Genomic DNA, 288,358 nt, shown 5'->3' with positions numbered 1-288,358 from the left:
CCACATATTACCTATTTAAACATTAGCAATAACCTTGTTTCAAGTTGGAGGTGGGACAAGGTGACCTCCAGTAGTCTTTTCCATGTAGTGCTTTTACGGTTCTATGGAAAAAAATCAGGGTTTTTATTGAGAAGTATTCATTGGTTCAAGCTTTAATAGAAGGTAATGCATTGGGAAAGCATAGAGATGACATAAAAAATATGCTAATACTGAAATACACTGCAAATAGAACATATTAAGCTGATTTATTTTAAAACACAGTAATTGCAGGCCATTTGTCATGTAAGCAAGTGGAGAATAAGCCTAATGCATTTCAAACACAGCAGAATTTCTAAAGCTCATCACAGTATATTCATAAAGATTGCTTCCAGTTAAACATAGTAGAGGCTTAAGGATTGTTACAATATAGTCTTATATATGAATAATTAGTGCATTCACCCATGTTCTCCAGCAAACTCAAATACTGTTCTGTATGTAAAAATAGTAAGTGTGCTCTTTACATACAGATATACCCTGCAGATATATGTACATATTAAAAAATGATTTAATGTTCAGAAAGCTACTGTAGAAAGTCCTCTAAAATGAAATATTTTCAATGATTTTGTCAGTCAAATTCAAAAAGTACAAATCTGGCATCCTGGAAGCAAATGAAAAAATTTCCATCAATAACGCAGCAAGGCCAGGATGACCTTCAATAATAATTCTGTACTACAGGCATCAAATAATATGCTAGGCTTCTATAGATTTCCAGTAAAGAAATTTCCAGTACAGGCATTTTAGAGCACATACTCAAGTGTTTTTTCCTAATACTTAAAGTCTCGTACTGGTTTTGGCTGGGATGGAGTTAAAATCATTCACAGTAGCTTGTATGGTTCCATGTTTTGAATTTCTGCTGAAGATAGTGTTGATAAAACACAGATGTTTTAGTTATTGATGAACCATGCTAACCTGGCACCAATGCCTTCTCTGATTCCCACACTGTCCCCCAGAGCAGGCTGGGGTGCACAGGAAGCTGAGAGGGAACACACCCGGGACAGCTAACCCCAACTGACCAAAGGGATATTCCATACCCTATAGTGTCATGCTTAGCAGTTAAAAGCTGAGGGAAGGAGAAGGAAGAGGTGAGTATTCAGAGTGGTGGTGTTTGTCCTCCCAAGTAACCTTTGTGCCTGATGGAGCCCTGCTTTCTGGGGGATGGCCCTGCAATACACCTCCCTGACAATGGGAAACAGTGAATGAATTCCTTATTTTGCTTTGCTTGCCAGTGTGGCTTTTACTTTCCCTATTAGACTGTCTTCACTTGAACCCACGTGTTTTCACCCTTTTACGCTTTGGATTGTCTTCCCCATCTCACTGTGGGGAGTGAGTGGGAAGTTGTGTGGGGCTCAGCTGCTGGTTGGAGTTAAGCCACAGGAAGTCTGATCTGGAAAACCTTTTGGAGAAACAGGCATCGTGACCTAATCTTACTGTAAAGATCAGAAGAAGTCAGGTGGGGAAAGGTAGCCCATTCTACTTTGAATTTGTCATCTCTGCCCAAATTTATGCTAAAGTAGCAATCGGTGCATTCAGAAGATATAATTTCCGATCTGCTGCAATATTTTAAACGTTTACTTCTATTTTAAGAACAGCTTTCAAACTCTGGTGAGCATACCTAATTGTAGTAAGTTTAAAATCAGGACAACTGGAAATTTTGCAAGTATGTGTTCACCTTTGGGCTGGCTTTTTTATCTTTTTTACTCATCTTTTAAACTCTGATGCAGACCTGGATGAAAGAATAACAGTTATAGCTAAAATGACTCAGAAGTGAGGACTACCGTGGCCCCTTGGAAGACAATGGATGTAGGATGAAGACATGGAAGTGCCGTAAAGTCACTTTAATTTTCAGTTCCTGTCTCACATGCTAACATATCTGCTTGTCAAATACTAAACTTTCATAGTGATAATATGGAAATTGTAAGAATCTATATAAACTTATACAAAATCTACTGCACTAGGAAACATGGCAAAAGTTCAAAAAGAATACTTTGGGAAATAAAAGGCCCATTAGAGTAATTAAAAGAAAGTGTCTTAAGGTTTTGTCTGATTTCATGCAAAGTCAGACACACATTTAGTTGAATGATTACATCTTGTAGGTAAAACCTACATTTGTTAGTTTCACTCCTGCTTTACCATGTTATTAGATGTTGCACTTGAAACAAATGTTCGGCTCTGTACAAAACAGTATGCTCTATTAACGTACTACAATGTTATTACAATAGAAAAACTGGCTTGAGTCTTACTCTGTACTTTAATATAATATTTAATGTTTCCATTTTAAAGTAATCATCCTGGGAAACATATAGCTGTATGTTTCCCATTACCATTACCAGTTCTGTTGAAAAACAAAATGCTAGCTATTAAGGTAAGGACAAAAACAAATTTTGAGTATCACCGACAGCTCGTGTGTGTGACATGCTAGTCTTTAATTATATGCTGTTTCTATTGAAGGACATCTGCCTTGTTTTAGGAAACTTTTGAGTAACTGCCTAAGTTCGCAGATTTTAAAAAGCAGAACATCGCTTGAGATCTTCAATTTCTTTGACACTTCACAAATCCAAGTTCTTTGACCATCCATAGAGTTCTGTAAAATTCATCTGCTGATACATTGCAAATAAATTGCGGATAACTATCCCCTCTAGACTACTACAATAGGTGGCCATACAGACAACAGGTCTGTGGGTTCTGATGACTATAGCAACTTCAGGTATGCATTAGTTTCTGGAACTGTTATATCCCCAGTATAATAGAAGATTCAGCTGCTTACCAATAATACTCACTCCGTTGCCCTCATATTACAGGTCTTCACACATTCATATATTCCTAAGGCAGTAGTGCTCTGATATATAGGGTAACAATGCCTTCTTTCAAATTGCCAAACTGTACCTAAACAGCAGCCCTAGAACTTCTCTGCTAAGAACTCTTCTAAGTAGAATTAACTTGACATCCACAACTATTCTGAAAACAACACATTTTGTAAATTTGGAAGAGCAGCTGTGATAAGGCAGATCTTTGAGCTCCCCAGAGTTGGGACTGTATTGATAAAGTGCTGTAACATACAAATAGATCCTTTAAATTGGCTTAACACTGTTTTAACCCATATTTTGACTTTTTCTTCACAAATCAATTGCATGGACATGTAAAAAAAAATCATTATAAACTCATTCAAATAACTAAATTCCACCTTTTAAGACTACATTATATTATGGGTGCAACACCAGAGGATATATCTAAAAACAGGTATTGCAAAATATTGAGCACATTTAAATTGAATTAAAGATTTAGTTCATGAAAAAAGCCTCTGAAAGGGAAAAATTGTGTTGACATATACATCAAATACCTTGAGATAATTGTTGCTGAGCATTTATGAGAATAGAGAAATCTTTACAGCTGAAATAACTGCAGTAAAGTTGATAAACTACCAAGTGGGATCTAATAAAAACTACCTCCAACCCCCCAAAAACAAGTCCATCAGTGTTTGTGCACATGACAATATAACATCTCCCTTTGATGTATCACAAAGCATTTAATAATTAATACGCATTAGAGAAACAGTGGAAAAAATTCTGAGCAGTTGCCACAAAATTAGAATGTTATCACAAGTAAATCAATGAACTGACAGTTTTCATTAAAAAAAGAAAAATAAACACCATATATAAACTTTGTGTGTTTTTCAAAATCTATCTTAATATGCTTAAAAATACTTCAAAGCTGTAGAAGAAAGCACAAGCCATTGAGGAAAATGGTTGATCAGCTGTTCTCATGCAAATGCAAAAAGGTTAGAAATCATAATAGTGCCAGTTCCCAACTCATAGGCTTAGACTGAGTTACTACCCAGGAAGAATATGGCATATAGAAGTGTGAAAACCAGGAGGAAATTTTTTAAAGGTGTTGGCTTAAGATGCATCATCATTAGAAAAGTTAAGATTTTGGTCTTCATTGAGCTAAATTACTCAGTTGTTTTTGTTTGTGTTTGAAAATAAAAAGAAATCAGTCCAGAAATTGCAAGTGAGGTAGCTATGGTAGATGTCCTGAAATAACAAAAATAGCCAGAGGTGACATGGGGTTGTTCATTTTATTGAGCTGTGAAATTGCTTGAAATCCAGTCTGTTAGTCACCAGAAAGAAGTTAGGGTTATTGGTGTCTCACCTTGGCTGAAATTTGCAAGTGTTTAGTTATAAAGATAGATTAGGAGTATTAGACTGCCTGCAAGGTTACGAGCCACTGCACGGTAAAACATGAGATAACAATACAAGCATGTCTCATTCCCAGCCTCTTTCCTCCTTCAGCTGTGTCATGTCTATTTCTGAGATAAAAAGTATCTCAGACTATTGGTTTATTAAGGTCATCTGCTACTGTGCACAGTAATAGCAGTGACACCTTCAACCTGAACACATACCTGAGCATCTGATCCTGAATGGGAAAGCTGTACCAAGTGAGGGCTTGGAAGAGAGGTGAAGGGAAGACACTCAGCATTTTGTATCTGAGGTCCTAATGCATGTTGAATGATGCGTTTAGGCTCTTTCACCACAATAAGTACCAAAAACGTCAGTAAGTTCGTGTATCCTTTACCCTTTAATAAGTCTGTAGGTAAAAGAAACCAAATGAGATTTCTCAAGCTAATATGCTTTTTACCAATGTGTATTGCACAACAGTAGTAATCATTGCACACAGATTTGTGTTTTCTATTTTTTAAACCGCACCAATGAAATGCTATTCTGCATAATTTCAAAAGTCGGTGAAACACAGGCTGCTAAGTCACACTGATGCTTCTAGCCCTTGAGCTGTTAAGCGCTTATTTGCATGTTCATAACAATTAGTTATACATGTAACTATATATTCATGTATTTCTGTGCAAAAGCATAATTTTAACTGGCTGGTCCATGGTTTGCAGTATCAGATTTCTGAATTATTTTTTTGTCTGCTGGGGTGTATATAGAAAAAAACTGCCAATGGTCTGTTCAACCAGCCGAATATTACAATAACAACATGCAAAATGGATGTGTGAACTCTCAAAAAAAAATCATTAAAAATACATTTTTTTCTGCTGTAGTACCACAACATGAAATCAGAATTCAGGGTTTTTTCTCAGCTGTCACTTTCCTACAAGGTGAAGAATCCTTGTAATGATTCTTTTTTATGTAAGAAAGACATAAATTCAGGAAAATCATATTTAACTGAAAATTCATTATATAGTTTATGTTACCTACACTACTCTTATCCTACAAATTCCTTCTGAACATTCACTTCTAACATAGTTGAAAGAAACCACTAATGGTATTGCAAGAGTAAAAGAGATAAAAATTTTAATTTTAAAATCAAGTAGAAAGATTGATATTAATTATATATATATAAATTAGCACTACCCTGAGGGGATTTCTGGATGTTCAGCTATTTTCCCTTTACAGTTGCAGTTAGAAAAGGATAACTTCCCGGTGAAGCATTCCTGCCAGCCTTATAGAAGCTAGCTTGTTAGGGTATGGTAGAACAGCTGCTTATCATATGTATATATTCTCTATTACTTTTAAACAATCTTTTTAGTTTTCCCCCCATTCCTTCCTTTTTTATACTCATGTCACATTTGATTTCAGCTTGAACTTCCAGGGTGGGGACTCTACCTTGCATTATCTCACATCTCATTCTTTTACTGAAGAAGCCTTTGAAAAATTACCAGGAACAGAAAGTGAAACTCTTGACATGGCTAATAACCTTCATAGCTAGAACCCAAATTACTCCACAGGCAGAGACGCAAAGTCTGTCCTATACCAAATTGTGTCTCACAGATTTTCCCAACACATCAGTTGCTTCTCCCTTTTCTCAGAACAGCTCTTTACCAGTCTTTCACACACATCATCATGCCCTGGCTCCCTTTTGTCTCCTTTTTGTATGAGTAAGCAGCAGTGTATCCTGCAACTGGTTTTAATTAATGAGTTTATTGGCCAACTAGTGCACATGGCTGCTGCCTCTTTCAGGTGATGACCAGACTTGATCTTGAGAAGAGTATTACCCATTACCCTGCTGATTTCCACAAGATAGGATAAACTTAATAACTCAGTAAGAATTGTTTGTTTAGCTATCAAGAAGACAAAAGAGTGTAAGTGCATTAAAATTACTTTTTTAGGAGGCCGGGCTAAGAATAATCCTCCTCTGAGGAGAATTTTTTTCTTTTGTCAGTCAAGAGTAAATTAGTAACAACAGCTTTCATTTTTTGTTGTTTTCATTTTAAATCACCTTGACAGGAAAGTGAGTTGCAGAGAGAAGGAATTGAAGAAGGAATTGAAGTGGAGGCCCTTGAAGTACCCTACCAAATATTAAACTAAATGTCTTTCTCCACTGTGCAGCTTAGCCAGCCAAAACTTTGTATTTCAGTTGCTAGATTCATTGTAGTAAATGATTAGCTTTGAAGGTAATTTTCGCTAGCAGCAGTGACAATGAGCTATAGCAATGCTTGAAATACTTATGCCATCTGGCAACGGCATTGCTTTTGCAAGAGTAACCTATCAAAGAACACATGTAAAGGTAAGTAAAGTATTCTGCATGCTTTAATCAAAACAGTGGTGTCATTTGGGTTGACACAATGCATTTTACCTTTTTAATCTGTAACTCCTTTAACACTCACTTTAGACTAACTAAAAGTAAAGAAGTAAATAATTGGTCAATGACATATTTTTCAATGCATCGGTATGACTATTAAAATCTATATGGTTTAGTGTCTGCACTAAAACTGAAGTAATCATGGAAAAAACCCAGACATATTTAGTAGAGTCATAAATGCAATATGGTGGTACATAACAAATTTCACAAGTTAGTCTAGCTTTCATGCTGGGCCATCTGATTTAATAAGTATATATAGAACTTCCATTTTTAAAATCTGCCAATTTCAAATTTAAAACTGACACTACAATGTGTTTCCAGCCATGAAAAATGTGAAGAAATGACATCCAAGTGTTTAAAAATATATTCTTCAACACTACAAATCACAGAATAAAAAAATAGTCAGGGCTGGGAGGAAACTCTGGAGATCACCTAGTCCAACTCACGGCTAAAACAGGTTCACCTAGAGCAGGTTACACAAAATCACATCTAGGAAAATTATTTTATTATCTCCAGAGAAGCAGACCTGAAACATTTCTGGGCAGCATGGTGCAATGCTCTGTCACTCTCAAAGTAAAAATGTTCTTCATATTCAGGTGGAAGTTCCTGTGTTGCAGTTTGTGCCCATTGCCCCTTGTCCTGTCACTGGGCACCACTGAAAAGAACCTGGTCTCACCAATCCTCTTGGCACTCGCTCTTAAGATATTTGTAGACATTCATAAGATCCCTGCTCAGTCTTCTCCAGGTGAAACAGACCCAGCTCTCTCTCTCAATGTTTCCTCATAAGAGAGGTGCTCCAGTCCCCTGATTGTCTTTGTGGCATCCTTCTAATCCCTCTCCAGCAGTTCCCTGTCTCTCTCAAACTGGGTAGCCCAACACTGGACACAGCACTCCAGATGTGGCCTCACCAGGACAGAGTGGAAGGGAAGGATCATCTCCCTCAACCTGCTGGCCACCATCCTCCTAATGCCCCCCAGGATCCCACTGGCCTTCCTGGCAACCAAGGCACACTGCTGGCCCATGGGCACCTTGCTGCCCACCAGCACTCCCAGGTCCTTCTCCACAGAGCTGCCTTCCAGCAGGTCACCCCCAGCCTGTGCTGGTGCCTGGGGCTGTCCCTCCCCAGGGGCAGGACCCTGCACTTGCCTTTGCTGAACTCCATGAGGTCCCTCTCCACCCAGCTCTCCTGTCCAGGTCTCGCTGAATGGCAGCGCAGCCTCTGGTGCATCAGCCACTCCTCCGGGTTCTGTATCATCAGCAGCTTGCTGAGGGTGCGCTCTGTCCCTTCATCCAGGCCATGGATGGATACAGGTCAGTATTTTCTAAATGTTGAAAGTCTGCTTTAGATTATACTTTAAAACAATCATATTTTCCTATAGTTTTCATTTCAGTTCTTACCAATTAAGCACATCTCATGACCACTTAGCAAGAGACTATTTTTTCCCCATTATCATGTGTTTTAATTACAAACAGCTTTAGAAGTATGTGACAAATGAAAGTTAATGTATTTTAAGTCTTTACTCTTCAGTGAATAAAACCCAAATGTAAATATTTACAGAATTTTTCACTAGCTATAGATACAATTATGCTATAGATAAAAAACAAATACTGAAGTTATAAAAAATGGGCATCAGTCATGTTATGCTTTAAGTAGACAGATTCCACAAAGATTCATTAAACCGAGGTGTCTTTCTGTGAAATCAGAAATAATCTCCATGTTCCAAGTAAAGGGTTCAAAATTATGTCAAATGCAGCTCATCCCAAAAGGAGGTGGAAGATATCATAACAGACCCTTTATTCTGTGATGGACACTCTTTAAATTGTATAAATTGGCTCATGTTGCAAAATATTGCATTTAATAGCCTTCATTATTAAAAAAAAAAAAAAACCAACAAAAAAACAACCACTACCTTGACTTTAAAACTATTTCAGTTTTGTTTTTTAAAACATTTTCTCTTCCACCACTAAACCAGCAAGATGTATATGTATTTAGCATTCCAGAATTTTTTCAAGTAAGTTTTTTAACTAACTTTGGGACCCAATGATTTTTAGATCAGCACATCATCATCTGTTCCATATTTTAGATCAGTTTCTGTTCTGTTTTGATCTGCTCTGTTCTATTGAACAGCTCTGTTTATCCATGTATCCATGCTTCCAAAGGCAATAAAAACTCCCATGACCTCTCCAGATAGTTATACTTTTAATCATTCTACTGCCAAAATAATTTGAGTGCACGTTAATAATTATTTGTTAGATTGAAGGCACAAATGGGGAAATACAAATTTCCATAAGGAAAAACAAGGAGTTTTGGTTTTCATTCTCTCTCTCATTAGCCTACATGTAATCACAAAACAAAACCAGACAGCTGCATAGGTGTTATATTTACTCTCTTTTGCAAAGTATTTAGTGGTAATTTTAGCATTACGTGACTGATAGAATCTAGTTCTTGTGCTTCAAATGATATAAATTGTCAGAGGCAATCAGCTGTCTTATTCCCACTTGTCGCTTTCACCAAGATTAATACTCAGCTCTTTACAAGCCACAACCTGACAGAACTGTAACTTTCCCTACTCCTGCAGGCACTGGCCTGACTGCCTGAGCCAGCACTGGTTTAGATCCTAGTTTCTCCCTAATCAGTTTTTCATTTGCAGGCTGCTTTCTTTCATCGCAGCCCATCAGATGGGCACCAGCACCTCTGCACAGTCACATGAAAAGCACCATAGCTGCTGGCACAGGAGGCATAGGAGTGTGAGGAGAAGCAGGAGACCCATGGAGAGGGGAGGGACATTGTTGAGGCCAGGGCTGGAAGGCACTTTTGGAAGAAGGCACTCCATGAAGTAGGGACAAGGTATGTCCTGAAGTGATGAAGCCCAGGGACAACCGGCCCTGGTCAGGGACATGCCCAGAAATGGACTGTGGCCTATGAGGACCCATGCTGGAGCTGGGCCACCCCACAGGCTCCACACAGAGTAGAACAGAGAAAACAAGTATGAAGGAAGGGGCAGTCAAAGGCAAGAGCAAGAGGCATGGAGTGTAAGGAAGAAGCCATGTCATGCTGACCCCACATCCGCCATTCCTTCACTTCAGGGCCAGACTAGCCTGGGGGAAAGCAAGGGGAGTACAAACAAGGGAGGGATTGAGACATGTTACACTGAAGCTAGTTTAAGGAAGGGGCAGAAAACATATTTTCTTAAGATGTTTTTGGAGGTTTTTTTTGTTGTGTGTGTGTCTGGGTTGTTTTGTTTTTAAACTGTTTGCCTTTTTTGTTTTTCACGATCTGAAGCAGTAATTAAAGTTAATTAGGAATAAGTTAAATTGTCCAAGTCAAGAATGTTTTGTCCATGACAACCTTTTAAGAAACCTTAGGACATCTTCCAACCTCAGTGAGTAGCCAGAAGTTCCCTTATTTACTGAGTGGAGACTGAAAACCATATTTAGCTGTTTAGCCTGCATTAATGTGCTCGTATCTCAAAATTTGTTTCAAGTTTCCAGGCTGTCCGTGTTTGCTGGATAAAATTGACTGCATTGAACTTCTGCATGCACACTCCAAGTCCTTTGTCTGTCTTCTTACAACAGCTTCTTCTTCCTTCTTCCACCTTAAAGTATCATGTCCCTCAGGAGGGAAAAAACCAAGATCCAAGTTTCATATTTACACAGAATATCCTTTCTAAAGCTTTCTAGACACAATTCAGCCCAGAAAATCTCTTCATGTGAAAGGTGAAAAGATGCCTTCATCGGAACTGAAAATTTGGGAAGTCCATGTCATGAAGGACTCGCAAACGAAAAGAGCTTTATAAAGACTCAGAGTTACAGTCATTCATAGTAGTGACTACTAGCCACTTATTAATCATGTGATGTATACACTTCATAAACTAAAATATTAGAGTTACCAGAAATACGGTATTTTATAGTCAAGGTCAGAGTTAGAACACTCTGAGGGTGTTGATCAATGGCTTTTACCCAGGCTGGCATACTCTTAAAAGCAAGGTCCTTCAGGGATCAAGCCCTGTGCTGTTCACCATCTTCACAGACAATCTGTATGATGGGGATGAAAACCAAGTTTGCTGATGACAACAAAGTAGGTGGTAAGGTCAAAATGTCGGAAGGGAGAGCCATCCTACAGAGAAGCCCGGGCAGGCTGGAAGAGTGGAAGTTAACAAAGCCAAGTGCAAGGTCCTGCACCTGGGGTGACATAGCCAAAGAGCCCAGGACAGGCTGGGATCTGTGCTGCTTCTGAGACACCTCGCAGAAAGGGACCTGGGAGTCCCGGTGCACAACAAGCTGAACCTGAGTCAGCTGTGCGCTGCTACAGCAACACAGTCAAATTGGATCTTGGGCTGCTGCTGCAGAAGCATTACTAGCATAGCCATGATCATCCCACCCTACTCAGTGCTTGTCAGGCTGCACCTGGAGTATTGTGTCCAGTTCTGGTCCCCACAGTTCAAAAAAGATGCAGGCAGACTGGAGAGGCTCCAAAGGAGAGCCACAATGATGATCAAAAGGCTGGAGAACCTGCCTTATGAGGAAAGACTGAAGCAGGTAATGTCTCTTTGCCCTGGAGAAGACAAGCCTCCAGGGGACCTCATCGCAGCATCACCAGATTTACAGAGCAGCTACAAAAGGAATACAGGCTCTCCCTTCTCAAGGAGCCACATGGAAAGAACAAGGGGCAACGTACAACTTGCACTGGGAGAGGTTTGATCTTGATATATGGAAGTTTATTTTTTTCTCCAGTGAGAACAATCTGTCACTGGAACAACCTCCTCATGGATAGGTAGAGTTCTCATCAGTGGAGGTTTTCAAGATGCAATTGGAGAGAATGCTAGATAATCTCACCTAGGTTGGTTTTTTTTTTTTTTCCCCACAAAAGGTTGGACCAGAAGTTTGTCTGAAGGCCCTTCTAGCCTATGTTGCTCTATGATTCTATGAAAACTCCTAAAATGGCTTCATAAAGTGATGAGCTGTACCAGCAAAACAGGTACTGCTGGTTTTTCCTGTAACATCTGCTGCTGTCAGTCTTTCTGAGAGACAAATCTGAATGACTCCCAAACTATGATACAGCTTGGCAAAGGGCAGTGCAAAGCACCTGGAGTCACACATTCTCCTTGACCTAGGAGCTTTTCATACAACACAGTTATGCTGACTTAATAGAAGACAACCTTGATCTTACTATTTATGACCCAATCTTTTCAGTGCCATGTAATCAGCTAGCCTGTGGATGCCTTTTCCTCTTTGCTGCTATCCCTTCTACCACTACACTGCAAATCTATGAACAAACAACACAGCAAACAGAATTTCAATTCAGTATCTCTTAAGGATTCATATGGCAATATAAAGACCTAGAATATGCAGATCTGAAAGGTTTTTGTTTGTCTTGCTCTACCAGAATGGACACAGAGTAGCTAAAGGACAAATACAACCTCTAGTCTTTATTGGGTTTTATTCATAAACCCTGAAAATTTATTTAAGAATATTTCAATTAATGCTGTAAATAAAACTATGAACACTTAACTGAAGTAAACACTAAACACAGAAAATCTGTTGTTAAAATGTGGTTTTAAGATAATGAACATTAAATTAGGAACCCCTAGGGTTTCAGTGTTTACTTTTCATCACAAGTACTGCATAGTCTTTCTTTGAGCTTGATCAGCTTGGTCTGGGTATTTTTGCTTGTTACATTCAGATGGCATTGTCAGTCTTTTCCAGACCATATGATTTATTTGCTTTAGTAATATTTTACTCGGCACAAAAACCTAGTACTTGCTGGTATTTGAAGCAGACCATTTAATGCAACATGACAAAATTATAGCAAACATGAAATCAAGACCATTTTGGTGATGTATTTGAAACAATAATAATAATAAATTCCTAAGCTTTCTAAATAGGCACTACAAAGTTTTTCACTAAATAAAAATACCAAGCATTTGATAAAAATGACATGCCAGAAGGATAGGAATAAAAATCTGAATTTATTTGAGGAAGGAAATACTTTACAAAAAGAAAAAAGCAGAAGAAAAAGAAAAAAGGAGAGAGAAACAGTTAACATGGCAGTAAGTGAAGTAACGGCCAGCAGAGCCAGAAGCACCTTGTAAATAATAGATCTCTGAAACATTGATAGCTATTTAATAATCAATCTGGAAGCAAGTGACACTAAATAAATGAAAGCTGTTTAAAGAAGAATAATCAAGGCTAACGTACAATTGAACAAAATGTGGGATTTAGATGCATTTTCAGGTTATTCAGCAGTCTTAATAAATGAAATGTAACATAATGAAATGGAGGGATTATGAATAAACACTGCTGCTATCAGACACTCAATAACAGCCCAAACAAAACCTTAAGTTGTAGGAAATTGAAAAGGATGGGAGAGGAAAAAAACCCAAACCATGGCCACCTGAAACAAGTGCAAACAGAAAGATCTGCCTCATGGTTTATTCAGAGGTCATCACTTTAGGCACCATACCATATTCAGGAAGGGGCAGGAAAACACCTATTTGAGAAATTTCTAACAAAAGCAAATATTGCAATGGAAAAAAAGAAAAACTTAAAAATAGTCTATAATTTTCTCATGGCTAGATGCAAAGGCTTTTGTTAGATGTGGGAAACACAGATCCAGATCTTTATTTGTACAGAAAGCAGAAGCAGATGGGGAGTCTCATCCAATCTACCTGAAGTCAAATTTGCAAGGAACTTTACAATGGATACCGTTGCCACCACCAAGGAAATCACTGACCATCCTGTTTGATAGATTTCCTCCCCTTTGGGAGTGTTACTCCACTGCAAAAGATCTCAGTAATTTTTTATTATTTTTTTTTAAAGCTATCTTGGCCCATATAAATGTGAGTATCTATGCACACAGGGACAAATGAGGTGAATAGGGAAGATTTGTTTTACATATCCCCGTATCCCCGTTTAGATGAATAGGGTTTGGTGTGGGACAAAATCCGATGGCAGGCATTAGAAAACTATAGAAAAGTGACGTAGATGACTATTACTTTATGTGGAACAATATAAGAGATACACAGCCTTAATGACAAAGAAATTCATGTCAGGATGACATCATAGAAGAAGGGAGCAGTCTGTAGTCTCACTCCTATGAAAGGAACTCATTACCAAAATATGCTGAAACCTATGAACTGAAATGGTGGATACCGGTTTGTACAAGAGATGTTATTGCATGCCTCCTTAACATAAATGCAAGTAAAATATATGATTTTTAAAAGAGTGGTTTCAACCCTAACTTCAAGTAACTCATATAAATTTTGCAGTGTGGTATGTATTCCTACAGATTTTGTTTTCTAGCAGTTATCTTAAAAAAAAAAAAAATTCTTAGGCTGTCTATAAACATAATAATATTCTGTAAACTGGTGTCTGCAGACTCCTAGAAGTCTGTGGGGTACTTCCAGTGCTGAGTTTTCCTTGGCAAAGGCTGTGAAAAAAACAATTGGCTACTTCTTTTGCCTACACATTTCTACTGGTGTTGGTGGTGGATGTTAGTCGAACAAAATGCCTTCATTATGGCTACAGGTATTTTTTGCCATGATTTCCATCCCTTCTGATTTTTCATTGCAAGGTTTTACAGATGTAAAGTATTTTATGAATTATTTTCTAAACTATGATTCTGTACCTTTTGCCAATAACTTAAAAAAGAGATGCTCTCCAGGGTGGGTTCTCCTCTTAAATATTTTTTACATCAGTTGGAATTATGCACAGCTTAGATGATAGAATTGGATTTTTTTTATATTGATTACAGTATAGTACATAATTTGATAAGTTTATGGCTAAGTAAGTTAGCTTAACCACAGTTAGCTTTGTGCCAGAATAATTACACTGGGAAAAGAAAATGCAGCTGATACAGTGAGTTAGAAATAAAACAAACTAACATGTTCAGGTATTAAGGTTGACTGTAAAAAAGAAAAGCGTGCAGATTTAAAACCTTAAGTTAGAAAATGCTAGAGGGGAAGGTGTATGTTTCCTGGTAAACTGCTTGGACAGGGATTATTATAATGCTTAATACATTTTGGTACTGTGCCATTCATCAGCTCTCATTTGGTATTCCCGATCTTGCGTGGTAAAGTTGTGAGAGTAACAAGGATGTCACTGCTATTTCACATAGTTAAATATGGTTCCACCTCAGTTCACTGGGGTCGGTCACCATGTGGTGAACAACTTAAGTTCCTTTCATACTGGAATGTATTCAGGCCTGTGACCTGTCTTGTTACTGGCCTTGTAACGTACTAAGCCTCAGTACAGTGTTTAGATTGCTGAGATATAAACTGGAAACTGTGTAAGGCGAAGAACAAATTTTCATAGTGTGATGTTTAGCAAAGAAATCACAGCTAGGGCTGGAACTCCAAGCATTACCACATAAAATTAAAAGAATCAATGTACAATACAGTGCTAATCAGAGGAATTAATTGAATTAGAGATTTATGAATTTTGATGGATTGTGCCGTTCTAGCTGTGTGATTCCTCATGGAATGTGGATGGGGTTTGTATGAAGAAAACTCGAGAAAACACTAGACGTACACGCACTGAAACAGAGATAACAGTTTCTTTCAACATAATCTTACTGATAGATAAATTCATTACTAAGCATGCTGGCAAATGTTTGGTCAAAGATACACTGGAAAATGTGGCTTATGTAGAATAGCTAAGTTGAACAAAAAGAACAATTCCTCCTTTAATGTTTCCAAATCACTCTTTGATTACCAGGAAATCAAGATGAATTTCCATTTCTGTGTAGTTTATGAAATCTTTAGGTCGTCAGATCTCAGGTAAAGCTTTGACAAAGTTTCAATGTTAAGAGCTCATGTCAAGGTTGAAGAGACATTAAAAACCTTCTAAATCTAAGTAAGCATCATCATAACTGTTGAGGGATCATATTGCTTATATTTATACTGAACAAGAAAAATAAAACAAAATAACTAAAAAGGAAATCAGCTGGTGAGTATGCTTAGGCAAGTAGTGCTGTGTAATTTTAACGACAACTACATGACCAGTTCAAGTTCAGGCAATTCTGCTGAACAAATTGTTCATTTGTTACAGAAGGGGAAGCCAACCCTCTCAAAACTGATCCTGCTTCTTGTGATTTGATGTTGGATACACACACCTGTATTGCTGTTTTTTGTATTTCCTTGTTTTCCTTAGCCATTGAATAATAACATATAGTAACAAAAGCTACTAAGCAATATAGTAATAAAATACATAGGTTTTGTTCAGATTGTATGTTGCAGTTGTTATAGGCTCTGTAACTTAATTAATGCAATGTTTTGTGACTCTCCTTTAGGGATCAACCTCCTGGTTTTTGCTGTTTTCCCTGTACATAATCCAGCTGGCATGTGTAAGTAGAATGCATCAGCAATAAAACTTAAAAAGGGAAATTGTAGTATTTATGCTAAGGATGGGCATAGAAAATACATCTTTCAGCTTCTTCTCATCTCAGATTTAAAATTCCCTCTTTCTTCTGCTCCATTCCACGAAACTCCCTCCTGCTTGTAATCTTTCACTCTTGGTAAACTCATTATCCACTCAAGTCCCACCTGACAGAAAGCAAAATTTGAGAAGACAGTTTTTTCTCTCAGTGACAACTCTTTCAACATTACTAGTACATACAGCAAGAGGGAAGGCATCCATGCAGTTCAGTAGCATAAACTTCTAACAAGCATAGGTAGGTAAACCATACACAGTTCACAGACATTCCAGTGAGTAATGAATGGAACATTGTTACAATCAGAACCATAATGTTTGTTTGTTCCCCTTCTGAAGATACCTGCAATGCACTCTCCAGTAAACACCAAAACTTTATGTGGACATTGAAGAATATTGACCCAGAATGAAATTTGTAGTTGAAATATTTGCACTGAAAAGGTGATTTTATAGGTCATTTAAACAGGAAACAAACACCCCATATTATACTTATATCCACTTTAAGGTGGTCTTCATAAGGTTAGCATTTAAACAAGTATTTAAATTATTGCAATGAAAAGTTTTTAACCTGTTTATAAGATAATTTTGCCCAATACAAAAAAAAAAAAAAAAAACAACCAAAAAAACCACCACAAAAAAACCCCAAAAAACAACAAAAAACACCACAAAATACCAAACAACTAAAACTCAAATCCAAAATAAGCATTTTTGCAGTAGCAATGTATTTGATCACAAGCAGCAAAGGAAGCTCCATTTTGTGAACCAGTTGCCTGCTCTAAATAGGTTGGGCAGACCTGGTCACAAGTCTTAGCAGGTGTTCCTTGCTGCTTGACTGAAAAATATAATATTCTCTGCCTGGACCTAAATGATAGCTGACTTCAAGACTATAGCAATCAAGCTAAACTTTCACAAATATGCAATACTTACTAACGCCATTTAAAATATTCAGTGTCTAAGTCAATCCATCCTTGAATGTCTGCAGTTATTTGTAGGGCAGGCAAACATTCAGGTGTCAAGGTACCAGCAGCTAATTATAGATTACTTTAGCTGAAGCCAAAAATGAGTTCTTATTCTGCATTTTAAAAACTTTTATTTGGGGGAAGGGAAGAGCTTTCTACACATTTTTGAAGTGCTATCAGTTAGCAGTTTAAAGTGAAATGTAAAATATACTTTGCTCTCTCCCATTCTTTACCCTTCATCCTCATTATTCTATGTTTAATGTTACTAGCAAAAATAAGACAAACTAGAAAAGTAATTACATATTTAATATGAATGAAGAGCTGGGGAGAAGCTATGATAATAACGAAGTACAAAAGCAACAGGCTTTTCAGAAAGCTAATTATTTTGGTAGATGATCTTGATATTTAGTTACAGAATGATGCATAAAAACTGCTTTCAATTTTTACTATAGCTTCTCTCCCTACCCCTGAGTTGACATTTACTAGCACAATCTTTCCCACACTCAGGTTGATGGATTAAATAGTGTTATTTATTACCATTTTAGCATAAACAGCAACCTCACCATTAAAGCAGACCTGCCTTTCCTCAAGGGAGTAATTTGTAATTTAGTCTAAACATACAGCTTTTTGTTCTGGACTTGAGATTATTGCTTATAACAAGACTGCCCCACTGGACTGTAATTCTGAATTTATTGTATGGCCTCAAGAAAAGAATTTCATTTCCTAAGGGTCACTGATGTTGCTGTTAAGCCACAACAGACAAGAAAAGAACAGCATTATCTGTTAAACAGACATGCTGATTTGGATTGACGTCAATCTGTAGTTGTAAAATAAATTATTTACTTTATATCAGGTGTTTTTATTATGAAAGCAAAGGAGGCCAACAATGACAGGCACTGAACTGGATATAGAAAACTCCAAAGCTTCAAGGTACAACAGTATTTATACAAAGCTATTTGGAAGAAGTTATCTTTAATTCATTGTCCTGCACGTTGTTTGTGTTAATAATTAAGGCCAAATAACTTCATCTCCAAGGCAAAAAGGGGAGTAGTATACATCAATATATTTTTAAATATTTGCTTGTCTGATGAAAGCTACAGTTTGTACAATTATTTCTGTAATGAGGGGAAAATGAATTAATACTGTGAAAGAATTCTTCCATATACTGATCAAACTGACAAAAAAAGACCAAAGTCAAACCCCATGTATTTCAATTGAATGGGTTACCAGTTGTTAAGTTTCTAGTTTAAACTTGTATCCAGCAAGATGCAGGTCTGTAACTACAGACATGAATGGTGCCCCTGGTTTAACTGACTGAGAAAGCAAACCATTTCCAGATAAATAAAGATTACTCATGTGGCTGGAGAATGGCACAGGAGCATAATGATTATTTCTCCCCCTCATCTTCCTCTCCAAATTACAGCCTTGGACCCCAGCCTTGTACAGCTATAGTATTTTCCAGGTGAAGAATCAACCCTTTCTGCATATGTCAAAACCAGTAGAGAATCCAAGATAGTATTTCCCATATATCAAAGGCTGACTTTCCTGAACTGTGAATCAGAAGATGCTCTGACTAAAATAAACAATTATTTTAGGCAAAGTTTAGATGCCATGCCACTAAGTTAATAAAGTTGTAAGATAGCATAAGTTTCATATAACCCATACACAGAAACAAAATTCACATCTAAGTAGCATTTATCACTCTGTCACCCATAGACAACATCTTCAGCAAACTTGAAGTAAAACAAAAGCCAATCATTCTGTTATCAAACGTGGCCACAGAAATAAGAACAATGTCTGAGTGCTTTCTGACAGCTAGTTGTTTCCCTGAACACAGGTCCATTTTATCATCTGAGACTGCCAGAATCTTTTGCTCCAGCTGGTGTTTAATACTGCCCTGTCTTTCCTTGCAGATTTTTTTTCCTCTGGACAGTGTTGGTTGTGGTCTTTCCACAGATGGTCTGTTTCAATGGAACAGCAAAACCATTACAAGTTTCCAGCAAGGCATACACCAGAATAATGGGTGTAAATTTAATATTACTATTAATTCTATTTTACTAATATTATTGTATATACATTTAATATTTTGTACAGGATGCCTCTGCAGCAATGTAAATAGTGAAAGTTGCCTCACCATATCATGCATCTAACCTCATTTTTATCTTCTGTATTCCTAGTGTATTAGCATAGTACTACTGAAGTCCTTAAATTAACAAATTAAGGCAAATCAAACAAGCACACATGATTCAGCAGTTTTATTAGAATATACTCAAGACTGAACTAATGACTTTACATTATAAATCTATCCCTCTAAAACATGGCACCTTCAGTATTGCTTTTTAATTGAAAGAAAATTCTGTCAGTACTGGTTTCTGCACTGTTTTGTTATTAAGAAAGTATGAAATCAAGCTTAAATATACCACAACTACTTATTGTCAACTTGCAACCCAGAAGCTGCATGCAAATAAAATTCTGCCAATGGCTGAAAAAGAGTATGGCTTTTGATAGGACTTGTCACTTGCAGAATACAGAAGTGTGCGAACATTAATTCTCATAATCGTTCTATGAGTTAGGTAAATATTATTTGACAGAGCTAAGATTCAATATCAAGATATCTTTCCTTAAAGTCATTTCCAAACACATATTTTCCTGTCAATCTCTAGTACTGTTATGCAAGCCCTTATAAATAAATTTATTTCATGAGAAGGTAATGAACTCATGGAAGTTCTCTTGAACTCAACTTGAGAGTTGCTTATGGAAAATATACTTGAGAGATATCATGTCTTGACTTACTAAGTGCGTAATGAAGAGTTTTAAAGAATTGAAAGCAGTTTCAAGCAGGAATGGAGAACCAGCATGTTATCGTAACAAAACACTAAAGATGGTATTATTTTCTAATGTCTGTCTCCTGCTTTCCCCCACATCTGTAGTTTTTATTCTACCTCTTTGCTTCTTCTCCACTGGCCTCCCCTTTCCGTTCTCATCTCATGCTTGTTTTGTGAATCGCCACTGAAGGCTGAAATAAATATATATTGCTGATTCAAAGACATTTCTCTGGGTCTGAAGTGTAAGTACTGCTAAAACAGTTTAAAGAGTGGAGGGGGGAAAAAAAAGGGAAAAAAAAAGGAAATCCAACCTTTATCTTCTCAGCCACAAGCAGCTCCAAGACCAGTGTATTAAACAGAAACTAAAAGATATACATGAAATTCTGCAATTTTTTTTAATCCATTTGTACATTTGAAAGCTGATTTTTGTTGATTGTGCCATTTGTCGGTTTGCAGCATTTACAAAGATTCGAGGTAATTACTGTAGAAAGGAATTGATATAGCTGGCAATGATATAATGAGCGACACTTGAATTTTTCAGGGATATGAAGTGTGAGTTTAGTGGGTTTGAACATATTGACAGCCTTAGATAACAGAAGATAAATGGCCAAAAGAGAACACACGGAGCTATATGGATAATTTTCCTTTTTTTTTACTTACCAGTGTTGATTAGACCTGTACTGGAAAAAACAGTTTTCTCACCCATTTAGTCTTTGGCTTTCCAAAACTCTTTTAACAAGAGTAGCTGTAAAGGTTGTGCCGACATCCATTAATTCTGGAAAGAAATCTAGTGTGATTTTTCTCCTTTCTACAAACCAGTGAGGAATATAGCAAATGTTAGGATGTAATACATTCAGTCAAAATTAAACAATGAAATTCTAAATGCTTTCTGGTGATTTTCACTACTTGAATGGAAGCATTATTACTTCTTATAATTTTAGATGAATTTTTTTTTTACTTTGTAATTCCTAAATAGGCCTTAAAACAAAGCAAACACTCTGTTCACATAATTCTTATACAGCTTCTACACTCTTCTGCATATTTTATACAGGCAATGCAAAAATACGTGAAAAAAGCAAAAACTGGTTTATATCTGTCCCCATATGGTAACCAACCTTTCGTTCATTGCATAAAAATAAAATGATTGAGAAGGAATGGAGGGAAAAAATATATTATACTCTATATGTACATACATAAATGCCAGAGTACATTCATAGGAAATGTGTAAAAAAAGAAGTAGCTTTTTACTGATGCCATTTTAAAACACTTAGTGTAAGAAAGCCTGAAAAAACTAAAAAGAAAAGCGAAGTGAGCAAGAGAGTATTACCTGTCCCATATTTGAATGTGTATGTGTATACACACACATATAGACACTAATAAGTTAAAATGCACTGAGAGGCCAATCTTTGGTCAATCATATACTAATTAGTAACAGCTCATGGCATCAAAACATGATCACTAATTCAAGCTGCCATGCATCTATGACAGTAAGTAAAATTAATGTTGATATAAAAAAATCTATAATGGGATCAAGAAATGCCGTAAGTTTTACATCACCAAGACTAGATTTACTTTGCAAGAGGGAGCTACAGTTATATATCTGTAGCAATGAAAAAAAAAAAACACAGGAAAGTGATAATATAGTGGCAGCTTATACATTTATTGTAAAATAAAATTATACCCATCTTTCATCTAAAACTGTTGGTCAGTGATAGTGTTCAAAAAGAAAGGGCTTACAGCAAGTTCAAAATGGAAGTGAAATCCTACTCCCTTCTCTTTACTATGCTGAGCAATAGGTTGTACAGGAAGAAATGGGTATGTAGCAGCAACAATAAAACGACTGAATGCTAAACTGTTTTACCATTAGCCTACAAACCTTTATAGAAAAAATTCAGTTAAACCTCCTTTTATAGAGGACAAGCTTGCTACATTACCTACCTCAAACTTAGCTGCTTTCTTTTTTCTTTGTTTGTTTGTTGTTTGTTTGGGTTTGGCTTTTTTTAAAATAAATCTGTGGCTTCAGATTACTAGCCATGTAGAGACTTCAAGACATTAAAACTGGCAAGTGTGTTATGGAGGTCTGAAGAAACATTGCCCATTTTTTTATAAGAAGACAACAGGCAATAATTCAGTAGAATTTCTGAGTGCAGAAAATTCAAGAATCAGTGGCATATTTTAAAGAATCCAGAAAAAAAAAAAAATACATAAGTCAATCAATTAGAAGCACAAAGCAAGATTTTTATTCTTCAGAATTGTAAACAGTCAAGTGAGATAGAAAAAAAACTTATTTGAAAAAGTCAGATTTTCAATAGATACTTTAAATATTATTTATTTATTTATTTTAAAATAAGATTATGATCCTGCATTAAGAGAGAATGGGGACATATTTCCTTTACCAGGGAAGAGGATATTAATAAAGACAACAACAGAACTCTACTCTCGGCCCCTCCAGTCTAGGTATTGAAATGTATTTAACTAAGAAAAACACAGTACCTTGAAGGAGTGCTAACATCGCATCCTTGTTTAGGAAGGGAAACATTGTAACTAACCCTATGCCCATTACTCTGTCATTTCCTGTGAAGCCTGGGCAAAAAGGCAGATGAAGGAAGGGTGACAGAAAGTTGTTACTGGGTTCTGCTGAGGGTTTAGTGCTTAAAGATGCTGCAAATTTCCACCCGCAAACATAGAAAACAAGTTTGCCGTAAAAATGTGATACCAGCCATTGGGATATGAAATACAAATGAGGCAAGATGCTCTAATTAATTTACCTAGCATTTTCCAATATATCACTGTAAAACCCAGCTTTAAAGAAATTGCTAGTGTGAGAGCTGTTTGATAGTCAGTAAGAGGATTTCAGTATTTGAATTGGGGAATACAGCTCTCATGTGATTGCAAGGTGAAACAGCACTTCTCAGATAATTTTAAGAGTTCACGGTGTGTGAGCGTAACTCAGACATACCCAAACAAGTGTTTGACAACAGTGCTTCAGAACATGGGAAAATAGCTATTTAGTTCTGCAAAAGAAACAGCTCTGCATGTTTGTTGCAGCAGTGATATACTGGTTTTCAATTATGATTGAAATTCCCATGTTAAATTTGATTGTTGCTCTTTCTGATACAATTTCTCCATTGCAACAATGATATATGCTAGAAGTTTCATAAGAAGACGAGCGTAAGTTTACTGACTGCAATTAGAAATAACCAGCCCTCAGAGAGTTAATTTCCATGCTTTTCCAGTGAGAGGTGTCTTTATTCCCAAGCACACAGCATATGCAAAAAGATAAGGCAGAAAAGCAGACAATCTTATATGTAATTTCATAGTATATATCCCCTCGCAGAGCAGTCACACTGCCTCACTGAGGGCTCAGCTCACTTCAAGCCAACACATGTGTGAATCACAGACCTTTTTCCTTGAACTCACCCTGTGCATTCCCATATTGTTGTATTTGCCAGCAATGGTATTCATGCACCCAATGAGCTAGATTTGAGGACTAATCTGGCTGAAAGGTTTCTTTTTTCTTTTATCAGCTTAGTTTCTGACCAAATCAATTTCCTATCAAGCTCGCCCAGCAGCTGCATGAGCTCCTTTCAGTGACAACATACAATTATGTCAGTATAAAGCAACTGTGGAACCTCAGAGGCCTAATCCCTCTGTATAACCAAACAAGAGTCACACCAATTAAGACCTGACCTCTTTCTAACAACTATGATATAAAGAGATAGCTTAGGCTTCTGAAATGGATATACTCTTGTAGCCTACCTGAATGAGTCTCCCTTTTCACAGAAATATCTCTCACTCTCTTTTTTGGACTTAAGTGCTTGGCTTTAAAAAAGGTGAGCACTGGTCGCACCACTATTTCATCTAAAAGTGCATTTAAACTTATTAAAGAGAAATATTCCTTGCAGTTTATTCAGATGGCATCTTATTTTTGAATTAGAATGAGTCAACAGAAGTACAAAGTTTGCAGGTGTTCATTACCCTGTAAAAAACAGTAGAGTTTAAAATTATTTATTCAACAATGGATATTTTTTGGCATGAAGATGACTTTAAAAAAGGCCTTCTCTTGTTCACCAATTTTGTCAAAAAAGACGGTAAAGATTTTCCTCTTGTATCTTGTCTTTAGAAGACTAGAGTTAATCTAATTCAATATTTTTTTTCCTCTGACAAAACACATAACCATTTCTTGTGCTGTTTCAAAGAGTTTTCAGATTATTTTATCAGTCTTCCTTTATCTATAAAGATAATTCTCCCAGTGTTTCTCTTTTCCTTCCTTCAGTCTAATGGCCCTACAATTTCCTAGGAAGACTAGGTCTTCTAGATCCAACTCATTGTAGGGGACATTCCTGTACTCTTTTAGCTTTTCCATATCTTTCAGTTGTGGTGCCAAACTGCTTTCCCTATATAAACAGTGGTTTGGCATTACTCTGACTTGCAAAAACCAGGAAAGACAAGTATCATAACACCTCTAACATTATTTTTTTAAATCCATTTATAAGACACTTTAAAATAGGATATTTTTTTTAAGTAATTTGACCTTGAAGCAGCTCAATCTTATGAAAGGAATCCCTTTGCCAGACATCACTACTTTCACTTGGCACCTTTGAAAGATGAAAATGCACCTTAAGTGCCTGAAAGGTATAATTACATCTTATGCCCAGCTTGTAGATCACTTCCTTGTATACACACCCAGGTCTGGGGACACAGCTATATGGCATTTATTCTGCTCTTTAACAGTTAATAGAAGTTACGCTCAAGTAATTATTTTTGCAGATGTTATCTTCATGCACAGGAGAAGCATTTGAGACATAGGAGACAGATTACAACAGATTCCAGTCAAGGACATCTGTGTCGTAACAGCTAGCTAGTTTTCATGTTGCTATCCATGTCATTTTCCACCTCATCAAGGGAGGGTGTTAGCTGAGTACTGAATAGATCCCTGCTGGACTTGTAATGTTACTTTCATTCTCCCTTCAGAAGTTATGAATCCCTATCACAGAACTACTTTGAGCTCAGTTAACAGCTTCGTACTAGTAGAACCTTTCTTCTACGCTAAACTAATCTGGATAACAGGTCTAAGAAACATGCAGATGTGTGCGTAGAAAACAATCTGCTTCAATCTGACATGAAAAAAATTCTGAAAAGAGAAATAAACTATTGTTAACTGTGCAAACAGCATTTTTCACTCACAGCAACGTTATCACTAGGGCAAAACTACTGTTAGGTTATACCCTGATTTCAGAGAGTAATTTAATCAGTCAGCCTTTATTTTAAAATTATTGTTAAATACTGAAATAAAACTTACTCAACTTTAAGTGCCAAAATTTATGAGACAAGACAAAACACGTTCCTTAGACAGGAAGAACTGAGATTATTTTTTTGCTAAGGTCAAAGAGTAGAGCAGAAATCAGAAGCTCAGTACTCAGTTTTGCAACTCTAATAGTACTTTCTCCTGTGTGTCAGGGTCAAAGTAGAATCTAAAAATAGGTTTTCTTTGAAAAAAAACCCCAACTGTAAAATACAAGTGCATTGGTTTTTAAATCATTCATAAACTAAATAAACCCTGACACCACAACACACCATGTCATAAACTCAGCTTCTACACCTGGGAAGTTCCATGTCTACCCAAAAGGCAGTTCCTCAAAACTGAGGTACGCTAGAGTACTAACATGAAATTTTAATTCTTTTCTGGAGTATGTTGCATCAGAGACCACAAATACCAATCTGAGCAGGTTACTTGTGAAATACCTTGTAGGTAACAAGTAAATTCAGAGAACTGTTTTCAGTATGAGAAAACAACTGGTGTTTTCCATTTCCAACAGTATGCCTTGGATCACTCATATTTTCCTCTAGGGTCACATAGGGTATGAAATTAAATCTAGCTATGACTATTAGGAGATAATCTGGAAAGACCGTCCTTCCTAGGAGAACACAAACCCACTATCTCCACCTAAACAATGGGGAAATGAATAAGACATCAAACAGTGGGCACTTGTTATAGACCAAAGCCCTATTAAACTGCTGGACGTAAGTATACGAGTTCTCAGGCAGGAGATAAACAGCCCAAGAGAAGAGACTGGAAGTCATCCAGTTGTTTTGTCTCTTCACTACTCTGCAGTCCCTCTATAACCTCCCTAAGACATGATAGGCAAAATGTCAAATCATACCCCTGAATGTTAGCCACATATATCATAGAAGCAGAACCAATAATCAGCTGTTTCCTGAAGCTGAAAGAATAGATAGAAGCTATAAGCAGTAATAACACTGTAGACCCAATATTCCTAAAAAATGTCCCCCAACCACACCAGCTTTCAATAAAACTAGCATGTAGTACATTTGTTCTAAAGACAACATTCTTTGTGACACCTCAAATGCTTCATACTTCTTAATTCGAATTTTTTTGTTAACTCTAGTATATGGTGTCTTATTTAGACACATTGGAAGATAATCCTTCAGTCTTTTAATCACAAAGATTCACTCACTTTAACACACTTGAGAGGTGAAAGAGTATCATAAAGTCTTAGCTGATCACTATTCACCTTATCCAGAGCTTTGAAAAGTCATACAGAAAGTGAATAGTTTCTGATTTACTGCAGAAAGCCACACTTAAGCTGCCTTTTGAAGCAGTAGGAGGAAACACAGAGACTACTTGGATAAAAGGAAAGAACAAACTCAGTCTTTATTTCAGAAAAGAAGCTCTTGGAGACACGCATGTCCCCATGCACAGTGTATTGTCCCTTGGAGTCACACATTATTCATTCATTCTGTGAAAATAACTGGCATAGTTCATGTAACAAGAATCTGCTTCAAGGCCAGCATTCTTATTCCATTGTCATTTTCAGCCAGACAACATCTTATTCCACAGAAAGCCTTACTGCAGAAAATAAGAATACCCATTTAGTGTGCAAAATGGGAGCCAGTACACTAGAATCTCTCATTTAATAGTTGTGTGACTTCCACATTCCTCTAATTTATACTGATTTCCTTTAGTAAATCTATGCATAAAATCAAAATCTAAGCAGAAAACCTGTATTTCTTCTGAATGTGCCGTAAGTATTGCAGTTTAACTTCTATATTTGGATATGATTTGCAATACCAATGTAGATAGACAATGTCTACCATGTTTCTTTATAGGGTAGAAAACAATATTATACAAAATCCATTCTATGAATAAAATCCCCTAAAGACTTACAGATTTGAACTTATTCCCAAAAGAACACTAAATTCAGCATTTATATTTTCAGGCTTTGATAAATGCATTTTCCTATTGCCCCAGTTTGTATGGCATTTACAGTTTGAAGCCATTTTATGGAAAACATAAGCCTATGCTATCATTATTCAGGAAGTTTCCCTATGGAAAGTCACATAGCCAAAGCAAATGTGTAAATAAGCAAGAGTTATTCATCATGCAACTAAAAGAAAGTGAAAATAACAATTTTCAGATTTATATGAAAACCACAATACAGCTACAGCAGATAGGAAAACTGACAGCAGATATACTGGGCAGCTCCTCTGTAAACATGATCTTTCAGGAAGTAAATATACCTACATCAGATCATCTGAAATAATTACCATGATTAACATACTTCTGCTTCCTTGAACAATCATTAATTTACATGAAAGCTTTGATTCACATAGAAACCTTCCTACTGTTTTCTCCGAAAAGGCATCAGTTTACATCGGCATTGCAAAAAATTGAGTTACATCATTTTAGAGGAGTATCAAATAAAATTTTAAACCCCTGATAAATACATACACAGTTTTTAACTTTTCCTTACAAAGTATTAATTTTTAGCATCCTTTGCAGTGAGGAGTTAGACTGACTTGTTTTCAAATCATAGTTCTATCACGGAAGCAACACCAATGAATAAATAATATTCATTCCACACTGAGAAACACAAGATATTTCTATTAAAAAAAAAATATCCAAATTAGTTTCTTCATATGCATAAATAGCAGTAGGAATTACAAATAATTTGTCGCAAAACCACTTGCCAAGTAGGTAAAGTAGGCATGGTGGTGCTGAATCTCAGAAAACACATCAGGATTTTGGCATATTTTGAACAACACCCTGACACTGTAGAAAGAGTTCTTTAGGGATATATGAAATTTTTCAAACACAATTTTAGAGTTTCCATCACTAACAACAGTGATAATTTACTACAGAACCACTGAGTACATATGGCAGTTTGCAGTATCTCTACGAAACCAAGATACATGCATAATTAATACAAAAGTACTGTCTTCACTCTTAAGTATTGTAGTAATATTATTTGAGGTACTACATACTTTATTTACAACTCTCTCAAACCAGATATACTCTAAGCAACAACTTTTTATTATCCTGTTAGGTTTCCAAGTTTAATCTGCTCCCTTCAGTTACACATCTTTCTCTCTTCCTGTTCCCACTAAACCCAGTGTCATTTAACAGCTGCCTGCATTTCATTTCCCTGCTTATGAAAACTGGTTTTGAAAGTTTAATTATTCATAGACACTAAGCTTGTATTTTTGTGATAAATGGGTTGTAATCTCAAAAGTCACCATTACTCTGGTGTCTATAAAAACAAACTGCGATCTGTCATTTGAGATTTCAACCCATCTTTGAACAGTGCTTTTTAACCCATATTTTTTCAAGAAAAAGTAGTGGAGAACATCCTTTTTTGGTAAAATACATTAGATATCTATGCAACACATTATTTATGTGTTTTTCAAAAGAGGAATCACATTCTTATTTTCTCTGCACTGCAATTCAGCTGGCAACACAGCTTGCAATTTGCATATTTCAATGTGTGTCAGTGTGATGCCTGTTGAGACAACAGAGCTTGTGGTAACTAATGTGAAATTTATAAAGAAAGAAATTCAAAACTGGTTTAGGTACTATGTCTCTCTACCATTACCACTGCCAATGTTTTTTCAATTATATTTCTAAATAGATATCTTCCTTTTTCATTGCAAACAAATAAAAACTAGCAGAAACCAAGAAGCAAAATACTTTAAAAACCTCACTAAATATATATGAAATTGATTTAAACTGGTCTAAAGGTGCAAATTACGCTCAAACCCCAAAACCAATCTCGAAGTAAACAGCCTTTTCCGCAATTATTGCCATGGAAGAATGTGGATAACTGGCTAGCTGAAAAGGGTCACATAGACATAGTCCAGCTGGCTGGACAAAAATGCACATCGTTCTCAGCTTATCTGAAGTAAAGCAAAAATACACTGTCTTTGGTTGTTCTTGTTACACAGTAACAGGAAGATTTCGGTGGGAAAAGAATATTGCAGGTGGGAACAGATAACTACAGAAGAGAAACTAGGGGCGGGCTTGGTATTTAGGCAACTAACCAATAATGAGCTTAACTTTTGTAATATGTATGAGCTAGTTATAACAAGGCATAAAAGGTGACTGTAAGGTACAATAAACGAAGTCTGCTGATCACTCATATTGAGTGACTGTGTCTTCCCTCCGTCGCGACAGAAGAATCACTTCAGTACTTGAAAATTCACCTAGCCTAAGACCTCTTTTCATGCACCTCCTTACTGTAGTCTCTCAGAGTAGGAGTGGAGAATATTTCTATCTCTTTAGTGACTCCAAACAGCACAGAACAAATAATTTGTCAATTTAAGCATATTGGATCCATGCTTAAAATTGCATAAATATACTACAAGAAATTGTATGAGCATTCTTCTACTGCACAGATGTACCGCAAGAATAATTCTTAAAATAATCACAAAAGTAACAGCAAAAACTAACATAGGAAGCCAGAAAGCAAATTCATATACCTCAAATAAATTAGTTTGATAACAAGAAACAGGCACATAAAATTATACATCAAATTGTAAAATATTTTACTGACAATGTCCTGTTTGATTGTAAGAAAGTGACAGAAATCACAAATGTAACATAAAACACAAACATTCCACCCCCCGCCCGCTTCCCCAGTTTCTGGACATTTCATGAAATTGAAGGCTTAGAAAACTGTTAAAATACTGTGTATTTCAGCACTCACACTTTCTTCAAACCCAGGGTCTTGCCTGTAGTGGCTTATATATTTTATATTTTGCATATTGCTTTATGTAGCACAACTCTGATTTTCTGATTACAGAAGTAAGTCAGAGAGCAGTCAGAAATCTCATACTTATGAAAGCTCATAGGCAAAGATTCTTGAGCATTATTTACTTTAAAAAGAATTCTTGTAAAGAATTTCAGCAATGTACACATTCTTTTAAAATATTGTTGTTTTAAAACAATACACAAGTGAAGCAGATAATTTTCACTTTTAACTAATATCAAGTTTCAGTTAATCAAATAATTTAAAAAAAACCTTTAAAATATCTTCTGTCAAAGTTCAAGTTGTCAAGATAAATGTAGGCCCTGCTACCCGATCTGCTTTTTAGTTGACTAATAGAAAGGTAAGCTGCATATTCACTTTCTTAAGAATCCACTTTTTTTGCTTTTCTACTCTTTATCTATAACAGTCCATGACCATCATTGTCCAAAGTGAAAGTCTGATAGTATTTTAATCTGCAAGAACAGAAGCATCCTGATGACTTATGGGCAGAACTAAGCAGTGCTCACCAGCAGGGGTAGAATGAAAAGGCAACTCTCAAGTCCTTCTACATGGAACTCAGGTCTGCATGTTGTTTTCATATTATTTGCCAGTCTATTATTATTGTCCGAATATTGTTTTCATTCCCACTTCATCAGGTTTTTGGCCAACTTTAATGGTAATATTTCCCTTTATATTCCTATCCTCTTTATGGAACCTACTGCTGGGATATCACCTGTAGCAAACAGGATCACTAATCAAAACCAGGGAAAAAGCTGGAGGGAGGAGGTGCTCCTTGGAAACACAAACATTTCTTTATGCCTGCAGCTGAAACAACAAATATTGGGTCAACTGACTGCTCCAGCTTCATTAAGTTAATCAGGTAGACACGTAACAGAAAAGTTTTTGAACTCTTAAGAGCAAAGAGAATATTAACAGAAGGAGAAGAGTGTAACTGCACTTGTATCAACAACTAAAGACACCATCATGCCATGTGAACAGTCCTCAACTCTCTCAAACACTCAAGAGTACAACACTTTGGAAGTATTGAAAAGAAACAAGCATTTTATTCTTAAGATGAGTTTGCTAATCATCACAAAAATTAGGAGAGTAGTGCAGTTAGCAGGCTCTGAAGGAAAAAAATCAACTCTTGCTGCAAGTAGGTAACTGCACATCTGTTAATACTAACTGGAAAGGGAACTGAACCCAAGAGACATTGCAGCATATTTCCTCATACAAAAATACTTGTCACCAGATACGCAATTTGTTCCCACCCAAACATCCTTTTCCATTATTATAATAATGGAATTATATTATAGGATTTCTTGCAAAGTAATTTGGAAGTTGACATACAACAAATCTTCAGCCCTGAGAACAAAAGAATTCACGATAGTTTTTCCAGCCCTCCATTCAAGCTGAAAATGATGCCAAAGAACTTGATGTTTTCAACACAGATGAATGTGCAGTGGCTTGCAAATTCCCACTCAGTAAAGTATGTGACTGTGCACAAGGTAAGATCATGATTTTATTAAAAATGTGGAACACATAAGGTTATTGCCTTATGTAACTTTGCATAAGAAAATTACTACAGGTCCTTTATCATGCAACAAGAAATTGTAGATCCTTTTATCAGTCCAGAGAAGATTTCTCTCTTTCATATCAGTGGTAGGGAAAAAAAGGGATACTCAAAAAAATCCCCAAAGGTGGCTGGCTAATAGAGCTTCGCTTTAGGGACAGGGAAAGGGAAAGTGGTATGCAATGGAACCATTTTTATTAGTTTACTAAAATGTTAGGTACTGATGAATTAGGGTTTCTTATTACAGATTGACTTTTTTCACCTACTATGAAAATTCAAGGAAAACAACTGCCTGTTGCTTTGTCCTAACTGCATGATCAGTTAGCAAACCATGAACTCACCATGTGGATATTTTTGCAGGCTGGGGTCAATACTGTAGGTTAGAGTATGTCAGTTCATGCTGAAGCTTATTTGCTAAGTCATGTAGAAGCCTATTTTAAGCATATACTCCACTTCTCACACTGTAATTTGGGGCTGAGAAAACACTTCTCAAATAACACTGTAATTTTGATTGAAGCACTCAATTTGGAAGCATAGGCCAGAGATATTTCATATCAAAACTAATTTTATCACTTCATATAAAATTTCATTTTTTAATTTTGCTGACTATGCTGGTTTGGTTTCATTCTTTTTTTTTTTTTTTTTCTCTTCCCCCTTTATCACTGTATAGAGGGTGGCATCTTTTTGGTGTGGAATAGACTTTTGTTGGCAAGACAAATAAATACCACATTCTGTTAACATTTCCCAGACTTTCCCCATTCCCTACATCTGCCTATTTGTTCATGATCTTTTTTTCCTCTCCACCACAGCAGAATGACAGAAGCAAATTCAAAGTTCCTTCAGGAGTGTATTTAATTGAAACCACAATGAGTGAGGAAGCACTTCTCCTCTAACACACTATTTTACACTATCTGTGTTGAGAGCGTCACTGCTCTTCCTGTGAGATGTGAGATGAGAAACACACTGCTTGGTGATTATAGTGCTGCTGCTTGGTGATTATAGTGCTAATCCCAACTGTGTGTTAGGAACCATTCAAAAAATGAAGAATGCAGATATACAGAATAAAATACCAATTCAACATATATAATTCCACAGGGAACAAAAATACCCTAGCAGAACGGTTGAAGGAGGAGACTTGATGTTTCATCTGAACATTATAGTTTTTGTCCAGACACCAATTAAAACAAAACACTCATTCTCTTACTCATTGGTTACTAGTCCTGGTATTAAGATAACTCTCTCCTTACATTTTGTTAAACCCAGATGCTCAGAAAAACAACAGGAAAGGTTAATTTCAAATCACAGTCTTACAATGAATAGTGAAATAGAATTTGCAGACTCTCCCATGGAAAGGCAAGGGCAGCCATCTGGCTTTAGGATGAGCACAGAAAGCCAAGCATACGGAATAGATGCATTAAGCACTGTCTATACACACCTGTTACATTTCAAAATCCAATGTATGACAAAAAATTCACCAATAAATGTACTTGTATGCACAAATTATCTATGATATCAGATTGTCCTATACAATTTGTCTGGGGTAGAAATTATTAATGGGGGGAAAAAAAAAAAAAAAAAAGCATTCAAAACATGTCAACAAGTGTGGCAATAGAAAAGTGTGGCATCATTCTCTTCCAGAGTAACAAAGAAATTCTCAGGTTTTCAAAGTCATCTTTGATGACAGAAGTATAACAAGAAAGGACTGTCTAATACAGTGAAACCCTGAACAAGTCATGAAACATCTTTTCAAGAGTTTGAGATAACTGCTAAGACTATGTACACAAAAAAAAGTACAATGTGTAAGTTTACATTGGCATTTTAGCTTAAAGCATTATATAATCTTAACCTTCATATCTTTATCTCTAGAATTAATGATTTGTGTTTAGTCAAGAGCCTTTGTGACAAGCAAAGAGAACCAAAATAGATAAAAGAACATTTTTTACTATATCAATCCAATAAAGAATTATTGTAAGCAATGGAGATGGCTAACAAATAACTGTTTCTATCTGTATATCAAGTACTGCATTTTAAAATAGGAAACTAATGAGAACATTTCTTCCTCTCTACTTTTCACCCCAAATAATTGAAGTGAAGTTTTCCTTACTTCCCATATTGGCAAAATGCTATTTTGACCAGTTTTCTGGTGTCAAAAACTGAAGAGTGACTTCTTATGGAAAGTATGTAAACATTCCAGTACAGACACATACGTTTACACTATCTCATTGTCTAAAGATGTCTAATTGTTATCTAACATTATGTGAATTTTCTTAGCTTCATATACCTTTAAGATGTGGCCACCATCTTGTTCCCTTTTGTACAAGAGCAAACCCAGTAAGCAAAACACTGGTCTGTAACTAAACAGGATTAAAGAATAGAGACAGAGCTGTAATAGTCACATAAAATACGCCACAAAATAACATAAGAATTAAGAAAAGAGTTTGAATTCAATTAATAGCATTGTTCATAGTAAGAGCTGCATGTGTTGGCCGGATAATACTTAAAGCAAAAAAATAAAAAAGAAAATGAAGAAATCTCTATTTTTGAAGTTCAGTTGCCAAAAGAGAAAATTAAAAGTCATAAGTAACTGGAAGTACTCCAGGTAAAAGCAATGTGAAAAAGAACCACATCAATTAGCTAAGAAACTAGAAATATGAGAGATAAGGTGTTGGTAGGTAGGGCTTGGTGGCTGGAAGATGTCGCGCTGTACGGAAATATAGGGCCCCCCTCCGGATAGCCAATAGCTTTTAGCTTATGACGTAAGCAGACGGAAGTGACATTGTAAACCTAAGCTATATAAGGCCGCGCCGCTTATCAATAAATGCCATTTGCCATCCACCACATTGGTGTCTGTGAGCTGATGGACCGCGCAGCCTGGGGTTGGCCACCGTGCCGTTCCTGAACCAGGTCACCACGCGCCTGTGAAGGCAACAGTAAGGGTAATCTGATTTCCTATGATTATTGTAGGTCTATTATTTAACCATTAATCCTAGTGTAGGAAGCACATATTATATAATTCTTGGTTTTTTCTTCTTTAGCTCAGTATATACATGGGGGTGTGGTGTCAAGGGGATAGTTGAAAAATTCTAAAAGTTCATTTGAAAAGTACTTTAACAAGACATGCCAATGTCTGGTTGGTGTGAATATAACTGCTAGGATTGAATTTTTTTATCGGATGTCAATAGAACCAATGTACACCATTGTTGAGGAAATGTCTGTCTCATTACTCATGCTATACCTGCATCTGGGGCAATTACATTTCCTCTCTATCCTACCCCAACTTAATCACCATTTTAGATGATGGCTTTGGCGGCCATGCAACCTTTGCAATTTCCCGCTTCATGAGAAGCTGTGAAGCCTCAGAGCTGGATCCCTAAGCACAAAAGTAAATAATTACCCAATTTCCAATTAACCTTGTTGAACCAAGATAAAATAAAATATAGTGCAGGAAGAATCCTTTACCTTCTCTGATTGCACATGAATTCCAATGCTCTACTCAATGCTCTACTTCTATAACTATATGTCACATTTTTGTACAATAAAAGTCAATGTCCTTTATCTTGTCCATCTTGATAGTAGCAAAATAGTTACAAAGCTGGCAAAACAGAGAAAGACTTACTGACTTTCTTTTAAGGCATTTTATGTGAAGACCCAGAAAAGAATTTTAATTCACATTATTTTGGCTGCATTTAGATAAACTTCATCACATTTCATTAGCTTTGCCCTTCTGTTTTGATTTCTAAAATAGTGTGGCCAGCAGTACTAAGGCAGTGATGATCCCCCTGCACTGGGCACTGCTGAGGCCGCACCTCGAACCCTGTGTTCAGGTTTGGGCCCCTGACTGCAAGAGGGACATCGAGGTGCTGGAGCATGTCCAGAGATGGGCAACGGAGCTGGTGAAGGGTCTGGAGCTCAAGTCTGATGAGAAGCCACTAAGGGAACTGGGGATGTTTAGTCTGGAGAGGAGGAGGCTGAGGGGACATCTTATTGCTTTCTATAACTCCCTGACAGGAGGCTGTAGGCAGGTGGGGGTCAGTTTCTTCTCCCAGATAACAAGCAATAGAACAAGAGAAAATGGCCTGAAGTTGCACAAGGGGAGGTTCAGATGGGATATTATGAAAAATTTATTCACAGAAAGGGTGGTCAAGCACTGAAACAGGCTACCCAGGGACCTAGTGACATCACCATCCTTGGAAGTATTTAAACATGCATAGATGTAGTGCTTAGAGACATGGTTTAGTGATGGACTTGGCAGTCCCGGGTTAAAGGTTGGACTTGACAATCTTAAAGTCGTTTTCAAACCTATATGATTCTATGATTCTAAAAAAGTCTGTGGTTTTTCAGTCTTGCACCATGATCATGAATGGAAGTAATGACATTAACTTCAATACTTCACTAGTTTTTCAACTTATTTCATATATTTTTCCCTGATTTTTCAGTTTTACCCAAAGCCATGTCTATTAGCAGACAAAACTTATTTCCCTTTAATGAAAAAAAGTTATATAAAGTTGTTAATCCCTGTACATATTTATCATCATCACTGATCTCAACCCTTAGTAAGCCTATGATCTGTGCTGAAAAGGACACTAAATAAGAGCATACTTACAAAACACACCAATCATTCTCATTGCACATAAAGCAACCTCATAGATTCCCCTGAGAGAGTCAGTAATGATGGTTCATTGACAACTGGTGACATTAAGTGTCATGGAAAAGCAGTAAAATATTGACTGATGGTCTCCTGGAAACCCTGACTTCCCCGTAAAAACTTATTTATAACTACAAACCATGTAATCCAAGGTCTTTATAGATGTGCTACCTATTATTCAAGGAGTAGAAATTCCTTTCATTGTAGAAATACTTCCTTCGCTTTAGCTTTCTGGTCTAACTTGGTATCTATTAGATACTACACTGCTGAGGAACTGTAGAGGAGTTATAGATGACTGAAGCTGTGTTAATTAACATTGATAATATACAGCTGTGGGCTGGCTTCAGGGGTGGTGGGTTGAAGGGGTATGGAAGAGGAGCACTGGATGAGGAGAGGCCCGAAAGAAGCGAAGGGAGGAAAGAGAGCACCCTGGATATAAGGGAGACAAGGAGAGGCCCTGGGAGAAGAAGGGGGCCTAGGTAAGGAGAGGCTGGCTAGAAGAGGAGCCTGGAGAAGGAAAGACTCTGGATGCAGCAGAGGCAAGAAGCAGGGTGGACTGGCCTCTAGAGGGTGAAAAGACAGCCTGGACAGTAGATGAACTTTTGAAACCTTGTTGGGGATTGGTGTCTGTGCTGGGGCAAGACGCAGGAACTAGTTATTGAAGTTAATCTGGTATGGGATAGTAAAATCTTTGTTGCAGCCCGCTAGTTTTGATAGTGCTGTGACACTACACCAAACAGCATGCACTGCAAAGTTTTACAGGCAGAAGACAACAAATCACAATCTGCATGTTAAAGCAACAATTCTGCTGGAAAGCACAATTTTGAAAGTATATTTATTCTTGTATTGCTGCATAACTGAAGTGCTTGTCAATAGAAATACATAGCACTCAATTTGCTAAGGAAGTATCACTCTTAAGCAGTTGCTTAAAAGCCAGTGTATGACTGTCTTGCCAATTCCTAGTTTCTATCAGTTCAAATCACGTTAGCATTGCAAGTTTTCTTCCTTTCAGTCAAGGGGGTTTACTGCTGGCATTAAGCTGGTGTTTCCCTACCTACCCTGCTGGATACCTGTAACACCAAGATTGCTAGCAATGTGGTCTCTACAAAGACAGTGATCAAAGCCACCTAACCCTGAAGCTGTTCTCCACCAAGGACTTTCAGACACATAGGTGGTATCATGAACTGCAACTAGTGGTGACCATCTGTCTGTAAGCCCCAAGTGAATTCAATGTAAACATGAACCTTGCTTTCTTCTTCTGAATAGGTATAAAGTACCACAGAAAGCACAACAAAATACCAATCATCTGGGTAACCTAAAGGACAAGTTAGTAATAACAGTTTCTACATATTAGATGAGAAAGCATCAACAAGATATTTCCTCCTTCTTTCATTCCACAGCTGACTACACAACCAGAGTTTTCATTAAAACAAGTATTTTCTTCTCTGTGCTTATTGTCATCATCTTCAGTTATGCAAGCCAGACACAGAAACACATGCGAAGTGTGGCTATCTGTTTACCACATACGGCAGAGAACAGGCAACAATTACATAACTCCACTAATATAAGTAATTGCATAGCATCAGAAATAGGGCCTTAATATTTAAATTTCAGAAAGTTTAAGAGGTTACGTAAGTCACTTTGGATCATGCTAAATAATGTTCAGAGTGAAGCAGTGGTTTCATCTGAGCAAAAGTAGGGAATCCCCATCTTCCACAGCTGATTACAAGCATTCCTTCTAGTGAGTATGTTAGAGCTACAGTATGAGCAGAAATTCAGAAATTTGTATTTCAGAAATAGTTCCATAGTGCCTGCAGGACTTTAAAAGAAGAGGTGGCTCTTAACACGTATCTGCAGCTGTTTAAATGCAATAGTCTTACCATTCACCTCTTACACCAAAAAAGTTGGGGCACAGTACTTTTGGAAAATGTACTGTTAGCAGAACTGATACAACAAAGCATTTGGAAATGATTCCTAAGGATTTACATCCTTTGTCATTACAGTGTTGCCTTTTTCATTGCTATAAATCTATTTCTCCTATCATCTGATATTTCTCAGATATAAATGAGTTCAGACAAGACACATAAGGGCCTTATAAGAAAAAAAAAAAAGGAAATAAAGCCTTTCAATACATACCTTTTAGAAACGTATATATTACTTAAAATATAAGGTGTTGCTGGTCAATAACTAAGGACAAAACACAGGAGATATACACATCATTATGGCATTAATTTCAATAAAATTTGTCTTTTGGTTATAAAAAGATTAAACTTGAAACTGTTAAACTAAGAGCAGAAACTTTTTTATCTGCTTCCTTTCACTTTTCAGTTTTTCTTTTTTCCTTAATTATCCTAACTGTGCTGTTGTTTTGCCCATATGTCTGCTGAGATAGGTGAGAGTTAATATCTGGTTTAAAAACAAGGGGATAGTTAACATCATAATCTTTTACTTTTAACACATTGTCTTTCTACAGCAGCATACCTGCTAGCAGTTATTGTGACAGGATCATTTCCCAGATATATTCAAACTCTTGTAAGATTTCTTTATCACTAACACATATTAACTGAGCTCTAAAACAGAAATATCATGTGAAATGTAACATAAAAGCAAACAACCAGAAGTTCACAGTTAAATAATAAACACGAATCCATTTCCTTATACGTCTCTAATGTACTTCAAGTCATCTGCCTCTCTTGTCAAACAGGTTATTGGAGGACCTAGGAATAATCTAGTGCTAGATCCTTACTCCAATGTAATTCCTTCTGTATTTGTACCAAAAATTGTTTCAAAAAGTTATCCAGCTTGAGTTATCCACATGGATGCTATGCAGCTTCCTTGCACTGTAAATGACTTGTATATAACGAGCTCAAGTAATGCCACTTTTATTAGTTTAGGCAGCTTTCAAGTCAGTAAAGCTATTTACACACTAGTAACTGGACACGTAATGAACATCAGCCCTTCTTCCAGTACTTGCACACACAGGCCAAGACCAGTTAAAGGCCCAGCTCTGTATTAACTGTCTTGGAATCAGACCCAGGTGAGAAATCCTTCATTTTCAGCTATCTGCTTATTACAAGAATCCAAATCTTTGTGATTTAAAAGTAGGTATACATGCAAATGGAGCAAAGCTCTCTAAATAGCTTCAAAGAAAACTAACCAGAGTATAAATCTCAAGAACTTTTAGAGCATAATTGCAATATCTGGACTGATGCAGCTGAAGATGGAAAAACTTTCAAAGGAAACAGCTTATTCCTGTCCCCTTAGCTGGAACTGTCAAATTCACAGAGAGTCATAATATGAGATTTCATTAGTTCTCTTATCTAAGGAGAGAGAAGTACAGAAGTTAAGGCTGGAACATATGACACCACAGAACCTATATATAATGAAGGAGGTTGCCTATTTGAAAGTATTTACTTCAGTCCCTACCTATTCAGTTTGTCACAATTACTTTAAGGCTAAATTACTCTTTTAAATTGTCCTATATGTTTCTTTCTAGTCACAAGAAGTCAAGATGTCCTGATTTAAAATACGTGTAGTGCCTAAGATGTTTTTGGATAACTATTGTCACTGCTTGCTAACTGCTATAAACTCAAAATTTTGAAGAAAAAAAAATTCTTAAGAGAAAAAGATAGAGTCCATACCATATTTTGTAGTAGTACTATATTCAAGTATTTCCAAACTGGGCTGTGATACAGGGGGTTTTGGATGTAAGCTTAGACACGCAGAAGAATAAAGGTTATCATGTATTTTTTTAATTTAAAGATCTCTAGTCCAAGGTGTTTCTTGATCTGTTCTCAAGATTAAATTTATTCCACTATTATGCTACATGCTGTACTTGACCTTTTCTGTTTGTTAATATAATGTTAAAAAAAAAAAAGTTTGATTAATTCCTGAAATTTTATTCTTGTTGATATACCTGATACTTATAATGTTTTACTTAAAGTTAGAGCATTCCGTGCTACTGAGTAGCAGCTATGTGAGCACCCTGGGAATTAGAGAGAACATGGTACCATTGAGTTCAACCGTAAAAGTGAGTTCATAATCAGTGTCATAAAGTAAGGAAAGAAGAGGAGAATGAAAGGGAGAGGAGGAGGGGGAGGGGGAGGGGGAGGGGAGGAGGAGCGAGAGAAGGAGGAGGAGGAGAGGCGAGGAGAAGAAAAAGTTCTTATTTGTAGTGGGTAAAATCACAGACAGGCAATATGTACAGAACAAATTATAAGATCTTCAAATGAATTTAACAAGGAATGTAAATAATTGCACATGTTCAGATAAAGACTGTAGGAGTTTCACAGAAAAAAAATACGTTTCAGGATCAAATGCTAAGTAAAAAAAGTGTATACTTTGGAGTAATGAAAGCAAAACAAGAATATCAAAAGAATACATTATCTCTTTCCATAACTCCAGCATATGAATTCCCAAATAAATGATTCTTTTTAGTCTATTTGCTTTCTGATCAGTTTTAGAGAAAATAAAAGATACTGTAATGATCTGCTAGTTACACATTTGACTCAGAAAAAATGGGAACAGATGTGGCTTCTTGAAGCCAAGATTAATTGCACATACTGACATATAGCTTGAACCATATACACCATTTTGATGGCTTCTGGCCTGGTTTCAGCTGAGATAGAGTTAATTTTCTTCTTGTCGACTAGTGTGCTGCTGTGCTTTGGATTTGGTGTGGGAAGAGTGAGGTGAGCACTCTTTTTGGTTTCAAAGGCCTTGCCGGCTGGGGGGCTGGATGAGCACAGGAACTGGGAGGCAACACAGCCAGGTCAGCTGACCTGAACTACCCAAAGGGATATTCTGCACCATGGGACCTCATGCTCATTACATAAATGGAGGGGGGTTTGGCCAGGGCCAGCCGATCATTGCTCTGCAACTGGCTGGGCATCAGTCAGTGGGTGGCGAACACTTGCATTGTGCACCACTTTTCTCCTTTCCCTTTGGATTTCATTCCCCTCCCCTTCTCTGTCTTCATTATAACTATTATTGTTATTATTATTGTTCTTTTGGTTTTTATATTATCTCAGTTGTTCTTATCTCAACCCTTGAGTTTTACATTCCTTTCTGACTCTCCTCCCCACCCTCCTAGGTGAGGGGGGAGCGAGCAAGCGGTTTAAATTTAATTAATAATTCTATTTTATATTATATATAAAAATTATATTATATAAGATTTAATTTATATTATATGTGTAGTGTTAATGATTATATTTTTATAAGTATATATAAATACAGAATTTAATAATAAAATAACTTAATTACCAGCTGGGCTTAAACCATGACAGTTTCCACCTCCAAAAAGGAGGGGTAAAGATTAGAGATCAGACATACACTATCTGTTGTGCAGTACAATGCCTGGCCAGATGTTGACTCAACTGAGGATGCAGATAGTTTTACACCAAAGGAGGTCCAATGACAGCCACCCCATTCCATCCCCTCCCTGGGGTCTCCACCCCTGTGAACAAGCTCTCTCCACCTTTCTTCTGCCATCACTGTACTCATCTGACCCTGTGGGGAAGTTAGCTAAGGAGCTAAACTAGAAGAAATTTAACCCCATCAAAATCATGGACTTGTTCAATGCTGGTTTAGCTTCTTGAAATATCTTGATTGAGCACCACAAGCTGCCAGGAAACCATTAGGAAAGTACTTAATCAGAAAGCTCCCTTCAGGGGCAGACAGCCCTTCCTTTAAGCTGGCATATGAACCTGTACCCTAAGCAGGACTGTTGATCAGGAGATTGCAACACATGTGCGATCAGTTAAGGAGTTTTGTAATTTATAACTCATCATCTCAAGGCAAAGCCCATGACTCAACTGCAGTACAAGAGAGGTATATCTTAGGTTAGATGGAAGCAAGTTCTGTTACAATTAATCCTTTCATATGCAGGATTAATTTTTGAAATGTATTTTAAGTTAGCAAATAAAAACACACAACAGAGAGAAATTCTTATTCAATTTTTTTAGGTCAATTTGTAAGCAAACTTTTGTTATTCACAAAGACATTACAGTATCAACTTATTTCTTGTGTTTAACATGTGCATCCTTCATAAGGAGGGTGCTATTTCAGAGTGTGACCTACATTAAAAAAGGAAGAAAAATGGTATAACCACTGTTGCTCTCCCCTCCTCCCCACTGCTATAGTAATACTAGATGGCAGGTTTCTGGTTAAAGTACCTTACATCAGTTCTGTTGCATTAGTTGGGTTGCCCTGTTGCATTTAGAGACTATAATGAGTCTATTTATGAAAGCAATGATGTTTTAAAGAAAGCAAAACAATGAACCCCCAATGTAAGAAGGACATAAACCTGTTGGAGTGAGTCCAGAAGACAGCCTTCAGTCTGGAAGGCTAAGAGAGCTGATGTTGTTCTGCCTGGAGGAGAGACAGCCCCAGGGAGACCTTAGATTGACCTTTCAATACTTAAAGGAGGCTTATAATAAAGATGGAGACAGAACTTTTAGTAGGCCCTGTAGCCATAGAACAAGGAGTAGTGGTTTTAAACTAAGAGAGTATAGATTTAGAAAAAAAATCTTTACTATGAGGGTGACAAGACACTGGAACAGGTTGCCCAGAGAAATTGTGGATGGCCAGTTCAAGGCCAGGCTGGATGGGGCTTTGAGCAACCTGGTCTAGTGGAAGGTGTCCCTGCCCATGGCAGGGGAGGAACTAGATGATATTTAAGGTTCTTTCCAACCCAAACCATTCTATGATTCTGAGACTTCTACATGAGCTAATCGATAAGTTCAATTACAGTTTTAAACCTTCTTCATCTGAAGTTGGATCATCTCAAACAAATAAAATAAAAATTATGGAATACAAGGCAACAGCAGTTCCCCCAGTTTTTCTGCTTTTATTAATAATGAGGATATTTAAACATTTTTGATGGGGTTTTTTGAGCATTAGTGCCAGGTCAAACATTAAAATTTTGGGTTTAAGACAACAAAATCTGTTTCATATAATAATAAGATTAAAGACAGGATATTCACAGTGCTTTGATATTAACATCCAATAATTAATTACACAACTTTATCACACAAATTGTAACAAACTTTAAATAATCTGTGACAATTTTTCTTTACATAGCTGAGGACTTCAAATCGGAATGAACCTGAATAAGGTTCATCGGATTCAAAACAACATTTAGCTCTGCTTTCTGCAGAAAAATATTCTGTCAAGGGAGAAAAATTACAAAACCCACACAAAAGCAAAAGAGAAATCCACATCATTGCCAGTTATGTCTCCCATCAGTTTCAAGTCACTGCTGATTGTGAAAATGACAGCAAATATGACAGTGAGTGGCAGTACTGCAAACGATGAGAGGTAATGCAGTCTCTTAAGGGAACCTTTCTCCCAAAAGTGCTAATTTTACATTTTGGTTTTTTATGTGAAGTGGCATCCAAATACACATACTTCCTGTGTGTTTTGCATTGAACAAAAGAAGAGGAAAAAAAAACCCACAAGCCAAACACAGAAGTGAAGGACAAGTAGAGCCTTCTGCCATAAAATCTGAAGTGTAACACAGCACAGACCAATGGCAGGAATGATTTTTATACAGAGATCTGATGTTCCTCTGCAGTCTATTCTCCTTTTCCCCCATTAATCCCCCTCAACTATACGCTAATGAAGCCAGTGTCACTGGTTTTGTGAAGTATCATTTAAACCAGGGGTCCTCAAACTACGGCCCGTGGGCTGGATACCCCCCCCCAGGGTCCTCAATCCGGCCCCCAGTATTTACAGACCCCCCCGTCCCCGCCCCCGCCGGGGGTTGGGTGGGAAACCAAGCAGCCGCAGATGACTGCCTGCCACTGCATCCACGCCGGCCCCTGGTTAAACAGTTTGAGGACCCCTGATTTAAACTGTTTAAAGGAGCTCAACATAGAAAATGCATAATGTTTTTCCATCCCATCTGTATCTCTACAGTGTTTATTATATTTCTTATGTATTGCCTAAATTGGACTGTATATCTCTGTCAAAATGAAGACATTTGTTTTAAATTATGTCAAATGTTCTTTGGACATCATAACATAAATCATGCATGGAAATAAGTGGTTGTTAGAAACGAATATAAATAACAAAGTTGTAGCTATCAGCAAAAAAATATTTAATCACATCTTATTCCCTCATTATCACAATGTTGGAGATGGGGGGAGCCATTATACAATAGATTACTCAAGATATGTAAGACCAGAAAGAGATAAAGCAAGACCACACAAAAGAAGGATCTGAGTAGTTCAGGCACTTAATTGGTAGCAAGGGAGTTCTGAATTATCTGCTCCCAAAACTGTTTCTAAGCTTGTTTGCTCCTAAAATTAGTATAATGAGAGTTTAAATTAGGACAGAATCATAGAATCTTTTAGGTTGGAAAAGACCTTTTAGGTCATAAAATTCAACCTTTAACCCAAGACTAACAAGTCCATCACTAAACCATGCCCATAAGCACTGCATCTACCTGTTTTTTAAATAACTCAGGGGATAGTGGTTCCATCACCTCCTTGGGCAGCCTGTTCCAATGTTTGACAACCCTTTTGGTGAAGAAATATTTCATAATATCCAGTCTAAACCTCCCACAGTGTAACATGAAGCCATTATCTCTTGTCATTTGTTATCTGGGAGAAGAGGCCAACCCCCATCTGCCCACAATATTAGGTAGTTGTAGAGAGCAATAAGGTGCCCCTTGAGACTCCTCTAGACTAAACACCCCCAGTCCCCTCAGTCGCTCCTCATCAGCCCTGTGCCCCAGCCCCTTCCCCAGCCCCGCTGCCCGTCTCTGGACACGCTGCAGCCCCTCTACGTCCCTCTTGCAGTGAGGGGCCCAGACCTGAACACAGGGTTCGAGGGGCGGCCTCAGCAGTGCCCAGTGCAGGGGGACGGTCACTGCCCTGGTCCTGCTGGCCACACTGCTGGGGACACCAGCCAGGGTGCTGCTGGCCGCCTGGGCCCCCTGGGCACACTGCTGGCTCCTGCCCAGCCGGCCGTCACCCAGCACCCCCAGGCCCTTTCCCACCAGGCCCTTTCCAGCCGCTCTGCCCCAGCCTGTAGCGCTGCGTGGGGCTGGTGTGACCCAAGGGCAGGACCCGGCACTGAGCCCTGCTGAACCTCATACAACTGGCCTGGGCCCATCGCTCCAGCCTGCCCAGGTCCCTCTGCAGAGCCTTCCTGATAAACAAACCTGAGATAAATAATCCTGACAGCAGTTACTAAAGCAAATAACCTCTCCATCTTGCCTAAATGTCCTCATTACCAGAGTAGAAAGTCAAGGAGAAACAACATAATTCTTAAATCCCTGGCACCAAAGTTTACCTTCATTAAACCTGAACCTACAATTCAATAGTTAGGAGTCATGGACTTGGAGAGGAGATCCATGCTCAGAATCACAGGAAGATGGAAATGTCCTTAGTCAGGGATCTGTGGCCTAGAGATGAATTACAGTGAAATTCTACTTTACTAGCTCATTCCAGGCTTAGGTAGGGGAAGTTTTTGTTCCATTGGAGCAAAATATGTAAACACTGGAATGTGTACTTTGAATTTAAAATTTTTTAAGGTCAAAGTCTAGGGCATGTTGCTTAGGATCTTTATTTTTTTTTTTTTTCTGAGAAAAAACTCTTTAGAAATAACCTTTATATATAAAACATCTTTTCCCTGTGGCTGTGCTTTATCTACTGTAGCAGAGCTAACTTGTTCAATATTCTTTTCATGAGAGGTGTTTACCTTTTTACATTTCAATGTAAACCTGTTTCTTGCACAGTTGTTGTTAATTGCTGTCCTGCTCTTTCACTGAGAAAGAGCACTCAGGTGTTCCTCAAAGCTCCTTAGAGCTACATCCACTACCCTCCAAAGACAAAAAAATTCCATTTACATTACAGCCAAGACACATGCTCTTGCTATGCTGATAGCCTCTTACTGTATTTCAGAGCACACCAGCATGTTCCCAACTAAGTAGTATCAAAGGATGTTAACATCTACAGAATGCCTCATCAGAGCCTGTCATAGCAGATCTCTTCTCGTCCCTATGAGATTTTAAGAAAGTTATCCAAAAAGAAGCACTGAAGCCCAGCAGCTTGCTTGCTCAGTGGTTGCCCTCACTTAAAACAGGATAGATAGTCTATTTATCCATTTAACTCCAAACAAAGGAAGGAAACAGACCAAGACTTCTATCTTCCCTGACCCCTACCCCAATGAACCTCCATTAAACTTCCTTCCTATTTCTTATCTTTGCTGCCTGCACTTTGGTACAACCTTCTCCCTGCTGTACTCCTCACACCAGCCTGCCCCTCCATAAGGTACCTACCTGGCCACAGGCAGCTAACTCAGTGCAAAGGGAAGGGTTAGGTGCCAGGTACTGCTTACTAGTAACTGCCACGTGGGTGCTTTCTGTCTTACTGTGGGGAGCCTTACTTCTTTTGCTGTCTTCTCAATACTCACAATGATGCAAGCATATACAAATACTGCAAGTCCTCAGTTGTATGCACACCTTAATATCTTCTTGCTACATAATTATTGCTAGATTTGAAAGTTTCTTCACCTATATATCAGTGGATCACAATACCCTCTAGCTGTTAAAACAGAGATCACAGAAAGCCATTAATGGCTTTATGATATTGTTAGGGCATAACCATCAGCACAATAAAGGAAAAAACAGCAAAGAAAAAAGCTCAGAGAAAAGATTTCAATAGCAACGAAGGAGGATAATAATGAACAACAGGAATTAATTGTACTAGAAATCTGGAGTGAAGAAAACCATAGAAAACATAAAGTCTTAAAAGCAACTGTTTTATACTCAGAATATTTTGTAGTCTGAATAGTTTGATTACCATTGATTTATTATATGTAACTTTATTCTGAATATACAGTTGACACATAATGTTATAGAGCCCTGTATCTTCTCATTCATGGATTTCTAATACTATTTAGACCATAATTAAGGGAATATTTGGCAGCAGACCAATAAAAGTTTTAAAGCATGATGCTACATACATTTTCCTGTACTTTGTAGTCAGTGGCATCAATCCAAATTAACTGTAATAAAAATGTAATAGCCAATAACATATTCACGTTTAAACAAGATTTACTAAATCATGTTTGTGTTGATTATAATTAAAATATAAGATCTTTAAGTCCAACAATTTTTCTACATACTAGGTGTATGTGGTAAGATGTATACAATTAAGTGGTTTTTTTCCAGCTTCTTCCATGAGTCTGTGACCCTAGTCTGTAGAGTGCTATATTAAATGATAAAACAGCTGTTTTTCTTGAGCCTCACTTCTATCTTTTGGTAGACTTTTTGATATTAAAAGTTACAAGAAATATCTGAATTCTTAAATGTAATAGCAGAACAATCCACAAAACTATGCAATTTTTTTTAAAAAAAGTACTTGGGTTTTTGTCTTTGCTTTGTTTTGCTTTTGTTTGCTCTGCTTCTTTTTTCTTTTGTTTTAAGTTTTAGAATGATTGTTAGTGATGCCAAACATCCATTGACTCTGTTCACTTTACAGCACAAATGTTGGTGGTACCACCTCCTATTGGAAGCTAATTAGTTTTGTTTCAAACTTGCTTTCACCAATTTCAGGGCACCCACAGAGTGAAAGGAAGCTTTGGACTGAGCCTGGCACATAGAAAAGCAGTGGACAAGGGCATTTTATTCATGTTCAAAGAGGACAACAGCATCCCTGTAAAATTTCTTAAAGAGCTTCATGTTATCTGAATAGTGAATAAAATACATTGAAAAGATCCCAATTTGAGAAAGATATGCTGTCATTTCAAATAGATGAGTTTGGAAATCAGTCAGGTAAGTGAAGAAATCATTTCATCTTCTTGTACATCTTATTATGCCATTCATAGCTGATGTTTCAAATCACAGACATGGTTCATGGTTGAAGCATGTGGTGTGTGAAAGAAAAAGGGAGAAGGAGCAAAGATTTAAAAACTAGACTTTTCTCTTTTTCATAATTCACATCATGTTAATTTTTGTCCTTTGTGAATTCAAACATGATTCTATTACTAAAGGGAAAAGCTTAATGCAATGAATCTAGTGAAGCTCCAAACTTGCATACAAACATTTTTGGTGGAAAGAACAGACACATGACATTCCTTTCACTGTCCCTCCTGAAGGTGAACTGTAATGTGCCTTCTATTTTTATTTCCAGTCTCAGAGTTTGCCCTTTAGATTTTCTTGACTATTCACCCTTTCTTTCATCTGAAATATACATAATCCTCTGTTTTGTCTCAGGAAAAGAAATAAAGAAGATGGGTATCACCTATATTACTTTAAAGTCCTCATTCCTGAGAAAGCATATAATAGTGTTTTTTGGGAAGGGTTTTTGGGTAAACAAGAATGAAAAAATGAAACAAGATTATCTATCAAATGAGTTACTATAATTCCTTTCTTCCCATGTTAGCATGAGAATTTCAGATAGTGCATTTGATGGCACAGAACTAAGTGCAAGAGACCATTTTGCCTGTAGTCCAACAGGACCTCAACCATCTTGATAGGATTCAATCAAGAAGGCAAGCTGGGATGTTTCATACATATGCATATATAGCTAACAGGTGAAAACTTAATTTCCAAGGTCCTTAAGTTAATAAAAATTTTCATATTTTGCTATCCATTTTCCAATGTAGCTTTTGGAACTATGTTGCCAAGATTGAATGATGATACAATAAGGTGCAGGTCTTATCCAGAGTGTGATTCACTAACCTTGCCATCGGGAACATCAAAGAATAGGAGGAAATTTCAGCTGATTCTAGGAATTCATCTGGATATCGTTTGCATTGATGCACATGGCAGTTTCATAGATTTTCAGATTTAAATGCACAGCTTTTAGTCATTCATGGAGCTTGGGGTGCAGCAGAAACTGGTGTGGAAAGCCCCATTATTACTGGCTGCTGGGCAGGTTAAGTGCAGCATTACTTGCTAGTTCCTAGCTGCTTCCGCTGTAATAAATCCACTGGCCATAAAGACTGAGAGGTTGTCTAAATTGTGTTTTCTGGAAACTACTCAACAACATGTTCTCTTATGAATAGCAAATGCTGCCTAATAAAAAATTATATGCTGGTCTGGGGGCTGGAAGTTATCCCCGTTTTTTCCAGGTTACAGAAGGGATTGATTCTGTATGACACACTCAACAATATTTTTTGGAAGCAGTCAGGATAAGTTGGTTCCATTGTTGTCACTGGCAGTATCAGACAGAGGCAGTAGATTATCAAATATACAAAGCTTACCTGGAGAACTGGAAATTCTCCTTGGATAGACTTGGTTTCAAGACAAATCAGAGAGGAAAGGGGTGTGCCTTACTCATAATCTTCCTTAGACATTTGCTATTGGCCAATGTCTGAAACAGGATACTAACTAGCTAGACCCTTCCCATCTTCTCTCAAGCCACAGTTTGATTGGCTGAGATATGCATTTCTCTCTATTATATGCACCAGGACATCTCTAGAAACTTGGAATCAGAATTATTACCTTCTATAAAAATGGCAGAATGGAAGCCAGCAGTAGTGGTAGGAGCTCTTTGAGTCAATTTAGTTTCAATTTTAATGAGATTTGAATTCATTCCTTTATATTAACCATGGAATCTCATACCAGTATCTCAGCTGGAGCCTAATTTATATCTGATTTCTGTTCTTCATAGTTGTCCACGTCATTTTTCTTACTAAAATTTTTTGTTTTCCCTCTTCCTCTGGCAGGAAGCATTCTGCATAGCCTTCAGTCAACAAACTGGACTCACAAGACACCTGAGAAAATCCTGAAGGAACTGAATACGGTCACTGAAGTTGAAGGGTGTATACTACAGCAATAGGAATGCCATGGCATGATTTGGAGTCAAGTGATGTCTAGTGCATTCCTTCTGGCAGACAGTGCCAGCTGCCCGACTTCCTAATTATATATTTAGGGAATATTTTTTTTAAAGTATTGTTTTAGAGCTGAGAGAAAATACAGAAAGTCATGTCAATCCTACGCACCTCACTTAATTCTCATCTTGTCTTTTGTGATGCTGCTTAGGCTGTTGGTATGTTCCTCTGCCAGAAAGGAATGTGTTTCCAGAACTTTTAGGAAATTTAGCAACTGACAACAGCCAGTCTACAAAAAGGAAGCTGAAATAGAAAATTAAGATATAAACCATGCATAAGAGCAAAGGTATTCATGGTCAATAACAATAATGATCCTTTATCAGAAAACTAAGTCTGGTATTAGTCAGAGGAAGCCAGAAGATACGGTTCAGAGGTATGACGTGTATACAACTGGGCTGTAAATGCCCTACATAATGGCTGTGCAACATCAGCCAGCTAGCCAAAATTGATTTTTAACTGGAGACAAAATGGTAATAGACTGCTGCATCAAAAACTGTGCACAAAAACTGACATGCAGTATTAACACTGGGAGGTGAACTGGGAGACCTCTAGCTCTGAAGAGAGCAGGCAGATACCTCCTCTATACGGATCCAGATTTCACCCCAGTTTTTAGTCATTCTTAAACATGTGTGAAAAAAACCTAGAGAAACAAACTAAGTTTACAGTAATATGACACTTTGCTCCTAGAAATAAAATGCGATTAAAGGAAATATAGCTAGTCTGAAATTAAAAATAGTAGTCTGTCACCCTTTTGTACATCAGTGCCCATCTTATTCATCCACTGTGCTTGTAGTCAAGACTCTAGATACATAATATATATGAACATATTCATTAGGCAGTTTTCATTCTCATAGGAAATAAAATCTTAAAATAAGCTAGCAATAGTATTCTTGAAATAAATTATATCTATTGAGAGAGTAGTATTGCAGTCTCTGAAGATCTCTAAACTAATTTACAGTGCTTGTCTGGTTATCAGGGTTTAACTGATACACTTTTTCTTCTATAATAAAAGCTGTCTTTCTACTGTGGATCTAGTTTAGGTGTTTTATAGTTAGTCTTATTTATATCTGTTTTCTCTCGCTAAAAAACTCACCCAGAAACCAGCTTCTCTAATCCACTCATTGCTTGGGGTTGTGATGCGATAATCCTCTCTAGGTGTTACAATACAGAGGATGTTGCAGCAGATACTCAGTAGTTAATTTGTTATCATATTTTATTCACAATTAATTGCTAATTCCTTGTTGAACATTGAAAGTTAACTGTGCATGTTATTTCTGGACATCTACACTTCGTCTTAAAATCATCACAGTTGTAATACAATAACTGGACTTGTGATGATATTTGAGAACACTGAATCAGCTTTCAGTCCTATCTTCAGGCACTGAAATGTGTACCTAAAAAACCCCCCTTGGGGTAAATGAGTTTTCAGAAGACACTGTTTCCTTCAAGTAACTTCAAGATAATTTTATAGTCATCTGTAATTCAGAACTTTATCTGGTTGACCAAAGTTATTTTCCTTTCTTTTTCCAACAAAATTAATTCCTTTTTCTGACTTCAACCAAAAGCTTACCTAAATTAAAATGTCTTGAAAGATTAAGTTAAAAAAATTGCTTCTTTCTCTGCCAAAACAGGCAACAACTCCTACTCACCGATTTATTGTTATCTTTGTTGAGTTTTGTACCAGAAGATGTTTTCTGGCTTGTCACTCATCGGGAAGTATCAAATGAGCTTCCTTATTAAAAATACAGATTGAAAAAAAAATTAAAATTTAATATAATTTATTTTTTAAATAAATTTTAAAAATCCAACCTATGTTAAGAACAAACCAAGATTAAGAACACAGAAAATATTTTATATATAAATTAAATATATATATGCATGAGTTATTGAAGTAAATGATGTGATGAGGTTTTGCATCCATATCTGTTGATGCATACTTTTGTAGAAAAGAAAAAACAGTACAAAACCAGCAGAATAGTGGTCAGATATGGATTATAATAGTAATAGTAATGGATTAAAAGTCTTTTGAAGAAGGATAAAGGATTGTGATATTCATATTGTCATTGCATAGATTGCATGCTGAATAATACTGCAATTTTGATGCTTATGAAGAAGGGAAACCTTGCCATCTTCAAAAAGCAGGTGGTCACATTTGAGATATATTATTCTGAGTTACATTACAGTATCACAATTCAGTTTTACAGACTGAAATTTATATGTGAATATTAAAATATTTATTGTATAAAATTAGAATATCAAACATAAATATTTATTGTACTTATTTGGATTATAATTTGGTTTATAACAATGCTTTACTTATTGCTCTTAAGAAACAAAGTTTAAAAAACCTGAAAATATTATTTTTGAACAAGACAAAACCAATGATGGGATCAAAGAAATAATTTACCCCTTTGCATCATGTACTCTGAGTCCCTCCTTTCTGAGGTGTCCAACATAAAAAAGATGTCACAAATCCAGATCGGAAGTGAGGTCAAAGGGGTAAAGCAAAATGAAATTTCACTCTGGCACACTGAGCTACGTTGTTTATTTATTGAGAGAGAGACTAGGAAAGTGCAGGACTCAATATATAAACTTCATGAAGCACAGACTCTATAAGCAATTTTCACTTATTTTACAGAGGTTTTTTAGCAGTCTGACTTCATTGACCCTGTTTCTACTGGATTAAAATGTGTAAATGCACCATTTAGGTAAGATTTCTGAATAATAAGGTAGACTTTTATTTTGAATGATGTTTTGTGATCAAATCCTATCAACCTTTTAAATATATTTTTCACAAAGTACATCAAGCTGTACATAATCCTCTCAGGAAATCTCATGTGCTAGATTTTTTTTAATGCTTCAATGTACTGTGAAACAATAATTTAAGAATTGCTTTTGTGCTCTTGTGCATTACATAGATTACTATAGAAACAAGTTATGCAGACCTTCAATCTTCATCAAGAAAGAATAACCACTTTTCATGGAAATAATTTAGAATTTATTCTTTCTAGGTTGCATTTCTATAATATTTAGAAGCCCCAGAAGCCCCAGTATTGGCTTTACATATGTCTCAACTAGGCAGCTCTGTGTAAAAGTATCCCTTGGAGAATCCTGAGCTCTCCAGTCCTCTGGCCAAAAAGCTCTTCATCCTCCACAGCATTGTCTCTCCTTCCCCCACATATTTATTGCCCTATTCCTTCTTGTTTTCACCACATTGGGGAAAAAAAATTATAAAAATCTGTACTAGCTCTTCCTAGTCTTTTTGTTCTGTTTCATTACAGGTCTTTTTTCAACTGAAAATGTTTACCAAACTTCACTTGAATTTGCACCTTTTCGCACTAGCCTTCTCAGTTTAGTTTTCAGAAGTCAGACCAAGTTGTCATGAAAAAAGAAATAAAAAGAATAAAAAAGAAAAAAACCCTCTAGCTTTAATTTTGAATGAAAGACCTGAGTAAACTGGACAAATGACAGTTTTTAATTTCTTCTTTAATTAATGACCTTGCCTTTTTTCTTTTTTTCTTTCCCCCCCCCCCCCCCCCCCTTTTTTTTTTGCGGAGGGGTTGGGGGGAAGTTTTCTGTCTAGAAACTAAGCACTGGTGTTAGGCAGGAGATTTCTAGAGGAACACATCATCATTCTTTTCAGCATGAAATAATATGTATCAGACAAATCAAGTAACAGCCAACATACATCCTGGGCTATGGCCGTTATCTGTTTCTCCACTGCATTGCAAGTAGCGCAAACCTGATACTGAGCTGTGTTGGCAGAATAGGCACTTCCTATTTTAAAGTTTCCTTTCCTATTCAGATCCCAGTTAGAAGAAAATCACCACTAAACTCAGACACAAGATCCTATAGATTTTGCAGTGTCTGCTAACAGGAAGTTTTAATCCAGGCCCAGCGTACATTTCCTTATGGAGAGTTAATGAACAAAACCTCATGAAACAGGATTTCTGATGAACCTCTGTTGCAACTACAAGTAAATCAATTCACACCTTGTGGGAATTAAATATTATCCAGGTTCAGAGCTTGGTGCATAGGTTAAATCCACTGTTGTTTTGGTTTGCTCAAGTACTACAAGGAAAAGCACTATGGAAAAGATCATAAATAAATAACTTTGTTCTGTAATGGTGCAGCAGCTGATTCTGTTATAGCAATTGCATATGCACCCTTTAGAATTTAATCACCGATTTTTAACACCATTTTAATTGATTGTTAGGAACTTTCACCCTTATTTTCCCTTATTATATTCTCTTGCAATATTGCCAGATTTGTTTAAGGCAGGGTTTTTTACCAACATCCAACCAATATGGTACTCATCATGTGTCTGGTAAATAGTGTTTCTGTTCTGAAACATTTATAACACTAAAGCTCTCTCAGTACTTAATGATACAGGAAAAAAAAAATCCAGAGTCAGTAGTTCAAATGAGATTGCAACTTCCCCTCCTTGATATGAAGAATAATAATGCAATAATGAAGGTATCACTGAAAATTCATTTCCTGTCTCCATATCTGCTCAGGAGATAGGTACTGACTTTATGAACTACTAAGAATTAAGGTAGCAACTTTCAAGTCTTCCTGGAAGAAATGTGGCAGCCTGCAACCAACGCCAACTCTCCCAGCCTTTCAAGACCTTAGTATCTTGCAAGTAAACTCATGGTGCACACTTTCAGAAGGCAGGGGACACAAAATTTCATACTTTTTTTCCAGGATCTCCAAGAAGTCTGACTTCACCAATCAGTTGCAAGGTTATGAAACCTTCAGCCCACCTCCCCTCCTAACCCAGGGATACCAACTCATCTGCCTCATAGTTCCTTTTCCTTTTCAGAATAACATTTTTTGGTTATTTACTATAAATGTTCTAAAGGAAACGTAGATATATTATTTTTTTTTACTTTTGAAGCATTTTTTCTCTAATGGAGTTTTCTGAAGAATGGAAACTAAAGTTTTCGTTAAAATTTATTTCGTATTTTAGCAGGAAAATACATTTATTCTTAAAGTGTAAGCTATAGACCCCTTTGGTTTTACTGTTCTTGTGAAATTAGTAAAAGATTTCATTTGCTATGTTATGCTAGGCTTTACCCTATAAAACTTTGATATGACTATGTAAACTATACTTTTGCAGAATTTAACAGCATTTATTTTTAGAAAGATAGATTAAGCATAACTTAAGTTGGAAATAAACTGTTCCATTGTTCACCTCTGTAACTGGTTATATACATACTGAAAATCTATCTATCTATCTATCTATCTAAATATATTATGTTATAATTTTTATGTGTGTGTATATATATATATATACACACACACAGGGTTTGCTATAGTTCTCTAAAACTCTATATACATAAATAATTATAGTTTATGTTGTTTCATACTACTGCCATTCATGTAAGACACTGCAGGAATCAGGGCACTTCATAGCATGTAACCTTAATCGAGATGCCCAACGGAAGGTTTAATTTTTACACATTTCAATAGAACAAGCATAGGTTGTGCTTCCTCAGTGACTTCTATGTCAGAAACACAAATATCTAGCAGGCACAAATACAACTTTTATCATGGAAATGGTTTAATGTAACTTTGTTTAAAAGTTATATTTTTTTAAGAAGGAGTTTAGGTTACTTCCAGATCTTGAACAGTGCCTTTAATTTCAGATATCGTCACATATTTCTTAAATATTCAGACCAAACACTTTATATATTAAAATGAAGAAACATCTTGACATTTTTCCTAGTTCTTGGACTGGAACGAGATTTCAGAAAATAATCTGACAAAGATAATTTTCATGTAATGTTAAATGTTTCAGAAGGTGAGATGAAATAAATTATTTGAGCACAGTCGTCAACTTTTCCTTTTTCTGTCTCTTTAAATTTGGAGATGTAGCTGCAGAAATCATGTCTTTAAAGAAGGTTATCATCAGTGTTGTTTATACAGATGAGGATAGTAGCTACTGTGTGTTCAGTACAATGACTTCAACTTTACATTTTTTACATACCCCGATATTATTTTTAGGTTGCCCAATTTTTCCTTCTTTCCTCCCAGAAAGTCATAGTGTGGACATTTGGGTACAGAGAAATTCTTCCTAAGAGCTTCCTGCAACAATGCATAAGTAACTATTTGTAAGTTCTTATTTTGGAGGCAGAATTTCTTTTCCTAGAATGTGCTTCTTTAGTGAACATTCCGGCATATATCTGAGGTAATTTTGAAATGACAGTTCATAAAGGGAACCATAAAACATACCTGTTCCTGCTGCCTCCTTACCACACACCTTTCTAGTACTTCCACATTCCAAGACGTTTTTTCTTTAGGTTATATAAAAGGAATTTTGTGTATGCAGTTTCATGAAAAAGAGAGAGGGGTGATAAAACTTCTCCAAACTACTTCCAATAGTTTTCCTGCTTATTTGTATGAACATTTTCAAATCATGAACTAACTTAACAAAAAATATCAACATGATTCAATAGTAGGGTATTTAGTTGATATTTCTACTTTCCTTATGTATTGAGTGGTGAGCATCTTTAGGCTAAATGTTCTGTTTATCCTCCAGGGGCTTGATCTGCTCATTTATATTTTAACATTACTACTTTTATGCTGAAATCTTACCAGTTTTGTAATGGAGACAGAATTTATGCAAGTTTCCCTAATTGTTGCCTGCAGTGCTTTCAAACGGATATGAAAAGGTCTATGGAGCATTTACTAAAAGACAGAAATTGAATTATAATTTTTGAACTGTAGTATCTCTGCAATTTTCAATCTTAACCTCAATTTTTTGGGAAGAACAAAGTTCATTGAAGTATGCTTCTGAGGTTAAGTACAAAAAAAGTCTGGTGGTAGGTCACAATATAAAAAATCTAACTTTTTTTTTTTTTTTTTTTTTTTTGCTCATGCTTCCACCTCCCCTCTCTTCTGTGAGAATCTGCAAGATAATAAGCCATATCCTTACACCATGGGCTACAACTAGAGTACCCATTTGAGTAGTAAATATGGTGAAGCACACTTTGAAGAAAATGTGGTGAGTCACATATCTTGTATTTATTAGGAATGTAAATGTTCCCTTGAGAGACAAAAGGGTTTTTTGTGTGTCATTGTGTGAACCTGACATGTAAATTACTTAAATGTTTGTTTGATTTTTTTTAAGGCATTTATAGTACCAGCTCTAATGTAATGATTTTAACAGTGTACGATGTCTCATAGTGAAACAGATAGAGTTGAATTATTTGTTGTAACTAATTTTTCAACCAAAAGCAGTACACAACTAATTTGAGTCTCTAAACTATTTTTCATACTAAATTTATCTGCATTTTTTTCAGCAACTAATAATTGATTAAAAATCTTAACTTGTGTTATTCTGTTACTTGATTGGGTAACATCTGTTTAATACATATTTGGGATTTTTATATTCAGTTGAGTAGTCTTATAACTTTATTTTAAACAGCTTTTGTAAGAAATGGTGGCATGTGTGCACTGTATGTATCTGCAGGAGTCTAACTCCATGTCTTTGCTTCCTACAAATTATTTTCAAATCCGTTACTCAATTTCTGTCCTCTTTTATACAGCTCTAAATTCAAAGACATTGTGTTCCAACAATTTCCATGAAAGCTAACAACCGGGTAGAATGAAATCTAAATTAAATCTACAGAACAGTTCAAAAATAATGTTAAGTAGCCTTAACCAGAAATTAGTATTAGTTATATAAAATAGCTGATCCGAAATGAGAGCAAAGTTACTAGTTATGTGAGTTTTACAAGTTCTGCAACTTGTTACAGAAATTGAATAATATTTCTTTTTATTAAATCAGAGAACTTTCTAGCATACAGACTTTCAAGACTGAAATGTCAGATTCAGAAACTCTTGTGAAGAGTATGTTAAGAAAGTGAGCTGACCAAAAAAACCCCACCAACTAAAACCTATATAAAAGTATTATCCAACCTTTAATTACATAATTGTTTCAGTCTGAGAGAGGAACACCATTTGTAATCATCTACCACAGGTGATATGAAATTACAAGTAAGTGACTCCAAGTGACCCTCAGATTTTATTTTATTTTTTAAAGAGAAAAATATGTTTTCCAGTTTGTAAGATAATCATAAGATGGCAAAATTTTATTTACAATTTACAGTAATTTGTTTGGCTACAATTTTTGTGCTGTGAAATGTTACATCTTTATGTTTGAGACACAAAAAAGGACTATGAGCTTCATAACTTCAGTAACAGAAAAAATAATATGAACTTCTGTTTTGACTGGAGAAAGTGATGAAACCTTGGGATGCTTTGCACATGAGAATGCATTCATCATAAATACTGAAGTAGCAGATAGGAAAACTATTTTTCCTTCTGTATCAGATCTGTGATGGGATATATTTATGAAGTCACAAAAAAAGAGGTTCAGAGTAGAAAGATATAAGAACCAGTAAGAGAAAATTGTTGTGGGTGATTTCAACAATCATTTTTACTCTAAGGTGCAAATCTGGTAAAGATTAAACGTTAAAACTAGACTGCCATATATTATTATATATCTTATTTAAAAAAATGCCAGACAAATGAAGTCCTTGAACTAATACTCTCTAGTCAGAAGGAAATATATCTGACAGAATTTGAGGGTAAATAATCACCATTTTCATCAACCTTGGGGAAAAACACAAAAGCAAAGCTGGAAGTAACGTTCAAAACTTAGAATCTGTAGCCCCATCTATTGGCAGACCTGAAAATGTTTCTTACTAATATGTAATGAGCACATACAGCTAAAATAAGAGAGAAATCCGATATTTGGGCCCTGGTGAATGGCTGACCATACTGGTAAAGTTCAGTCCTTACGGTACTGCCTCATTAGAGTGTTCACTGGGAGCTGAATCTCTAGAGCAAGTGGGGAGAAGAAACAAATGATGCTGGTATTGAATGTACACTAAACATTCTTGCATAGAGCAGAAGAAAGCTAAACCACACAGATCCATACCTATCGTTCTAGTAGGAAATAGAGAATAAAGGACCAGGATCACAAACCACCAGGGAAGTTCTAGTGATTTAGAAAGCTCTTGAATAATACGGAGCGTAGAGGCTGGTGGCAGTAACCACATACTGGCAGCCTTCTCAGTTTCACCCAGGTAGAAGTTGTTTCTCTGTCCTGGCAGAATAAGAGTAAGAGACTGTTTTAAAATAAATCAGAATTTAAAACTTGTCTCTAGAAATCATAACACACTGTGGGAAAAAGGTGGGAATGGAATAAGATTCTGCTTATGTCGCATTCTGTCCTTATTCTATGTACCACTTTTGACAGTATCTATAATTCATGTGTTTTTTTGAGGTTTGTTCAGCACCTTTTAGAACCAACCCCAGTATGCCAAAATCTCTTGGGAGATGTTGGCATTGTGACACAGATTGTTCACTTAGGTTAGCATGCTTCAGTGACATTGAGAAAGTAGCCTGCATCTTGTGACCTGCTGTCACTTCTGTTTCTTTTTTAAGACACTGAATTTGATGTATAAATAAGATGGAAAATAAAACAAAATAAAACAAAAACCTAAAACCCCAAACAAGTAAGGCTGTGTCTTTTCAGGGAATGTCAGCTGAGAAGTGAGACTACTTGTGTGCAAGTCTCTGATCCAAATAATATCTCATTTCTATTTACAAAGTGGAATAGTGTCCAGAATAGAACAATGGTAACAAAATAGACTGAGTAATTCATCCCAAAATACCACCTAGTCTGATGATAGCAGTCCTGGTTTTTGAGTGGATTTAGATGTGGGGTAAATACAGGTCCTGTACACCAAACAGCTGCCTTAATCCACAGGCAAAGTAGTTCCTTCTCCTTGAACATTTTTCTGACTAATGCCTAAACCTGGCCTGTCATTCCCCTTTTCCTTTTACTTAATTTTCCTGGGTTTGCATTTGGAAAAATATTCTAACTAGAAGTTAAATATTTTATTTAGAATAATTGAGAATTTCACTTGCATCAAGGAAGAATTCCTAAAACCCTTATTTTCTGCAAGAGAAATGAAGACTGATTTGTGAGAGTTTGGACTGAAAAAAAACTTCCCTCCACCCCCAAATTTTCAGTTCAGCCCTGATTATTCTCACAGGTCATTCAAAGAAGCTGTCTCAAAATGATCTGAGTCATTAAACACTGTCTGCATAGGATCGTCTAGATGAAAAAGAGTCTGGATCAGGACATTAACCTGACTATGGTGAAAGAACTATGAAGTGAGTCCACAAAACTGATGAGTTCTCCAGTAAGAAAAGCCATTTGTAGAATACATTGTGAAGAGCAGCTACTTTTAATTCTCTTGTCTGTTACATTACCATCACAAATGGTAATGCTGCCCTACATCCTTTAACCTTGTTGCTGCTAAAAAGTACTGCACCCAAACATTTGGTTTGACCTTTCTGCTCTGCCTTACTTGAAGCAGGACTGCATAAAAATGGAACAAAATGGAAAAATGCTTGATTAGGGTTCCAGCTTGTTCATGTATTGTAATGACATTTACAGTTATTGTAATATACTTGCTTCTTTTGAGAAAATCTAACATTTTAAAATAGGAAAATCAAACTGACTAGAGCAATGAGGAGAAAAAATGAAATAGAGCTAAAACCAAAGTGCACAGTGAAATGTCATGCCCTGCAGGCAAAGTCTATTCAGAATCATAATTTTGTTAGAAAAAATGAGAATGAGAAAGTTTAATGGCAATAGCAGTAGACTGAATGTGTGAATGTGCATACTCACAATCAAGAAAAAAGTCAGAAGTTGCATAAAGTTAGTAACTGAACACCCATATACACAATGATTCTTATTTCCAGATTTATCACATAGAATTTGTTTATTAAGCAAGTTCTCGAGAGAATAACAAGTAAAGATACATACACAGAATAATCATGCACACACAGATGATTCCAGTGGGTAAGGAACCACATCATGAATAGAAGCATTTGACTTCAAAGAAAAATGCCTTGAACATAGTGCATATGAACTGACATATTTTATGCACTGAGGAAAACTGACAGGATAAGTCTTATTCCTTAATATATTTAAAGAAATATTGTTTAAAATATGATTTGCAATGACACCATTTCCAGAACAATCAATTTTTCTTTTTGAAAATTCTGCTGTATTGAAAAAAATTAAGTGGGTGTGGATTTAGAAGACTGCAGATTATGCCAGCATGTAAAAGGTGGTAGTTTGCTTCATACAAGCAAGATACTATGAAAACATGGCTCAAAGTAAAAACAAATATAATGTGTAATCCTTTTGTAGTAAGTTTTTGTTACTTAAAAAAGCCCCACTTTTTATTTCAGATAATCAGTGTACTTAAAAATATAGAAAAATATATTAGGAAAAAAAACCACAAAACAAAACCAAACATTCAAAACTATTTAAAGCCAAAAAGTTTCCTACTATATATATCAAATCTTCCTTGCAAGAATCATAAAGAACAAAAGAGGCTGGGGTTTTTATATTTTTGGGGTTTCAGTGTTTGTTTTTCTTTTAATTTGACCAAATGAAGTTCACTTGATTAACCTGAGTTAAGTGTATGTACTGGTTGGAAAAAGAAATAAAAGGGCAAATGGTTTCCCAAGTATAGCAGCTTGAGATCCAAAAGACTTTTAATCCTCCCAGTTTACTCAATACTGCCTTTTTCTTCACCATAAATACTTTAACCATGCTCCTTTAAGACTCTTCAGCACAAATGGTAAAAGATGTGTATGTGGAAGAATGTATCTCTCTAGGATGCTCTTTCAGATGAACATTCTTAGAAGTTTTCATTTGTTATATGAAATGATGGAGTGGTGTTTTGTGACACAGAAGGATTCTGGGACAGAACCTAAAATCTAGGGTCCATTTTCAAGAAACAAAACATAAATTAAGGAAACAGCAGTAAAAATGTTTATGAGGGAAGGCATGTGTGTCAAGTTACTGGCATTAGCTGATGCTAATAGCTTCTAGCTCAGAGCAGAATGTTTTAAGTCATTTATGCACACCTTTCTCTGCCTTCCTGAAAGTCATATTAAATGTAGCATTGTCAATGCATTAATGCATTTAGGAGCATGCCACTGTCACAATATTTAATATTTGTAGCAATCAAATCACCTTTGTTACCACCTGTCATTACCAGTTTTGATTTTCCTTTTCTACGCCTACAGTTGAATTTACTTTTCAGTTGGGTTCATTTACTCTGCATATTTTCTTTAAGTTTGTATGGCTCTGGCCCTAGGACCACTTTCCTCAATAAAAACTTAGACTTATATCTGATTTGTTTTCAACCCCAGAATAGATATTCCCTTTTCTGAGGCTTTTATTTCCTTCAGAATTCCAGAATTGGAGAATTAGAGTTCATTATTGCCCAGCAGAAAGCTAGGTTTTCTGTCTGGGTATATTAAAGACAATTAGATTTTTCTCTGCAAATACTGCATTGTGTTTTCAGATATCTCATTCATCTTTGCACCAGAATCCCATTTATGGGTAGTAAGAGACATATTATTTTCAATGTGATATTTCAGTCTCTAGCTGTTGGATTCATTATCTATCTGAACATTAGCCTATCTGTAAACCTTATTTACAGTACCAATGTCTTTATCTAAGCAAGTTCCCTCAGGCTACCTATAAACACCCCTTGTCACTAATGTAAACTGAAGAGAGCTTGTAGGGCGATATTCGTCTCACCATAAGGCAGAAGTGTAAAATCACATGAACTATTGCTGAAAATGGCTACTTCTCTGTATTTACTATAGGGAACTTTTAAGGTGAGTAGCATAGAATTACTTTAGCTACTTGAAGTCAGGCTTGACTTTTTTTTTTTAAAAAAAAAAAAAACAAACAACAAACCACAAACAAAGTCTTTAATCTTGATTTTTGCAAAATAGCAGATCTGTCCACACATTGGACTTGGTTTTGGCTTGTGTTTTCTTCTGTGACAGTGAAGTGTTTTATACCACATCTTTAAAACAATTCAGCAGACTTCTCTGTGGACTCTCATTTTTTGCCCATTTAATTTTCTTGGCAGATTTGTGTAGATTTGTGGTTGGGCAAATGAACTTGCCTTATTATTCTCTTGCTTTTCTTCTCCCATTTCCAGTGTGTCCAGTTTCTGTTCCAGAGCCACATACCTTGCCTTTGTGCTCTCTCATCCCAGAATTCTCCAAATATTGCTTTCTTAGCTTTGGGATTCAACTCTGATACTCCATTACAGATTTACAAGCACTGTACAACTACATTTCTGGCTCACAAGTTTCAAACATGCTGCAAAACCTTCAGATTTTTGTTCGTTTTGTGTTTGTTTGGGGTTTTGTGTTTGGAGGTTTTTTTAATGTTAATACTAACATCTGAAAGCCATAAAGTTCTTGTGCAAGGGTAGAAGAGTCTTTCTTCCTGTATTATAAAACTTTTGTCTGCTAGGTGGCTTCTCTTCTTTGGTCACCTAAAAGACATACATAATATCTTCAGCTGCTGACCTAGACGTCTTCAGAACAATGATTCATTTCAGGATGCGTGAGAAAGACAAGAGGTGTCTTTTGCCTGATCCTTCCAACGTCTTTTTATTTTAAAGATAGATTTTTCTCACTGCTCAAGATAGAATAAACATGTATGTGTAATCTAATGTAATGTGTAATGTAAATTGTAAACCTTAAATGTTAAGTACTCTTTCAATAATTATGAATCCCTACATCTCTTATACCTGTGTCTTTCACAGTGTTTTCTGTTTCATTTTCCATTTTGATCATCTTTCCTTATTAATACCATTAAATGTTCCCACTTTGGATATTTAACTTTTTTCTGCCATATTTTTAGATATAGAATTATTTAAAGATTAGTCCTTATTAATGCTTCAAGCATTGTGAAGCAATATGAGTCTACTCTAGTAAAGCTAGACTTTTTAGGTTGGGTTATAAGAGGTAGAGTCATTTCGCATGCCCTGCAATTCAGTTTGAAGATACATTGCTTTAGAAAGCAATGTATCAAAAACTTTAACAGGACTGACATTTCAAACTCTTCAGAAATAGTAAAAGAAATGGACCTGTTGGAGCAAGTCCAGAAGAGGGCCACAAAGGCCATCAGAGCGCTGGAGCACTTCCCCTGTGAAGACAAGCTGAAAGAGTTGGGGTTGTTCAGCCTGGAGAAGAGAAGGCTCCCGGGAGATCTTACTGCAACCATCCAGTACCTAAAGGGCACCTACAAGAAACCTCGAGAGGAACTTTTTATAAGGGCATGTAGTGATAGGAAAAGGGGTAATGGTTTTAAACTGAAAGAGGGCAGATGTTAGGAAGTTGGGAAGAAATTCTTCACTGTGAGGGTGGTGAGACACTGGAACAGGTTGCCCAGAGCAGCTGTGTGTGCCCCATCCCTGGAAGTGTTCAAGGCCAGGCTGGATGGGGCTTTGAACAAACAACTTGGTCTAGTGGAAGGTATCCCTGACCATGGTGGGGGGTGGTGGGGGTGGTGGTGCGTGGAAATAGATGATATTTGAAGGCCCCTTCCAACTCAGACCTTTCTATGATTCTGTTAATCCACTTTAAGTGTTCCCCACTGTGTATAAAACTACAGTCAATTTATTTTCACTTGGGAAAAAGTGCCACTGCATTTGTTCTGATGAGAAATGAGCAGAGATTCATAATGTAAGATCAAACATGAGTATCCAAAATTTGCGGATTTGGGTATTTCTTAATAGTCTAGAAAAATATGTAATATTGTTATTATCAATTGAACTAAGATATATAAGCTCAGTAAATAACAGTATAAAATAAACCTTAGAAAGTGAAGCTTCTCTTAGGAATCTGTTGCCTGAGGAGTCTAATTATGAAAAAATTATTTTCAGGTCAGATAAATTTTATTTTAGACATTTATTACTTTACGACTTAAGACATCTTAATTTTTTAATTGAAATTGTGGAAGATGTATATACATTAAACCAGGATATTTTCTTTTTTCTTCCTCATTGTTCATTCTTTCTTTTGAAGTTCCCCTCTTTCTTTAATTAAAACTGTATGAAAGCTTGGTAAAAAAGAATAATTTGGATATTTTCATGTCCACCCTAAAAAGTTACAACCAATGAATAAGAGTTCACATTGACACAGAAAAAGTGAGCATAGAAGAGGCATACAACCTACCAACTCTTTGACATGTGATTTTCTGATCTCCTGGAACATGGAAACAATGCATGTATAAGATCAAAAGAATTTCAAAATCGCATGCTATTTTGTGGTCCAGCTGTTACGAAGATGACTTCAGATTTCAGACTGTCTATGCCTTGCTCCCTCATTTTCATAAACTGTCTGAATATAGCAAAATATAAGCTTAAATACTGAGACTGTAATGTGAATGAAAGTTCTCTTTGAGCACTTTAAATTATTTTTCCTACTTTTTCACATTGTAATTTTTTTGTTTATTAGAGACTAAATTAAATAACCTCTCTCTGGAAATTCTGGTGAAAGCTTTTACTATGAATCAAGCTTGGCCATTACCAGGAATAAAAAGTTTATGCGTGTCTGGAGATACTGCCCAGTATTTCATGATATACTACTCACTCATTTTTTTCTATAAAACTTTTAAAATTATTTTATCCTGTAAGTTCTGGATGCATTAATTCATTATACTCTCAAATTGCATGGCTGGTAAATGCTTTTTATTAGTTATTGCTTGCATGTCTAAATTGCACACTTGTTCCCTGTCAGGAACGTAGCAGTTTGTAACAATAGCATGCTTAAATAAAAGAACTCCCAAAGGAAAAGCATAGTCATTGAATGGAATCAGTTCACAGAAAGAAATGCTTCACCCTCTTGTTTCAAGAAGCTGAGATTGATAGTATTATTATAACTACAGGTCATCTTTTCTAAAGGAGTAGTTGCAAAGCTAATGAGCTAGAATCCCAGAGACAAATTAGTTTGAGGTAGACTTTCTTTGCCTCTTTCAAAGTTTATGAATGTGATATAAATTACCTATTTTATTAAAACAAGAAAAAAAAATCATACAAATATGGCATTAGACTGGTGACAATTTGTGAATGAAATTCTAGGTACAATTTTAGGCCAGGTCCCAAGCCCCTTCTTTGTTCCCTTAGTTATCCAAGATACCCAACTTCTCCAAGCAAACCTACTAAATTTAATTCGAAATCTCACCAGCCCTAGCTGACATGTTGAGCTGGCTGTCAGCTCTCACCCTCAGTAATACATGAATTGCTTTTTCAGGAAGCAGTTGCCTTGAAAATCCACCACTTCTGATGCACCAAAGTCGCTTGAACGGCAAAGAAAGCCAAGAAAAACAAATTAATAAATAAATGCTTATCAAATAAGTCCTAAAACACTGCTTCAAGAGAAATAATGCATACAACACTATTTCATCCTTTCCAAAGCTGTTAACATGCCAAACTTTGCTATTTTAGTCATACAATAATGACAGACTGACTAATAGTTACATTTGTAAGTGTATGGGTCGATTTTAAATTTGGAGTGAATGTCAAAAAAATAAATAAATAAATACCCAAATGTTGAATAAACCAACCAAGGCACTATTTCTTCCACTTCAGCTCAATGCTACCCTTACAATCATGACAAACAGCTGGTGGGCAGGCACATGAAATAGTCAAAAAAATTTTGTGGATTTTCTGAATATAGAAATAGGTGCTTGGCTATGTCATTGACACCAAGAAAACAGTATATTTAAATTGATTCTTAGTATACATTGGTCTTTTGTAATATTTCCTCCTGTATTCTACAAATATCTCTGAAATAGTTTCATGTTCCAATAAAGAAGAAACCCTTATGACGGTGGCTGGGTACTCCTCTGTTCAACATCCCAGGTCAGTACAGCAAAAGGAATCACTGGTTTCTGTTTACCCAGTGAAGAACAGCTAATGGATGCCCTCCTGGGCCCTTCAAGCTCCAGACATAAATGAGTACTGGAAATTTAAAATAGCACAGTTTGAAATAAAACTTGTTCATTACCTACTAGACTTAGAATTGTTTTACAGTAGCTAGAAGCATCTGCTTCAAGAAAAGATCAAAAGTTAGGTCTAGGAAAAGTAGTGTAAAGAGATATTTTCTTTTACACATCCATTTTTTAGTCTGTTCTTTTATGTCTAATTCTTACTTTAAACTGCACGACTTCACTTGATACATTGTTTATACACACAGAATTGCTCCCCCAGCACTCATTCATGCATCTGCCATAGCTTAGTTCCTATAATCAGTCAGTGTCAACATGTGCCAACACTTTTATAACAACTAACATTACTGAGAATAAAGGAAGAAACAGGCATAACTGAAACCCGTGTTGTTGGATTATTCATTATGGCTATACATACTTTGTGGAGAAGTGTAAAAACACCACAATTGCACTATCCTAGTTTATGAAAGCAGCATAACCACCTTGCCCAGATTCATGTATTTGCTTCTCCACATGCCACTGTTATTTCTGTAGGTGCATCTGTCCTCCAGCCAGAAACTAAGCCCCACACTCACCCCATCTGCTGGTGGATGGGAAAGAGAACTGGAAGGGTAAAAGTGAGAATACTTGTGGGTTGAGATAAACACAGTTTAATAAGGAAAGCAAAAGCCATGTGGGCAAGCACAGCAAAATAAGGAATTAATACACTATTTCCCATTGTCAGGCAGGTGTTCCGCCATCTCCAGGAAAGCAGGGCTCCATCACATGTAACAGTTACTTGCGAAAACAAATGCCATGACTCCAAATGTCCTCCAATTTATATACTCGGCATGATGTCCTGTGGTGTGGAATACCTCTTTGGCTAGTTCAGGTCACCTGTCCTGGCTGTGTCCCCTCCCAGTTCCCCATGCTCCCCCAGCCCTCTCACTGGCAGGGCCTGAGACACTGAAAAGTCCTTGACTGAGTATAAACATCACCCAGCAACAACTAAAACCATCAATGTGCTGTCAACATTGTTCGCACACCAAATCCAAAGCACAGCACTGCACCAGCTACTAAGAATTAACTCTATCCCAGCTGAAACCAGGATAATTATAAAGTGACAGCACAAGATTTATAAACTGATTAATGCAGGTGGTGGTTTTTTGCCACCTCTTTGGACTCTTCTACTTCCAGCGTAGGTTGGATTATTCCATGACAAATGGTAGGATTGTGCATCCACCCCCAGGCCAGTCAGTTCAAGGTGTACTGGACACCCCTTCATGTGAAAGCAAAGAGTGGCCTGCAGTCAGCTTCCAACAGAATTGAGAAAAACACATTTCCAGTATCAATTGCAGCATACCAGTTGTCTGTCTTCATATTGGAGCTCTGGCATGTCTGGTACGGCAGCACTCAGCTGTGGCAAGACATCCTTCAGTCCCCAATAGTCCACTGTAAACCTTTATCCTCCATCAGACTTTTGCACTGGCCATATGGGACTAGCAAAGGGTGAATAAGTCTTGCTAATCATTTCTTAGCTCTCCAGTTGATGAATCAGGTCACAGATGGGAACCAGAGAGTCTTGGTTGGTGTGACCCATGGTAGTAATGGGCACCTGCTGTTCTCCAACCCACAGCAAGCCCACCATGGAGGGATCCTCCAAGAGATCAGGCAAGGTAGTTGTTTAATCTTCTCTGTATTCATGGTGGCTATGCCAAAAGCCTGTTGATACAGTTTTGGGTCCTTGAAGTACCCCCTCCCAAGGTAGTCTATGCCAAAGACACATGGGGCCTCTAGGTCTCACAATAGGCCTTTTTTCTTCTGAGTTCACATCAGCTTCCAACAGAAACAACTTCTGGGATCCCCCTGTCACTCCAGAAATGCAGATGAGTTCCATGCCTTTATACCCTGATGGCACTGGCGTACCCTGTGCACCAGTGTCTAACAAAACCTTTTACTTCTGTGGATCTGATATGCCAGCCCATGGAACCCACACAGTTTAGTATTTCATCTCTTTTCTCCACCTGGTCAGAGAGCCTCTATCCTGTTCAGGGTATTCACTGTCTACACTGCCAGACCAGCAGTCCCTTCACCAGAACCAAGGGATGTGATCTCAGTGGTTCTTCTTCTGCATCTGGGGGATCACTGATTGCCCTTTTACACTTCAGCAACAATTAAACTTGCAGCCTTCTTAGCATTTGTCTTCCCCTCAGTTTGCATACATACATGGGCTTCCAGCTTAAAGGTGTGCTTACCATCCCACTTCCTAATGCCCTCCTCCTGATCATGCAGGAGGAACCAGAAAGTTTCATGCAGAGTGTGCCTGGGGCTCCCTTTCCCTCTCACCAGGACTCCATGGGGCACCCCCATCAGCCAAGGTGCTGTCCCAGGGAACAAGGAGGAAGAGAGTTTTTCTTCAAAATTCAGAGCCAGGAGATGCCTTCTCCACAGCTGGCATATCAAAATCTGGGCAACACATTGTTGTCAAGCTGCTTGGAAGCTGATGATGGTGCATTTTGGACCATCTACCTCTACATGGCCCAAATACACCAGCTACCAACCAAATCTTTGGAGATCTTGTTGTTTTCTAGGTCACCATAGATGACTTTTAGCACCACTAATTATCCCAGATACTGGATGCCTTTCTCAGTGATAGTTCACTTCCCTTGGTAATTCACAAGATCTTCCTTGAATGGGTTATCTTGCCTTCATGTTTGACAGGAGCTGCCTCCAAAGACTGTAAATTGCTACCTCACTAAATTCATTGTCAATTTTCTGGCCCCTGGGAAAGGATCCCAACTGTTGGGCTTCCTCACATTCTAATTTCTGACTCTTGGCCCCACTATCCCAGCACCAGAGCAGCCAGGCAGCAATATGCTCACCTGGCTGACAGCTGTAATCTGTGTGTCTTGAAGTTCTTTCAGGGTCAGGAATTGGGTAGTTTCCCCTCTTGGGTCATTTCTTTCACTTCTGCCTCCCTTTTCTTTGCTGAATGACTGGCTTCCTGATCAGATTCTTCCTCCTCCTCCTCCTCCTCCTCCTCCTCCTCCTCCTCCGCCTCCTCCTCCTCCTCCTCCTCCTCCTCCTCCTCCTCCTCCTCCTCCTCCTCCTCCTCCTCCTCCTCCTCCTCCTCCTCCTCCTCCTCCTCCTCCTCCCTTACTAAATGGTTATATGGACCCATCAATCTCCACATCCACTGCTTCTTTTTCACTACTGGGGTGATTACTGTATTTGGGTTTGGGTCCCTGTCTCAACTGTCATGTTCTTGGATGTAATTTGGATTCCCCATCTCAGTCACGGCATCCTCAGAGTTGGTCTGGGTCCTTGTCTTAACCACACTGTTCTGATAGTTAATCACTGATAGTTAAGCACTGATAACCACAGTGCTAGAAGCTGCTGCATTTTTATTGGGGTAGGCAAGGCACCCTTCTGTCAGGAGGTGTATAAATTCAGTTGTGTTACTTGCCTGTTTAGGTATAAAATCCCAGGCTATGTGAGGTGATTAGTGCCCTAGGCACCTACCCAAATACTTCCACACAGCTGCCACCCAGGGACTGGTCACCTCAGGGCATGAGTTGTCTCCTTTTACACCAGGATGACACCAGGTTCCCCAAACCTGATGATAAGCTGATAGTGTTAGTAGTACAGCTCACATAAGAGTGAACAAGGATCTCGGGAGCCTGCACTACAAACCGACCTACATCCATTCTAGATGAGAAGAGGGAGGTGTATCCTCTCACCCTCTCCACAACACAGCTACCCCAGAACAGCAAGGGCATCAATGCCAGGGCGAAGCGCATAGCCGTTGTTTGTATTAGCATGTTTACGAGCCCAGCAAAATAAAGAGCTGAGCAGTACAGCAGATAAACTCTGTGACCTGCACAAAAGCCTGCCAGTTAGTAACTACTATAGCTATAGCATGCTCAAGTGAAAACTGTCATTATCTCAAGCCTCATATTGGGTGCCAAAAAAGGACCGTGTTGGGTTGATCTTTGCAGGCTACCAGCTGCCCACCAAGCCGCTCTCTCACTACCCCTCCTCAGCAGAACAGAGGGGAGAAAATGAGATAAAAAACATGAGGGTCAAGATAAGGGCAGCTTAATGAATGAAAGCAAAGGCTGTGCATGGAAGTAAAGCAACAAGATTATTCTCTGCTTCCTATCAGCAGGTGATGTCCAGCCAATTCCTGGGAAGCAGGATCCCAGTATGTATAGTGGTCACTTCAGAAGATAATTGCCTCAAAAAAAATTAAATGTTTTCCTCCCTCCTTTTCTCTTAGCTTTTGTTTATAAACTTGACACCATACAGTATGGAATATCCCTTTGGTCATGTTCGGCCAGCTGTCCTGGCTACAACCCCTCCCAATCGCTTGCCCACGCCCAGCCTCCTGGCCTTTGCTGGAATGAAGAGACAGAACTGATGCCGTGCAGGCACTGTTCATCAGCTGCCAAACATTGTGTTACTAACACCACTGTTGCTACAAAGCAGAGCACTACAAGAGCTGCTATGGGGAAAGTTAACTGCACCCCATCCAGACGCAATACACTTTTAAAATATAGGGCTCCTGTGGGTTGACATCTCTTCAGATGAGGTCTACAAGCTGATCTGCTTGTAAAGCTTCTCATCACATGACAAGTGTTGCAGCCCTGACAACATCGCTGACCATCACTTCAGTTATTTGTGTCTTTCCTATGCTGGAGACACAAAAGTGCACACAGTATCTAGAAATGATTAATTTCTTCCCATTTAGTTGTTTCACTACTTTTTTTCTAAATCCAGTGTCTTTTTCAACAGCTATTATATCTATATTTTCACAGTCATTATGATAAATAAGTAGAAAAACAGTGCCTTTCAATTCTATTCCTATGTACCTAGTCATAGAATCATAGAATCATTTAGGCTGGAAAAGACCTTTAAGATCACCAAGAACATTTCCAACTTTTTTTTTTTTTTTTTTCCTACCCAAGTGCACCAACTGTTTAACCTTGCCAATTACACTAGTCTTTAGGATAAAAGTTGGCTGGCAGTTATCCTGGTCAGCTTGCATCTTCTGAATTATAACATAGCATGAATTTTCACCTAAACTTCATGGATTTCCTCAGTGTTCCAGGATTAGAGAAAGTTAATTGCAGACTTTGTCAGCTCTCTTTCAGAGGTCATTTATTGAGATTTTCTGTTGGTAGAAAATGCTTAACATCCTTCTTATTTAATAGAAATGTTCAAATTACTTTTTAATCCTCATGGCAGTATGAGTAACTCCAAATATAGGACATGAATAGTTATTGAATAATTTAAAAAATAATTCTTTTCAATTTTGTCATCTTTATAAAAGCATGTGTAAGCCATTATTATGGCATACATATGGTATGATTATTTTTTTACCACAATATAACTTAAAATAGCCTTTATAGCAGCACCTACAGTCAGCTGTTCTTTGATGTCTTTACAATAGCTGACGAAATTTCTCAACAACATGACTTTTTACAACATCACCATATATTTTTGCCTTTCTCCCCCCCCCCTCCCCCCCAAGTAGTTAGATATACTTTTTCTGACTTCAGGAAAATTATTCGCGAACCAGAATAAGGTTCTGGACATAGTTCTTTCCTCTTATGCTTTGCTGAGTCAGGGCTACCTGTCTACATGAAAAATCGAAGATTTGCCAGTTTTCATCTGTAATTTTCTATTTTTCTTTCACTGATGACAAATCCTATTCAAGTTTTCATGTAATTTTATTAATTCTTTATTTGAATAAATTCTCATGTAATATCAAATATGTGTTTTCCTTTGTGTATATGTAGTTCCACTCATTCTTTGCCCATCTTGAACTTAAAGGAATCATGATTTTTAATCCCTAAGCAACAAGCAACTTTCAGTTTGGTGAATAAATAATATTTCTGCATTGTTACAACTGTTAAGATGCTACTGCATACAGTAACTTCTTGTTAGATATTATGTAGAAACTTTTAGCTTCTTTAATTATTTCCTAATGTCTACGTGAAAGCTTCATGTTTCTTTTTCAGCTGCAATTTCTTGTAACAAAGTTTTCTTAAAATGCTAAAGAGCAGGTCTGGAATGAAATATTCAATCAATATTCTAACTGACAAAATGCCTTAAATGAAGCACTTGACATTGCTGCCACTCACTTGAACACACTCATCAGGATTCTTCGATGCTAAAATTATCAACACAGTAAAAATTAAGAAGATTCTAACATGACTGCATTATTACTGTCTGTAGTCACCTTATTCTATCCAAATGGACATAGGAGCAGATACTCTAATACCTGAGTGAGATTCAATCAACTTTTAAAATTGTCAGTTATACCACATTTATTCTCAATGATGAAAACACCCAATGCCTCTTGCTAACATACTCCAGGCATTGGACAGGAACAAAAAAACAAGTTTTTCTGTTAAACTCTCCTACCATCAGCTTGATAGGTTTGCAACACCCTAAATGTGTTAAGCATGTAAAGCTAAGTTATGTATATATATATATATATACATTTATTTTTTTTTACACTTCTAGACGCACATACATACACACATCTGCATAAAACTTGTTGGTGATTTAACACATTCTTTAATGCTAGTATTGTCCCTTCCTCCCTCCACCTGTGAGGATGCCAATTCTCATAGCATAATGAATTCCAGTGTTCTATAAACCCCATTTCTCAGTGTGACTCAAACTGTGCCATCAATTTTCCCCATATTTACTGCCTTCTTCCTTTTGCTGACAAAAATAGCTGTTATAAAATCATCTAGACTTTTGACTTCTTCTATGCCCTTACAAATAACATTTTGAAATGTCCCATAATGTGTGTATCTAATGATGTGTACTGTGACCAATGCGGATTTCTCAGATAGTGCAAGACAGTTTATTGTCCTCACTGTGAGGAGACAAACACATGATTAGTTTTGTGACTGTAAATTGCCAGATTCTCTAGACAATTTTTTCTGATTACATAGTGGCCATTGACATTTAGTTACCTTATTAGCATGGCTAAAGAAAAGAAATAGTCAACGAAACAGTTTGCAATTATATTACACATATTTACTTGTTGGCATTAATACCTATATTTCATTAAAAGGAATAAAAGCACTGAAACTACAATTATTTCCCCAAAGAATATGCTTTATATATATTTTAATAATGGAGGAAAAGGAAAGGATTCAGGTAGATCCTAGTCTGTCAGTTCAAAGTCTTGCCAGTTTAAAACACTATTTGAGGGGGATAGGAACTATTCTTGACTTGGTGACTTTCATACAAGCAAGTCAGTAGCAGCAGTAGTAATATTTTTAGTCATAATAGTGGAATTGAGTCAGGAGTACCTTGTAATACTGGTTGGAAGAGGGTGCCACTCTTACTATAGTCCAATATGACAAGAATAGCACTGAGAAAACTTACACAGGTCTGCCTTTTCCTGCTTTTTGAAATTAAAATAATTACACACACACACACAAAGAAGACAGAATAAAATAAACAAACAAAAATAAATCCCCACAACTAACAAAATCAAGCAAAAAAACCCCAAACTAACCAACCCATATGACCCCTAAACAAACGAACCCCAAAACCAAACAAAAACCCCACAACCTATATTATTTTAAATTATGCAATAATTCAGGGGTATGGATTTTTCTAGAGAAATGCAACAAGTAAGTGCTGAAGTAGTCTGTAGCCATGGCTTTTCACAGGAGGAAGTAAGCAGGAGATCAGCTGAGGAGGATTTGGCGTAGGTGCTAGAAGTGTTACAAGGTTTTTGAGAAGGAGGCTACTGAAAGTCAATGGTGTTGCTGGGGTGAAACTAACACTTCAGCTCTGTCAGTTCTTGCTTTGTTACTTACTTTTTGGCTTTAAGTCTAAAGCCTGACAAAATCAACTGCCAATCAAATGGTTACTCCTGATCCTTCATCTTAATTCATTGCTTCAAAATTTGAAGTACTACTCTATTGTTCTTGTAAAATAGACTCAAACCATGAAATCCCAATTTCCTCTATGATGTTTCTTTCACCATCCAGTCACTGCCCGGATTAAATAATAACAAAGACAACAGCAATAATAATACCATAGAACTAAGAAGTAAAAAATGAGGTTTCTTGACAAGAGAAACTTGACACAGTTAACAGACAATTTACACACACACACACACACCCACCCCTTTAAACCTTTGAAATACTGTCTAATCCTCAGTTAATGTATTCTAGATAGCCTACTTGCCCCCTTAATGTAAACTGATTTCTTTTAATACAGAGGTAGTGATACAAGCAGAAAAGAATAGAAAAAATATAAAATATATTGGTGACCTTGTTCTGTCAAAAATTAATAAAACAATAATTTAATGTAATAGAATATTACATTTGCTTCCAAACGTAAATGTGGAATAAGGGTGAAATACATGAGGACTACGTTGACACCTGCACCTGTTTATTCTGATTACCACTAATTAGCTATGGAAGAATTTTCCCCCTTAATAAGCAGAATTACGTAGTTTTGTGAAACCATTGTCATATTTTTCCATTTATTTCTTCTTTGAGAAGTGCATGAGATATGAATAATAGTTATATTACCCACTGCTGAAGCAGGCAGTATTTTCATGAGGACAGAGAATGTCCTACGTTTAATGCATACTCATTTCCTTGCTGCAATATGCTTTATTGGTAACTTGAATAGCAAATCTGTTTAATCTTCAAGCTGTTGAAGGTTTTCTTTTTAGACTTTCCTTTGTTCTTCCCCATAAATGCAAATGTTTAAGGGACAAAGCAAAGCATCATTTTGTAGCTGGAGCAAAGGGTAGAACCTTCTGCTATTTATTAAGTAGCAGAGGTGAACTGAAAAATAAGAGACAGGTGTTTTGAGCTTACTGGTAAATTTTGTTTTACTTGGAATAACATACTGAGTTAAAAAGCCATATCCTTAATGTTTTCATTGCTTGAGACTTCAAGTCGATCCTGCTCTTGAAAATTACTCCCTGGAAAAAAACACTCTAAATCATTATTTTCAGTTAGGTAAAAGAAACTAATCAGATAGTTGAGAAGAGAGTGTTGGTGAAAAATTAGCCTTTTCACTTGTACTGTGGATTCTAGGCAACATAGTCTAACACTTTTCTTTCTTTCCGGGGAAAAAACAACACAAAACAAAACAAAACAAAGCAAAAAAAAAAAAAAAACCCCAAACAAAAAAAACCCCACAAAACCAGTGGAAACCCTCTGCAAACTCTATCAGATCCTTCATTATTGCTCATGATAAGCAGTATCACATTTTATAAGCACTGAACCTCATTTGAATGTAATGTCAGAGATAAGTTATTCCATGTGACTAAGAAACCCTCTAGTGATTTAGCCTGCATTACTCGCTTACCGCACTCTGCTCCTATCAGACATGCTGATGCTGTTTATATTGAGTAAAGGAAGGGAAAGGGTTCTTCAGTTTGACTAATAGGTCTTTATATCTGTACTTTAAAAAAAACAGATAATAGATGAAGTGCCCAAAAATAAACCTTAATCTAAAGAAAATAGTATACAATAGAGCTGAGGAGTTAGGATTAATGAGGTTGATTTATGGCATGAAATCTTTTTGCTGTTCTTAGATTAATAGAATCATAGAGCAGTCTGAGTTGGAAGGAACCTTCAAATATCGTCTATTTCCATGCACCACCACCCTCGCCCCCCACCATGGTCAGGGATACCTTCCACTAGACCAAGTTGTTTGTTCAAAGCCCCATCCAGCCTGGCCTTGAACACTTCCAGGGATGGGGCACACACAGCTGCTCTGGGCAACCTGTTCCAGTGTCTCACCACCCTCACAGTGAAGAATTTCTTCCCAACTTCCTAACATCTGCCCTCTTTCAGTTTAAAACCATTACCCCTTTTCCTATCACTACATGCCCTTATAAAAAGTTCCTCTCGAGGTTTCTTGTAGGTGCCCTTTAGGTACTGGATGGTTGCAGTAAGATCTCCGGGGAGCCTTCTCTTCTCCAGGCTGAACAACCCCAACTCTTTCAGCTTGTCTTCACAGGGGAAGTGCTCCAGCCCTTTGATGACCTTTGTGGCCCTCCTCTGGACTTGTTACAATACATCCACGTCCTCCTTTTGTTGGGAGCCCCAGAGTGGAATGCAGTGCTCAGGTGGGGTCTCACAGGAGCAGTGTAGAGAGGAAGAATCACCTCCCTTGACTTGCTGGCCATGTTTCTTTTGATGCAGCCCAGGATATGGTTGGCTTTCTGTGCTGCAAGCACACATTGCCAGATAATATTGAGCTTCTTGTCCATGAACACCCCAGCATCTTTCTCCTCAGGGTTGCTCTGAATCCATTCTCCACCCAGCCTGTATTTGTGCTTGGGATTGCTCCGATCCACATGCAGGATCTTGCGCTTGGCTTTGTTGAACTCCAGGAGGTTGCACTGGCTCACCACTCAAGCATGTCAAGGTCCCTCTGGATGGCATCCCTTACTCCAGCGTGTCAACCACACCATACAGCTTGACGTCATCCACAGACTTGCTGAGGGTGCACTCAGTCCCAGTGTCCATGTTGCTGACAAAGATGCTGAACAGCGTTGATCCCAATATCACCTCCTCAGGAATGCCACTTAACACTGGTCTCCACAATTACTTCATAATAACAAGATACAAAATCACAACCTCATTTTCCCGGTTCTTTTCTTCACTATTTTTCACAAAGAAGAAATGAGAGGCGCTTTGTAGTATTTCACAAGCAGCACACTGCTGTTTGAAAGCACTGATTTTGAAACTGTACTTCATATTTATTGTAACAACAGATTAATAGAGGAAGTTAGATGATTCATAATACTGAAACCTCCACCTTGTAGTATCCATAGGTAATAGAATTGCAGGGTCATAAAAATGCTCCTTGGGACTTTTGGATGTTATCTAGTCCAATATCCCACCCAAACGAGAGTAATATACAACTAATCAAATAAGCCATAGTTTTGTAGAGATGATTGAAGATGCCACAGCCTCTCTGGGTTGCCTGGTCCAGCACTGTACTTACGTCTAAGATGATGCTGCCCATAAATTTTCTGGGAGTGTCTTCTGCCTCACAACCCAGCTCATCATTGAAGATACTGAACAATACAGGCTCTATCATGGACCTCTGGGGTGCTCCCACTTGCAGCTGCCTGCCAACCAGTTAAGTAATTACTGAGCCAATAATAACCCTTTGAGGCTAGTAGGCAAGCTACATTTCAGCCTACCAACAGTCCATTCCTCCAGCCTCTAATTCCTCCATTTTCAAATGAGAATGTTGTGTAAAATAGCGTCAAAACTCTGGCTGAAATTATGTTACATCTATTGTCCTCCACCTACATAACCAGTCACAGAAGACTGGGCTGGTCCAATGTGGTCTTTGTAAAGCCTTGCTGATTGTTCCTTATTGTGCTGTTGTCCTTTGCATGTCTGAAGAAAAATTACAAGGGAACGTACAGTGTGATCCTCCTGTGGTCTGACTGACAAATGCACAGCCTCCAGGTGTGCTGCAATGATTCCTGCTTTGGTTGCTTGCCATTGTCTTAATTGTGTTCAAAGTTATTTTTCTAAATAGAAGTCTGATTTTTTAAAGCAGATTATGGTGAGATTAACAGAAGATACTGAATCAGACAGTGTATAAGGGAAAGCAAGATGATTTGCAGGAAGCATTTGAGATTCACCTGCAATAGAACAAACAACAAGCATGAAGATCCCAGTCTCTTAACATGTTACCAAAGACTAATGAACTTGCCACAGACTGCGTTCTGTATTGATTATTCTAGTAGTTATCATTTCTTATTGTACCTTTGCAATATTGTCAAATAGAATTAATAAAACCTGTCTCTTAATTTTAAGTCTTCTTTTTATAAGGTCAGCCTGACAGCTGGAGAAAACTTTTGAAGTTACAGGAAGAACCTAAGACAATCATGTTGTGGTTGTTTTTTGGAGTATAGAAATATAAAGAAAAATAAAAATGCATTTAATTTCAGGGAATTTGTCATACCTTGAACTTCATTATTGACTTTAGTTGTTTGTAATAATAAAAACTATAATCTCCTTATTAACTAACAAGGATTTTTCTACGATCCTCTAACTTCACCAGAATGATGCAACTCCTTTTACATTGTAGAGTTCTGACCCATGATAACTGCATCACACTCATAAAAAAATATTAGAACAAAATCTTGACAAAAATGAAGAGAAGCGTTATGAAAATTCTTTGTCTTAAATGGTAGTTTCAGACATTTTCCATTTTTAAGCAGCAAAATTACTGAAAGTCATCCTGAGAGTGCTGTAAGGCATAACAGCGATTTTATAGAAGGCAGTTATGAAGAAGCCACCTGAGGTTGAAAAACTAGTGGAACTGGGGAAAAAAAAAAAAACAGAATACTTTCTTACTGGCAAAACTGCAAAATTTTGTGTCCATTAAAACAGAGGAAAGTTCCTTCACAGTTAAAAAATATTTAACAAACACTTGCCTGCCTAAAAATGATCAAGGAAAAAACACCTTTAAGCATTTCTCACATCAAATTTAAGCCTGTATAGAATTTATTCATAATAAAAAGAATTTCTAGGCCACAGAGACTGATTTCTCATGATCACTTATAAAAACTTTAAGGATTTTTGCTATTTGAATTAAAAACACTGAAATCATAGCAACTGAGAAAAAATGCCCTTGAGTACAAATACTGACTCCTATATTCAATTTAATACTTGAGCCACTCAATGGGTAACAAGATTTTGAAAAGAAATCTTTGACCAACAATTTATTCTGAAGCTCTGCTGTACAAAGTAGGCAAGTCATTGCTTTTCAGTATATCATTCTAGAGACCGGAAAAAGATCAAATCTTCGCAACACGACTAAAAAATTATTTTTACCATGTGGAGAGCTGTCATGGAATGAAAACTTGACACACACAAACAGTAGAGAATATTATGTACAACTATTAAAGATAAAGCTTAATTTAAAAAAAAAAAAAAAACCCTCCAGATTTTATAAAGCTCTAATTAGCAAATGAAGACAAAAGGAAGAAGCAGAGACAACACAAAACTTTTCCTACAGCATTATTGAACATTGAAGATTTTCTATCAGTTCATATGAGAAGATGAAATATGTAATTGTTATGTTATTTGTTCACAGTCCACAGTCAATTGAACACTTGGGTTCGAAAAGAAGTTTTCACCGAATAATATAATTCTGTCTCATCCTAATAAGCAAAAGGTGAGGAACAGCAGGATTTTTAAATCTACATGTCTCCTAAGTTTTTATTTGCTGATCACGAAAGAAATAGTTTGGAGTGATCAGCAAAATAGAAACCCATCTTTTTACTTTTTTAACATATTAATAGATGTTTGCCTACAATGCTTTACGAGCAAATAATTTTTTTTCTAAAAAAACTATTTCCAATTTCTTCCAGAACACCATTCCTGCTGAAGATACTGAAAATTAACCAAACTTTGCAGCATTTATAAATCAAGAGTAGAATCATGCTGTGCTCGGAGTGGTTTCTAAAGGCCTTAAAACCTTCGACTGAAAATGACACAGACACAGGATTAGTGTGTCATTCTGAACAGGAACTTGAGAAAACATTGTTTGAAGCTAGAACATGAGTTAAGGGAAGTAAAGAGATTGCCAGGATGAGGTCTCCACCATGAAGAGAACACTCACAACTAAATCAGGTGTTACAAAAACTGTTTATCATGGTTATGAGATTAATTACACAGGCTATACAAATATTTCAGAGAAATGTCTGAAATATCAGATGAAGATTTACAAAGTTAAACTAGAAAAAAAATCAACTGCAAAAACATTTCAGGAAACAAATCAGATTATGAAAAGCAGGAAACAGAGGTTCTAGAAATGGCAATGTATTTATATAAGCTGTCTTTTAGCTGAAATTGTCCACACTTGTCATTACTGTATCAGTTAAGGTAAAATGCAATTACATCTCACGCTCTCCCTCAAGCTTTCTCATATCTCTGAATTAAAAGTAGAGTACTTAGAATAACCCAAAATTCTCCAGGCTTGCAGAGGATAGTTTACACTGCAGAGGAATCCAACGTTTTTCTAAGGACCCAAAGCAGCCAAAAGGGTATGCTTCTGTCAAGAAGTAAAAAAAAACAACCAAACCCCCCCCCCAAAAAAAAACCACCAAAATTTTTACACATGGTGTTATTCCAGAAATGTTACAGGACACAATGGAAGTAAGTTTAATGGAATATGAACTAAGACAACAGCTGGTTTTCTCTGCATGTCATAATGAACATGCAGCTTAGAAGAGCTCATTCAACTAAATGATACATCTTTCCATCTTAAGATTTTTCTCATGAAAAACTATAAAGGAAAACAGAATATAAAGATTGTTTCTGCAAAAAATTACAATGGAAAAAATTATGCTACTACATAGGCACATCTTGAGTATTGTTTTCCTCCTTCCTAACTCTGAAGAAAAAAACCCACCTTCCTACTTCTGAAGAAAAAAAAAAAAAACAAATCAGCATTATGTTCTCATTTTGATTTTGCCCTGCACTGGCCACTGGTGAGACTGAACCTCAAATCCTGTGTTCAGGTTTAGGCCTCTCAATACAAGACAGACATTGAGGTGCTGGAGCGTGTCTGAAGAGCAGCAAAACTGATGAAGGGTCTAGAGAATAAGTCCTATAAGGAACATCTGAGGGAACTGGGGTTGTTTAGTCTGGAGAAAAGGAGGCTCAGGGGAGGCCTTATAGGTGTCGGTCTCTTCTCCCAGATAACTAGGGACAGGACAAGAGGAAATAGCCTCAGGTTGTGCCAGATAGAGGTTAGTTTGGGTTTTAGGAAAAAAAGTTTTCACTGAAAGGGTTGTTGAGCACTGGAACAGTCTACTCAGGGAAGCAATTGTGTCGTCATCCTTGGAGGTATCTAAAAGATGTGTAGCTGTGGCAGTTAGGGACTTGGTAGTGTTAAGTGAATGGTTGGGCTCGATGATTTTAAAGTTCTTTTCCAACCTAAAGGATTCTAGGATTCTATGAAAGAATCCCTTAATAACTGACAGATTACAACACAAACTAGTGGGGGTTTCATTATTCATTGTGATCCGTGTGGCCTGGGAGCAGCCTTGTGTTAAAGGTCCTGGTGGACAACAAGGTTAACATGAGTCAGCAGTGCGCTGCAGCTCTTGTGCAGCAAAGACAGATCAGATCTTGGGTTGCATCTGCAGGAGCATTACTAGCAGGGATAGAAATGTGATCATCCCACTCAGCACTTGTCAGGCTGCACCTGGAGTACTGTGTCCAGTTCTGGTCCCCACAGTTCAAAAAAGACATGGGCAGACTGGAGAGGGTCCAAAGGAGGGACACAGATATGATCAAATGAAAGGAATTCTAGCAAAGCATTTAATAACTGCAATGTTTAAACATGTTGATTAGAAGTGAAGTGCAACCAGTGTAAGTCAAAATGTCTCCATTGTTTCAAGAAATTAAAAAATGGGGTTCCAGACTTCACTGAACACTGATCTCCTAATCAGTAGGCCTGCTTCAGGGTTGGGTCTAATTTTAAATGTGATAGTGGGCTTGACATGGACATAGCAAGTCTCCCTGTTTTCTGTGAACAAATTATCACGTTAAGCATAAGGTCAGTGCAAACATCAATTCCAAGGTGAGAGCAAAGTTCCAAGCAATACATCACCATCCACATTATTTTTCTTTTGTTGGTGTGTGTAATTCTGGTCTTCAAGTTTTGATTAGAAATAGGAAATATTTGGTAAGATTAGGGGCCATAATATAATAATTAGCTCAGACTCTTCAAATGCAAGGATGGTATCTGAAATCTTGACTGAATTCCACCTTTTTTTGTCACCTACTACAACTAAGTAAAAATTTTTGATTGCTTATGTATAAAAGAAAAATGGAAATCCTATTTATCTTTATTATCTCTATCAGCTACTAAGGAAAATATAAGTAAATTCATGTAAAAAGAAAGCTAATTGTTGCATAAACCGTAAGTTATGTGCTTATGTATCATATCTTGATGTATGATGTATTTTGTGACCCATGTCTTCTCCCTTGACAGCTACAGCTGTTTCTGGAAAGAGAAAGAACTCAGAATTGATTGGAGACATATCAGTTGTTTTAATAAAATGTAATACATTATAAGGGAGGTTTCAGTATTCTTACTAATAACATGGCTATTATTTAACTTTTATAAAATTTATTTTGCTGCATTACTGACCTTCTCCTTACTGTCCAGTCATATGAGCCCATGTGGAATTTGAAACCTAACAGGAATAATTGTCTTTGAACTTTACATTGTTTGACTTTTGTTCTGCTATTGCTTTCATATTTTCCCTCTCCTTTCATCTGCATATTCACAAGCTCCCATTTTCTCTCTCTCTCAACTTTCTGACTGTTTTCGTTCATGTCACACTAACGTGCTTTCTGGTTTTCTGCTAGATGATTGCAGGAACAAGGAAATAATTTCCTGCTTCTTTATGCACTTCATGAATTGGTAAAGGAATTTTCATCTATAGTCAGAATAGCAGAAATGGATACTGCTTCTTCCTTGTAATTTGATAACCACGTATATTGAAATCTATAACATGGAGAATTCCTTCCTGATCTAAAAAATACTGTGTTTATCAGAGTGGTAGTGATGTGGGGGTTTATAAGGATAATACAAACTTGTAAAATAGGATAGGGTAAAATTCTCAAATATCTTCTGCATGAAGCCACTTCAAAGCAATTATAAACAAATTCAGTTTCAAAAAGATTGCAAAGCAAAAATTACTGAACTGTGCTACTCTAGTTAGGAGTAAAGAAGTGTGGTGGTTGGTGGGGCTTAATAATAGATAGTTTCACTAAATAATAATAGTTTTTACTTTCCATAGGTATATTTTGTATAAGAAGAAAGAAAAACAGCAATTTGCCACCTCAGACTACCTCTGATCATAATTTTATGGTTTTATTTACATTGCTAATATAAAATATTATATGTACTATGTTCTTATGCATTTATGACATATAACCATATTTGTACTACAAGTGGAATTCTTTTAATTACTTGAATGAATAGCTTTTTCACATTGCTTAGTTTCAGAATTACTTTGAGATCTTTATGAAGATATATAATATATTTTAACCTAGAAAAATACATGAGATATATTCCAGGCAAATTTCATCATACACTCATTGCCACTTACATAGTGGTTGTGGAGTTCTGAATAATCATACCTGATTTTTTGCTGCATTTGTGCTTATGCAGGGTTCATACTCAGACAAAGGTAGTTCAATAACTCCTCCTTACCATTATTTTTTTCCATTGGTACACAGAATCCACACAAACAAAGGTTATTCAGAAGTTGTAAAGCATCAGGCAGTGTTCATTGTATTACATGAGAATGTCTGAATCAACTTCATTGGGTTTTTAATCAAGTTTTATTTACTTTTCGTTGTGTTATAGACATCAGTATCTACCATACGTCAGAAGAACAGATGATTAATTTTTTTCACTACTAACTAGTCTTTGATCAGCGTGGCAGAGTACACTAGCAGCAAGAGAGTGAAAGAGGTATTTGTTTCACATAAAACTAGTGAGCTAAACGTTACCCCTGCCAAATTTAAGTAAATAAAACACCTGGCTGTGCTGGTTTTGGCTGCGACAGTAAATTTTCTTCACAGAAAATTCACTTCACAGTAGCTGGTATGAGGCTATGTATGTTTTATGTTAGAAACAGGGTTGATAATTTAGGAATGTTTTAGCTAATGCTGAGCAGCGCTTGCACAGAGCCAAGGCCTTTTCTGCCTCTCATTTCACCCCCCCAGCAAGTGAGCTGGGGATGCACAAGAAATTAGGAAAGGACACAATTGGGACAGCTGACCCCAACTGACCAAAGGGATATTCCATATTATAGGACATCATGCTCAGCATATAAATCTGGGGGAAGAGGAGGGAGGCGGGGGGGTGGGGGGTGGGGTGGGGTGGGTGTAGCTGGAGTGGTGCTGTTTGTTGTCTTCTCAAGTAACCATTGTGCATGGTGGAGCCCTGCTTTCCTGAGGATGGCTGAACACTTGCTTGCCCATGGGAAGAGGTGAATGAATTACTTGGTTTGCTTTGCTTGCATGTGTAATTTGTTTTACTGATTAAACTGTCTTTATCGCAACCCATGAGTTTGCCAGCTGGGTTTATGCCACGACACTACTACAGCCAGATTGTTAACTTTGTAAAGAATAATGCTACTGGGAAATACATAAGTAAATAAATGAATAAGTAAAGGCAGGCAATCAAATACAGGATTTTTAATTGTTTTTATGAGATTTGAGGATTATGCTTCTAAGGATTCTTTGAGAAAAATAATGAAATAAAAATCGGCAGCCATTGTTGCCCTTGCTGCTTTGCATCAGCCATGTCAAAATGCAATGAAACCTTGTTTAATATGGATTTTGTCACCTTTTGTAGAATGCCTCCATCATTTTCTGTGTGTTGTGGTAATTTGCCTGGGAACTTCTGTCCCTTCCATCAGCCATTTCTGTATTTGCCAATTCACATTTATTTTTTCACTTGTATGCTTGCAATTGTTGCAAGTTGACCAAAGTTGTCAGATTGCATGGGGCAGCTGCATTTCCACACAAAAGCTTTGTGAGCTTTTAAACTTCAGAATCGCTCTTTATAATTCCTTTTCACATAACACAAACTCAAAGCAGAATAAGATGAAGGAAACAATGTCCCCAGGCAGACAAGACATTATAGTGTTTATTAGTGTAAATCTCATGAAAGAATGTATTACATTCTAATGGTGGTGAAAATTAACCTAGCCTCATCAGTTTTTTCAAGGGAGTCAGAATAAGTTAACAGCTACACCCCTGTTCTAACTGCCCTCCTTGCTTCCTTTTCATTTTCTTTGAATCCCAAATATACCTTGATACATGAGTATTTGTGTCTCACAATTTGTTTGGTATGTCTTTGATAAAAAACAATCTTTGTTTCTCTCTACAAACAAATGTTCTGAACAAGAAGATCTACATCAGTTGGTGCAAATTTCCAGTCAACAGATCTAACATATCAGTGTGGTTTTATGTGTGCCTGGAGCATAATAAAATCAAATTATGTCACTTCTGCTTTTTAGATATCTCCTCTCAAAAAGCTGCAGGCATGAGGTTTCTAAAGCATAATCAGTACTTAACACCCAGCTGTGAAACTTGTTTGTTTACCTATCTCCTCCACAAATACACAGTCAGGTCCTTAACAGGCATCTTGAACACCCAGTGCAGTTTGATAACAGAAGTCCAGCTACCCCAAGTTTGGTATCTACAGGTTCTGAGGCATTTCGATGAGTTCAGTACCATAAAGAAATCTTTGCCCTCATTTTGCTCTGGGTGAACTCCCTAGGATGTTAAGAGTCCAGGGACTGTTGATCAGCCTATTGAGCATAGCACCGTACACAAAAGAGAGAAAATAAAAATAAAAACAAACAATAACAACAACAATTAAAAAAACACCAAACAAAACCAAATCAAATTAGAGAGCTATCAAAAGACTATCTTGAAATAAATTTGCATTAATTTGTTCTTGATAAATATTCAGGTTCATACCTGCTTTTTATTTTGAGGAGGAGAAAAAGGTGTTGCTAACTTTCAGTCTTTTTATTCAACCATGTCAATGAAATATAGGAAGAGCCTGCTTCTTGTATTTTCTCAGGATACTTTTAGTCAGTGTAATTTTTAATTAGTTCCAGATGCACATTTCTTACCAAGGAAAGCAGGAAAGATGGCGTCTTAGATAACCGGTCATAGGAAGATATTTTGAATACTTAGACGCAGCTGATATTCAACATACAGTATGCTTTGAAATTAATAAATATGAAGTCCTCTTACTCTGAGCTATTCCTATGCAATGACTTTCAGGGTACATTGCACTTTAAATAATAAGGTTTGTGTGCATAAATCCTGAATTTCTTTGAAACTTGCCTCTAAGGAACTGTTGGCCTTTTCCATGTAGCTCTGCAAGTGTAAAAGACTAGAGTCAGCCTCAGGGCCTCTCTGAATAAATAGCTTTTATTCAGCCTCTGGGATTGTAGAATGGAATAGGTGTTCTACTGAAATGCAAACAGCAGTGGCCCACTTCTCTTTACTTCATTTTGAAAACACTAATTCATTTGATCCGATTGGCGTTGGGAGTCTTGATTTCCCCTATGTGGTTCACTTAATATGTTTTTCTGTTAAGCTTCTTATGATGGGAGCATTCGACCTGTTTTCTCCAAGAGGATAAACACGGCAAGATTAATCAGAACACAGATATCACCAGGGCTCTTTGCTGACTCAGCAGCTGAGATGTCTGCACAGCTCTGTGACTTAACTCTGAGACCCATGCCTTTTTCCCTTCTCTGCTCAAGCCTTTCCACATTTACATGTACTGGATTCATTATAATTGCAACCTTACCCTGCAAGGAACCTTACCCCTAGTGAAATCACATAGTAATAAGAGGAAGGTTCATACATATTCTCCATTGCACTTATTTACTGAAGTTTTCCTATCTATGAATTAAGCAACACAAACTGCACCCTATGAAGCTATTTTCATTTCTTGTTTTTTACTTTTACTTATATTAACGTTGGAGTTTCTATGTCTGCTACGAACCTAATGAAACCCAGTGTTCTGTATTTTACTGTCTCTGGTCTGGTGAGTGAACTGTAATGTGTTAATTTTTATTTTGCTAGATAAATAGTACTGTGCAGAACTGATCAGTTCAAAAACTTTTTCTCATTATTGTTATAATGTGCTATAGAGTCTCACACTGAAACAAGGGGGTTTTCTTCTGCCTTTTCTGCAGTCTGAAGAATGGCCCTTTTTTACCTTATCAAAAAGATGAATATCCAGAAAAGGTTATGACATATTTTAGGAGATTAAGCAAAGATTCTGAATTAATGTGTTAAATCTATTGAAAATATTATGTTCTTTTACCTTTTACAAAAAGCTAAATCACAATAAATGGACTGGAATACACTAGATTGTCTCTTAGGAAGCCCTGCTTTTTAACTGTCCCTGAAAATACAAGCAGTTCCTTTCCTTCCTATCTCCCTAAAACAGAATGTGTAAAAATGCATGCAGCTGTGGTATGTTTGAAGACAAGTCTTTGCCAATTTATTTCTATGAGTTTCTGACTTGTATGAATGAACAAGAAGACTAAAGAGCAGAATGCAGGCTGTCTGACTTTTAACTAGACTCAATTTATGCCTCATACCGATGACCAACATATAAAATAATACAATTGCTTGAGTTATTTTTGGAAAGAAGAATGTCACACCCAAAGCAGTTTTGCAAGTTCACAATAAGGGATGGTATATGTGCATAAGAAATTTCTGTACAACTATTAAGGTTTCTTCAGAGCTTCTTTTCCTTCCCTTTGAAGTACAGTCTTCCTAGTAAACTTCCAGAATTACCTACTGTAGGACAACAACTGACTTTCCCAACTCACTATAAAGAGGAAAGGGGATCCATTTAAAGCTTTTACATATTTCTAACCACTTCACAAGAACAAAAGTTTTACAGAGTAACAAAAAGGCCAAGGTTTAAGTTTATGGAATTTTCAATTATACTGCTGATACTTTTGAAGATTTATTCGTGCCATGAATGGATGTTCCCAAGATTCTTCCTTGTGTAACACAACTTCTTTGAGAAGGGACTTTTAGACTCTGCAGGATGAACGTATAGCGTAGCTGTCAAGTATAGGGAAAAAATATCAAAAGACATATATGCAGTGGCAAACTGAGCTTTAGATATTACCTTTATAATTAAACTAGCCTCAGTTTAGTGTCCACAAACTGAGGAGGACACAAACTTGGGAGGGGAGGGGAGGGGAAGGGAGGGGAGGGGAGGGGAGGGGAGGGGAGGGGAGGAGAGAAAAGGAAAAAAGAAAAAAGAAAAAGAGGGGAAAAAGGAAAAAAGGAAAAAAGAAAAGTCAAGCATTGTTATAATTCTGGAATTACAAGTGGCTAGCATAAAGCAAAAACTATGTACCATCTCTAGAGTATGCAATGTCCCTGATTGTGTTAGAAGATCCTATACATGCGCAAATTGTCAAGATAAGCTACTTGAAAACGTATGTCTGTACATCAGGCTCTGAAGTAGTGCAAGAAAAAAAAAAGAAAAAAACCCAAAATAATAGGGAATTTTTAGTGTACCATCTCCTAGGCACTGTTATGTCAGTGTGAAATCCTCACTGTAAGTACGCATTACAGCATAAGCAAAGTGGAATATTACAGTATAACGGTTTTGCAGATGTGTTGGTTTGATCCCGATTTTTTGAAGTCTTACAATACACTGTGATTTAAATATTTCAGTGAAAATCAGTCATGTTGAAGATTGGAGAATATGGGCCTTAATACTTACAATACTTCCCCCCCACACCCACCCCCCCCACCCCTTTTTTTTCCCCATTGTTTTGGGAACATACAGACCTAAAATTAAATCCCCTTCTGCCATATAGGGTTATGAAGAGGCCATCAAAGTGTGAATTTAATACAGTTCAGCTGTTCACAGATAATAAGGTAACGGAACAGACAAAGTGAGCACATGCCCTTGCAAGGAGTGCACACCAGATGTGCAGAGGAGTCCTCGTATGCCATACCCAAGACTTACGTATATGTGTGTGAGAGTGAGAGAGAGGAAAGGAAATAACAGACAGAAAAAGAGGCCTAGGCTCATCTTTCCCTTCATAACATGAATCATTACCACTAGGTAATTCAGTGACTCAATTCCTGCTCTATATTCTCTAGAACTATAAAAGCTTTTTCTTATTTTTTTTTCTTTTCTTCAAAACTAGCAGTTTTCAGTGCTAATTGTCTTCAGATAAATGTTTGGGAGAAGACTTACCAGCAAAGAAAATAGTATGGCCAAATATTAAAGTTAGTTTTTCAGCTTAGTTTAATTGCACTCCAGGATTTATTTTTTTTTTTCTTTAATTTGCTGATAATTCTGTAGCAGAAATGGGTGGAAATAAAAGGAGCTTGCTGTACTGTTAGGTGTGCAGAGCTTCGAACAACGTATTATACCAAGTTTCATCTACCTCTACCTGCTGTTCAGACAGGATTTGAAGAGATTGCGCGTCTTAACAAACTCAGAAAATACTCCTATGGTCTGATTTCTTTCAAATGGCTATTATTTAATGCCAAAGAAATCTTCTTAAATTTAAGTTAATTTAAAGACATGCACACTGTAATCCATTGCTCTCAGAGTATTTTAGTATACCTAAAGAATAAGAGATATGACGCAAACCACTAATTTTCTTGAGATGCAGCAGAATAACACCTCTGTGTAAGGCCTATCATCATAAATATTATTTTATTTAAGTGTCTTCATTGAATACCCTTGAATTAATATTTTGTGACTTCGTGCTCTTACTTTGCACAAAGCAGTCTCCCATGCTAGCAGAGAGTTCAGTGTGAGCAAAGATGAAATCATTATGGGAATTACCCTTTTCATTTACCTGGATAAAACTGTCCCAGGTAGTTACATGAACATGAGTATGTGAAAATCATTCTGTTTTCTCAGGTTCAACTTATGAAAATTTTACTTACCTTAGTAACTTTTTAGAAGTTAAAAGGCAATATCATATTCTTATCACCATGTCACAGAATGCTAGACTAGATGAGCTGTTTAAGGTGGCTTGTTCATTTCGGGACGACCTTTTTAGATTGATTGGTTGACATTGCAATTATATTGTAATAGATTTTCTGAATGACTATCAAAAAACATGTCAGACACTCTCCCAGTAAATTGTCATGAGTAATATGGTTAACAGTGCTGAAAGGTCTACAGACATATATGACAGTGCTGAGATTAATGTTAAGTTTTCTTAGATACCGTGATGATTTACAGTGATATTGACCCTAGAACAACAACAAAAAAGAAGTTTCAGGGGTTATAGTGGTGTCATATGAGGGACAAGAGATATTTTTTTTTAGAATTAACATTGGCTTCTTTTGGTTTAGGTGTTTTTTTCCCCCATGGTGTGCTTTTGGCATACTCTTTTCTGGGAGTTGATCCATCAAACAAGTAATTTTATTTATTTAATTAATTATCATATAATTTATTCACTCATGAGAGAAATAAGCTGTGTTTTCTACTCCATCGTTCTGACTACACAATATTTAGTCCTTTACAACATTGATGGTGGCCAGAAAAAATTATAAACAAGGATGAAGACTAAAGCCACAGTGCTGAGTGTCACGGATTTGATTGAAACAGCTTAATCCCCTTGCAGTTCATTAATTAAGTTGTTAAATAAACCTTGATACAGAAAACTGTTTCAATCAAATCTGTAGATGATTTTAAACTGAGCAGACATAAATATAATGGGGAATAAAAATACCAAAACAAAACAAAAAACCAAAACAAAACAGAACAAAAAAACCCCACAATAACAACAAAAAAACAAACACCAACTCAAACAAAGGAAAACCCACCAACCAACCAACCTGGAAGAAATTAGCAGAAAGAGAAACCACAGGCAGAAGGTCAGAAAAGTGTTAGGATGTAAAAGGGAAGACAGCTTTCTAGGCCATCAGAGTCAGTCCTCTAATACTGAATTTTTACACAGAATCTACTTAGTAAGTTTTATCCATTATCTTGCTATACTAGAATACCGTCCCAGGCTGTTAGAGCTTTTTATACATCACATTCTTTCATTCTGGAACATTACAACTGATGGTTAATAAGAGGAACATGGAAAAGGATTCTCTGAAGGAAGTGTTTAGACAAAATATTAGATAAATGTTTGTAGAAACATGAAATCAAAGGAGCATAATGTAACTTAAACCCCAAACTGATATTCCATATAGTTCTCTTTAATAAGTCGTCACTGTTTAACCTGTCATATTAATGTGAGAATCTGAATAGTTTGGTACATGCCAAATAGAAAGGAGTGGAGAGCAATAGGTATGAGAAAAGCTCACTTAAAAGCTATTTAAGACACTAATCTCTCAGCATGAAACCAAGAAAGCATCAACATGAATAGAACCAGATAGCTTGGGAATGAACTGAAACGTAGTTCAAGGATGAACAGTCAGAAAGAAGCTTGCACACAAAAAACAGCCAGGATAAATAATACTACTAAGATAATGTTCAAGAATTAAAATATGTGAAAACAAAAATTGCAAGTTCAGTTTCAACTTTAGCTTCTTCAGTATATGTATATAACCTGTAACATACACCGTAATAATCTTTGCAATTGAGCTTTTTAAAAATTCTGATTATATGTAAATGTTTTGCTTGATCTGAAATGAATATAATTGAACAAATCTAAGTCAATCAGAAATGCATTTTAGAATTATTGTTGGGCTTGGTTTGACTGATGACCTGAAAACTTAGTTGTTCACAAAATCCAAGAAAATTGTTCAGTCTATCCACCTACCCAAAGAATTGCTTTTAGTTTGGCACAGTGCAGTTTTCTACTAGAGTAGCTCTCCATTTTCTATGTGTGATAAAACTTAGATTTGTTTCCAGAAAAGCTGAATACACAGCTGCCTTCAATATTTTTAATGCCAAGAAGACATTTTTTTTCTACCTCTGCTTTTTCATCCACAAGCACAACACATCTGTGCAACTCTGTTAAGAAGTGTTGCATATTTAAGTTGCTAAGTAAAACCACATGTATTTCCCAAGGTGTTAAAATGGAGATATTTCTGCAATAATAACTTCAGCTTGTGGTCCCAGGTTGCAAAACCAATCAGTTTTGCCACTCCTGTATTTCTTGAAGATATGAATCTGAAGATATAATGTGTTTCTTAAAATAAATAGAAATGTTGTTCCTAAAAATATATGTGATTTTCTTTCATGTGTGGTATTTTAAACAAATGAAGTCCAGTAGATTTCACACCTTTGGTTACTCTGTAGTATCACATACTTATGAATAAGGGAATAAAAGTTCACATAGGCATGTGGTTTCCTACATGCTATTTTCTAATCAGTTACACTGCTGGATTGTAATTCCCCTCTCACTACGAAAAGTGAAGAAAGAAGCAGCCTTCTGAGAAAGTTTACATACCAAAAATGCCAGCAGCTATGAAATCTGCCAGTATCATCCACTGAAGTCAGCTCTCCGAAACACCATGCCAGTGTCTAGCTAGTCACAGCCCACGGAAAGTAAGACATGAAGAAAGACAAATCTGGCTGTACTTGTGACTCAGGCAACACAAAGGGATTCCAAACAGCTGGCTAGCAAACAGTTGTAGATTACGGACCCCCAGAAAGGTAACCCCTCACTCTCAGCACCGAGGAAGGCCTTTTTCTCCCCATCATAACACAGCACAGCTGTGTGCCACCACCACCAGGGCCAACGGGGCCCTGTGGGGATGGGATGGTGGACTGCAGGTTGTGGTACTCAGGCTGACCTGTGTCCTGAGGATGCACTGGGGCCCAGATAGTGTTGTCTGATTGCTGCTTGCTGGCTTGTGCTGTCTACAGCATCACTCACCATGTGGTTGACAATCCCTGTTTACCCCTGTTTGGCACTAACAACTGAAGCCCGACTTTAAAAGATGCTTAATTCCTGTATCAAAAGCAAAAAAATGTGCTTAGAGTTTTAAAAGAAATTAAACGTTATTTGCTGGAGAGTATTGGGTGAGTATTGGCTAGTTCAATGATGAAACCAAAGCTGGAGTCTTTGGAAAACATTGTAATCCACTACTGAGCTGTTGGGTTTTTGTTGTTGGTTGTTTTGTTGTTTTGTGTTGTGTTTTTTTTTTTTTTAATGAAAGTCCGCTTTACATCATAACAGCAAGTTGTATTATGTTTTTCTTTTTATATTTTAAAATGCTTTGCAAAACTTCTAACACAAGCTTTTCTGTCAGTTCAGCGTTTAACTGTTCTGAAAATGAATCAGCCTTTGATTTATTTAATATTAATCTAAGCCTGTGTTGTAACCAGAAATTGTGTAAACCTTCAATGGATTTATTCATAATATATGCTTAGACACACTTTACCATCTCTTCAGACTAAATATTAACATTTTAAATAATACTGAGATATAAAACTGTTGGAAACCAAACATAGGGAAAGCGCTGACAAGGATTTGCTGAGACGGGAGTATGTTAAATAAATAAAGAGCAAAATGTGTGAGAGAAGAATTATGTGTCACAATACCAGCTGGGAAAGAAGGGGAAACTAATTCAGTGCTGATAAAAGTAAAGGGCTAGAACTGATGATATGTGCAATGATAAATATGAGAACACAGCTAGTCTTCACCAGAAGAAAGCTGGTGGGGTCGCAAGTGAGTTGTGGGGGGTCATGGGAGGAGACTGCCTCTGCTACTCTTCTAATCACACAGTGAGCTAAAATAACCAGCCCAACACAGAATGTTTCATTTTCTTTCTTGCTTGCCAAGTTACTTCCCTGCTCTTTTGGGGACAGGAATCAGATTACTATGTGATCAGGTTAGTTCCACAGAGAGGGTAAAGTAAGGTGGGCAGGTAGGAGAGAAGGAAACAGGTCACACATCTTTCATTTGAGAAAAGCTGCTAATTTAGCACAAGTCATCTTACAAAAATATACCCTCAGGGATTTGCTCTGAAAACCTCTCAATAGAAGAGCCAGTCTACTCCTGACATGCCTTGACCAAGGAAGGGCAGGATTTGCACAAACATACTTATGCTTGAATTTTAAAAATTGCAGAATTTTGTATTTTGCAGGGTTTTTTTTCTGGTAGTAGTAAAACAGTCTTCTGAAGACAATCTGTGACAGGAAAATATAGAAGTAGCTACTATACAGTGTTCTGTGAGCATTTTTGTCCTTTAAGTGGAACATAGCCACTTGTTTATGTTACCAAAGATTGCTGCAAATAAAAATACACCAATATTAAAGACCTTGTAAATAGCACCACTTCTTTTAACATTAATATAGTACTTACTAGAAGCTAGGCAAACTGGTTCAGAATATTTTAATAACAGGTTCACACCTGAAACCAAAACCTATGTGATAGCCAGATACATGCAGTGGTCTCTGAAGAGGCATCTTCTACTATCAGCCTTTTCAAACCTCAGAGTTCATTCTGGACTAGCTTTACTTAAGGCATTCTCAGACTAGCCTTTCGAAAGTAAGTCACACAGCTTGGGTTTACTTTGACTAAAAATTCAATCAAATCCAACAGTGTCTTTGACTCAGTGGAGCACAGATCTGGGTCAGAGAGGTCAGTGGGGTTCTGCTGGCTGCTATGACCAGAGGTCAAGCTGCTACAGGGACAAAGGCAAAACCCCCATTGCTGGAAAAGTGGAAATGATGGATATAACTCATGTGGAACAAGGTGAAAGGTAGAGCTGAAAAGATTATTTTAGATAATTTTCCAGGACTTATTTAAAATACTTTGTAATTTACTTACTTTGATGATTGGTTTAAAGCATTGTTTTCATGTTCCCAGTTAACTTGGGATTGTAAATATATCACAGAACAAGGATAAACAAATATTTTTTCTATTTATAACCATTTTTGTTCACTGTAATTTTGCAGTAAATGGTTGTCATGTGAAAGTAGTTCTTCCATTTGAAGACGACAGTTCTTCATATATATCTGAGTTTCCTTCTTGTCTATTTTTAAGTACTGAAATAGAATTTAAAGGAATTATATTCCCAATTTGATTAGTTAAGATTATGAAACAACCTCTACTGAAATGGTAAAAATGCCTTACAGGCTTTTGTAGAAGGCAGACATTTTTAAACAGTTCATTGAAAGCAAAAGCTTGTGAATTCTGAAGCTAAACTTTTTTCCAAAGCTTTCTAAGTAGAAAAAGCTTTGCATTTCTTTGCTAATTTCTGTCAGAGTTCATAAACTTGATAATTTCTTAAGAGCTGCATGGTTTGTTCAAGACCTGTGAATACTCCACAAAATGAAGAATTCTGCTCAAAACTGACAAATGTTAATAAGAAATCAATAAAAAATTGACATGAAAATTTCAGATGTATCTATTGAAAAATTTAGCTGTATATTTTGAAATGTTGTTCCTCTTCCCTGGTTCATTTTTTACCCTCTTCCCTGGTCCCAGTTTTTTACCTTACTCTGCTTGTAATGGTATCAGTAAGTAAAACTGCCATGTGTTAGTGATATCACCTCCTAATAATCCAAAAAACAATCAGTCCCAGGAATCTCTCTGCTGAAAAGGTAGGATGACCCATCTGAGATTGTTCCTTCCAGACTCCCAAGTATACACCTTTGAAGTGACAGATCTATGTTTCAGTTTCTCCTTAAGAAAGCAATCCATGACCCTCCTCCAAGACTGTTCTCATTCATGTATCTGGATTATTTTTACTCAGCTTTTAGCTGTAACACATTGCAGTCCCCACAGAAGTGGCATTTTCAAAAGTTTTCCCTGAAAATGCTGTGAGTGACCGTTGGGAAGTGGAGGCACATGAATGACTTTTAAAAACAAAAAGCGTGAGTATCTGCCAAAAGGTGCACAGTCCTCCAAGAAAAGATTTTAAACAAGTGAGTTTTATACACAAGCTATTTTACCTATGCTTGTTGGTTTATTTCATTCTTTATGCAAACATGCATTGGTATTTATGCCCATGACTATTTTGCAAGCCACATGATGGACCACTTGCTGCAGAATCAGTACTTGATCTTGCAGAATCCCAAACTAGCATATCCACACAGATCAAACCAATGCCATGTCAGATCAGATCTAGATTCAGCAAATGCACATTAACTCAAGAATTACATCTGAACTAACAATCCCCAAGTCTCAACAGGGTTCCAGAACTGTAACATCTCTGCATCATGTCTAAAGTCAACCTAGATTACACCTGACAGCTTGGTGCTTCTGCTTTATGTTGCCGTGTACTTTCCAGGCTATGGTTAGTACAGGTGAAGTCCATACCCCCCACAAGCACTCACTGACATTATGTTGCCAGTTTGTCTAGACTTCATAAATCTTCTTCCCATATTCTAGTTTAGAGGACTGTTTCTGCTTAGTTAAACATAACCTCTTTTTTTTTTTTTTTTCCCATGACTTGCCTGTGTATTGCCTTTAATGAAGGAGTAGCTGAGCAGCAAACAACCCACCAAACTGAATATGCATACAGAAGCAGGCATCATGTTCACTAAATCATGTTCACTAAAATAAAACTGGTATTCCCTTGTCTGTCGTCACACAAATTTACCATTGTCATTATCATGCCTTCCCACTGATCAAATTAATCCACATTTATGATAAAGAGCCCTCACCAGAGGCTTTTTTTCAATTTTTCCACCTTTCTCACTGAAGGAAGCTGATGCAGATGTCAGTCACGGCAGAAGGACATGAACTACCCACCTAACAGAATGTATCAGTCATTTGAAAAACAATGATGTTGGCCTCCTAAGGCAGCAGCATTCCTGGCAGGTAATGGTGCATAATGACATGCCAGTTGTGGCTGTTCAGGGTAGGCAATTCTTAGTAAGCTGAAGCTCAGCTGCATTTTGAGAGACAAAACTCTCCGTTAAACACTGCGGAGAAATGCACTTCTGTATTTACATTGTACTACCCATACTACTGCAAGCAACACTTGGCGATGTAATGTTTTCTTCTGGCCTTCTATTTCATACCGCGCCATCTTATCTTCTCACAGACCACTAAAAGATACAAAGCATTACTTTCAGATGCTGAGTTAGCTCATAACATTGATCAAAAGATTTTTGGTTAAATTTAGTTTTGGCAGCAAATTAACTTAGGCACAAATTTCCTCTAGAACACCGCTGGGATCTAATTTGATACATCTAGTGACACTCTGACATCAATACCTGGGAAACATTTCCGGTATCTGGCACATTTTCCTAGAGCTGCAAAGACTCTGAGATGGTGAAGGGTTCCTCAATTCATTGGTATTGCAATATAACTATTAAATGCCTTTGAATAGTTAATACAACATAAAGATGTGACAAGACTGCATTCATCATCTTCCTTTTCCTCTCCTCCCTTGGAGCTAACTCTGTTCTCTGCAACCCTGAATCTTGCATTGGTTGCTACTTGAAATGTAGGGGCTATATGACCCTGTTTGTTTGGTCAGAATGCTTTTCTTATGCCTCATACATTGATGTTACTTATCACGCGAAAAGCTCTTGCAGAATGTATTTTGGTTTGCTACACGACTCTAACTCACTTGTAATTCAGAGAATATAGCCCATTCTGTTAGGGATTATGTATCTATGTTTCAATCAGATAAATGTAGCCTGCAAGTTCAACATGATTTATGGAAAGTTGTGTTTATAATGAATAGTCCTGCTAGGGAAAAATAGATTAAATTGTGCCCTAAGTTACGCAAAATTCCATCAGTTTATCTTGGTGGTTCTCAGTGCTAGTCCAAGCATAATTTAGGATAATTTGGGGCATGATCCTTTGTATAATTCAATATCTCTGTACTGGTCTCAAATCACCATTTACAAATGCTCATTACATTAAAATATACTTCAGATAAAGGAAAATTACCATATAAATAACTTCCAGTCCTCATCCCTCTTCCCATTTCCTATCTACCTTGGCTTTTTCTTATTATATTTACATACAATACAGACTACGAAACTTAAATACAATTTATTACTATTTTTATGTGAACTGATTTTATGCAATTTGGTTAAAAATAATAGAAATAGGTAATGAAATAGGCTGGTAAGGACGTTCTCACTGAATAGTCAAGTCTGCCTTCTTTTCCATCTGAGCACTGCAGTATTTTGATATGAAAGTCTAAAAAAGCGTACAATAGCATCACATAATTTTGGCAATTGTTTTGTTTGCTTAAGGGACAAAAGAGTTTGATTTGTGTGCCAGGATTTTCTTTGTTTTCTCTATTAATGTTGAACCTAGTGACTTCGGTGAACAAAAAGTCTGGATCCTGTAATTAATTAGGAAATGTGGCATAGGTTAATTTGTATTGACAATACCTTACTGGTATTCTGCCAGCTTAATTTCTTTTGGGATACATTGTTTGAACCATAGCCACACTGCAATCTTCACAATTTGAGATGCTAGGAAACAGGTTGATTCCTAGGTAAAGAAACCAGCAATGAGTAGTTCCCAAAGGATTACTGTCCTTTCTCTTCTTACCACCACCTCCTTCACTACCTGCCTAGCAAGGTGGCTGCAGCACACACTGTGTTTCAGTTGCATCCCAGGACTGAGCTGAGCCATACCTCTGGGCAACAAAGCAGATGTCACATTTCCCTCTCTACAAGCCTTGGAAACTTCACACCATCAAGCCCGTTGCCTTATTTCAGATTTGGCTGATGGTTTCCCAGAGTTTAAAAAGTGACATACGGAGGCACATAACACAATTTCACAGGCCTTGTTTCCTCAGAGAACTAGGCAGGAAACCAAATGAAGAGCATGAGATTCAACTAAAATAAAATAACCTGTGGAATCATAGAATCTGTATGGGAAAGCTGAATCACTGGAGACAGACTTTAAACAATAGATGAAGAACATGAACAATATGTGTGATTTTCTCTCAAGGTTTCAATAATAATAAAAAAGCCTAAAACTATACTCACTTAAACCTACACAGATTAGCATGTCATTTAGAGGTCCAGCCAGACCTGTATTTTTCTGAATTACTGCTAGTTGCTTTTTAATCTATGGCATTTTACGCAGAGATTTAACAGATGGTTTGGATTTTATCTAAGCTGTCGTGGCTGGCTGCTACATTGAATACAACCCAAAACCTGCAATAAACACATCTGGATTAAAAAGATCAAACATTAAGTAAAATAATCTGAACTAATGCCTGTTCTGCTTGGGTTTGTTGAGAAGCATAAAAATAATGGGCATGAAGGGCCTTTGATTAAAGTCAGGACCAGCTACCTGATTCCCTGTGACGTCTGAAAACCAAGCTTCTCTTTCCTTTACCCTCTCCTCCTCTATGCCACATCCTCTCCCCTCCTGGCCTATAACATATGATCTAGTACAATAAGACAGCTGTTCAGAGGTCTCAATATGATGAAAATAATTTTACTGATTTACAGGCAATATGCTTGATTTTAATCAAAACAGACACAAAGGCATTGCTTTAAATTCATTCCTGCTAAACATTAAATTCCAGAATGATATGTTTTAGGTTGTGTTAACACATAGAACAGTCTCAAAAGCAATATCCTTCACTGAAATACATTTACTAATAAACACAAAGGAAAACCAAATTTTCCTTCTAGCTCTTAATGTTTTTTTAAAAAACCCGTGGTATCATTATGAGGTCCATTCACTATTTTAACAGAAAGAACTAAAACAGCTAACTTCCAACAATTTGGATTAGTCTTCTTATAAGTACATGAAGTTGTACTGAGCTTTGTCCTCAAAGCACCAGAACACTGGGCAAAACTGAATTTAGGTGCAGTGTTCTGACTTCTTGCCGTAAGGAATAACGGCATTCTACAGATACTAGAACTTTGGCATGTGCATTGCTCCAGGAGACATAGTGACCACACAGAATCCAAAGAAACCAAACTGTTTGGGCTTAAAATATACTGTGCTTAGTGCTCAGTGGTGAAAAGTCTGAAAAGCTGCAGTCATAAAAGTCTGAAAAGCAGCTAAGCTGCTGCATATTGACATTCAAAGTAAGCTAGCAGAGGTAACTGAGCTGCAGAAGTTCCTTGCTCCCAAGAATAACAGTTGATGTTATATCTGGGGAAATCTCTACTTTAACAACTACAGAATTAGAAGTCAATAAGAACTCTTCCCAAAGCATTCTTGTAACATGACAGGAATAGCATGTATCGGGATGAATCATTCATCCCTTTAGCAAGTCTGATGGCTACTACATAGCAAACCAGTTGATTTATTTCTTTAAGCATTTTGCCAATAACTTCTTCTGAAGTTTCTGTACTGAAGGAGAAAAGAAGCCTTTTAAATACTTTAATTTTGGTGGAATATACCATTTCATAAAGACACACCAAAATGGATGTGCTGAATATTTGTTTTTCAATAAGAAAGAAAAAGTCCATGTACTATAAATATGGTAGTGGTGAACAGTAAAACCTTCTTTTGACAGTTCAGATCCCAAAAGGGAGACTACTTGATGGACACTCCTTTTCCTATTTGCATCTTTAAAGCAGCTAAGCAATTTTTAACATGAAAAGGGATATTAAACAATTATTCTACATTGCTTAAGCTATCTTAAAATGCAGTTCAGCAGCTGAAATCCAGGAAGCATGCCAGCATCTTATAATGAGATAACATTGCACAAAACACCAGAAAATACCCTATGGATCACTTCTTTGAGATGATATTTCAAAAACAGTACACTGGCTGAAAACACAGGCTGATTTTTATGCTCTCACACCATACCAACTGCCTCTGCCTCTTTCCTTATTACAGTGATAGTACAAAGTATCTTGGCTGCAGTCTGAGATGACAAATTTTATTATAGTTCCATTGTACACTTACTGCAAAGCCACCAGTACTTTACGCTTTCTTTTTTTTTTTTCCTCTGTAGAGGTATATGATTTTTCAGTTCTATTAATAATCTGTTAGAGAAATTAAGGGCTCAAAGCCAAAGAAAAGATAACCATTGTTATTACACCAAAAGATTTACTTATGAACATAATGGGTTTTAAACATGAAATACACACTTTTTAACAGAAAGATGATGATGTCCTAGGTTAGTGGAGTAGTGCATTTAAGAAATACATTGTAACTGCACGCAATATAATTTCAATATTAACAGCACTGTCAGGCTGCTTAAAAACACTTAATCAAAAAAAAAAAAAAAAAGAAAAACATAAAGCCATTCTTTAAACAATCTGCAAGGCACGCATTTGACTGAGACAAGAGATGCATGAACCTTTTAGAGCTCTTTGTTAACAGCTGCCTGTGGCTTACAGGTAGTACAGATTCTTCTCTGTAGTAGTCTTTTCATACCGACTCTGTTCAGTATAGGTGCAGTATGTTTTGGTATCCACTGACATCAAAATATCACTGACATTCAGGTCAATGAGTCCATTTTGATTACAGTCCTTTTGCTTTGTGTAGCCAGCAAGAAAAACACCTATCTGGGATTTATGCTGTTGAGCACTGTTGAAGGCACTTGTAATAATCTGTCAAAATAGAATATGCATTTCTTCAGCCATCAGGATGGTGCATTATTTGGAGCTATAGTGGAGTGAGTTCTGCTTCCAAATCTCCCAACGACTGTGGAAATGTCACTGATCCAGAGGTGCAAACTCTTACATTCAACCTAGGCATGGATTTCTAGATGTGCATTACTGCCAGGATACATTAGTTTTTAAAAAGGCAAAATCAGAGGGTGACTTTGAAAGTCTTCCAGAGACAAAACCAGATTCACAAGTTAGCCAACATTCATTCAAGTGAACAGACAGGCAAGAAGTCGTTTCTACATAGGCTGCAAATTAAATTCCCAGCTTGACTCATATGTGGTAGGTATAGTACACGTGTAACTGCAGCTAGCATGAAGCTGTTATCTTGATAAGCTGAGCAAAATTCATTCCTGATTAAAAGCTTTTCACTAGATAAAGTTCAGCAATAACCCATGGCTCAAATTTTATTACGTTGGAGACATCTTTTACCCAACAGGACCTGGAAAAATAGAAGGCTTTTCCTTACAAGGAATGATTAAATAGAATAAAAAAGAATGGAGGAAAAGAATTATTTTCTTGGTGGGTAATTTGTAAATATGCAAAAATTCTGGGTTCTTACAATAAAGTGAATTCGCAAAATAACTGACAGCAACAATTACGTACTTTACACTTGTCAAAACCTACACCAGAGAAGGATTTTGGTATTTTAATCCGCATTCTAATATGACTTAATGAAATTAGTCTTGACAAAATTAGTCTCCAAATATTTTCGTGTAGCATGAGGTTATTTTGACAGTAGTCTGACAACAAGCTCTGGAAGTGTGAGAATTTGTTCTGTTTACATCAAAAGCCTGATATTCAAGAAATTAGAGCAGAGGGTTCTGTCATGTTTAAACTGTTACCTGTGAATGCAAATTTATATGGTTTCTTGAAGATGATGCATACAGAGTGACACGCTACTTAGTGGTGCTACATTGCTGGAAGGCTTTTGTGCACCTTTGGGACAGTCAAAGTCAAATGACTTTTACAGCTGTGACAAAATATTGAGCACTTTTTAAAGAATAAAGTAAAGGAACATTCAATGATATAAATACAACTGAGCTAAAGCCAGAAGAGTTTTTCTTTGACCCAGTATTTCCTTATCCTCTTTTTATATATAGGTACTCAAGATGCAGAATTTATCTTACTTAAATTTCTATAATTAAGACAGATGGAATCAGTACTTCCTGAATAGCCATCTTCTGTGTTGCAGGATGGTTTAAAATGCTGTTGTTGGGATTTTTTGCAGGTTAGGCAAGTGTCTTACAAAATCTGTGATGCTGTTTGCTCTTCTTCTGATACTCCTTTCTCTCATTTGGCATGTAAAAATACAGAGATAATAAACACAATAATAATAAAATCTGGCATTCACCTGTCATTGTAGGAAAGCTGAATATGAGAAAGAAATTAGTACTGATTTATTTCCAAACAATAATGGCACAACCACCTTCTTAAATAAAATTCAATGTATTTGCCTTCAGTATATATTTAGTCCTACTGAGCTGAAACCAGCAGTCTAGTTCCTATATGGTATATACATTGTGAAATCAGATGTATATATTAAGACTCAATGCCAAATTAAACTAAGCAATAGTTATTAAGTTAGAAAAAGAACCTAAGCCTGTAAACAAATACTGGGGTCTCAAAGAGCTTTTCAAAAAGAAATAAATATGATGATATCCTCAGGGTTTTATTCTGGTAGAACTGACATTCAAGAAAAGTTCTGTTTGTGCAGACAGGCTTGCCTTGCCGTTTTACCTCTTCATTAGCATTCTAAATTAAATTTATTAATTTAATTGCTTTTCCCACTTGGCCATATATTAGTGCTGCCTAAGGTCATCTTCCTGTTCTGTTCCTGGATGCTGTTATTGCTCTTCCATTTATATAAGCACCTCCATGCATTGAGTCAAAGCCTTTGTATCCAGAGTATTTGAAGCCATGAAAAAATTCATATTTGGCTTCATTTTAGACTTATTTTTTTCTTTTAGGTCTGCCCTAAATGAAGGCTGTTAGCAAAATGATGCATTCACCAAGGTTACTCCAAACCACAATAAAAGTCATACTTTATTCTGTGACTGCTTAATGATAGCACTGAGCCTTTGTAATTACCCCTTAGAGTACTTATTTCAATAAGGGAAGTTGGACCAAGGGAAGCAGAGACGTAAGAGTTATTTGCATGTATTCTTTGAGACTCCCATATTCTGGACAGTCAGGTTATTCTACTGCCAGGTGCTTATAATACCCAGCTCATTGCAGGTTTGTATGATACACATATGTTTTATAAGCAGACCTTTCTTCAGGACAGTGAACTACTGCGACATAAATAAGGACGATTTAAAAAATGTAACCAAAATTTAACGCACTAAAGACACCCAAAGAACTGTTTAATATAAAATTCTGCCTCCTGGAGCAGGTGTTGCTGGGCAGGAAATTACTCTCAATTGGTCTCTTCTTCTTTCAAAAAGATTTGTTTTGTACAAAGTGAGCTGTCTCAAAGATGTTCCACCTCCTAAGAAATAATAATAATAAAAAATTAATAAAATAATAATAAAAAAAATCCCTGCTGCCTGGTCAGTTTTCTCAGAAGGCAAGGAAAAATGTTGAAACAAAGTTTTCTACATCCTGGACATAGCCATAGAAGTTGCGTATATTCTTTGCAAGAAATACTATCTCTTTAGTTAGAATCATAGAATCATAGAATCATTTAGGTTGGAAAAGACCTTTGATATCATCAGGCCCAACTGTTAATCCAGGACTGCCAAGTTCATCACTCAACCATCGCATTAAGCAGTTAACCTGTGCATTTTTTAAATACCTCCAGGGATGGTGATTCCACCACCTCCCTGGGCAGCCTGTTCCAATGCTTCAACAATCTTTCAGTGAAGAAATATTTTCTGAGTATTCAATCTAAACGTCCCCTGGAGCAAGTTGAGGCCATTCCCTCTTTTTCTAGTTGCTTGTTACCTGGGAGAACAGACCAACCCTCACTTGCCTACAGCCTCCTGACAGGGAGTTACAGAGAGCGATAAGGTCTCCCCTCGGCCTCCTTCTCTCCAGGCTAAACACTGCCAGTCCCCTCAGCCGCTCCTCATCAGCCCTGTGCCCCAGCCCCTTCCCCAGCCCCGCTGCCCGTCTCTGGACACGCTGCAGCCCCTCAATGTCCCTCTTGCAGAGAGGGGCCCAGACCTGAACACAGGGTTCGAGGGGCGGCCTCAGCAGTGCCCAGTGCAGGGGGACGGTCACTGCCCTGGTCCTGCTGGCCACACTGCTGGGGACACCAGCCAGGGTGCTGCTGGCCGCCTGGGCCCCCTGGGCACACTGCTGGCTCCTGCCCAGCCGGCCGTCACCCAGCACCCCCAGGCCCTTTCCCACCAGGCCCTTTCCAGCCGCTCTGCCCCAGCCTGTAGCGCTGCGTGGGGCTGGTGTGACCCAAGGGCAGGACCCGGCACTGAGCCCTGCTGAACCTCACACAACTGGCCTGGGCCCATCGCTCCAGCCTGCCCAGGTCCCTCTGCAGAGCCTCCTGCCCTCAGGCATGTCAACACTCCTGCCCAAGTACATATCATCTACGCACTCACTGAGGGTGCACTTGATCCCCTTGTCTAGATCATCAATAAGGATAATAAACAGAACTCGCCCCAGCACTGAACTGGGACCATCACTTGTGGCTGGCAGCCAGCTGGATGTAACCCCTTTTACTACTACTCTTTGGGCTCAGCCACCCAGCCAACCTTTTATCAAGCATAAAGCACATCTGCCCAGGCCCTGAGCAGCCCGTTTCTCCAGGAGAATGCTGTGGGAGATGGTGTCAAAGGCTTTACAAAGGTCCACATAGACAACATCCACAGCCTTTCCCTCATGCAGTGAGCAGGTCACCTTGTCACAGAAGGACAGCAGGTTAAATAAGCAGGACCTGCCCTTCATAAACCCCTGCTGGCTGGGCCTTATCTGCTAGTTTTCCTGCATGTGCAGCATGATGGCACTCAAGATGATCTGCTCTAGAACCTTCCCTGGCACCAAGGCCAGACTGACAGGCCTGTAGTTTCTCTGGATCCTCTTTCCAACCCTTCCTGCAGATGGGCATCACATTGGCTGACCTCCAGTCTTCTGGGACCTCTCCAGTCCTTACAAGAAAGGCGTCTTCAGGAAAGTGTCTCTGTTTTCAGGAAAATGTTTGGGCACTGACAAGAGACTCCATCCACCCGTATGTTGTACTTGCAGGGCCCACCCTTGGCAAATAATCTGGATAACACCACCTTAATTGTTAAGAGAAGAATGTTAGCATAGTGTGCATGTGAATTGAATACATCTTAAATGAACATGTTAAATGGCAGGTAACTGTCAGCTGAATTAAACAGTAAGGAAGGAATTAGAGACTTTAGATGCGATGAAGGAATCAGCCTGAAAAGACATATAAGAGTAGTAAGAATGTACATAACCATTGGGAGAGACCTTGGAGTGGAAATAGCAGCAATCAAAACTCCATATGTACCTAGACTTCATATACTGTCACACTTATACAAGGCGTTCTCCAGAGTAGAGTATTTCTATTAGATTACACCTCATTGTGTATTCTGGCTTCTGTCAATTCATTTTGAAGCAGCCACCTTCTATATCCTGTATTCATCCATAAAGATACACATTATTCCTCGGACTCCACCAGAGAGGTTTATTTCTATGTCGATGGAAGACCCTAGTTACTATGTGTGTAATTTTCAATAATGTCCTCATATTTATCATTCTGAAATGTTGTTAAATAATTTGCCTTTGCCTAAAGCTTTGTTTGTCCCAAATGATTTATGGGTTTCTCTGAAGTTCTTGAGTTCTGGTATGTGAGACATAGGAAAACATGTTCTGGACAAACTGGATACGGATTTAGAGGCACAGGAATCTTTTGTATATGGAATAATAGATCTCATTGTGGATTTGAATTTCTGTTAGCCTCTGAAAAGTTACTGAAAGTCCTTTTTAAGACATGTCCTTTCTGTATTTGTAATTGCCAGATATCAGAAAGTTACACTTTCTGGACCGATTCTTTACCTTTAAAATGCATGAAACTATGATGCTTGGAAACACATTCAGTTTCTGGTTTTAGTCCAGATGCTTCAGGAATTATGTTAGTCATGTTTAATTGTTAAAAGAACAATATTTGTCCATATAGAGTCTCTCTGGTTTTCTATTTTTTTTTTTGTTCTTTCTTCTTTTATATTTTTAACATAATCAGAACATTCTTTGAATATCTGGCCAGAATCACCCATATTGTCTCTGCAGGAGATGAAATGAGTAGTAGTGACATTCCTGTAGTGATACCAATATTGTATGAGGCAGGTACTCCAGAGGATCATTCCTTACAAAGAGCAATATGAAAACTAGTGCACTTGCAGTAAACCAGATGCTTTGCAGCTACTTCTCAGAAGATCCAAAGTAACTTTTATTTTGGGAAGACACAAATCAATGGTAGTTTTAATGAAGGATCTAAGAGAATGTGCTGTTACTTTGAGAGTCAGCTGCCATTATTCTCCTGGGCTTATTGAAGGCTCAGGGGAGACCTCTGCCCACAGTTTAGAAACTAGGGTTGTGAAAGTCTGTGGTGAAAAAAAAAGGCAGAGGTGTGTGATCTTCTAAGGAACTCTAAACTCAGCAGACACTATTCTTTCCATTGGATCCTAAGGCATCCAGTAATTTAGGGGCCTGGTAACATAGCTATTCACTAGTAGATAATAGCACAGACTTCCAAGCAGCAGAACACTGATCCGGGGAAAAATAACTTGATTAAAGGCCTGTCAAGCAAATAACTTGTCAGTCTCTGTGCTGGTTTTAAAGGATGTTTCAGTACCTACACAAGACCTAGCATTTTTTCATTTACACTGGAAGTGAAATTTTCTTTATCTGTTCAAAAAATAAATATCATATGTTCATTTCATTTGGCACTTACAATAATTTAACAGTGCTTGTGCAGTGCTAAAAAATGTCTGAGTGATTTGCATATGTCATTAGCTCACTAACCCCATTCCTCCAAAAAGCATTCTTACCAAAGAAATAACTATTATGGATTCCAAGGACTAATTACCAAGGGATTCAGTGCTTCACAGTTATAATAAGACTCTCAACTCTAACTGATATTGAACATATTCTGTCTTCAGCTGATCATGATTTATATACAAGCACTCGCTGAGAAGTATTTATTTCTGGAACTGCAGTCTCATGAAGACTTAATAAACAACCTTAGCAGCATTCCTAGATTGGATATCGGAAATGGACAAAAAAAAATTTCTTATATATTCTAAAGGAAAGTCACCCTAAATTTTGCACTCTACAATATTATTGATTCATTAATGTTGCCTGAGGAATACTCCTTTCTGCGGTGTGTACCATGTCTAATACTTGATTCCAATACTTGTTGTCATTCCATTCTTCAGCAAGATATTAAACAAAATGAATTGCCCTTGGCAAGACGACAATGAAGATAAACATCAAAACTGCTTCAATCAAAACTAAACCCAAAAGTATCTAAACATGCAAGTTCTGTGTCTGCAATCTTTGTGGCTCCAAACAATATGTTATCTAAAAATTTCAAACATCACAGTTGTACTTTTTTGCAACATCTACTCCAGCACAAAATATGTTCGTTTAAATATACATTTATATAAAAAGATTAAATAGCAGTGTAACAAAAACTGGCATGATATTATCTTGGTGGCCAGCTTTTAATAGGGAAGTAGATGATTCAAAATGGTTGAGCAAGTAAAACTTATTTTGGTTTAAAAGAGAAAATAAAATGAAAAATGGATAAATGCAAAAAAAAAATTTAAAAATACTACTAATAAAAAAAAATCTGAGCTCTGATTTATACCAAAGCAAAAATAACAGACAAGACTTCATGTGAATAAAACTGGCCACTCACATTAGCTGATGTAAGTGATCTTTGTACCTGAGAACCTAAGATTTCAGCAAAATAAAACACTTTCAATATATTTGTACCAGAACATTAAAGGAGATTCCAGATATCAGAATAAATAGTAGTTTAAAAAAGCATTATATTTAAATCCCTAATAGTTAAAATGACAATTACAACAAAAACAATATTAATATAATAATATAAAAATAATATAAAAATAATATAAAAATAATATAAAAATAATATAAAATAATAATAATAATAATAATAATAATAATAATAGTAATAGTAATAGTAATGACACCACCACCACCATCCCACACATCCCTCCGGTAAAAAAAAAATGTTTCTATGAAGACAAAGCTGTACATGAAGACACAGCAGGAGACCAGCAGGTGATGACTATAGTCTTTATCCTTCTATATCTATGTAATAAGTACACTTTTATCAAAGACATGAGCCCAGAGGGCACAAGAACAGAATGTATTACCTCTGCAGTTCATGCATTTGAAACTGCCTATGTTCTTTTTGTTTCTGCCTGGAGCCCCAATCTTTCTGTCCTTAGAGACATCATTAAATTGCATTTCCTGTTTCAATCAAAATTAAAATATTATCCCTCAAGCATTATACCAATGCCCATTTCATACTAATGGGGCTCTGAAAAATTTTAAGACATCCTTTTGCTTAGAAATATTCATAAATTACATGTTCTGAATAAATACATCTGTGTGTCTCTGCTTTGTCAGTACGGTCCCCCTAGAAGAAAAATATACTAGTTGCTAGGGTAAGTTCTAGAAAGAAGACCTATTAAATATTAGTGCAGAAAAGCAGAGATGATAAGCTAGCAGTATTTGTTGGAATCTAATGGATACAAGAAGCATAAAGTTACTATCTTCTGTTTATCTGGTTAAAGTAAACTTCCTTTTAGCATCAGTGTGGTTTCTGATCACAGCAAGTATGATGGGACAATTACAATAAATTATTTTTTCCACTATGTCTTACAGAAGTCCTGGTAAAATCTAGTTTTTCCTAAATCACCTTTACTGTTTATGCCCAGTGAATATAGCCATACATTACTGAACTATTTTTAGATGTGACCATGAATATTGGTCAAAACTTATTTCAGTGATCTCCCTGAATAAAGAAGGATTCATCTTATGTAGCTTCAGTTAACTTAAGGTTGAATGTCTAATCTAAATCAGCTTCCCACCTGTTTGTGCTTCATGCCAGTGGAAGGAGGTTTATCCAGAATGTACTTCTAATTCTCATATATCTCAATTAATGAGAAAGAAATATTATTTGTTCTTAGCCCTTTCCCCACTCACCTCACTGAAAACCTTCCAGGAAGCAATGGTCCTGGTTCTTCTTTAATTCAGGAATTACCCTACAAGTAAGTTGCCAAACAGACATTAATTACAGCATGTGCTGTTGACTAAAACAAAAAAATAGTGGTGAGGAGAAGTGGTCTCATTTTCATTTAAGTAAATTCTTTTGCATTATGCTGTCAACAAAAAGCAGAATGAAAGTGAGAACAAATTCTCTTTATACCTGTGGCAGGACATACGTATTTTCACTCTGCTATATACCTAGTTTAACTGGAAGTCATAACTGAGTCTCAAGCAATTTCATTTTCTTCTGCCCTTCATAATGATTTTGTCCACACAGATGACCATCTACTCTCATATGCATAGGGGCTGAGCACAAATGAATTAGAAGCACATTCAGATAATGTGTTCAAAGGGGTTCTGTGCTTGCCTGTATGACAGACTTTTTTGGTCTCAAATGTTCATTCAGCAAAACAGGCAATGCTCAATGTTTGCAAATTTCACATTCTTTTAAGCTTTTCTACAGTGTTCTGATTACAACTTTTATATATTTTATAAAATCTGACAACCAAAGATTTTCTGCTTGAGTCATCCCTCTGTGTCAGGTAGCCTCTTTGGTAATACATGTGCAGTAATGAGCACAACATGGCTCTCTTAAAACCTGACAAGTACATCAATAGTATAACTTTCACATTTACTTTTGGGTTCTCTCCCCTTTACTTGTTACTTGCTCCCAGTTGCTTACTAAGTTAGTAATATTTACATTCCCAGCCTCATATCCCATTTATAAAAAAGATCATTTAGGTCACTCTCCTGCCTCTGTGCTTGAACAGCTGTGCATAAATCTTTCCTGTCAGATTACTATATGCTTCAAGACTTCTGAAGATGAAGACTGTGAGACATATTCCAATGCTTTTCTGTCCTGAGCTTTCTCCTGATAACCAGATTGAACAAGTCTTCATGCCATTTGGCAATTACTTCTTGTTATCTTCAGTTTCACAGAGCTGCTGCTTATAGTAAACTGAACTGGTTGTCTTCACAAAGTACATGGTTAAAGACTGCTGAGGGAACGCAGGCAGTAAAGAAGAAGCAGAGGAGGTGTGCATTTTGTAAAGGAGATCCTTGAATGAGTAGAGACCTGGTGTGAAACCAAGGAGGTGTCTGTAGACATTCTCCAGGTCTAGGTCAAAGAGGGCGCAACCCTGATGATGTTGTGATGGAGCTCTGTTACAGCCCACCTAAAATGACATCTCTGAGGCTGCCTACAGACAATCAACAGGAATCCCCTGAGCACAACCACTGGTCCATATGGATGATTTTGGCCACCTGGACATCTGCTGAATAGGCAACATAATTTTTAAAGTCACTTGAGAAGTGTCTAGAGGGCACTGTTTACGATTTCCTAATGCAAATGCTAGAAAGGACAGCCAAGGAATTACTCTATTTAATCTGCTGCTTAGTGAGGAAGAAATGGCTGTGACTGTGATCACAGATGGCAGTTAGTGTTGCAGTGACTGGGAGAAAACAGACTGAGATTTGGAGAAAGGCTGAAAAGGTAAACTGTGGACTGTAGAATACTGCTGGCTTAAGCCCCTTGGAATCTCCTCAAAGGGGCACCCAGAATAGCCAGCTGACTTTTAAAGAAAACAGTTGTAGCTCAGGAGCAAACCATCCCTTTATGCAGAAAACACGGGAATTTAAACCAAAGGCCAGAACAGCTAGGCAGAGAACATCTTAAAGAAATGCCAGAAGAAATCATGCAGGAAGTGAAAGCAAGGACAAGAAATAAAGGAAGACTATAAAAGCATTATTCCTCCTTAAGGATAAAAATCATGAAGACCAAACCCTGATTAGGACTAAAATTTTAGGGACATAAAAGGTATCAAGAAGGGTTCTTACTAGTATGCTAATATCAGAAGGACGTTCAGTAAAAATAAGTGCTACTGAATGGGAGAGACAATTTACTGACAGAAGACATGGAAAAACCTGAATTATTTAATGCTGGCTTCACCTCAGTCTTTGCAAGCAAAGTCTACTTTTTAACTTCTGCATGTATCAGCCTGGTTTTAGAAAGAGGCAGATAGGAGATCAACAAGTTAGGGACAACTTAAAGAAGCTGGACTTAAGTACACTAGATCAAATTCACCTGAAGGTGTTGAAGGACCTGGCTGAGGTGAGCATAAGGCTACTATCATCTATTAAACCCACAGTAATCAAGAAAGGTCCTTAATAACAGAAAAAGGCAAATATTACATTCACCTTAAGAAGAAAGGGAGATCAGGAGAACTCTATAACCAGGCAGCCTCACCTTAGATACTGGAAAGATCACAGATGGCATTCATTTGGAATTCAATTCCAAACACATGGAGGACAAGGCACTGACCAGGATCAATACACACAGATTTACCAATGTCAAGTCATGCTGCACCAGCCTTAATGACTTCCATGATGACACATGGGATCACTTCTAATGTTCGTTCTTCAGGGACCTGGATGATGACACAGAATGCAAACCTGACAAATTCGTGGATGTTTTGTTGAGAGGAGTGACTGACATAATGAATGGTGAAAATTCAAGCCAGCAGGATCTTTGGAAATTTATGGATTGTGCTGAAAGAAGCCTCGGAAAGTATAACAGGCAGAAGGGCCAAGCTCTGCATCTTGGTGGAATAGCTATGGCTGATGGCGGTTGACTAGCTGAGGCGCAGCCAGGCTGAAAGGGCTTGAGGGTGATAGTTGACTATGACACCAACAACATGCTTTTGCTCTGAGCAAGACGAATTTTGCAGAATGCTCAGCAAAGGACTACAATGGGCCTAAAGCACGTGACTGGCATGGAGAGGCTGAGTGAGTGGAGTTGTTTTTAGTCTGGCAAAGTTAAAGCTAACGGCCATACTTGAAGTACAGTTGCAAAAATAGCAAAGCTAAACTCTTTGCAGCAATAGCAGACCATATAAAAGGAATTAAAACTAAGAACAGTGGCCTTGAAGTGCGAGCTGGGCAGATCAGGTGGTACATGTGGTAAAATTTCTTCACAGTGCAGGACTACACCAGGATATCCATAGAAAGTGTGGACACCATCAGAGAGGTTATGAAGACAAAGCTTTTGTTGATCACCTCCAAAGGGAAGCTGGGAAAGATTATCCAGAAATCCCTTCTAATCAGCATTTTTATCAGTCCATGGATTCTGTGTGGACATAGCTACCCTAAATAGAGCAGTTTTAGAGTATGAATGCAGAGTGATATATGTTTTATATTTTACCATTTATTAACGCACAGTTTGCAGGCCTCAAATACTGGGAGCCTAATACTCTGTGCAACATTTCCTGCTACTTTTCTCGATGTCATGATTTAGTTCTTTTAGCTATGGGTCTTATAAAGCATCTTCAGTTCATCTGTGACTGCATCTTTCCAAAACAAACAGAATTTTCCTACTTTTTTTCTTTTATTTTTACATTTTATGAAGATCTCCCTTTTACTGCTCTACATTTTATCATTCTGTGTTTACTCTCCTTTCTGCTTACAATAAAAAAAGATGCAAAAATTTTAAATCTTCATTAGAATCTTGTTTCAAAGTGAGCTGAGATCCTGTATACTGTCAAGAAAGTAAAAATTTTGCAAACTAGAAACAGATTAGTTATATAGTGTTGATTTCATTCAGTTCAATTCATTCCATTCAAAACATCATATTGTTAGTTCAAATGGAACAAAGCCATAACCAGGCATATGGAAACACTTCTCATCCATTCCCAAGATATTCTAAATTAACTTTTTCTTAGAAAAGTCTGTTTAAATAGTCTACAGCAAAGACAGTGCCTTAAGTTAGGTTTTCCACAGAAATACAGAGTATTTACTTTTCCATAAGATAAAATCAGTCCAAGCTACATTAAACTAAGTCTGTTAACGCAAGACCAATCGGTAATATATGCTTCTCAAAGAAAAGAACAAGGCGTCTGATCAACAGTCAAAAAATTCCCAACAGATGAATCAAGTTATTTTTATAATGTCACAGATGACAACTGTAGTTTGAAAACAGTGGAATGAACAAACCAGAGGCCTCTGTTAGCAATATGAAAGCAGATAGCCTTACAGAAGAACTGGAAAAGAAGCAAGCATTTTTTCTAAGAATAGAAAAATGAAAAGCAGTTTTAGAACAAAATGTATTGTCTTATTTCAGCAATACCTACTCAAGATTCTTGTATGATATGCACAAGAATAGTCAGTATTCTTCTCTCTATAAAAAATCTTATAACTATTTTTGCACAACCTATTAATTATTGCAAAATCTCAATAAATGGAAACAAATACTAGGCCAAATCAAATAAATCCTGCTACATCCCACATTACATATAGAATTTGGTTGATTTTAAAATCTTACCAGGTTTAGCCATTCAAAACTAGTTGCAAAAGTTTTAAATTGCATTCTTCTGGTAAGTTTCATTTTATTTGTGAATAACTAACAAAATAAAGTGTCTAAAGAAAGTTTTCACTATAAATAATAGAGATCTGCCATATGCCCAACTGCTGTCAGTTTGGTGTAAGCATATAAAAACTCTCTAGTTATTCAAATGCAGGCAATTCAAAGGGAGTTTGTCCAGTCAAGGTGGGTCTCACTGTAAGTTCCTCATTCTGATAATTCAGATGGTTTCCATTCACAGCTTATAATGCAACTGCATTTATCAGTACAGTATATTTATTTGACTGATAAAATTAAGGAAATAACACACACACACTTACTTTAAAGAAACATAATTTGTGATAATCAATAGATTGTAAGTTATGTTAATTAGGGAACATTTTATTTTCTAAAGCACATGTCTCTGCTTGCCATCATTCTTCTTAATTACTACATATTGCCTATTTAAACCTCAGTACCAGTATCAATGCAACAGGTTAATGAACCAATACATAGGTGAATGTTTAATCATGACATAACATTCAGAATACCTCCCTTACCTGTCTTAAGACTTCTTTTTTTGTTGTGCTTTCCATATTAATGCTTGATAGTTTTGTCAGTTTGTTTGGACTAATACCAGTGTGTTTTTAAAATACAGAGTAAACATCACAAAACCAGAATTTCCTAACAAAGGGTTTCAGCTTATGTAAATGGCATACAATAATAAAAAAATGTGCATGTAGAAATCCATCTTCATGACACCGATGGGTCATGGTTGAGCCAAAAATGGGATCATTTCATGTAGTAGCCCTCAATAACTATTTTTGCTTTGCTTCTCACAGTCTCTGTTGAGTCCCATAAACTTTCAGCATATGCAATGTATTAAGTGAAAGAATTCCACACATTTTCCCCACATTGCTTTTTTGTAGGTTTTGAGCTTGGAAACAGCTAGCTTTGATTTTCCATACTACTGCACACGTGATGCCAATCATTAACAGTCTCTATTGTATTTCCCTTTCACACCTCTCTTTTGAGCAGAATCACTGCCTGCTGCCACTCCTCAGACAGAATCTAATCCTGCCACTTGTTTACTTTTGTCATTCATTGTTTCAAGCTTTTCCAGTTTAATTACATCCTTTATTTTTATTTATTTATTTATTTATTTATTTATTTTACAGATGGGCATCAGAACTGGTCACGGTATTTGAAAAGTTAAATATCATAGCCTACCACACATCTATGAACCGATAAAATGATATTAACTTACTTTCTCTATTGCTTTCCAAGTAACTGTTAACTGCATACTTGCATTTTTGTGACCTCATAAGCACAGGACTGGGATTTTTATAGAAATATTTAACAGCTAAATATCAAGGCAAGTGAAACATGAAATAAAAATTGTTTTTCATATAGATCAGTTTCCATTTATCTTCACTGAATTTCATCTGCCATTTTAATAATTGGTCATTCAGGCAAATCACATTTAATACCTTTAATAACTTAGTAAGATCAGCAAATATACCATATAACTATTGACTACTTTTCCAGGATATTCATATGTTCACATATATTGTGAGAAGCATGGATCCCAGTATATGTCCCATGGAACTTCACTTGTGACCTCTTTCTATTGTGAAACCGACCAGAAAAAAGCCACTCTTTTCTCCTATATTTTAACATTTTTTTTCTGAACGCAGGAATTTCCTAGCTAGCCAGCCACACGGTTTCTTCTGTGCTTCCTCTTAGCCAGCTGCACTGTTTCCTGCAGTGTTTGGTGACATTCATGCTGTTAAATACCTTCTAGTTTCTTTTTAAAAAAGTATTACGGTAGTTTCAACTGAGCTGACCAGTACTGACTTAATGGTCTATACTCCTCTTTCAACCTCCCTCAAATTCACTTTAAAACTGGAAACATATTTGCAATCTCACATCTCAAAAGCTATCAAAATAGTTTTAAACAATTTCACACCACAGTTCCCATTTTGACTATTTCACCCCTGAGTGCCTTTAAAAATCTTAGGCGTATGCCATCTGATCTTGGTATTTTCTTCATTTGGTTTTGTACCACCTCATACTAATAAAGTATGATTTCAGAGGAGTTCCCTCACAGAGAAAAACTCATGTATGAGAATCTACCAAACCCCTTTTACAGCAAAAGCAGAATTAAAATGTTAAGCAATTTGTGTACCTATAACTTCAAAGTGCTTCTGTTTTCCTTGATTATCTTTTGGCACTACAGACTCTCTGCCAGACTTCCTGCTGCTCCTATTCTCAAAATAGAATTTAACTCTTACATTTCTTGAAACTATTTGGGTTGACAAATCTCTTTATTTAGCTTGAAATCTGATTTGTCACAGGGGATTTCTTTTTTTTTTTTTAATTTTTATTTAGTCTTAAGAAATTTACAGTCCTTACATTCTCTTTAAAAACGTTCAACTGTCTGAAGGATGTCTCCCTGCCCTCAGCAGCCTCTGGTACACTGCCTCTTAGCCATGTGGGTTCTCTTTTCCTCTTTCTCTAGTCTTTCTGGGTAAGCAGCATGTATTTTCTCTCTGCCTTCAGTACAATATCTTAAATAGCTTCTGTGCCATCTGCCATGACTTAACTCTCCTAGTGATTCCTTCCAGATTCTTCCTTACAGGGGTCCTTGTTTATAATTGCCCCTTCTGAAGTTGAGCACAACTGTGGGGAGATTTCTTGGCTTCTGCAGCCCTGGAAGTGCATTGAAATCTGGAGAGATATTAAGCTGAAATATTTTGAACCATATGCACCTGGCTTTTGCTTCTTTTCTCATCGGATCTTCAACTATCCCATCTGAAAATCAGTAATTTAGTCTCATCAGCCCTCTAAGGAAACATACCGTGATGTATGTGTCACTCTGTTCAATCTAACTTTCTCTGTAAAACTCACTTTTGTCTTTCCAACTCCATCCCAGTTTTCCCCCAGTAAGTGTATCATCTCAAACCACATGCTCAACTCCACCCATTACCTTTTCCTCACTCTTTAGCCAGACCGTTGTGATCTCAATTTGTGTCAACCCTTCTTTACAGTCTCCTGTATTCACAAGATCTCCTTGGTTCCTCTTAAGAATTAACCCTCTTTTTATGCTGTTTTTGCAGTTATATGTGAAAATATTCCATTTCATCTGATCCATTAACCAGGGAAGGTCACTGCAGAAATCATAGTCTGCTGTACCAATGCTGTTGAACATCCACTGTGAACGCTTGTTGATTAAATCAGTCTTAAACCCACGATCGGGTAACAGTACTTAAAATCAGTCAACATAAACTGACCTTTCCCTCACGGCTACCCCATCATTTATCATAGAATCATAGAATAGTTTCTGTTGGAATGGACCTTTAAGGGTCAGCGAGTCCACCCCCCACTATAAACAGAGACATCTGCAAATAGATCAGGTTGATCAAAGCCCCATACAACCTGAACATAAATGTTTCTAGGGATGGAGCATCTATCACCTCTCTGGGAAACCTGTTCCAGCGTTTCACCACCCTCATTGTGAAAAATTTCATCCTTATATCTAGTCTGAATCTACCCTCCTGTACTTTAAAGCCATTACCCCTTGTCCTGTTGCTACAGGCCCCACTAAAAAGTCTGTCCCCATCCTCCTTATAAGCCCCCTTTAAGTATTGAAAGGCTGCAGTAAGGGCTCCCAAGAGCCTGCTCTTCTCCAGGCTGAACCACAACTCTCTCTGCCTTTTGACATAGGAGAGCAGTCCCATCCTTCTGACCATTTTTGTGGCCCTCCTCTGGACCTGATCCAACAGTTCCACACCTTTCCTGTCCTGAGGACTCCAGAGCTGGATGTAGTACTCCAGGTGGGGTAAAGGGGCAGAATCACTTCCCTTGACCACTGACCACAGTTCTTTTGATGCAGCCCAGGATACAGGTTCATGTCCTGCTTTTCATCCACCAGTATGTCCAAGTCCTTCTCCACAGGGCTACTCTAAATCCTTTCACTCCCCCAGCCTGTAGCAATACCTTGTGCAGGACCCTACATGTGGCCTTGACAAATCTCTTGAGATTGTTCAGGTCCCTCTGGATGGCACTCTGTCCCTCAGGTGTGTCAACTTCACCACTCAGCTTGGTGTCTTCTGCAAACTTGCTGGGGGTGCACTCAGTCCCACTCTCTACATCATTGATGAAGATATCAAGCAGCACTGGTCCCAGCACAGACCTCTGAGGGACACCACTTGTCAACTACCTCCAGCTGAATGTCAGGCTGTTGACTACTACTCTCTGGATGTGACCATCCAGCCAATTCCTTATCCACTGAATAGTCTATCCATCTAATCTATACCTCTCCAATTTAGAGGAAAAGACTTTGGGAGGGACACCATATCAAAGGTCTTACAAAAGTCCAGACAGACAATAGCCACAGGTCCACTGATTTAGTCACTCCACCACAGAAGGCCACTAGGTTGGCCAGGCAAGACGTGCCCTTGCTAAGGTATGCTGGCTGTCTCAAATCACCTTTCTGTCCTTCATGTGCCTTAGTATAGCTTCTAGGAGGATCTGTTTCATGGTCTTCCCAGGCACAGAGGTGAGGCTGACAGGCTCATAGTTTCCAGGGTCTTCCTGGGATTTAGATCATGTTAAGCCTACAGTTTCTTTCCCAACATCCTTTACATGCTTTAATTTTTTGCCCTAGAAGCTCCTGTCTCCTCTCCCTCACTCACAGACACCTGGAGGGTCCATGTCCCCTGATGACCCCTCACTGCTGGCTAGCAGATGGCTCTGATACTGGATGATACATGCTACCTCACAGTTGGCAGGCACATTCCTGTACACCTGTCTCCTTATGGGCTCTGGTTCTGCCCAATGCCTGAGTAATAGCCTCCCATCTTCAGCAGGAGCCCCAGGGTAGGGCCATGGTTGCCATCCTCCCATCTCTCCCCAGGCAACACCCTTCCACACCAAAACATGGTTATCTTGAAGACATCTTGTGGACTTTATTTACATCATTGGAGAGCCTTGCTACAGACCAAGCACATAAAAAGGATCTGTCAGTTGGGGATATTCATGCCATGTTACACTTGGGGTGATTATCAGGAGAGGGACAATTCTATCACATCCTGGTGATGAGTAGATTTTTGCAATCTTTTGCAAAATAGCTATTTCATATATCTGTGTTCTTCTCATGAATGATGGTGGTCCTTGTCTTTAAAAAAAATTAAGTGCTGAAAGTACGTCTTGTAGACACATCCAGAACTGCCACCTTTTTGTTTTGCACACTTCATCATTTCAAGCGTATTGCTTGCTTCAGATTGCTTTTCAGGTGCCAGATAATGAAACACTGCACTATTCTAGAACCACTTGTGGGGGTATTTCTTATATATGCAACATCCACAGATCTACAATAGGACCCATCAGTCACCACTATGTCATCTTAGTTTAAAAAGTTCTGCTGACCTTGTCAAGATATTTAGCATAAGACATGAAAAAACTCACAAAATTTTTGTTGTTTAATGAGATAATCTAATTGTCTCCTCTGGTTTTAAACTTTATGAAAACATATTTCAGTGCTAATTATTCGCCAAAAAGTTCTCAGATTCCAGTAGCTTTATAATCTGTGTTGAAGTGTTATGTCAGAGGAATATCTGCATAGTGTACAGACATCAGCTCAATTTATATCACAATATTGAATACTTACCTAAGGATTTAATTATTTAAATCTACAAAACCCAAGAAATTTAGATTTACCCCACTGTCACTGGCAGTAGAATAAGACATGATATATGTGTGTGCACATGCACTGAAATTTACTTTCCAGCATGAAAACCCAGCTAATACAGAGCTGTAAACAACAGCATGTGATTGATGAGAACCATGATTTGCAGTGTCCTCTTCCAACTACATTTGTCATTTAAATTAGGCCTAGTATCTGTTTATTATTTTTACATTACACATTGTGTAAAACCACTCCTGGGAGCAGATCATTATTTTTCATTTCCACTGTATTTTTCTGAAGAAAATTGTGCTTCGTTTCAGGTGTTTTTTGTACAAGAAAAATTTCACACATAAGTTGATCTGGAACTCAGCATAGCAGAAAAGTATTTGCAAGTAGTAACAAATTATTTCACCAGATTTTTATTGGGCAATTTTCAAATATAGATGAATGCATTCTGTTCACAAAAATAAGAGCTTTTCCAAATATTATTATTAGATAATAATGGAAGTGCTCAAACGATCACTGAAACTTTCTTATTGTTTTGATAATGTTGTTCCTTCAAACAACTCTGAATGCTAATCTCAAAGAGTAAGCTCTCTAATATTAAAATACAGGTTATCCAAAGAGGGAGCAAAACCAAGCCCATGCAAGTTGTGTGTCCAAATATGTTATTCTAATGACAGCAAAATGAAATCACAGTTAAAAGACTGTAAGCCAACCATAAGCTAAAATGTGTGGGAACAAAACCACAGCCATCATTCTTTAACAAATACAAAGCTTTCATTAATCCACCAATGGAAATTGATCACTTACTTTTTTTAGAAAGAGTCAAACCAGAAGATGATCCCAAGGTTTGCCAAATGAGAGAATTTAACATTCACTTAGTTATTTAATTTTGTAATTTCCTGACAAACTGTAAATGCTATTCATGGCTTCAGAGTCACAAGCAAAGACAGAGCTCAGGTCTTTCTCCAAAAAATACAGTAACATGAGCATCTTTTGCAGTAACAGGACTTGTGGCACTTACTTCAGCAGAGCTGGCATTTCATTCATCAGCAGGTAAAGGTGTGCATGTGTGCACACACACACAAACACACACGCATAGACCAGTTAGTACATTAGAGCAGAGCAACACGTTTTAAGGTATCTGCCCTTTACAAAGTTAACCTACAGATTAAAAAAAGGCTTGGATTTTCCATTTTTTGTTGTTGAAATATCATTCTTCTGTTAGTGAGCACTTAATAGATTCCATAAAGCAATGAAAATCAAGAAAAAATACTCAGCTAAATCAGATACATGGGACTGGATTTAAGATGAATGTTTTAAGTGAACTGGGAATCACATGCTTTACTTTTAGAATTACACACAGGCTAATGGACTAAGAAAAAAGGAAAAAATATATTTTTATTCAAAACAGCTCTAGCATTGAAATGTTCAATAACTCGATAACAAAACACTGCAGCAGATGGATAACAACTGTTCTTAACTAAACTGTAGATTGTTCTAAGGAACTTCTTATTCTCTATCTTCTCAAATTGTTTGTGATCAAATAGTATCAACTTCATGGCCCTTTCAGTATGCTAAAACAAAACAAAACAACAAACAAAATTCCATAATAGACATACACACACCAAAAAAAACCCAACCCCAAACCCCAAAAAACTAAACTAGTTTTTGAGTAAAATGAGACAGCTGAAAAAAGGTCTCTGGATAATTTGGGAAACCACCATTTTTAGACTACATTCCTTTCACTCTTAAACATCTAAATCCTCACTTGCTAAAACTCACTGGTAATAAAAAATCTGTTCCATTATATATTTAGACTTCTTCGTGTGGATATTAAAATAAACTATGTTCTGAAATTAAGAGTTAAAATACCTCCTCTTGTTTTCCATACATATTTGCCTGTATAAATATACTTCATGATTTTACAAATTACAGTATTTATATTAAAGCTTTTGGTCAGCAAATCATTACAGCTTAACACGAACAAACAGTTCCTGTGTTTTGGTTCTGTCTTTAAATCTTTTTCAGAGATAATGAAAACCAGCCAAAATGAGTGACTGCAAATAATATAAACAACACATTTATTTAGAAAAATAAACTGAAAATGCTGATTTTTTGTTAGATATCTCCATGAAGTATAGACAAATGGCTAGAAAAATTGTATGTCAAATACATATTACAAATGACTTCTTCAACGGTAACTGGGACTATAACATAAATGTTCAATAGGAACATTTTTTGATGTATAATTCAATAGACTAAACTTCTTGGCTGCTAATATGTTAAAAAATGGATGCTATTAAAAAAGATTATATCCCCTTTTTAAACACACCTTATCATGTTGATGCTTTTTCATATATATACATATATGTATATGTATGTATATGTATGTATTTATTTAAACCTTAGAAAAGACCATAGTCCTTTCTGTGAAGAGATCCCCATAGTGAAAGAAAGCGCAAATGTTTTTCTTCAGTTCTAACTTTTTAATTCCTTTTGGAGCCCCAGTAAAATATAGCTTGTTGTGGTCAAAAATCTCCTGGGGCCATCTGTGTGCAAATGGTGGCGCACATCATTACCCTGAATGGAAGCGACAGTGCAAATACTAGAAGTGCATTGAGATGCAATCTCTAACAGCTGAATTTCTTCAAAGTTGGGTGGAGGACAAGAGACAGCATCCTTTTAAGCAATTTAACATCACCGATGCCCTGTTCCTGTATGGCTTTGAATATGTACAAGAGATGAGAGGTCTTCTTTCCCCACAAACAGTAACATTCCTCTGTTACAGTAAATGCATTCATTTTCTGCTATCACATAAGTGCTTCATTTCTCCTTTTGGCTACATATTGAAATATTTTTGGATGCTGGCTGGACCCATGAAAAACTCATTGTTTGTTACTCTGGTTGGTCAGCACAGAACTCAAGTGTCAGGCTTGGAGACAGCAGTTTCTGCAATGGGGCAAGACATTTAGTCCTTCTTATTCTTATTTCCCACTAAATGGAATTTAAGGCTGTGGCTTTTGCGAGGACTCAGCGTGTAGCTGTCAGATCTGAGAAAGTTGATTCAATGCAGATTACACTTGTGATTGTGCTCTGACTTGAAGGGTTTTTCCATTCTCCACTGAGGGTCAGGCTCCTGGTTACTTCTCAGATCTGGCCTGCAAGAAGTCACAATGACGAATCTGATATGCAAGAATTTAACTGACGTGCCTCCAGATATAGATATTCCTTCAAGCCTGAAGTTGCTGTTAAAAAGAAAAGAAGACAAGGACAAAGTTATGAAAACGTTACTTTTAAGTGGACAACGATAATAGTAAACAAAATTTTGAATGATTTTTCATGTAAGCAAGAGTTTGAAGAGTTACGGTGTTTTGAAACTTGACCCTTTACAGCTGTATTTTATTATTACTAAGTGTCTTGGCTTTCTGCTGGGGTAAATGGGTTTCACTTCAACGGTGTCTTTGGAATCACATTATATTACACCATCTCAGAAACTGATTGCCACTATCCTAGGTCTTGGAGTATATGGGGATCTTGTAATCACGAATTTTAAAATATTTTTTTTTTAATTATTTTTTCTACGAAGATTACCTTTAATTACCTAACATAACAATTCAGTTTAACAATATGCCTTAGGGCATGAAATGAAAGGAGATCTTAATAAAAAGCTGTATATTACGCATTTGAAAAAACTGTCTAAGAATTCAAGTCTAATCTAACTTGAGAATCTGTATTCTAATCTCTGTTCTCAAAATAAATAGAAAGTGATTTCAGCAGAATTTTCTCATCTGATGCGCAAGTTTCCTCATCACCAAAATACTATATAAAATTCTGATTTGGGTCTTTCACATTCCCCTTTGTGAAACTGCTTTAATTTATACAAAACAATAAAACAGCCCTATAATCAGGAAAGAAAGTAATGCTCCAATCTAGTGCTAAGGTTCACTGATTCACTAAATTTCCTAACTTTATTTATTAGACAAGATAAAGCAGCATCAAAAAGAGAGACCTTGAGATACTGACCTGTTGGTAGCTAGGGCACTAACCTGGTTCAAATAATTAAATTAACACCTTCTGAGGAAAAGAATGAGAATTTCCTTTTTCAATGTTGGTGACTTACACCCAGAGTTACATACTGCAAGAAGGAATAAAATTACTCCCTTGCCATCAGTTTTATGAATCTAGCCTTTCACTCACATTTCCTCTTATTTCATATTGACTGGACTACTTCAATTTGATAGAGATTGTCAAGAGGTAAGACAGAACTTCACTTTAGCAGGGGAAAAAAAGAATCCGAAGTTGGTTTGCTGTAAACCCTTTGTATTTTTTTTCCCCACCAGTAAAACAAAATTTCTATTATTAAGGGAAATTTAATTAACATTCAGGATTGTAACAGTGGCACAAAAGTCTAGCAAAGACGGTATAATAAATTTATGATAAAATTGGCCTGGAAGGAAGTTTTTTTCCTAGTCAACTATTTAGGGTTTGGCTCACATTATTAATAAGAAAGATGAAAATTGTAAACATCTGTTACCAACTTATTTTTTAACTGAGGACGGTATTCATAACAATAGAAACACACAGGCCTTTTTCAGCTGTCACACTTTCTGGCTTCAATTACATTTGGGCTAGTGATTCATGTACGTCAAGACCTCATAAAAATCACCAAAAAAAGACAGTATTGCCCTTGAAGTCAGCTTTATGCTTATGAAACAAGATGAATACAGTAGAACAAATATATATGTAATAATAACAATAATAGCAATAATAACACCAAATAATAACAAATAATAACTGCAATAACAACAACAAACAATTAAGCAATAATAATAATAATAACAACAACAATAATAATAATTATACTAAAAATGATAGGAAATAATACAAGTAATATTTGTACTTTGTCAGGAAACAGTTGTTCTTCAAACTTATTCTGAATACAGTACAATAAAATACTAAGCAGCTGTAGGCATGAAAAGTAATGTAACTTTTTTCTTTTCCTCTGGGTTGCAATTCATAAACATATTCAATATTATGCTCACAAAACCAGTAAGTGGTATATCAGGTATAGCTGGATTCTTTTAGCATCTCTAATTCGGTTGTCAGCCCACACAGTTTGATTCATTCCCAGTTATGCAATCACATGACATCCACCTTCATTTCATCAACATTCCACCAATGAAAAGCCCACTTTTGTTTCTTTATGATATCTCAACTAAAAAGCACAAACTGCACCATTGTGAAAAATGTGACACATCTCTCACATTAATAATTTGTTCAAATTAGAAGATTATGGTTAAGCTTGCTCAGTGAAAAATTCAAAAGGTGGCAATGCCTGCATTAAAAACAGAAGCAGCAGTTCCTCTTATCATTTTAAAAAATATATATTTATAATTACAAATCATTACTGTACACATGAAGTGAGGCACTGAGGGAAAACAGGCCAGTCATTGAAAAAACCCCTGTATCTACTAATTACAGATCCCTATCCTGAACTGCCTAGTTCCTATTTCCCTAGTTTTTACTACTTTGACAGAGAAGCTTTACCTTCAGATCAGTACAATTAATTCATCACTATAAAATCCCTTCATTACACCATACCTTGTCAATATCCTCAGAGTGAAAAAAAGCTGACTTTACTAGGGAGCTAAAGTTCAGACAATTTACAGGAGACCATCTTGTTCATTCACATCCCTTCTCCTCCCTGTCATTACTGCAGCAGCATCTTTGCATCATTCTCTTCCTTCCACAGCATCAGTATTTAGTTCCAAAAAGCAGAGACGCAGAGAAACCAATGCTTTTGTTTCCCCATTCAAAATCAGATAACTATGCCTCTATAATAAAAAAATGAATGTTCTCTGTCAGTATTACCTGAAAAATACCTACAGGGAAACCACAGACTGTTTCCTTCAATTTGTCACAGCTCTCTTAAGAACTGCAAGTGAGTCCAGTTAAATCTACCATGCAACCCTTCTCCTCATCATGGCCACGACCCCAGTGTCATTGCACAGACTGTTATGCAGAACACTGTGGCTGGAAATTATTAAGGGAAAGGCTACCAAAGGGAACCACTGTTTCACCCCAGGCCTATGGGATGGCTATGCATGTGCTGCCTAGCATAAACTGAATAGTGATTTACAGGTTTGGTACAAAACAGGGAAATGACAGAAGAGGACATTTACGCAGGCTGAATAAGCAATAAATTTTGATTTAAAGACACTTAGATACAGAGATACTCAGGTTCCACTTATAGTATTTAAAGAAAAAATGCAGTTTGATTCTATAGTGGCATGATAGAAGGACATCAAGCGCATTATACAGAAGATGTTTATCAACTTTTGAACTGATGAGTGTAGTGGTGACTGCCAATGACCACAGAAAAGGATGCTTTAAATGTAACTATCTATGCTGGGTCTACTGCCTTTTATCAAGAAAAAGGAGACAACAACTAGGAAATGCACTTCACATTAAATTGAGAGAGATTTACCTAATTAATACTAAGCTATATAATTTCCACATCATTTTAAGAGTTTGATAAAAGCACCTGAAAGACTAGTCTAATTAAAATCCCCATTATTTGGGCTATTTTAGCACAAACAGCATAATTTGGACATATATTACCTGTATTAAATACACTTGCAGTCAGAGCACATGCCAAGCTATTAGTTGTACTCATGTATTTAAGAGTGTAACAAATGTCCCTACAAAAAAAAAAAAATCACATAGTAATAAATCCTTATAAACATAGTGCACAGATTTTCCAGGTATCGTCTAAATAGTAATGACATCTGTTTAAGTTACTCAGACCTGAAAGATACAGAAATATTAGATTCAGATAGAGACTATTTTACCTTTATTACCTTAGGTTTTTTTAATCCTTTCAGATGAGATGTATTACTATGCTAGTTCCTTCAACAGACAAAATTACTAAAAGGGAAGGAAATGCTTCTTAGAGGTTATTTTTGCTTGTTTCTATTGTCCAAGAAATCCCCATCATGACCTTTGGGTTTGTTTTGGGTTTTTTGGTAGTGTTTTGTGGGTTTGTTTTTGGGGGTTTTTTGGTATAAATTTAAATAACAGATTTTTGAATCTTCATTCAGAGCCAGAATATTTCAGATAAAATTTTATGTGTTGTTTGATTGAAGGAATTACACTGAATGCAAACCCCAATGTTCTTACCAAGCATTTTATTTCTCCATCAACATTTTAACTACATAAGCCAATGTTAGCATTTTTGTGTCCTGTGACACAGCAATGTTGAGACATCTTTCTCTGTTAAAACTAAAACAACCAAATATAAATAATACAGAATGTTAACAAATGCACCACCATTCTTTGTAATTCTTCCTATTTTTTCTTATTTTTATTTACTTTTTTACTTTTACTTACTTATGTGTGATTGTTTAATCCTAGTGTTTCAGTGTGTAAATATTTCTTTTGCCAATGAGCAAACAAGAATTCCCAGTTGCTTATTGGAAGTTTTTCTTTTTCTTGCAAAGCTTTGAAAAAGATTGTAAATAGCAGGAAAATCAGAGTGTCTAAATTTATACATCTTCAAATATGGTGACAACAGGCATTGGCTTCTATAGTATTACTCTTACCTTGCTAACCTCTCCTAACAACACTTCCCTAATTTTCATTATCAAGTCCCATGTTGTTCGAGCTTTGGTATCTCTAGAGACTTCACAAAAACAAGTTCTATATCTAGTTCCATAAAGATAATCCCAAATAGAAATATGAAAATTATGTCAAGAGAGTGTATTATGGCAGCATTTATTAAATATACTTTTCCAACTGATCTCATACTGCTTAAATAATATATTTGTAGAAGTTCACTGTCTTCGTGTGTTCGCACAACAAAATGAAGCCCATCAGAATATGGCTCTGAGAGCTACTCTAGAACAAATTTTTTATAATGAAAAATTAATGGTAACAGAACCCTGTGCAATGAATGTCAGCAGCATCATGCATGTCAATATATGAAACTTCTAAAATTTTCTGTTTGTTACATATGAACTGCTCGCAAAATGGCTGTGGTGCTTGTCTCAGTAATGTCCCAAACAGTTCAGATTTGAGAGAAGCAATATGTTGGATGGACAATATGAAAAAAAGTCTTTTTTGTTGATACCACTAGTTTCCAACACAGCTGAAATCTAGGCAAGCAAAGTTACCAAGTTCCGACACCATGGAAGTCAATAGGCTACATTAGGGGTTGCCACAGTGAAAACCAAAAATGTCAAGACTCCGACTAAAACATGATAGAAGGGGAAAGAATGGCACTGGAAAAAATTCTGGTGATGTATCCCAGGAAAATCTGGCAGCCTTGTTCACTAGTCAAAGGCACCTTGTCTGCTAAGATAAGTATACATAAATTTAACTAGAGAAGCAAGATCTTCCTTGCCATGTACAGAAAGGATATATAAATGAGCGTTTTTAAAATTCATCAGGCATATTTTTGGCTGAGACAATACAATTCTGTTCACCATTTTGAACCTTAAGAAGACTTTTTATCAGGTTCTTTTTTCTTGACATGACTTTCTTTTTACTTCCCTTTTTGTCCACCCATTCCTTAGATGTTGGAAAACTGTTTTGGATGTCTTAAAGTATGTCTTAAGATAGAATTGATTATGCCAAGTGTAAATACATTCCTAGGAAGCCCATTTCTTTTTTCATTAGTTTTTGGATATGTTTTGATACATCTTTCATGAGAAAAGTACTGACGAAGTATTTCTGGCAGGTTGTTTTTTCTTCATTTTCTCTCTGGGGTACGTGTTTACTAGCTCCAAGAAAAGCCATGTTTTCAAAAAAACTAGCTTTGGATGACATTTTTCTTGTATTTGACTAACATGCACAGAAAAAACAATAAATGATCAAGAAGAGGAAATGTGCTTTTTTTTGTGTGCTAGAGTATGATATAAAATTCAAGCTATCTTTCATTCCAAAGGAATATGGCATGTGTCTTCCTAATTTTCATTTACAGTGAGGCTTCTGATGTAGAGTTGCTTGAAAAGCTAGGCCAAGTATATTTAAAAGACTGCTTATCAATGGCTGTAATAGAATATATATATATGTAAATATGCATTACTTATATCTCTTATGTATGTGTATACATATAGTGTACATATATCTATTCATTCCCTCTTTCTTCTACTGAGCTGGATTAGCTACAGGACAGATCTTGGACGATACCCACAAAGCTGCAGCCAGTTAGCCATTTGCAAAATCACATCCAAAGCCACTGTTACAAGGGGCCACTGCAGTTGCACCAACAGCCATAGCTGAGCATCGAGTGTGAAAACTGGATCTGTCTACACAGAAGTAGTAGTCACACTTCAGCTTAGTTACTTATATCCTTAGAAGAGATATGCTAGTGATACTATGGAAATGAATTTTATGTACTGACAGCCACTCTGGCGATTGTTCCTGAACAGTGGATATGAATTGTTTAGCTATAAGGTCTTTCGATACAGAAAGTATTTGCGTATTACTTTATGACAGATTACAGAAATATTTTATACCAAGTGTTCAGTGGACAATAACTAAACTATACAGCTAGCCTTGCATATGAGACATTTAACTATATAGAAGGAAATCTCTGTCCACTTTCTGCTTTGGCTGCAGATTTCCTTTCCAATCCATGTTATACTTTTAATCGACATGTCACAAGTTTACAGCATTTTATTTAATTCTGTCGCTTTCACTCTCAACAGATTTCTGCTACATCTTTTCAGAATGTGAATACCCTGAAACACTGAACCTACAATAACAAACACTAAACCTAGAGTTTTGGTGCTTGTTGAGGGCTCTCTATACTCTTGAAACAACAGAAACAAACAAACCACACATTGCTAGTGGCAAGCAAAATCTTGCTTCTTGCAGTATCCTTTAGCTGATTATCAGAGGGGTAGGAATGCATGGCTAGCTAAACCTGAGGCATACTGCTGCTTCCCCATGTTGAGGGTCTGTATCTGAGATATGCAAAGATCTTCTGGATCTTCTACAGTGATCCAGAAAACTATATGGTCCAGGGAACTCACCTATTCATTCTCACTGCATTTTTAGGGTTTGAAAGTAGGTTTTTAAATATAAAAACTAGATAGTATCTGATATTCTTTTAGTCTTTCTGCCTTTATTTTTGCCCTCATTTTCTTGCTGAGTCAAAGCAAACTTCATTAATTAGCTTGAATGCACACAGATGTCAAATGGAGGTAGAGCAAAGATTAGGAAAAGAAAGATGCAAGACAGCCAAGTCCCTAACAGAAATAATTTTCTGTTTCTAATAATTAGTGAAAAAATAGCTAGTGACACACCTGGGGAGTTGGTTATAAAGTTTATCTATCTAGCTTAACACAGGAAATGCTATAGCAAGCAAATAATGACACAAAAATACTAACAATGAAGCAGCTTTGCATTTGCAATGAGTTGCCAAAGAATGTTGCATCCAGTACCTAGTGCTGGCAAGTTCCCTGTGAATGCCATACCTATTACTCACTGCTTAATCTAAGAACCTTGTTATTAGTGCCTTCTTACAGTCTAGTTCTTGGCAGCAAGTAAAAGAGATGGAAGGCCTGATAGGTTAGAAAACACACCACCACCCCATACTCCATATGTGTCAGTGTTTTTTCTGTAAAAATTCAGATTTCCTGTGGTTTACTTTTAAATCAGTCTATTCCTGAAGCTATGTAACAGAAAACAGGATGATAATACAAATCCCTGTGAACCTACACTCACTGAATAAAAATAATTTCTTTCAGCATATGGCATAATCTACATGCCATAGGAAAAAACCTTTCAGGAGTCATTGAAAGGGACATCAGTCTCAGGACAAGTGAAAAGTTCACACAGAACAGTTAAATGCTTTAAAGGACTTGCATCCACTATTATTATAGAAATGTTTATGCTTCAATTTTTAGAGGGTTTTGTATAATTACATGTCTTAAAGCGACATGTGAATGGTTTGAAAATCATTCTCCCCAGAGTATATTTTCCAGTTGACAGGTGTAACCTTTTCTTTCTGCCTGGAGCTAGGAAAGATGGATGATAAGTGAGCTGGAAGCCCTCCACTTGCTTATTAAAAAAAAACCAAAACAACAGTGTATGAGTGAAAGAAGCCACATAGGAGACAATGTAACTATGGTTTTGTTTGTTTGTTTGTTTGTTTGTTTTTTGACATTTACTGGTCTTTCATCTATTTAAAATTACTCAAGCAAGCCAGCAGCCTTGTAGGATTAGGCCTACTTTGCAAAGCCAAAAGGACGTAAAGGACATGAGAAAATATCTGTAAATACTTTGGTGCAGCCTTTCTGCAGTTTGCCTGTTGAGGGATGAAATAATTTATGATTCTAGCTGACAACATGCTGATTGTTAACAAATGCTTTACAGGATTTACTTCTTCCTTTATCATTTGGCACAAATATTTTGCCACACAAGAAACAAAATCAATTTCCCTGCCAGTAGAGATTACTGAAGCTACATTTTCCTGTTCTCTATAAACATGCCAACGTGACTAAAGGCTTGGAATGATTCACTACTATTCTGATTAGTCAACATACTCAAATTCAATTTGTTTCTTTACAAAAGAAGAGGGTTTTCTGTGATGCTTCTGGACACCAGGAGGTTCTGTCTGCGTAGCTAGGAATTTTTAGCTGCTACAAATGATTGAGTAGCTCACAGCTGAATCCTGGGCAGAAGCCTACAAGTGCAAGAGGGGCCCTGAGGCCATGCAGCAATGGAAGAGTGTTTACTACAAGTCTCCACACTTCAGCAGCCCACTGGGAGACTTCCTCATCACCAACTGCAGTCCTTTTCCATAACAATGCACAATAGAAAGGGCTGCATCTAGACTTCAGACTTCATGCACTGCGAAAGAAAAATACTGGAACTTCTACACATTCATTTACCAAGACTTAACTAGCTACTTTCCTGAGCTCTAATGAAATCATGGTATCAGGAAGAAATTGAATGGAAACAGCAAAAAGTATTCTAAAAATGTAACTGAATATATTCTTAGAAAGGAAGGTGAAAAAAAATCCCTATAGCTAAGCATCAGTAAATTACCTAGCATCTTCATATGCCTTGTACTTTCAGCAACAATATGCATGAAAGAGAACAACCTGACATGGCATTTACATTTAAGATGTATGAAAGAATCTCCTTATGAAAAGCACAATGTATTTTTTTCTGGGAATGTTCAAATGTTATTAATGTAAACCTTGGTAAAGAGCCCTGATTTGTGAAGTAGTACATTACCAGAATGTACTTGCATTCTAGATTATAAAAATGGATACAAAAAGCTAAAACTCTTGCAAATATAAAATGGTTCAATGCAAACTTTCATTTTAAATGACGTCAGCTTCTGTTTCAACAGCTTCAAATACCTCTGCATAGAACAAGAGATGTTCCTGTGCATCCTCTCTCAAAACCTACTTATGCGCTACTGAAACTTATCTGCCGCTCCAAACATAAGCCACACGCAACTGATGTTTAAAAGGCAGAAATATTACTATTGATCTTTTCCATAGGCATTCAGAATGATGCCTTTTAATTTATTTTCAGTAATCCTAAAAATGAGCTTCCAGAATTCTGCTATTTTGGTGTGACATAACACTGTATTTGAAACAAACATATTATTTTGAGGTATCTCTGGAAAAAGGCAAAGAAAACAAAGATCAACATTTCAGCTTCTCATCTTACAGATCTGCCATGGGTCACTTTACTTCTGTAGCCTGTGTAACCATTTTAAGCTGAATGCTAAGAAGTCTAGACCTGAATGAGATTATTTTTTGACAAATTTAGACATCATGTTTTTCTCCTTCCAGCTCTAACAAAGTATAATGTTATATACAGCTGGATGGGACAGTCAAACACAAGCTCAGCAACAAATCTTACCTCAACTTAGCCTTTATGGATAACCTTACCTCTCTGTTAGCACAGGCATCCCTATCAAAATCTACACATGTGAAAAATGTAGTAAAGAACTACTTCAAGTGCACAGGGAGCAGCATGTGGTGAGCTCCAGCAGGAAGAGGGGATGATTACACAGGCAACAATTTATCCCAGTTTCAGGCCTCTTTCCTTTTTATAAGAAAAATTCAAAGCCATAAAACATCTCTACCTTAGCCCTTTCATAATGTCCATAAAATATGCTGAAAAGCTTGGCTCACCATGAACACAAAATCCGTCGTTGTTTTTTCTTGGTTTTGGGGGGTTTTTTTGGTTGGTATATTTGTTTTTTTCCCAGTACTAACATTTGCAAAACTCCAAACCTGTGTCAATGTGGAGTAGCTTGCTGACTGAAAATCACTGGCCATCCCTGCTTCAACACAAGCATCCATGCTCATCTGGCTTTGGAGTGATTTGTTTAACAAAAAAGATATTCAGGCCAACAAAAGCAGCTCAGAATTAAAATACAACCAATTAGAAGTCTCCTGTTAATGCTATTCAGGAAAAGGTTACTAGCAAAATGTGCAATCCAGTGCTTTGCACAGTCCTCAAATATAGTGTTTGTCTGGCCAATAAAATACCACAAAGTATTGGGCCAGCAATTTTGTGAGCTGTTCACCAAAGAGGTTAGTCATTTTGACAGTCTGCCTTGAAACTGAAAACAAGAATAAAAACACAGAATCTATTTATCTAAATCCATTAGTCAGATATATAAGAAAGCCTGATGCAAAATCCTGATTCCAATCAGAACAGCGGCACATCCTCTGGACCTGTGGACTGGAATTATGTTTGAAGTGCTGAATCTACTGTGTGCCTGCTGAGTTGGCCAAGTTCCTCTCCGATGTTGTTTTCCAAGCCACAGTTCAAACTAAGAGTTTGCTGCTCTTCACATAAGTCACAGATGGTCCTCTGCATATTTGAAACATCTCTTCAAGCATTTCCACCTCTGCATGGGACAGAAGGCCAAAATCACTGTTAATTCTTTTTCAAGTAGGATGGACTTTCTATCTGTCATGATATACGTCAAAGACACTTGACTTTGTTTTCTGTAAACAATGCATCCAGAAACAGCTTGGTTTTGCTGAATTAGTTAAAACTGTTAGAAGAAAATACTTAATCTTGAACAAATATGCCCAAATCTTATAAAGTCTATGGTTACAGTTAAAGTTATATCCATAAATTTCAGATTTTCTGAATTTACTCTATTCTGTACACCATTGTTCTTTAACTCCTACCCTATAGTATCTTCATTTTCAGTTTCAGGTGTTTGAAACCGAGTACATGCTCTCTTCCACATCATCCCCATGCCTAACAGAAAGCTATGTTTGCTGCATTGACCTTGCATGGGAAAGTGATTTCCTCTCTTCAAGTCATGGGAAATCATCACTGTTTTGATGCTTCTGCAGATACTCTGATGGGTATCCACGTGTCCCCAGTGACTTCTCCAGTGTCCCTCTTTCCTTGGTCTTTTCCAACCTAAACAACTTTATGATGCCATGATTCCATGGAATGGACGGTGTAAGAGTGAGTAGAAATACAAGAAATAAAACTGAAAAAGACATGAGGTCCAAGAAGCTCTGTGGGCTACCTGTCAGAGTCTGAAGGAATCTGGAGGACAATATACTGCAACCTATTTATGAGAAAGATTAATAAATAAATAAACAGCCCACACAAGTAGATAATTTTTGATTTCTCAAAATTATATTCTTTTCCTGTGTTCCTTCTTTCCTTTCAAAACTAAAATGTCCAAAAGAAGGACTGCTGTTGGTTTAGACAGGCAATAACGCCTATCAAAGGCACTGACCAGTATCAGCAGTTCAAAAGACCAACTTACTTAAGGTGGAGCTACTTTTAGGAAAAGGAGAATTGCTGAACACATATGACACTTCTGTATCAAATATGACAATGGAACAAATTAAAATGTATTTGGTGAAAAGCAGCAATATGGTCACTACAACAAAGGTAGATAAAGGAATTTACTCAGTTGCCCTGATGGTGCAGTAACACAGATATAAGAACACAAAAAATGCAATACCATAAAATGTAAGTAAATTTAAGTACTGAAAACGTAAAATTCATTTTTTGATCAACTTTCTTGAAATTTTTTGTAGAGATCAGACACAATTTTAGACATCGGTGAGCATAGCCTGGTAAAGACCGCATGTACCTTGTGTTAAGCATTGTGTGACAAAGCAGTACACCGAGAAGCAAAAAGAGGGAAGGAAAGCCTGCTCAATCCCTAATTTGGATAATACCCTTGCAAGCAGTTGAAAATCAACTCTGCTCCAGTCATAATGCCCCCCCTTTTGTTTTGGTGGGGTTTGGTATTGTTGGGGTTTTTTTGTTTGTTTGTTTGTTTTTGGTTTGGGTTTGTTTGGGGGTTTTTTTGTGCAAAGAATTGAGCTTTGGACAGCACAATGGAGAGGTGAAGTACTCATTGGAAATTCTTTGCTGACTAAAATAACAATGAAAAATAAAATGCCTTTGTATTTCACTTGTGAACCCTACAAGTGAAGCTGGAACTTTGGTCTGATGAAACTTTCTTCTACAGTTAATTGAAAAATGTATTAATGCTTAATATCACTTATCCTTTTTCATGTTATCTAAAAGCCTCCTAACTCTTAATGCCTAAAAAAGCTTCTAATCAAGAGCAGTGCAAAAACTTCTCAGTGAAGAAAACTGTAACAGCTTGCCTTTATTTCCAATACTTATATTTCATAGCCACAAACATGTCCTGGGATAATACAGTGAATCAACCATACCAATGATTAGAAGTACATGCTTACTGCTTAGAAAGAAGTACTTAACTTTCAAAATACACTTAGACAAAAGAATAAAGGCATCAACCTGTAAGCATCACTGAAAGTAAAGATATTAAATTTACCTTTGTAAACTGTTTTACCTATGTCATAGCGATTTTCTAATAGGAAAAACAGGAAGAAATGTAACAAGCTGTTACCATGTGGGTATATAACTCACTGCACTAATCACAACTGCAAGTCAGCAATCAGCTGAAAACTCATTGATGATGGAACAAAACCTTCATGTACCATGACAATAATGGACAAATGACAAGCTGACAGCTCAATTCTGAAAAGCCTTTTTCCACACCACCAGCCTCCATTATGAGTGAAGCCTTACCACTCCTCCCACCAACACGGAGTATGTGCCGAACAGTAAATTGCTAGCTGCACCTTCCTGCAATCCTCTATCAAAAATCTCAGTGTAAGTGCAATCTTATTTTACTTTAAGAACCAAATTCTAGACTGTTTCAGGTAATGTCTAATCATGTTTCAGCAGAGACCAGGTGAGAAGACACTCAGCTGCCTTTGTTGCTGCAATGAGTATCAGGCAACTGAGTCATTAAGAGAATAAAGCTTTTCTTAAAGGGATGGGGAGATAAAAGGGAGGGAGTTAAGAAGAGACAAAAGACTTCACCTCCTGTTTGTGGGTTGGGAAAAGTCAGTTTCTAGTGTGGGACTTGAGAAGGAAGGACAAGAGGACAGAATTCAGTGAGGTTTTTGCTTGCCACTTTGGTATTTGCATATGTTGGGAAAGGGGGGAAAGCTGGCAAAAAGTGTGACCTGGCTGGTGCCACGCTTGCAGAAGCAGCAGCTCAGAGCCTGAGGAGCCCTGATGGGGAACTGTGGGTGATGGGGAGGCTTTAGATGTGATGCCCAAAATAGGGGGTGCCCTTGGCCGTGCATCCATAACTGCTGGACAAACAGAAGAGAGTATGTGTTTGTGGAGGCTGCAGGAGAGTTCAATCCGTCCTTCAGGCATATGATGCAGTAGATGAAAAAAGGATACTCTGTCCTCTCATTGTATGCTTATTGCTTTTCCAAAACACAACCACCTTGCCAGTACTCACTCACTTCGCAGCACCCACTGACTCCTCTCTTGCAGCACCTTCCTCTACCAAAATCTCAAAGGAGCTACAGGTACAGCCATGAGCAGCTGAAGCCATGCTGCTCTGTACAGAAACACAGAGCACTCTTCAACACAGGGAAGCTTCAAGTTCAAAACGCCTCAGGCAGAAGAAGCAGCTCAATTTGGATTTTTCTTATCTCTAGCAACAGAGGGCAAGAGAAGCGCAGTCTACAAACACCGTCTCCTTCTCCAGCAATTTGTAAATCTACCACATCTGTCCCACGCTTTATTTATAAGTGAATGAAAAACAACTGGATTTGTGTTAGCTAGAATATCTAAATGCTAAAAGGAATGGCAGGTTTCAGTTTTTCATTTTGGCCACACAAATACACAGTACACACTTTACTTTCAGTGTGAGTCAAAATACACTGGCTTTCCTTCCAGAATGACAAACAGGATGAATACAAATTAAACCTTTGGGCCCTGTTGCTTGAAATCATGCAGCCTAGTGGCCACCTCAGATGGTGATGATAGTGGAAAAGTAAAATTGCCACCTTTCCTTTTCTTTTTGATGACTTGGACTCTTAAGACCAGTACTGGGTTAGCTACATTTCTCATGTTTCTAATGGTAATAGAAATACAGCATTAGAGCTACGGATAGCAACTCAAAAAGCAAACCTATCTTGCCTGTGGGCTGAAGTCAAACTGTACAGTAGTTTAAAAGGTAATTACTTCGTATGCAAGGATCTTATACAGTTGAGATAAGAGGTGAATAATTATTGCAATATATCATCCTCCTTCCTTTACCCAATGAATAGCTCCAATAAACAGTAAAGTTTAAGAAAGTGCAAACCGATTAAGAGTTAGCTGAACACTTTATTAACTGATAAGAATGCATCAGCAATAACTAAACTGCGGTTTGTGTTTTAGTGGTTTTAATTGAAATACAAGTCTTCTGCTGCTCAGATAGAAAATCAATAAATCTATGTGTAGAACCGATTAGTAATAATTTTATTTTATTGCAGCTGTCAAATAGTAGCAATACAAAAATTAAGCGGGATGATGGTGTCTTGGTTTTTTTTTCCCCTCTAAAAAATAGGCAATCAGAAAAAAAGTGACATAAAAGCTTCTGGAGGAGGATCAATATGATTTTGATCTTGACCAAGACAATACCACAAAGTTCTCCTTCAGAAAATTCCAAGATTAAACAGATAAGCAAACTTTGTTTAATAGGATTTTGAAATAATGGCCCATTAACTGAGATGAAATTAGAAGGAATATCCAATGTGGATATTAGAAGGAATATCCAAGTATGTTACCCATATTAAGTTGAATGTAATTCCTAATGTTGGATCAGTACACTAATGATGATTAACAGTATTTAAATTTCTCATTTAATTTTTCAGCAATTATATATTTAGAAGTCCCCTAAGGTGACAGATTTTTAGTAAACTTGAAATCTAGCTTATATTCAGAAATCACACTTATTCATACAAATATTGGCTACCCTTCAGTACTTACAAAAATACCTAGTTAATTATAAAAACTATTTCCAAACAAAAATCAACTGAAATAATCATCACTTGATTTAATGGTCTTAGAATAGAATTTTCATTTCATTTCTTCTGTGATATTTTAGTAGTGTTAAATTGATGGGGTTTGATGGAAGATACAAAAGTAAAATATGTATTAATCATATAAAATAATCTTTCTTATCGCTGAATTAGTTATGCTCCATGTGGTGTATTTCAGGTTCACTTGCACCTTTCACACGGACTGTAATACAGCAACTGCGTGAAAGGCCACTGCACCTGTCTTTTGTTTGTTCCACTCTATTACTTATGGTCGTGCCTCACTCTAGGTGGACACTACCCACCTACATAAGCCCTGCAGCTTGGCTGGCAGTATAGCCTGGACCACAAGCACGATATCTACATCAGCAAACCCCCAAAATACATCTAAGTTGTGCACATAACCCCATGGCAGAGACAGTGATGACTTTCTTAGTAGACACACAAGAGTGTGTGCCTACACCCACCACTGCTGGGTACACACACCGCGGCTGGCTAGGGTATGGCACTCCTGCCTCAGCAGCATCCTGTATCCCCCCTGACCAATGAGTCTCAGCTCCTGTGAGGGCATGCAGACGCACAGCCAGGGTGGAGCATTTCAACTATAGTAGATGCTTTTACTCGGGAGAATGATCATCTGAAAAATCCCCAGCATATGACAATGAGTAGCAACTTGTCATTTTGTTTCTTCTGATTTTTGATTTTCTGATTCTGATTACCAAAATACTTTCATCAAGGCATTATTTAATGGAGGGGAAATACATTGTTGCCACACAATGCTTCCTATTTTGCTTTGTGAAAAATTCAGATTTTCTCTCCATGGGAATGTATATTGATACTCTTAAAACACTGCCAACCTGTTGATCTTTTCTGCTGCTGTTCCATGACTACTTCAAGGGACCAAAAGGCACTCATATATTTCTGATCTTTTCCTAAAGAAAGTGATTCAGACACTTATAAAACATCCATGCACAGATAGGCCTACAAGATTTTTTTCACCTCTATTCTCTTCATATCCCTGAATTTTAATACTTCCATAAGCATTTATGATCCTAACATTGGAATTACTTACTCTAAACCTAGGTATTTATGACTATTGATATATAATAACTGTGAACCTTGTCACACATGAGGGAGGTGATAACCTCAGAACATACTATGCAGTTGTACAAACTGGAAATTCATGCAATGCTAAAAATATACTAAATTTATTCCAGCAAATGGAAATTTTCCTTTTTATTTTGCTAGTTATCTGGGTTTCTAGCACTTCTAATATTCACTCAACTGTCCTCCCTTCAATTTCTTAATCATACTAATTGTTTTTCTACATGCCTGCTCAGTCCTATGCTCTTACACTGTTCAGTGCCCATTAACTGTTCCAACAAAGTTTCAGAAGGAAGAGCATGCTCCCTAACTATTACATACACATACCTTCTTCCTACAGATCTACTTACTAATGATTTACAAAATCAAAATGTTCACCAGTTACACAGCCAATAATTCACTTTCTCTGTTTCTGTCATATCCCTCCTCTTGCTAATAGACTCTCAAGGATATTTGAAAATCCCATTTAGACTCTCCAATAGCTTCCTCCTATAGCTCCTGAGGAATTTTGTAGTCAATAATGACCCTGTGTGGGGTCAGCAGCTGATTTGCACTCAGAAACTTGTTTTATTCAAGCATGTAAGATCTACTACAGATGCTGAAAACACTAGTTTCCTATAGCACAATCATTACAATAGAATGAACTTCATGGCTCAATTCTATCTCAAAGCAATAACAGAATCATGGAAGAAAATTAGTGGAATATTCTGTTCTCTTCTTTTACAAAATGCAAGCCCTGCTGAAATTTAAGTAACTAAAACAAAAATACTAATATTTACAAGTAACATTCCTGTAGATTATGGAATTTATATATATTTCACACTTGTAATAATATTTGGAAATATAATTTCAATGGTTTGGGTTTCTTCCTTTTCTTGAATTCTGGGACCTGCATAGAAATCTGTTTCTTTTCTGAAGTGCAACATTCATTGGCTGTAATAACACAATTCTGCCTTGGTGTCAGATGGCATAGCATTAATTATTACAGAAAATACATAAAACAGTGATACTCAAATCCCAATGAATGGAAGAGTTACCCATTCATTCTAAGAAGGTTATAGCAAGGAAAAGTTGAGCACAGAAAATAAGATGAGATCTTAATGACTAAAAGTCATTAACCACTTTATGGTGTATTTCAAACTCAGAAAGCCATCACATTTTGTACCCATTGCACAAATTAAAAGGAGGGCCAGAAATTTTTAAATAACATATTTAAGAATCTATTTGTATAATACCTACATGCAAGTAACTGCAAAGGATTGAAATAGATGCTCTGAAATTTAACCCAGGGTTTAGTTAAGGAAGGCCTATGTTACATCAAATTTCAGTGTTTTAAACGTACCTTCTATAGCCTCAACTAACCTACTAAGATTTAATGGTAAACAAGTTGCACAGTACTTTCAAGAGGTTTCAAGAGGCTTTTCTTAATCTACTTTATCTACTTCATCTTTACCTACTACTTCATTCCAATAAAACCTGTTGAATGCACAACTTGCACAACTAACAATGATATTTATGCCTTTGAAAGATAATATGAAGATAATGAAGACTTTTCATAACAAATACTAAAATGACTGTATTTGCTTAAACCTTCTACTTGGATTGAATATCAAAAGAGCCACTAGTCACCTTGAAACTTTCCAGTTATTGTATTTCTTTGTAGACACTATGCTTTTTACTTTACTGACGAGATTTCTGTAAAAGATAAATTTCAACTGGTTGAAGTGCCAGCAACATCTGAAGATAAGAATTTGTGGATCACACAAGGTTTATACTATCAGAAAGAATACACAGAAATACTAACATGTCTGTAGTCTTCTGTAAATCTTATTATTTGTGACCATTAGCATACCAACAGCAAAAATTTTTTCTTGTATTTGACATTCAATCATTCACAGTTTCATAATAGGCAATTTCTTTACAGATTTTTTTTTTTAATTATACAATTATGATCATCGTCACAGGGCTGAAACTGGTTTGCACTTACCCCAGATACCTACATTTTATACAGCTGATGCCACATTACACATTACACCATGCCTCTGCTTTAAAGATGTTCTGGGCTACGAACCACATGTTTCTCTGCATTAGAGACACATGGAGGAGAGGTAGTGTTTCACAGGTAACTAACCCTCAGCTGAAAAGAAATATTTTATTTTAAACTATTTTCTTAGTAATTAAAATTCTGGAAGTTTTTTCTCTCACAGCCTTATCCATAAGAACTGAGAAATGGGTGGTTTTGAAGTTCACCTCTGCTATAGAATTAATTCACTCCTGTGACCAGACTTGTCCTTAAATTCCCCCTCATTAACACCCCAAACTACTGCTTATACTGTTTCCTACCTGACCTGGCTAACTCCCAAGGGAAGAAAAGCCTATGTGCTATTCCCATCCTTAACAGCGATCCTGTAATGAGAAAACCACTATATCATTTACACACTAACAGTCATGTGTTTTTTCACTAACTCCCCAAATCTCAGAAAGGCAAAAATGTCATCTTTCTTACACCTTATTCTGAAGGAAACTGCAAGATCAGCCTCTTGCTCAGGAACCCAGCATACAGCCTCAGAGGCTTCTGGGACCCACAGAGGTGCATGCAGCAGCCATACAAATGTTGCACAATATCTTCACAGGTATTTCTAAGTATTTCAAGGCAAAATTCTCAGTTATCTTGTCAACATACCTTGTGGTGAGAAATTTTGGGTACCTTTTAGACTTTAAGCAGGGATGAGCTGCAGGACTGGTCCCAGCAGCGCTCATTTATCCCACCTCCTTGTGGTGGTGCCACATAGGCAGCACTTGAGCCTTTGCCGGTAGACCCTCTGAGAGCAGATAGGATTTGTAAAGAAAATGAAGCTATCGTTTGGATATGACAGCAATTGAAAGTAGTGATGCTTATGTGAGTACCACATTTCCCAAAACCCAGCCTTCTGATCCAGTAAGCTAGGACAGGAAAAAGATGCAATAAGGTGACCAGGATAGAGCTATTACCATTAAATCATATGCATGATACCAGAATTGTATGTAATATTACTACCAAGGTACAAAAAAGAATGCTTTTTTTCACAGCAAAGTGAAATCTCTGCACATTCAAAAGCATACAGCAAAGCTGTTTTGCTGAGGTGGGGGAATTTGTAACTTGTGTAATTGTTGGGAAACTGAAACATGTAAGAAGACAGACAGAGAAAAAGTCTGGTTGGACCAAATTGTATTTTGATTTGCATAAGCCTTCAGGACAGAATTTATACTGATTTACATATATAAATGCAGGTGTAAGCCAATCAAAAAAAATTTCAGGGAATCTGAAGTTAATATCCAGAACAAGAATCTTTATTGCTGAATACTTGTAAAGAAAGCAAACTGTTTACATGTTCTCAAAAATTCCCAAGACACAAGATAATATATAAAAATAAAATGTCACATCATTACTTCAGTTTTGCTTTTACAGGCAGGTATAAAGATATCAGACCACTAAAGTATAATCTCTGCAACACGTTCCATGCAAAGTAATTTCACCTAGACTATGCCAAATATTCAAGAAAAATCAATCATTTCCAGTAAAACTGAGCAGAAAGGAACATTGCTCTGTCAAAGTGAAGAACGGAAAAAGAAAAAGGAAACATTTAATTTGAGTTTTGTTCCTAGAAATATCTGAAGTTTTCCAAAGGTTATTAGGATTTCAGGTAGTGATGGGATACAAAACCACCAGTTTACCTTAGAAGTGTTGTTTGAGGTTCATGTAGTCCTATCTAACAAGCCACAAGTTAAACCTCATGGCACAGAAGCCCAGAAGACAACACAAGTACAAAATTCAAACTTACCATCTTGAAACGCCCATGTTTAGTTACTACTGAATCCCAGAGATGCTTTTACTTAATAAAAGCTGCAGCTTCTGAACTTACATATTTAGGGTTTTGTAGATGTGCAAAAGTACTTTGTAGGGCTAAGCCATTGTTGTCATGGTTGACTGGGATTCAGAAACAAGCATTCCTGGACTTATTTTCCCTTAACATAGGGAACATAGATTTTCCTAGTAAAACCTGACCAGATCAGGTCCACTCAAAATGGAGTAGTTGCCATTTTTTCCTTTTGAAACACATCCTAAGAAGGCAAACAGAGAAGACAGGGAAGGGAGAGAAGAGGGAAGGAAGAAATTAAACCAGATTTAAAATATTTAAATATCCCTCTAGTAGTGAAAAAAACAATGTTCATTTCCCTCCTATGACTGAATTTTAATCCCAGATTTATATTTAGGAGACAATCATGATTCCTAATTACAAATTACTCTTAGTATGGGATTTCTCCCATTGCTTTTGCTGAAACTATGCAACTTTTGCAGAAAATAATGAATCACTGAGCAAGAGAGAGCATGACTGCAGTTACTGAGTCACTACAGGTGACGGGAGGATTCTGACGAAACAGAATTATATACAAAGAAACCCATTTTATACTAAAACAAGACCTGCTCCATCCTCATTTATACCCTAACACTGTTCCACCCAAAAGGATTTTGACAGCTACCCTAGGGTGCTAAACAGAGAAATTATAAGCAAAAATGCTCTCAAGACTTGAAATGGGATGCAGTTTTCAGGTGGGTCTGCCAGCACCTTCCTTAAAATGAATATCTTCAGACACCAAAAGGTCTTTCAATTTTTAATGTTAGGTTGCCGTAGGTCCCCTGGAATAAGGTAACATTTGGAAAAGATAATTCTGATCTGTTGTGTGAGACTGGAAAGAAATAAAAATGGTTTTGAACAAATCTCTCTTTGGCCAGGCTGTCCTATCAGACTTGCTCTATATTCAGAATTTTTTTGGTGGCTTCTTACAAGTCAATAATCTTCAAAACCCCACTTTTTTGTAAGTATCTTCCTTGGAGTCTGCCAGTGCAACAGTGCTAAATGTTCTCTGCCCGTTCCAAAATTTCCACCCAACATGCCCAAACATCTTGCTCTGCAGCATCATTTGCCCTTCTCCCAGGAGAAGGGTTTCCCCCACCCCCCCAAAAAAAAAAAAAAAAAGAAAAAGAAAAAAAAGGGCAAAGAGAACAGTTACACCAGCTGTCACACAGACACGTAAGATGTCCTAACACAGTCACTGCAATTTACCCCATGAAACTAAACAGGGCAAAACAGCAGTCTCATAACAGAGTCATGCCCAAATCATCCATATCTTTGCCTCCTAAGTTTGTATTCTTCTTGACTGCTTTGACTGGTAATTTTTCGAGCACCGCAAAACACAAGGAACATTAGTATTTCTTGTAAATGCTTGACTTTCTGGTATGTAGCGATATAAGACAGCAAGTAACACCTCCTTGTTAGATACTCTTCCAGGTTCTACTGACCACTAAAAAATAACTAGATAGATAGATAGATAGATAGATAGATAGATAGATAGATAGATAGATAGATAGATAGATAGATAGACAGATAGATAAAAGAAACATATGCCTATGGATGGGAGCAATAGAAAATGCCAGACAATCTTTTCTGCAGGTGTTTCTCTGGATAAGTTTTTCAGCTGACTGAACCCCTGAAAAAAGAATCTAGATTAAGGAAGCAATCAGAAACTAGGTCTCATGTAACCTGGGAGTAGGTCTCTTCTCCCAGACAACTAGCAACAGGGTAAGAGGAAATGGCCTCAAGTTACACCAGGGGAGGTAGGTATAGGCTGGATATTAGGAAAAATTTCTTCACTGAAAGGGCTGCCAAGCATTGGACCAGGCTGCCCAGGGAGATGGTGCAATCACCATCCTTGGAGGTGTTTGAAAGACATATAGATGCTGTGCTCAGGGACATGCTTTAGTGCTGGACTTGGCAGTGCTGGGTTAGCAGTTGGACTCCATGATCATAAAGGTCTTTTCCCACCTATGCAATTGTATGGTTTTACAATTCAATCAAGTTACTGCAGTAAGAGACTTGGGATACAATTGAGTGCTGAGATATCACATCATTTCCACCTATTTGTGTTCATCTGTACGTGTAAAGAGCCTGAGCTGCTGTCTATAGTAATTTAATCACTCCAATTCACAACCTTTCATCTAGCCTGAACATTTTATGAGCTGGTTTTGGGATTATCTTATGCACTTGTGATTTTCTCTCTCTCAGGCAAATGAGAATGTAAAGTAAATGAATACTTGCATGAAAAATTATCCTGCAAGACCTGCTGTTACTTCAGAAATTACAGTAATTTTGACCTGTAAAAAGAACATGCTGCATTATTGGGTTGTTTTATTGCCAGTGATAGTCAAGATAACAATGCCTGCTGGCGCTACTGGAATGCAGTGGTATATTTGCAAAGTAATTCTAAGGGTCCAACAGTTCTGAAAAACATTGAGTTGCTATTGAAACAAGTGGACTCAGAAGTGACTAACTGACATCTAACCTTGTGTGTTCCACAAGTTTCCAATATAGGCAAGTCAAAGGTGGGTTTGGTTTTGGTTAGTTTGTGTTTATGTGGGGGCTTCTGGTGTTTTTGTTTGTTTTGGTTTTTTTTTTTTGCATGGGGGCGGGTAGATAGACACATGATATTTGGCTCAAACCTTATACAGTAATATGACAGAATTATACTTTATGCAACTTTTATATAACCCAGAAAAAAATCTTTTTCTTTTTTTTTTTTTTGAACAAGTTACTTTCTACATAGTACCCATCTCTCAAAAATCACACTGAGTCACTAACTCAGCATGCTACTAAAGTAATTCAATGATCCTGAGCATCTACAGACAGTACACTGGCAATATCAATGAATACTGGAGCAACAGAAGGCACGTTTGTATGCTTCTGTGTTAAGGAATGGAAAGAAAGGCATGATTATGCTCAAAGACATTACTATGTGTTAACTCAAGGAAGCAAATGAATGTTAAAGTATAATACTGCTGGTAGAGTCATTAAGTAAAACAAATGAAAATTTGGGTGGTTATACTCTGCTCCAACTACAGACATACAGTGACATATAGTAGAAATGATAGAGCAAAGTGGTGTTTTCATTTCAATTCACCAAGCAAGAAAATTAAGTATGTATTTGGCGGTGGTAAGACTGAATCAACTGTGGAAAGCATTCAGTGAACAGCCTCAAGGGACACACTCATCTACTCAGAGCAGATATCCTTAAAGCAGGAAAAAGAATGGTGCTAAACATGACTTCAGACAATGCTCAGTGTTAACATGGAAAGACTGAAACAGTCTGCAAATTTATGAAGGAAATTCAGACTCACAGAAAAATACACTTCATGTTCTTGTCACTTTTCAACCAGTTCAAGAAATTTAAGACCAAACCATCCAGAACCACTGCGTACCTGAAAGAATTCTGATATAACTTTCTCCAGACTGCTAATTCTGAAATGGCCTATGGCATATACATGCATCAATATCTATCTTTCACGGTACATTAATCTCTGAGCAAAACCAGGCTGAATACATGGTTTAGAAAATACATATTAAGAATCTCAAACACATCTTCTGGAGAGAGTTTAATGATTAATCTACACATTTTTATTTTATCTGTCCATTAGTGAAACTCCACATGTTGATGAATGCTGAAATAGGCAGCAAACTTCTAAGCCAGTTTCTTCAGATCACTTTAGTTACCTCCAAACAGTTCGTTGAGATAACAAAATCAGAGAAAAAACGGAAGCTGGAAGGAATAGCTGGAGTCCATTCCAAAGCAGAGCAGACCTTACAGTTAGGCCAGATTGCTCTGCGCCTTCTCCCAAAGAAATCTGAACATTTCCAAGGATGGATACAACACGGTACTCTGAGCATCTGCCTTCAGTGCTTACCTGCTCTCAGCATAAGAAATATCCATACATACCTCTGGTTTTGAGTACCTCAAATTTTAGAGGTGTTCAAGCTGAGGTTGGATGAGGCTTTTGAGCAACCTGGTCTAGTGGAAGGTGTCGCTGCCCATGGCAGGGGGGGTGGAACCAGATGATCTTTATGGTCCCTTCCAACCCACACCATTCTATGATTCTATGATTTCATGATACTTGGATATCATTAAGTTAGTAGTTATAAAATAATTACTCTAAAAAGGAATCTGAAACTAAGACTCTGTATGTCCACTGTCTTCTGGAAAGGGATTTTAAACATAGCATTATAGGATTTCTACATTTACTGTTTCTTTGAAGGTCTCCACAGCACACATGCCTAGAATCCACCAAGCAGTTAAGTTCTTCTGTATGTGAACTTCCTGTTTTCTTGTAAAAAAATAGTTTTCTAGAGTAATATGATATCAGTGTCATTTGCTGCTCAAAGATATGTAATAAGAGGACGTCTTTTCAGAATTGAGTATTATTATTATTCACAACAGAATTCTTAATTTATTGCTATGAAAAAATGCTAAAGGCTCTTATGACATGCTTATCTTCTGCTTTTAAAAAAAATTCTACTCTTCAACTCTCCAAAACAAAATCTCTATGATACTAAGTAGCCTGCATATTTGGTTCCTTCATTGTCTATGCTAAAATGTTTGCATGACTCTTGACTGAACTTATGCTGTACCTGCAAGTACATATAAGTGAAATACAAAATTTTAGTCTTTCCTTTTAATCATACCTGTTTTCCACCCACATTCCATGGTTTCTCGACTCACAGGTCACTATGATATTTTGCTGTCCTTTCCCCTTTACTTAAATTTTCTCTCTCCTCAAATTATAAATTTCAACATAATTTGGGTTTGCAAGGTGGTGGGTAAACTCAAGGAGCAGTAATCTTTACAAGAATAAACATCTAACATGATGCAAATGTTTTCTTTACAATATTATTTTCTAGCAAATTAAATCTGATTTGCAGTAGAAACAGATCTTTGCAGAATTCACATCAGAATAGAAGAAGAAAAATTGTTTATAGCAAGATTCCTTTGGAGATGTTAATAAATTGTAAAAAGATAAATACACAAATCTGTGAAATGAAAAATTATTCCTGGGTCTTAAAAGCAAGCATTTGACACACAATGGATTCTAGATATGGTATCAAGTCTACTTTCAGGCTGTCTTTGCGAAATAAAGGTATCAAGTGGATTTATATCTCTGAAATGTATACATATCTTCCATTATTGCTATATGCCTTTCTAAACTGATCAGTGTTCTGAGAAGACACTTCAGTGTATTTTTCAAAATACATCCGTATCCCTGAAATTTTTCAGAGGATACAGGAATTTCATAAAATAAAATACCGAAGAAATATCTACCAGTCTGCATTACAAAGCGATATCTGCTATATGGTATCTCCTTTACCGTTGCTTTTTATATGGTAAGAAAATATTAAAAAAACCCAAACCAAAACCACAGTAAAATACACAGAGAAACTATGATTATGAAGAATAAATCCTACCAATGGAAGGGAACTGTTGCAATGCAAAATAGTACAAGCTTTGTTAATTCACAAATCTGCATGAGGCTTAGATCAGCAATACATTGCTCTCAACCCTGGAGAACTGCATATCGAACAAAAATAATTATGGTACAGAACCACCTATGTGAATCACTGCAAATCTACTTCAGAAGAGTATTTTGATAAAGCAGTATAATAAAGTTTATGAATTTATAAAAAGTGTCTTAACCTTTGCAGGTGGGCTGGAACAGAGACTACATTTTATTAATTTTTCCTTGGCATTAATTTAGAAATGTCTGTGGCATAAGCCTATGTACATGATCACTACGAATCTCTGTATACTCACACCTGAAAAGTCTGGCTTAATTCTGGAGAAGAGCCTCTTACAGACTTGCCAGACATACTTTGTCAGGAAAGAGCAACAGGGCACCTTATGCAACTGCTGTCAGAGGCCAGACCCTAGGAGGAGCTCTCCTCCACTTCCCAGACTCTGCGGTGAACCAGAGATGTGCAACACCCTTCCGTGATCCTACAAGATGCTTGTAAATCCCCATGTTTCAAACTTAGAAATTACACTGCAGGCTTGAAGAGTTTTCTTTAAACAGGAAAAGCTGACTTACACTGACATCTCTGTTTAGGAAGTCTTTCTGTTTAAATGGACAAAGGAGTTGAAATTTTATTATGCAGATTTCAAATGTGTATTTTCAAATATTTTGAAATATGTAGCATTTGAATTTAGCTAGTTTCAATAAGTAATTAATCAGTTAAGTAATTTAAAACCTTTGTCATCACATTCCTCAACTACACAATTTAACCCCCTTTCCTAGTTACTACATAAGCTGTTCCAGACAGAGCCAGTAACATGAATGCCTTCACTTTCAAAAGATAATTGAATATAATAAAAATTCTTAGGAAGCAATGTTTCTATAACTGTGCACAGGGCTAAGATTTCTGTCACAAAAAGAGCAGAATAAACAGTTTATTTAGGTTATCCTGTGAATTAACTTTTTTAAAGACACTACTATCTAGATTCTTTTTTAAAGTAATATTTTTTTTTATTTTTGTGAGTGTACATCTAACTAATGTCATTCGCGTTCATCTCAACTCTAGAAATGTAATTTTACATTATTTTGCCTGATTGAATGTGACATTTTGCTTAACAGCAGCATTTCAGATAGGATTCATTGTTGTTCTTAGAGATGGCAGAGGAAACAGTTTTATGTTAAGCCTTCAAAATTTCAGAAAAAGCAGGCATAAAAAAATATTTAAATGCAATGTCCTTTTAAACCAGTCCAGATGAACAACTGACCCTGAAGAAAATTGCAGCAATTGATCTTCAAGAGCTCAAAGAGACTTTCCCATTGTATTATAAGATTGCTAGGGAACTTAAATTGTGGGAAACTTGAGTATAGGTATAATGGACCAAACCCACTGTTTATACAAATGCTTATGCTTATACTGGTGAAATTTGCATGGTTCTGCCAGTGCTGAATTTGGCAACAGGTTTATAATCAAGAGGTTGCCTACAAGAGGAACTACAGCTATGAACTACTTAACATATAAAGGCAACAGGCTGAAATTTAGTGCTAACTGCAGTGGAAAGGAATTTTACAACGAAAGACAGTCATTAAGCTCTCTGTTCACTTGTGAAGTGAAGGGTGTGGTTACAAAATAGCAGGGCGCAGCTATCTGTGGCTTCAAACCTTGAACAACACTTAACCGCAGAGCAGAGTGAATACGAAATATTATTCTGGTGCAGACTAGCACATGGATTTGAAGTTGCAATTATTATAGAATCAAACTATATTTTTAGTATGATTCTTACTGGGTCAATTGCAATTCCACTTTCCTGGACATTTAACTGAAGCATGCAAAATTTTAGGAAAAAACCATATGAAACTATGGATTCATTTATCAGCCACCAACTTGGCCCACTGCTTTTATACATTATGTAATAATTTTCAGCAAAAAAGCTCAAAACAAAACAAATTCCCTTCAATCAATTAGATTAAAACCAACAAAAAGATCCCCAACAACACCACCGCCCCCGCAAGCCAAATAATAATATTATCGCTGTAATATTTTCAACTGCTTTATCACCAGGTTTCAACTACATTTAAAATGTAGAATCTGTCACTCCCAATGAGTATTTGCACTTTGCAACCATAAATACAAAGCACCAAGGGAAGCATTAACACTTCACATTCCTTTCTTTTAAGAGTTAATTTGGGGGAAACCAAATAAACCAATGAATGGTAATCCAAGAATAAAATTCCAGAATAAAAGTTTCCCTTTCTGAAAAGCCAGAATGACATTTCTGTTATCTTTGAACGAAACAATGGTAACAGGAGGGTTCTATATTGGATGAAATTTGATATATCCAGTCAAAATATACCATAAAGGATTTTATGTAGAAAATGCTCCTCCTTTTTAAACGTCCTGATTTCAAAGATGAGATAAATTGATACAATTTTTTAAACAGTCAAACCATAAAGGGATGAAATAGCAACTGAAAATGAACTATTCAAAGTCATCAGGCCCTTTAGAAGTTTCATAGGTGAAGAGGACCAAGTGAGGACCACCTCCCTGAGGTGAGTGGGACCCGTTTTCTATAGTATCATCAGAGATAGGATATTGACTTGGGAAGGGACACAGTTGATGCACACACATTTAATACCTGGCATTTTTGGCTTTATTTCCTCTGAAAGTAGAAAAAGCAGTAGGATTTTACTCCCAGCATATTCATTACTTTGAAAAATTCAAATCATACATGGCATTTCACTGAATGCTGTCATTTGTGTTGTTTTAATGATCGAAATGCAATTTTCCTTGTCTAATGTAAAACAGAAATATTAGTTTAACAAAATTACATTTTTGGTTTCAAATGGTGTAAGTCTAACCAGCTAAAGCAGGGAAGTAGCTCCTGCTTAGTTTATATAATGTTCTCCTACTACCAAAGAGTTACTTGAAGTACCATGAAACTGTTCAACTTTCAACTTACTATGGATTTGTGCTCCTAACCTATAGGCAGATAGATCTGTCACTACGTATGAACCTCAGAACCATATGATATTTTTATGTAAGTAGTCATTGTCACTTGAATCAATATCTCATCATGAAGCTTCTGTCGGTATAGAAAATACCTGACATTTTTGTGAGCGCTTATCTTTTTATTAGATTATTACAAATGGTTTAAATGCCGAAAGATTTGGATACACTAAACATTGTTTTCCATCCAATCAGAAACATTATCTAGGAAAAAACATTTCACACGCTCTCACCATAGGCAGCTGGGCACATAGCCTCAAATACATATGAATGTCTCAGTCCCGTTTTGGATAACCTGGGTCATCATGAAATAGTAACGATTTACCCAGAATGGCCCAAAATTGAAAGACAGATAATAAATTCATCAAAACAAACAAACAATCAAACAAAATTTCTATTTGGTGGCCAGTTTGTGATTTGTATTTGGTGGCAAATAATCAAGAGTTATTTGAAACAATGGCATTCCATATACTGTTCTCCATGCAAAAAGGGAAAACATTGCTAGAAATGGAGGAATATCAGTTACAGAAGGTATACTTTATCTGAAGGCTAGCATGAAAGAAAGCACCCAAACCGATGTGAAAAAGAGAAGTAACTGGACAAATAAGTCTCTACATCCTACTATTAGACCCTCAAAATACGATGGCATTTGAACTGATCTAAGGTTACTTAATTGGTTTTAGGAGGTGTCTGGAAATACTGGTATAAAATTTATCCGTTCTTCAGAAACTGCTATGTATCACTGCAGTATCTGAACACATGGTGCATGGCTTCTAACTCAAAGCCCCATCATTTGTCTTTTGAAGTATGTATATGTACATATACTTTACATGTATTCATATGTAGGCCAAACCCCACTATTTCCACATATGTAATTCCCTAAGCAATACAACATGTCTTACGCATACACACATGCATGTATTTTACAGATGCACGGGCTCAGGAAGGCACATATTTCATGGCTAATGTCTCCCACAAAAGGAGATGAGGACGGCCCGAAGCAGCTCCCTTCCCCTGTGGTTTTTCACACTTTGAAAATCCCTGTGGGACATTCCATACTACCAAGTCCAGCCTTTTTGCACATACTAAGGACGCACAAGCTGGACTCCTATTTGTGCCATTCATCTGAGGGCCATCTGATGAACTGCGTCAGCAAATATTGGTATTCGATACATTATTTACTGTACATCATTGGTTAGTCCCACTTTGAAGTAATCCTGTAACAACTTTCCCAGCATCACAGGCTTACTTTCACTTAGTACGCTGTGTAAGCAGTGACCTTCCCTGAAGTTCTGTGGCCACACTCTTTGTCATGCTGCAGCTATGAAAAGTGCCTGTGAAACAACTTCCACAATCTTAATAACCCAGTACATGTCGTAAGAAATCACTGTGAAGTGGGCCCATGTGAACTTCACGAGGTTCAACAAGGCCAAATGAAAGGTCCTGCACCTGGCTTGGGGCAACCCTTGGTATTGCTAAAGGCTGGGGATGAAGGGATTGAGAGACACCCTTTGGAGAAGGACATGGGAGTACTGGTGGATGAAAAGCAGGGCATGAGTTGACAATGTGTGTTTGCAGCCCAGAAAGCCAACTGTATCCTGGGCTGCATCAAAAGAAGTGTGGCCAGCAGGTTGAGGGAGGTGTTTCTGCCCCTCTACGCTATGCTGGCAAGATCCCACCTGGAGTACTGCAGCCAGCTCTGGAGTCCTCAGGACAGGAAAGGTGTGGAACTGTTGGATCAGGTCCAGAGGAGGGCCACAAAAATGGTCAGAAGGATGGGACTGCTCTCCTATGTCAAAAGGCAGAGAGAGTTGTGGTTCAGCCTGGAGAAGAGCAGGCTCTTGGGAGCCCTTACTGCAGCCTTTCAATACTTAAAAGGGACTTATAAGAAAGATGAGGACAGACGTTTTGTAGGGTCTTTAGCAACAGGACAAGGGGTAATGGCTTTAAAGTACAGGAGGGTAGATTCAGACTAGATATAAGGATGAAATTTTTCACAATGAGGGTGGTGAAACACTGGAACAGGTTTCCCAGAGAGGTGATAGATGCTCCATCCCTAGAAACATTCAGGTTCAGGTTGGATGGGGCTTTGATCAACCTGATCTATTTGAAGATGTCTCTTGTTTATAGCAGGGGGGTTAGACTAGCTGACCCTTAAAGGTCCCCTCCAACCCAAACCACTTCTATGGTTCTATGATTCTATAATTTGACTGATACAGAAACAAAGATTTTAAGAAAAAAGTATAAACCATTTTCAGTATTGCCAATTTACACCTCAATGTGGCAGTGAAAAAAAATAATTGTTAGGAACAACAGACTTCACCTGCACAGCTGGATTTTATCTGAAACGGCTACTGAGAGATGTCAATCTCTGTCTCCCTCTGTCTCTTTCTCCCCCTCTGTTCTTGTCCCCTTGTGTTTTTCACCAACTGCTTTGCCCAGTAGCTACTTCATAGATGCATGATTCTAAAAATTCTTTCTGACATCTGTTTCCAATTCATCTTTTTTCATGCCCTTTTCAAGCTCCATATCCTATCATCAGTACAGTGGGCCCAATTCACCCCTGATGTGACTAATGTAGCCACTGGCTCTAGGGGTGGTTTTAGTCTTGTCTGTTCAGAGGGTTAATTTCTGTCTAAGCTATTTAAAATGACATTTCAATGCAATTCCCTCTTAACTGTCATGTTCTGTAAGATGCATCTGTACTTCCACAATTTCCACTTACTCCCAGGACCACCTCTATGGCTTTTACAAAATGCTGCCTATTTCATGCTGAACCTCTTTTATCTGAAATCCCAGCAATTCTCTAGGTTTCCTGTGGTTATGTTAGTCAGAAAAGTTCAAAAGAAAAACTTCCTGTCCAGCCACAAGGCTGTCCAGGCATTACACGCATAATAAAAAAAGATGTAACATACACATGAAGATGTGGAACTAAAGCAATGTTCCCTGCCCATTTCTTACGCATTGAATAGAAAAACAACAAATGTTAAATACTTTGTCATCTCATGCCAACTGGCCTTCAGGAAATATATTTTGTGAAACCACTTAGATATTAACTGTAAAACTAACCTAAGCTGGGATGTTAGACACTGGTGGAGCAGTCAGAGTATTTTATTGGTGGGCTTGCTGTTCTTGCGTCCTTCTTTCACCCTTTCTTCTTCACCTCTACTTCCCATTTCACTGTGGTCCTTCCTTCCATTGCTTCTTAATCTTGCCTATTTATTCTCCCCAAACCTCTCGACTTTTCAGCCTGAAATGCCATGGCATGGCTCTGACAATGGTCATTTGGCCAGCATAATGCCTCTTTCTTCCACACCGTTTCTGTGCAATAAATTAGGGTTTGGACTTTTGGAGTGGGGACTAGAAGACAGCTTCCTGCTGTTCTGTGAAGTACTTTTTGCCAACAGCAGCCCCTCAACAAATGTAGCCCCCAGCAATGCCCCAGGTCTGGACAACTGATGTTTAATAAGCTCTGACAGGTATTGAAGAGACTCAAATCTTAACTGCTCAATAAAATGTTAAGTCTTAATAGGGGCAAGAAATACCAGCGTAAGCTTGCAGTTGTCACTGCAACACTGTTATGTACAGATATGTGCACACAGAAATGCCTATCAATGTGTTTAAATTTTCATGTTTGAAGCAGTAGCAAGCTCTTCCATTCAAGTTGGAGCTTTGGCTTTTATAAATAAATTATAAAAGCAGCATTCTAAAATAATGTGCCAGGACAGAAAGCTCATATTTTGAAACCTTGATCAAAGCAGCATTTTTTCCTAATTTTTCCTAATATTTTGTTAGTTACATTTAAATATTCCCTTGCATATAAACACAGGCATACCTATTATGTTGGCAGAAAGAAAACACATTTAAAATTTCAACACTATGCCAGAATACTTGCTACTGAACATGTTGAAAAAGCTTCTAATGTAAAATGAATGTGGCACCTGTACCGTTCGGGTGGGTGGCCAAAAAACTCTCTGACAGTAAGCAAAAATGATGAAAAGTGAGTAGGCAAAAATTCTTATTTTTTGATAACTTAAGCCACTTTAAGCTTTTGGGTTTAGAAAGGCATGAATAAATAATGAGAAATGGCCAAAAAGTTCTCCAAAGAAAAGAGGCCAAAGAAACTTTTCACTGTTGTTCATCACACGAAACAGATGGTAAGTAATAAACAAGTTACAGCAGTAAATTGGATCCAAACCAAGAAACTAAGTAGTAAAGTGAACGACCAAATCCCATGTGCCTGTGGCAGAGGAGCTTCTCTGTCCACCCAATAGCTGCATTTCTCTCTTTTTCAGTTCCTCCTTGGGAAACAGTGCAAGGAACACATGCTTCTCACCATCCCCCTCCCCTGCACTCCTCATCATCATCCTTTTGCAGCAAACTGCTGCTTGCTTTTAGGTGGATCCAATTTGCCCAGGAAGGAATTCTCTAGGACTTACGCTGCCATTTACTAGCAGTCTCAGAAAAAAAAAAAAAAAAAACCAAAACAAAACAAAACCAAAAAAACCCACCCCAAACCAACCAAACCCCCCCCCCCCCAAAAAACCAGAGAGAAAAAAAAAAAATAAGAAAGCAGCTATGAGGAAGACTATATTCGCTATTAATCTCTCCACCCAGAACCATACAGCAACAATAAAGTACTGTTTATGAACTTGGTTTGTACTGTGGTACCTCCTCCATCAAACAGCAACTACACTTGGCTGCAACCAAAATTCATGTGTTTCATTTGCTTATATTCAGCACAATTTGTGAAGTTCCTTTGCAGAGATAAAAAGTCCCAGACTGCTTGCTTACCTTATCTATCACCCGTGATGGTCAGCCAGCCCTATGCTGAAAAATTTTAAAGCAAATGTGACCTCAGATGCCTTATTTGGAAAGGGAAGAGGCAGCTCTAGTTTTGAAAGGCCTTTGTTATTGCACCAAAAATTCAAGATTATACAGGTTATAATTTCATAATCAAGCCATGCATATAGAGGAAGTTTCCTGAAAAACTATTTCCTGTGCTCTGCATTCCTTGTACTTAGCCCTTTTAACAAAAAATAAATTGAAAAGCATAACTATGTTAAATTAAAACATGAAGAAAATGCTTTGATTTTGCTCATGTATTAGCCTTTGAAAACACGCAGTATAAACTGTTTCTCTGATAACCAGAGAATGGCTGTCTGTATTACAGTTTGATTTTAATAATTTCTCCCTAATTCCTGATGGAAGCATACAGGACTTAAAAAAAGTCAGAAGTGGTCTAACAAAAATATTCAGCGTGATATCTAAACTGCCATAATACGACATAGTTTACATTTTGAGCATTATGAGTACATATGAGGTTTCACTCATGTCTATTTTGTATCAGTTTTTTATTAACTAACATTCAGCTTCTATTTCTTCAAAAAGACTCAGAAAGCCTCTTTTACCTTAGATTCAGTGGTTGTGAAAAAACAGTACGTAGTGCAAAAATAGTGAGAGCTAGGCATAGGATCCACTGTGGTGTGGTGGGCTGACCCTGGCTGGACATCAGGTGCCCAACAAGCTGCTCTATGACTCCTCCTCCTCAACAGGAAAGCGGGCAGAAAATATGACGAAAAGTTAGCGGGTCAAGATAAGGACAGGGAGATCACCCAGCAGTTACTGCCATTGGCAAAACAGACTCAGCTTTGGGAAATTAACTTATTGCCAATCCAAACTAGAGTAAGATAACAGGAAAGAAGAACAATATATTATCACAGAGGTGTTACCAACATCAGTGACAGGCTTAGCTTTGGCTAGCAGTGGATCAGCCTTGGGGGCAGCTCAAAATGTTTCTGTCCAACATGGGGGCAGCTGCTGGCATCTTTGCACAGAAGCCACCCCTGCAGTGCCGCTCACCTTCCCCCTGCCCCTGCCCCCCGCCAAAAGCTTGCCACATGTGGTTATTCCACCTATCTAAATTTGGGACCCAAGGAGCAACCCAATTTTCCTAGACCAAGTCTGTGTACCAACTATGCCAAATCACTACCCAGCAAAAGCAAAGAGTGCAGCAGTGGCCCTCCTCTGCCTCCTGTTCCCATGCACCGATTCCTATGCAATGAAAATACAGGATTTGTAGGTCACAGTTGACCATGCATGGTCTTATCAACACAGCTGGGAGACCATCTTCTTCCACACCCAAACCCACAGGTTTGTTAGACAAGGGATAAGACCAATTACAAGTAAAGGCATCAGATCATATCTACAGTTCATAGTTTTTGCAGTCAATATAGACTGGAAATATAGAGTGCCACATGGTTGGTTTATCAACAAGGCAATTTCCTATTAAACAGAAAACCAGTGCAATACCTTCCTACTTGCAGTACTTTGTTTTTATCTTGTGTCCTAGATTCTTATGGCACTATGATAAAGCTCTTTGCTTTGTATTTCAGACATTTAAAGCTTCCACACATAGATCAAATCTTCCTTGAAAACACACTATACAAAACACATTTGCTGAAAGCTCATGAAGTATTCAATTGAACATGACTTAGAAGTTTCATCGCGTATCTGAGAAAGAAATAATTAATCTCCTATATGTATGGTTAATGAGTGATAGCAAAACAAACTTGTTAAAAGAGATACTAGCATATACAAATGCTTTTCTAATAGTTTTCCTGCCTCAGCCTGTGAATTCAGACTATAAGACCACCACTGAAGCTTGTTGTGTTGGCAGTCTTCTTTCTAGAAATCAATGAGTCAGTTGTAATTTATTTACAACCTTATTTCTCGTTCCACTGGCCTTAAAAGAAGTGACTGAACAGCATGTCTTTGTAGAGCTGGAGCTCAGTATCGTGAAAAAGAAGAGGCAGAAAATGAACAAAGCATGTAAAATGAATTAATACTACAAAATTTACATGTTGAGCCTTAAGGTTATATTATGTTTTGCTTACTGTATTTACTGTTCTATGTCAATTTTTCCCTTGTTTAATGCTTCTTCTGCCTCAGCCACGCAATTCATGCTCTAGCGAACAGCAGTTTTAGTAGACTTACTCTCAAGTGTGAATGTGATCATAATTGACCTCATATTATACCTAATTATAAACTACTTGGAAAAGTCTTTCATTTTCTGTACTTTTGCACTGAGCACTGGCATAACTGGCCTGTAAACCACTGTGACAAATTCAAACCTAAATGACAATAAACCAATACGTAAACACATGCATTTTAAGATCCATAACAGTATGAAGTTAATGTTAAGTAAAGGCCTTCAGGTGAAGGCACTGAATTCTTACTCTTCTAACATGAGCTTCTAATCTCTTCCTGACACTAAGACACAATATCCTTTTCATGCACACACATAACATTTTACTCATCATACAGTAATAAAAGATTTTTTCTAATTAGAACAATGCTTTGTAATATTATAAGAAAAAGATTGTTTCAGTATTTATGATTGCTTTCCAAGTCTTGGAAAAACACAAGTTCAAATAGTTTTCCAATAGCACAGCTAGTCTCCAAGTAGTGTATAATGACAAGTCTGCAAGTTAGACATACTATTGAAATACTACTCATGTATTTAAAACCCGGGTCAAAACAGGAAAAAAAAAAAAAAAAAATTAAAATCATCAGTCCTCTAAATTCAGGATCATATTCAGTTGTTGATATAGGTTTCAAGTATATAAATTACAAATTATGAACCATCATAGCTGTATAATTTCATTTACCATTCAGGAGGAGTGCTTACTGAACATTTTTAAAGAAATCTGTCACAGACTGATGTACTTCAATTTGTCAGTAAAATATTATGACTCAGGTTGCAAAAATTATTAATAAATATATAATTAAAATGGATTTATTATGAACATTATGAATTATGAAAATAAACATGTAATCAAATTTGGCTTATTGGCCTACACAAGCTTTGCCACAGACTTGCAACTATTGGTATCAGTTACTGCCTCAACGCAGGCAAAAACACAAACCATTCCACAAAGCTGTTGGAGGAGTCTCACAGATTTTTTTGTGAATCATGATTTTCTTTGTCAAAAAACATGAGAGCACTGAATCTTTATCAGCTAAGACTTTTGCCCAACCTGTTCTGTAATTATTATCTATATTTATCAAAATTTCAGTGAATTTATTTTTCTGTTGATTGCTACTTTCATTTTTTTGTAGCTCAGTTTTTCACTATTATTTCTATTGTCAAGAGTTTTTCAGGAGGAAATAATGTGATAATTACTGATATATTTAAAAATGACTTAACATGCTGTTTTATACATCATAAAGAAACCAAAAATATCACGGATATTTTTTCCCTCTCTCCTCCCCTCCTTCCCTCTGCCCTCCACACCTGCCTCCCCCAACCCCGTCTGCCCTGGCCCCTGCCCCCCCCCCCCCCCCAGTTGGTTTAGATGAAAAGAACCCAAAAAGAAAGATCACACAAATCAAAAATACACAACATCCTCCTTCTATTTCATAGCACAAAAAGAAAAAAAAAATGCCCTAGCAAGTCCCTAGCAGAAAAAAGCTTAAGTATTAACTTATTAATGTAAATATAAGAGGTGTTATTTCTGTTGCTAAAAATCCATTTGTATTTTATGCATATCTGCAGGGATTATGTTTTAGAAAATAAGCATCCATGAGAAGCTCTTCCTTATGTATTCATTACTTTACTGGTATTATGACAACTTACTGCTTAAATATGCTATAAATTTCTTAGCAGTAGCATGCTAACTCACCTTAATTATTTTGAAAAGACATATTTTACTGGAAGGATTACTGAAATCACATCAAAACACAACTCAAATTCCTATTTTGGTTATATTTTCTCCTCTCTACTGGTGAAGCCAAACCACCTATTCGAAATACATCACCATATGTATATATACAAAAACATTTGTCCCGTATCCCTACATGCATTTTAGATACAAGTCTAATGGTAAAATCAGTTTAATGGTAAAATCAAATAGAAGCACACAGGCTTAGATGTTTTTATTTAAAGGATTCATTACGTCTTTGCTTAGCTTCATGTGGTCATAAACTAAGTGCTGAAAAGCAAAGACATGCAAGCATTAGGTGTCACAAAAAAGAAACAAAAACCCGCACTGTCTCTTCTTTCATACTGTCTCAGGGACTGACTCACAAATTTGAAGGATAAACATTTTTTCAGACAGCTTGGGTCACCCATCTGGTTTACTATTTCACTGCAAAACTGTCTGCAATTGTAGGAATGATACAAGAGTGAGTAGCAAAGGCAGGTTAGAATGATTTTCCAAAAAAGTGCAGGATTAAGTGTACAAAGTCACATCAGCACTGGAGCCGGAAGAGCATTTGTCGATGGCTGCATCCAGAGACCAATTCTGAGGCTGATTCCTGCACAGTCCGGCTGCCAAAGGATTTGTCACTGCCATTCTGCTGTAGATTTTACATACAGATACAGAAAAATGGTTTGTTTTGAAACCATAATTCTAAAAGCTAGAGAGGCACTTTCATATATATCCATAAAAGGCATATAAGCCCTTCATTTCAAGTCACCGTACATGTAGAAGCAATTCATTAACACTCTACACAATTTGTATTGAGTTGTGCCTGTTTATAAAAAACAAAGTTTGACATTTTAATTTTCCATTGCTTTTGGCATGCTTGGCTCCTTTTTTTCATCTCTCTTCTTTGTCAAGTACAAAACTGCACCTGCCAGAAACATCGGAAACTTGTATTTTTCATCTGTCCTTTGATGAAAGGTGTATCAGTTACTTTAATGGCTAACAGGCAGTGTTAGGGCAAATTACTTTGCCCTGCTGCTTACCACTCTAGATCTTCCAAGTGATTTGCTCAGACTTAGTGTTCTCTTTTTGAAGACACACCCAATTTTAATATAAAGACTTCATAATGTGGATTACTGACTACTTTTCCAAGGAAGTTCCTCCAGTAGCTACACACCCACCTCACCGTGAAGAATTTTTTTAGTTTATTTCTAGCCTGATTTTATTAACTTATGCAACAGTACCTTGTGTTTATACTATATTAAGGGGTCCCCTGTGTCAGTAACAAATAAGCTTGTTAAGGTAAAGCAACTCTTGCAGGATTTAAAAGTGTGAGATAACTTCTGCTAAACATTGTTTTTCCTGAATTTTTAATTTGCATTATCTTTCTTGATAGATTGAGTATAAAGAAAGGACATTTTTCAGTAACAGCCTAACTATATCTCAGCACTCTTAAGACACAGGTTGTGGTGAGTTGATCCTGGCTGGATGCCAGGTGCCCACCAAAGCTGCTCTGTCACTCCCCTCCTCAACTGTGAACTATAACAGAAGGCTTGTGGGTCAAGAAAAGGACAGGGAGAGATCGCTTAACAATTACCATCATGGGCAAAACAGACTTGATGATGCAACTAATTCACTGCCAATCAAATCAGAGTAGAACAATGAGAAATAGAAACTACATCTTAAAACACCTTTGACCCTACCTCTCCCTTCTTCCCTGGGCTCGAATTCACTCCTGATTGCCTCTGCTTCCTCCCCACCTGCAGCACAGGGGGACAGGAAACAGCAGTTATGGTCAGTTCATCGCACATTGTCTCTGCTGCTGCTTCCTCCTCAGGGGGAGGAATCCTCACACTCTTCCGTAGCTCCAGTGTGGGGTCCCACCCACGAGAGACAGCTCTCCACGTACTTCTCCAGTGTGAGTCCTTCCTGCAGGCTACGGTTTTTCACACACTGCTCCAGTGTTGTTCCCTTCCAAGGGCTGCAGTCCTTTAGGAACAGAGTGTTCCAGCATGTGTCTCCCACAGAGGGTCACTAGTTCTGCCAAAAAGCCTGCTCCAGCCTGGGCTCCTCTCTCCATGGGGCCACAGGTCCTGCCAGGAGCCTGCTCCAGCACGGGCTGCCCATGGGCGCACAGCTGTGGGCCTCCCTGGGCTGAGGGGCACAGCCTGCCTCAGCATGGGCTTCACCACGGGCTGGGGGGAACCTCTGCTCCGGCCCCTGGAGCCCCCCCTGCCCCTCCTGCGGCGCTGGCCTGCGGGGCTGCAGGGCTGTTCCACTCACACTTCCTCACTCCTCTTGTCCTGCTGCAATCATACAGGTTTGGGTTTTTTTCCACCTTCTTAAATAAATTATCACAGAGGTGCCAGTGGCATGGATGGGCTCAGCCGTGGCAAGCAGCAGGTCCACCTGTGGAGCCAGCTGCCATTGGCTCTATCTGACACGGGAAGATTCTAGAGCTTCTCACAGAAGCCACCCCTGTAGTCCCCTGCTACCAAAACCTTTCCACACAAACCCAATACACTGCTTTTGCTGTTCAACTTGCTCATCAAGGCTGGTCTGCTTCAGCAGAGAGCCGCTAAAGCGAGCAACATTAACTCAGGTGTTGCTGTACTTTACGCCAAAATCCAATTATCTATAGAGTGAATCCTCTTTCACTCTCAAGCAGAAGACCTCTGTGCTAAATACTTTCTTTGAATTGGAGAGATAGCGTTACACAGAAAATTTGTGATTTGCGAAATGTTTAGTAACTGCCTGCTGTAATAGCCACTCACCATACGTTTTTCATAGAATCACAGAATTTCTCAAGTTGGAAGTGACCCTTAAGAATAAAGTCCAACTCCCTGCTCCTCACAGGACTACCTAAAACTAAATTGTATGACGAAAAGCATCATCCAGACAATCCATGAACTTCCCTGGGGATCCTCTTCCGGTGACTGACCACCCTCTCAGTGAAGAACCTTTTCCCATTTTCCTAGTAACACATATTTTTGCTCCAAAGTGTACAGGTTTTTTAACATGATAGCTAAAACATTCTGTCCTGGTTTCAGCTGGGCTAGAGTTAATTTTCTCCTCATTAGCTAGTACCGTGTGGTGTTCTGGATTTAGTATGAGAATAATGTTGACAACATACTGACGTTTTAGATGTTGCTAAGTAGTGTTTACTCTAAATCAAGGACTTTTCAAGTTTCTCATGTTCTGCCAGTGAGCAGGTGCACAAGAAGCTGGGAGGGAGCAGAGCCAAAACAGCTGATGCAAACTAACCAAAGGGCTACTCCATACCATACAATGTAATGCTTAGTATATAAATAGGGGAGAGCTGGCTGAAGGGGCCGCCCATCACTGCTCAGCGACTGACTGGGCATCAGTCAGTGGGTGGTGAGCAATTGTATTGTGCATAACTTATTTTATGTACTTTTTCCCCCCTGGGTTTTATTCTGCTCTCTCCTTCTCTCTTCATTACAGTTGTTATTATATTTTATTTCAATTATTAAATTGTTCTTATCTCAACCCATGGATTTTACATTTTTTCCAGTTCTTCTCCTCATCCACTGGGGGCAGGGGTGGGAGTCAGCATGTGGCTGCATGTTACTTAGTTGCCAGCTGGGGTTAAACCGTGACACATTCTTACATTTATTTTAATCTATTACCTGTGGTACTCTGATGGCTGTAATTCATTCACAAATTTATCCTAGAAAGATGTGCTCTAAACTAGTAAAGACAGTAAAAGATTGGAGATATTCACTTAGTGGAAGAAGTATTTGTTGACCTAACCCAACAATTAAACTACCAGCTACCATATTACCACTGTACAAAGACATCATTGTGGGTGTACCACGACTCATGTAAGATGGTACCAGCATATCTTTGGGTGATCCTCTAAAAAACCCTGAAAAGGAACTATTCCCACCTGTTCAGGGACAGGAGCCAGGGCAACGTTTATACTATGCCCACAGAAGCTCGTTTCTTCAGGCCTCTGCCTGATCCTCCCTACACTCTACTGTTTCTTTCAGAGTTCTTAATCACAGTTTAACTGCCTCTCCTGTCACCACATATCAAGTAAGAATGCTGATGCTACTAAATACTTCCAGCAGCATCTAACCAAACCCCTGCTTTCTGAACTGTTAGAATTATACATTCCATCCCTAGGGACATGCATAGGCCAAGGGGACAGATTGTAGAATCATAGAATAGTTTGGGTTAGAAGGGACCATTAAAAGCCAGCTAGTCCAGCCCTCCTGCTATAAGCAGGGACATCTTCAACTAGATTAAGTTGCTCAAAGCTCCATCCAACCTGAACATAAATGTTTCTAGGGATGGAGCATCTATCACCTCTCTGGGAAATCTGTTCCATTATTTCACCACCCTCATTGTAAAAAAATCTCTTCCTTATATCTAGTCTGAATTTACGCTCCTTTAGTTGCTACAGGCCCCACTAAAAAGTCTGTCCCTATCCTCCTTATAAGCCCCCTTTAAGTATTGAAAGGCTGCAGTAAGGGCTCCCAAGAGCCTGCTCTTCTCCAGGCTGAACCACAACTCTCTCTGCCTTTTGACATAGGAGAGCAGTCCCATCCTTCTGACCATTTTTGTGGCCCTCCTCTGGACCTGATCCAACAGTTCCACACCTTTCCTGTCCTGAGGACTCCAGAGCTGGCTGCAGTACTCCAGGTGGGATCTTGCCAGCATAGCGTAGAGGGGCAGAAACACCTCCCTCAACCTGCTGGCCACACTTCTTTTGATGCAGCCCAGGATACAGTTGGCTTTCTGGGCTGCAAACACACATTGTCAGCTCATGCCCTGCTTTTCATCCACCAGCACCCCCATGTCCTTCTCCACAAAGCTGCTCTAAATCCTTTCACCCCCCCCAGCTTGTGCTTTGATGGACCTCATGACGTTCATATTGGCCCACTTCTTGAGCTTGTTCAGGTCCCTCTGGATGGCATCCCATCCCTCAGGCATGTCAACTCCACTGCTCAGCTCGGTGTCATCTGCAAAACTTGCTGGGAGTGCTCTTGATCCCACCATCTGTCATTGATGAAGATATCAAGCAACACTGGTCCCAGCACAGACCCCTGAGGGACACCACTTGTCAATTATCTCCAGCTGAACATCAAGCTGTTGACTACTACTCTCTGGATGTGACCATCCAGCCAATTCCTTTATCCACTGAATAGTCCATCCATCAAATCCATATTAGAGAAAAAAATGTTGGGGACTGTGTCAAAGGCCTTACGGAAGTCCAGATAGATGACATCTGTAGCTCTTCCCTTGTCCACTGATTTAGTCACTCCACTTTAGAAGGCCACTAGGTTGGTCAGGCAAGGCTTGCCCTTCCTGAAGCTATCCTGGCTGTCTCAAATCATGTCTGTCCTTCATGTGTCTTAGCATAGCTTCTTGGAGGATATGTTTTACAGTCTTCCCTGGCACAGAGGTGAGGCTGACAGGTCAGTGGTTCCCAGGATTTTTCCTTTCTAGTTTTATTTTAAAAATAGATGCAATGCTTTCCTTTTTCCAGGCCCAGGGACTTCATCTGACTGCAATAACTTTTTAAATATTATAAACAGTGGCTTGGCAACTACATCAACTGATTCCCTCAGGACTCTGGGATGCATCTAATCGGGTCCCATGTATTTAGGTATGTTCAGGTTCCTTAGGTGGTCTCGAACCTGATTTTCTCCTACAGTGGGAGGGACTTTGTTTCTCCAATCCTTGCCCTGAGGTCCATCCACCCAAAAGGTGTGGGAAGAAAGACTGAGTGAAGCCTGATGCAAAAATGTTGTTGAGTACCTCAGCTTTCTTGTCTGTTGTTACAATTTTGCCAGCCATGTTCATCAGGGGAGGTACACTTTCTCTGACCTTACCTTTTTGGCTGACCTGCCTATAGAAGCCCTTATTATTTTTTGCATCCCTGGCCAATTTCAGCTGCAGCTCCACCTTGGCCTTCCTGAACCCATCCCTACACAACCAGACATTGTCCCTATACTCTTCTCAGCATACCTGTCCCTGCTTCCACTGCCTGTACATTTTCTTCTTGCCCTTTCGTTTGACTAGCACATCTTGACTCAGCCATGCCAGTCTCTTGTTTCTGTCCGGATTTCTTACACTGGGGATCAAGAGATGTTACGCTCTACAGAAAGAGACATTAAAAATCTGCCATCTCTGTTCTGCTGCCTTGTCCCTGTGGGCAGTTTCCCGGGGGTCCCATCAACTAACTCCTTGAACAACTAAAAGTTTACTTTCCTTAAATTCAGGGTCCTGACTTTACCCATATCCCTCAGGATTGTGAGCTCCATGACCACATGATCGCTGCAGCCCAGGCTGCCTCCAGTCTTGACATCACCTGTTAGCTCACTTGCAGTGGTGACCAACAGGTTCAGTAATGCATCCCCTCTGTCAGGGTTGTCTACTACCTGGCTTAAGTATATTCTTGATGCGCTTCAGGAGTCTGGTGGATTACCTACAGCTTCCATGCTACTTTTCCAGCAGATGTTGGGGTGGTTGAAATCCACCATCAGGATGAATGCCTGTGAGTGCGATGCTTCCTGCAGCTGGAGTAAGATGACTTCACCAATAGGCTCCCCTTGACTGGGCAGCCTGTAGCAAACACCAGCCACAAGGTTCCATTTGTTGCCTCAGTCTCTAATTCTTTCAACCTGCTCATGGCTGTTCTTCAGAGACAGCTCTTCACAATCTATCCAGTTCTTGACATAGGTGGCAACCCCTTCATCCTTCCTTCCTTGCCTGTCCCTTCTGAACAGTTTGTAGATACAGACAGCCACACTCCAGTCATAGCTTTCTAGCAGCAGAGGCTTTCAGATCCTCCTGTTTGGTGCCAATGCTGTGTGCATTGGTGTAAAGGCACTTTAGCTGGACCATGTCACCTTTCTAGAGGAACACACCTTAGTTCCTTCAAGGTATTTTACCAGTGTTCCCTGCTGGCATCTATTACCTCACAAGCCCTTGGCTCATCACTGTAACGCTTTAAGTGTGCTCCAGTGTACCCAGCAAGCCACAGACCAACAGCCTGAGGGCCCTCACTAGCATCCAGTCCATCTAATCTTGGCATGCCATCCCATGGCTTGTCATGGGTGAGCCTGATATTATCCCTTCAACTCCCCCTTCAACTCTAGTTTAAAGCTCTGTCAATCAGCCCTGATAGCTCGGGAGCAAAGAGCCTCTTCCCCCTTTGAGAAAGATGAATCCCATCCAACGCCAGTAGGCCTGGTACTGTGTAGACTATCCCATTATCAAAAACCCCAAAAGTCTGGCAGTGACACCAGCCATGGAGCCACATACTAATTGACTGAGTCTGTCTGTTTCTTCCAATAACACTGCCTGTGACTGGAATGACAGAATGTACTATGAAGTAGGCCTACAGTAAGACCAGGGTTAATAATGGACTCCTAAGAAGTCTTGTTCCTTCTATGAGAAGCTTGGTTGTGTCCAAGCTGAGACATAAAAACAGCAGATAGATGGGATTCAGCAGTGCCTGGGATGCTTTTCCCAGGCCTTCCACTTCCACTGGGGAAGAACAGGCATTGCCTGGTGCACCTGGCAATGGCAACCTGAACATGGACACCCAGAAACACAGACTAATTCTACCGGTATGTCACCAGGACTGCATGTCTGCACCAGACCACGGCTGTACAGCTGCAAAGCTGCCTGGCAGAAGCACATCAACTATAAACGATTACAGAGCAACAGTCAAATACATAATACTTATCGCAATGGAAAAACACAGGGAAGTCAAGACATACTATCCACTTTCAGCTCCTCTGTCTAGTTCTGTTGCACAAAGTTGATTGAGTACATATGTTAACCTCTACCATGTATCTTGCAGTAAAACACAAACTTTTTGTATTTTTAACACTTTACCGTTCTGAAGCTAAAATAAACTGTGTATTTTGGCCAGTCAGTAAAGTGTTTTTATGTTGCTTTTACTTTCTCTTCCCACTTTTGGCACCTATTCAGCAGCATTCAGTAATCTGTTTGTCCTCCAAACCACTTGTTTTTGCCTCGGTTTCAATGAAAACTGAGATTTAAAATCATTGTATACATAACTAAATGTGAGAAGTCTAATTTATCTCTTCAGTATCTTTCTATTTTGTTAGGTCCCTCTAAATTAAAAATGTACTTTATCAGAGGACCTAACTCTATACAGTTCATCCAGTTTTAATACTTTCTTGTTCCTAAGTCAGCTAGTATAAAATTAGCTTGATGGCGTCAGATATTTCCTGAATCTAGACTAGTAAATTCTCTGGAGGCAGAGATGTCATTACCCATTTCTATCAGGAGTCTTACACACTTAGAGGTTAAAATCTGGACAAGTGGAAACCTTGCTGAATGAAAGAAACTCTGTATTTTTTCCTTGCATTTTAAAATAGCAAAATTAGGATATTTTAAATACCTGATTCCTAGTTTCCATTCAAGGGAAGAACTAAGCACATTTAAGCCCTATCCACGAATATATTTTAAGAGATGTTTGTTTATCATGTATTTGGACATTTAGAGTATGCAAAACTTGCTTTCCTAAATGTTACTGCTTGGCATGAACCACACATTGAATATTATAGCTCTTTGGAAACAGATGAAAAAAATAAGGGTTTGATTTCCAACACAGAAAGAAAATTGCAATTCCAGATTTGTACACAATGACCTGTTAACATCCATTGAGGAAATAAAGGGTGATATGAGAGCAGCAAGCAATCCTACACTCCACTTAGGAAACACACAGGACAGTTCTTACATTTGCAGCTGTCATTCTTGTCCATGCCATATGCTGCCTGAGAGACCTGACTGCACATAAGCTAGGAGTATTTGTATTGGTAGAGAATTACAGCATTTTGATGGAAGTTTTATTTCACTTCAGAACAATAAAGAGTTATTTAAAATCATGGCAACGAATATACAATTAAAATTATTTGATGAAAGAAGTGTTTCAGTCTTTTGATATATTTATGATATATAAAACCAGACCTCCCGAGCTACCAATACTTTGGTGGGAAGTTGAGAGCCTCAGGGAACCTCAGCCTTTTTAGTTTTCAGGCTAAAATCAGAGTCTAGAAGGCCAGGCCAGTTCTGACAAGAAACTACATAGGTTTGTGATGCTTTTGATGTTGCTCAAAGAGATGATGAAAAATGCCTACTCTCTTCTCTGCTCCAATATTGAAGCATGAAGGATGGTGTCAGAATCTTTATTCTGAATATTTAGGATGAAAAGCACTGATAATAATGCTGTGAATATTTTCATCTGTGACAGACACAGCCCTTCAATCTGTGAAATACAACACCTTCAGTTTAAGACAACCACAGAGACCTTAGTTACAATCACCTGCTTAAAAATAAACTCAGTGATAGCATGGGGCATCAAACTGGCTGTCCAGTATGAGTCAATGCATGCTAAGCCAGGAAAGGTAATTTTTTTTCTCTCCTGTTCCGTTCCTAGCACTGACTGTGGATGACTGGCATGTTTCCAGTCAAAAGTGAACTGAAAGTATCTGAACATCCTTAGTAAGTGTTTTCATTGTCACATGTAATAACATTTGTTAATATTGATCCACATTAAATAAAGCTAAACACTTAGAAGCAAACTTTATCCCACCCTTCTGCTATTGTGCATTTGTGGAGAAAGAAAGCGAGGATAGGGAAGAAGATAATGAAGGGTACAAAAAGCCAGACTTTCAAACTACTCAAATACTAAATAATTCTGGTAGAATTAAACCCTAGGCTGAGCAAATTGTGTGGTTTGTGTTTTCTGTAGTGCACTGAGGCACCGCCTTCTTACTATACTGACCTGCAGACGTATCTTGCTATGCAAGGCATACTGAGATACAATGTCCCTCATAACTGATTTAGCATCAGGTCTAGATATGCTGCAGTGCTAGGAACACAGTCCCTCCAGGAAGATGTTTGTCATTGCCTCCCAGCACTCCTCCTGCACAGCGCAGCTATGCGTCAGACATTCTTTCGTCCTGTATCTAAAGGACAATTCCCAGAGATACTGAAGTCTTACTAAATCACTAGAATCTCCCTTTTTTCTGTCCCACAGGACAGGATTTAAAGCACTTAACCACACTTTTCCTTATTTACTATATATTATTAAATCTCATGTTTTCTATGCATCCATTAACAGGTCCTACATTCATACATTCGCTCATCCATCCATCCAGTCTACATTAATACAGCTAGTAAAAGAAATCCCCTCTACCGCTACTTACAAAAGTTCTGTTGAACACCACTTAGCTTTCTATATTATTTCTCTACCTTCACTTCTAGCACAGGAACCTACTTTCAATGAGGCTATCACCCTTATTTTTCAGTTATATCCTGAATAGCAAAAGTTACTTTTATTTCTTTATGTAGTCAGTGAGCTAAAAAGAGAGAAGCATTACAAATACTTTTCTGTCTAGGTAATGTAGTAGAAGTTAAGGTATCAGCAGACATATTTATGAACACTCTTCAAAACCTCTGTACTTTAAAACTTCTGGAGTAAATGGAGGCAGTTTTCAAATACAGGTCTATTTTGCTGTTTCCTGCATGGACAGAATGGTCTGGCTTTATTATTTCTGATTCTGCTTGTGCTATGCCCACTACTCCCACTGTGCTACACTCATTTGAAAAGCATATGCATGCCCCATGCTTTAAACAAATAAAAACCCATAACCCTCTGTTACAGATACAGAAAGGCCCACACTGTCTTGTAACCAAAATAAAAGAAGGAAAGCAAGCAAAACAAAAATCACTTATCTGTTCATTTTTTGGTACTGATTCAGCTGGACTGGTTTAACCACACAGTCTGACGAAGCTGATCCACACAGATATGGACAAACTTAGAAGTTGTCTCCAGCCCATTTCCTTCATACATTTCATCAGTACAGACAGATGTATTGCTGTCCAATGCAAATGAAGTGCCTTTTCATCTGTAACAATTACTATGTAGTAGCGTAAGTGCCTTTCTTCCTATATTTTTTGTTATACACTGTTGATAAATTACTGCTATAGTTTTCTCATAAGCGTACATACATGATCTTATGTGAATCAGTGAGGTTTCTCTTTTGTTTTCTATTATCTTCAATGAATTAGTATTTCTTAATACAAAATATTTGCAAATCTAACATTTACAAAAGCAGATGTCACTGTGGAATCTTTTTTATAAACAAGGAAGAAACCGGAACATACAAACAAACAGCTTTTTATGTAGCACCACAAAGATTCTGCAATCAATCCTTTTGCAGTGGGTGTGAGGACAGTACACTGGCTTTGGTTCAAAAAGTCAGCTTCCACTGGTGTTGACTGTAGTTCATCTTAATGACTGCTAAACACAACGTTTTGTCTCACATGGGTCTGAAGACCAAAATTAACATTATAAAGTTGAAACATAATCATGTTGAAATTGTGAAACTGCAATTGTGAAACAGTCATCCGTCAAAATTAAAGTATGTTAGTGACTCCTTGGTGACAGAAGATAACATAATTTGTAGCTCCAGTACACAATCATCACTGTATAGGCAAAAAAATGAAAATTAAAGCATTATGTAGGGATTAGAGATTCTTACAAAACGATATTATCATCGTCTTCTGGTTTTCACATACTAATTTATCCAGGAAGGAGACCAGCATGAATTAAAAACTTTTACTTAGCAAAGTCAACATTGAACTGGGAAGGAAATAAAAACTTCTGTGAAAAATTCTGCCACTGACAGGCTTTTTTCTTGCCCTCTTATCTTAAAGTGATTCAACATTAAGTTTAAAATAATGGTAATAATGCTACTTAAAAGAAAAAGAAACTCTGAGATTGAAGTAGTCACTGAATACACAACATATTTGTTTAAAGCTCCTTTCCCCCCACCCCCCATAATTTACCTTTTACCTTTCCCTTCTTATGTACATTTTTTGCCACATTATTGCATGCAAGATTGCAAAACAAGTCAGTCAAAAGATCAGGCAAACAACATGAAGGGACAGATCTGAGATCAGAAAGCTCTTATAAAAATATAATTTATTATTATTATAAATTATTATTATTATTATTCCTAGTTTACAACCAACAGTGAGGCAGACTGCTCAGATCCTTAAAGAGTCTTAGTATATACATCAAATATTTCAGGATGATGAAAAAACCTCTTCTCTTGAGGAGAAGCTACAGCAACTTCTGGAGCTCTGCTCTTTATCTTCCCCAAGCAAGGCAGCAGAATGGTCCTGGTCTTACTCACTGTCTGAAGCGCTGCTGTTGGGTGCAATTTACATTCTACTTCTTTTACTGGATCAGACCCAAGTTTTTTCTCATCTATCTCTAAACCACATTTTCATACCATAAAAGACACATAGTCCTGCAATAACTAAAACAGTCCTGCAAGATACAGAAGGTTCTAGTTCCTCTTGGCCATACTTGTAGAAGAGGTTCTCAACTTGTTTTTATAACCTGACAGGAGACCGATTATATTATCAATAAGAAAACTCTCCCTCAACATTTCCAGAGATTCAGCATCACAAAGACTGGGTAAACTAAATACAGCTGTGGCCCCACCTGCCTGCACCACTGAAATGCACCAGCCCAGCTGATGGGTACAGTGCATGATGCAGTTTCTTAACAAAAGCCTCCAACAACGTAGCAACATGGGAACTTTGCCATGCATGAACAAACATGAAAAAACAGAGAAAAGTAGCACACTTGCACAGGCTGACCAAAGCACGGGCTGCTCTCTTGCAGCAGGATACCCAGTCAAGTCCACTTATCTCAGCAGTTCCAGTGCGAGCTAGCAGGAGAGGTCTTTGAACAACTTGAGGTAGTCAGATGTCAAATTGTTTAAGATCAGAAATGAAAGTGCTCTGGGGAGCACTTGCATGTGCTCCCCAGAGTTACACCAAGATGTTCTACTACAGGTAACTTGGCAAAATTATGACTGATGAAGAGACTTGGGCTCTTGGGCTCTTCTCCACCACAAAACAGGACAGTTAGAGAAAACCCCTGCTAGTTTTTTTCATTTAAAAGCCATCAGCAAACAAAGATGAGGCTGAACTGCAGTTTGTATGCACTGTGCTGCAGCATGCTGAGCCAGTAACACCAGTGCTGCTGCTGCTGCTTCCATTATGAACTGCATGGTCTGTGCTAACAGATTCAGAAACGCTAGGCTGCAGAGTGTAGCTGTTGCATGCTATATATCACATATCGCCCTGCAAAATACAAAGTGGTTATTCAATAGATGCCAAGTATTTTTCAGATTAAGCATTCTAAATATTGCGCTTACAATGGTTTACCATAGACATTTGATCTACTGCATGCCTTTGCACATACCTCACTTACATACCTTACTGCAGCTTTAAGCATGACGCTTTCATTATTGTTACTAGTTTGAACAGCAGATAAGGTATTTTGCTTCTACACACACACACACCGCACACATGCATACCCCTGAAAAAGCATGGCTCACAGAATATACACAAACCATGAATGAGAAACGCTGCCTCTGTAAAAATATGCACCCAATACTCAATGCCTACTTTAAGAGTAAATCAGTCAAGTGATGTAGCAACCATAGCATGATGTTATCTCCACATGTAAAATTACTGTTTGTGGTATCACTGAAAGGAAAGCCATAATTAGAACATGGAAGTAAAGAGATCTCAGCAGGTCCAGAGAGCATACACAACCCTCTCTGGTAATTAGAGAATTCATATTGCACTCTGTTTACTTCAAAACCAGTAATCAGCTTATTTAGTTTATATTAACTTATAAGGAAGTTATATAACTTTATATATTAACTTATTATTAATTTATATTAACTTATATATATATATTAATTTATATTAACTTATAAGGAAGTTAACAAGAGTTGTAATCTACTGCACTTACTTCACATAACATTTTAAGTAAAATATTGAATTAATAATAAAAAAGGAGGATGAAGATTTGGAATCTTCCTGTTCCTATGAACAATGGATGATGTGATGAAAGGTGTGACAACTCCAGAAGACAAGACAGAAGGATGACTTTTACTAGGTGATAAAAAGACCCATTATCTTTTTGAAGTTTCTTACCTTATGTCCTTAAAAAGGACTCTTACGGGATGTTACTCTCCTTGTGTTCATTTCCTACAAAGCATCCAATTCCTAAGCTTGTGCCCTTCATTAAATTGAAAGAAACCACCTTCTCCTTCTACATTTGAGAAGTCTAGATCTGGACAATTCAGACTTTAAAATACCTCTGGGGAATTAAAACTGAAATGATGGCAAATGTTGAGTTAAAGCTCTGAGTACTGTTACTGGCCTTCCAGTTTTTCAGGTATTAACATCTTTGCAAAAGACTAAATACAATCAGAAATATACTACACTTATATTTCAAAGGCAGACAACTCCTGTCCTGTTCTGGTTAGTTGATTATGTTTTCCTCAGTAAGGTGTGAAACGTGCTGTGTTATAGGCATTCAGAAAAGCTTCACTGAGGCTGCATTCCTAATATAAATGTAAAAAACACTGCTGGCTGAATACAGTATTGCAGTCTTTCTTATGCCATTTTTATTAGAATTTTCCAGACAGTGCTCCAAAGCTTAAAGTTAATTGTTTCCCATGCATTGCAGATTTCCCTGTTTTAAATTGAGTTTTATTCTTGTCATGCTAATAATGTGAATTATTTTTATAACAAGGTTATAAAAATACCTTCTAATCGGACACAGGCCAGAGACATTCTCATTAAAACAGGAGAATTGATTCACTGTTCATAGTATGATTTAACAGAGACCCTGGAACACTTTGGTGCATTAAAGAAAGCCTGAGTTAGCAAACTTTGCAGAAGAACAATGCAGTTCCTTCACATTTGGCAACTGGCTTTCTGGCCAAAAGCAGCATTGCATTTGAAAAGCTGCATCTTTTGTTTTTATACCACAGCACCTTTTCACCCATGAAAATGCACAAAGAAGGGCAGCAGTTTGTGAAACGGTGATCAGGAGGCATGGGGAAAGAGACAAGAGTGTGTCTCTGAAAGAGAAGACAAAGTGTGAGACGGAAGATGTTGGATACCAAAACTGAACATGAAATGCTGAAAATCAGATGCCACTTAGAACTTTCCAGAGCTGAGAACTGTAAACTTAACACTGCAATGAAACTGAAATTCACATGTATATCAATACACAGCCACAGAGTACAGCATCTACTTTGGAGGTACTAACATGTTCATGAGACACCAGCAAGCCCAGAGACCGAATCCAGAGGAGAAATACTGTGCTCTGCTCTCAGAGATGAGTTTATATTGGAAAAATTGAGCCAAGTGAAGTAAGACATGTACAGAAGACCCTCTCCCCTAAAATTATTTTGTGTAATTTCCTTTAATTTAAGATTAAACACAAATATTTCCTATAAAATATGCAGTTTGATTTGCATTATCGCATATTTTCTTGTATGCAGTAGCTTTTTTAATAAGGAAAAAAATAAACTAGCTTATAACAGTTGGTATATGATCTCCGCAGCAGCAATAAAGTCAAAGAGACAGCAAAAGTTTTCTTTTCAAAAGAAAAAAATGTAGATATGCAGTGTGGATATGTCCACACATTGTCCCAGTGACTTAAAATGTTAATCTCAATGTGTAAGCAAGGGAGGTGCTGTGGAGTCCCAGGTCTGAGCAGAATCCACCTGACAGAAACTCCATTCCAGCAGCAAAGATCATGTATGCATGCCGAATGAGTTACTGCCTCCTGCTGCAAGTGCTAGGACTTCACTTGGCAACTGATAACATGAGGTTAAGTATACTCAAACAATACAAAATGTAAAGTGCATCATGAAAAGCACATCAGTAAAACATGATTAAACATTTAGAACTACTTTCTTGTTTTGTCACTTTTATGCAGGGAATACAACACAAAGCCTTAGACCCTGTATGTGTATTTGCAAAAACCACAATCTTTGTTTACTGCACAGTTTTTCAAAGGGCAGCTATCTGTTAGAATTTTTGTTATGATTATTCTTATTATTTCACTAAATTAAATACTAAAAATGTACCATAGTGTATATACAGGGAAACAACTTGAAGATTCGTTTTCAGTTTAATAGCTATTATTGCATGTAAATGGAAATTTAAATTAAGAATCTGTTTCGTCTAGTTTTGTCTCTTGCCATGGAGTGTGTTTCACATTTCAGCTCAAAAGCATACTGCTTTTATACAGCATCTGCTGTTGGGCCATTTGAGATTAATTTGGCACAACTTTTGTAAATAACAGATTTATTGTCAGATTTTCTTCCCTGATATGATGTTTTTTACCTCTAGGTCCCAACAATTCTCTTTGTGAGAATAAAAGAATGTTCTTTCATGAAATAATTAAAACCACTGAGGACTTTGTTTCAACTAGTAAGAATATTAATTGGGTTCACCATCAAAATGCGATAACATGTACAATATCTTGTTTTGCATGTTAATGCTTCGTAATTGTACAGAGCTATTCAACTTCAAAGCTCTTTACATGAATTAAGTGGATGTCCCTGAAGGCCTTAGGCAAAATTTTCTTTGCCTTCTAAAAGAGATTTGCACCAGACAAAGGCTTTATGAAAAACGCAGGACTGCACTTTATTGGTTTAATCTACTGCCATCAGATGTGAGATAAAATATTACTACCATTTTGCAAATGGAGCAGTGGAAATAGGGGGCAAACTGAATGGGTCTATCCCTGCTCATCTGAAAACTGTTACTTCACCTTGGCTGTGGCACTTTGAGCAAGTAAGAACCAAAATGCAGGATAATTCGGTTTTCCAAAGACATGTCAACATACCTTTCATTTTTTTTTATTTACTTCACCACCAAAGATCAAGCTGCCTGAAAGTCTGATGATTACCTCCTATTGCACCACTCCACACACAATGCCTTTGCTCAAGCAGTCAGACAGAGAAAAATGCATTTGCTGGAATTCAGTCAAAAGCTGTTATCCGGTCCTCCACTTTGCTTTGTCAAATGACATTTTGAAAGGTACCTGCTAGGAATAGGAAGTTTCCCAAAACCTGGGAGCAACAGTTATTCCCTTATACCAGATAGACCGACATCTACCACAAATCACCACTCAGTATTTTCAGACTGAACTTTTCTTTTCATTGTCTTTTAAACTATGCTAAAGATACTAAAGTGCAATAGATGTCTGCAACCTATGAACTAAAGCATGAACATTTTTTCAGCATTCTTTGCCATAATGACATTTTTTGGTGAGTACAAGTAAGATCAATAAGCATTCCTCTTTGTACTTACCATGTGATTTTTATGCCACTTCACTGGACACAGGGAGTAATGCATTGGGTCTTTTTATTGCTCAAGTAGAAAGTGCTCATTACCTATTTATTTTTATATATAGGAAAAAACAGAGTTGTTTCAAGTGGCATACATCACACTGTTGTAGTGGTTGACTTCCTCAAGATGGTCTTCTGGGGTTTTGGTGCTGTTTGTGGAGGCACAGTCGCAGGTCTTGGAGGAGGAAAGCTATTACTAGTACTTATCCCCAACCCTCCATTTTCCAGAGGAAACGGAGGCAGTGGAGGTGGTGGAGGCGGCAGAGGAGGGCACTGATGCGACAGCTTTCCCACAGCGCGGGAAGGCTCACTGTGCAAGTGCACCTCCCTGTTTTTAATGTTATACCGAACATCACAGTCAGGACAATAGCCGTGGTACTGCACTTTTTCACTAAATCGTACCCGTTCCCTGGCTCCTGGCTGAGGACCCCGCTCTTTCTCAGGTCTGTGCATCAGAGGCTGCATCGCAACTTTCTCCAAATTACTGTTTGGTATACAGCATATATCTCCATTTGGGGTGCGGTTGGGCCCCACTGGCAAGCCCCCGTTTCGCAGCAGGGTACCATTAGTCTTGACAGGGTTGGCTGAAGGAGGCAGCCTCAGAGGCTCGTCACACTTGACAGGTGTCAGTCGCGGGGGGGGCGGGGGCGGATTTGGCTTCCGCAACACAGTGAGGATAGCCGAGGGGTGTGCGGGTGGCTTGATGAGCGGTGCGCTGCCCCGCACTTTGACTTTCTCCAAGCTGGAAGCTGTTGCACTGCTGGAGCTGCTGTTCAGCGTGTCCGTTTTGGAACTGTCTGTCATCTCATCCTCCAGCTGCAGGTCAGATGTCAGTGTGTCAATCTGGTCAACCACCTGCGCAACAGCCAGAGTGAAAACGGTGAGAAAAGCTTGTCTCAGTGAAGGCACAGAAAAACAAAAGAACTCTTCACTATCAGTTTTGTCCTTCCCAGAACTGAAGCATCCACACATTTTTGACCATTATCTGTTTTTTCTTGCCAACATGATGATGATGATAATAATAACAACATTAACAATAACAAAAAGGAGATGAAGAAGAAAATGAAGAGAAAGAAGAGGAAGAAGAAGAAGAAGAGGAAGAAGAAGAAGAAGAGGAAGAAGAAGGAGAAGAAGGAGAAGAAGGAGAAGAAGGAGAAGAAGGAGAAGAAGGAGAAGAAGGAGAAGGAGAAGAAGGAGAGTTGGCTTGTTCACCAGCTTATCACCTGAATACAAAAGAAACCTAACTGGAAACACTCTGGAATGAAATTCCGTTTCCTTCCCTCTAGGATTTACTTGGCAGTATCATTGTGAGTGCACTCTAATCCTCCAAGATTATGCTTTGCCTTCCAGCGCAGGAGGAGACTGAACTATTTAACTTTAGCTTCTACATGACAGCTTCTGAATCTAAACCTTTCCATAGAGTTTCTTTCAGCTCTGACCTTTCACACAGTCTAGATTTAAGTGTGCATGTCTGTACAGGTGACATTATACATCTACAATCATAAGCTTGGTACATTCTTTCCTGACATTTTTTTTAATATAAATAAGGTAGAAAGCAGCAACTTCCCTCTTGTATTAGACTGCATTATCTCCCTTTATGAATATTTTCCTTAAGATCTGAAATCCTCTGAAGCAATCCTGAAATAGCATTTGCTGCAAGAAAAGAGAAGTAGCTTTGTCTCCAAAGTTACAAGCACTTATTAACTTATGCACTCCATTCTAAGATTTCCTCTACCTCTCATACTTCTGTCTGTAGATTCTACGTTTGATCTCTTCTAGCCTTCCAGACTCCCTTCTTCTACCCAATTTTTTATAGGACAGGCAACTGATGATGTCTTTTGTGGGTAGTGAAAGTTTGTCACACAGCAATTAAAAGTCCTTCCTGAAAACTGCATTTTGCTGAACAACTGTAATTATAACCTATAGTAACTACAACACACATCACAGGACGTAAGCACACATTAAAAACTGATCTTTTTTTACATCCTCACAAGAGATACATAAAGTAATTAGTGGCTGAAGTGTACTAGCAAACTTTGGTGCATGAATAAAGAGCTTGTGCCATTGCTTGGGTCCTTAGAGGAGATCTGTGACATTCTGGAAGGAGAGCTGGAGGGGGCATCTGCGTGTATCTGAAATGAAACTAGATGCCCCCAGTTGCACCACCGAGTCAATCCCTCTTACCCTTTTAAGGCTTTAATTTCTAGTTCCTACTTTCAATAATTTGGTCCAAATTATACTGATTTCAAAGTACACCTGTTTTAGAGGAGTGTAAACCACATGTTAACTATGAAAAAAGTAATTACTGAAGGCAGCGACTCTTTATTCAGTCACTCTAGTAACTCGCTCACATGCCCAGTGGTAAACAGTGAATAATGAAAGCAAAGCACCACAGAATGTATGAGCACTTTAACTTTCACTGCTCATACTATAGCTAAGAGTTGTGTAATATAAAACTCATAACGATACATATGCACCCATTCAGTTCAGTGCCTTCCTCCTAAAAGCTGCAAACATGCAGATAGCAATGATTCAGAAAGAGAGCTTTCAAACACCTTTGAAAAAAAATTTACATTACTTTTTCTCTCAAAGACCAAAACAACCACTCGTTTATTCACTATTCAAAGTCCAATACCATGTTGCATTTCAGGCTAAATACACTACTGAATTCTCTCCTAAAATCCAGTATGTAGTCTTTTAATAAACTGTAACAATTACAGAATGGATTGATGCAACATAAGCCAAAGAATCTCCTTGGCAAGAAAAGGAACAAAAAAAGCCATTAAACAGCTGCATGCAAGAGAGAAAGGAAAAACATATCCGTAAGGATGTTCAACACAGGAGCACTGCATAGCTTGTACAGGTGACAGTACATTGGCCTATACTACAGTATCAGATAATACTAAATTATAATATTTAGTTGCTTCACATTGTTTAATAAAAGCTGTATTAAAAAGCCAAGAACAAAAATTGGTTTCTTTTGCAACTGTCTTATTCCAACAAAACATAGTATTTGTATTCTTCTGTCTCCTACCGTGATAGCCCTTATCGAAGGATACAGAACCTTAGAAACTAACATGGCACATACGAGGAAAAAGAAAGTCACACACCACCGACACAGTTATTGCACAACTGGCTGTTGGATAAATCTCATGGAGATTACGCAAACAACATAATAAATTTTCCTTACCTTAATAAAAGTCACTCACAATTTCCAATATCAAATTCCCAATAAAAACGAAAACAAAGTAACAAAAATGCATTTTAATGCTTTTTTAAGGCAGTCAAAATTCTAATAATTTTGTGTATTTTTTTCTTCCTGCAGAACCAGTCACAAATGGTGGCTTTGCTTTAGGCCTCGTATGCAACAAAGATCATCCCTGTTCCACACTTACAAAGTAAAGCTATTTCATACAATATAATTCAAGAGAAACAAAACCTTATTTTGAGATGGATACATTAGAGGTGGTATTCCACTGGTGCTGTGAGGATATAGCTGTAATTATGCAGCACACATGTCATAAAATGGCAGACCCTTGTGGTGAGAATATTTGCATCCATTCAAACTGTTCTGACAGTGCAAAAATTTTCTCAAGAGTAACTGGAAAGTCTGTTATGAACTGTCCTCGAATTTAAATGACTACTATCTCTTGCCCTCTGGGCAAATGTGTAGTACACATCAGAATTTTTTTGTCACTTATCCATTTGTAAAATATAAAACCAGCACAAAATGGGTGTGACATAACAACACAATTTAACTGTCTGGATTCATTCCCACCTCAAGTTGTGATTCCGTTTACTGTTATCTTCTTTTGCTCTTTTTTGTCCCAGAAGAAAAAAATCAAATTAGATGAAAAAGTAACAGAGAACCAATGATTAACACAGTGAACCTGAGTTTAAAAAAAAAAAAAAAAAAAGAAGAAAAAAAGCAGGTTGAAAACAATAGCCTCCATTTCACAACACACTTCCTATGGAAGTAAGAAAGACAAAAAGCTGCTCTAGTTGTACAGTATCTGCCCATTTTTCAGTCCTGGTATAAAACAGGACTTGATTCACATGTACAAGCATGGGGGAGATATCCTTTTATAGCCTGAGGAGCTCTTTAGCCATTAATCAGATTTGAGCTCTGCAGAGATGCCCACTTCTCCCCCCCAGCAATATGCTGAGGCTTCAAGCTCTATCGGATCCGGTGTGACACTCCTGAATGAACTAGGATGTCAGCTTATTCCTGCCCCCTTTCTGGGTTGTTATTGGACAATATTAGGTGCCCTGCGGGGATGGAGTGGGATTCTCTAGATGATCCCAAGAAATTAGTCAGTCTGTTAACACATGTTCAGACCAAAATATTTTATCCTGAAATCTACACCGTTTGACAAGGCAAATCTCTGCTTATAGCATCACTTTATCCTTAGAAGTATGCGTGGAGCTTTTAGATGGTGGGTTTTTTTGGTTAGACATTTATTTATTTATTTATTTTACAACTGGGTATCTTTACCACACAATGAGGAGAAAAACCAATTCTCTGGATAAAGCAAGGTTTAATGTAGATATTACATTTATCCCTCACATCCAGTTTACTGATTGCAAATTATTTTCTATTTTCTTGTCCTTTTAATTTATTATGCAGACACGCAAGCCTCTTTCCAGTAATGCTCAAACAAGACAGGTGAACAGCATCTCTAGAACATGTACATAAGAATTTACAATCACCATTTAGAACTAGCCATCAAATGACATAATTTAAACCTCATTTCTACCTACACTGAAAACAGTTTAAAAACCAAAATTAGCTAACAGCAGTTTACAAAAAAAAACCCAACACACCAAAACCCAATAAAATCAACAAAAGTAGAATTAAGAGTTATGACTCACAATTATTTTGTCTTTTCTTGTTCTTTTAAATTTTTATGTAGACAATCAAACCTAGATTTGAGTAAAAAATATTAATTACTACCATCTCAGTAAGGAAACAGTCAAGCACTCAAGTGCACCAGTGCTTCTAAATCACTTATCTCACAGGGGCTGACTAACTCACCTCGTAAGCTGCCTCCTTGTTGAGTACCCAACTACAAGAACAGCTTCAATGGAAAAATTAGTGTTGTATCAATGTAGGAAGATCACAGATCTTTGCTAAAGCAAATGAGTACTACTGCTGTTCAGTTCTTGCTTGTCAATGCACTAACTTTTAAAACACATTTAATTTTTATTCTAAAAAATACAAATTCCAAAAGGTTTTCTCAAGATATTCAAACTAATAATTTCAATTTTAGAAGAGTGTATAAATATATAATTGAAAAGATGGTTAGAAGTCATCAGGGGTACTTTCCTCATACCAGTAAAACCAGATCTTCAGAGAATGTCATGGATGCTTGAGATGTTTTACAGACAGGCAAAATAACACATTTCTCTCTGCTTCAAGAGCGTTCAGGTTTGAATTAGACACAGAAAACTAAAGAATGAAAATAAAATGAAGCAAAGAGAAAATGATAGATCTGTAGTTAATCCTGAAATTTGTGCTTAATTTTGTTGGATAATTTCATTGTTAATATTCTGCTAAATAAATGCTATTAATAGTATCCACCAAAGAAGTACAAATGACAAAACGACACAAAAAAAAATAAATGTTAGTAACTCATCAAAGAAGACATGTGAATGTGAGAACTCCAGACTCCAGAGAGGACACAAATGAAATACAGTACCTGTAAAGGAGCTGACATACTGCCATCAGGAGAAGAAAAACAAACATGAAGTAACCAAGGACTACCTCAAGCTGACAACTTGCCAGGTAGTAGTTCGGTACTAGTTCCTAAGAGTAGGCAATGAGGCAAGATCACTGGATTTTAGAATGGGAGTGAAAAATAAAGCAGTGGTTGCACTCTGGATACACTCGAGCAATACAGCATACAAGTTGAAGAAAACAAAGTGTATGAATGGATGAATATTGTAAACATGACTCCTGAGAGCAAAAGAGCAGTGTAAAGAAAACTAGGGAAAAAAAGGCAGCCATGTAAGAGCATATCTCACAAGGAGCTGAACAAATATTTGAGATAATGGCTAAAGTTCTAGGAACATTTGTGAGAAAGACTGCCTACAGAAGCTTATACACATAACTTTTAGATTTATACAATATGTAGGATCTATAGTAACATTACATGAGATCTTATTCCCATCTCACTACGACTAAACATTAATATGAATTGTGTGACATTTGTAAGATAAAATCATAAGGACATTGAGAGTTAAGATTACTATTTGGAGACAACTTTCCTCTCTCTCTGGAGTGCACAGCTTATGAAACTCTTAGAGAAAGGGTAAAGCTCCTTGTCAGGGGTAAGATCAGGTTATGTACTACTGAAAAAAAACCTTACCAACGTGAATTTAGACTCAGAAATTCTGTGCTGCAACCATCGGCATATGGAGAATGAATCAGTACTATCAAAATAAGGAGGACAAAAGGATATAGATATTACCCACACCCAGTATAAAGGGGGGGGGGGGAAGGAAAACCAAAGGAAGACATTGATGTTTCAAACAACTTGCAATGCAAAGATACTGTGCAGTTACCCCTATGCCTCAACGTTATCAAACTCTTACATTAAATTACTTACAAATACAGAGCTAGCATAAAGTACTGGTTTTCCACTGAGGTCAAACTGCAGTCCTTCCTTGTTTAAAGTGACTGAGAATCTCATCCAAGAAAACGTGTCGTCGTTATCAAAACCAGCCTATGCTAGCCTAGTTTTTCCATTGGTTTGGGTTATACTTTACAACATTTGTCTGGCTTTTACCCCCTCTGCTAATGCACTTCTACAGGTGAATATCCTAATGTGATTAGACTAATACTCAAAACTCTGTATTTCTTCCTGGATGTCAAGATCTCATTATAAGAATCTAATGTGGGAATAATAAAGACTAAAACATGACACAGAAAGTACCAGTTTCTTATACTTCTTAACGTATCCCTAAACTTCTCTGAAAAGAGTATCTACAAATAGTCACAAACACTTTTAACAGTGCTTCTTTTTGTGTGACTATGTGGTACATACCCACAAACACATGTAATCTATTGAGAGTTTTATCTCCTTACAATAACCGTTTCACCAGGTTTGTTTCTCCTCCTGTTTAAAGGCAGCAGGAAGCAAGACAGTAAAGTACTGATGTTCAGTGAATATCTAAACCACTAGCTACACTCAATCCACCACAGACAACTGTCGTACTTTTTTCCAACTCTTGAATAAACAAGCAAATCGCTTTTCAGAAATAAAAGCAATATACTCTTAAAGATTCATAAAATTCCAAGTTCACAAAATTCCAAATAATAATTTTTTCCTAAGATGTCCAGCCATTTTCACTGGTTTGTATGTTCTTCAAATTTTCACATGGATTTACGAGTGAGTTTTTTTTAAAAAATTACTTACTGCTGTACAGGCCAATACTGATCAACAAAGCTGCATAAGCAAAACTGAAATGGTACTTAGCTGTGGTATTACTGTTTAGTAATATACCACAGCAGTGTGCAGCTATGAGATTTGATTTAACGGCTTGCTGGAAGTTTTCTAGAAAATGAATAGTTACAGACAGACACTGATCTTGATTTTAAATCAAGCAAAATCAAGTCAAGTCATGACACTAGCACAGGTATTTGCTTTCTTACTTTGAACTAAAATAAATACTGTGTAAAGAAACAAAATTACATGGTATTATTTAATTACAAATAAGTGTAGTCAAAATGTCTTAGTTTCATTATTTTTGAAGCAATTCTGAAAACTTGCAGTTTGACAGGGATATATTTTGCATCGTACGCACAAAAATTAACTATGTAACAAGCCAGAAGAATGATGTTATTGACAACAAAACAGCAATCAGTGCCATCACAAAGAGGCTACTCGTCTGTAAGTAAGGAAATGTCAAACATGCTAGGTCTGTAGCTCTAATATCTTATGATTGCATCTCTAATCCTACAAGAAATTGTTCACTTGCAATAATTACTAAAGGAACCTTTAAGACAAGCTGTCAAACTATTTACCTTCTTGTCATCTTAGCTCATTATTTCCTGTAGAGCTACTAGTCTTGTTGACAAAAATGAGCATTCAATCTAACTAAGGACACAAGTGAAGCTTTTTCCCCATCAAGTCTTTGCCCAGAAATCCTGAACCACCACAGAGCTAACAAATGAAAGGCATATCCTTATTCAGAGTGAGAGAGCACCAGTATTTCCTTCTACAGTTGAAGCTGCATAACATCACAATAAGACTCTGTTCTTAGGTGCTTATATTACAGCTCCAGTCACCCATGGTGGTACCTTTTGCAATTGCTACTGCTAACTTCCCTACACTGCTCCCCATCCTCAGTGAATATAGCTTCCAGGTCAAGGAGAAATGGAACCAAATTTAGACAAGAAGCAGGTTTATGAAGTTGTGTAAGCCAAAAAATCGCAAAAAGAAGACAAAAGAAGAGCTGTACTAGGGGAGATAAGTGGTCTACATATTACAATATTGTGAAAAACTACAAAAAGCAGATGCCCAGTCAAGAACGTAAGAACAGAAAAGTCATCTCATCTCAGTCTCAAACAATTCCTAACTCAAGGACATCTTAACATAATTTGCATTAAGTAGATCTTGAGATACTTACCTACCATGAACATGCCTGTTTCTGCTCGAACTCATATAAACTTATAGCATCTGAAATATCCTGTCGTTTCCCACTTTCATTATATGGATATACCACCCACTCCTCTTTCTGTTTAAGAAAAAACACAGAAGCTTTTATAGGCAAAGTCCTTCATGGACTTGTGTAATACCTAAGCTGTAGCTGTCCTGGAAAACGACAGCTATGCAAGCCTTCTCAGCCTCGTGCTTTTTTGTGCATTTTTTTTTTTAATCAAATACATGATGAATGTCTTTAGAATGAAGAGTAATGACCTCACACAAGGAAAAAAAAGACTCAAAATAGCTGGCTACACACAGCAGTCCTTCTGCCACCACTAATAATAACAATAAAAGTTTTACAGTATTTCCAGCAGCATCTTCGTACCTGAAGCTGTATTAATAAATAAGCATGTCTGTTTATGCTAAGATATTCTAGCATAGAACTAGAGATGAATCAAATATCTGAGGTAACACACACTTTCAGGCAGATTCAAAGTTCAGCTTTCAGGACACAACTCTTAACAGCAGCATCTCCGACAGCTCAGTCACCCACCCTGCAGCACCAGCAAAGGGCAAGGTCACTGTGAGATCTGTCAGTGTTAAAGTATCCAAAAGATCAACACCATCCTAACCAAACTTACATGCTTCCCAACTTGATAAATAACAGAAAAAAAACCCACATGCAGTCGTTGCCATCAGAAAGTTTTTGCTAAAGAATACATTACTTACTTCAGCAAATTAGTACTTTTTGGACTACATTATACAGTCCTTGATTCAGTCCTATCCCCTGTACATAAATGAATTCAGAAATTCACTGGTTTCAATGACAGGCTTTACTAGACTGTACTCTTGACATTTGGAAGCAGACTGAACACCAAGTTAGGCTGGACATAGTCATATAAATGGAAATTTATAAATATGCTGGACTCTTGGGAATGTAACAAGGCCATGAAACCTCAGTATTATCATTCTGACTTAGCATTTCAGAGAAAGCAAACTAGGAAGTCCATATTCCATAAAACAAAACAAAACAAAACAAAAGGCATCTTTTCCATTGTGGAATAAAAAAAAATAATAGAAATGCAGTAAGCTGCTCTCTCAGTTCCCCTTTCAGAACTGAACACAGCTATGGTAATTCCTCCTGCATAGCCTCTTGGATGAAGCCTGCAAGGATGCTGCTTGAAAGATCAGAGAGAGATAGAGATGAAAGCAGGTATGTGGCTGGTGTTCATAACATGAAGAACAGTATAGTTCCTGTCACACACAGAAGAGCCTTGATAAAATTATGATAAACAAAGAGAGACCCTGAGAAAATAAATAATAAAAAATAACCAAAAAAATCCCTTTCTAGAAAAGCAATTTGCAAAAGTATTTGCAAAAAAAATAAAATAGCTGTTCTAAAATATTAACTAAGTCAGCATTCCTTATGAAAGGTAAAAGAATTTCACACTTCCAGTGAAATACTCATATCATCTCATATTTTTCAATATAGGAAAGTAATTAATTTCACAAAGGAAAAGGTAATTAAATATGGTTTTATGTCTCATCTACAGACACAGAGAGATGGTAAGGGAGTGCAACTATTTCACAGGTAGCTCATTACTCAGGCTGGAAGACAAACTGCAACTCGGATTCAAGACTGAAAAAGAAGTCTCACCTTCAGTTATCAGTCATGTCTTCCTTTTGCTCCCCTTTCTTGACCATAATAATGTAGTCACCAAAACTGTGTAAACATAGCAAATCAACCCACATACTTGAAATAACAAGTATGATGCATATCTCTGGGCAGCAGTGTTAACTGAGAGTTGTTCAAGAACAGCTTCAGGAGCAGCAAATTCTGCTTGTCCTGAACATGAACAAAAGACGTACAACTAGAAAAAAGAGCTTTTAAGCACTGGAGAAACAAATTAGGACTACGTAATAAAATATAAAGAAAGTTTAATTTTGTAGGCAAATTAACAGGAAATCAATTTTCCCTCTATTGTTACACTGATTTCAATTATACTATTTTTTTTTTTTTTATTTTATTTTATTTTTTACTCTTCAAGTTTAAGTTTGGCAGTGTAGATACTGCCTGTGTGACTATTTAAACTCATGAAAGTAATAGAACCATGCTCATTTTCCTTTTGGGGACAGTGAAATCTACTCTTCATCCTATCTCTGACAATGCCTAATGTAAGTACAATGACAGTTTACAACTACTTCATTATTTGGCCTTTGCACATTTCCTCCTAAATTTGTGGAATTATGCATAACATTTTTGGAAATGCATTTTTATGTTATTAGACAAGAAAAGAAAAAAAAAACATTGGAAAAGATGAAGCTGGAAATGGTAAATATGTATTGGCACAGATCTGGAACTTTAAAGCACAAATTGTTAATCAGCATTCAATAATTAAATGCCCATGTAAATACTAGTAAAAGGCTTCCCTGTAAAAAATGCAGGAGAATTAATGTGGAACCCTTGTGTACATGTTTCAATAATACTCCCTGACAGTGGACCTCTTTTGTTTAATATAAAGAGGCCAGAGAATACCAGAGCTGTAAGACTTTGCTGTGTCTTCTGAATCAAATGCATCTTTCTAAATCAACATTTTAGAAGCTACAGTTTACTACTGTTTTTCTCTCTGAAAACAGGTAACAAAATTGCAAATGGCTGCCTGTTGACAAAACCAAAGGAATAGTTAGCCTGTGCATTCTCGTTATTTCTATTGTTTTCTGAATAAACGTTGTAAAACAGCTGAAAATGCAGTACCGTAAAATGTTAAAGAGATTTTAGTCCCTACATAACAACTTTTGCTATAAATATTGGTTCACATTGCAGCAATTTGCCTAATCACACATCATATTTATTTAAATAAATGCTAAATATTTGTCTAAGCTCTTAACTGTTAATGTGAACCGCATGTATAAATTCCTTGAAGTATACGCATCCATGAACTATTAATGCTTTTACCCATATGCCATTAACTGTAATGGAGAGCGAAAGCTCCTCTGCAGGATTAGAAAAAAATGTCCTACTAACCACATAAATACTTTCCCAGGTAGGCTGTTCAGAGACATTAATAACAGCTATTGGGGGGGTGGGGGAAGCCTTTGGAACATTACAGCTCTGAAAAGGAATTTAAAATATTTAGCGCACCCAAAATTATTTTGTGACAACATGGTAAACAAATCTATTGCAAATATTTCATATTAAGGTATTAAGTCCAGTCTTAAGCACTAAATAAATAAACATTTTTTTAAAGGCAGAGTATTAATCAGCATCCTTCCTCTTCTGACAGTCTAAAAGAGACTCCAGAAATAAAAGTTTAACATTCTTTTGTTCTAAAACCACAAAGTCATTCCCCAAGAACAGCCAATATATCTTCTTGGAGACCACATGTTGCGCTGGTGGATTTTTTTAATTGAAAGGGTTTTATTAGTGAAATACTACTCTCAGTCTAAATGGTCTCCATATTTTAATATTTCAGCACCATTTCTATTACAGCTCCAAGCCACATTTAAGCCCAAATGAAATGTGCAAAGAATTTAGATTAATCTGGAAGTACTAATTCCAAGCCTGTTGGACACTTATTAAAATAGTTTCAACAGAGCTGAACGGAATTGAAGGATTTAGCTTAGTGGACACATTTCTAACCAGTCCTTTTGCTTCAAAACTTGACCCAAAATTGCACAAACCATTAAGTTTCATTCCAATTAAAAGTTTGAACAAATACAAAGTTCAAAGCAAATTTTAGATGAAGTGACAGTAGGGTCTGCTTTTTATAGTGAAAAATACTAAAGCAGTAGGCTGTTTTTCTTTAGATACACCTACAATAGTCTTTCTGTTTATATGGTTCCCTTGAAAGAAAAAGCTTCTGTTTATGCAAGAGGTTGAACTATCTGCCTAGATAAAAACAATGTATATCGATAACCATGATCATTACTAAAAAAAATACTATAAAATGTATAACTCTTTCAGCTGAGAGGTCTTAAAATGAGTAAGCTGCCTTCTCTCTCTTGCTCTCCTGGTGAGCTGCTGGCAACATTTGGAAGTAAGTGTGCTGTAGACATTGTTCCAAGAATGAGAGAACAACGAAGATGTTGTAATACTGACCCTACTAAAGGCTTCTTGGAATTCAGTTCGACTTTTTCCACCTGGATGTACTGAGCAGAATACATAACAGGAGATAGTCCATGTGATCTTACACCACTAATAAATAATAGTAATGAATCTGCCAAGCCCTGATACTAGAGAACGTAATTGCTATGAACCATGTAGCTTTGAAATGCTTAGCTGCCTTTTAATTATTAGTTGCTCCAAGTTAAATGACTTCTGCTTACACTGCAACACAACACACTTAAGGAATTTAATTAAAAGTCACAGAACAGTTTATCTTAATATTTACGGATAACATTTTTTTCAGATTGACATTTACATGTCAAAATGCTCAAAAACTTTATTAGGTCCCAGCTTTCCATGGCTTGGCCCTAAACCACATTTTTGATTCAATATGCTAATTATCTAAAGAAAGGTAATAACAATATAATCTGGTCAAAACTTTTGTTCCCAGAGGCAGTTATCTGAATCTGATGCCTTCAAGTCATTAGCACAGTTTTACATGTATTTCAAACAGTGAATTAAGAGCAAACCATACCTAAAGATTTTTTAAAATAGAGTTAAATGATTTAGCAATAATTTCGGTATTCCCATTAGCATAATATGAACAGTGCCAAGACACCTGTTTAAAAAAAGTCAAAGTAAACAATCTAATGTTACATGTTTACATAGATTTTTTATTTTATAGTTAAAGCCAAATTTAATCAAAATCACTTACTTCAGAGCTCAGAAAAAGCTTTCTATTTGCCCTCCAGCCCCAACAATTTAACAAATACCATAAATTAAGGATGCATGGGGAGCAAAGGTGAAGGAGCAGAGTTTACAGCTAATGTTTGCAATGAGATACACACTCTATTTGCCAAGCCTTAAAAATGCTTATCTAACATTGTTAAGATGTCTTTAAGATTTAGGAAGTCTACTGTTTTCAAACCCAGTATTTGTACTATTATTTGAACCAACAAAAAAAAGTCAGGAAATCTGTAGCTCAGATATTTCCAGTATTTTTGAAAGATGCAATTGTTTCAGAGTATGCCAGAACACAATACCATGCATGTTTTTTCAAGCAATGTCTAATGCATTTTTGTCCTTACAAGACTATTAGCTCATGATTTTGGCACTGTTACCTTCTGTTCCAATTCTATTTCTGGTTACACATCAGGTAGGTTATATGTAAGAAAACTGCAAGTTCTTTGCTTTTGCACAGGCTGCAAAGAAGTGGGCCTGTTACACCTGTAATGCACTTACACCCTCAGTACTACTACGACTACTATTTGCCCATCTTGCATGGTACACAGTTTTGCACTCAGTGCCATGACACCGTACTTTTACTGCCGGTCGTCCAGTCCCTCTCCTGTGTATTCAGTTCAGATGCCTCTGCATCTGTGGCACAGGTTTCCCTTGGGTGTCATCACTTTTGCTATATTTAATGCAAGAGAGAGGCATGACTTATTAGAAGGATTAACGAAGAAGCTGAAGTTGACATTCAAGAGGCCTGTTTCCCTCAGTAAACGAACAGTTGAATTACAGCAGGAAACTGCAGTAGCGACTACCTTGATGCAGAAGAGTAGAAAACCATTTCTAAATGCATTTGCAAAACAAAGTGGTTTGCGGGGTGAGGGAGCAAACCACTGCCTCGCTCATGCAGGGTAGCGAAATGTAGACAACAATCAGCACAGCTACTGCAAATTTCCAACCAAACATAAAGCAAAAATGATTCACTCCTTGAAACAAATTGTTAATACTTAGCCTTTGAAGCTTTGTTCTGGTTTTTGGCTTCCCTACAAAGCATTTTCAGTTGAGTTAGCACATTGATAAAAAAGCTATGGAATATTTATTTTAAAATTATGTATATTAATAACTATTTCTACAGTGACTATGAGATTAGGAGGAAAATCTGATCCAAATCTCATGGACAGATGAGAAAAAAAGCGGGTTTCTATGCTGCTGGACATTCATTCCACATCGCCTTCTGGAATTTATAAGACATGAATACTCCCCTGTGCCCTCCCCCCCCTGCCTCCCCGGCTTCTCCCCCCCCCCCCCCCCCCCCCCTCAAATATATGATAGGTAAGTGGCACAACTTCTGCTCAGGTTAATTATGCAATCCTTCAAGTACTAAATAATTTCTTTGATTGCCACCCACATTAATAATCCACTTTGAAGAGTTCTCACATCCAGTCCTTCAAATTCCCAATCCCTTTCTGATAATTGCAGTACTTATGGCAGCAGGAATGAAATGTTTTGTACCTATTATGCTGAAGTGGTCTTTAGATGTAAAGAGTGAAAAATTTCCAGTCCTGCTGGCAGGATGTACAAAAAAGCACTAGCAAGACAGATCAAGTGCTGTTTCTGCTGCTGTGGAGGTCATCTTGGTTTGCTTTATTTCAAATAAAAATGTAGTCCTACTATTATAATAGAACATGGCTGGTGAAAAGAAAAGACCTAATGTACAACAGACCTTTGGAATATGCACTGATATTTTACCATAACTCTCATCTGCTATTGCTGTACACAACTTAATCAGCACCCAACAAATAATCATTTTGTTTTCAGGGCTTAGTGAAAAGAAAACTATAAAAGTAAGCTTTATAGCTATAATACATGTTTTAATACCGAGACATAGAATCCTAAAGCCAAGATTTACCCTTTTAGCAAAGTAAATATAAGCTGCAAATGCAGACACTTGTGGTTCAGACCCATGCAACAGGCCTATGTACTAAAGGTAAAGAGTATATACATCCACTACAATAAATTACTGCAGACTCTGTGAAAAATATCATCTGTACTTGAAAAATAAAGCATTCCTGAAATTCCTGAAGAAAAAGTACTGACAATTATTCAAAATTTTTAAATTCAAACTATTGAAAATCCTACAGACTTGCATTTATTTTTTTAAAATACATAAAAGACCCTATTAGTTTTACTCAAAACAATTATGTTTATTTAAGCTAAAAGGGTAAGATCTGATGCATTAGGTAGCTCAAAAAGAGAGAACTTCCTATCCATAGCTAGGTAGCCTGGTAAAAGTTCAGATGTTTCTTTTGGCCTAGATGCAATATATTAACCATGATAATTCAGGGGTAAGGAAAACTTAACATTAAGTAACATTTAAATTTAATTTATCCTTTAGAGGCTATAATTTTGTACATTTAAATTACTACTAGTTAATACTTTATTGGTATAGAATCAGTACTATGTACTAAATATTTATTATTTAATATCTCTATCTGATTTCATAGTTTATTTCTGTGCACCATGATTGTGACACACCCCAACTACCTTCTTGACAGAAAGTGCTAGAGAAAATGTCAGGAGAGAAAAAAACACCATTTGAACATAAAAAAAAGGATCACAGTTATTTGTACTTTTTCTTAACATCAGAACAGTTAGGACAAAAGCAACTCTGCAGAATGTCACAAACATTAAGTGATTTAAGTTTTCCCCAACTCTTTTCTCTTCTTTTATATGTTTACATAACTATTGCTAATGTATATATGCAATATTATACGTATATTTTATACCTGCTATCAAATGTTTATAATATCTCTAGTTAATCTGGTGAACATTGTATTTTGTATGTTCTGTTTACTATGTTAGTGATATACAAGGGCTGAATTTCACTTTCAGCCTAACAGTTATGATAGTGGCCTATTTGCATTGATAAAACCATTAAAAAAAAATGTATCTGCTGATGATTCCCCTCCCCATGATTATAACAGGTAGTTTTGGTTTTGCTCTTGTTTCTACCTTCGTAAGTATTTTTAAGGTCAAAAATTTCCCCCTCCTCCAAAACAAGAAGTGCAAAAACAACATAATGATATTGCAAACAGCCAACACATTCAAGGCATTGAACATGCTCCTACCTAGTCCCAGGTACCGCAGCAGAAGAAATAATTCATAACATATATTTAATCTCTTTTTGTTTGTGACAGAAAAATAAAATCACAATAGCACTGAATGTACTTGTTACCTATTCAAATAATACATAATCTACAGATTATCTTAAAAGAAATCACAGGAAATAGATGTGTGCCCCGTGGTTTCTAATTTCTAACTCTGCTAACTTCAAGCTCTAGCTCTACCATTTTTGTCCTTACTCCTAATCTCTCATACATTTACACTGTACACTGGAACAAGAGTTACACTTCTCTTGTGCACCACCCTCACCGCAAAGTATGCTCTACTTGTTACTACCATTCTTCAACACTATTTCCAAGCAGAACTTTGTTGGCTAATCTTGTCTGCTCATTTTGTCAGCTAATAGATTCTCCCTCCAGCAGGATAAATAAAATACTTGTAGTTGAGTTTCAGGTGTAGATGTTTGAAAATTCAAATATGCCTTTAATTTCCTTGCATTTCCTTGTAATGTATGCACTAGACCATTTATTGGGCTGGGAACCAAACTCAAAACTCACTTCATCTAACTATATACTATGGAAATTCTATTTTACATATCAGCTACTGCAAGCAGTTGCAGAAATTACATATTCTCAAGATCAAGGTCTAAGTATATGACATATTAGGCTATATAACACTAAACATCCCCACGGCAATTCTGAAAGCATGAAACCATCCCTGACCACTAAGCCATGTTCTCACAAACACTGTTCATTACACTCATTGCACTACTTGGGGTCTTAGATCTTTCTCCCATTCAAATACTACTCATATCTGCCTAATTCCTCAAGAAGTGACTTAAAACGCTTGTCCCACAACCTACATTTCAAAGAGAAAGCAGTATCACCTCTTTTTTTGGGAAAAAAAAAAAAGAAAAAAAAAAAAGAATTCCAAAGTAAACATACTCATTAAACATAAGATTAAATACCCCTGAGTTAAGGGTTGAAGTTCACACAGGAACAGAGCCTATAAAACCTGTTACAAAGATGGATATAGTACATGAAGTAACTGCAAAGCAGCAGTGACCTGTCTTAGCAGCTGAGCCATGTTATCTTTGGTATTCAAAGATAAAACTTTCTGATCAAGTTTCAGAGGAATTTTAAGGTTTCAGCTTTCATAGGATTACCCATTTGAAAATCACGACACTTTGAGGAAAAAGGACACCAAAGTATCAGACTGCAGGAGTCCCCACCACCACACTTTTTATATTTTCTGTTGAACTCCCAGGCTACTTCTGCTTCAATACCAGCTGGCTTGGTGCTCCAAGTTTCCATGCAGTACAATCAAGTTATACTGCAAGTTAATAAATGGATATACACTGTGTCAAAATCACTCAGACCTGATGAAGCTATCATGTCTCTACACCCACTTCATTGTCCATTTCCAAGGTTACCTAAACCATACACTCTAATTCTCTGGCCCTGCTTGTTTCTAGGTCTCAGAAAACAGTGAATGCTCTCTGGGATCCATAACTGTTAATTAACTAGGAGTAATAAAACCATAAATATCTCTTGACAAAAGACTGTCCACAAATTCTCCATCAAGTAAGTTTTTACTTGCGTTTTAACCAAGGCAACCTCACCCATCTGAGTACGCACAGCTCTTCTCAGACATCATTCAACTTCTCACATGAAGTTCCAAGATGCACTAAGACCAATGTACTCATTGGTTACACAGCATTGGTTACACACACATGATGCAGTTCTAACTTAACTGTTTTTAAGTTGCTATAGAAAATACTACTTTTTCATACAAATGACTACCAGACTTTGTAGTGAGCATTTTTTTCAAAATTAAAATAAAAATAAACACCAGTATGATGTCTCAGTGACTAGCAAAAACAATTATATGCTGCACTGACATGCACTCATTTCAAAATGGATATTACGTCTATTATTATAACAAAGCACATGTATGTTTCATCCATATATACAGTCACAGCCAAAAGGTAATAAAGCAAATGAAGCACAAAAATGTCACAGGTTATTCATAAGCTTGCATTGTATGTACAGCCTTATGGACAGGTATTTAAAGAATTCAAAATTTCTACCATCTCTGACATATAAAAATATATGTCCCAGAATCACGATAGTTTAATGCACCATAAAAGAAAAATGCTGGAGTCCTATGTCCAAAATGAGAAAAACATTTTCTGTTTGTATTAAAACTGAATATAAAAAAGCAACTGAAATCTGGGCACCAAGCAGCATTAGCTGTCAGATTTTTCACTTAGACTTTCAAGTAGACCAGCTTCACTATGAAAAGAGGAAAAAAAAAAAACCCTGTATCTTTGAGATGGAAGGGATTGGGGGGGGGGGGGGGGGGGGGGCGCGCGGGGGGCAAGATGGGAGAGTGTCCTACTGATAGACTCACTGCTTCAGGGACATCTAATAACATGACACTAATGTATGCACGACTGAAAAAGGACAGCCTGCAGATCTAGGTAGGCACAGTAGCATCAAATAGGCAGTGAGCATAAGACAGAGTTGTTAGGTATGTTCAGACTATCTAGTTGCAGTATACAGGCTTTCTAGAATTATTTTGGATAAATGGAGTTAATAGGCAAAACAGAGTTCTGACAGCTAAGAGATTGAATCTTTTAAGCACTGCAGCTGTAGTATGATTTCTGTAAAAAAGAACACCCACATTACAGATAATGAAATAAGGACTTTGTTCCCTTTTTAATTACTGTGTTTCTATTCACTGACTGATTCTGATTCCATAGATAAAAACAGGTTCCTCCCAACTGGTAAGTATAATCTAAAATGGTCGCACTGTTCTCTAAAAGGAGAAAGAAAATAAAGAAAACATCATGATGACATAAAGAAGGCAAGAACAAGGGGAATCCATGAGCCAAGATATCGTGAAGATATACGACATGTTCATTCATGCTGACAGTTTTTACTCATGGAGTGGAAAAGCAAAATGCAGAGCGTAAAAATATGTATTTTTTCTCACTGAGCAGTAGTAAAGGGTGAATCATAATTGCAAAAAAAAAAAAAAGATACAGTTCTTTCCATTGCTACTAACACCAGTAGGGTTACTTTTATTCTTTCTCTCTAAGGGCAGAGTTTAGGTAAGAGAATTCATGAACATATAAATAAATAAATCCAGGGTGGGAAAATTAATATTCTGAAGAATACATATTTAAGTCAGGCTGCAATTATTCCTAATAAACCAGGAGAGTTTACTGAAAGGTTGACATTAGAGTTTAATTTAAAAAAACCCTCAGCTTAGACATCCAGGTGCATCTCACTCTCAGATTAATGTGTTTACTGGCAAAAAGAAGCAAGCCGTAATATCTTTGTAAGACCATCTGATGCCTGGAACAAAGTGCTCCAGCTTTCAAACACAAAAGATCTTTACTAAGTAAGGGGAAAAAAAAAAAAGAAAAGAAAAGAAAAAGGATTTTAGATTTCACTTCTTTCCAACCTTCTGCCCAGATCGACTCCTTTATACATCTACTTCCTTCTTTCAATAGAATAAAAATTTTGAAAAAGAATGGAAAAAAAGCAAGACTGGCTCATCCAAATTCTTTGCTAAAACCAGACTGTGCTCCAACTTTTCATTTTGTTCACTCTACCAGAAAAGGAGGTGAAAATTAATTCTTGTGATCTCAGAAGTCAGGGGAGAAATGTCTTTTCGTTAAGAAAGGGGAAGACATAGCTGTCTTCAATCCATGAGCTATGATTTTTTTTTGATCAAAGAAGCAACATCCAATGAAAATCAAATTAAATTCTGTTTTCTGTTGACTCCATTGCCTTGCCAAATCTTTGGAAATCTATTATTTTCAGATATTGCAACTGTCCATTACACTGTCCACTTCTATCACGCTATTTTTAATCCTCCACCTTGTTTTGTTTAAACATGTAAACAGAATTAAACATAGTTTTCACAATCTCAGTATCTGACATTTCAGACACTTATTTGCACTTCAGATCTTTCACTATTATCTTTTCCCAAACAACTTGCCTGCAGTCATGGGGCCAGTACAAAATATTTAACATTTGAGCCAAGGCAGAAGTAAAGCCATGTTAGTTCAAAGCATAACTGACATTTACAGTGGTCAACTTTTAATGCAGCTATAGCTAAACTGAATATTATTCACTTCATTAATATGCAGTAATAAAACAAAAGTAATTCTTTTTCTATTAAACTCCTGTTCCAGTCACCGGCACAAGCTACTCTGCTCATGTTCCTAAAATCTGAACACAGAGATTTGCTAATTGCTACATTTGCCAAGACATCAGTATTCCAGATTGCAACACTGTGAGGTACCACAGCAACCTCACTGATAATCCTGAACTAGCCAACAAAATTTTCATATTCAATAGTACCATGCATGTGCAATATAACCAGCTCTAAGAAGAAATATGCTGACTGTCCTAATATTGCTCCATGCTTCAAAGCTTCACAAGTGATGACCTTCAAAGTAGTGAGTGTATCACTAAATGAGAGATAATATTCTTGCTTTCTAAGAGATAGTAAGAAGAATATGCAAGAATGCATCTTTGCATGAAAGAGTGTAACATACCGGCGTCTCCTGGATGTCTGATACCTAGAGTACACTGAAATACGCAGAACGTAGAAGGGAGAAAACCTGTATACAGTGACTACAGCCATATGAAAATCATGATACTATAAAAATCAGCCAGTTAACAATATATCCATATAATCTCTTTCTCACTTTTGCCACTACATTACCAACAAGATGGTAGAAGGAAGACTTCGAAGAGCAAAACTTCTACAAGACACGTTAATCTTTAAACATACCTTAACAAAAACTCTCCTGAGGATTTCAGGAATCCATTACCATTAGAAATGCAAAAAACTGTTCACCACCTGAATGTAAAGCGGCTGTGAAACATACTGTGCAGCCCTCACAGACCAAAACCTCCACCTTTACCTTATTTACTGCTCCTGTAGCAGGGCTACTTACATCTGTCCGGTGGCACCACAACCTGTGCAACAGCGGTGCCTGAGCACACTCCCTGTGCTGCCCACTCTGCAGCCAGCCATGGAAAGCTATGCATCACGTTTCAGACCACCTGCATGATACAAAGTTTTGCTGGCCTAACCACATTAGCTAGACGTCAATAACAAGCCTCCCCCTCCCTGACCTCTTCTGCCAGCAAAGCCATGGATCAAGCAGCACTGTGCCAGTGAAACAGAGCTCTTGTTGCATTCCGGTCTCTGACGCACAGGATGCGCAGCCATGCCTGCAGAAGAGCCTCCCGCTGTTGGCTTGCGCTGTGTTAGAAAAGTCTCTGCTGCCATCAGGATACCGGGCATAAAAAGGCAGAAAATGTTACCACAGCTTTGGAGCCACTTCAGATAACAAAAATTATTCACATGAACTGAAATGTAAGTAGGCAAAACCTCCTGTCTCCAGGGTTCATGATGGATCACCAAGAGTAGTTTAATGCTTGCAGACTTTTGCCTCTGACCCTGGAAGCCCTAGCTCTAGCCACCTTCCCACATTTTCCATCAGTTCTCCTGAGATACCCAGGAGGTGGAACTGATACCCCTTACCAACTGGTACCTTACTGGGGAACAGCACTGCAGGTTCTCTTACATCAGTGGTCTATGAGTTTTGGGGACAGAACAGTAAATAAGAAGTTACTTTGTCCCTTACAAGCCCACAGCTTGACCCCAAGATTTGTTCTGAGAGAGGATTCTGTGAACATGGTTTTCAGTTACTACTGAATGTCTGCTAACTATTGAATGTTAACCTGTACAAAAGAATTTGCCTTGAATAACAGAACTGTCTATTTAAGGGTAAGAAAAACTCTAAAAATACAGTCAGTGTTGAAAAATAATGTCTTCTAATTTGTCTTTCTCATTTTCTGAATGCCCTAAAAATTACATTGCATCAAAATACAGGTATATAGGTTTAATGAATAGCCATCAAAGACTCTGAAGAATTACAATTTATTGTGTTTAAAGTAGAAAATATATTTTTTTTACTTTCCTGAAGAGTAGATGTATTTCCATTATTTTGGTTTACTGGGTTCAAATTCAATACTGATTCTGATTTCTGTTTATCTGATATATTTGCACTAAATACTATTTCTGATAAGATGTTAATTTTTTGACTGACTACATGAACTTCACAAAAAATAAAACCCACAGAATGCCTCTTCATGCTTATAATTCTTCCCACTGATGCATAGCTGTTTTTAAAGTTTATTCCAAGTTTAATGAGAACATGTTGTGTTGGAAGTGATACTATGTTACAGAAAGCAAGCTAGTAAATATATTTTAGGGATATTTTCTGTAGGTAGAAAAGAGGGCTCTAGAAAGTTGGCTGGGCAATTTGAAAGGTTTTATATAACACATCACTTGGATCATTTTTATTCACCTTCAAGGAGTGAGTAACTGCCCATAGAGAAGTCACAGAATTATGCAAGTTCATACACCAGAGAAAATATTTCTTTTGTCAATGTGTTTGGCTAGGTGTTTTTCTTAGAGAAACAAAGAAAAATGATTAACAGAATATTGTGCTTCTAGAAATTATGGCCTAGTATTATATTGGAAAATATGACTCGGGTTATTTCTTGGCAAAACTTCTTAATTTTAACTGATTTCAAATTCAGCCTAAGTGAGAACAAGACATTTAGAGTATTTCATCCTTACTGAATGCAGTGCCTCATCTCAAAAACATTAACCTGTACCCTATTTCTCTTGTGCTTGACAAATGCACTTTGTCTTAAAACAGGCTTATTTTTCAGTTTATGTTTTATATATATTTATATATATTTATATTTTATACACCTTTTATTACAAACATTCACACAGACATACATAAACACACCAAGTAAATTTCATGCAAGTACTTCCAAAACAATAATCCATGGAAGTATAAAATGCATATAACTATGCCGAAGAAAAACACATAACTATAACAAAGAATGACACACAAACAAAAATTTAGTTGGTGGTAGTGGTGGGGAACATATGATGTCCCAGAAATTATGTCACTTCATTAATGAAAAATAAAATAAAAAATCGTCTTTTGAAGATGCACACTTTTCAGTGTACAGTACACATATAATGTGCTCAGTGAGGCAATATATTAAATCATTTGAGATTGCCTAAATTATTTTTATAAATTAATAGCTTCCAAAAACCGTTTAAATTATTAAAGGACCAAACAGATCTAAGAATCCCCTTATTATAAGGCACCCCAGGGCTGATTCCCAGATCTCATCTGTAGGGACTCTGGCAGCTGGACCAAGCCCAAGGACAGCATCAGCAGATTTGGAGAGAACAACTTGGTGAGGAGGATACTGCAGTGGCTGGAGCAGCAGCTGCTCCGGGGAGGACACCCAGGCGTTCACACACACCACCGGTATCATCTGCAGAGGTTTCCCAAGCATATGCCAAGGCAGACACCACCATAAAAAAATGATCACCAGAAAACAAAAATCCCATTTTGCCTTTCAAATCTTAACAGACAGAAAGTGAGTGCGGTGGGAGGAATCGGGTACTGTGAAGAGAACAGAGGAACGTGAACAGTCCCAGCCGAGGAAATGGGAAAACAGGAATGGAAGTCCCCTGATCTGAAGAAGAACTAATAAAATCAGAAAGTTTTCTGCATTTCTCTATCTGCATCTCATCATACAGAAAACATTAAAAGTGTATGCAGTAAGGTCAGCTGAGGGGAATGCTTGTAAAAAGCATAGCAGATTGGGGCATTTAAAAAATAAGCTTGACAAAGCATTACCAAGATCTTATGCAGTAAAATTTTATGCAGGAACATCACAAATGACTTAATAAGCCTGATCTCCATAGGCTGAGGTCAGAGTTCAGTTTTGATTATTACATGACTATTTTTATGGTAATAGCATAAATTACTGCAATTCCATATTTAGATCAGCACACTGAATTCACAAACAGGCATCTATTCATTCATAAATACTTGAGACTATAAATGACCTATTTACTCATGAAAATTTATGAAAAGAAAATCCAATGAGTTCATCTCTAGAAATACTGAGAATATCAGTACACACATTTTCCTATAAACAATCATTTTGAAAACCCAGAGTAAGATTTGTTTGTTGCTCAGAATCAATGACAGATTACTGCCCACCATTAAAAAGACAACTCAGACTGATCTCTTATTTACTCTTGGTGTTCCTTATTACAACTTCCCAGCTAGTACGACAGGCTGCAAGACCAATTTGTTAGAAAATGGCTAAGGTTTACACCAAGACAGACATCCATACAAAACTGCTTAGCATGGTGTGGCAGGTCTCCCTTGCACAAACTTGGTGTGAGTGGAATCTTCCCTTATAACTCCTCTTTTTTTTTTTTTTTCTCCTTTTTCTTGGGGTTTTTGTTTACTTTTTGTTTGTTTATTCATTTAATTATTCCTAGGAACATCTAACAATGCCTGGAATCTTCCCAGAACAGGTAAAGAGAAAGATCACTAAAACTTCAACAGTTGTTATATGATAAAAGGCATCGTGCTGCTTCTATTTTTTTCCCCAGCAATGTTTAAAAAACAGAATCTGAGGAATACACACTCACACACACCATTTTTTGTTTGAGATTAATAAGCTCACTGTCCCAGTAGCTATTTTCCAAATAACTCTAACTGTACATTACAGAAAACTTTAAACTCCCTGAATGCTTCAGCATGACTGCACGAAGCTGAAATGCACTTTTATCCCTTTCCCCCTCTCCTTTCTTCTCCCCCCTCTATCACTGAAAAGGAGATGTTAGAAATCCAGCAGGGAGGCTCCCAGCACAGGATAAGCAAATCCCCAAACCAAGTGAGCGAACAAGGTAAAGTTTAGCCACAACAAGTGTTTGATTACTGGCAGCAGTAGGCCAGTGAACAAATCCCAAATGTGCTGTATTTGGACTGATGTGCTCTTCACCCCAAAGATGACACAGTGGAATTATAAAAGGTAGATAGAAGTGCAACAAAGGCAATGAAATGGCTTTTCAGCCATTCAGAAATAATGCAGAACAAACGTAAGGAGTATTAAATGAAACCATCAAGATGCACTTTCAATACACAGTATACCGGGAATTCTTGTCTTAGCTGAAATCAGTCATCCTTTTCTATTTCCTACACTCTTCTTCAGTTCAGAAAGTCCATGAAGAAAGTTGAACTAGAACTTGAATGTTTTCAACAGACTACATGTTCTCCTACAGTAAATGGTTTTTAGGGAAAAGAAAAAAAAAAAAAAAAAAGACACATACAGTATTATGATTTAAGGAAACTTAGGTTTCCCTGTTTGCTTCCAACCATGCAGCATCCCCTGCCCTCTTCCCCTAAAAAAGAAGAATGATGAGTTACTGAATAAAGCTGGGTATTTCCAGTAATTAAGGACATAAAATTAAGGACATGTAAGCCAAAGCTTGATCTAAGAGTGGGAGAGTCACTCTGATGTGAATATACATAAAAATAATATATGAAAAATATATAAAAATAAATATTTTAAAAATGTAACAAAATAAGGGGGATAATGAAACATGAGAGGGAACATAGCTGCAGATAAGTAGGATGAATTGCAGAAAAGTATCTTCACCCGATTAATCCTTTTGGCATTTTCCACAGAAAGAAAAAGTAAACCGCATCAAAAGTAAACTGATCTAACTGATGTGTCCAGCAGCCCCTATCAGCAACTGTCCTTGAGCATACACAGCTTAGACACAGATGTCCATCAGGATAAAGAGAACATGTTTGGCTATACTTTTTAGATTTTAAATTGAAGAAACAAATACATTTATGTGAAATTAAAAACTACCAACTGATATTCTGCTGCTGTTCAGATGTGAGATACAAGTAGCTCATCGTGATGAAGTTATGTGCCATTGTATCTGAAATACCAGCACATTCAGAAAAACATCTTATTATATAAATACCAAAAAACCCCCACCATTCAGATGCAAGAACAGTACCTATACTACAGAAACTTTATTTATTGTAACACTCACTCATGTAAATTAAGTCACATCTTAAGGGAATACAATTATTCTGGGTTAACACAGAGAGATGAACATATGCTTTTATTTTTCATACACTTGATTGCCTGCCCTCAAAAGAGGTGACTTCCTAGGAAAGAACATACTAGTTTTCTTGTTTGTTTGGGTTTTTTTGTTTAACAGAAAGGAGGAAATGGAAATAATAAAACCGTGAAAGTGTTTTACTTAAATATCAAGCGAGTTGTTAAATACTGAATGCAAAAACTAAAGATATACACACTTCTGTACATGCTGCTTTCAGAAGGTATTTACTAATTTACTTAAATCCCTAAGCACTTTCCTTTCAAGCTTCTAATTTTTAATGTCTCTCAAGGAACACTTCAAAGACAAAACCAGGCCTCAGAACAACTCAACACTGGAAATCCAAATCCAAGGCACTTCGCTCATTGCACTCAGCTCTTACTTAAGTAAGGGGAATATCTAAAAAGAAAATGTTTTGGTTGAGTGAAGGCAAATCAGTCAATTTGAGACCCTTTATTTCTGCATAGTACGCACTTTGCCTGAAATTCAAACAGACTTTAGATAACAACAATCCAGATGTTACCTCATGTAATGTTGTCCTCTAGTCCTAGGCGATGGAAACATGGAACCCTTTACCACTGAAAATTCTCATCTCTGCAGATACTTCATCACTAGGCAAACCCACCCCATCATACTAACCTTAAGGGATCAGCTATTTACCTGTTCCTTTCAAAGCAATACAAAATTATTTTTTCTTCTTCAATAAAGAACCTAAACCAATACTTGCAAGTGCATTAACAACAATTGTGTTTACAAGTGTGGGCACAAGCAGTGTGCCAGTTCCCTTGCAAGTTCAATCCAAGAAATGATCAACTGGCACTATTCCTTTAATAACAGCATTTTGGATGGAGTTCATCACATAAAGCAATAGGGAAGAGGCCTGAAAATTTTAGCTTTCCTTGAAATAAATGTCAGGACAGTAACAGTTGAAATGAGAAAAAAAAAATACTTAGACTGACAGGCCATATTATACTAGGGATGATTTTAAAAAGAAAACACAGGAAGGCATCATATAAAATCACTTTTGAATGTTCACCCTTTCTCATTATGCATTTCATATATCTAAAAATATACGCTGAAATACAGTATGTATAACCCCAAGTAAGTATCTTGGGATTTTAATTCACATGCAAAAACCACACATATCAAGCTCCAGAAGTGTTACTGAAAAGACATTCTTGCATATATATTGCATAAGATATTTGGGGAAATCCATGTGGTTTCCCATTTAACCAATAGTAACTACAAATCAGAGCCAGTTTGATATGTGTAAGAGAAGGCTGACAAGTCAACAGCGTCTTCTACCACCTCAAACTTTAGAACTACACTGGATTCACAGGATTTAACACTGCACCTGCCACACTGGAACTTACAGAACAGCTTTAGAGAAGAGTAACCTTTTATCATAACTCTTTCCTTGTTAGATTTTGTGACAGAAAGGATGTCAATGCTCTAATTGCCTATTTCCTAACACATCTAAATGAAAAAAGTAAAAATAGCAAAGCTGAATAGTAAGGATGAGGTGCCTAGGGAAGATCAAGGGAGTATCCACCCCAGTTTACTCCTCTATATTTTTCATTGTGGACATTTTTAAATGCTGGGGGTCTACAAGTTGAGGGTACAAGGACTAAGAAACAGTTGACAGAGATCATAATGTGGCCTGGGAAGATGTGGTAAGACTTTTGAAACACTGCTGGAAAACTGCTATTTTATAAAACTTGATGAAACACAAGTTGGTGACATGAAGAGATAAAGACACTGTAAGCATCAAGTACTTTTAATTTCTCTCCAAGGTGTCTTCTACACTTTTGCTGAAAGGGCAATAATTTCCTAGACTTCACCTTACAGCTGGTGAGTTTCAAGCTACCTTTTCCACAGAACTGCAGTTCTATAAACACAATTTCTGTACTACCTCTACTTCACCTTTATGCAGCAGAGCAGAAGAAAAGTAGTCCTCTTGAAACTTTATCTATGCACCTTTGGCAAGAGAAAAAAAAAATAAAATTGTGCTCTTGACTGCCATTTCCTACTACCCTAAGTTCACATCTGCTAAGCCCAAAGATTCTTTTTACAATTGTGTCTTATGCCTTTACTTCCCTAACTTGTTCTGAATTAGTGAACACTTCACAAACTAGATTTTAAGGAAAAAAGTATTCGTCTTCATTTTAAATTGAGTAATACGATCTTCTGGGAAACTTTTCCATGAAAGGAAGAACAGGGTGCCTTGGCCCTAATGTACAGGAATTATCCCTAAAGAAGATTCAGATTGCAAGGCAATCAAATACAAAACATTCAGGTTTTAACTATGAAGTCTCTCTGCCTCTCAAATGGAGGGAGAAACTTTCATGTTTCGTATGTTCTGCAGAAAACCTGCATTCTGATGTTTTTTTAACATTTACTTTCCTTCACGTTTGAGAAACGTACAATGAGTAACACTGATAACCAAACTATGCCTGAAAGCAAATACTGCAATAGCTTGACGACAAGAAACACAACATTTAATACACTTGGAGACTGGCATTTTGACCATTGTGGTCTATAGTAGGAAAAACGTGACATGTTCAATCATATGAAGTGCACAGAAGTACAAACAGAACAGGTAACTTCAAACAGTACAACCTTTGCTTAGGTGGACTGACTGAATTTATGAGCATCTTCTTACTCCTTATTTACATGATGTTGTAATTATTATTGTAAGATAATTATTGTAAGATAATGCGATATCCGCCTGGCTGAAACCTCTCAAGAAAGAGCTGGTTCTTCCCCGTTGTCTTAGTTTGCTCGAAGCATTGTTTTTCTTATGTTGCATAAGAAGGCAAGATATATATATATTTTTTAATCTTTTGAAAATAATGTACTTGAACTCAGGTTTCCAAAATAATACTGATTGGAAAGTAGGCTAAACAGCCTCTCAGGGGTGGAAGCCTCTTCGAAGAAGCTGCCTGTGCATTGAGAGACGTGGATATCCACATAAAGGACTATCAGACTAAACATGAGTGCAAAAATAGGTATTTTGAAGTTGGAATTTTGTGCATATTAAACATCAAAACTTTTGAACTAAAAAAGCCAAGAATTCTTAGCTTACATTAGAATCAGCAATCTTTATATGCCATTGTAAAATTACCCAATTAATTTCTCATGCATGGAAATAAAATGCCCCATGAATCTCTTTACTGAAAAGGCACTTCTAATTTAAAAATTTCTAGTGATGTTAGTGAGCACATATATTTATAAATGGGAGCTGATAGCAATTATCATCCTTGATATGATTTATTATTTGGCATTATGTATTATATGACCTCTACAGAGAGGTCAGCTATTCCAGTTTCTGGAATTAAAGCATGAACTTCTCATCAAATAACATTAAAAAACTTTAATTTCTCCTCATAGCTGCAGGCTACCCTAACAAACGGATTTAGAAGAGCAGAACTTAATTTCAGCCAGACACCACAAGAAAACAGGCTGTAATATAAATTCAGGTTATTTACTATTTGCTGATGTTTAATTTTACATGAACTGGGAAGCTTATTTTCAAGCCATAGTAGATCTCCTCTCTGCTCATAGCTACTGGGCTTCTGTACTGCAGTGGCATAACTGACATTTCCTCTCACCCAGCAACCTGTAACTTAGTTACCCTTCTGAAAAGGGAGCCTTTAAATAAGAAAACCTTCTTGGCCTGCGTAGTAGCCAACATCGTGACCAACAGTGCTTCTACTTGCACAGAAAATTAGTAAAATTTAGCAGCTTTTTTTGAAATCTGTGACATTTCAGTCAAAGACAGAAAATTAAGAACCAATGCATCTAACCAAGTTCATCAACTGACAAATGAAGAAGTCCCAAAATCACAAAGAAATAAATTTTTGTGAAGATGCATTAACTACTGCTTATGGCAAAACACAAGGTTGAACGTGCTGTCAAAAAGCAAATGTAAAAGGCTGGGAGAACACTTGAAATTTCAGGCACAGGGTTTTAAACATACCCTTTACCTTTCTTCAAACTAGTATGAAATACCAGTATTAGTCCCAGCCTCCTAGGAGGTGAACACAAGAGGATAGTTTTATCTTCAGAGTGCCTGCAGGAGATGTGTGCTGGTGGGCCATCTGTGCCACAGAGGAATTCAGCAGCCTGGAAAGCATCTGAGGTGAGAGGAGATGAGCTGTATCTCCTCCAAGCCCCTGTGGCTTTCCAGGCCTAAACCACTGGAGGTACCAAAGGAGAAGCAGGCAAAGTCCAAGACTATGCAGGCACGAGTGCAATGAGGAAGCAGGCTGGAAGCTCATGCTTCCAGCTATGCAGCTGGAAAGTAGCTTTGCAGAGAAGGACTTGGGGGTCTTGGTGGACACCAAGCTGACCATGCCCATGAGCAAGTAGTGTGAACTTACAGCAAAGAAATTCAGCAGCCCCCGAGAGGTGATCCTTCCCCTCTGCTCAACACTGGTGAGATATATCTGGAGCTTACAGCCCAGGGCGGGGCTCCCAGTAAAAGACAGTGGGTCTTCTTGTGGGTTTTCATTTTGTTTTGCTTAACTGTTACTGCAAAGGGTTCACATCAACATGGCAGAAGATGCTACGTGGTTGAACAGTAACTTGGCAAATTATAATATGTTTCAGCTGCAAGAACAGAAGACTATTAAAAATATTTCTGGTAAATGCTTTATTCTTCTCAATCAAGTTTTAATATTATTATCAACTGTAAATGTTTGAGAAGCAATGCTGGTAAATGCAATGCTTCCCATGTAAGTTTCGATTGAAGGTACTGAGCGGCAATGCTGCTAGGAGTAACTTGTCCCATGGCATTGTATGTACATCCTTCCTTTATATACACTGCAGCAGAGTGGAAGTGACCTAGATCCAGTGTGCCATTTCACACATGATCCTAACCGGCTCTAATACTCACAAGACGAGAGCTCAGTAAAGATAGCAGGGGATAAGCCTAGGTTTCACTTACACAATAGTGAAAAGAGAGGGATTTACCAGCAGAAAGGCTGGCAAGCTTAAGGCATGGCTGGCTGAATCTCGCTACAGAAACAAATCAGCCTAATATGACATTACAGTAGTGGCTTCCTCTCCGAACAATTGAGAGGGAAACACTGAGAGCATTTTGTACAAATAGACAATATCTGAAAGATATTTAATTTCATAACAAAGGTGGGTGAATCTCACCTAATTTTATGCATATGTCATTTTTCCAGACATTTATTGTTGGTTGCCATTGGAGGCAGGTACTTGAGCTTGATGTAGCCTTACCCAGCACAACTGTTTTATATAAATTTAGAATACATCAAATTTGGATAAAAATTGGATTACAGTTTTGGATAAAAATGCACTCATTGCCAGACCACTGTAACAAGAACCTACCTCCTTCCACTACATATCACACCCTCTGATTCAAAAGGTGTTTGAAGTTAATCTGAAAGGCACCTTTAGAGTGCTGAAATATGCAGCATCTAAAGTTAATTTTAAATCTAACCATTCTTTAACCAACCAAAACTGACAAAACTAATTCTGATGGACCTTTTTTTTTTTTTTTCTTTTTTTTTTTCCCCCAGGCTTACATTGCCTAGAAACTTTTTGATACTGGACTATACACTTATTGGACCTAAACTTATTGGTCCTTAATTTGCTTCCTTTTTATTTTTAAAAAATTGCTAGAATCATCTTCATTACCAAAAAAAACCCCACCACCTTTCATTTAAGTCCACTATGCAGAACCCAAGAGACAATCATCCCATAGTGGGGTACAGAAATGCCAGAAGGGGTATAAATTCTGTCCTGTGTCACAGACACAAATCTGACTCCAGCATTCCTTTCCACCTGATGAATGAAGTTAAAAAAAAATCCAACATAAAAAAAAAACAAACCAAAACCAACCAAAAAAAAAAAAACCAAAAACCAAACAACCCCAAACCTTCTCTGAACATCAAAGCTATTTCATTTAGCTTAATGACAAGACACTGTACACAGCAACTGGAGATGAGACTTGATGTCTCTTTTTTTAATTTTACTTATCCGTCTTCTGTGGTCTGACACAGAAATGTAATGTAGCCTCTAAGTATAATTAAGCATTAATACGAAGGTCATAAATTATGTCTTAGCCCTGTGGATTGAAAGTCCATGTATGTGTTCTGCATTAAAGAGAAAAAATCTATGGGAGTCTGGAGTATAACTGTAGACTCACATTTTAAGACTATTAAAGCATCTTCTTCAACTGTGTGCTCGTACTACTGTTCCTCAAAATCATCACATCCTATCAGCGTTGAAATGTAATTCGTTACCATTTTATTTCCACAGCATAGGAACTCCAGCATGCCTGGAATGTATCTACAATTTTTTAACACATGACCAATATCTTTAATAGCACGGTAATATAAAAACATCTTTCAGACATAATTTCTTCCTTTGAGTATGGTCTAATTTTGCCCTTACCAGAAAGCATTCAACTGGATTCCTACGATATGCTTTTTTGAAATACTGTCTTAATAACCCTAACTCAAAATGAACAACCGGAAGAAAACATTTGTTCTGTTTCAGAGTTGGTAGACCAGTATAAAAAATAATTGTTAACTTTTATTTTTTAAGAGAGAGGATAAAGAACACACAGATGCTGCAGGTTGACTTAAAAAGCCTCATCAAGACTACACTCTAAGATTTAAATGGGCCTATGAATCACAGAACCTCTAAGCAGGTTTAGTCCGAAGTATACTACTACAGGTACTGCAAAATTGTACTGTAAGTGGCCCAACTACCTTTGCTAAAGATTCTCACCAAGGATCAATTAAAAATACACTCCAACTAAACTACTTTTTAAATTCAAGTTACTACTTGTTTGACGTTCATTACCACATTCCTTGGGTATTTTTTCACTCTAATCAATGAGTTCTTAAAAATCTCTAAGAACCGTCAGCTCCCTGGGCCCCTACTCCAGTGTTTCACCATCTTTGCCATAAAATTTCTTTTCCTAACACTTGTTCAGAAGGCCTCTTCTTGCAGTTTGCCTGTGGCCCCTGATCCTTCTGTTACATACGTCCGAGAAGAGTTTGTCTCCACTTCCTTCAAAACCTCCCATCAGGTAGTGGAAGACACTCACTGGGCAGCCCCTACCCACCCTTAGCCTTCTCCTCTGCAGGACCAAGGACCATGGATCCCTCAGCCCTTCCTCACAACCCATGCAACCACCCAGAACGTCTTCTGGGCTCTGTCCAGTTTATTAATGTATTTCTCATACTGGGGCACCAAACCTCGACACGGGAAGCACAGCCGTGCTCAGACACACAACTGCAGCACTACGAACCGCGTCTGGCATCAGCAGTATTGTCTGAGACCCCTGAAAAATCAGCTTCCCTTCAGATAGCTGGCTATGATTGGAATTCAGCATTACATCTAAAAACCAGTTACAATGGATGTATATTACCAGGAGTAATTTGACAAGAGTGAGAGAGGAGACTGGGAATGATGCCAGTGGTTGACTTTGATGGGGAGTGGAAATCATGTATATAAAGGACCGATAACTACAAGGACTCTTCCTCAAGCTTGCCTGCCGAACTGAATTTATCAAAATAACATCTGTCACAGAAAAAAAAGAACAACAATAAATACCAAGTGCAGGAGAACCAATGTGATGTACAGAGGCAGTCAGCTTTAGCCTCCCTCAGGTACAACAAACATGACTGTGTGAGCAGAATTCCTACGGCTTCCAATTGCTTTCAGGAGCAGTGACCTCCAAGCACGCTGCTGACGGAACAGAAGGCCTTTAGACGTATTATGAGACAAAAAAGCTTTTCAAATGCTCAGCAGCTTTCATGGTTTTACTAGATGTTGTTTGTAATGTGCTTGGCCAGCACTTGGGATATATGATTCAAATGCTGTATAACTAACCAACAGTCCCCTAACTGCCATGTGCTCGGTACTTTTGAGCACATCACAACACTGTAACAACAGGTGGAGTTTAGGTGATGTTTTAAGAAATACTGCAACTTGCAAAGACACACAGTGAGGTTCATCTATACAATAAATAACCTCAACACCAAAGAATTTTCTCTGCATAGATACAACAACCCAATGCAGTGATTGAAGGGCAGCAGAGCCATGAAAGGATTTCACACAGAGAAATTCCTATACAGCAATGACATGCCAGTACACTGGTACTCTTTTCATGATTTTTTTAGTAATATTATTTGCTTATGTTTCACTTTTCAGAAGTGTTTCTTGGGTTTTGTTTGGTTTTACAGTAGTATGATCTTCTGGGTTCTGTACTTTTTGGAGAGTTTCAGAAACAAAACTATTAACCATTCACATAAATAATGTATTGAGCTGATACATTGGTTCATGTTATACAATTTACAGTAAAATTCCTTTGTCTGAGAAGTTGATATTTATTTGAATTTCAAAGTACGTTTTTTGTACTATCATAAACAAAGCACTTCAAACAACAGCAAACACCATTTACTTGCACTTAAAAAAAAAGTTCTTGAGGACAGAAACAAATCTTTTATTTCAAGAAACCAAAGCTTGCTAGGTGCAGCAAGTGTTGAAAAGTTTTAAACATTTTGTGTTTACCTGTTACCATCTTAAATAATGAGCACTGTTGACATAGCAAAAAAAAGTCAGTGGAAAAGAATCTTCTTTACATTTCAAATATGAATGCATGCGGGTCATTGACAGCTCCTCCATTTTTGAGCTTTGTGGTGATTGAAAACAAAAATAAAAGGGACCCTTCTGCTTCTCGTTTGACTACCTGCAAGCCTTTCACTTCAACATATTAAATAGACTAAAAAAAAGTAAAAAAATAGAAAGTGTTCTGGTTCAAGTAATACAGAGTTTTGAATAGATCAGCTTCAATTTGCCCCATGAGTTAGTTTGAATTTTTTCTTTCTTTCTTATTGTCAGACACATTTTATAAGGTCTCTAATCATTTATATTCCCAGAAAAAAAGATAGTTTGAAACACAGCATATGGTTTTTGGATTCTATTAATACAGCTTCACAGGATGTTGGTGTGCAGCACAGAATTGGATAATTTCACTAAGAAGCAGAATGCAGCAAGTCAGCAACAAAAATTTCTGTGTTCAAAATAAGGATTTTTACATATAAAACTCAAGCAAATACTGCAGTATTAAAATCACTGTGAATGGGGTAAGATACAAAATCCTGAGTTTTCAACTGAGACATACTTTTCCCCTTATGTTTCCCATTAGAAAAATGCTATACCCTTTTTTTTTCAGTCAAAGCCTCTCATGAAAGGTCAGGTTCTCCCACATCAATGTGGCTCTGACTCAGTATCTTCTGTCCTGAAAAGCTTCAGTTTTCAGTCAATATAAGCCAAATTGTGAAATGCAGGGTTTTCAAGGCCATTAGCCTTCCAAAACTCTTTGGCTTTTTATGGCAACTAGAATATTACTCGACTTTAGCCTTTGATAGCCTCCCCTGGAAGATGCTGACTTTGGAGCAAAAAGTTTGTGAATGCCTTGTCATCTTCATCTTTTTGCACTTCTGATTTATCATTTTCTGTCATTCCCAATTTACTGATACTGAGACACTCAAGAAAAAAAAAAATTATGTCATGAACATATAAAACCTGCAGGATAGACTTAAAATTTATTTCAGTAGTACTGAGGGATCTGATATTCCTGCTGAATTCTCTTAAACTTCTAACCCAGCAATTCCTAACTTGGAGAATTCTCACAGTTAACCCTATATTCAGAACAGTCTGTACATAATGGTACTTCACTTTAAATTAAGTTTAAAGATCTTTAGGAAAACCGTTACACATATTTTCAGATCTCACAGCATTTAAATAGGTAATATTTATTAATAACTGCTTTCCAAAGCTTTATAACCAAGTTCTGCCAGATTTATCTTAAATTTTGGATAATTAACAATGACAGAAAAATGGTAAGAGAAAACACAGTAACTCCTGAAGAATGCTAAGAGCTACCAGTCTTTTAACTTCAGAGGCAGTATTTGGGCTTACTGCAAGACTAGCAAGGCTTTTTATTATCTGAACTTAGACAAGGAACCATTACATGCTATTACTGTCTGCTTTCCTTGAAATAAACTGCAAATTTATAGCCATTTCAGAAACCTAAACATTATTTATCTAATCATGCAGAAGATGTTAGCTTCAGTATTTTCAGCTTTTTGTTAACATTCTCCAACATTGTCCTCATATTAGTATTTTTAAAGTGTTTGTAAATAAAATAAACCCTTTTAAAATAAATATATTGTGTTCTGACTCTGTTCCCCATTTTTACTGAAGCAAACCATTAGTCAAAACAGCAAAACTCTTAACACTGGTGTCTCAAAAGCACTGAGAAGTCAGAACAAAGGATCTCAGACTGTAGAAACTCATGATGGATCACCTGCAAGACTTTCACAACTCATCCCATTGGTACAGAAAGGTGTCAAGAGACTTTAGGCTTCCCTCCAGCATCAGAGCACCTATGGAGAACAATATTACTTCATTTCATTAATGTAATTTGTTTTCTATATTAGATTCTTCAAACCCATAGTCAAGATCCTGTGCCCCCATAGAAGAATCCATATATTTGGACAGAAAATTTCATAGTTGTGTTGTGTAATTGTCTAACTTGTCTGGGGAGACAAGCTATAAGTCAACTCACAGGACATCAACTAACCTAAAGAATACAGATGCATCAAAACTCAGGGTTCTGGGTCAGGCTTTTTCAGACACAACAGCTGTGAGTTTTATTTTTAAGTGGTACCAACTATCTTCTATAAGTACATCTGCTCCATTTACACTTGGGCTAAAATGTGACTCCTTCAGAGTAGTCTGGTTTGCTGATTCTTATCTGTAGGTAAAGAAGGAACATGGCTCACTCTCCCTTCATTCCCCACCCCATGGTGATAACCTTTTTCCCACAGTATCGGTTAGTTGATCCACTGTTATACTGTAAATACAGGTTTAATGTACTACTGAACACAAAGTTGCCTATAATAACAGAGCTACTCCCAGTGCAGACGTGCCTTATTTTACTGAAAGCACGGTTTCACTGGAAAGCTTTCAGAGAATGACAGTTTCAACAATATGCCTTATCTGCTCTAGGACACTATCTGTAAATGGCTGTATTATTTTGAGAAAGGAAAACTCTGGTCTTCTCAATGAAAAAAAGGAGGGAATCAAACACCGGGCTAGAGATACAGTGGGAGGAAAAACACTTCAGAACTTCTGTATGTTGTGGATGGTGAAAAAAGATTAAAGTATCATCAGATGTAGAAGCCCTAGCTACGAAGGGTAGGTAGAAAAATCCACAACACAACAACCTGAGAGCTTGTAATGAGCATCAAGAAAACAAATGGAATCTACGGCTTGAAAAAATTACAATTTCAAGAGTGCACATGTATACAAAAACAGGGAACAATATTCTGTGAAGCACTGCTTTTGTTCCTTTGATACCATTATCTACTCTGCAGTTCAGAGATCCATACAACAAAGGTGTTTTTGCCATTTTATACCAAATTACCTTAGCATAAGAAGGGTACAAGATTTCACAGCTAGTCTACAGGAATTCCCTGCTCATTCATATGCCACCTCCAGTGTCTTCTTCCCAAGACCTTTGTTTCTCCTTCCCCACAGAGTTGTAACAGCATCTACATATTTCAGTACATGAAGACAAATTAAGCCTGCAATTACACAAGACACACTTAGGATTACTTCCACTAAAGACCTAGTAAATTAATTTTGGTTTAAAACACTTGTGAAAAGACTGCAGCAGAAAGTTACCCAAAAAAAAGAAAAAAAAAAAAAAGATTAAGATGCTTAAAGTCATCATGAATGAAGACATACATATAAATCCATTACCAATACTTTTAATTCCTCTAGGGTATTAAAAAGATAGGGCTGCTTAGGATTAGAAGCCATAGGGCTAATATGGGTATGACACTTGATGTGCCATCTGCATGACATAACTCTTCTCAAAATCCTAGAAACAGATCACATTAAACTTTTCAACACAGCAGGAAACGCTTCTGCTTTGGATCCATTTTCTCTACAGAACAGCACAGATAATGATCACTCCCTGACTCAATTACAGTTTCAGACAAACTAAAGAGTAAAACCAAAGACATTCCATTACGTTCTGATGTTAAGCTTCTATTATAAGAATGGAAACAGCATGATAAAATACTATGTAAGTGCAATCTTCACCTATGTTTTTATAGCATTAAGTTGCCCAACATTCTCACATCTAAGGTGGACACAGACAAGATCTATGATTTTGCCTGCAAAACCAGTAGCTTTTTCTGAATCTTGTCCTAAAGCTGGTCTGAAAGCTAGTGATGTACTCGCCATGCCCAGCTGTCCTGCCTTCAAGCACTTCTAGTCTCTGTGTTCAGTTTTCTATTGTTTGTTTGCTTTTGTCTTGATGCCCTGCTTTTGAGCCAGTATTAATAAGGCTTTTTAGATCTACTTCTTTTATATCAAATGGGGTGGGTGGGGAGTTGCTTCCTGTGTAATAAAAACGTAACTTTGATGATGCATATCTCCTGTGTCTAATGCCTTTGAAGTTGGGTTGCAAACTTGGAATCCTTCCCTTATTACCCTGCCTCCATCATGTTTTTCAATTCCTTCACAGTTGGCTTTCAAGCTAATTTAAAAGATCTCCTGACTGCTAAGAATTCTTTAAGACTGTTATACAACAAATTACTCATCATATGAAATATGCATTGCATATGCTTTGTATTGTCACTCTGTAGCCTTGTGACTACAGTACCACTATTGCTAGTAACAGATTTCAGAGACCCTGAAAGGCCTCAGGACTTGTCAGGCTTTGTCTATCTTGGCTTGTTTTAGCTGGACGAGCTGTAAAAGCCTAGATGCCTACTGTCTATTTTGTTTTACTTTTAATTATCTAAGCATAATCTTGTGGTAAACCATAATTTTTATATACCTAGTAGTATCTAACAAGCAGTGAGATTGCATAGAATTAAATACGTATGACCATGTCATGATGGTGTCATGCACAAAACAAAAGCGCTGTATGACAACTGCAGCCTCAAAAGTGGAGGTACAGGATGAAGTACAGAGGAGCATGGGCACTATATGATAAGAGTGGGTAGAGGATGACAGTGGAGATCCTACAGCTATATGCAACTCCCTCAACATCAGTAGAAGGCACTGAAAACCTGGGAAACGGAAAAAGCATTTCTCTTAGGGAGAGCAAAGGGAACAAAGAACAACTAACCAACAAACAGAAAACCCAACACATACATCACATTCTGATGTAAAGTGAAGTTACAGACCAGTGAAAATGAGTGTGGCATAAAGTGTGGAGGAAGCATCCTGCAGACTCCAGGAGGAAGAAGATACCAACATCATGCTTCCCTTGGCAAAAAGGAGGAAGAAATGTACACTATCAACACCATACCTGTCCTGGCACATGACAAGTGTGCTAACAGCTTGTTTATACCATCACCAACCAAGCAAAACTGAACCCAACCACCTTTGGGACCACCCACCCTGTGGTGATAGAAGTTGAGCACAACACCAAGGAAAGGGACAGACAAGAGGAAAGGTGTCCGTAAGAATTTTAACAGTGTGTAACAAGAAGAACGTATGTTGACTGTGCTGGCCTGTTACCGACATCAAAGCTTGTTTCTCCTACTGCACTGCAGACTCAGTTTTGTTGATTCTGAATGGACTAACTGCAAAGACAACCATTTTTTAAGAATTTGTGTGAAGACATTATCTTGATATCTGTTTCCAAAATCTTTAAACTGGGGAAGAACTTCACACTGTTTCTGAAAGATGTAAATTTGTTAAGACTTTAAATAAAACTGGCAGCTGGACTGGTAAGTTAACCCATAAAATTTAACCACAATTCAGGTTCACAGTTGCAAAAGCTAGAGCAGACGCATTATTGCTCTTAGCCAATCTTGCTCAAACTCTCCCCAAATTGTATTGTGCAGGGAAGAAAAGAGGGGCTGGCTGAAAAGCATTTTTGAGGCTGCCAATCACAAAACTAAATGCTAGCTTGTCAATGCCAAGTTTAAGGCTATATTTTGTAAAAGGTTTTCACTAATCATCTGACAGCTGCACAGCTAAGGAAGAGGCCCTTTGCCAGCTACGAACTACCCTGCAGTTACAATCTAAACATAAGTGTGAGCCTTCAGAAAGGAAAAGATTATGCAAAAAAGCATCATCTGGCATACTGGGAATGGGTTATTTTCCTATTCTAAACACATCTAAAATACATCAGAACAGATCCTTGCCAAAAAAGGTAACAAGGCTTGTCCTTTTATTACTGTATACAGCACAGTAAGAATCACTGACAAACAAGGGACTCACCCAGAATGGCTACTACTCAGTCAAAGTCTATACAGACACACAAAATGAGCACTCCCAGGAACAACCACCAATTCAGTTCCATCAATAGACTAGATAATGGAAATAATATTACCAAGGCATTGTCTGAGGATACATACCCCAGCAACTGATGGGTCCAAAACCATCTGGAAACACAGAAAAACAACAGAAGTTGAAGTAGGGTCTCTCTCCCTCACCATACAAATCTGGCAGCAGTTGCACCTTTTGAACACTGGTTTCCATATGTGCATTTCAAGCATCTCTAAAAGGCCGTCAGGAGTTTGCAGATAATACCTACCTATGTACAAGGCAATCAAACTTACCTTCAGTATAGCACTACAGGCAGTCTAAGCCAACTTTCTCTTTAAGAAGCGAAGAACAGTCCTAGTGAAAAGGTTAGAAGTATCCTCTGGAGAGTCAAAATAGGTCACTTTCTTCCCTATGCACATCTCAGGCTATAAATCAGAGAGGTTCTTGGGCAGGCTCCTGCAGCTAAGAATAATGTCTGTGAACATGAGCCAGTGTGACCAATGCCAGTCTTGAAATCCAGGCATATGAAACTGGTCAAGGGCTAAAACACGGTGCAATAAGCATTATTCTTCATCAGCACAGCTGCAAGAGTCCAAGTATGCGCAGGAAAGCATGTTACAATACAGACACAGAGGTGAGGCAGCAGCTTGTCACTGAGAGCAAAACAACTTGTTCATGTTAAATTCCAGAATTTATGGGGACACAAACATTGTTACAAAATGTGCTCCTACCCAGCACCAGGGATAACTGAAGCTAAACAATTTTATCACTGCTCATTAAGGAGGTAGACAAAACTGCACATAAGATTAAGGAAAATAAAAAATATCATCATCTCTCCTTCCGGGTATTCCTTTGCAGTTACCGCTGCAACTGCAGCTCACAGGGATGTACCCAATGCAGCTTAAAGTAAAGTTGCTAGCAAGGTCTCCAAGGTAACACGCAGCTTAGCCTTTGTGAACCATCTCTATGGTTAATAAATTGGTTACAAAAAACTCGGGTGGGTTTTGTATCTGCACTGCTCTCTGCACTGGTATGGCGACGCTGCTTGCAGAGCCCAAACTAAAGCTAGTGCAAGCCAAGAACCTTTTTTAAACACTTACTAGAATAAAACCAGGGGAATGTAGATGATGTTGCACTTTAAACCATAAGGAAGCAACTTGTCAGCCTATTTTCGCATGACTTTTTTGGTTTGTTTTGGTTTATTTTTGGTGATACCATGCAGTTCTGCTGTCCTGTGAAACTGGTGAGGCTGCAGATACAAGCTAGGGGAGAGAATGAAGTCTTTTCCCACTGTGTGTTTTCACACTGCTTGCAGATTGCATCAGAAATCAATACGAGATTGGTGTATACCTTCAAGTTATTCAAACTATCATTTCCAGCTAAAATTTCTTTCCTCTGTATCATCAGTGCAGTCACCAGATGCTGCAGATACGTTAGCCTCACATGCTACCAGACTATCCAGTTCCCTGCTGCACCTCCCATACTTGGGGATTTGCAAGCTCTCCTAACCTTCCTCTTAACACTCCGAGATCTCACACGACACAATCTATTGCCTGGCCCCAGCACTGAGCTTCAGCTTTATCTGGAGAGTAAGGTCACCAAAAAAGCAGGAATCTGTAATACTTCACTGTCCTGGAAGCTTTGCCACATGCAGAGAGCAAAAAGATGGATTTTCCCACATACAGACATCTTAGTGCATTTCCTTCCACACTATCATTTGCTTAACACATGTGCTTCTCACGTGGGCCAACACATTAGTTTCCTGTGTCAGCTGGAAAAAGTGTGAGTACTGTACCTTGGATAAGCATCTAAACCTATTAGCAATAAACAATAATGTTTTACGATACTTTATACAGACACAGACACTCTTGTAAAAAAAAGTTATTTCACGTGCAACAAGCAGCTTAATCATAATTCAAAAATCACTTGAGGACGTAATATTTTCCAAATAAGAATTCTAACAGTTATACTGGAAATACCACTTGAAAAAAGACTGCCTTGGCTCCACTCAGAAGAGTGTCCATGCTGCAGATGCACACAAACATCCTCCATTTTAAAGACAGTACATACATGAATGACTAGAGGGCCACAGAAAGCATGTATCACTTTCTAAGGAGAAGCTACTTAAGGGATTTGGTTTTTTAGACTGAAGAGGTAAGTTTCTTGCTTTCTTTACTAGTGAAAGCAGTGCAATTTGCTTCAAATGCACATGTGATTCATTCAGTCTTCCAAAACTTCTTAATTAAATTTACATTAAGCATTATTACCCCTCCTGCCTTCTTTCAATTATGACTACTTTTTTTAAGATAACACAACAGAACCTAGAGTGAAAGAACTGAGATTTGAAAGCAATCAGTATAGCCACAGCCTGTCAGTTAGCTGGACTTTAGAAAATCATTAATCTGAAATTATTCTGACTTTCACATTTCACCTTTATATAGACAACTATGATTTTGGAGGAAAAAAAACCAAAAATATTTTTTATTTAATACACGACAAGTTGACTGCACTGTAGATAAGTAAAACTTAAGAATCAGACAAATGTCTCTAAAGGAAGTCTGGAGAATTTAAAGTAGGAGGATGAAAACAATGTTCCAAATTGAACTGTCTACCTAGCTAAATCTACTTATTTGTTGGGTTCTTTTTGCAGGAAGGCAGGCATGCTTATTGTTTTATACAATAAACAGTATACATCAATTAATCTGCAAGATTTTTTGCCAGTAGTAGTGCTTGGTTTCAGAGCTGAATTAAATTTACAGTTTTCCCTTTTTCTGAAATTAAAATTGTGAAGATGTTTTCAGTCCACCTCAGAAAGACTGCATTTTCTTCTAGTTTCTTGAAAACTAATTTACATATTCTTGTAATACTACCAAGCCATTTTAGTTCAACAGCTCAAACATGAGACAGCGTAAAGGCATGAAGCTGAAAAACTGGAGCCAGATCTCTTAACTGCCTGGCTGAGAGCCTGGAAACTCTGCAGCTTCATCACAGGGGGGGGTTTGTGTGACCCTAGCAGTCCACAGGCTAAAAATGCAAACTGCTATAGCAGAGGTTATCAGACAGCTCTTACTCAGGTACCATCATCGACATCAAGTTGCTAAAAGTGCTGGTGTCAGCTTCCACTTTGTGTTGAAATACTTCTGAAGCATTACCTATCAATCTGGATACAAGCATACTGGTTGTGCCGAAAACTCTTTTCCATCTGGAAAATCTATCGTCTACTTCTATGCCTGTATTTCCAATCTGAGAGTAAAACAGTCACATACAAACCAAGTATTTTAACCACCAACTGGATTCTTACTTTAAAAGGCCAATTAGTCATGAAATATCAGACTTGTGCTGCTGAATATACATGTAATTATGCAGCTAGATTCATGACTTGTCTATGGGCATAAGGACTCTGAGGTATTCCATGCCTGGCTTGTAATGTTTTGTTATGGTTTAGTGGGGTTTTTCCATCCTTGACACAAAACAGAAACAGTTTCACCTTCAAAAAACTCTCAGCATGAACTGAAGTGACAAAGTAAAGAACCTAACAGCTGGCTTGGTAAGTAGTAGTTACTGCCAAAAATGGTGGACCACAATATGTAATGCACAATTTATTTCTGCTGAGAAAAGTCTGACCCTGGTGTCTTGCCTCTCATGAATTATAACTTAATCTTTCTTGACTAGACATAAATAATATAGCGACATACAGCTGTCTACTGCATTTGCTGTATTTTGTTTTGCTCCCCTTCTGTAGGGCTGCAAATGAAACATGCTGCAAGTAGCAGACAAGTGGCAGTAAATAGGAAGCTGAGGAACATGGAAGAGTGAAGAACTGCATTTCCTAGCAGGCGTATGTGAATCCCAGATCAATGCAGGCAAGTGTGTTTGATCTGCTGAGTTGATTGAAGCTTACAGTATGGTCAGGGCAGTGTTCTATACCATGCTAGAAACTTCAGCATGTTTAAAAAATTTGGAAATTAAATGGGTAATTTAGGTAGCATGACAGCAACAGATCAGGTAATTAGCACATGTGTAAGCTGATACAGAAGGAAAGAGCATGTTCAAGAAGGAAAAGCAGGAAACAAACAGGCAGGCATCATCTTACACTACAAAAATCCCTGGTCAGAAGAGAAGAAAAAGAGTGAATGTCCAGCAGTGACTTGGACTCAGCCCAGCAAGTGCAGAGCCATCACAGAAAAGGCTTTTCTTGAGCTACAGATAGAACTGTCTGGATGGCACAACTTGGTTTTAATCACTTAATGACATCTCTTCAAAAAGAATATGGCAGTGCACAGTGCATATCCAGCATCTTCCTTGAATTTTTTGAGACAAAAGACTGAAAAAAGCTAGAATTGCTTTGCTACATTCAACTTTGAAAAGGGAGGAGCTGGCCAAAACCTAAACGGCAGCTAACACAACAGGGAACATGTTGTTCTTAGGAAAATAAATAACCTCATCAGAGGAACTTGACTGAACTTTGAAACTACATCTGTTTAGAGCAGGGGCTTAGACTGAATGGGCTCCACAGGTCTTTCAGATGCTTTGCTTGGGTTTGGGTGGGGGGGTGTGTGTGTGCGCCATTTTTGGGGGGTGGGGGAGTGGGGGAGTTTGGTTCTTTGGGTTTTGGTGATTGCTTTGGTTTTGGTTTTGGTTGGGTTTAGTTGGGCTTTTGGTTGGGTTTTTGGGGGGGGCATCAGTTAAGCATAAAGATAATAATCTCTAGCAAGTAAACCATTTATAAAATCAAAGAACTGATAAGCAAGACCCCATGGGAAGGACAAATTAAGGAAAAAATATTTTTAATTTCTTAAACAATATGTAAGTTACAAACACAATCTGCCCAAATGTAGGGAAAACATTTATAAAGGAAAATCAAGTGGACTAGAACATGATTTCCTTACTCATCTGAAACTCAAAACCCCCCTGTTAAAATGTGAGCAATAGACTAATTATGGATAAGTATGAAAGCTATAGCAATAGAGGTGTGAGTATAAAATCACACAGGTCAAACAAAAAATAATAATTAAAGAAATCCACAACTGCCATGTAGGATACAGTAAATAGAATAACAAAATAATTCCTGGAGAATACTAACATACAGAAGACCAAGGAAATACATTATCTATCGGTCAATAGCCACAAAAAAAAAAAAAAAAAAAAAAAAGCCACTCTGAGAAGGCTAACATACTTCACTCTTAATAAATTTAAATAAAAACAAAAACAAAAACAAAAACAAAACAAAACAAAACAAAAACAAAAACCAAAACCAAAACCAAAACCAAAAACAAAAACAAAGCCAAAAACAAAACCAAAACCAAAACCAAAAACAAAAACAAAAACAAAAACAAAACAAGGAGTAAGAATCCAATTTAGACTAGCTAGGGAGTCTGGAGTCTTACTTAGCTAAACTACAGGTTTTTTAGTTACCTGAGTCTCCTGAAAAATCACTCTAGAACGTTTAAGAAATTGCCTGCACCAATGACATAGCCCTTTAATAAGTGTGTTGAAAACTGGTGATCCAAGATTAATAGAAAGGGACAAAAACAACATCTACATTTAAGAATGTACAGAACCACAATGCAAGGAATTACTGAAAACCCCTCAATTCCTAACTACAGGAAGAAACAGTCAAACCAACTACTTGTAAACAGACAAAACAACAAGGAGATGAGTAATAGCCAGCTCTGGATTGTCAAGAGCAAACCATGTCAACACAAATCTAATTTGCTTCTGTGACAGGGTAGCAGGTATAATGGATGGGCAACGCAGATGCAGTAACTTGTGGCTTTTTCCTCACATGTCATCCTTTTAAGCTAGTTAGGCAAATACAGTCTGCAACAGATACAGCAAAGTTCTACTACTTCGCTCCCCCCCGTATGTCTATTTGGGACTAGACTAATAAAGGAGCACAGAAATAAACTTTCTGTTAACCACTACCCCGTGTGTTGCAAATACACCTAGTGGTACAGAACTTGTCCATGATTTTTTCCATGATTTCCAACGCATCAAGGTCATGAATACCCATTTGATACTGACCCTGTAAGCCCCTGAATTAGGCCTATGCTCTTCTCTCTTTTTTTCTAGGATGTCTTCAATGCAGACCTCCCATTTCAAAGGCTGGAGCCCAAAGTAAGGGGTGTAAGACGTGAAGGCTTCTCCATGTCAGAAATACTGCCACAGTCCCAGTGCCTTACAAAATCCTTCCCACTCACCCCTGCTGCCCCACAAGCCAAAATGCAGGATCAGCCTGAATACCAGGCAGACCTGGGAAAATGATCCTTGCACCCTGCCACTGCTCCCAAAGCATGCTGCCAAAGGGAGGCTTGTCCACATATTTGCAGACTCCAAAGCATCTTGTACAGTGATCCCATGACACCCCCAGAAAAACACACCAGAACACAGTACTAACATAGCACCTGCCAACAGGTCATTGCCAAACTGGGAACACTGACCAAATGAGACTGCTCAGCTATGTGGATTAGGTCTTCTGCCATCCAGCATTTTTGCTAGTAACTTAGAGAGAGTATCCTCTTTAAATCTGAAAACACTGGCAATTTCGTTATTTTGTAGGAGTGGATTAGAATTCAATCACAAGCTCGAGACATGATCTGAAATAGATAGGATGCAAGCCAACTCCGTGCTACTCCTAGATAAGAATATAATCAGCTGTACAAATACAAGATGGGGAAGAACCAGCTAAAACAGAAGAAAAGATCTTGGACCCACAGTAAATCATATCAAAGCAGGTTTTTTATAAAAACAACCCATAAACAAGAAAAAACCAAACCTCTGCAAAATCCCCAACAAATCAAAAAGAGCTTACAACAAAAAATGTCTCCACTAACAATGCTGAAGACTTCATCAAAGCTACAGAAACTCAATGGATTCAACTTCTTAATTTTTTTTTCCTGACTTCTAATGCTAGCTAGGTTACAAATGCCTGTAAAAAGCTACTTGTCAACAGCTCTGAAATAATAAAGCCCCACCTTCACAGGGCAACCCCCACAAGAACCCCACCACCACCCCCATCTCCCACAGAAAAAATTGCCTTCAGCAATTATAATACAGTGAAGCAGAGAGGAGATTTAGCAAAAATATAAATATTTATATTTCACAGAAGGTGTCACTGGATCAAAACCAGGACTGAATGTAGTGCAGAGCTACTACAAAACCTATGCAGGAATATGGTCTCGATTTATATATGAAAATTATGTAGATTTTTTTAAAAATTTCTATTTCCACAATATGATATGAACATGCCTCTGGCAATCTCCAGATATTTACAGAAACAGTAAACTCAGTTGCCTCAAAACCTAACCAACTTTTAGGTGCAACAAGCTTTCATCAATGCTTAAAGATACTACAGCATTAAATTATACAAATAATGTTTACATATAGCCATGCTATATGAGGGAAAGATTTTTCTCTGCTGTATATTCACTATTTCTGATACATAATAAGTCACACTAACTAAGCCAGTTCCCTAGGATACAGTGATATTCTGTCTTTTGTTTAGATTACCCCACCCTGGCAGACAGATTAAAGAGTTAAGACAATTTCTGTATTAATCCTGAGTTCTTGTTTCCTGAAAACACCTCACAGACACTTGAATCCTGTTGCAAATTTCAAGCCAAGAGAAATATTAACGTTTTATCTTATCTGACCTGGTTAAGCACAGATTACATTGTCTATATGCAGAGGGCTTTAGAAGATTTGCTGGGAAAAAAAATAATTTCAAAACAATCCAGGAGACATTTGGCTAAATTCAGAGACTGTAAGAGATGGAGCACCAGATGTGAAGCAGGGCAGACTGACAGAAAGAGACTACTTAGATGGTCACAGGATGTACAGGATCACAGCAAAACAGCTGAAAGGGTTCACAATGAAAAGAAGGAAATGTGCTCCATGGACTGAAACAGTAAAATAATACCTATTTTTCATTTGGCTGACTGCTTTAATTTGAAAAATAAGGGGCCAGGAGCCTCCCCTCAAGCATGGGAGTGCCATGAGCTGCTGTGTAGCACGTATACTCCCACAGTGTCAAAATCCACCGCCTGAATCTTACTACACTGCTCAGACAACAGTTTAGCAGACCTCGTGGAAGAATTTCCGTCACCGAGTAGCCTCACATGGAAGGCAATCATTGTGCTTTGTCCAACACTCCTGTACACACAGAGAAGCAAGGGGTCTGATCCCAGAATTTATTAATATATAGTAGCAGCAGGTCTGTGTTGTGGGTTCCTTCTTCCAGAAATAAAAGTGTTTCAGAGGCCACACCTGAAACTCAGCTTTCTGTTCCTGATGCTGATGCTGTGCTTACTAATCACGTGGGAAGCAGGGCATAATGCTGTATGTGCTGCTGCTTCTCTGTGTCCCTGTCCCAAATCCAGAAAAGGAAAGGAGACAATCCGAGCTTTTGTAGATAAGAAACTAATTTTACTTGGGCATTTGCATCAGCTATAATTTTGTTTGCATATAATAAGTGAATGGATGGAAAAGCACATTCTCATGTCGGCATCTCACTAACAGAACACAGCTTCCTTGCATGTCTATATATACAGCCTCTACAATAACATCAGCAGAATATTATGCTTCCAAAGACAGGAAAATCCTTAAAAATAAAATCCATGTAACGTCTGAGATTGTTAGAAAGAACAAGAATTATTCCCAGAACACAGGACAGCTATCAAACTAAAAACTAAATTAATGTTTACTTAAACTTTTTTAAAAATTTCTATTTGATTATTCTTTTGTAACTCCCATGCAATCAATAACTACATGCTGTGGCAAATAATGTGTTTAATATGGAGCATTATTCTTCATCTGTGTCTTTTTGTGATTTGTGACCTTTTTTAATTAACAAGATAGGAAAAACACATGGAAATTTAACAATAAAAAGAGACTTGATCATTTCATAGACTGCAGTCAGCTCCCATCATTTTGCTATATAAATCTGCTAAAGAAAACCGTTTTTAAAAATCAGCACAGATTGAGAGGGGTCAAAATGAAGAATCTACTGGAGACACATCCTTCTGGCATAGCTGTCTGTGTACTACATATGTGAAAAGATTTAGGAACATCTACAGCTAACTGTAGTCTAACACAGCAACAATGAAGGAAAAATTTGGCATTCCATCTTAGAAAAGAAATATGGAATTTCTGCCGCAGCAGTGAAATTTCTGAAGTGGGGTGAGTGTCAGAATAGGACCAAATTCAGACAAGAGTCTCTTGCATTTCATTACCTCTGAAAGGTGCATGACTGACATATCCAGAAACAATACTGTATTTCTGCCTAATGCCAGTTTGACAGATGATGTGCCCTAGAAATTTCACTGTCAATGTACTTCAATCCTCACCAATGGAGTGACCAATCTAGTCTTTAATCTGCAATTCTTTGTTACCTCCATTAAAATTGCGAAGAGGGGAACAAATCTGCACAAATTCTCAGATACAGATGCCTGTACACAATAAATCTAACAAAAATCATTAGGCTGTTTCACTACAGCACCAGATAATGCTTTCCAATCACTATTAATCTAGACTCTCCAAACTACCAATCTTTTATGCTGAATGATCAGACACTAAACCCAGTAAATTTGTAATTTCTGTCTTATCATCTTCCCTATGCTTTTCTGCTGTGGACTTTTATTTTTATTTTTCTACAACTCTTTCCTACCAGCCCTGCATACTCCCAGTGCAGTACACTGAAAAACAGAAAAAGGGATCTGTCCGGCAAACAAAACTGGACAGAACACATCACAGCTGTAGAGAAAAAATAATCAGCTTAAAATGCAGTAAAGAGGATTCCATTAAGAAAACCTTTGTAACAGTAAGGGCAACAGAACACCAGACCAGATCAACTGGGAATTTTGTGTAATGTACATCGTTTGAGATACTCATAAAAGACATGATTTTGTGATCCAACCTTAACGCACAGAAAGGGGAAAGGATCACCTCTTAATTTCCCTTTTGATTTCAGGACTGGAAAGCTGAATTATTGAATTATTTGGGAAGAATGGATGTGAGAAAATCAGTTTAGGGTAGCACAAAGTTCTTTTTCTTTAAAAAAATGAGAAAGCCCACAATTCGGCATGTTACTACTTGTGCTATGTACTTTTAACATTTTCTAGGTAAGTATGTGTACTCCAAATGTAAGAAGTGCATCTCTCAAGCTTGAGCACATTTAGTTTTGGTAAGTACATCTTGGAATTGATAAATATGCAAACTTTCAATACCTGAAAGACATAACGAATAAGGACTAAGAAAAATAAGTACACTAACAGATACTTATCTTCAAAAATACAAAAAAGAATGCTTCTTTAACGATCCTCAAACATCAACAGACATGCGGCTCATGCGAGTTTTACATCCTATCATCACATTATCACCACCTGAGACAAAATTCTCAAGCTCTCTCCACTTTTATTCTTTCAGGCAGTAATACATAGAAGATGCAATAGGCTAGGTAAACAGACAGGTAGATAGCTGTAATCTTTTCTATTCCTAGCACTGGAGTAGTGCAGATTAATCTCAACCATTTGTCCTGTAACCCTGAAGGCTAAAATGGGACACCTATCTCCTCTTCTACACATTTCTCATCTACTCTCCACCTCCAACATTTCCAATAAACCTACTGTGATTCCCCAGTACTGTCTGGGGTTTTTGCACTAATGTTGCTCAACACGTGACAGCAAGCTGCTTCCCTACCAACCAGCACTATCTGGCTCCTACCTCAATGGCCAAGGGAGAGCCGTGATTCAGCAAAGAATGGCACAAATGCTTTGTCAGAGAGGCTGGTCAGCTAACTGCTAAGAAATTTTACATCAGGTATGCACATAAGCAGTCAGCATTGAAAATATCTGCATTAATTGAGAGGTAGCACCAAATGGTGGCTAAAGCCTGATGCGGTTTCCCTTGGCTGCAGCCTTTCCAATCTTTCCTCCTTTCATTGCATTCCAAAAATAAAACCTCCCACCAGCAGAAAGCAATTATCACTGTTATTTTTAGATACCACCTCCCATACACTTCCTGTCATTTTCTATACCAAAGTGATGGCTCTGCTGTTTATGAAAGGAAGCACTCACACTAGGAAGGAATTGGACATCCAACCTGTGATCAGAGGCAAGATGAAAACATGCACAGTGTCAAAAACATTTTCTCCTGACAGCTCAGCTGCCTCCTCTTGCCTGTTGATTGTTGCGATCTCTGCTTAAATGTACCTAAATCCCCTGTATTGTTACACAAGGAGCTTAAGCACTCAGGTCGGTTTCTTCCATGTTGCAGTAGCTTCTAACTACGTCATGTAGCACTGCACAGCACAGAGATCCTGAGGCTCCTTGCACACGTACAAGCCCTGCTTCTTCAGACAATATGATAAAAGCTGAGATCAAGGCTTACACTTCAGCAACAGTGTGATGACCACAAATAAATTGTTCCAGACCTCATACAGCATCCATGGTACATGCAGGTCTCTACATCTGTGACATCTTTAGCGGCTACATCCTTACTCATTGAAGTTCCAGCTATACCAGAACTATGAAGATGAATGCTCACATGCATCGGCAGAACATCTTGACAGAGAGCAAAATGTAAAAAGAAAATGTAATTTTTCTTTTAAAAATCACAAGCAGTGGAATGTGTTTAGATAGGCAGACTTCCAAATAGAAAAGAGATCAGTCAATTTGCTAAAGGAAAATTGAGCAGTTTATGGCCAGTATCAAATTAATTGCCAAAATGAACTGAGCTGCCTTTTCAAACCATGATCTGTGAAGCCACTTGTTCCCTTCCACCATCAACAAATGACAGATAACACCAATGTTCTTTGAAGAGAACAAGGTTAATCAGAAGCACCAAAGAAAACTGAATTGTGACATCATGCATACAGAAATACAGATTAGTGCACATAAATTACTCTCTCCCTTTATCTTACGTCAAATTGAGAATATCAAATTACTTCTTTTCAAAAGTAGAAACAAATATTAAACATCTTCCATCTCCTAAATATTAAGTACCTTCTATCTACAAATACAGAAGCCTGGATTCTAAATAATGCTTTCCCTGTAAGCTTTACTGTAATAGAATTCGTCTTATCTTGACTATCAGTGTTACTTTGAGCAAGGTATGAAACATTTTTAATTCCTCTCCTTTAAACCTTACTCAATATAGACCATAATGATGACCATATCTGTTTAAGGGTTTACTGATCAGGGACAATTTGCTCTATCAGGTTGAAGTGAGGCAGTGACAGACAGCAGTTTTCCCTACTGTGCTAAAAATAAAGAGCCAAACCCCGCCTCTCCCAGCTTGAGCAAGAAGCGTTTTTTCCCCAGCTTTCTTCCCTCAGTCTCCTTTAACCAGTCTAGCAGGAAAACTAACTACATCTGTTGGTATAGATAACCAGCCTGGACATCTGTATTGCTCCAGCTAAAGCCACACCTCAGATGCATGCATGCACTATACGCATTTTTTCCTAGATGTTCCACTCTTAGAACTAAGAGCTTTAATGAAGCACCAGTAAATGCCTTGAGACTGACATTTTCCTTCCCCTTTAATATTTATTCTTCACAATTTATATTCTTAAGTACTCTGTACCCAAACACACAGTCAGGAAGCTGGCAAGAAGGGATACAAAAAAAGCCACAGCATTTGAAAAAAGCTGTGAAACATGGATAAGATCACTTATTCCACAAGTTGTGTCCATTATTACACTCCAGCAATTGATAAAGGTTAGAAATTTCCCCCTTTCATTAACTTCGTGAAAGTTGCTAGCTTGGCTTCTGGGATTGGAGGGTGGGGGTGTTTAAATATGGGTTTTTATATTACATTTAGTCTTCTCAGCAAATGCAAAAAGAAATAGCCATTTCAATGGCCTTGCACTATAAAGAAAACTAAAGTTTCAAAGAGAAAGGGTGTCTCAGAGAAAAGAGTAGGAAAAACATGATTGACCTTTATGAATAGTGTTAAACAAATTACGGAAATGCTTTTGTTTCACGTGTCATAAAGTTAAAATTCCATATATGAAGCAGATGACCTGAATTTCCAGAAAAGACTTGATTTACCTATAGATAGTGGCTGTTTGCTAGAAGAAGTGACATCTCTAAGGATAAAATCAAGACTAAATAGGATATCCTAGCAAAAATGTAAAAACCAGCATATTTCTAACTTGCTGATCCAGTTTATGATTTACACTAGTATCATCCCCTCCACACCATGGTTATTTCTGACTGCCCTTTGTTGGTGTCCTGTTCTGGTGTCTGTCCATAGAGCTGTATTTTGCCACAGTTCTTCTCAAAAGCACGCCTGCTGCCTATGATTACCTGATGAAGCTGCAGATCATTTGATTCTCTGCTAGGGAGGCAGGATTGGATTGGATCTGGTCAGCAACTCATGTACTGGTTTTATCCCCATTTCACTCCAGTGTGGGGAAGAGACTGTGAATGAGTGAGGGGATCCCATAATTTTGTAAGATAATTGCAACGCTGTTATATAGAATGCCTTGTTCTGCTACATGGAAAGGGCAGATCCCATTTTTAACAGAAAACTGCATTTTATACCTGAAGGAAGAATAAGAAATTGCACACATTGTCAGTTTTCTCCCACATACACTTTTCCAATTTCATATTAAAGTTTTAACGTAACACCAAATCCTTACTCAATTTCTAGTTAGGTTGCATAGAAAAATCTGACCACCATCTTATAAATGTCTTGTGATTTATTATAATTTCAATATGAATTTTTCATAGGAATGATCTGAAACAGATCTGAAATGATCTGAAACAGACCAAATTACCGTATCTTTTCAGTTAAGATCAGAAGATATATCTGAGTCTCTACTAGCTGAAGAATCAGACTAGACATTCAGATTGCTAACTTCAGTTCAACATTCATAATTCATTAGTAAAAAAACATGTACTATTTTGTTTTTGAAAAACACTTAATCTTCCACTTAGATGCATCTATACCTGTAGAACAATAACATGAAGAAACGACCTCAGTTATTAGCCAAGAATGCCTTGTTACTGCAGCTGAATTCCTACCAGTTGTCCCCCAAATGAATTAGTTTTTAAAGCACATGGCCTGCTTGTGACATTAGTGTACCAATTCACAAATTCCAAATTATTTTCAACCAGAAAATGTGTAAAGTTATTCTTTCATTCCACAATATTTCTTAAAAAAAGGATCCGTTGATTTGCAGATCCGTTGATTTGCAGGCTCTTAGGCACAGAAGTAATAGACTGGCAGAATTAAATAAATTGACTGGTTATACTTTAATGCCCTATGTACTTGTGCTAAAAAATAGAATTCCCTTGAGAAAGCAGCAATTAAAAAAATCTATATTAAACTCATTGAAAACAGTTAAAGGTGCAAAGGTACAACATGGTGACATTTCTTTAAATGTTCATTGCAGTTGTTCACTGACAAGTGCAGAGTACTCATTTATTCTAAAAAAAAAAATAAATCTCTATTCAGTTCTCTTCAAAGCACAGCAGTTCATGCATTAAGCATTTTAAAGTAAAAATTTTACACATTTTCTGAGGAATTCAAGATTGCAAAAACAAATCAAGGGGTTTTGTTTGTTTGCTTTAGAAATCTATATAATTAGTCCTAAATGCAATCAACAAAGTTAGGCATCTCTCAAAAGAAAATTGCCCTTTCTTCAGTAAAGCTGACTGATAGGTTCACTCTGCTGCTATGTTTTTCCTCAGTAAATACAAAATAAAATTCATTACCTCTCCTCCCTTTAGATGCCTCTCAATAGGGGTTTTTCCTTTCAAGTATTATGGTCTTATGTATCCCTTACACTGACTTCTAGCCAGCCCTCCCTTAAGCCGGAAAGGTCTTGTCTGTCCTTTGGCCACATCTGCTAGAGCAGATGAACTGATGGTTGTTATCAGCAAGTTTGCAGAGTGAAACAACAGCCTGAGACCCTACCCCACCACAGCAAATTCCCTGTATTAAACAATCTCTGTATTAAACAAAAGCCCATTACGATGTTAACTCTCATGTGCTGACAGTCCATTTTCCAGCTTCTTTTTCCCCAGCTGAGAGAATGGAAAGCAGCAGCCTTCCCCACTGGTTAAGATAGAGCAGGACTGCCTGCTACCCCCGTGGTCTGCATTGTGCATGATCTCCAACTGAGTCACCAGGACAGATACAAATGTCTTATAATGTGGGTTCTTCAAGTCTTGCAATCTATGGAGCACAAACATCTGGTTTCTCATTTTAGAAGGGGGGGGGGACACACACACCACCAAAAAAAACCCATATTTTACACTGAATATGCTTCAGATTGGTTTCAGTTTGGTCAAAAGGAGTTATACCCTAACTTCCCCAACTTCAGTGGCAACGCTACCTCATGAGTTTCGCTCTCTTCTGAAGTTTCATTAAGATGAAGAGCTGCTTATAGGCCTTCGATCCAGTTCTGCAGACTCAAGTTTAGGAAAATCAGTTACATAAAACCTACCTCCCACAAACCATGTTTCCTTCTTGCCAGCAGTGCTTTGTATCTGTAAAGCCATGCACTGCTGTTACACAGGAAAGAACAGGTCATCTTCCCTGTTGCCTCTGCATCACAAATAACACTGAGGCACCTAAGAGGAGAAGGGAATTCACTACTAAGATCCGCACCTGCAGGCTAAGACTAGGATCTATGACCACTTAGGTTGCACACTGAGAATGCCAAGCTTTTGGAAGAAGTGCAGTACCTCTGCACCTGGCTGCAGCTATGAATTTCAGAGCCCATACCCTGGGTCCAATTTTGGTTTTGTTTTGGAGATGTTTTATATCCTATATACGTCAAGACTCTTAAAATCAGGAAACAAATTAGTCAGTGCTCCGTGTTCCTACATTTCATTTTTGATGACCTCCTCTTAATTATGTCCATTACCTATTTGCTGGCAATGACCCATCTGAAAGCACAGTCTAGCTGGTATAAACAACAATCAGCTAACAGAGGATTGCATTACACGCTCTACATCTTCTGCCAGTGATATTTGCCAGTCAAGAAACCCTTAAATCAACAACTTGTTTCTGAAAAGTATGACATCTGTTAAGAGCATCTGTTCATACTAGGGCTCTATCAGCTAAGCATGTGGAAGCTGAAAAGGTTCTCAAAGCAATTTATGTTGCTTTACATCTTTCTCCTGGGCAATGGGTCAGCTCTCCTATCCAAAAACAAATTCTCCATGGTGAAATGATAGAAGTTCTTCATCACGGAAGAAGGGGTTGAGTTAAATTACTGTAAACTTTTAAATCTTCTTTCTCAGGCCCTTGTATATTATGTGGACACAGTAACTTTTTTATGACTTCACTACACTCTATGTTGAACAGGGTATTTGAATTCCTGGCTTCTACAGATGTATTTCTCAGCTCTTGCACTCAAATACCCAGCACTGTTACCTATTTCTGGGAGCCCCACGTAGGGGAAAAAAAAAATCAATGAGCCCATCTTCCATTCCAAGCAGATTTTGTACCGTTCAGAGGAGTTTGTCTATTTCATGGGAAGGAGACACTTAAAGAGCAGAACAGAGACTTGAGAAACCTAGCTAAATCTTGTCTTTGTAACAGACTCATCTTGCCTAGGTCACCAAAAAACAACAACCTAATGACTTCACTGACTGACACTAGATCAGTCACTTTACCTTTATTTTTCCAACATCAAAATACAGGCATATATTTCATACAATAGAAGTTGCTGTGGAAATCAGTAAACTGTTAAGTACTTTCTTACCAGTAGAGGGATGAGGTAAGTAGCAATTTAAGTTATTAATTTATTACTGTGTTCAGCATCACAAATCATCTTAACGGCACTCAGATTTTCATGAGAAATATCTCGAAGTGTGACAATTTCTGCCAGTTCAGATAGTCATAAAGGAACTGGAAGATGCTGATTCTTTTTCATTCCCCACACACATACTCCACAGCCAAACTGGCTGTCCCATGCCTGTAGGTGCCCTTCCCAAGGGTAACAGCTCCAGGAGCAGTGCGCACCCTGTTCCCACTCTGCAAGGGAACTGAAACACAGCCAGCACGTTCACTGTGACCCCAAAACCCAGAATTATTCCTGAATCACACTGTTTAGACATACATGTACATGTTGATCCAGATGCTGATCTAGATGCTGATCCACAGTAAAACTCATGCTCAACCAGGTACAGACAACGTCTAAGCTGAAAACTCACAGACTTTTCAGACTCTGAATATGTGGAGAAGCCCAGCTACTACAAAGTCAACCTCAGTATCATTAGATACCCATAAAACATTCAGACTACAGCTTTTGCCTTTATGGCTTCAGATGGTGGCATATAAAACACTGAAATTCCTACCTCCAACTCATCATTTATATCAAACAGCTTCCTACTTTCTCATAACTAGTGAATATATATTGCAGAGGTTTAGTCAAAACCTCCCACTAGATCTTCTCTAAACCTTTGTGTCTACTATAGCGAAATACTTCTCAGGCTTTGCTGTCTGTGACAGATGCTCTTCAAATTCCCATCATGAAGTTTCTTTTATAATAAAAAAACTTTGCTCGAAGTACTTCATCAAAGTAAGCCCATAAACAGAGATTCAATCAATCCATCTGATACTTTTTTTTCCCAAGGATTTTGTTTGTTTGTTTGAGGTTTTTTCCTTAAAACTGTCCAAGGAACTAAAGTCTTAAAATTGAAACTGTCACAACATTGCCTTAAAAAAGCCATGTATGCTAATGCAAGCCTGACATTTTCAAATAACTCAGCAACTATCTCCTACCATATCACTTAGTGCAATCAGTATTTAAATATCGTTTGAATTTCCTATCTGCAAGAGATGATAAGCACAAATGGCAGGACTTGGAATTTTTTTCCAAACAGCACCTATAATCAGTTACGTAGCTCTCAACACATTATCTAACTTAAAAGTGCTATCTGCTAATTACAGGAGTAAATGCTGTGGTTTACATTATGGTTTACACACTGCCTTCAACACCTAGCTACTCTAAAGTTACAAGGATTACAAATACTAACATAAATTAAGCTAAACTTTCACACAGCCCTCCCCTCCTTTTGTTGTGATTGGGTACGGCAACAGTTTGAGATAATCTTAATAAAGTGTTTGTCAATTATTTTTGTTAGCTTTTGTTACAAGAGATTTTAACTTTTGTTATAAAAGATTTATTTATTGCAAAATTAAAATACATTTCATAATAGATCATATGCATTTATTTACTGGTTGCAAAATATCTAACATTATTTATCTGAGGGTTTGGTTTTCACAATTACTTACAGAGACTTTGCTTACAGACAATAGTTTTTCAATCATCCTGTAAATTTTTTTCCCCATGAACACAAAACATATGCTTAGCAGAAACTGAGAAAATAAAATCTATCTGCAGATCACTAACATGATGGTTCAACTACCAAGTTCCTTCATACCAATGTGCGTAAGACCTTAGGGACCCTTAACCATGAATTACTGGCATAATGGTCTACACCAGCTTGTGTTGATTCCTGCTTATGTTGCTTCAATCAGGATTACCACCACAGGAAAAGCATCAGAGCTCCAAAATACCCATCATGTTCTATTTTGTCAATGAAACATTTTCATAAATGATAATACTGCAATGTGATATGAACACACTTTATACATTCCCCTCCAAATTGAGTATAAATGATCCAGATGAACAACTGCTATAAATATATATAATAAATGATTTTAAGACACAATATGCTTGTTTGTTTCTATTTAAAGTAGTCACAATCATGAAAATTACCTGAAAATTACTGAAGAGTAGCCTTCTTCAGTTTACAGCACATAATTTAGGTATCTTTTACTACATGAAAAAAAAAAAAAAACCAAAACCAAAAACAACAAGCAGCACTTCACTTCCTGTTTCAGACTTCATAATTAAGTTAAAAAATATGGAAATAGTGAAATGGAATTGAATATGAAAATGGAAGATGGAAAATGGCTCATAAACGTGTAACTCAGTTGTGTATTAACTTTGAACAAATGATGAGCAGACCAGACACACCAATCTGCATTTAAATAATGTCACATCTTTTACAATATCTAGAAGTGCTAACAGAAGATGAGATAGGAAACTGTGTTACATATAAAATTATATTAAAATACACATTTGTCTTTAACGTGAATTACAGTAAAATTCAGGATGCCGCACCACTTTGATCTTAGTGTCAATAAAAGAAACAACAAAAGGTAATTTGGATGGTGGTTCTGGCAACCTAAATTTAGAAATATCCTCTGCATGCTAAATTATTCAAAATTTCAATTTTACCTCTGGAAACTGAATCAAAAGTAGTGAATCTGTCATGGATGTCAAGCATCTATTCAACAGAAGAAAAATGAAAGCATTTAAATTTGCCAATACGATAACGTTACATTCCAAGGTTTTATTTTTAAATCCTGCATTTAATTCATCGTTTGAATCCAACTGCACTAAGGGTTCTGTTATTTATTTAAATTAATGACTCTACAAAACGCTGAATGTAGAAAAATCTAATGTAAGTAATGAGTATTATTATCCTCCTAGATCTAGAGAAAAGGTAGTCAGCTTCCATCGAATAAATACCACAGAAATGTAAGCATATTAGTACTTAATATTCAGAGGAAAGATCTCAATATTCAGAAGAAACACTACAACAAACAAAATGTCTTACAGATTCAAATGAACAACAAAGATGGCAAAGGCTATCTTAGCATTTTTATTGCTAGCTTTTGAAGCACCAAAATAGTAACTTCTTAACTGGCTTTTATGGGTTTCATAGTTCACTGAGATATTTTATTCAGTGACTCTTGGCACTAGACAGAGAGTTAAAAAAGAAGTGGTTCTGGCCCATCAATAGATCTGGCTCCCTGTCAGATCTCTACTACAGTAAATCCATGTTTCCTCTACTCTGGTGGTGTGTTTTTTTTTCAGTAAGCTCTCTGACACTGTTACTGCACCTTTCTGATTAACTAGCTGTAAATCAGGGCACCCAAAGCAGAAATCAGAAGTTTCTGTTTTAGAAAAACAATCAAATAAACGAAAAACCTGGCTACAGAAAGCAGAGCTGCTTGAATAATCACAAAAGGGAAAAACTAAAGAGGAGTTGCATAAATAACTGATTTCCACGCTATTTATCTGACATTTTCTAGAATGAGAACTAAAGCTGAGATGCTTGATGTCAGCCCAAAAATGTCCCCAGTCTATAACAACCACAGATGTCTCAGGTTTGGGGGCTTTTTGGTGCTTTTGTTTGTTTGTTTTTTAAGTCTAGCTGTTTGACTAGTTAGCAAATTCTGTAAGAAGCCAAATTCAATGACTACTCCATTCATATCTTCATAGCATCAGGGAAAATGTATTTTATTTCATATAAAGGCACATAAGCTATAAATACTCTTATGATAAGAAAGGTGATATGCAGCTCAACATCTAAGACCTCAACAAAGGTGTCCCTTTCACTACTAGAGAACAACTAGTTCACTACTACTGGTTGATAGTTTACTCTAAATGAGAGGGTAGCTCCTGGTAGAAAACCACTGGTCTGTCCGGAGTCAGAACAGGTAAACAAAAAGGTTACCTCAGACGCTGTGGCTGCTGCCCAGGTAATTGACTGGAAAGTTGCAAGACTTCCAAAACCCAGTTCTTTATTATCTGTTGATACTTTCAATAACTCAAGTTGAGGGGAACCTTTCTAGTGCCACCATCCCAAAACTCCAACAGACTTCAGAGACTCTTACAGAAACAATGCTCTTGAATAAAGGGGCTGTATTTAGGATTTGTAATTATTCACTATGATAATTTTTCTTAGCAGGTAGAGATAATGCTGCACTGGTAAATGATGTACAACACCTACAGCTTAAAAACAGTGCTTTTAGCAGTTGAATTGTAAATCTTCAGTACATATCTAGGAAAGATTATTCTTCATCAATGGCTTGCATATGAAGATTGAACCAGTGGACAGCAAAGGCCAACGACATCTTGGGATGTATTAACAGAAGGATGGCCAGTAAATCCAAAAATGGGACTTCCCCACCTCTACTCAGCACTCATCACACCACAGAGATACTGTGTCCAGCTGGGGCCTCCTACCATGAGGAAAACATCAATAAACCACAGTAAGCTCAGTAAAGAGCCACCAGCATGGCTGCAGCTGGAGCACTCGCTCTATGACGAGATGCTGGAGCAGCAGGGCTGGTTCAGCCTGGAGAAGTGGCAGCTCCAGGGCCACATAACAGCAGCCCCCAGAGGCTACGAGGGTCTGTCAGGAAGCTGGGCTCTTCTCAGTGTGGCATGGCAGGAGAGCGAGGGACAGGTGAGGCTGGGACCAGCAGTAAAGAAACCTTTCCTGGGAGGGCAGGTGAGCAGTGTCACAGGCTGCCCAGGGGCTGTGCATGATCCTCCCTCTCTGAGCAGCCTGGTCTGGCCCCCACGGCCAATCCCTGCTGCAAGAGCAGTGCCCTGCACCCAGCACCTCTTGAGCCCCCTGCCCACAGGTTATCCTGTCACCTCACCAGAGACAGCCAGGTGGGTCTGCAGGTGAGAGGCAAAGGCACCTGGGCACAGCCAGAGGCTGCAGCAGGGACCTGCTTCACAGACTTCACAGGTTCTCAAAACATGTAAGAGCTCGGAAGTGGACTCCCTGACAAGTCTAGCTAGCAGCCAACATGACATGGTTAGCTCAACACTGGTATAACAGGTAAAACCTACATTTGTGTTTTCACTGCTGTTATACCATACCAGAAAGGTTTCACGTTTATAACGCTACCCCCCTACAGTGCATTGAGCTTGCCATGCTTGATCGTACTATTTTACCTGATACTGTGCTCTCAGACACAGGTTTTGAAGAACTTCAGGCAAACAGGTGAGGAAAATCCTGTCTTCAGAGCACCTCAACTTTTCTGAGTACCCCATAGTCTTCAGTTTATGGCATGAATCAGAAACTGACAAACATAGCTGTTTTAAATTTCAGCAACTAGTCACACAGGTTAATACTGAAAATAAAATACCCATCTGTAAACCACTTCTCAGTGACCCGCTGCAGCACAGGCTGTTACAGACTGGGAGTGCATGTAAATCATTCTATTCCATAATAATTACAGTTCTTCATACAACAGAAGAAAAAGGAGCCATTCATTGTCATAACCATTTACCATTTGAATGCTTTACCCAAATCCTGATTTTTTTCATTTATTTGTAATCTCCACTTTCACATGCAGTAAATCTCACCATGCCATAGCCATTCTAATCTCTTACCTGATCCCATTAAGTCTGTTATTTTTTTCCTCTTGAAAAGCAGCCTAAAATTGGACACTGTTCCAAATGAGTAATTTCTAACACATCACTCTCACATTCTTTACTTGAAAACCTCCTCAACACATCTAAGAACTCTACTTGCATTGTCAGCTCCTGTTGCTAGATGTACTTAATGCTCAGATCAAGCTGTGATGTTTTCACTGCAGGAAACAGTGACCCTGTAAGTATTGCAATTATATCATCAGTATCATCACACAGAATGATGCATGCACAGAAGTGGATGTCAATGCAAAAGAAACACCTTTGCCGAATACACTTAATGCATTAGGTCCAGTTAATAATAGCCTGGCTTTGGCAATATAAACACTGGATTTTTCCTTATGGTTGCAGGCTATGTTCTCCATTTACAATAAAAGCCACATAGACAACTGGCAGGAACTGGGACATGACAGGCTAGGACTGGCCGCCAGAAAAGCTTTCCCTGCGATGACAGGTAAGTGTTAGCACAGGCTGCCCAAGGCTTGTGCATCCTTGAGGGGTCTCAGGCCCCAACAGGACAAAACCCTGAGCAGCTTGGTCTGACCCTATGGCTGAGCCTTGTGTGAGCAGATCCTTGCACCAGGCACCTGCCAAGCTTCTTCCCCAATGCAGTTGTCCTGTATCTGTGATTCCTATTTCGTTGCTGGCAAGAGGGCAATGCTTCCTTGACATCTTTTCATGCCTTGAGCAGTGGGAGAAACACAATGACTTCCCTTACAAATAATGTATTTCCCTGTGATGCCCAGGCTGTTTTAATTTTACCCATTTCATAAAAACTTACCACTGAGGCACTGAACTACCATTCCAGCTCACAAAATAGCACGCCACCTCTGAAAGCATGACCCCATCATCTTAAATTTAAAAAATAAAATAAAATTCAGATGCATATTATGATTACATTACGAGATTTGTCTAGGCTGAAGATTTCTCCCGTGGTACTCAGCTGAGGTTTACAACTAATTAGTTTCCACGGCCTCAGAAATCTCTGCACGGCATTCCATTTTACAATACAACTATGTGCTAATGTCAAGAAAGACCTAACTGTATAACATTGCTCACCTCAAATCAGCTCTACTTACACACACTTCAGATTACACTTAAAAATTAAAATAAAAAAATAAAAAAGTCTTACAGGGATATTGGCTTGGTCTTGAGATAATTTATAGAAAGCCTTTGCAGAGGTGTGGAAAAGGAAAAAATATACAAATCTAAAGAGAATTCTGCAAAAAAGACTGATCTATTTTCATCAAGTATTGCACCAAAAATACCTTCAGAAAGACTCTTAGCTAGATAAAAGTCATCAAGTATTAAAAAGAACAGAATGCAGCAGTTAGAAAGGAAACCTAGAAGTCATTTGAATCATGATTACCCCTGGCATGATATTAATTAATTATCATATAAACAGTGTAAAATGTTGGGTTTTTTATATAAAAATGTTTTCAAAGTATATGTCTTTCTTCCTGTATTTGCAGCAAGCCTTCCACTTTTAATAGCAGCTTTCATCCTTCTTGAACTCAGGTTTTCTAAAGGTCACAACTCCCTATTATCAAATATAAATAGAACTTATAGTACACTTTGTGGAGCAGAATAATAAGGGAACTAGCACTGGTTTGGTTTTAATTCTCAAAACATTTGAGTTTCAAATACCTTCTTTTATATTCAGTTTAAACACAGAAGGTTGACAGCAGCCTCCTGCCTCTCACCTAAACTGAAATCAGTATTTTAAAAATTCCGTCATTCTTGTTAACTGTTTGGGTTTGTGTTTTTTTTTTAAAGAAGGACAAACCAAGTGACAGAGCAAGCATTTTATTCACTCTTCAGAGACATCTGCATGAGCCTGGAAGACAGAAATTCCCTGACTGATTCAACTCTGAGAAGCCAAAGGTTTACAGTCATGCAATGCATTCTAATACACTTCTGTATTAGAAACTTTTTTCTATTATAATTACTTCATGCTAGTATTTTGAATCTCACACCCTGTGTATGCAGTCCATAAGGTGCCTCCCTTCCCTGCTGTGGGTTTTAGGTGCTTAGATAGTGCACAGTCAACTTAGGTTTATGTCTCAGTATAATTACTAAGAAATTATTTGAACAAGTTTCTTTCTGACAAAACCAAGAAAATTAAAAAGCTATGGCAATACAACTACTTCAGGCAGAACTTGGTGCCTTATGTGTGTGTGCACACATACCATTATGTAACATGATGTAAAAATGTTATGTAGATGATTTAATATAAATATAAAATTTATCAATTAATAACACAGGGCAAGTATTTATTGAATTGTTTTGTTTGTATAACATCTCTGAGACAAAGTCTTGTAAATCTGTACTAGTTGATTTATAAGTCAATACCATGCCTATATATATGGAGTAAACTATATATTGTAAAGTATACAAACTATATATTCCATACACATTACATGGGCAATTCTGTTCACTGAGGCTAGGTCTATTAATTTTGGGTAGTAAGTGCAATCCATACATTGTTGTATTTAGAGTAAATATGGAAAAGTAATTAATGACAGAATACAAGAACTCTGTTACTCGTAAATGAGGAATGTCTGCTCTGCAAACTGATGCTGTAAATCTTATCTGCTGCGCTAGGTCATGTAACTGCTGTGCTACCATGTGTGTTACCACTGCTGTCACAAATACAAATACATACATTTGCAAGTGGACAAGAACTTTTTTCTGCTGAAAGTCTACCTTTTAACATACATATTGAATACAAGCCATTAAAGTAAGAGAATCACTCTAACATGTGAAAAGATACCTGATTCACTTCCTTAACAAATAGGGTGTGGGTGGGGGTGGGGGTGGGGGTGGGGGGGGTGTGTGTGTCTGTGTGTGTGTGTATATGTGTATGTGTGTGTGTAATATATTAATAATACTCATCGAAATTGATAGTTGTCTTGGCAAAGGTATCATTTACAGAAAAGGTGAAATTCAGTAGTATAGTATCTATTCTAAGAATTCTTCTAGTAAATCAAAATTGTAACAAAATACCAGGTAAAGCAGGTCATCTAAGTCCTAGGTATATTTTTCAGGCTAGCCTGACATGACCCACTTTCTGTCCCTAAATCAATCTCATGCTCAAGCTGTGGCATGGGTAATCCATTCAGAAATCTGCCTCAGCATACCAAAAAGGTATAAAGCAAATCATCTGGGAAAATACAAGTTGTCAAATACAGATTAAAACTAAGATAAATGACGTAAGAGTTAAAGGAAATGAGATTACAAACAAGAAGGTCATTAGCACAACCAGTATCTGCTGAAGACAAAGAATAAGCAAGGAAGTTGCAAAATACTAAACTTGTTCATGTTTAATGCCCTTGTCTCCCACCACTGCTAAGTGGAATACTGCTCACTATTGTGGATAGTGCTACTAATGTGGATCTTTATGAAACAGCAAACGAACTCTCAGGGAGATGAATCAATAGGAAGGAAATATATTGTGGAAATGATGTCTAAAAAGATTGTACAGGTAGGTGTGAAATCGCCCACACAGCACGTTTGTATTTCATTTTCTTATGCCATCAAGAGTAAGCTTCAAGCAAGCATCATACAGCCATGCCTGAATTAGGGTGCACTCCCACTACATGCATCATTTTATCCACTCCTACCTAAGGCAGTGGGTTGAGTGCTTTCAGCCTCAGTAAACTATGCTTTAGTGCCATACAGAGAATGCAAGATAACAGTTACCCGTTAAAAAAGGCTGCAGCATTTTGCTTAAATCAGCGGTGTCAAAGAGATCCAGCCCAGGAAGCTGCTACACCTTGTCTGGCAGATTCCCCGAAGGCTCCAAAGCAAGGCAACTAACGCAAGGCGCCCAGTGGTGCAGCACTACGTAAACAGCACCTGCTTCAGCTGGACTTGGTTTTACTTTGTTCCTGTGGCACCTGCATCACAGCTAACATGTCCTAAGAGACTCGGCTCTTCCGAGTCTCCAGTGCCACATCATGCACTGGTCTTAAACAAAGACAAGGCAAAAATAAAGCATCAGTAAAAAATTTCCATGTGGTTTGACATGGAACAGACTCATTGCAGAAGAGCCTGTTTTAGGCAGGAAGCTCTGCTCTCTCTCCATAATTTCTTTCATTCATTGCTGGCTTTGAATATCTTCATGAGTTAAGGCTGTGGAAGCCATGTCAAGAATCCAGCAATTCGCACATACTGAAATGTGCATCAAGTTTTCCAGTCACTTCTCACTTCCTTTTCCTTTTATTTTAAGATAAAAAGATATACAAATCCATCAGAGAACAGGACTCTGAGGTCTGAGGTATCCAACCCCAGCTCAAACTTAAACAAGAAAGCCCACATAAAAAGCATTTTAAAACAAGTTTTGTATCAACAAAATGACACTCATCATGGAGCAGTTTTATTTTGTCAGCTTCGAATATATTATATGTAATCTAATTTTAGATTTGCAACAGAGTGGATCTTTTCACTTCAAGAGGCATTCACATCTTTGAAAGCAAATTAAGTTATGCTTGTTTGCCAGGCCTCCCACTGTCTTGCCTTATAAAAAACAAATGGGACTGAATACTTCACTAAAAAGGCTTGACACTTCATCTTTTCACACAAATACTCCAACAACATGGTTTTGTCTACAGATTTTTCTAAAGAAAGTAATATGCGAAACGACATAAAAAGTAAGAGATAGTAATGAAATTAATTCACAAATATATCTGCTGAATAAGATAGGTGGTCTATCTGCAAAGTTGGATCTGTATTAGGGGTGTCAAACAAACCCTGAACAGAAAAAAATTAAAATATTTTGCAAATGGCATTTTGGTTTGGCCATTTATATTACCAAACCACTAAACGAAACCACACTGTCTTTCCAGAAGAAAGAAATAGTACTTTAATTATTTAAAGATCTTATCTCCTAATAATAAAATAAAAAAAAAAAAAAAGAAGAAAGTGCAAAAGTGCAATTATGAAGTCTATATCCATTTTAGAGCCAGGAGAGGGAAAAGCTGGCTGAAGAAGCAAAGCAGAGCATGAAGTGAGCAAGCTTCAACAGTGTATGCTACTTATGGTTACCTTCTAATAAGGATATGCATGTTACAAAAAAAAAAAAATCCAAAGAAAGTCCTGTCACTTACTAAAAATATCCTTTAATAACCTGCACTTTGAATAATGACCTCCTCCCTTCTGATTTACCATCTTGAAATAGAGAAAAATGGAAAGGGAAATACTGCATTGCTTACAATGTGTGGCGCAGTGTGAATGATGCCATCACCACAGACAGATCCAAGGGTTATCCACAAAAAACTTTCCATTAAATACTCTCGGATCCTCTAGAATGTGCAGTGCTATAAAACAGCAAAAGTTTCCTCTTTTCTCCAAGCACATTTTACTCCTTGCCCCTCTCTTAAAAATTCACTATAACCTTTCCCACCTATCCTTTCACTAACTTGTCATTGTTTAATGCAGCTCAGGTGAGCTATGTATCTAGCTTCCTTACTGTTGCTAGATCTAACTGAAACCTGAAAATGGCTGGAAACTATCCATATGAGTGAGTTTGTATGACAAGGGGAAAAGGTGTTAGTCACCAAAAATCTCATTCGTTCTGCTAAATGACAAGACGGCTGCTTTACTTGCAAGAGCGCACAGACCATTCTTGCGCATACCCAGACAATGATGTACTAGCATCCAGCAGATCCTCTCCGTAAACAAGCTGTGGAAGGCAATGCATCAACCTCTCAAACAGCCTTTTCTGTATTAGAATTCACATGGGTTGTCACAGCTTCAAACTGCCATTAACATACATGCTGACAGTTTACTAGTCTGCAGAAGAGCTTTTTCTCCACCAAAATCTTAATTACCCAGTGTTAAAACTGTTACAAATAATGACTTAATAAGCTCCCAGGTTTGAGAGCCCTAATGCCCTCCTTGCCAAAGGATTAAAATCTACCAAATTTCACCCCATTTAATTTAATTTGCAAGACAGAAAATTGAAAACATGGTGGGTTTTTTTAATAAAACAAGTCTCTTAGAATAAACCTTTTGAATAAGACACAAAGAATAGCAAAGGAAAATTTTAGTGTCTAATTGGCACGTATAATAGTAGTTTGCAAAGTAGAATTTTTCCCTCATACCATGAACCAAAATGTCTATTACCCTACTGAGGCACAGTGTAAAAGATGCTCCAAACAACTGACTTGCTACCGAAAAGGAAGCTTTGATACTTCTGTGATGCATTTGGTCAGTGTATTGGGTTTACATGGCAAGGTTTTGGTAACAGGGTGGCTGCAGGGATGACTTCTGTGAGAAGACATCAACAAGTTGCCCCCAAGTCAGACACAACCAGTTCCAGCTGGCTTCAAGACAGACCTGCCACTGGCCAAAGCTGAGTCCATCAGCAATGTTGGTAGTGCCTCTGTGATAACATATTTAAGAAGGTGTAAAAAACATAGTGCAACAGCAGCTGGGAGGGAACAGCATGAAAATGTGAGAGAAACAACTCTGGGGGCACCAGGGCTGGTGAAGGAAGGGGAGAAGGTGCACCAGGCACCAGAGCAGGGATTCTACTGCAGTTCAAGACTGCGGTGAAACAGCTTATCCCCTTGCAGTCCCTGGAGGTCCACAGCAGAGCAGGTGAATGTGACCTGAAGGAAGCTGTGACCCTGTGGAGAGCCAACAGATGAGCAGGTTTTCTGGAAGGACCAGTGACATGGGCATCCATACTGGAGCGGTCCACTCTTGAAGGACTCTACCCCATGGAAAAGGCCCACACTGGAGCAGTTCTTGAAGAACTGCAGCCCATGGGAAGGACCCAACACTGGAAGTTTGTGAAGGACTGTATCCCATGGAGGAACACCACGCTGGAGCAGAAGAAGAGTGTCAGGAGGAAGAAGTAGCAACGTGTTATGAACTGACCACAAGTCCCATTCCCCAGCCCCCTGCTTTGCCCATGATGGTAAATGCAGAGTGATCTCCCTGTCCTTACCTCGATCCACGAACCTTTCATTGCACTTTTTCCCCCGGTCCTGTTGAAAAGGGTGAGTTACAGAGCTGCTTGGTGGTGACAGACAGGGCATTACATGGGCACCTAATGGCTAGCTACGATCAACCCAGCATAGTAAGGTATTAAAAATGCATTTTCCATTCACGAAGCCCCTCTGTTGAGATGCTTCTTGTTTCAGGCACCCAACAGGCAAGCGGGGACGTAGTTCCTACGTTAAGCTGTTCCCATCACCCAGGCCCACAGAGAAGTCTTTGGGACAAATGGAGCCCCTCAGTTCTTCCCAATAGCATGAGTTCTACAAAAAGAAGAAGGACTCACTCACAGTCTATAGACTTCAGAACACTTGTGAAGACTTATAAATATTTGTGAATTTTAGATTGTGTTGACCCACTCTTGAACAGGTTAGGTATTCAGTGAAGCCCTGTGATTTAAAAGTTTAAAGGTCAATTAGTCTTTATTTTTCATGGTCAAAGAAGAAAACAGAGGGAGTTAAAGGTTACTTTATCTACGTTCCTAGTTTTTTAGATGAGCCAGTTTCTTTTGTTCAATTTTTCTTTTTCTTTTTAAAGAACAAGCAAGTTTTGGTAAAATATATTTAGAATTATGATGACATAAAGGCAGTTCATTGAAAGCCACCTCAAATTTCCCAAACCTTAAAAAAAATACCCAAAACCAAAACCAGTTTCCAGGCATTTAGACATTAAAACACTTTTCCTTTCTCAATACCTTTGGTCAAATAGGCCAGGACAATAGCTCTAAAATGCCTGTTAATCTAAGCAAATAATTTATTCTCCAAAATTACTATTAACATTTCTATCTCGGAGACTACCACCATCGTATATGATTAAAAAAAAAAAAAAAAAAAGAGAAGGCAAATCACACATAGGCAGCTTTGATAAATGCTGTACATCTGGAAGATGCCTCCCTTTTACTTAATAGGAAACTGAAGGTATTCAGCATCCCCAATACAAGGTCAAGGGAAGGACATGAAGAAATAAAAACAATGTTCAGAAAATAAATCCTTTTTAATTATGACTGATATCCTTTTCCTCTCCAACCTTCTAAACCAAGCACTGAACAGCCACAATACTCTGCAGAGATTAAATAGTATGGCACACGTGGGTAGCACAGACAGATGTCCTTCAGTTCGTATCTGCTAACCTGCCTTTAGTCATATTTCTCAAAGAAAAACACATATGTAAGCACATTTGCCTTCACCACCGCCCTGCTCACACATACCCTATAGCATACGAATTAAAGAATCAGTGATATCACCTGGAATCTTTGTCATTGCCACTTTTTGTTTGCTGAAAGAACCAAAAAAAAACACTCCAAGAAAGCACTCTGTGAATGATAACACAACACACTACTCCCTCGTTCGAAACTCTACATTAGAGCTAGCAGGAAGCAGCTGTCAGGACTCCCAAGCAAGCCAGCAGCTCTCTGAAGAGCAGCAATCTTGGGTAAACTCTCTCAAACAACATACTTTGGCTAGCGCAGGGAGCAAACTGAAGGCTAAGCAGAACCTACTTACGTGCATATTTCGTAATGCCTGGACTACTGCTCACATGGGATGCAAGTGAAACACGTTGTATAGCTGCCTACCTCAGCAAGTCCTACAAGGAGAGGAGGAAAACATAGCCAGGACTCATATTCAATGATCTCTGGAACCCAGACAGCAGCATTGTCTTTGGGGATTACACAAAGTATTCCAAATGGATTCCTTTTTCTCCTCCTCTCAAATGATATCCTGTTTCTTTAGGCCTAATTAATCACCTTATATACTGTGATTTGGAAATCTTGCTCCTGGAGTGATAAAGACATCTGCATGAGGATCTCTGCCTCCAGATAAATGCTTTTAACTATCAAGGTAATGGAGCTTTTTTTTTGAGAAATGCAGAAATAGAGCGTTTTACACACTTCCACTTTTTAATGTATCTATATGACATTTAGCACAGAAAAAAAAAAAAAAGAATGACATTTTAACAGAACAAGGAAATTCAGTCATCACTAATAGGCTCCCGTAATATTGTTACAGGGACTTGCAACTGATAGGACTCAATGATCTCAATGTACCAAAGGTGGATTCACCAATCCCATGCAGTAATGAATAATGTTACTCAGCATTGTCCATTATGTTAAAAATTGCATTCAATAAATTGATTTAGGCATTCTCAAGAAATCTTGCATTTCCCAAACTGCCCAACTAATAAGCAGATGTGAGAGAAAACAAGGATGGAGAAAACAAGTGATAAGAAAATAAGTAATAAGCCAAAGATGGCAGTGTAAACACATAAGATAGGTAGCTTCTTTGAGTGTTTAACTACATTGTCTGAAAATAAATTATATACTTGCAGATGGTGCCTAAACTGCGCCTTGAAACACTACTTATTACAATATTAAAAAATTGTCAAACCACTCCATCAAGTTGAAAATTATTTCCTGAACAAATGTTTCTTCTGCACTTGCAAAGAAGATGGAAGGGTAATTGAGGAAGCAACAGATGCCACATGTGATAACATGTATTAACTCTAGACAAGTAAAAGGATGCTTACCTCTGCAAAAACACTTGGACCACTAAAATCACTAAAGGTGTTTTCAAAGCTGTGTTTGCATTTTAGTCATGTTCTTCCATTTCTCCTTTCTTTTTCTATCCTTGCCTCAAGCTAGATGAAACCTCTTTTTGGGGAAAAAAGCTATTTTTCACACATATACACTGCACAGAGCCAAAATACAATCTTAAAAAGTACAATCACACTTCAAAATACTTGAAAAATAAATATTTCTAAGTGACGCATTCGTATAGGTTTATGTTTTTCAATAGCGTTCTTAAAGGTATTTTTTTTCAGGAGTCACTGACTTGACATGTTGCTGATGCTTATTTCACAGAACCAATTTAGGTTGGCCTACAACCACGCTGAGAAGTCACAGACAGATCAGAAAGGAACACATTCATAAGGGTGAAGAGTAACTAACTGCATGAACTTTCTAAGCTGCCAACTACCAAACAAGCAGCAATGCAGCCAAAATAAACCATATCTTCCCGTTGAAAAATAAAATAAATAATAATATATAAAAAATAAAGAAACCCTACTGTAAAACAGGAAATACAAATAGATCAGTGGGATTTTTTTTTAGCATGCTCTGATAAATCCACACTGGGAGACTCCTCTCCAGGCTTCTAATAAGCCATGAAAAAATTCACCCACATGACATCAGTATGCAATTTTTTTCATCTTGCCCGTTCAAAAGTCCTTCACAATGACACCTTATACCTAAATTTGAGTTAGGTACATTTTCCATGTCATTTACAGAAGACTGACTAAACATTAGCCTGAATGCATCCTGTTTTATTTGTACAGTTCAGTAAGATTTCTAGAGCTGAAGTTCAGCACTTGCTGTAAGTAAGTCAAAGAACCTGTCTGCAATATTAGTCTGAGACCTTTCCTTAATAACTCTGAATCTATTTAAAGCTTCAAGGCAATTACTAGCCAATAATATCATAGAGCACCTTAAAAAATGGTAGGCAGCTGGCAGCTATCACTAGCAAAAGATATGCTTACAGAACAAGAATTACATGTATTGAAAGAGGTGACTATTAATTTTTCCAAATGTGTCATATACCTTTTAGGATATTAACTCACTCTGAATTATTTAAGAAAGCATTATAAAATAATATTAAGCTAATTTATTTTAATTCCCCTAACTAGTAAATAACACATTTGAACTCCAGCACAGAAAGGAAATTGAACTGAAAAGTATTTCTAATATAGGCTTTTTTGGTAAGCTACGTCTTAAGTTTCCTGCTTTTCTTCCTCTGAAATTGAATGGCAACTAAGAAGTACTATACAATTATACACTTTACATTAAAACATGTAATTAGAAAATGCTGGTAAGCGATACACAATAAAATATGGGTTTTTTTCTTTTTAAATTCATGCTAGTAAAGTTCAAGCCTGTTAATTTCTAAAAATACAAAAAACCCAACAAAATTTAATTTCAAATACTCACTTCTCTCAGGATCCAACGACAACCAATGTTAATGCAAATACAGAATGACAAAATGGCAGGGGCTGGAAGGGACCTCTAAAAGTCATCTGTACAAAAATTCCTGCTCATTTGTCCCTTGTGACCGTTGCCTCTTATAATGAAGACAAATTTTATATATTCACACGGTGTGATCCATAAAATAAGATCATATGGCAGACGTATAACAGTGCTGGTTACTGAATTCACACTACATCTCTTTAGCTCTCCTTTCCAGCAGTTTGCTTTTTTCATGCTGGTAGACTTGGAGACTCATTATATCTGTCCTCATACTCTCTTCCATCCTGAAGTGAAAGTAGCTTACTAAAATAATATAGTACTCACTAACTGATTTTGTGCTGTTACGCATCTGTCTACCACTAGTGGTCCCTTGTACTAGGATCCTACCTCAGTTCCCACTTTGGTTTGTCATGTTAAAAGCAGAAAGCCAGCAAAAATGTTATTGAACACTGAGGACTAGGGCACAAGCTACACTTTGAAACAGGAAAACAGATGTTATAGGTTCTGACTGTTATTTTAAGAATTCCAAAGCAGTGCCATTTTGATGAACTGGTCAGAGTGGACCCTATCAGTAGGACAATAGGAGATGTCAAGTTTGACAGGAACAAGTGTTGGATCACCTAAAGTTTCTGGAGGTGCAAGCCCCAGAATTAAAGTTTCTGTTCTTAAACACTTTGAGGCCTTGAAATAACTTCAAAAATTCTCCAAATTTGTTTCCATTATAATTAGCATTTAGATAAAGTCACTCTTACCAAATCAAATACAGAATTCAATTCATTACAGACACCAGATAGCAATCCTTTTACTACCGTCTTCTCATCTTGCTACAAGTCATACTTGTTACAAGTGCTTAGCAGTACAACCTTGGTAAACTAATTATGCTCCTTAGTGTATTTACATGCTTAAATATGTATAAAATCACCAAATACCTCTATTTGACTCTATACAACATATTCATTTGTGCTTTATTTTTTACTTCTACAAAGTTTATTATTTGGAGAAGAACAGCCTTAGGGACACAAACTTAAAAAATTAATTATAAAAAAAAGAAAAATTGAATGCTGATAACACACTCTTGAAAGGCTAGACTATTGCAAATTAATGCCTCCAACATTCAGATTACCATAAGTGACCTCTAAGACTACAACAGCACTTAAAATCTGAAACCTTTACAGTTATTTTGCTAATTATTAGCCCTCCTGCCCTATTAACAGACTAACACCCCCAAAAAAAAGAGCCAAAGCCATATCATTTTTTTTTTCTTTTCCCCTTTGCCTGCTCACTAAAAAACAACCTCCAAATCCAGGACCTTATTTCAAAGTTTGCTACTTGCCAAGTTTCTGTTAGGCAGCTTTTATTTTTTAAGTGGAAAGGGAATAAGAGGAGAAGAAAGCAGCTGTTCTTAAAAGCATGTATTTTTTGTGCTCTGCCCTTTAATGCTGGTTTTCTCAGCATTAGCTTCAGGAACTCACTTTTGTTTTCTCAGCCTTTTTCTGATGGCAAGTCATGTTGTGGTAAGTCGTATCAGGCTGCATCACTCATGCAGCAAATACACTGAAATGCTGAAAAACACTTTTCCCCTTAAAGCCATACAGAAGTAAAGAATTTAAAAGACATTTCATAGGAAAAAATCATGCCTGCATGATCTAGAGAAAAAATAAAAAAGATACAAAGGTACAGAATTAATTGCCAGTTTTATCCGTACATTCATTCTTGTTATTCACTGGAGCTGAGCATTTTTGCTCATTTCTGATACTTGTCCAAGAAAGAAATTTCATTCTGGTATTTTTTTGGTTTGGTTTGGTTTGGTTTGTTTTTTTTAATCTTCAGATAAAGAGGAGATGCCTCAAAATCAATCTGGAAAAGGCAAAAGCAATAGATTTGAGCCACAGATCTGTGCATACACAGAAGTGAATCCAGAAGATGTACAGTTCTGTACATCACATACTTTATCTCTCCTGATAGCTGACTCAAAGTAATATCCCACTGCAGCCACAAAGTAGAGCTTTCAGAGCTTCGCTAGTAAATGTCTCCTCAAAAAAACTCAAGTGCAATTAACACACAATTTGCAATGAACATGCAATTAACATACTTTTGAACTTGCAGAGCTACGATCAAACAATAAAAGCCTTCCCACAGGCAAGACAGCAACAATATGCTAGAAGAGTTTTATAAAATTAGGATTAGTAAAATAAAGAGTACTCCTGAACCAGATACTGCATACAACCAGATACAGACCTGGAAAGGAAGAAATCAGGAGAATTAAGGGGGCCTGCACCTCCAGAAACTTTAGGTGATGCAACACTCATTCCCATGACACTTGACATCTCCTACTGTCCCACTGATAGGGTCCACTCTGACCAGTTCATCAAAATGGCACTGCTTTGAAACTCTTAAAACAATCCTGAGAGAAGCTGTTCAGTTCTTCTTCCTCCAGAAAAACTCTTCACAGCCAGCTGGAATTATTTATTGGCAAGGCCAGAGGGCTTCTGAGATTAATGGTCATAAAACCTGGAGTGTGGCACTACACTAGAAGAGTAACTGATAAAACTAGTGCAAAAATGTGCTAGTTGCCCTAACATATGGGATATCCTTACCTCTGAATAAGGAACTGAAAAAAACCACCACCAAACCAACCAAGAAATCAGGCCCCCAAAATTCATGATGAGAGCTTAAAAAATAGATTTTTCCAGCACTGCATTTTAATATATTTACTCCCAACTCTTTACACCCTTTAGTTCTTTGCAGCAAATGCACTACTGCAATGACAACAGCTAGAAGTCTTGAAATCCTTGGCATTCACCCACCATGAAAGGGGTGCTCCAAATGCCAGTATTTGACACTGGGTTTGGGGTTTGTAGATTTTAAGAAAACCACACAAAGAGGAATCTCAAAACATGGTGCTGCAGTGGGAGTTTGTAAACTGGGGGAATCTGACAATGCAGCAATTCTGAAAGGGAGCTGGCATGTTTGAGGATGGCATTGCTTGCAAAAACAGAGCAAGGCTGGCTCTGAGAGATGAGAAACTACTCATAACAAGTTTCTGTAGTCTATCATCTTGCAGTGGGTAAATAGTGGGGAAAGAAGGAAGAGGCAGTGTTGTCATCTGTCCACTAGGATTTCTAGCTTCACCAGAGAAGGCTGTAATTAATTGGGAGCAGTCGAGCCATCAATACCACTTCTAGCATCCAGTTCTTGCTGTGTCACAATCACTTGTTCTCAGAGACAGGTTCTACTGCCACTGACAAATATAGGCTTCCACTCCTCAAGACAGAGTGATTACTGATAGAGAAAGGGCAGCTGTACAAGAAGGTAGTTATTCTGTGATCTATAATACCTGTGTATTGTGCTGGGCACCCTTACTCATACACTCTGCTGAGTGGTTTTCATAATCATTACAGGCAAAAAAATATTGTTATGCTCTGGTGGTATAAGTTTTATGAAAAATATCAGTGACTGCTGACGGACAGGGTAGTCACCAGCAACTGTACAGATTACTGCAATATCCTTTTCCCCAGGCCTTGAGAAAGATAAATTTGCCTCATCCAGAAATATCCAGATTGCTGTTGCAAACATGACTAACCTAACAAGTCTTTTTGAAAGAAGTTCCTCTCTACTGGAACACCTTTTCAAGCATTACCTCTTTTGTCTTCCCTTCCCCGTCCTCCACTGTACGCTTTCACTCAGCTTTGCTGCAGGAACGGCAGTAGCAGAGCATCCATGATGGACCCACAGCATTAGATTTTCAAATGAGAATTTATGAGCTTTGATAGCAATGATATCCCACAGAGACAGGGTGGATATTTCTGCAGAAAAGCATTACCTTCCTTCTATCTCCTCCTACAAAATACGTGAGAAGCCACAGCTGAACTAATCGTATCGATTAATACTGTTTTCCTGTGCTTCCAGTTAATATCTACTCATTGATTTTTGTCTTGTCTTTACACTGCTAATCACTGGGGAAATTCTTCTACAGTATCTGGTACAATATAGTCCTGATAAGTAACCAAATTATGTAAGTCATTTTGAATAACAAAGTACCTGTGGAAGCAACCTGTGGATTTCTCTCACTTCACCACTATTACTGAGTCTATCCCACTTGCCAGCCCAAGGCATTTTATTCTAAGCAGCCATGTAAACACTTGCACAAAACCTAGGAAGCCTGGTGACAGGCTATGGTTGTCCCCAAAGCAAAATTAGACAGCTGTGTACAGACATTCTCAGCTGCTTCTTTCAGTTTTGCTTTTTCTTCCAGAACTAAAACATTTCAAAAATTGAACTTAAAAAGGTCAAGTAAATTTCACTTTATTCTCCTTACCCATCCCAGTCCCTGCAGCACTTCACAACATCTGTGCTTCCCCCAGGGACATACTGTAACATCCACCTGCTCACAAGACAAACGCATTCAATGAATAGAAAAGCAATGTACTTGTTCAACATAAAATACTTTGTAAGGGACTCAAGGGGTCACACTTAAGGGTTTGTAATTGTCATTTCTGGTCTACTTCTGCATAGTGCTTTTTTTACTTTGCCTTAGATGTAGGTCGTATCCACCTCTGCCACCCCAGATACCTGTCCCTTGCAACACTGATGTTAAGGGCCTTTAAAATCAGTCATTTATCACTTTGGGTCACAAAAATAATTTAAAAATCACTTTCTCTGAAACAAGTGTGACATGACTGATTTAATATTGGTTCTCATTTTTTTATTGCAAGATGTCAGCTCTCTCCTTGTAAAGACTTTAAATATGATACTGTTCAGGATATTCACTTTAACAGCTTGTTACTATCAGACCTGTTAAAATAGTAGTTTTGTACTAATAACCACAATCTTTCATCTCTGGAGACCGAATTACATTTCAGGAAAGTCAGAATAACCTTCATGGCCTAACAAAGTCTCTCAGTTCCGAGGGTACATGCCAAAACAATGCACTGACAATTCAGCATTCTGAGTGTCAGAACTGCAGATGGCTTCTGTAAGGAAACCTGAAACGTCCCTCTGTAGCTGCAACGAAGCATTCACTCAAACCTACACCTTACCTGTGGCAACCTAAGACCAAATGCCCTTTTGGACTTGATGTCTAATTCACTGTCATTTATTTTTTTTTTTAAAAAAAAAAAAAGCACTAATGACATTTTAAGCATTTATATTAAATTTCAAGGACGAAACTATGGAAAAATGATCAAGTTTGCTGTAACACTAATACAGTTGAAGGAGGCAGGGAAAAAAAAATTGTATCACACCAAAAAGGAACCTGTCAGGTATCAGCCTAGCAGGCTGATCACTCATCACACTTAGGCTAATCAGCTACTCACCTAGCAGGCTTTCCATTACAAACCAAAAGCAAAGGAAAGATCCTACAGCCTCCCTAGTGCTTTGAATTAGGTCCAAAATACACTACCATAATGCAAACAAATAAGCATCTCATTGACAAGGCATGATTCCAATTTTATTTGATAAAGAGGGTATCCTTAGACATACACACACACACACACAAAAAAAAAAAAAAAAAAAAAGAAAAAATACAGCTTTACGTATTCCAAAGTGGTCAGTGGACCTTAAAAATCTAGAACAGAATTATAAGTTTCCTGAGCTATGACAAGGACTTTGCACCATATCTTGCCTTCCACATCTGGGTTTACTATAAAAATGAACAGCCTCCCCTATTAATCAAAGGTGCACTCCATTTCTGTTGCACACTCCATTTACTTTCCGGAACAAGACTTCTGTGTTGAGTGCAGGTGCCCAGGTACTGCCAGATGAGATGCAGGGTGGCCACTGCCAGGGGAGGCCAGGGCTGCCCTGTGCCAGACACAGCCGCTCCAGCCAGCTCCAACAGACCCGACGAAGGGCACAGGTGAGTATAGCAGCCAAGATGGTGCCATCTCTATGAGAACCTACTCAAGGGTAAAAAACACTGCACAACAGCAGCTTGGAGACAGGAATGTGAAAGAAACAGCCGTGCAGACACCAATGTCAGTGAAGGAGAGGGAGGAGGTGCCCCAGGTACTGGAGCAGAGATTCCCCTGCAGCCTCTAGCGAAGACCATGGTGATGCACATTGTACCCCTAACAGCCCATGGAGGACCACACCACAGCAGACATCCACCCTGCAGCATGTGGAGGACCTCACACTGGAGCAGGTGGATGTGACCAGAAGGAAGCCGCAGCCCATGGTGAGCCAACACCAGAGCAGGCTCCTGGCAGGAGCTGCAGCCTACGGAGAGGAACTCATGCAGGAGCAGGTTTTTCTGGCAGGACCTGTGACACATGGGGGACCCATGATGAAGCAGTCTGTTTGTTAAAGACTGCTTTCCATGGTGAGGACCCAAGCTGGAGCAGTTCTTGAAGAACCGCAGCCCATGGGAGAGACCCTGCTGGAGCACGGGAAGAATGTGAGGACAAAGGAGCAGCAGAGATGAAGTATTAGGAATTGACTACAACCCCCATTCCCCATCCCCCTGCACCGCTTGAGGGGAGAAGGTGTAACAGTCAGGAGGGAAGCTGAGCTTAGGAAGAAGGAAGAGGTGAAAGGCAGGTGGTTTAGTTTTTGCCTTTGTTTCTCTACCATCCTACTCCGTTTCTAATTGGAAATAAATTCCTTTTCCCAAGTAAGTCCATTTTGCCCATGACAGTAATTACTGAGTGATGTCCCCATCCTCATCTCCACTTACAACATTTTTCATCTTATTTTCAATCTATTTATTTTTATTTCTCCCTGTCCTCACCAAGGGGTGAGCAGCTGGGTGGAGGTCTGGCAGCCACCCAAGGTCAAACCACCAAAGCTTGTTTTCTTTTGCTGCCAAGTAGGTTTGCTGTCATCATAAAAATTAAATCTGAAAGAAGTCCCACATAAAAATGTTTGAATAGCATTCTTAGCATTTTAAGGCTTACAGAACAAATTACTGTGTTTTCAAAGGGAAAGTATTTTGTAAAGCAGGGACCCAAGAAATTTTAGTATTCCTTTAAAACTGAACTGGCATTACAAAAATTAGAAACCTCTAAAGCCATTGCAATTCTCTTATCTCAGGCAAGAAGCAAAAAAAGAGTAAGAATACAACCTAAATGATCCAGGCAGTTAAATGGTCACTAGAGACCCACTTATTCAGAGACAAAATTAGGAAGATTAAATCTAATTAACGGTCTTTTAAAGAACAGTTCACAAGTAAACACCTCTTCACAAAGCTTCTGGTGATAATCAAAATCAAACCGAGAAATACAGTCTTTGAACCATCAAAGATGACTTCTCACTGTAATATAATTTCACATTTTTAATTATTTTCTCCCTAAATAACTTATAATTACAATTTTAAAAAATCAAAGCATACTTATACCTAAAAAATTTACACTAATAAAGAAAAGGACAATGTAGTCTCTCTATCAGCAGAAACCCAGCCAATTCTACCACCACCATTACACTTTCTTTAAACCGACCACCACCTGTTTAGCCTTTCCTAAAATTTACAGACATAGGCTTAGGAAACTGTCAATTACTAAAACATATCCACTGTCCTTACCTTGATTTGACTGATAAGCTTAACATTCCATGCGTGGCAAACTGCCGCATTTTACCACTGTAAGAAGTTATTCCCACTAAGAACCACAAGCTGTTTCATATTTTTATTTGAATTAAGAACGAACTGCCTTTGAACTCAGCTTCAAATGAATGACAAACTCATTTCAGAAACAGTGAGGGCTATCGTAAGAACTAAGACCCTTCTCCATATCCAGTAGAAGAGAATCCTACTTTCCAAACACCCATCACAAAATCCTTGGTGTACTGATGGCAAATCAACAACTGAAGTCTTAAATAAAGAGTATATAGCAAATTTGCTGGTGTACTCCTGCTCCCCATACACACTGCAGAAAAAGTGGCAGAACAGTGGCATCACCAGATCTGATAACGTACGGCAGGATGTCTTGAACATTTAAAGATATCCATGAATTGAGAGCCTGGAACTGAAAGGAGTGCCTTGGACTACATCCAACTGCGGACAACGATCAGAGAGTCAGGATTTTGTTCTTATGAATGAACTTCTACATGTATCAGCATTCTGAAATATGTTGTTAATGAATTATAAGTAAACAAGAAAAGACAGATGCTGAGGACAATCCTATTATTGCTCCCTGTGCTAGTCATTTAGCCCAACAGCCAGACGTTAATGGGAGTTCGGGATTAACTTAAGATGTAGAGTGATACAAGTAGTGTCATTCCTTGTCCTCAGTGTTACTTGGATTTCTTGCATCTACCTGTTTTGATAGGTGTTGGTTGTTTCCTGCTCCATGTTTCATGTTTACCCAGTCTTGGAAAACTGCACTTTTTAGATTTAATCATCTTCCCAACAGTCTTGCACAGGCTATTCACATCATGTGTTTGAACCATCTATAGTAGTTCCTACCATTAGGAGATAAGGGAACCAGTCAACTTAGTTACAACCAGTGCAGAAGGTAACTTCACACAAATTATATTTCTGCCATACTCCATATATTCCAACCCTTAAAGAGTATTGTCCTTTCCCTGGAAGCCTCTTTTCCCAGTGCTGCTTCTGTTCCTTCTCATCTGTTCATTTGTCTGTGCCTGTATAAATTTCTAACTTCTAAAATGAATAGAATACTTCAATACAAGCTGATTATAATACCATTCTGGAAAAGACTTAAGGAAGTGCAACAAACCTTGTAACCTGGAGTTTTATGTATTTAAGTTTCAGAAGAACAACAAGATTCTTCATCATGATTAAAACCATAAGGGTCTGTAGTTTTAAACTCCTTGAAATGTGTGAATGAATGCCATATGAAGTATTGTAAGTGAGGTTTGTGATACTGACTATTCCATCACAAAGTCATATGGACAATGGAAAGAAATGGCTTTGAAGGGAAAGGTGGGCTTGCGAGGGGGAGGAGTAATTTTTATTTTTTTTTTAATTACAAGCATAAAGAAAGGTAGAGAGAAGCAATGGGGAGCAATTAGTGCAAATCAACTGAATGGCTCTAGAGAAGAGAATGAGTACACACTACATTATGAACACATTATCCTTATATATAAACAAACACTAAAAAGATACTTTAATGTGTCTCTAAGCAAACATTGCTTCAAGCAGGTTTAGAAATTGCTAATGTTTACATTATTTTTTAAATTAAAACATTGGTTTCTTACTCTGTAACCATTTCATGTGATAATGTAATTTACGATTTTAGGTGTGTAGGCTGAAATTATTACATACAACACAACATTAAGAACAAAATCCTTATGAATAATACTTAAAATGTAAAGATTTGCTCTCCTCTTTTTTTCTTTTTTTCTTTTTTCTTTTTTTTTTCTTTTTTTTATTGGCTAGATAATTATTCCAGTAAAGACTTCAAGAAAAAAAAATACAGAAATGTTTTGTCCAAATTTTGGTAATCTTTCAAACAGAACCAGGCTTGTCAGAGGGGTAGTTTAGAGACAAATGCAGGACAAGAGTGCATGTAGGGCACACACACACCTGAGTGAACTCTGCACCAATCCCCACAGAGGGGATGGTTTGGGGCACACTGTCCCTATCTGCCCATAGCCCACAAAAACACTTGTTTTCACAGATACCTATTGTCTTAAGGACCTTCTGACAAACCACTAGAATCTGAAAAACACAAACCCTCATTCCCTTTTAAATCTGTACGTCTTGTCCTTCAAGGAATCTCCTACAGCTGAAGACTTGGGATTTTACCTTGTAGCCAGTGGGGAATACTGAAGCCACAATGGGGTCTGCAGCCAAAACCATCAGTGATCAGTAAGCTCATTACCACAGAGAAGACATGGCATATTGGTTTATGAAGTATTATGAAAAATGAGTGTTACATTAAAATCCCAATAAACTGTAACAAACCCTTGAAAAAAGAGTGCCATGATGATGCCAATACCATTTCAGTCCAACTGCAATGACACACTCATCTTTTAACAAGATTTAACGCTCATCATTTTACATGGATCTTGTCTTTCTGAGATTGTTGCTACAGCAATTTCTTTTTGTTTTGAGCACAACATTAATCCATAATTAAAGGATGAGCCATAGAAAGAGTAAATCCTGGAAACCTTTAGAAATGGTCATTGGCAACTTTAGTACATTGAATCCTAACACTCCTGCATCTTTATTCAGCACGCTCGTGAGGCCTGATTTCAAAAGCTCCAAGTAGAGTGGACAGTCCCTACAGATGTGGCTGCTAATGCACTGTGTAGAAACACAATGCATTTGAATGAGACAAAGCAATGTGTTAATGTGTTATTTGTATAAACTCTTTGTTCAGTGAGGGAGTAGGCTCTAAATGGTATCATTTAAAAAGCAGACAGGGATGGCATAAAGCTATAGAATATAATCTTGCACGTGCTGTAATGCTACCACTTATCTGGAAGACAGGTCTGATGGATGCTCTAAGAGCAAACTTTCGAGCTCCTGGAAGGAAAAAAATTGCAATAATTATCCATAAAAGCTTAGTGGAAAATTTTCTTCCATTGGTTCTATTAAAAAGTAATTAGTGCCTGTGCAACTGCCAAGAATTGGCAATTAACACTGCTACATAGGAGAACACTGGCACTTAATCTGGTTAGTGTTCTCAAGGAACCCTCTAATGCACTAATGCTATCTGTCTATCCATCTATCTTAAGTACTTACATGGCCCCTGTTACCATAATATATAGGCATTTTACAATCTTCAGTGCAGTTATTTTTACAGCACCCTGGTGAGGTCAGGAAATACAGTCAAACCAAGTGCACAGATGTTGAGCTGAGTTTAGGCTATAATGTTACACAGCATTTCATTTTAAAAAACCTTTGTCAGGAGGTATTTCCAGGTACACTATACTTGTAATAAAACCTACAACTAGGTCAACCAAGGAAAAATAATTAACTTCAGGGTTTCATTTCATATATAAAATCAATTTCAGATGTTAAAATGTTTTTTAAATAGATTGTACTGCAGCCCAAGTTTAAAGCCTGGACCAGGGCTTGTTTTGGATGTTTGCTGCAACAATTCCCAAATCCCACCAAATGTAAAACTAATTCTCATTCAGCTATTGAAACAGCAAAGATGGTCTTTCTAGCATCTGAACAGATGCACATTAAATGGAAGGACAGCAACAGTTTAGCAAGAAAGTTGACAAATGGGCCATGAACATGCCAGACCTTTGACAATGATGCAACCCTCATCTAGAGGGATGACTAGAAGTTCTGAAAGAAACCATGTAAAAAAACAAACAGGTGAGATAAGAGACTGTGCATGGGCCTGCGTAAAGAACAAACAGCAGTACACTCAAATCAAAATTGTGCTAAACTGTTTTGCTTAAAAGCCCTAACCTAAAAACACACAAGCTACATGAAAATTAACACAAGACCAGTATCAACCTTTTTTTCAGTTTCAACTGCTTACTTAGGCATAAATATGGCTACATGTAACCCAGTGAATTGTCACCTCTAAATATAAAAAAAAAAAAGAAATCAAAAAAATTCCCCATTCCTGTCTCTCCAAGTTGTAATGACCCTTTCAACACATGTGAAATGAAATTCACATTGCTGACTTTGGGTTTATGCTGCAACACAATTCAGGAATGAAAAACCTTTTGGAGTAGTAGCTAAACATCTTCCCTAATGGTTTATTATGCCGGAAGCTGTATTGCCTTTACAATAAGAAATAAAATGCTGACAATATCCAGTGAAAGAAACAAGGGAACATCAGACATAAAAAGAGTGTGCATTGTAAAAGATTCGTATCTACATTTTCAGTGTCCTTTTACTACATAAAAAGTACACTACAAGAAAGTTAAATGTGCCGTGGAAACACAGTAGAGTGCACTACATAGTTCACCTACAGGAAGAATTTCCTTTTTGCAATATGCTTACTTTTTTATGGATTCCAATTTACGATTTTAAAAAGCATCTACCCTAGTTCCTTGATGGCTTTGCTTAATTAAAATTCCAGTGAAAAAATGTAACCAGCCTGTTTTCACAGTACATATTATAATGAAGAGCAAACAAATTCCACTTTCTTTCTCTTTTTAAACTTTCTTCTGAAAGTGACCAAGATCATCCATAATTAGGGAATAAAAGATTCTCTGTGTTATAGTACCTTTAAAGGTGATTATTGATCAGGCTAACATGGTAAAATAAGTGCACATCCAAGAGCCTATTTTTTAATCAAAATAATGTAGATTAATTTTGAGCAGTGAGATAAAACAGGACTGAAATTTAAATCAGGAGATTTATATAAATTTAGACTACGGGAAACAAAATTGAATCCCACATCAATAGCACAAAATGTTGACTTAATAACATTATGCAATTCAGATCATTTAAAATTAATGTTTACAGTTACTTTAATCAACCGTAAGTAAAAATATTTCCATAGACTGATTAGACTCCACAGATCCTGAAATACCTTTGAAATACCTTTTAAATAGCGAGCTGCTTATACCTGACACCTTTGTGATCAGTACGCATTGCATGAGCACTACAAGATCGTTCTGCAAAACAGATTCTGAGAACACAGAATAATGAAAATACAAGGCTGAAATCTCTTGAAACAGTCACCTTTTTTGGTGGTATTTTCTCCTTTGATTCATATAGGTTTTGGTAGCACTTCCACTGAAAACAATTAACAGACAGACACACTATTACACCACTCCATGATTCAGTTAGTTAATTTCAGCTAGCTGTTGATTCATTTTGCATAAACTATGTCAGAACTTACCATTTTTAGTGGCCTCATTTCAGTCATGGATTTGGTTTTATATGTTGGTTTCATTATACATTATTAATTTTTTCTAAACCACTTAAATTAACGCAAATTTTGCATCCCTTTAGTGTACTTTCTACCAAAGTCTAAAGCTTAAAAATTAAGGTAAAAATTAGGGTCACTGGGTCAAAACTGCCCGTACAATTTTAGCTGGAGTTCCTAGCATATATACTTCATGGCCCAAACTCGGATTGCACAGTACTTTCAACATAAGTCCCACCTGACTGAATAGAAAAGGTCAAGCTGGCCTGAGACTAGACCAATTTCATTTGGTGAAAGAGCCCTGGAATACTGTACTAGAAGGTACAAAAGCAAGAAAGACTTTAAAAAAATAAAAAAGGAGTAAAAAAAAAAAAAGGGGGGGGGAGTCCAGTAGCTAATATAATAAGTGAGTTTTAGTCCAGTAGCTAATATAATAAGTGAGTTTTAGAAATACCCTGATTCTATCCCTGCCTCTGCCACACATTGCTGATCTGTAGGAAATCACTGCCATCAAAATCGTACCTACCTTGCAAATGTGTATTCCTTATTTTCCAACCAAAAATACTCATATCTGATTTGCCAAAGATAAACCTATTAGAGCTGAAGTCAGTGGAGCTATGAAGTTCTTAATAAACTGAAAACCGAGGTTTCTACTGTTTTGCATGTGGCACCCTCCAGTCTTGTATCTGTGAACTGGAGATAATACCCTCCTAAATGTATTACAAAATAATACGAAAGTAAATTCATTAAACATTTATGAGACTTTCCAGGACCACAGTGATGTTGATCACAGAAAAACCCAATAGGAAATTCTCCATTCAGAAAAGCTCTGAACATCATGCTATGTATAAGCCACAGGCTACCACATCGAATAATTGAACCACCACAAAACACTCCAAGCAAGGCAGTCCCACATAAAACACCTATAGGAATGCAACTGAAAACTTCATCAAAACCAGTAAAGAAATATTTTTGTAAATACACACCCTAAGTTTATGTTGCATTGCGTAATTTAAAAACAAACCAAACTAGAGGGAAAGATCATCCCTATATAGTGCCATCATCCGGCACTATACTGATAGCTGAGTCATGTAGATCATTGTAAGACCATTGGTATGTGAAGAAACAAGGTAACTGAAAGCCATGACATGAAGGATCTGAGAGAGCGATGGACCTTTTACTAGACGGTTTCACACATTTGCTGATGAAGGTGGAAGAGAGGCGAAGATCCTGGAAGCCTGTTCACTCAGCACTCTGAAGAAAAGGGACCTCCGTTTGCAGATTCTGCTCAAAACTCTTAAACTTAGCATCTTCTTCCCAGAGCCCTCAAACACACGCATCTCTGGTCACAGCCTTATCATCGTATCAGTCTATCATTTAGAGTCATTTTCCCATCCCCCTCTGCCAACCTGTCCTTATGCAAAGGTACACTGTACATGCAGTTTATGTGTACAGCAGCATCCTCACCCCAGTTTACCCTCAAGCTGCTGTTCAACCTCCTTTCATTTCAGGTATGCATCTCTCTTCCAAGTTAGCTCAGCAGAAAGGCATGGTTTACTCAGGGTAGGAGGGAAAAAATTAAAATAAAATCCCTCCTTAATTACAAATTGGAGTCCTGGACTCAGACTTGTTATAGCAGCTCAGAGGAAGCATTTACATCCCCTGGTCATGTCATACAGGCTTCCATGGTAAAAAAACCCTATACTCTAGCAAAGGCTAGGTTCTTTGGCTAGAGTACAGAAAGGAAGGGGGAAAAAAGCTTTCAAGCATGAAGATGACAAGCATCAGAACAATGAAGTTTTCCCATGCTTACTGCTCTAAGTAGATCAACCACTCAGACTAAAATAAAGGTTTTTTAACTAATAATACCCACATGATGTAGAACTCAGCACTGAGAATTTCTGTCTGAACTGTTTGGTTTCAAAAGTTACAAACAACTGAAGATGGTATTTTATAATGGGAAGCACCTGGCAAGATAGTAATGTATTACAATGTCTGTAACATTGTGTTTGTCTGCAAAGCAAAACAAAGCAAAAATAAAAAAAAAAAAAAAAAAACTAAGTAAACTCTTCAGAATGGTATTTTATGCCCTTGAAAATGTGCCATTTTGGACAGCGCTCCTTTGACACTAATATACAGCATGCTGTAGCAAATGAGTCCTTCAGACATTATTTAACTTCACTGATAAAAGCAGCTTTATAACAACATGCAAAGACAAATGCTTAATGTCACCCCCTCACAGAAGAACATCACTTAAATTGCTATCTCAATGTAACATTTCCCAGAGCCTGAAAAACCTTACCAGAAGTCTACTGACTGGAGACAGGGGAGGGGAAAAAAATCTACTAGAAAGGACACTCTAGTTCCAACAGGGTGTTACCCTTTGGCCATGGTACCAACATGGAACCTAACACTCAAGGAAGACAGGAACATGGAGAAAGTTCACCTCCCTGCTGAGAGAATTAAAGGGTTGGCACAAGACAAGCCAGGCCAGAACACCTAACGGTAGTTAAACAGAAGCATCACTTTGTCTTAGAACAAGAGCAGAATTTAAGGGATGTAAATAGCCTTCATTTCCTGTAAGACATAGTAAAAGAAGAGGAAAAACTATTTTGAAATATGCTTTTGGAAAATACTCACAGTCTGAGAAAACAAGCAGAGAGAAAGCAGAACTCCAATGTTTGCTTTCTTAATCAAGCACAACACAAAAACACTATGATGTTCTAAAATCCCAAGAACAAAATATTAACAACAAAAATCTCCAAAGAAATAAAACCATGCATAAATCTGTAAATAACAACAGGAGACTATCACTGTGGAAAAGTCACAGTGAACAGGAACCTGTGTGGAGGAAGCAGGACAGTAAGTAGTATTGCAAGCCTGGACTTCAGGAGACCTAACTTCAAGGATCTTCAAGGTTCTGCTGCTCTGGAGGGTAGGGGGTTCCATGAGAGCTGGCTAATATCCAAGCATCACTTCCTCCAAGCTCAACATTGGTGTGTCCCTATGAGCAAGAAATCAAGCAAAGGGGGCAGGAGGCCTGCATGGATGAGCAAGGAGCTGCTGGCAAAGCTCAAACTGAAGGAAGTTAGCAGAATATGGAAAAAGAGACAGGCCACTTGGGAGGAATATAGGAACATTGTCAGTACATGCAGGGACATGACGAGGAAGGCATCTATTTAAAATTAGATCTCACAAGGGAGGTCAAGGACAACAAGAAGGGCTTCTTCAAGTACATCACCAGGAAAAGGATGACAAGGGAAAAAGTGGGGCCACTGCTGAATGAGGTGGGTGCCCTGGTGATGAAGGACACAGAGAAGGTGGAGTTACTGAATGGCCTTTTTGCTTCAGTGTTTACTGCCAAGGCCAGACCTCCAGTTTTCCAGACTCTGCAGGCCAGAGAGGAGGTCTGGAGAAAGGAGGAATTTCACTTGGTCAAGGAGGGCAGCGTTAGAAATCATCTAAGCAAACTAGACACCCACAGATCCATGGGCCTTGATGGGATGCACCCCCAAGTGCTGAGGGAACTGGCAGGTGTTATTCCAAGCCACTCCATCATCTTTGAAAGGTCATGGAGGACAGAAGAGGTGCCTGAGGTTGCCTTCAAAAAGGGCAAGAAGGAGGACCCAGGACACTACAGCCCAGTCAGCCTCACCTCCCACCTCCCACCCACCTGGAGGTCATTTCAAATCATGGGGAAGAAAATAAGGTTATCAGGAACAGACAATATGGATTCACCAAGAGTAAATCACACCTGACCAACGTACAGCCTTCTGTGATGGAATGGCTGGCTGGGTAGACAAAGGGAGAGCAGTGGATGTTGTCTGCCTTGACCTCAGCAAGGCTTCTCACAGTGTCTCCCATAACACCCTCATAGGTGAGCTCAGGCAGTGTGGGCTGAATGAGTGGACAGGACGGTGGATTGAGAACTGGCTGAATGGCAGAGCTTAGACCAGGGGTCCTCAAACTGTTTAACCAGGGGGCCGGCGCGGATGCAGTGGCAGGCAGTCATCTGCGGCTGCTTGGTTTCCCACCCAACCCCCGGCGGGGGGGGTCTGTAAATACCGGGGGCCGGATTGAGGACCCTGGGGGACCGTATCCAGCCCACGGGCCGTAGTTTGAGGACCCCTGGATTAGATAGCTGGGGGCCTGTAGCTCACAGTGTTCCCCAGGGGTCAGTGCTGGGTCCAGTCCTGTTCAAATCATTCATCAATGACCTGGATGAGGGGACAGAGTGTCTACTCAGCAAGCTGCTGATGACACAAAACTGGGAGGAGCAGCTGATGCACCAGAGGCTGCGCTGCCATTCAGCGAGAGAGGCTGGAGAGCTGGGTGGAGAGGAACCTGATGAAGTTCCATAAGGGCAAGTGTAGGGTCCTGCACCTGGGGAGGGACAGCCCCAGGCACCAGCACAGGCTGGGGGTGACCTGCTGGAAGGCAGCTCTGCAGAGAAGGACCTGGAGTCCTGGTGGGCAGCAAGTTGCCCTGGTGGCCAAGAAGCCAATGGGATCCCGGGAGGCATTAGGAGCACCATTGCCAGCAGGTCAAGTGAGATGATCCCCCCCCTCTACTCCGGCCTGCTGAGGATGAACCCGTAGTGCCGAGTCCAGTTCCAGGCTCCCCAGTTCGAGAGAGACAGGGAACTACTGGAGAGGGCCCAGCAGAGGGTTACAAAGATGATGAGGGGACTGGAGCATCTCCCTTCTGGGGAAAGGCTGAGAGAGCCAGGCCTGTTTTGCCTGGAGAAGACTGAGAAGGGGACCTTATCAAATACAAATATCTCAAGAGCAAGTGTCAAGAGGATGGGGCCAGGCTCTTTTCAGTGGTGCCCAGTGACAGGGCAAGGGGCAACGGGCACAAACTGCAGCAGGGGAAGTTCCACCTGAACCTTAATATGAGAAAGAACTTCTTGACCTTGAGGGTGACAGAGCACTGGAACAGGCTGCCCAGAGATGCTGTGGAGTCTCCATCTCTGAAGACTTTAAAAACCCACGAGGACAGGATTCTGTGCGACCTGCTGTAGGTGGACATGCTTTAGTAGGGGGTTGGACTAAATGATCTTGAGAGGTCCTTCCAACCTTGACCACTCTTCAATTCTGTGGCATATTTCTTCATGAACATAAGAGCTGCAATTTAAGGTGACTAAAAGAAAGCTTTCACAGGAGGTAGAATAAAAACAAGAATAGCAAGGATAAATTTTGGTGGAAATACCTCCTGAAGTTGTGTTCCTGACATTTTGGATTTCCTTGCCAAACTGCACTGCCATTACTCTGACTCTGAAGAGCAACATCAGTTTCTTTCATTTTGTGTCTTGCCTTTTTCAGATAATCTCTTTGCAGTCTCAAGTTCCGTCATTTCTATTATTGTAACAATAATTTAATAAGGCTATAGGTGTGTAACCTTTTGTTTCATAAAAATGTTTGGTAACTATTAGCCTCTCAACCTATCAGACCAACTAAACCTGCAGAATCTAATTCATTGTCCAGTAAACTACTCATTAACTGACATTTGCACTTCCCATCTCCTCCAGACTCAAGTATGTCCAGTAACACATTAATGGTAATGCACAAGTATTCCTGAAGGTGAAACCACGCACATCCTTCTCAGCTAGTCACTGCTTCAGTAAGATATTATGTCATTGCAGACTTTTCAGACCCTGTAGAAAGAGCAATAATAGAGACAGCCCTGCCTATAATTACAGTGGCTTAACAGTTTAAAAAAACAACAACAACAAAACAGAAACAGGTCTTGAATTTCAAAATAGGTGTTGACAGAATACAAGGAACTGATTAGCAAGGTTAACTGAGAAGGTCATGAATCCGGATACAAAGAAGGATTGCAATTTATTGAAGCAAAAGTATGAAACCAATCAGAAGTATCATGGCCATTCACTTTCAGAACTGATTTGGTGAGAAACTACCCCAAAGAACACACAGAAATAACAGTCCACCGAGACTTCAGGAAAATAAAGACTGCAGAGTAAAGAAGAATATATTGTTAAAGAGGTAATTAACAACCCAAATTAAGACTTTGCAACTGATATTAGCTAGTGAAAGATTCTTCAGATACGCTGAAGAAAAGTAAGGAATATGGTTGCCAGTATAAAGACAGGTGGCCCTCAAATTTTGACTTGTATTAACTTTCAGGAGTGCTGGTTGCACTACTCTACTTTTATTCCTACACTGAATATCAGTTATGACTATTCAAGTGCAAGATGGACAATGGAAATCAAACTCCAAACATCAGAGACAGAAATGAAAGCCCAGAAACTCAATGCGCCAAGGTGAGCAGCATGGGATGAGCTCAGCTGTGCTGCTCTGAAAATGCTGACACAGTTATCTCTAGGGCCAGTAGCAAGAATTTTTAACCTTGACAGTCAAATGAGATACCAGGTGATGAAGAAAAAGTATTCATATTTAAATGGAAGGATGGCAGCTACAGCCTGATAAACCTAAAATGAAACCCCTTACCTTTGAAAATGCCTGTGAGAAAGAAAAAAAGATAGTAAATAAAATTGTCTAAACTACGATAATAAAACTATGTAAAAGCAGCCATACTGGATGAGATCAACCGCTATTTAGCCTATCATCTTGTCTCCCAACAGTGTTCAAAAACAGATGCTCAAGAGCACAATGAGTAGTCTCCTTAAGCACTCTCCCAGTCTGCAGCCACCTGAAGCTCAGTGTTTTCCTGAGACAGGTGCTTCATTCTATACATTCAGCTGGCTTCTAGGCTTTTCTATGTATTTAGAGAGCTCCCTCTTATTAATTTTGGCCACTGGAATCTTCAAGTCATGAAAAAGCACATTTTCCATAATGTATAGTGACAATGTATTCCACAACTTAAATACATACTGTTTGAACAGCCAGATCCATGTAGACTGCTGATTAGTTTAGTTAACTGGTTTTCTAGAAATGCAAAAATCAGTAGATTTTGGTCAGGAGGAAACAGCCATGAAACTCCTTAACGAGACGCTGGCTGAAAGCATACAATATTTTTATTAATCACCCTGTCACAAATGCTGTAAATGCTCTGAGGAAGTCTGCTGATCCAGCAAAGCTAGGAGACAATACACAGGGGATGAAGTAAATCTCACAGACACTTAGAAGTGGAATAAAATTCCCATTGGGCAATATCTGATACCATAACCATGAGGACAAACTAACTAGCTTTGTGCTACAGACTGAAGTTCACTAAAATTCACAAACCTGTGTGGAAAAGACCTTCTGTGTACAAGGTGATCATGACATGGCTGTCAGCTGCCAATCTGCCACCAAAATGGAAATGCAACTTCGGGATGTAGCAAAACAGATAGTTCAAGTAAAGCTGAGGAACACTGTGCAAAGCTCTGGTTAAAGTTAACCTACAGTACTATACACATTTCTATGAAGATCAACTCAATAAAAGTAGAGACAGACAAGCTCTCTGTTTCATCAAAAGGAGAAAGAGTCTATCAAATTAATAAAAGGAGTAAGACTTTCTTTATTAATGCACAAACATTCAAGTACAGATAAAGGAAGAAATTTTCAAAAGCTACCTCTGCCAAGTGGCAACACTAGCAAATAAATCTTGGTTTAAAAAAAAAAAATTAAAAAACAAATTAAAAAGATTTCAAGTTGTAACATCAGTTGTTAGAAAATATTCCAATGGGAACGGTACCAAAAAAACCAAAAAACAAAACAAAGCAAAACAAAAAAAAAACACCCCACAGAACAAATGGAGATAGATAAACTCAGAAAAAAACCTGTGATCTGCCTCCAATAGAAAAGTCCTGGGTTCAGAGATGTAGTTTGCTTTCTCCAGTCACCTATTCTTAAATGAAACACAGACCACCACACAGAAAGTCATGACATTTTAGATAATATCACAAGCTGAGTTTATGGCTGGAACGCCTTTTATTCCAATTTCATCATCCCTTTCCAACTAGAAAAAGTGTCAGTCAAAGCTTTTTTGTTCTACCATCTGCCTTCCTTCACCATCAGCATCCCTTCTTTTTCTTCCTTTCTTTTTCCTGTATTTTCTCCAAATTCTACATTCTGTATCAACAGTTCCAGCACCTGTGACATCTTGAGGTTTTACCAAGAATTAAAAAAAAAAACAACACACACACAAATAATTCTTATTCCTACTTTTCATAGTTATGACCTTCTTTACACCTGTAGTGAAAATTACCGAATTTGTACATTTGTACAAGGCAAGGATGAGCAGCAGAGGCCCCAAGAGCAGTCTGCAAATCAAGATGGTAACAGTGTTAACATTAATCCAGAATGTATTCCTTAGAGAGGGACACAAAACCTTTCTAAAAAGGAAATTGTTGAATTCTTGCTAAATTTAATGCAACATGTTTTCCTTCTCACTTAGGAAAGCAGATTATTCACTTTCAAGATTTCTTCCCTGATAACGTACACGCTGCAATGACGCAGAGGACCACACTACTATCTCATCCTGCAAACACTTCTGCTTGTGAGTCTATACAGAGCTTTTACAGTTGCATTATCCCTCAGATGTGGTTCAGAAAACACTAAGGTAATTTGTTCCGCTTTGATGTCTCTAAGAAAATCATCCCTTCAGAGAAAACTCTTTCTATAGAGCTAGAAACAGAATGTGCCTCCTAAAAAAAAAAGGAGTCTGCCTTGTGTATTACCACTTCCACTAGAGGACATGCATGCATGAACTGAAAAAATTACGTAAAGCAGATGTCTATGTAAAAGCAGGCAAGTTCTGTAAGTCATCTAGCCTCAACAATACAGTGCTCTGTGTAAGTTAGTTTATCATACATATATTTTGCATCTCCAGTAAACGTTACACAAAAATCAGAAGCAGACAGAAATCAAAGGTAAGGGTGCTGCTAAGGGAAAAAAACTCCTCCTAACCTGTACTATCACCAAAATTTTAACAAAATTTTACTGTCACTACTTGGGGTTTTTTGCCTGTTGTTTGTTTTTTTTCCCGGATTAAACAGTTTCCATTCACAAAAGTATCATCTGTATTACACGGCAGTCTACAGTATGAAGCACATGAAGACTCCAAGAACATCTCCTTCATTGGAAAAAAACCTTAAAGCCACATATACTTGCTATTGCTCTATGTTAAAAGAAACCAATATGCTGTCATCTTGTCCTCTACCATTACAGGCTCCCAAAGTCTAACACAAAGCTCTTCAATAAAAAATTATACTGAAGTGTTGCAAGACTATAGTTACTGTACAAAAAGCAAGAAAACAATTTAATCTGTTCAAGATAGACATTCAATTATCATAAAATCCACTTCATCAAGATTTAATTGCAGTATATTAGTATTTATGTAACAGATGACTTTGTTTCATTATGTACAAGAAACCATGCATAGAAGGAAGACATATCATATCTGTAATTTGCAGTGATAACAACAGTGACTCATTCTTGATTAATACAATAAACTAAGAAATAATTGATGAACATGGGAAAAGTAGTCTGCCTGTAAAAAACAAAGTTAGTAAAAAAAACCCCTGATTTTTAGAAAATTAAGGGTCAATAATGTTCAAATTCCCTCTGAGCCTTGCCATTCTTTCAAATGATAGCTATAAGAGAAAGAAAAATAATTTGAAAAGCTGTCACATAATAGCAGGACATTAATGCTATATAATGAGATGTCACTATCAGAACTGATGAAAACTAAAGAGAAGCATGCTTCACATTTACCAACTGAACCACAATATCTACAGAAATATAGATCTTTTCTTCGTTTCATAATAGGTTATTATTAACTACACCTGACCGCATAACACAAAGTATCAAATCAAGGTTGTTCACATTTTTACCAGAAAAAGAACTCATCTAGAGAGTTATTTATTAACTTTTTCTTTTAGTATTTTATTTTATGCCCTTGGTTGACTATTATCTGTTAAACATTCCAGCTTAGAAATAATTTCTATTCTAAGCCAGATCTAAGTTTGCAGCAGACTACCAAATTGCAGAGAAAATAACTTGACATTTAATACTCTGTTGAAAGTATTATAAAAGTGGCCCCTATTTCTAAGGTGGTGTACACTGAATAAACTTTGACTTTGATAGAGCTGATTTATTTGTAAGAAACTTGAAGGAGAGATTCATGATGCTAGACAAGTGTTCACCTTCTACAAATAGTATACAGCAGTCATTCAGTAAGATTCAGTCCGGTTTTCTACTAGCATGATGCCTGTAGTAGTTACAATCTTGCAACAAATAGTCTGAAAAGATTGACTAGTGAACAGAATATTTTATAAGTCCTTTTAATGATTTTTAAGGTTTTAAAAGACATTTTTAGAGATTTTTAAAAGACATTTCCATCAGTTACCTAACATTAAATGTAAAACTCCTATGTATATCTAGCTTTAATCAATCTTAGACTGTAAGTCTTTGGTATGCAATGAACTTAAGCCTTAGATAAAAGAACTGGAACTGAATCATTGCAATTTATACACATTACTGTCTATACAAGTACTGAGGTTCAAAACTTCTCATGAAAGGAAGAACATGAATCACATGAATCAGACACCAAATTCACACATACACACATCGAATCTCCACAATGACTGGTACTATGTAAGGTCAACAGGCCTGTTAACAGAAGATAGCACAGCTCTATCAAAGTCAAATTAAGTTCATTCAGTGTATACAACCTCGGAAATGGGGGGGGGGGGGGGGGGGGGGGGGAGGGGAAGTAAGTCAAGCCACTGTCCAATTCTATTAGTGTCTTCAGTTTCATTACATCCTTCAAACCTTCCTCAAAGAGAAACACATATATTTTTCAATGCATCATTTTTTCTGTCTTGTTTCCGCTTCTATAATTTAAAGAAAGAAACAGAAACTGTGAAGTCTGTACTAAATAAAAAGTTCTCACTACTCTGCAGTACATTTTTTTCTAGTTCAGCACCCTCAGTACCTGAAGTACTATGACTTTTTGTTGTACAACTCATCCATCCATTCATCCATCCATCCATCCATCCATCCATCCATCCATCCATCCCTACTTTAAAGATTACTGTTGTACCAACAGATTGGCTTGGGGGTTGGGGATTTTTTGTGCAGCTATATTGTCTCATACATCACTGTAGTACATTATATCTTCCACAACACTCATAAAGTCAATTTAAAGTCCCAACTTAGACAAACACCTTGATGGTTACACTGCATTGTATCAGCAAAGGCTCTGCTGTTAAGATTTAAGACAGCTGATGAAAAGAGTTAACTAAAGTGTTGTTTACAATCCAACCATTCTAATTCTATGAATTGTTTTTGACAGAATCAAATAACCACCATCTAAACAACAAGCACATGCAAACCAATTGTCAATATGTAACAACAAAAACTAACAATCACAACCTCCTCATTCTCCTCCTTCAACATAAACCTCCCAGTCTAGTCAAACAACAATTTTCTGTAAGCCTTATAGATTCACCATACCACCTGCACAGTATGCTTGTATAGTTTCGTAGTCAACAAATTATGCAAACTACCAGACACTGTGTGCATACACAGGATACTTCTTTATCCAAGTGCCACAGCTTTACTGAACCTTAAAATCATCTCATAAAATAACCTATAAGCAATGAAACTCAAATAAGCCTAGACTGTACCACTCCAATTATCACAGATAAAACTCAGCAGCACCAGCAGAGACCACCTGCTGTCACAAACTTAGCCAATTCAAACAGTCTCTGCAACCATCAGTAAAAACACCTAAATAAGGTACACTCTAGCTGGTAACTGAAAATCATTTACTTAAGAGAGCATCACTGTAGTGTTTTGAGAAAAGATGGAGTAAATTTTAAGTATTTTGGATGCTGAACTGGAAAGCTGGAAAACAATGTTACCTTAAACTATCATGGACATTAAATGAAAAGCTTTTGCTTGTAATAACAACCCAGATAACTTTGAAATCCAAAGAGCACCGTTTTCAGTTGCTATACGAGATTGGAAATTGAGCTGGGGAAAAAAAAAATAATAACAATGCTTCCAGATCCTACACAGGAGGATCTCCTATTAGCATGCAAAAGATGCATAAGGAGAACAATTGTGTTACTAAGATGAATGCCAGAGTCACATGAAATTCTTAAGAGCAATCTTAAAGCTTTGATGTTGACTTTCCTGAGTCAACATTCAAGAATGGAGAAACAAGCACTCTCATGTTTAACAACTCAAATTTTGTTTCGATAGCCACTAACAGTGAGATAGATGAAGTTGCAGAAGCACCAGAAACTTTCAGTTTAGGAGGGAAAAGAAGAAAAGGGCTGCAGCTCTGCAGTGGTTGGAGCAGAGAGGTGAAATAATCACAATTCACCAAGTTAATTTGACTTATTACATTGGGGTTTCCTGGACAACGCCATTTGGAGGTGGGGAAAAGGATACATTGTCGTTTCATGGAGAGATATTACAGAGAAGTGGCATTCCCATAAAAGCAGAAGGAGCTGCAGCCCTCCCTTCCCATCATCACTGTCTAATGTCAGATACATGCCCCATCAGCGGCTGCACTCACTTACAAACACCAGCTCCAAACCCTTGGTTTTCTTGGCATCTGTTATATTCATATAGGGAGTCAGACTGCAAATCTATTTTTCATGCTTCTGTCTGGAAGTCAGTAAAAATCCAGATTCAGATCGCAGGCAGTGAGAAGTCCACAACCATTTATTACTGCAACTTTCATGAAAAAGTAAAGAATGTGTTTTTCAAGTAATTTAAAACTTTCAGATAAAGAAATATTTATTGAGGGAAGCTACTGTTTGTAACATGGCACTGTTACAGAACATGTATCTGATGTTTTGACATGTCTGGAGTATCGTGTGCGGTTCTGGGCTCCCCAGTAAAAGACAGGTATGAAAATACTGGAGCTAGTCCAGCAAAAGGTTGGGAGGATGACTAAGGAATTGGAGCATCTGTAATATAAGGAGCAACTGAGAGAATTAGGATTGTTTAGACTAGAGAAGAGAAGGCTCAGAGGAATCTTATCCCAGTGTGTATAAGTACTTCATTGGAAGGAGTAAGAAGATGAACCCAGACTCTTCTCAGTGGTGTTAAAGGAAAGGACAACATGCACAAACTGAAATACAGGAAATTCTACTTACACACAAGATAAAATGTTTTTACCATAGGAGTGATTCAGCACTGGAAGAGGTAGTCCAAAAAGGCTGTGGAGTCACCATCCTCCAAGATATTCAAGAACAACATCCTAAGCAACCTGCTTTAGTTGACTCCTGAATGGACTGGACAATTTCCACGGGTCCTTTTCAACCTCAACCAGTCTGTGATTCTATATATAAAAAGAAATATATTTTTTCCAATTATTTGTCCAGTAACTACTGAACGTTCAGTAGTTAATTTACCTGGACAACTACTCTCTCATCAGCATGTGTCCTTATAAGAATTCAGAAAACTACCATGAAAAAAATTGGTCTTTTTGCCCGGTTTTAACAAAGCAGCAAGAAAAAGCAGAAGGCACGTCACAAGAAAAAAAGAATTTCAATGACAAAGCATGCAAAGAAAGAGTTATACTTGGTTTTTGTTACACTGCAGTAAAGAAATAACATACTGACCTTGAATTTTCATATTTTCCCATTTATTTTATACAGAGAATACATGATATAAACCAATAAATTATAACAGATAAGCAAGCCGAAACCATTCTTTTGTTAATGTTTTCAGTTTGTTCTGAAAATCTGTACTTTTTGGGCCACATAAGATGGCTGATTTAACATACTGCCATTTCCAGTAAAGTGCAAAATGTTATTAGATACCAAAATTTTGAATATTTTAAGCACTTACCTCATTTTTGCAGTTGAATGTAAAGCCCAAACCTATTTTTTGGTTACCCATGCAGATGGACTCACTTTAAATAAAATAAAACTTCTCCCACTATTTTCAGAAGTATTAAACCATCTTCTCTTACTTAAAACACAAATTATGACAGTGCAAGTAAGGATGTCTTACTCTGCTTCCACCTTGAAGCTGTTCACATGAAAGAAGTGTAAACAGATCACAATAAATAGAAGACCATAATATCATCATCATTGAAAGACTAACACATCCCCAAAGATATAAAGATAAAAAACCAAAAGGTGTTTTAAAATTGCAGGATTTTTCAGATTACTGAGGAATAATCTATAACAAAATCTGGAAATGATTCAATATCATTGCTCTCAGTCTTCATAATGCAATATGGCATACACCGCATGGAACAATGGATGAGTTCGTTAACCCTTAAAGACATGTGAACATACTATAATCTTTGCAAAGGCAAAACCGATAGTATTACTCCTGTTTGGAAACAATTGCTCCCATCATCTGCAGTATAGTAATTTTAAACCAAACCAGAATACCAGTGGCTCAGCCACCAAGCCCTCCCAGCCCAGTCATGCAGCACACACACACACGACCTGACACAGGGAAGCTGTAGTGAGAGATCTGCTGGAGGATTTTCTCAGCCCTTCCACAGCAAAGGCAGGCTGTTTTTCTTCTGCCTCCGAGGACAATAAGAAAGGATATTCTGAAGCACTGCAGGTAACTGCAGCAAGAATGACCAGAGTCAGTGATGTACAGAGCTGGATATGAGCTGTTGGAGGAGGAGGTAGGTATAGGCTGCCCTTATCATACATTCATGGCTAACACACTGAAAATTCAGTAAATCAGGTAATATGCACCCTACAGTGAGATTTGAGTGAAATGCTACTTCAAGACCTTTATCTGAAGGAAACAAGGCACACTAGTCATTACTCTACTAGTCTACACATCTACTAAAAAAACCAAACACAACAAACCACAAAAAACAACAAAAACACCAAACCAAAACAGAAAGCACAACTACTAGCAGAATAAAGCAGAATAAAACAAAGCCCTACCTATGTACAGGTAACTAAACTAATGTTAATCTGCATGGCTGACTGTCAGTCACAGCTTATGTTGCAAGGACAGCAGTCCATATGCAAAACAGACTCCCTCACCCTGTCTGCCTCAAGGCAAAAACCTCTACTGAAGCAAAACAACAGGGACACCTAAGCAGGCCATACATGAGCTACCTGTGAGGTCACTCACCATTCAGTTCATCTGCCTTTTAAAGAACAGGTATAATACACAGAGAAGACTATAAGCCACCAATATTTTGCAGCTTTAAAAGAAACGAAAAGTAGAAGAAGATGGTGATGCTTTTCTCAAAGGTGTTGTAAAACAGGCGCTGTGGGAAAGTGCTTTTAACTCAGGGACAGTATTTGCACCTCTCCTGAACTTCCCCCCAAAGGAGTATTAATTATTTGTGTACAAATCAACTGTGAGTAGTTACTTGGCTGGAAGTTTCTGACTGGAAGTGGGAAGACTTTCCAGAACTTTGTCCAATGTGAGTAATGGGAAAAGAAGCATTATTTCATTTCCAGAGGAAACGCAAAAATCTGCAAAATTTTAATGACAGTGCTCAACCAAGTCATTGTTTTTCTATGATGCATTCATACATATACATGGCAGCAACCAATTCCTCAGAATTCTGAAGCTTTAATAAAAACGCTGCCACCCAAAACTAACTTCTGCCACCCTAAGGTTTACTTTTGTTTCTACTGAAGTCCATGGTAAAATCTGAATGCAACAGTGAAGTTCATGCCTCACTACTTTTGTTCTCTGTATCACCATCAGTAGTGCATAGATTGTGTGAAGTTCAAATTTTAGCACAAAGATAAGTATTTTCACTGTGGTACTGTTTTTATTTGAAAACTGAATTTATATATGCTCTATTTAGCTCACAGTTGCACAATACACATTACTATCAGGAGCTGAGTATTGCATAAAAGGAATGAAGAATCTGACATGAGTGTTTATAAAAACCAAATAGGTAGCATAAATTGACAGTATGCTTCCCTCTGTCAAGCCTCTTGACATTAACAAGCAATGCTCTATAGGTACACTAGTTATTCTTTTCATTCTGTTACACAATACAATTACTAACTCTTCATAGCTCTGGTTACAAATCAAATGTGAAGCAAACTTATCTTGTCATATATCAGCATTTAAAATATTCCTGACAACCTTCACACAGGGGGATTTTTTTTAAGATTCACAGGTACCTTTCAGCTCTATTAGCTTTATTGATGCTACTGGCATAAGAATTTTATCTTAATACATTCGCACTTTTCTGTTGTGTATAAATGTATAAACACTTCATAGACCACAAGAAATAAAAGGAAAGGAAAATTATGATTCAGTTACATGCAATGACTATTTATGGCCCTGTTAAGACCCCTGGGCAGACCACAATAAAGGTGCTGTGCAGTGCTTCTCTTACATAATGAATCACACTCTGCACTTACAATAAACATCCAGGTGCAGTTCATGATTGATTGCATTTTCACTAAGGAGTGCAATAAGAAATCAGAAAAAAAGTTTGCTGCTGCACAGATTAGCAAGTTTTGAAATGGGCAATGCCATTAGTCACGTAACATCTTGGTGCTGGTGCCTGAACTGGACCACAACCCCAGCTACAGCAATAAATATTACAAAAAAGCTTCAGTACCTCCCGCATCTCACTGACCAGACCTGCATATACAGAGAGTATATCCGTCCACAGAAGCAGGACAGTAAGAGGAACACCGTTAAGAGGGCCAGCATCCAGAATCCATATGTAAGGACATCTGCATTTACTGGATTTCCAACAGTAGGAACATATATGCTCAAACACCTCTTCCTTCAACTGTCACTATCTAGCAAAAGGAGCAGTGAGACCTTAGTATCTGGAGAAAGCCCAAAAGGAGAAGAGGAGGGGATAAGCAAGAGAAGAAGGAACAAATTGAAATGTTTTGCTATTGTTCTACCTACCTTTAGATTTCTACTCAGTATATTCTATATCTATGCTATAATACCTCCCCCCCTCACCTTCATGCAGCAATATGAACTCAAAACATTTTTTGTATTGATGTTTGTACTGCTGCCTGCACATCAGAGATACTGATACATGATCGATTGTTGCTCCTCTAATCCTCTTGGTGGATAAAAACTGCAGCTTCCTAGTTTCTGGATTAACAGGCAAGAACCTGAAGTGCCTTCCTGCCATCTGGATCGTTGTTAGCTGAACACAAAAAACAGAAACAGAATGGAAAACATCAGTGTTAAAATTGTAATATGCTTCTGCATATTCCGGTCTGATCCAGAAATGAAGACCACAGAATACATGACCACTCAAAAGAATGATGACCAGCCTGGTTATGGAATCAGGTCATCTACCCCATAACAAACTCTGTCATGGTGTTTGAGAGGAGGAGGGTTGGCATCTAGTTCTTCCATCACCACTTAGAAAACATTATTTGTTAAGTCATGTCATGCCCAAATTTTATAGATCACATCTTTACAGAAAATAAACACATCAGTTAGATGAGGGAGGATTATTCACTCATTCTGTCAGCAAGACATTTTTGGAGGATTTAAAGCAGAGGAGGTAGAGTCAGGAAGACCGGAAATTTACTGATGCATGTGCAATGCTTATGAGGGCTTCTGTTTCTCCTGCACCTCCATTTTGGATTATTCTAAACATTGGCAATAGCTACACAGCTGCTTCCTTTTGATAAATTGTTGAAGCGTATTTAGCCAATTAAAAGCTATGCAAATGTTTCACACATAACTTCCAGGAATTTGTTCTGCATGAGGAATTTTTATTATGACAAAAAGTATTTATCAAATGATTTAGTCAAGTATTTCTTTAACGTAAACAAGTGCAAGGCTACAGAAATGTGCAACATTATCATAAAATGTGAAAGCAGGAAAGTCTTAAAAATTATAGTATCATTATTAAGATGATACAGATCTCTGTGCCCTGCTGTCCACAGGTGTGCATGCACACCCCCTACAATCCCTTCTGAAGTCGTCAGAGAATTACAGCTACATCATGTATTTTATATTCAGAATAGTTTATTCAGCACTCATATTCTAGCTTCCAGCAGTGTTCATCACCTCATTATTTGGGTACCAGACAGATAAGTATCATCTGCCAAGAAAAACTTCATAATAACTATCTTTCTAGACAGACTCCAGAGAAAAAGGTCTTTTATCCAACCCTCTGGAGGAGAACCAAGTTTAAGCTTCACCAACTGAATTCTGAAATAGCCTGGACTAAAGGAATAGTCAGTGTTACTCAATCCTCTGGCATCCCTTTGATTTTTCTTTGGAATATTCATCAAATAATACCCACTCAATCCACTTTAAATCCTTTAATTTCTTCCAGCACAAAACCACATCCCACTGTTGCTACACATCCACCTGGTGTTTACTTTTTAGCATGGTGACAAAAGCAGCCAAGTCTCTCCTAAATTAACTGTACCCTAGAGAAGACTAGCCATACATCATCTCAGACTCTGAGCTTAGCACCACTCCATCCTAATATGTCTCCCAGTCACTCCCTTCCTCCATCCTTAGTCTTGTGTGGTTAACTTCGCCTAAGTAGAACAGAGCAATAAAAAAGGGACAAAAAAAAGGGACTGATGTTCCACTTCTGAGACAGTAACTCCTAACACATACTTGTAATCCACATGATTTAGTCATGTGTTTTTACAGAAAATTGGTAAGCTTCATGGTTTCTGCATCTGGATTTACCACCCCATCCTCACGCCACTCCTCCCTTCCCCCTGCCTTTAAATACAAAAAATGTTAAAGCATCAATTACAAAAAGCTTTGGAACAAAGGGCAGATGCAAATACATTAATGCAAGTAAACTACAACAAGCTAAATGTAGTAAAACGTACAAGTCTTGTACAGCCATACATGGAACAGTTCACTTTTGAAGCAATGAAATTACCTTTCAATTTGAAAGTACTTTGAATATAAAAACTTACAAAAGAAGACTGTAAGACACTAGGAGAGGCCATCCAGTCTATCCCAATACCTAAAGTGTTACATTAAGTATAATCTAATAAATAATTAAATAGTTTATATTTAAGGGACAAAAAGGTAGACATAAATAGAAAAGTGTTCTACAAATGCTGTATTTTCAATATCAGAACTAAATATTATTGTACCTGCACACAAAAAAGCCCTCACACCCTACCACTGTAGCACAATTTAAGTCTTTTTTTACATGAGTAATAAAAAGAATGAAAAAAAGATTTTTTTCAGAATACTATATTCCTAATCAATAAAAAGGAATAAAAAAGGAATGAATGTCAGAAAAGGAAGGCTGTAGCAAGCACAACAGTTGGACTGCAGCCAGCAATTGCCCAGTGGAAAAAAAAGGGTAGCCAAAACATTTCCAGAATGGAATTTGTAGTGAAAATGGAAAGTGGGAACTTAAATTCTCTAGTACATCACTTTGGCTGGTCCTACAGTTAAGGAAGCACGAAGGAAGCACAGACACACTACAGACCAACTTCCTTGGTCTGCTTTAATGAAAGATCCATCAATGTTTTCTAACATCTACAAACAACCTATGAAAGAGACTGCTTATTAGCTTATAATATCATCAATCCACTTTCACATAAAAAAGGTACATGTTGTAGATGCATCAATAGCTCTTGTACAGATTTAGTCCATTCTACAAAAGGCAGACAACTGAAGGCACTCAGATGGCAAACTTCTGTGGACTCTTCAAAATAAATGTCATACAAAGTGTATTTACCACATAATAATAATACTGCAAGAAAGCAAGATATGCAACCCTTGCTTGTCAGAGTATCACAGCTACCACCTTTGTAAGAAATCTATACAGAAAAGCATTACTCAAAAGCTCACGTGTGGTTACAAACAAGATTTAACTATCCTTTTTATAAAAACACTTTTTCTCAGAACAGACGTTCTTCCTCTAAAACCTCCTTTTTACATTTCCCTCTACTCGGGAAAAGGAGTTCCACACAAGCCATTTCCCCATCAAGCAGAGGTATATCCAGCTCTCTTTCACAGATGCAGTCAACCAGAACAGACAAGTTTGCTTAGATAAAACATGCACAGCAAATGATGACATATGACCTCCACCTACAGTGATCTTGTTTGCTCACTAGAGGAAAGCTAGGGCTTATTATGTGCAGAAAATGATTTACATTCATGGGACAGATCACAGTACATTCTCTCCAGGTCCTGAAAATGTGCTTCTGCAGCAACAGAAGCCACTTTGCTCTCAGTCTCTAAAACATTGAAATATGTGCCCTACAAACAATGTTTATTTCCACTTCAAAACACCTCAAAAAATTACAAACCACAGACAGCAGCACGTTAAGGAAAAGAAAAACTATAGATATATTTTTAAAAAAGGAGAAATCTGGAACTGTGGTTGAGAAAGAGATCTTAACAGCTGTGATTAGTGAACCGTGCGTTTATACATCTTTCAACATTACAGGAAGCACTGGGTGAATTTCAGCCTGCCTCAGTTGGCAAAAGTCTGTTGCGTTAAACTTGTTGACAATGTTGTTTAAAAAGAAAACTAGTATTTGACGGCAAAAAAAAAACCCCAGTGTGTCATAAATGTCAAATGCAGGATTATAGAGCAAAGCACAGATATTCTGGACTTGAATTTCGGTGCATAATCCAACCATCTGTCGACCAGTTGTGCAGCAAAATCAAGATAACGTGGAAATCTCCAAAAGGACAGCCAAATTCTCTTCCTTCAGCTACAGCATTTCCCCGTTTATGAACACGCCCGCGGTAATCGCACTCTGCCTGCAGATTAACCTAGGGGAGATGACACTCGCCACCGGCAAAAGGAAGATTGCAAAGGCAATCCTGACAGATAGGCAAGATAAACAGGGCGCTCCGCTCCCGCTGAAGCAGCCTGCAGAGGCAGACGCGGACTTCGCCGCGCCGGTACGGTCGAGCCGGGCAGGGACCGGGGGCTCCGGGATTCCGGGATTCCCCAGCCCTCAGCGGCCGGGAGATCCGAGGCAGGCTGCTGCCCGGCGGGGAATACGGGGCTGCACCGTGCGGCCGAAAACTTAAACCCGCTGGAGCGGGGAGCGGAGCCGCTCCTGACGCCTCTCCCACCGCCGGGACGCCGGCCCGGCGCAGCCCCGTATCGGGCAGGGCTGCGGGTCCCGCAGCTCCCCCACACACCCTCCTGGCCCAGCGGGGACCCCGCAGGAGAGGCAGCCCGGCCTCCCGGGGAACAAAAAACAAACACAAAAAACACTCCGCGGGGTGCGCCGAGCCGGGAAGTCCCCGGGAAAAACTGCCTCGCAGCCGAGGGGCGCACGGCCAGCCAAGGGGGCGCACCGCACCCGGGACACGGGTCTCCAGCCGCGCTGCCCCGTCGCGTTCCGGATCGCCGGGCGGCCGCAGAGGGGCACAGCTGCCCGCCCCGGGGCACGGCTGGGGGCCGCCCCGCGCCCGGCCTGGACACCAGTTGCTCGACCCGCGGTGAAGAAGTGGTGAAAAGAGCCCGGGGGCGGCAGCGGAGCCCCGGGTGCGCAGGGCCCCCCGACCTACGGGCGAGAGGTGCTCGCCCCCCACGGGGCAGACCGGGGGTCCGCCCGCGCAGCCCTCTGCTTCTCACCTCCTTAAGTTCCTTGGCCACGTCTTTCAGGTCCCCCAGGACTAATTCCAGATCTTCCACGATGATCTTGATCTGCTCCTTCACCTTGGCTTTGGAGGCTGCCGGCGGCCCCTCGGACGGCGACGAGGAGGAGGATGCGGTCCCCTTGGACTGGGCGGACATCCTTCGGGGCAGCCCGGCGCGGCCAGGGGGGCACGTAGGTCAGGTTAGCGCGGCGGCCGCCGGCCGCCCGACCCCGTCCCTCCGGCTCCCCTAGCTGCCGCAGCCGCTGCCGCCGCCGCCGCCTGCCCGCCCGCGCATCCCGCGCCGGGGGCGCCGAGCCGCGCCGCGCTCCGCCGGGCGGCCGCGCTGTGCAGCTGCCATCGGCTCCCGGGAGCGGCGCGGGGGCCCGGCTGCAGCCCGCCGTGCGCCGCGCCTGCGCCTCGCCCCGCCCGCTCCGGCTCCGGCTCCGGCTCCGGCTCCGGCTCCAGCCAGGCAGAGGGGCCGGGGGAGGAGCACCCGCCGCCCGCTGCATCGCCCCCGCCCGCGCGCCCCGGGGGGCGGGGGAGGCAGGGCGACTGCTCCGGAAGAGTCGCTGTGCCCCCGGTGCCTGGCCGGGGGCCCGCGGGGGCGAGGGAGCGGCGCTGCAGCATCCCGGGGCCCCCGCCCTGGTCCCCGGGCACGGGGGCTGGTGAAACCAGCTCCGCCGGAGGAAATACTTAGTCGCCAGAACAGCCCCCAGGAAAGGGGGCACTTTTCCGTGGCAGGCTCATGGCAAAATCCCTGTCGAAGGAGACAACAGCAGTGCCCGTTTCTGGTGGAAAGGTCGTAACTGGGAGGTGACACACACACCTCTGCGCTGCAAAGTAACAGTTCTGGCCGCGCTGGGGTGCACCGCGCTCCCTGGGGACTTTGCTGCTGTGGGAAGGACGGTGCCTTGTGAATGCCACCGAGCCGGTAAAAGACACTTGCGTGCCTGCCCGCCACCGTGTACTGAGCAAACACGGGGGATCGGTAGACCGACCCTGTTCTGGCTGGGAAGTAACTGCTGTGCATCTCATCAGACAACGCATGTTAGCCAGAGTAGCTTCTATGAATCTGGTACCCGGCTCTTTGAGGTAGAGGCCAGCACTGCTTTTCAACACAGACTTCCCCTAGAATTACTCAGAGATCGATCTGTGAGGCCAAAGAGATTGCTAGGTACCACTCACCTCTGGTGGTGTTCTGTCTCACTGCAAAAAGGTGGCACGTTCAGGTAAAAGGAATTGGTCTAGGTATTTCTGTCACCCCGCTGGGCATGAACAGCAAAGAGAGGGCACGCAGCCAAGCCCCACTTCGAGGATCACCCTGTAGAGCTGCAACTTTGATGCTGCAAATGCTGCCCAGAGTTTTGGCAGCCTGAGATGTTTTAACCTAGCTAAAGCAGGAGGGGAAAAGCAGAAACCTTGCCCAGAGCCATGTGTCTGCGCATGGTAACAATCTCAGTTGGTGACAAACAGTGCATCTCTGGGAAGGCTGTGGGACTGGGGTACACACAGACAGGGGCTGAGACCACTTTTTACTGGCATGGGTTTGGTGTAACTACCTTTCTACATATGAGTGCTATAAAGTGTTTGGCTGAAATCATTTGTTAGTGAGCATATATTGTAATATTTTTTCCTTCAATTATTTCACAGACCTTTTAAACAACTTCAAGGAGGCCATGTTCAACAAAAGCCCATGTCTTTCCTCTTGGCTTTCCTCAAGTCTCATGGTAGATTTTTTTCAGGTTACCAAAGCAAAAGCTGTTCCAACACTGACTTTTAAAAGCATTCCTGCTGGTTATTTTTACTTAACTGTTTCTGTATGAGCAACAACATCATATGATTTCTGAATCTAGCTAAGTAATA

At 37.8% G+C, this 288,358-nt stretch overlaps 1 protein-coding gene across 1 annotated transcript; it reads right to left on the bottom strand.

The window, feature by feature from the left end:
- Positions 1 to 121,531: 121,531 nt before the first annotated feature.
- Positions 121,532 to 286,955, bottom strand: PRR16 (proline rich 16). Its single transcript, XM_056325480.1, has 3 exons — positions 286,491 to 286,955; positions 177,951 to 178,843; positions 121,532 to 123,403 (listed from the first exon to the last, which is right to left on the bottom strand). Exons 1-2 carry the CDS (start codon positions 286,650 to 286,652, stop codon positions 178,085 to 178,087), a joined length of 921 nt encoding a protein of 306 aa, XP_056181455.1. The 5' UTR covers positions 286,653 to 286,955; the 3' UTR covers positions 121,532 to 123,403; positions 177,951 to 178,084.
- Between the last annotated feature and the right edge of the window lie 1,403 nt (positions 286,956 to 288,358).

The sequence above is a fragment of the Falco biarmicus genome, chromosome Z, assembly GCF_023638135.1.
Source record: "Falco biarmicus isolate bFalBia1 chromosome Z, bFalBia1.pri, whole genome shotgun sequence".
NCBI lineage: Eukaryota > Metazoa > Chordata > Aves > Falconiformes > Falconidae > Falco > Falco biarmicus.
The sequence above is the reverse complement of the archived record's forward strand: the minus strand, read 5'-3'. Positions and strand labels throughout refer to the sequence as shown.

Coding starts and splice junctions, on each gene's coding strand:
- PRR16 (XM_056325480.1), bottom strand. CDS start 286,652: ATGTCCGCCCAGTCCAAGGGGACCGCATCCTCCTCCTCGTCGCCGTCC. Junction 178,844..286,490: donor TGGCCAAGGAACTTAAGGAG/GTGAGAAGCAGA, acceptor GCTGTTGCGCAG/GTGGTTGACCAGATTGACAC.